This window comes from Scyliorhinus torazame, chromosome 1 (genome assembly GCF_047496885.1).
Source record: "Scyliorhinus torazame isolate Kashiwa2021f chromosome 1, sScyTor2.1, whole genome shotgun sequence".
NCBI lineage: Eukaryota > Metazoa > Chordata > Chondrichthyes > Carcharhiniformes > Scyliorhinidae > Scyliorhinus > Scyliorhinus torazame.
This window is the reverse complement of record NC_092707.1, coordinates 300,128,508-300,392,339: the sequence shown is the minus strand read 5'-3', so window position 1 is coordinate 300,392,339 and position 263,832 is coordinate 300,128,508. Positions and strand designations below refer to the sequence as shown.

The 263,832-nt window shown below is 50.9% G+C and overlaps 1 protein-coding gene across 3 annotated transcripts; it reads left to right on the top strand.

Moving 5' to 3' along the window:
• The first annotated feature begins 77,690 nt into the window (after positions 1-77,690).
• Positions 77,691-259,505, top strand: LOC140422922 (uncharacterized). Of its 3 annotated transcripts, XM_072507737.1 has the most exons (9): positions 77,696-77,932; positions 149,302-149,369; positions 153,922-153,969; positions 193,073-193,137; positions 203,905-203,942; positions 212,365-212,444; positions 225,395-225,457; positions 244,355-244,405; positions 258,484-259,505. In XM_072507737.1, exons 1-9 carry the CDS (start codon positions 77,770-77,772, stop codon positions 258,535-258,537), a joined length of 630 nt encoding a protein of 209 aa, XP_072363838.1. In that variant the 5' UTR covers positions 77,696-77,769; the 3' UTR covers positions 258,538-259,505. The 3 variants fall into 3 exon arrangements, with proteins under 3 accessions (XP_072363839.1, XP_072363840.1, XP_072363838.1); XM_072507738.1 differs by lacking the exon at positions 225,395-225,457 and having other exon boundaries at positions 77,691-77,932; XM_072507739.1 differs by lacking the exons at positions 225,395-225,457; positions 244,355-244,405 and having other exon boundaries at positions 77,691-77,932.
• The last annotated feature ends 4,327 nt before the right edge of the window (positions 259,506-263,832 follow it).

The following is a 263,832-nucleotide window of genomic DNA, read 5'->3' as shown; positions in this document are numbered from 1 at the left end:
CCCCCCCCCCCCCCCCCCGCCGTATTCTCCGATGCCATTTTTCTGGTAGGGGCAGGGTCCACGCCACGCCGGTCGGGGGCCGTTGGCAGCGATCCCCCCCGGCAATTCTCCGGGCCCTGATGGGCTGAGCGGCCGTCTTTTTTTGGCCAGTCCCGCCGGCGTGGGTTAGACATGGTCCCACACAACAATACCTGGCAGGTAAGTCGGCGGAGGCTGTACCCGGGGGGGGGGGGGGGTAATCCGACCCCGGAAGGGCCCCCACGGTTGCCTGGCCCGCGGTCGGGGCCCACCGATCAGCAGGCGGGCATGTGCCGTGGGGGCACTCCTTCCTTCCGCGCCGGCCCCTGTAGGGCTCCCCCATGGCCGGCGCAGAGAAAAGAACCCCCCGCGCATGCGCCAAAACACGGCGGTGGTTCTGCGCATGCGCGAGATCACGCCGACCCTTTGGTATTTGCGCGAACTCGCGCAGTCCCTTCGGCGCCGGCTGGCGCAGCACCAACCCGTCTGGCGTCCACCTAATCCGCATAAGCGCGGAGAATTCTGCACTTTCGGGGGCTGTTGACGCCAGAGTGGTTTGCGCCGGAGTGGTTCACGCCAGTTTTCCCGCTGGAGTGGAGACTTAGTCCCCGGAAAGGAGAATCCCGCCCCTCATCTGTAATAACCTTATTGACTGACTTGGAAATCCAAATGTACTTCAGCCACTGGTTCCCCTCAGTTTATCCTGCCAATTGCATCCTTAAAAAGCTCCAATAAATGTGTGAAATAGGCATTTCTTTCATTAAACTATACTGGCTCTACATCCCATAAAATAATTTCAAATTTTTCCCTTTTGTCAAATTTTAATTGTTTTCTTAAATTCTCCCAACCTTCAGGCTTACCACTGTCCTTTCCTCCCGCAGTCCAAAGATGTACAGGTTAGGTTGATTGGCCATGCTAAATTGCCCTTTAGTGTCCAAAGATTAGGTGGGGTTATGGGGATAGAGTATGGGAGTGGGCTTAGGTAGGGTGCTCTTTCAGAGGGTCAGTGCAGATTCGATGGGCCGAATGGCCTGCTTCTGCACTGTAGGAATTCTATGAATCTAGGAAATGACAAGAAGGACCATGAATACACGATGACACTTACGTATTCTGATGAATATAAGCGCATATGTTTACATGAAACGATCCCTTGGTCCCCAATTAACTACATTTAATAAAAATTTAGAGTACCCAATTAATTTTTTCCAATTAAGCGGCAATTTAGCATGGCCAATCCACCTGCACAATGTTTGGGTTTGGGAGTGAGACCCACGCAGACACGGGGAGAATGTGCAAACTCCACACAGACAGTGACCCAGGGTCAGGATCGAACCCGGGTCCTCGGCGCCATGAGACAGCTGTGCTAACCACTGTGCCACCGTGCCGCCCTCCCAATTACCTACTTGACCTCAATCTCTCAGTCACCCCTTTTCCCAAACAGCATCCAATATGAAATATCTCACGCCAGTGAGATCCAGCAAGTAATTACCATATCCTGGTTGTGGTTGGCACATCTGGCAAATAGTCTTCAGGTTCAGCGAAGGCGGAAAAGTGGTTTCTTCTTTCAGGAGACTATATCTGCATTGCTGCAGTTCTGATGTTAGCTGTCTTATCCCCACTCCTTTGTGATGTACAGTTTTACTCTCTTTCCCAATGATGTTATTCACCCTGTGGAGTCGGCTTTTGGCAGTACAGGTCAGTTTCCTTATATCTCTACTTTTTAAGTTACCACCTCTATAGCCCCATTGCTTTCCCTAGTCACATAAATAAAATACTTGGTTTCCACTGATTGGCGAATGTGCATCTGCCCATTTCTCCAGACATCTGTCTCGAATGAACTCCTTGCTTTGCTTTTTTCAAAAAAGATTTTCCAATTAAGGGGCAATTAGTATGGCCAATCCACCTATCCTGCACATCTTCGGTTTGTGGGGGTGAGACCCCCACAAACATGGGTAGAATGTGCAAACTCCACACGGACAGTGACCCAGGGCCAGGATTGAACTTGGGTACTCAGCACTGTGAGGCAGCAGTGCTAACCACTGCGCCACTGTGCCACTATTTTGCTGTTTCTTAAATCTTCATTTTCCCCACTTCTTAAGATGCTCCCTCTTTTTAAAAATGAAATGTCTTAATTTGAAATATGATTTCATTTCTCAATCATTTCTTATCAGTTTTACCTTATCAACCATTACAAAGATTTCAAAATCTGCATTAACATAGAATATACCCCATAGCATTTATACCCAATGTTCCCAAATAGTCTCTTTTATTCTCAGGGTAAAGCACCTGCATTGATGTTTTCTCTCCTGGTCACATGAATAATTGTTTAATTAAATGGTTTTAGTAACAAACTCCATTGAAATAACAAGGTGTTCCAATTTTGAAATTCCTCCAAATATTTTGGGGGATTGTAGAAACCAACTATTTTCTAATACCCCTGATAGGTAATAGCGTAAATATTAAACCCTAGTTGTTACCCATTTTAAATTAAGGATTTCAGCACTCTCATAACCTCAGGTCATTTTAAAACATAGCTTCAACAGGACGCAGAAACAGCATAATTCATGATAGATTAAAATGGCATTCTTATTCAGCTAACAAATACATTTGCAAGATAATGTGACACTAAGCAGTCCAAGGACAGGGCAGGCTCCACGACAGCATAGCAACGGTACAGTAACCTAAAGGAGCCATTGTCCTAACAGTCAAGTCAGCAAGAATCCAGTTCAAGCCGCTTGCGATAACGGCACCAAATCACATTCCATAACACATAGAAGAATTCATTTATGAAACATTTCAAGTTAATGTTGCACATTAAAGACAGACAGCTAATCATCAAATCAAGCTTATTTGATTCCAGCCCAAACCAATTAGGATTACATAGGGGTGTAGATAGATGGCTAAAGACTGATATGATTTAGTATAACCATGATAGATCGTACGGCCATTTTTCATTCAGGAATCATCTATACCTTGATCTAACTTACTCGCTGTCTCTCTATCTTTCATACTTTCACTTTCCAACTCTGACTCTTGAAGTAAATGCAAGCTGTTTTGCCGTTAGCAAGAAAATAATTTCTGTACTGTTTGAAAGTTATATTGTCTACAAATTGCTTCTCTTTGAATCCTTTTGCTAGCTGGACTTATTAGAGAATAAGATTTAAGTGATTCTCAATTGTAATCAACGAGTCAATAAAACAATTCTTATTTGCACCCGAGAAGTGTTAACTCAAATTTCTACTGAGTTTTAGTGTTCACAAGTGCCACTAGATCTGCATGGTAGATCTCTACAACTGGCGTAGTTCGGCAAAAAGGGAGGAGCCAGCCAGGAAGAAAGCAGAAGACCAAAGAAAGACCAGAAGGACAGAAGACCCAAAGAAAAACAGCTAGACTGGGGTAAGAAACATCTTTTTCACTCATTAAAAGTCTTAAAGCCACATCAAGCTTTGCTTCGACCCCTTAGAAAGGACCTTTTTATAGACTGTGTTAATTAGAAACGGTGGTTGAAACTAAAATAAAACGGGACTGAAAAGATAGTCACGGTAGTGTACACAGATTACACATAGTTGACAACCAGAAAATTGGGTGTGAAGCTGAGTTTATGGCGGACATGATTCCTAAAATAGATTCAGGACCTTCAAATGGTAGAGAACTACTTCCCACAATGTCCAATGGAGGTCGCGCTGTACCGGATGTCTCTATTGACGATATATTGGATGATCTTAGATCTTTGATTTGTAGACAATTTGGACTGTCTGAAGTTGCCACAAAAATTGAGTCAAAATATGATATCTCCAAAGGGCAGTGGTCCCTTGATAATATCAAGAGGGCATGGGGAAAAACCACACGCTTACACGGTGAAGAACATGCAAAATGGTCTCTTGCAATAATGGCACAGCTTCGCAGACAGCAAGAAGTAACTGTTAAAAATAAAAGCGATCATGACCTTCAGTCCACTGATGATCAACTAGCCGCAGTTGTTGAGGAATTACGAGATGCAAGATCTAAACTTGAGCATTATGATCAGATTAAAACATTATTAGAAAACAAAACCTTTAAAGTTCAGCAACAATCTTTTCAAATTGGAGAATTGCAATGTAAAGTTATTGAAACAGAGTCAAAAAACCAACAGTTACAGACAAAAACTGAGCAAGTCGAAATTGAGAATTGCAAGTTAATCGAGGAAAGATGTGTTTTGGAAGGTGAAATGAGCAATTTAAAAGAACACTGCAAAATACTGACAGACAAATTAACAGCTCAATAGCCTTCAAATCTGTTTTTTTTAAATCAGCTGAACTCTCCAAAGCAAACAGCGCCACCGACGGGAAAAGTTGAAATGATTTTAACTAAGGCCCAAGGTGTATCAGTGATATCTAAATTAAATCCTACGTTATTGCAAGCTGCTACTGACACAAAACAATGAATACACTGATCGAGGTTCCACAGGGGCAGTATGGCCAAATGAACTGTCTATCCGTTCCGGGTTCAAGGACCCTTTTACCCCAGAACAAACCATTATCTTACTCTGAGACTGACCACGAAATGCTGCTGGCCCCGATCCAAAAGCCTCTCATGGCAGCTTTAATAGACTGTGAGCTTTTTAAACAAGAAAAGCCTGTTCGGTTAAGAAACGAGCCTCGAGGCAAACACAGTGTAATACAACTTAACCCATTAAGCACCAAACAGCTTGGAGTTGAAGTGATAAAGACAACAGCCTGGTTTTTAAACCATTTAAAAGATCTATCAAAAAAACATTTTGTCACTGGTTTAAAACCAGAACTGTCTGCAGCTTTAAACTTGATCCTATTCAGACCTCAGCCTCAGTCCGAAACAGCAACTGCTAAAAATAGCACATCAATTGTTGCTTCTCCTCCTCCGTTAATGACAAATCTGACCCCTATACTCACTTCGAAAAAGAATTCCAGAAGATTCCTTTCTCGTGTTGAAGATGGCCATTATACGAGTTTCAGATTTCATGATTACACACTGGACTCCTATGATGAAGGCCCGCCTCCTGGCTACAGGGATGCGCCCCAAGTCACGTATCGCTAAAAGTTGCCAAGAACTGATAACATGGGGAAAACTGTCATTATTTTGAATGTTGCTTTATTAATTTTAAGAAATTAACAAATCTTGTTAGCTGTGCTTTCTTTAACAGAATCGACAAATTTATCTACAGAAAACCAAGTTCATTCATTCAGCGCAAGATTGGTTCAGTCATATATTCAATAAGTTATTGTTTTTGATATTTTAAAATTAATGTTTAAAATTAGTTTGAAAATTAAAACGTCAGACAATGTGGAAGCTGTTTTTAAGAAAAAAACACAATTTTTATTAAAAGTAAATCTATGTTCCAAGAGAACACATTGTTCTAAGATATTTGATAAGCAGTAATTTGGCAGCAATCCAACGTTTACTCCCAGTCCATTTGAGTGACAAATGCAAAAAAACGTTTCGAGATGCGAATGGCATCATTCCAAGCTATACGCCCTTTTTTTGTCTCTGCATGTAAATTAACCCTTTCAAACAGGCTTTTGTGTATAATCCAGAAGATGTCAAAGACTTGGCAATTCACATCCAATACAAAGTTTAAAACAAAAACTTGACCAACCCTTTGATTACACTTTTGGGGGTTGACTTTCCAATTGGTTGGGTGGCACAGGAATTAACATCATTAAGGGACTTTTCCTATTTTGCATATTTGGACTTATCATTTACGTACTAATGTTGCTGATCAGATACTTTGGCTAATGCATGCCTACCCATAGTGTCCCACCAATCCACATGGTTCATATTAATTCATATGCACCACTAGCCAATAACATCAAAATGGAAAGTTTCTTTTGAACAATTATTTACTGCATTATTATTCATTTATTCGTGAATTATTACTGATAATTTATTACTAAATTATAGAATCAATTTTGATAATCATTTTTCCATTTATTACTAAATCATATACTCAACTTCAATTATTTTACTGTATAATAATTTTGTTTGTATACATGAAATTATTATTATTACTTGTTTATTACTTAATTATGTAATCATATCAATTTTTAATCAGTATATCAATGTTTTAAGCAATACTAAGAAAGAAAAGTTGGATCCACGCATCACATGTGAAGCCCGTGTATAAACATTAAGATCTTGTAAAATGTTTACTGTAATATTCATTTTCAGTTATTTGATTGGCTTTGTAAATGTTGTACCAGAACTGAATAAGAAATTTCAACATTTCCAATTGTTGGGTATGCATTACAACCCCTACTAACTCAGGAGAGGATATTCCCTTTCTAACTATTCCCTTTAATGCTTCAGAAACAGCAGAATGGTACATCTATCAAAACATCCCTCTTTCTGTAGTGGTCTGTTCAGGAGCATAGAACATAGAACAATACAGCGCAGTACAGGCCCTTCGGCCCACGATGTTGCACCGAAACAAAAGCCATCCAACCTACACTATGCCATTATCATCCATATGTTTATCCAATAAACTTTTAAATGCCCTCAATGTTGGCGAGTTCACCACTGTAGCAGGTAGGGCATTCCACGGCCTCACTACTCTTTGCGTAAAGAACCTACCTCTGACCTCTGTCCTATATCTATTACCCCTTAGTTTAAAGTTATGTCCCCTCGTGCCAGCCATATCCATCCGTGGGAGAAGGCTCTCACTGTCCACCCTATCCAACCCCCTGATCATTTTGTATGCCTCTATTAAGTCTCCTCTTAACTTTCTTCTCTCCAACGAAAACAACCTCAAGTCCATCAGCCTTTCCTCATAAGATTTTCCCTCCATACCAGGCAACATCCTGGTAAATCTCCTCTGCACCCGCTCCAAAGCCTCCACGTCCTTCCTATAATGCGGTGACCAGAACTGTACGCAATACTCCAAATGCGGCCGTACCAGAGTTCTGTACAGCTGCAACATGACCTCCCGACTCCGGAACTCAATCCCTCTACCAATAAAGGCCAACACTCCATAGGCCTTCTTCACAACCCTATCAACCTGGGTGGCAACTTTCAGGGATCTATGTACATGGACACCTAGATCCCTCTGCTCATCCACACTTTCAAGAACTTTACCATTAGCCAAATATTCCGCATTCCTGTTATTCCTTCCAAAGTGAATCACCTCACACTTCTCTACATTAAACTCCATTTGCCACCTCTCGGCCCAGCTCTGCAGCTTATCTATATCCCTCTGTAATCTGCTACATCCTTCCACACTATCGACAACACCACCGACTTTAGTATCGTCTGCAAATTTACTCACCCACCCTTCTGCGCCTTCCTCTAGGTCATTGATAAAAATGACAAACAGCAACGGCCCCAGAACAGATCCTTGTGGTACTCCACTTGTGACTGTACTCCATTCTGAACATTTCCCATCAACCACCACCCTCTGTCTTCTTTCAGCTAGCCAATTTCTGATCCACATCTCTAAATCACCCTCAATCCCCAGCCTCCGTATTTTTTGCAATAGCCTACCGTGGGGAACCTTATCAAACGCTTTGCTGAAATCCATATACACCACATCAACTGCTCTACCCTCGTCTACCTGTTCAGTCACCTTATCAAAGAACTCAATAAGGTTTGTGAGGCATGACCTACCCTTCACAAAGCCATGCTGACTATCCCTGATCATATTATTCCTATCTAGATGATTATAAATCTTGTCCCTTATAATCCCCTCCAAGACTTTACCCACTACAGACGTGAGGCTCACCGGCCTATAGTTGCCGGGGTTGTCTCTGCTCCCCTTTTTGAACAAAGGGACCACATTTGCTGTCCTCCAGTCCTCTGGCACTATTCCTGTAGCCAATGATGACATAAAAATCAAAGCCAAAGGTCCAGCAATCTCTTCCCTGGCCTCCCATAGAATCCTAGGATAAATCCCATCAGGTCCCGGGGACTTATCTATTTTCAGCCTGTCCAGAATTGCCAACACCTCTTCCCTACGTACCTCAATGCCATCTATTCTATTAGCCTGGGGCTCAGCATTCTCCTCCACAACATTATCTTTTTCCTGAGTGAATACTGACGAAAAATATTCATTTAGTATCTCGCCTATCTCTTCAGACTCCACACACAATTTCCCATCCCTGTCCTTGACTGGTCCTACTCTTTCCCTAGTCATTCGCTTATTCCTGACATACCTATAGAAAGCTTTTGGGTTTTCCTTGATCCTTCCTGCCAAATACTTCTCATGTCCCCTCCTTGCTCGTCTTAGCTCTCTCTTTAGATCCTTCCTCGCTACCTTGTAACTATCCATCGCCCCAACCGAAACTTCACACTTCATCTTCACATAGGCCTCCTTCTTCCTCTTAACAAGAGATTCCACTTCCTTGGTAAACCACGGTTCCCTCGCTCGACGCCTTCCTCCCTGTCTGACCGGTACATACTTATCAAGAACACGCAGTAGCTGATCCTTGAACAAGCCCCACTTATCCAGTGTGCCCAACACTTGCAGCCTACTTCTCCACCTTATCCCCCCCAAGTCACGTCTAATGGCATCATAATTGCCCTTCCCCCAGCTATAACTCTTGTCCTGCGGTGTATACTTATCCCTTTCCATCATTAACGTAAACGGCACCGAATTGTGGTCACTGTCCCCAAAGTGCTCTCCTACCTCCAAATCCAACACCTGGCCTGGTTCATTACCCAAAACCAAATCCAACGTGGCCTCGCCTCTTGTTGGCCTGTCAACATATTGTTTCAGGAAACCCTCCTGCACACACTGTACAAAAAACGACCCATCTATTGTACTCGAACTATATCTTTTCCAGTCAATATTTGGAAAGTTAAAATCTCCCATAATAACTACCCTGTTACTTTCGCTCATATCCAGAATCATCTTCGCCATCCTTTCCTCTACATCCCTAGAACTATTAGGAGGCCTATAAAAAACTCCCAACAGGGTGACCTCTCCTTTCCTGTTTCTAACTTCAGCCCATACTACCTCGGCAGAAGAGTCCCCATCTAGCATCCTCTCCGCCACCGTAATACTGCTCTTGACTAGCAGCGCCACACCTCCCCCTCTTTTGCCTCCTTCTCTGAGCTTACTAAAACACCTAAACCCCGGAACCTGCAACATCCATTCCTGTCCCTGCTCTATCCATGTCTCCGAAATGGCCACAACATCGAAGTCCCAGGTACCAACCCACGCTGCCAGTTCCCCTACCTTGTTTCGTATACTCCTGGCATTGAAGTAGACACACTTCAAACCACCTACCTGAACGCTGGCCCCCTCCTGCGATGTCAAATCTGTGCTCCTGACCTCTATACTCTCATTCTCCCTTACCCTAAAACTACAATCCAGGTTCCCATGCCCCTGCTGCATTAGTTTAAACCCCCCCAAAGAGCACTAACAAATCTCCCCCCCAGGATATTTGTGCCCCTCAGGTTCAGATGTAGACCATCCTGTCTGTAGAGGTCCCACCTTCCCCAGAAAGAGCCCCAGTTATCCAAAAATCTGAATCCCTCCCGCCTGCACCATCCCTGTAGCCACGTGTTTAAATGCTCTCTCTCCTTATTCCTCATCTCACTATCACGTGGCACGGGCAACAACCCAGAGATAACAACTCTGTTTGTTCTAGTTCTGAGCTTCCATCCTAGCTCCCTGAAAGCCTGCCTGACATCCTTGTCCCCTTTCCTACCTATGTCGTTGGTGCCAATGTGGACCACGACTTGGGGCTGCTCCCCCTCCCCCCTAAGGACCCGGAAAACACGATCCGAGACATCACGTACCCTTGCACCTGGGAGGCAACATACCAAACGTGAGTCTCTCACGCTCCCACAAAATCTCCTATCTGTGCCCCTGACTATAGAGTCCCCAATTACTAATGCTCTGCTCCTCTCCCCCCTTCCCTTCTGAGCAACAGGGACAGACTCCGTGCCAGAGGCCCGTACCCCATGGCTTACCCCTGGTAAGTCCCCCCCCCCACAAGTATCCAAAGCGGTATACTTGTTTCTCAGGGGTACGACCGCAGGGGATCCCTGCACTGACTGTTTTTTCCCAGTCCCTCTTACAGTTACCCACCTATCTCCAATCTTTGGTGTAACTAATTCCCTGAAGCTGCTATCTATGACCCCTTCTGCCTCCCGAATGATCCGAAGTTCTTCCAACTCCAGCTCCAGTTCCCTAACTCGGTCTTGGAGGAGCTGGAGATGGCAGCACTTCCTGCAGGTAAAATCAGCAGGGACACTAACTGCATCCCTCACCTCAAACATCCTGCAGGAGGAACATTGCACTCCCTTCCCTGCCATTCCTCTAACTTTCTACCAAGATCTGGCTAAAAAATAATAATAATATAATAAAATATGGTACTGACCTCAGACCAATGGGTTTTATTATTAGGTTAGAGGAGGAGGGCGGGTGGGAGACACTACACGTGTAGTGTCTCGGGTTTCCTCTCCACCAGAATTTATTGGGGAGGGTCTTCCCAGACGTCCGCGGGTCGACTTCCTGTTCCCGCCTAAAAAACTAATTTAAAATAAAAAAAAAGAAAAAATTCTCAGCTCCTGCTGAAATTGACTCACCACTCACCAGCTGTTCTCACGCCGTCGAAATCGACTGGCCTGCCCCTGCAAAGACAAGTGCTTTTAAAGGTTGACTTACCTCCCAGCAACCTCCTTCCGCAATGCTCCCGCTGAAACTGACTCACCACTCACCAGCTGTTCATGTGAAAAAGGAAGGTACAAGGTTTATTTACAGAAACTTATTAACTTATGGAAATCTGCAGGCTATCCACTAAACACCTTTTCAGGATGGCATCAACTTAAATATAGCCGTAACAATAATCCTCAATATATTAGCCTCCCAACTAATATATATTTTTTTTTAACAAACAATTTTATTGAGGTATTTTTTGGCATTGTAAACAGTTACAGATAACAGAAATGTGCAAACATCAATATAAAACCAATACTTCAATCAAACCATACTGCGCATGCCCGCTCCTCTCCCCTAGACACTATCCGCCTATTTATCCCTCCTACTCTACTCTACTCCCCCCCCCCCCCCCCCCCCCGCTGACGTTCACTCTCCCGCGAAGAAGTCGATGAATGGTTGCCACCTTCGGGCGAACCCCAGTACAGATCCCCTCAAGGCGAACTTAATTTTTTCCATACCCAGAAAACTTGACATGTCTGAAAGCCATAGTTCGGTCTTCGGGGGTTTTGAGTCCCTCCATGCCAGCAGTATTCGCCACCGGGCTATCAGGGAAGCAAAGGCCAGAACATCTGCCTCTTTCTCCCCCTGGACTCTCGGGTCTTCCGAAACCCCGAAAATTGCCACCCCTGGACTCATCACCACCCTTGTTTTCAGCACCCGGGACATGACCCCCGCAAATCCCTCCCAGTACCCCCTAAGTTTAGGACATGTCCAAGACATGTGAACATGGTTCGCTGGTCCTCCCGCGCATCTAGCGCACTTGTCCTCTACCCCAAAGAATTTGTTCATCCGAGCTACCGTCATGTGGGCCCGGTGAACGACCTTAAATTGAATCAGGCCGAGCCTGGCACATGTTGCAGTTGACTTTACCCTACTCAGAGCTTCCGCCCACAGCCCGTCCTCCATCTCCCCGCCAAACTCCTCCTCCCATTTAAGTTTCAGTTCCTCCGTCTGGGACTCTTCCCCCTTCATGAGCACCTTGTAGATATCCGAGACTCTACCCTCTCCTCCTTCTCCACTAGAGACTATTCTGTCCTGGATCCCTATTGGCGGGAGGCGTGGGAAGGCTGGGACCTGTCTGCGTACAAAGTCCCGCATCTGTAAGCACCTAAAGTCATTTCCCCTTACCAGCCCAAATTTCTCCTCCAAGCCCCTCAAACTCGCAAGCTCCCCTCCAGGAACATATCGCCCACCCTCCCCACCCCCGCCCGCCGCCATGTTCGAAACCCTCCATCCATGTTCCTGGGGGCGAATCAATGGTTATCACATATTGGAGCCCAGACAGACGCACCCCCCCCCCCCACATGCCTCCTCCACTGGCCCCATATCCGCAGGGCCGCCCCCACTACTGGGCTGGTGGAGTACCTGGCCGGCGACAGCGGTAGGGGAGCCATGACCAGGGCTGCCAAACTGGTGCCCCTGCACAAAGTCGCCTCCACTCGCTCCCAGATAGACCCCGTACCCACCATCCACTTCCTTATCATAGTTATGTTAGCTGCCCAGTAGTAGTTGATCAGACTCGGCAATGCCAGTCCCCCCTCGTTGCGGCTCCTTTCAAGCATCGCCTTCTTCACCCGCGGGGATTTTCCCGCCCAGACAAAGCTCATGATAATTTTGCCAGTCCTTTTGAAGAAGGACCGTGGGATAAAGATCGGGAGGCACTGGAAGATGAACAGAAATCAAGGGAGGATTGTCATCTTTACAGTCTGCACCCTCCCCGCCAGTGACAGCGGGAGTGCATCCCATCTCCGAAATTCCCTCTTCATTTGTTCCACCACCCTAGTCAAATTTAACTTATGCAACCTGCCCCAGTCTCGTGCCACCTGTATCCCCAAGTACCGGAGACTTTCCTCCACCAGCCTAAATGGCAGCTCCTTCAGTCTATTCTCCTGGCCCCTTGCCTGCACCACAAACATCTCACTCTTGGCCATATTTAATTTGTACCCTGAAAACCGGCCGAACTTCCTCAATGTTTCCAGTATATTTTCCATCCCGGCCAGTGGGTCCGACATGTACAGGAGCAGATCGCCCGCATAGAGAGAGACCCTATGTTCCACCCCCCACCCCCCCAGTCATTCCCTTCCACCCCTTCACAGCTCTCAATGCCATCGCCAATGGCTCTATGGCCAGCACGAACAGCAACGGGGAGACAACCCTGTCTGGTCCCGCGATGTAGTCTGAAATAATCTGACATCCTGTTCGTCGTAACGCTAGCTTTTGGGGCCTGATACAATAGTCTGACCCAATTAACCAGTCCCTCCCCGAACCCAAACCGTCCAAGCACCTCCCACAAATAGTCCTACTCCACCCGGTCGAAGGGCGATTGGCCTGTATGACCTGCAGGATTCCGGGTCCTTGTCCCGCTTCAGTATCAGCGAGATGGTGGCTTGCGACATCGTCGGTGGCAAGGTCCCACTGTCCCTTGCCTCATTAAAAACCCTTGTCAGGACCGGTCCCACTATCTCCCAGAACTTCTTGTAAAACTCTACTGGGTATCCATCCGGTCCCGGGGCTTTCCCCGACTGCATGGCCTTTAGGCCGCCCAATACCTCCTCCGCTCTAATCGCGGTCCCCAGCCCGTCCACTAGTCCCCTGCCTACTTTTGGGAAGGTTAGTCCATCCAGGAACCTTTTCATCTCATCCGGCTATTCCGGGGGTTCTGAAGTGTACAGCTTACTTTAGAAGTCCCGAAATACCTTATTCAGTCCTGCCGGGTCCTCCACTCTGCTCCCCTCCCCATCAACCACTCTACTTATTTCCCTGGCCGCCTCCCTCTTCCTGAGTTGCTGCGCTAGCAATCTACTGGCTTTCTCCCCATGCTCATACATCACTCCCATCGCCTTCCTAAGTTGTTCCACGGCCCTACTCGTGGACAGCACCCCCAGTTCCACCTGCAATCTCCGTCTCTCCCTGAGTAGGTCCTCCCCTGGGAACCCCGCATGCTCCTTGTCTATCCGGTGAATTTCCCGAACCAATCTGTCCATTTCTGCTCTGTCCGCCCTGACCCTGTGAGCCCGAATTGAGATCAGCTCCCCCTCACTACTGCCTTCAGCGCCTCCCACAGGGTCGCTGCTGAAACCTCCCCCATATTGTTCAACTGCAAATAATTTTGCATACACTTCCGAAGTCTCTCACATATCCCCTCCTCCGACAACAGTCCTACGTCTAACCTCCATTGCGGGCGTTGGTAATTCGCCCCCCGATCTGCAGGTCCACCCAGTGCTGGGCATGGTCCGAGATAGTGATTGCCGAGTATTCCGTATTCTTTACCTCCCCTACACAGTCCCTGCTCACGATAAAAAAAATCAATCCTAGAATATACTTTATGAACATGCAAATAAAACGAGTAGCCCCTTCCCGTCAGCTGTCTGGCTCTCCATGGGTCCACAGCCCCCATTTGCTCCATGAACCCTTTCAGCTCCCTTGCCATTGCCGGGAGTCTGCCCGTTCTGGTACATGACCGGTCCAGCCCCGGGACAAGGACCGTATTAAAGTCTCTCTCCCCGCCCCCCAACATTATCAACTTGCGTGAGTCTAGGTCCGGGATCTTCCCCAGCACTCTTTTGATAAAGTCAACGTCGTCCCAGTTCGGCGCATATATGTTCACCAGCACCACTCTTCTCCCCTCCAGCTACCCCTTACCATAAGGAATCTGCCCCCGTCGTCTGCGACTACGCCCTCCGCGTCAAATCGAAACCGCTTATTGATCATTATTGCTACCCCCCTGGACTTAGAATCCAAGTCCGAGTGGGAGACCTGGCTGATCCAGCCATTCCTTAGCCTAGTCTGGTCAGACACTTTCAGATGTGTCTCCTGCAACATAATTACGTCCGCCTTTAGAGCCCGCAAATGCGTGAACACACGTGCCCTTTTAACTGGCCCATTTAGTCTCCTGACATTCCAGGTGATTAGCCTGGTTGGGGGGCACAACCCCCCCCCCGGTCAGCCATAACCTTTCCTGGGCCCGCCCCCGGCCCATGCGCCGTGCCATTCCTGGCTCGCCTCTTGGCTGCCTCCACACCCGACCTCCTTTCCATTACCTACTTCAGATCCCCCCCACTTCTCCACAAACCTGTGGAACCTAATCACCATCGGACGGGGGGGGGGGGGGCCTCCCCAGGTGCACCTGTCTCGCCTGTACGCTGTGTGCCCACTCCAGCTCCGGCAGTCGCAGACAGGCTTCAGCCCCCATCAGCTGCATCAACAGGTCCGCCATGAATGCTGTGGCATCAGCTCCCCCCGCCCCCTCCGGGAGGCCGATGATCCTCAGATTCTGTCTACTCGCTCTATCTTCCAGCTCCTCTACTCTGTCCAGCAGTCTTCTCTGTCTCTCCTTCAACCCGTCGACTTCTAGTGCAGCAATCGTCTGCGCGTCTTCCTGCTCCTCCACCGCCTCCCCCAGCTCCTTAACTTTTTCGTCCTGGGCATCCAGTCTCTGGTTCAGCTGATCCACTGCCTTCTGAAGTGGGTCCAAGTTATCCCGCTTCAACGACTAAAAGCTGCTCTTCATCACCTGCAGCATGTTTTCCAGCACCTGCTGGATCGTCGGGTTCGAGGTCCGCAGGTCCGCCATCTTTGCTCCCGGGTCAGCTTCCCCTGCACCTTGCCTTTGTCCCTTCCTTTCCCGTTTGCGCTGCTTTCTGCTCTCCCGCAGTTCCATGCAACTCTGCTCGCTCCTTAGCCCCCCGTGGCCGTCCTTTCAGCGCTCCACAGCCCCGCACAACCGGGGAACCAGGTCCTCAAATCTCGCTGGAGTGAGAGCCCCCGAATGTGCGGCTCACTCACTCATTGCCGCCACCGGAAGTCATGCCTCCCAACTAATATGAAACAAAAAAGATCAATATGCCTCATTAGTAATCACTCCAAAGGGATGAAAATGGGCAATAGTGTTTGTACTAATTATTTAGATGTTAACACAGCCTATAAATGTACGCAAGATTTATTACAAAGAATTAAACGATCCTCAACAATAACAGGCATACGGACTTCCGGGTGCGGCGATGCCCAGCTAAGCCGCACGTTTCGGCGGCTACAGCTCAAACGGACCTTCGGGCTCTTTTAAGAGCCCCAACGGGAAATTGTTTCACAACGAAACCCGGTGTGGGGTGAGTTAATAGGGAGTCCCCCCCAACGAAAGAGAAAAATATCGACGGCGGCGGCTACATCGCGAGGAATCTTCGACGATAGGGACATAAGGGAAAAAGAAGCAAGATGGCGGCGGAGAAAGCCCAGGCAACATGGGGGCCCGATCAAGACAAATTTCTAAGACGGTGTGTGGAGCTAATTAAGAAGGAGGTGCTGACCCCGATGCTACAGGCAATTGAGGGGCTTAAGGAGGCACAAAGGACCCAGGAGACAGAGCTCCGCGTGGTGGAGCAGAAGGTGACGGATAATGAGGACGAGATCCTGGGCTTGGCGGTCAAAACACAGACACACGAGGTGCTCCACAAAAAGTGCATTGAAAGGATTGAGGCCCTAGAAAACAGAGCACGAAGGAAGAACCTTCGGATCCTGGGTCTCCCTGAGGGAGTGGAAGGAGCGGACTGCGGGGCTTACGTGAGCACGATGCTGTGCTCGCTGATGGGAGCTGAGGCCCCTTCGGGCCCCTTAGAGGTGGAGGGGGCTCATCGGGTGCCTGCGAGGAGACCAAAGGCGGGAGAACCACATGGGGCGACACTCGTGCGATTTCACCGCTTTAATGATAGAGAAGTGGTTCTGAGATGGGCCAAAAAGGTACGGAGTAGTAGATGGGAGAATGCAGTGGTACGGGTGTACCAGGATTGGAGTGCGGAGGTGGCGAGAAGGAGGGCGAGTTTTAATCGAGCCAAGGAGGTGTTACACAAGAAGAAGGTGAAGTTCGGGATGCTGCAGCCGGCGCGACTATGGGCCACGTACCAGGAGAGACATCACTACTTCGAAACGGCGGAAGAAGCATGGACCTTTATTAAAGATGAGAAATTGGATCGGAACTGAGGGACTTATACTAGAGGGAAATGTCACTGTCGATGTATATAGAGACGTAAATTGGGAAGGGGGGGGATACCAAGAAATGTGGGCGCCGGTGGGGGGGGAAAGAAGAGACATAGGCGGAGGATGAAGAATGGGAGTGGGGTGGGAGAGGGAGCTGCGCCACAAGGGGCGGGTCAGCTACAGAGATGTTCCCGCGCCAGAAAGATGATGGCGGGAAGATAGGCGCAAGGTAGATGGGAGTTCCCCACACGGGGGGGTCAAGGAGTGAGCAGGAGAAGCCGGGGTCAGTTGAAGTCAGCTGACTTGCGGAAGTAATATGGGGGGAGCAATCACGCTAGAGGGGGATCTAGCGGGGGAGGGGGGGGGGATAACTGGGTTGCTGCTGCAGAAATCAAAGAGGAACTGGCTAAAGAAAGGGTGGTCGAGGCTGGAAGGCGCCACCTGGGGAACGAGTGGGAGCGCGGAATCTGGACGTGGGACTGGCCTAGAGAGGGTGATGGCTAGTCGTCACAGGAAGGGGGCAGGTAGTCCCCTAGTGCGGCTGATCACGTGGAACGTGAGAGGCCTAAATGGACCGATTAAAAGGGCCCGAGTGTTCGCGCACTTGAAAGGACTGAGGGCAGACGTGGCTATGCTCCAGGAGACGCACCTGAAGGTGGCGGACCAAGTTAGGTTAAGGAAAGGATGGGTGGGACAGGTGTTCCATTCAGGGCTGGATGCAAAGAATAGAGGGGTGGCCATACTGGTGGGGAAACGGGTATCATTCGAAGCAAGGAGCATTGTAGCAGATAGTGGAGGCAGATATGTAATGGTGAGTGGCAGGCTGGAGGGAATGGAGGTTGTGTTGGTTAACATATATGCCCTGAATTGGGATGATGCGGGATTTATGAAGCGGATGCTGGGACGTATACCGGACCTGGAGGTAGGAAACCTGATAATGGGGGGGGACTTCAACACCGTGCTGGACCCAGGGTTAGATAGATCCAGATCTAAGACCGGAAGAAGGCTGGCAGCGGCCAAGGTGCTTAGGGGGTTTATGGACCAAATGGGAGGAGTGGATCCATGGCGATTCCTTAGACCGAGGGCCAGGGAGTTCTCCTTCTTCCCCCATGTTCATAAGGTGTACTCCCGGATAGATTTTTTTGTTCTGGGAAGGTCGTTGATCTCGAGGGTGGAAGAAACTGAGTATTCAGCCATAGCTATTTCGGATCATGCCCCACATTGGGTGGACCTGGAACTAGGAGAGGAGAGGGAGCAGCGTGCACTCTGGCGATTAGATGTGGGATTGTTGGCGGATGAGGGAGTCTGTGGAAGAGTGCGGGGATGTATCGAGAGATACCTGGAAGCTAATGACGACGGGGAGGTCCGAGTGGGAGTGGTATGGGAAGCACTAAAGGCGGTGGTCAGAGGAGAGCTGATCTCCATCAGGGCCCACAAAGGGAAAACAGAGGCCAAGGAAAGGGAAAGATTACTGGGGGAGATCTTAAGGGTGGACAGAGAATTTGCGGAGACCCCGGAGGAGGGACTGTACAGGGAGAGACGACTACTCCAGACGGAGTTCGACCTTCTGACCACCAGGAGGGTGGAGGTGCTGTGGAGGAAGGCACAGGGGATGAGGTATGAATATGAGGAAAAGGCTAGTCGCCTGTTGGCCCATCAGCTGCGAAAGAGGACAGCGGCGAGGGAGATAGGGGGAATTAGAGACGAAAAGGGAGCTACGGTGCGGAGAGCAGGGAAGATAAACGGGGTGTTTAAGAGCTTTTACGAAAGACTTTATAGGTCCCAACCCCCGGAGGGAAAAGAGGAGATGCGGCAGTTTCTGGACCGATTAATGTTCCCGAGGGTGGAGGAGCAGGAGGTGGAAGGCCTGGGGGCACCAATTGGGGTGGACGAGGTTACCAAGGGGCTGGGGAACATGCAGGCAGGGAAGGCTCCGGGACCAGATGGGTTCCCGGTGGAATTTTATAGAAAATATGTGGACCTGCTGGCCCCGCTGTTGGTGAGGACTTTTAACGAGGCCAGGGAAGGAGGGACTCTACCCCCGACAATGTCGGAGGCGACGATATCGCTAATTTTGAAGCGGGATAAAGATCCGCTGCAGTGCGGGTCCTATAGGCCTATTTCACTACTAAATTTGGACGCCAAATTGCTAGCAAAGGTGCTGGCATCGAGGATAGAGGACTGTGTCCCGGGGGTGGTGCACGAAGACCAGACAGGATTCGTAAAGGGGAGACAACTAAATGTCAACGTGCAGGGGACCAACTGTCAGAATGATTCACACTAACCCAACTGCACCACCATTAGATGAAATAAAAATTATTATTGTTGAAATGTTACTGATCAATCAATTATTTGACTTTATTAGCATATTGTTAATATATATTAATACTGAATCAGTAGAATCACATTTGATTAATTTATTAATTGTTATTTTATATGAATGTTTCTTTAAGAATTGTAATAATTTTTTGCTGAAATGCTTGTAATGCAATGCTTGTCTACTCTATTGTTTAAAATTGCAATGACAATAGGAATGAGTTATTATTTGCGCTTTTACCTCTCCTATCGCATTAATGGTGTCTTTTATCTTATTATGATAATATCTCACTTATTCTTTCGATTTATCAAAAGGGCCGACTGTAGAAACCAACTATTTTCTAATACACCTGATAGGTAATAGCGTAAATATTAAACCCCAGTTTTTACCCATTTTAAATTAAGGATTTCAGCTCTCTCATAACCTCAGGTCATTTTAAAACATAGCTTCAACAAAACGCAGAAACAGCATAATTCATGATAGCATTGGTAGCATTGTGGATAGCACAATTGCTTCACAGCTCCAGGGTCCCAGGTTCGATTCCAGCTTGGGTCACTGTCTGTGCGGAGTCTGCACATCCTCCCCGTGTGTGCGTGGGTTTCCTCCGGGTGCTCTGGTTTCCTCCCACAGTCCAAAGATGTGCAGGTTAGGTGGATTGGCCATGATAAATTGCCCTTAGTGTCCAAAATTGCCCTTAGTGTTGGGTGGGGTTACTGGGTTATGGGGATAGGGTGGAGGTGTTGACCTTGGGTAGGGTGCTCTTTCCACGAGCCGGTGCAGACTTGATGGGTCGAATGGCCTCCTTCTGCACTGTAAATTCTATGATGATAGATTAAAATGGCATTCTTATTCAGCTAACAAATACATTTGCAAGATAATGTGACACTAAGCAGTCCAAGGACAGGGCAAGCACCATGACAACAGCATAGCAACGGTACAGTAACCTAAAGGAGCCATTGTCCTAACAGTCAAGTCAGCAAGAAACCAGTTCAAGCCGTTTGCGATAATGGCACCAAATTGCATTCCATAACACATAGAAGAATACATTTACGAAACATTTCAAGTTAATGTTGCACATTAAAGACAGATAGCTAACCGTCAAATCAAACTTATTTGATTCTAACCCAAACCAATTAGGATTACATAGGGGTGTTGTTATGGACGAGGCGTTTTCAGAACCCCAAAATGTATCATGGAGTTCAACCAACATCTCCCTTTAATGGATTTGTTGCTTTTCCGAGCACACAACTTTTTCCCTAGGTGTGATATTACAATTATGGTCAAGTGGGTTTTTAAACACAAAACACTATTTATTCCATGAACTCAACTTAACATCTTAAATAAACATTGGATCTTTTAACACCCCTTACTTCAAAGATAACTCAGAAAATATTGCAACAGTAAATACTTCCTTAAAATGTTCCTTCAAACTTCCAAGAGACTTAGCACCTTTAAACACTATCACATCAGGTTAAAGGATATATATATTTTGTAAGGGCCACGAAGAATCCAGCACGAGTTTTAAGGATACAAAGTAATAACATTTATTTACAATAACATATATATATATATATATTTAACAGCAGCAGCAACGTCCCTTGCTGCACACTCCTTCCTGCTGGTTCCAAACTGGCCAGCTTTATTTATACTTGGAGTTTACTAATGGTTTCTCCGCCCCCCTCACTGGGGAAGCTCATACTCCCACAGGATTTTGGGATTGTCATTAGTCCCCAGCCAATGGTAAGCAGGCAGGTTATAACATCCCTCCCCCCCCCCCCAAAGTCCAAGGAATCCACCGAAGACCCTGGCGAAGGAGGGCGTCGGACTCGTTTTGCCGCAGGCCGGACACCATTTGCACGCGGCGCTGGATCAGGTGGCGTGTAACGAGACGGAGACCGGCACCTCCGTGATGAACGGCGTAACGGTTGTACATCCACGGCACGTGGACCCGAGGATTCCCCCTCTGATGCGTCCTGTGTCTCCATCTCGGAGTCAGAGTCTGCTGCCTCTGTCATGTCAGCGTCTCTATCTCCATTCGGTTCTGTAACGACCTGCGCAGGCTTTGAGTGAGGCACCAGTGGAAGATTGTGAGGACTACCTTCCCTTGTCTCTGGTCTCTGCGGCTGTAGAAATGAGCTCCGGGGGCGGGGAATCTTTGGAGGGGATAGTCTTCTGGCCCGAACGTGGTCTACATGTTTGGGCTGGAGACGACCCTGGGCTTGCACCTGGTAAGATATAGGGCCTGTTTGGCGAAAGATTACGCCAGGAACCCACTGGGCACCACCAGCAAAATTCCGAACGAACACTGGGTCACCGGGTGCAAACTGCCGAATCGGCAGATGCCGAGAAAATCCCTGTCCCTGCCGTTCTTGACTGCGGCGTACTTTTGCGCCAATGTCCGGGAAAACCATACTAAGGTGGGTGCGAAGTCTCCAGCCCATTAGGAGTTCTGCGGGAGCTACCCCAGTCACTGCATGGGGGGTGGTCCTATACGTAAACAAAAAGCGAGCCAGTCTCGTGTCCATTGATCCGGAAGACTGCTTCTTTAGCCCTCTTTTGAATGTCTGCACTGTGCGCTCTGCCAACCCATTTGAAGCCGGGTGGTAAGGGGCAGTGCGGATATGGCGAATGCCGTTCATCTTCATGAACCTCGCAAACTCCTCACTCGTGAATGGAGTGCCGTTATCCGTGACCAGCACCTCGGGGAGGCCATGCGTACTAAAAGACAAACGCATCTTTTCAATTGTTCCGCAGGACATTGTCCCCTGCATCTTATACACCTCTAGCCATTTAGACTGGGCGTCGATTAATAGAAGGAACATGGATCCTTGAAAAGGGCCTGCGAAATCTGCATGCAAGCGTTCCCAAGGCCGCCCTGACCATTCCCAGTGATGTTGGGGCACGGCCGGCGGAAACTTCTGATGCTCCTGGCAAATGGAGCAGTTGTGGGCCACCTTCTCAATGTCGGTGTCGAGGCCTGGCCACCAGACATAACTCCGGGCCAACATTTTCATTTTGGTCGCACCTGGATGCCCATTGTGCAAGTGTCTCTTAGTATCAGCTCCTGGCCTTTTTCCGGGAGAATCACACGTGTCCCCCACAAGAGGATGCCGTCTTCTGCTGGAAGATGCTGAATTCTGACAGCTTGGAAGAAAATGCCCGCAACTCGCCTGGGAGCTGTCTATGCTGCCCTATAGTCCCTATACAGGACTATGTGCCGAACCTTTGACAGGACTGGCTCCGTCTGGGTCCACTCATGGATCTGTGATGCCGTGACAGGCAAGGTGTCCATAAAATTTAGGGTTTGCAACCACCTCACCGGTCATGGGGGTCGACATGGGGCCGGTCGATAAAGGCAATCGGCTCAGTGCGCCGGCATTTGCTATCTGCGTTCCTGGTTTGTGCTCCAGAGAATAATCGTATGCAGCGAGCAACAAAGCCCAGCGCTGGATCCGTGCGGAAGCAATGGGCGGTATTGGCTTATCCTCTCTGAAAAGTCCCAGCAGAGGCTTATGATCAGTCACGATAGTGAAATGGCGGCCATACACGTACTGGTGGAAGCGTTTCACCGCAAAAACCACTGCCAGGCCCTCCTTCTCGATCTGCGCGTACTTTTTCTCCGCTGCAGTCAATGTGCGGGAGGCGAAAGCTATCGGTCGCTCGGCCCCGTTCTCCATCTTGTGGGACAGGATGGCCCCAATACCATACGGGGATGCATCACATGTGACGAGCAAAGGCTTTCCAGGATCATAGTGGGTTAGTAACCCAGACGACGACAATTGTTGCTTTACCCGCCGGAAAGCGGTTTCTTGCGGCTGACCCCAAACCCAGGTATGATTTTTCTTTAGCAGAAGGTGCAATGGGGCCAGCGTAGTTGCCAGATTGGGGAGGAATTTCCCGTAATAGTTTACGAGACCGAGAAAAGAACGAAGATGCAAAGTGTCAGTCGGGGCGGGGGCCTGTTGAATCGCACGCACCTTCTCTGCGACGGGGTGCAAACCTTCGCGGTCCACCCGATAACCTAGGTAGACTACTTCCTTAGCCTGAAATACGCACTTTGTGCGCCGTAAACGGACTCCAGCCTCCGAAAAGCGTCTAAGGACAGCCTCCAGATTTTCCAAATGTTCCTGCTCCCACGTCCCTGTAATCAAAACGTCATCTAAGCAGACAGCAACATGTGGTAAACCTCTCAAAATGCCCTCCATAACACGTTGAAAAATAGCGCAGGCAGAGGATGCTCCAAAGGGCATCCGTGTATATTCATACAGGCCCCGGTGTGTATTAATCGTTACATATTGTCGGGAGGCAAGGTCCAGCTCCAACTGTAGGTAGGCGTGACTCATATCTAATTTTGTGAAGGAGAGTCCGCCTGCAAGCTTCGCATAGAGATCCTCTATGCGAGGCATTGGATATCGGTCGAGTCGGGAAGCCGTATTCACTGTAAGTTTATAGTCGCCACACAAGCGAACTGTGGCATCTGGCTTCATTACAGGTACAATTGGTGCTGCCCAGTCAGCAAAATGGACGGGCCTGATAATACCCAAACTCTCCAAACGAGTGAGCTCTCCTTCTACCTTCTCGAGCAAGGCGTAAGGCACCGGGCGCGCCCGGAAATAGCGCGGCGTGGCTCCTGGTCCGACTTGGATACGGGCTACGGCCCCTTTTATTTTCCCCAAACCAGGCTGGAATACATCTGGGTATCGTCCTAGCACCTCAGTCAACCCTCCGGGAACTGTTTGGAGGTTGTGCTGCCATTGCAACCGCAAATGGCGCAACCAGTCCCGACCCAACAGGCTGGGCCCGTGGCCGCGCACCACGATAAGTGGGAAACGCCCCTCCTGGCGTTCATAAACAACAGGGGTCATTGTAGTTCCTGCAATGTCCAGTGGTTCCCTCCTGTAGGTGGCCAACCTGGCCTGTGAGTCGGTTAATGTAAGGGTCTTTACACCCTGCTTGATGCGGTCGAATGTCCTCTGGGCGATCACGGAGACCGCTGCGCCAGTGTCCAACTCCATCTCAAGCGGGTGACCAATGACCCATACTGTCACCTTAATGGGGGCCACACGGGGAGCTGCCACACAATGCATGTCCTCAGGAGTAGTCGCCGCAGGTTCATCCACATGGAAGGTACGGCCCCTGGGCTGGTCTCAGTTTTAGTCGGAATGACGGCGCCTCTGGCACCCCCAGGACCGGTGTCCGTGACGGGGGCGGTGCCTACAAGTCTGACACGGACATGGCTCCTCATCCATTGGTTCTGGCGAAGGCTCCCTTCGGGGAGGAATGCCCGGCGGCCACTGGCGTTGGTCCGGACGTCGCCTCGCCCAAGGTACCGCAGGAGTGCGGGTGGACGTTTTCGGGCGGAAGGGGTTGCGCACCAAGGCATGCACTTCCATTCCCTGTAGCTCCTGCACTCTTCGTTCTGTGCTCTCTCGGGACAATACTATTTGAATGGCCTGTTGAAAAGTCAATATTGGCTCAGCTAACAACTTTCTCTGCGTGGCCGCATTGTTAATACCGCAAACCAAACGGTCGCGTAACATTTCTGACAAGGTCTCACCATAGTCACAGTACTCCACAATCCTGCGTAGCCTGGATAGAAAATCGGCAAGGGATTCTTCAGGGGTCCTCTCAGCGGTATTAAACCGGTAACGCTGGACTATCGTGGACGGGGTTGGGTTAAAATGTTGCCCCACTATATTCACAAGTTCATCAAACATTTTGGTGTCCGGCGCAGCTGGGTACGTAAGGCTCCTAATCACCCCAAACGTATGCGGGCCGCAGGCGGTGAGCAATATGACCACCTGGCGCTCGTTTTCGGTGATATTGTTTGCCCGGAAATAGTAACGCATCCGTTGTGCGTACTGGTTCCAGCTTTCCAGCGCAGCATCAAAAACATCCAAACGTCCATACAGAGGCATGGTATAATAGAAAACAACTTCCAACCTGTATCCAACAAAAATCCAGGGAGGTGGCTTCAGCAGTGTAGATAGCTATTCGCTTTAACCCTCGTCGCCAGTTTTGTGAGGGCCACGAAGAACCCAGCACGAGTTTTAAGGATACAAAGTAATAACATTTATTTACAATAACATATATATATATATATATATAAAACAGCAGCAGCAACTTCCCTTGCTGCTTATTCCTTCCTGCTGGTTCCAAACTGGCCAGCTTTATTTATACTTGGAGTTTACTAATGGTTTCTCCGTCCCCCTCATTGGGGAAGCGCATACTCCCACAGGATTGTGGGATTGTCATTAGTCCCCAGCCAATGGTAAGCAGGCAGGTTATAACAATATAGTTTCTGTAGAATGGCAAAGATATATTAGCTTGGTTGCCTTCAGCTCCAGCAAAACAGCCAGGCACTTTTAAACTGCTCTCAGCAAAACCAGCCAGGCTCTTTTCAAAACTGAAACTAAACACCTGCAAAACACAGACTGCAAAATGGCTGAACTGAGCTGAGCCCCACCCACTCTATGACATCACTGTTTTCTTAAAGGTACATTGCTTAAACATCCAGTTCTTAAAGGCACTCTCGCATGACAGTGTAGATAGATGGCTAAAGACTGATATGATTTAGTATAACCATGATAGATCGTACGGCCATTTTTCATTCAGGAATCATCCATCCTTGATCTAACTTACTCGCTGTCTCTCTATCTTTCACACTTTCACTTTCCAACTCTGACTTGAAGTAAATGCAAGCTGTTTTGCTGTAAGCAAGAAAATCATTTCTGTATTGTTTGAAAGTTATATTGTCTACAAATTGCTTCTCTTTGAGTCCTTTTGCTAGCTGGATTTATTAGAGAATAGGATTTCAGTGATTCTCAATTGAAATCAACTAGAGTCAATAAAATTATTCTTATTTGCACCCGAGAAGTGTTAACTCAAATTTCTACTGAGTTTTCGTGTTCGCAAGTGCCACTAGATCCGCATGGTAGATCTCTACAGGGATTATGGTCCATTTAGACGATTGTCATGCTGTTTTACTGGCAACATAAATCATGAAATGTTGCAATGCCAATTCCAAACTTAAAGTCTCTTTTTCGATTTGTAGAATACTTATGTTGGTGATGATTTAATTTTCTTGAGAAATATGCCACAGGCTTCTCAAGTCCAAATTCATCTTCTTGTAACAACACAGCTCCTGCATCAATGTCTTTAGCATCCACAGGCAGATTAAACTGCTTTCCATAATTTTGCGACTAAAACTGTATTTGTTGTCAACACAGTTTTTAAGTATTGGAATGCAGTTTGGCAGTCCACCATCCAATTAATTGTCTTGTTCTTCTTCAAGAGTTCTGTTAATGGTGCTACCACACCGCAAAAGTTCAGCACAACATTACAATAAAACCCACTAATTCCCAGAAACCTTAAAATCTCATTTCTTGTTGTAGGTTCTGGAAATCCCAAATGGCCCAAATGACCTGTATTCTTGCATCCCATGGAGCCATTTGACCGTGCTCCATGATGTGTCCTAAATGTGAAATTTGAGCTTTAGCAAATTCACTTTTTGCCAAATTCATGATGTGATTAGCCTCTTTTAACAGTTCAAACTGTTGTTTTAAGTGTTGCAGATGTTCTTCCCAACTTCAACTAAACACCACTAAATCATCAATGTAGACTTCACCGAGACTCCGTCCTTGAATAACTTTATTCGTTAGTCTCTGAAATGTTGCAGGTGAGTCTTTCATTCTGAACTGCATAACTTTAAATTGATAAAGTCCATTTGGCATCATGAATATTGAGATTTCATTGCCTTCTCAGACAAAGGGAGACAATGACGTAGTGGTGTTGCCACTGGACTAGTAAACCAGAGATTTAGAGTAATGCTCTGGGACCCAGGTTCAAATCCCACCACTCCAAATGGTGAAAGTTGAATTCAATAAAAAGAAATCTGGAATTAAAAGTCTAATGATGACCATGAAACCATTTTCGATTGTCAAAAAAACCCATCTGGTTCACTCAGGGGCTGGTTTCACACAGTGGGATAAATAGCTGGCTCGCAATGCAGAACAATGCCAGCAGCACGGGTTCAATTCCCGTACCGGCCTCCCCGAACAGGCGCCGGAATGTGGCGACTAGGGGCTTTTCACAGTAACTTCATTGAAGCCTACTTGTGACAATAAGCAATTATTATTATTATTATTATTATTATTAATGCCCTTTAGGGAAGGAAATCTGCCGTCCTTACCTGGTCTGGCCTATATGTTAATTGGGCAGCATGGCGGCTCAGTGGTTAGCACTGCTGCCTCACAGCGCCAGCGACCCAGGTTTGATTCTGACCTCAGGTGACTGTGTGGAGTTTGCATTTTCTCCCCAATGACTGTGGGTTTCCTCTGGGTGTTCCGGTTTCCTCCCACAGTCCAAACATGTGCAGGTTAGGTGAATTGGCCATGCTAATATTGCCCAAATGTGGGGTTACGGTGATGGGAGCGGGGATTGGGCCGAGGTAAGGTGCTCTATCAGAGAAAGGGCTGATGCAGACTCAATGGGCCGAATGGCCTCCTTTTGCACTGTAGGGATTATATGATTCTACGATTACCAATAATCTTTTTACAAATCTATTTTTGTGCTGAATTTTGGTTGTTTAATTCTTTCAATGCAATCCTCCAACTGTGGTACAGAAAACAAATCCCTCTTAACAACGGCATTCATTTTCCTGTTGTCTACACAAAGTCTTTGTGTTCCATCCGGCTTTGGCACCGTTACGATAGGGGAGCTCCAATTATTAGAACTCAATTCAAAAATGTCATTTTGGAGCATATGTTCAATTACCTTCTGTACTTGTGATAACTTTGCTGGATTTAACCTATATAGGTGTTGCTTTGTTGGAACTATTTACCCACATCTACATCAAGCATCACTATCTGCGTTCTACCTAATTTATTCCCACAAATACATTTCTAACACTGCAGGAACTCTCAAAATTCATCTTGGCTCTTATGTGAAAGATAACTTCGCCAGTTGTGTAGATTTTTCAGTACTTCCCCATGACCTGAATGAATTAGAGAGAAGTCACTGTCAGAATTTAACCCTTCTTCTCCCTGCATGATGAATATAAGAAATTTATGTATATATATTCCATTATAAATTTGTTTTAGTAATTTTTTATGGAAGTAATTTTTTAAAAAATTTAGAGTGCCCAATTATTTTTTTCCAATTAAGGGGCAATTAGTATGGCCAATCCACCTACACTGCACATCTTTGGGTTGTGGGGGTGAGACCAACGCAGATACGGGGAGAATGTGCAAACGCCATACGGACAGTGACCCGGGGCCTGGATCGAACCCAGGTCCTTGGCTCTGTGAGGCAGCAGTCCTAACCACTGCACCACCGTGCTACCTGTTATTAAAATAATTTAGGTTAACTTATCCAGATTATATGTCTCTTAAAGCTGTGAATAGGGGGTTAACAGCTGGGCAGGCTGTGATGTTACTCATGAGAGGGGCTGGGCCTGTTTTAGTTTAATTTTTCAGCTCTGCCCAGTGTCTGTGGTTTCATTTTTAGATTTGGGCTCTGGTTTTTGAGGAAAGACGTGTTTCTCAAACTGGCTTCTGAAAGCTTATCTCCAAGGACTTTGTGAATAAATATGTCAGCAACTAGGTGCTAACTTTATTAATTAGTGAAATTTGACCTGCATGTGGATTTTGCTTAATTGAAATTTTAGAAGTAGATGGGAATGTAAGCTCAAAGACCTTTGTTTCTTTTTAAAGAACTGTTTAACTGTTAATTGAAAAGCTGTTTTTTTTTCATGGATGTTAATGGGGTTAATCCTGTGTTAATAATATTTGTTTCCATACAAAAAATCCCCATTTTTCAGTGGGATCACACCTGGGGTTGAAGTATCCTTTCCTCACAGTTTACAAATTGAAAAATGGTTGGGGTTTGTCATCCGATTTCCTAATATAAATTGGGAGTCTGGCCCGGTACCATAACACCTGCTTCATTACTATCAAGACCTCATGCTTTTCTTCATCTGCTTTCTCTCAATACCTCTTAAGCATGTTAATATGTACACTCTGTGAGATTTATGGCTATCTGGGGTGCATACCAGATAATTTACTTTGCTCAGTTTTCTTTCAATTTGTTACAATCCACTGGACCGAGCTTTTAGTGGTTTACACGGCACTGGTAATAGCACTAACACTTTTCCCCCTGCTACAAACCTACAAGTCTGAACTTTCCTATCAGTAATTGCCTTCATTCAATGCTGTGCTGTCATTAAATGCTTCCTTGCCACCTCACAAGCCACATTCAGTCTTTCTCTGAAATTCAATACATAATCCAAAAGTGTAGTCTCTGAAGCTTAATAACTTCTCTTCGATTATTTTCAGTGGTCCTCTAACTTCATTTCCATGGACCAATTCAAAAGTACTACAAACGGTCAAATTATTTGGTGCATCCCTAAGGGCAAATGATAAAAATGGAATCCCGTTATCCAGATCAAGAGGGTAATCTTGACTATACTCCCTCATATTGTTTTCAAAGTTTAATGCCACCTCTCTAATGTTTCCTGTGACTCTGGTTGATACGCCAATTAGTTGTACTGATTTATCTCCAGGCTCGTCATGACCTCTTTAAATAATCCTGACATGAAATTTGATCCTTGATCTGATTGTAGCTCTTTTGATAAGCCATATTTAATAAAGAACTTGGTTTATTCCTCTACCACTCTTTTGCCTATAATGATTCATAATGATATGGATTCAGGAAATCTGGTGGTTATAGCCAAAATAGTTAACAACTATTTATTTCCATTTCACGTTTTTGACAATGGTCCTACACAGTTGACTAGAACTCTTGTAAAAGGTTCTTTGAAAACTGGAATAGGGATTAAAGAGGCTGGCTTTAATGCAGCTTGTGGCTTCCCTATTACTTAACATCTGTGACATGTTTGACAAAATTTAACATCATCTTTATGTGGTCCCAGCCAATAAAACTGTTTCTGTATCTTCACTGCGTTTTCTTTATTCCTTGATGTCCCCCAAATGGAATCTCATGAGCTATCCCTAGAATCTCTTTCCTATACTCAAGAGGTAATGCAGTGTGGTAGTCACCACTGTTGTATTATATTGTACATACTGCACTGCATACGAGGGTATTACGGTAAGGCCCCTGTACTACAGGTACGGGGGTAGATCCCTGCCTGCTGGCTCCGCCCAGTAGGCGGAGTATAAATGTGTGTACTCTCCGAACTGCAGCCATTTCGGCAGCAGCTGTAGGAGGCCACGCATCTCTGTGTAATAAAGCCTCAATTACTCTCTACTCTCGTCTCGTCGTAATTGATAGTGCATCAATTTATTACACAGAGATTTTACAAAGATGGATCTCCGCATCAAGCTGGATTGCCTGAAGCTGCATCCTCAAGCACACAACGCCAAAAAGGACTTCGCACATTGGCTAGCTTGCTTTGAAGCATACATCGGATCTGCGACAGACCCAATCCCAGAAGCACAGAAGCTCCAGATTCTGTACACGCGGCTGAGCTCCAATGTCTTTCCCCTCATCCAAGACGCGCCGAGCTACGCAGAGGCCATGGCGCTACTGAAGGAGAACTACGCTCAGCAGACCAACAAGATCTACGCCAGGCACCTCCTGTCCACGCGACACCAACTTCCCGGAGAGTCTGTGGAAGATTTCTGGCGTGCCCTGCTCGTCCTGGTGAGAGACTGTGATTGTCAGGCCGTTTCGGCCGCTGAACATTCCAACCTGCTAATGAGAGACGCGTTCATTACGGGCATAAGGTTGGCCTACATCCGCCAGCGCCTCTTAGAAGGGTCTACGCTTGACCTCGCGGCGACCAAGAAACTAGCGCTCTCGCTCACAGTCGCCTCACGCAACGTACAGGCGTATGCCCCCGACCTCATGGCCCACCCCTCCTGGGCATGGTGGACCCTGCCAGCGGCCACCCCATCGCGGACCCCATCAGCGACCGACCCCAGCCAACCCCACTCCTGCGCCGCGCGGCAGCCAACCAACCCCGGGGGACCCAAGTGCTACTTCTGCGGACAGACAAAACACTCCCGGCAGCACTGCCCGGCACGGAGCGCGCTCTGCAAGGCCTGCGGCAAGAAAAGACATTTCGCTGCAGTGTGCCAGGCCCACTCAATCACTATCGGGGGGTGTCCCTGCACCCCCCGCATGCAGCCAGTGGGCGCCGCCACCTTCCTCGCCTCAGACCACGTGCGGCCCGTTGGCGCCGCCATCTTGCTTCCCTCACAACACGTGCGGCCCGTGGGTGCCGCCATCTTGCTTGCCTCACAACCAATGGGTGGAGCCATCTTTCCCGCCCTCGGATACGTGCAACCCGAGGGCGCCGCCATCTTGCCTGCCTCAGGACACGTGTGGCCCGTGTGCGCCGCCATTTCCCCGCCTCAGGACCCCTGCCTGTCGAGCACCTCATCCGGCCGCTCATCGCCTGCAACTGCCGACGACTAGCCGCGTGTCGCCTCCGTCACGATCGACCAGTCCCGACCGCACAACCTCGCGACCGTGTCGACAAAGGTGAAGGTCGACGAGCAAGAGGTATCCTGCCTCCTGGACTACGGCAGCACTGAGAGCTTCATCCACCACGATATGGTAAGGCGCTGCTCCCTCGCGGTACACCCCATTCACCAAAGAATCTCCCTGGCCTCCGGATCCCACTCCGTGGTGATCCGGGGGTACTGCATCGCCACCCTCACCATCCAGGGCGTAGAGTTCAGCGGCTTCCGGCTCTACGTCCTCCCCAACCTCTGTGCTGCCTTGCTACTCGGCCTGGACTTCCAGTGCAACCTCCAGAGCCTAACCCTGAAATTTGGCAGGCCCCTACCACCCCTTACTGTATGCGGACTCACGACCCTTAAGGTCGACCCGCCTTCTCTGTTTGCAAACCTCACCCCGGATTGCAAACCCGTCGCCACCAGGAGCAGACGGTACAGCGCCCAGGACAGGACCTTCATCAGGTCTGAGGTCCAGCGGCTGCTGCGGGAAGGTATCATCGAGGCCAGCAACAGCCCCTGGAGAGCCCAAGTGCTAGTGGTGAAAACGGGGGAGAAAAACAGGATGGTCATTGACTACAGTCAGACCATCAATCGGTACACGCAGCTCGACGCGTACCCCCTCCCACGCATATCTGATATGGTCAATCAGATTGCACAGTACGGGGTCTTCTCGACAGTGGACCTGAAATCTGCCTACCACCAGCTCCCCATTCGCAAGGTGGACCGCCCGTACACCGCGTTTGAAGTGGACGGCTGCCTTTACCATTTCCTTAGGGCTCCCTTCGGCGTCACTAACGGGGTCTCGGTCTACCAACGGGAGATGGACCGAATGGTTGACCGATACGGACTGCGGGCCACTTTCCCATACCTGGATAACGTCACCATCTGCGGCCACGACCAGCAGGACCACGACGCTAACCTTTCGAAATTTCTCCACACCGCCAAACCCCTCAACCTAACCTACAACAAGGAGAAGTGTGTGTTCAGCACGAACCGATTAGCCATCCTCGGCTATGTGGTTCAGAACGGAGTTCTAGGGCCCGACCGCGATCGCATGCGCCCCCTCATGGATCTCCCCCTTCCCCACTGCCCAAGGTCCTCAAACGATGCCTGGGGTTCTTTTCGTACTATGCCCAGTGGGTCCCTAACTATGCGGACAAGGCCCGCCCACTCATCCACTCCACCGGTTTCCCACTGACGGCCGAGGCTCACCAGGCCTTCAACCGTATCAAGACCGACATCGTCAAGGCCGCGATGCATGCGGTCGACGAGACGCTCCCCTTCCAAGTCAAGAGCGATGCATTAGACGTCGCTCTGGCCGCCACCCTCAACCAGGCTGGCAGGCCTGTGGCATTCTTTTCCCGCATCCTCCATGCCTCCGAAATTCGGCACTCCTCCGTCGAAAAGGAGGCCCAAGCTATCGTTGAACCTGTGCGGCACTGGAGGCATTAACTGGCCAACAGGAGATTCACTCTCCTCACAGACCAATGGTCGGTTGCCTTCATGTTTAACAACACACAGCGGGGTAAGATCAAAAATGATAAGATCTTGCGGTGGAGGATCGAGCTCTCCACCTTTAATTCCGAGATTTTGTATCGCCTCGGTAAGCTCAACAAGCCCCCCGATGTCCTGTCCCGAGGTACATGTGCCAGCGCACAAGTGGACTGACTCCGGACCCTGCACAACGATCTCTGTCACCCAGGGGTCACCCGCTTTTGTCACTTCATTAAGGCCCGCAATCTGCCCTACTCCATCGAGGAAGTCAGGGCTATCACCAGAGACTGCCAGGTCTGCGCGGAGTGTAAACCGCACTTCTACTGGCCAGACCGTGCGCGCCTGGTGAAGGCCTCCCGCCCCTTTGAACACCTCAGCGTGGACTTCAAAGGGCCCCTCCCCTCCACCGACCGCAACACGTATTTTCTCAGTGTGATCGACGAATACTCCAGATTCCCCTTCGCCATCCCACGCCCTGATATGACGTCTGCCAACGTCATCAAAGCCCTCAACACCATCTTCACTCTGTTCGGTTTCCCCGCCTATGTCCACAGCGACCGGGGATCCTCATTTATGAGCGATGAGCTGCACCAGTACCTGCTCAACAGGGGCATTGCCTCGAGCAGGACGACCAGCTGCAACCCCCGGGGAAACGGGCAGGTGGAGCGGGAGAATGGGACGGTCTGGAAGGCCATCCAGCTGGCCCTACAGTCCAGAAATCTCCCCACCTCCCGCTGGCAGGAGGTCCCCCCCGACGCCCTTCACTCCATTCGGTCGCTCCCGTGCATGGCGACTAATGAAACCCCCCATGAATATCTCTTTGCCTTCCCCAGGAAGGGGTTTCAGCTCCAGGACCCGTTCTCCTCCGCAAGCACGTGCGGCTCCACAAGGCGGACCCGTTGGTTGAGAGGGTACAGCTACTCTACGCAAACCTGCAGTATGCCTACGTATCGTACCCCGACGGCCGCCAAGACACAGTCTCCCTCAGGGCCCTGGCACCAGCTAGGTTCCCACACACCCTACCCTCTGCCCCGGCACCACCCTCCCTTCCCCCAGCGCACCCCAACACAGTCCCCGCTCCAGGACAATCAGTCCTCCCCTTGGTCCCACCCGGGGATGAAGAGGATGTCGACACGCTTCCGGAGTCACCGACGACCGAGCCGACGCCTGACTTGCCACCAGCACTGCCGCGCTCTCAACGACGGATCAAGGTGCCCGACCGTCTAAATTTGTAACCTTCTTTGAAATTTTAATGACAACCTGTATGTAAATAGTTTTCCACCACCCCCGCTGGACTCATTTTTAACGGGGTGAATGTGGTAGTCACCACTGTTGTACTATATTGTATATACTGCACTGCATACGAGGGTATTACGGTAAGGCCCCTGTACTACATGTATGGGGGTAGATCCCTGCCTGCTGGCTCCGCCAGTAGGCGGAGTATAAATGTATGTACTCTCCGAACTGTAGCCATTTCGGCGGCAGCTGTAGGAGGCCACACATCTCTGTGTAATAAAGCCTCGATTACTCTCTACTCTCGTCTCGTCGTAATTGATAGTGCATCATGCAGTTTGATGTATCTCTTCCCATTGGTCATCTGCACTAACATGTGTGGGACGCATTTTCTCATGAATTTGTGATCGTTTTAAACGGATATTGGATAGGCACATAGAGCACACCAGAATGACAGGGAGTGGGTTAGCTTGATCTTAGTTTCGGACAATGCTCGGCACAACATCGAGGGCCAAAGGGCCTGTTCTGTGCTGTACTGTAAAAAAAACCACTCAGGAATACACTGAGCCTCCAAATCAGGATCAGCCATTTGATTGATTTGTTTTAATTTGGAATCACTCTGCTGTAATTCGATCAATCTCTTTGACCAAAACACATTAGTTTATTTCCCTTCATCTGTTCCATCTTCATTCAGCTTACTAAAGATCATGTCACATTACTTTATCTCACTTTTCTCATTGTGTACCCTTAACTCCTTCACCTCTTATGTGGCTGTGACTTCATTACTACAAAATCAGGAAACACCCAGGGATGGTCCGTTAGCAATTTTTCTGTAGCTGGATTTCCTACCGCCTGTTCAACCACAGTAGACAACACTACTATCCGTGATCCAACTATATAATTCCCTAGAATGAGTTGAACTCCTGAAATGGGCAATGTTTCTACTACTCCTAAATCACTTCTCCCATCTTCAAGGCAGCTCTTAAGTTTATTTGTTGACCAGAACCTCTTACAATATTCCTTCAGGACAACAAATATCCTTAACCCGCAACATTAGGGGTTGACTTGCTCCTGTGTCACTTAAAAGTTTGATATCTTTCCCCATTTTGTTGTGTAAACATGGAAAGACTTTCCCTTCAGATACAAAATTCCTAAGCACATCAGCCACCTGCTGGTCACTCTGCCCCAGTTCAATTTGTGCACACAGTTTCACACATATTGGGCGCAATTCTCCCATCGGGAGTCCAAGTGCCGACGCCGGAGTGAAAACCGGAGTATTTCACTCCGGCGTCGGAGCCCGCTCTCAGCCCCCTATTCTCCCGCCCCCGGGGGGCTAGGAGCGGCGTTGCGTCATTTACGCACTCCGGCCATTGGCACTGCGTAAAAGCGGCGCTGCGTAAATGACGCGGCCAGCGCCACGTAACTGGCGTCACCCGCGCATGCGTGGTTGCCGTCCTCCCCGAGTCCGCCCCGCAAGAAGATGTCGGATGGACCTTGTGGGGCGGCGGAACAAAGGAGGTCCTCCTTCAGAGAGGCTAGCCCGCAGATCGGTGGGCACCGATTGCGGGCCAGACCCCATTTGAGCCCCCCCCCCGTGCAGGAACCACCCCCCCCTCCCCCCACAGGCCGCCCCCCCCAGCGTTCCCGTGCTGTTCCCGCTGGCAGCGACCAGGTGTGGACGGCGCCGGTGGGAACCCGTTGTATTGGGCAGGCCGCTCGGCCCATTTGGGCCGGAGAATAGCGGGTGTAGCAGAGAATCGCCATTTTGGGTGTCCCGGGCGATTCTCCAGCCTGCGCCGCGCAGAACCCGACGGGGCCGTTCTCGTCGCTTGGGTGAATCGCGGGAGGGCGTCGGACCGGTGTCGCGGGGAAAAATGGCGCGCCAGGGGATTCTCCCAACCGGCGCGGGAGCGGAGAATCACACCCCATGAGTCTCAAGGCAGAGAACTTGGAAATGTCGAAATATTGTTAATAATTCTCCCTTTCTTAATAGTTTGTGCTTTTTAAATAATTCAGTCTGAAATATATTCAGGACATTTTCTTTCACTGTAGCTGGAACAAATGCATGAAAACAATTTGTTTGATCTCCAGAAAACTCTCTTTCACCGTTCTAGATCACTGTTCACTATCAACAATGTATGAAGTTCGTTTACTGAAGTAATGGAGCTAAGTAGTCCTGGAACCCAACCGAGCAGGTTATTGCTGCTTAAGTGTCCTTGATAGCACTGGCAATAACTCTTTCCATCACTTTTGTTGGTGATTGAGAATAGACTGATGGGGCTGTAGTTCAACAGATTGGCTTTGTCATGCACTTTGTCAACAGGATAATGGGCAATGTTGCACATTGTTGGGTAGATTCCAGTGTTGGAGTTGTACAGAAGAAGCTTGGCTCGGGATGCAACTGCCTCTGGAGCACACGCCTTCAGTATCACAGCTGGGATCTTGTCAGGGTCAATAGCCTTGGTAGTTCAATTGTCGAAAGACTCCTCTCTTCTTTTAAAAATTTTTTAAAAAAAATTCTCCTCCATTTTCACATTTTCTCCCACATTTACATCCATCAACGATAAACAATAATCAGCAAGATATGTCAGTCCCCATAATAACAACAGCGATCCCATCTACCCACCAACCCCCAAACGTCAACCCGCATGTTTACATAAACAAATGACAAAAATAAATCAGGGATTAACCGTAGTCACCCTTAATCTTACACAGCTCCCCCCCCGCCCCCCCCCCCCCCCCCCACCCCAAGTCTCCAGCTCCTCCCGTCCACTGCCTCTTGTAAAACTCCTCCCCCTACCCTCGGTTCCTTCCCTCCCAACTTTCCAGCCCGGCTAGACCACTCGGACCCTGTTCTGCCAGGCTCCGATGGCCGCAGCCCCTCCCCCCACCTCACTCCCGTTCACTGGCCGGCACACACCGGCCAGCGTGGAGGCCCCCGCCCGGGTCCCTTTCCCACTTGCCCGGCCCCAGGAAAGCCCAAAGATCCCCTTTTAGCACACAAACCCCGCCTATCCACCTACACCTCAAAGAACTCTCATTTCGAGTGAAAGTCCCATCCCTTCCCTCGTCCAAATATATACCACCTTGGCTCCTTTAATCTCTACACCCGCGCGCAGTGATACAAAAAAGAAGAAAATACAGTCATGAAGTTACATCGGCACATGGCCATTCCTCAGTTTGTCAGTTCTGCCACAGTCCTGCTTTCGCAAACTCCTCCGCTGCTTCCGCCGTTCCAAAATAAAAGTCCCTGAGCTTGTAAGTCACCCTCAGCTTCGCTGGATATACAATGCCGCACCGCACCTTGCTAATGTACAGTGCACTCTTCACCCGGTTGAAGGCAGCCCGCCTCCTTGCCAGCTCCACCGTAAAGTCCTGGTATACACGTATACCAGCTCCAGCCACTTGCACCACCCGCTTCTGCTTGGCCCAGCTCAGGACCTTCTCCTTCACCCTGTACCTACGGAAGCACAGAGTCACTGCCCTTGGCGGCTCACTCGCCTTTGGTACAGGCCTCCACGACCGATGAGCCCGATCCAGTTCATATCGGGAGGGGTCCTCCCCCTCCCCCAGTAGTTTTGCCAGCATCGCGGCAAAATACTCAGTCGGCTTCGGTCCTTCAACTCCTTCGGGCAGCCCCACAATCCTCAAGTTCTGCCGCCTGGATCTATTTTCCAGGTCTTCCATTTTTCCTCGCAGATCCTTGTTAGTATCCATCACCTTCCGCATCTCTTTCCCCATCGAGGCAAGTTGATCACCGTGCTGCAATAACGTCTCCTCCACTTCCTTCAGCACCTCTCCTTGTTCTCGCACCTCCGCCACTGCGCTCGCCACCTCCGTCCTCACCGGGGAAACCGCCTCCTCCACCAGCACACTCAAAACCTCCCTCATCTCCTTCCTCACCGTCTCCATGCATTTCGCAATCTGCGCCAACTGCTTTTCAAATTCCGCAGCCATCACCTTGGTTATTTCTTCAGCCGTAAGCATTGCGGCCTTCCCTGGTGCTCCAGCCTCCATTTTTCCTGGTGACCCCGCGGTGACCTTTCCACTCCCCGACGGACCTCCAGCTGATTTTTTTTCGGCCGTTTTTCTGCTCACCTTCGACATTTTTCTTTGGGTTTTTTTCCCTCCTGTGTCTTCTCAGTGCCTCCTCCGTGCCTTCTCCCTTCTTCTGCCGCCTCCGCGGACCCTGGGACCAGGCTTAAAGCCCCGAAATTGCCGTTCCCGAGTGGGGGCTCTCCATTGTGCGGCCGCCTCCCGCCCGCCGTCACCGGAAGTGACTCCTCTCTTCTTATATTCCATCCGCAATTTAGCTTTCTGTGATTCATGTTCAAGGACACCCAGGTCCCTCTTAATGCAAACATTTCTCAATCTGTCAGCATCGAAACAGATAATTTCAACCTAGTTTATTCCACTGGCCATGTTCCTGCCTTCTGACCTAACCCATGTATTTTCATCTGCAACCTCTTTGCATACGCCTCATTAGTTACTTTGTGTCATCAACAAACTTTACACTCAGTCCCCTCATCTAAATAAATAGCTGAGGTCCAAGTACTGTTCCTTGCGTTACCCTGCTAGCTACAATATACCGACCCCAAACTATCCCATTTTTTCTGCACTGTAAATTCTATGATATGATGCTTACTCTCTGTTTTCTATCCATTAACAATATTCAGTTCATGCTAATGTATTACCCACAATCCCACAACAAATTTTTTTGCAAACGTATTCTTTATTCAGAAAGTATCTGAAAGAGACTTTACAAAATATTTCAAATTGTCATAACAAAAAGTGCAACAATATTTATATTTCCTGCAGAGATCAAGATGTATTCTGAGATGCTTTATTCAGTATTGAGAACATTAGAAACATTTCAATATTTCAGTTACACAGAGTACAATTCTATTCAAACTATATACATAGGTCATGTTGCACTCTGCAATACAGCTTCATGTGGTTAGAGTTAAGAACAGTCTGAGGGGTTTTACACAGTTACCGGCCCCTCTGTCTACATTGGCTGAAAGGCCTTGCACAGTGGCCTTTCCCCATTGCATCTTGGTGGCAGCTACCCCAAGCTTGAGTGCGTCCCTCAGCATGTAATCCTGGACCTTGGAATGTACACTCGGTCGAGGACAATTCTTTGCACTGGAAGATAAACAAGTTTCAGGCAGACCAAAGAGAGTCTTTCAATGGTTTGATGCTCCTCCAACAGCAGTAGATGCTTGTCTCGATGTGCGTCCCTGGGAACCGCCCATAGGGCACAGAGTTCTGCATCACAGAGCTGCTCGGGATGAACTTCGAAAAATACACTGCTCTCTCTCCAGACCGTCTTTGCAAAGGCACATCCTATAAGAGCTGTGTGACCGTCTATTCACGCACCCCCCCGCAGCCACTTTGAGGGCAGTGTGTGGTGGCACAGAGACTTTGGGCATGCATGATGGAACTGCCGAGGAGTGGCCTTCTCACCACCACCCAATCTAGGTCTTGGTACTTGTTTGAAAATTATGATGATGAGATATTCTGTCAAATGACTGATAGTTTGTTCAGGGAACCATCCGGCATGATCCACCATATCCTTTTCCCTTAGGGCCTCGAGGACATTACTTGCAGACCACTGCCTGATGGACTTGTGGTCAAAGGTGTTTATCTGACCAAACATTTATTTTTCGTTCATGGGAGGTAGGCTGTGCCAGCATTTACTGCCCAACCCTAATTGCCCTTCAGGGTGCAGTTAAGAGTCAACCACATTGCTGTGGGTCTGGAGTCACATGTAGGCCGGGCCAGGTAAGGACGGCAGATATCCTTCCCTGAAGGATATTAGTGAACCAGATGGCTAAGGAAGTGGGTAGTAGGGATATGCCTATGGGCTATATCAAAGTGGATTGTGTGTGACCTCCATGTACAGACACACCATGCGGTCTCCAGACCAAGATCATGTGACCTGCGAGCTGGATATAAAGGGAGACACATCTAGCCATCTCCAGAAGAAGATTGAGAGGGCAACAAGACGTGCATATAATTGGTCAGTGCTAAGTGTCAGTTCCAGAGGAGTAGCAAGACTCCATGACAATGTGCTCTGTATCAGATTGCCAGATCATCCGCCACCTTCCAGATCATCAGTAATAAATACTTGGTGGGGTTCGGACCCTCCAGTCCCTCTAGCAATCCCACAACTCGGAGGTTCTGCCTCCGTGACTGATTTTCCAGGTCGTTGACCTTTGCCTTCAACTTCTTATTTTCATCGCAAGCGGGTCCTCATGTCTCGTAAATGCCTCCTCGACACCTATCAGCATCTCGCCATGTTTTCTTTATCACCCCAAAAAGCTTTGTCGCGTTCCGCCCGAACTGGGCCCAGTGCCTGCCTCCTCCATTGACTTACATATTTTGTCAGATATCAGCTTCCACGGCTTCTTGAAGTGTAAGTTAAATTGTTTATTGAATTCTTTGGCCAAGGCATCCGAAAGCATGTCTAATGTGATCAGTGCTGTTGCTGACTGCAGCTCTGTGGTCACCATCTTAGATAGTGAGACGTTTCACAAGGTTCCCTAGTCCGTCGAGAGCAGGTCAGTTTCAGGCTTCCTGGTTCTCTTCCTTTCCGTTTGGGCATGGGATCGATATGAGGGGAACCTATTCTGTCGGTCGCTGATGTTTTCTGGTAAGTATCACATGAAAAAACATGTAAAAGGTTTTTACAAATGGCAGGTCCCGATCCGAGCTTCCAGAAGCGCAATTTCCCTCTTACATGTCGTACCGGAAGTCGCTATTCATCTTTCTAAATATATGCTATTCTTGAAGGCGTATTAGTCATTTGGAGCTACGTTGTAAAAGCTTTAAAGCAGGATGTCAATCTTACAGTCTATGGGTTGCATCCGGCCCGCGAGCATGTCCAATCTGGCCTAAAAGAGAATGGAAATAAAAAATACTATTTTATTATTTTTTTGTATTAAATTCACTGGCATGCCAGTAATTGGAGGACTGTACGTGTAAAACACTTTAAGACTCTTGTCGTTCATTTTTTCAACCTGTAGGTGTAGCTATTGCCTCTGTTGCTGTGGCAGGACTAGACAGTGAGGTGCGACCACAGATATTGCGGATTTCCTTGCATAAGCTAAACCTAACTAGCTAGCTTTCCAGCACTAGACACTAGCAGCAGTCCACAGAATTAATGTGAGTAAAACACTGTTTTAATTGATATATATATGATATATCAACACGGGTTCGTGAAGGGTAAGTCTTGCCTCACAAATTTGATTGAATTCTTTGAGTAGGTAACTAAGTGTGTAGATGAAGGTAGAGAAGTTGATGTCGTATACATGGATTTCAGTAAGGCATTTGATAAGGTTCCCCATGGTCGTCTCATGAAGAAAGTAAGGAGGTGTGGGATAGAGGGAAATTTGGCCAATTGGATAAGTAACTGGCTATCACATAGAAGACAAAGAGTGGTGGTGGATGGAAAAGTTTCAGACTGGAGACCAGTTACCAGTGTACCACAGGAATCAGTGCTGGGTCCTCTGCTATTTGTGATTTTTATCAATGACTTGGAGGAGGGGGCTGAAGGGTGGGTCAGTAAATTTGCTGATGACACCAAGATTGTTGGAGTAGTGGATGAGGTGGAGGGCTGTTGTAGGCTGCAAAGAGACATTGATAGGATGCAGAGCTAGGCCGAAAAATGGCAGATGGAGTTTAACCCGGATAAGTGCGAGGTGATTCATTTTGGTAGGACAAATTTGAATGCGGATTACAGGGTCAACGGCAGGGTTCTGAGGAATGTGGAGGAACAGAGAGATCTTGGGGTTCATGTCCACAGATCTCTGAAGGTTGGCACTCAAGTGGATAGAGCCGTGAAGAAGGCCTATAGTGTGTTAGCGTTTATTAAAAGGGGCTTGAGTTTAAGAGCCGTGGGGTTATGCTGCAATTGTACAGGACCCTGGTGAGACCACATTTGGAGTATTGTGTGCAGTTCTGGTCACCTCATTATAGGAAGGATGTGGAAGCATTGGAAAGGGTGCAAAGGAGATTTACCAGGATGCTGCCTGGATTGGAGGGTAGGTCTTATGAGGAAAGGTTGAGGGAGCTAGGCTTCTTTCATTGGAGCGAAGGAGGATGAGAGGCGACTTAATCGAGGTTTATAAAATGATGAGGTGGATAGAGTGGACATTCAGAGACTATTTCCTCGGGTGGATGTAGCTGTTACAAGGGGACATAACTATAAGGTTCGGGGTGGGAGATATAGGAGGGATGTCCGAGGCAGGTTCTTTACTCAGAGAGTGGTTAGGGTGTGGAATGGACTGCTTGCTGTAATAGTGGAGTCGGACACTTTAGGAACTTTCAACCGGTTGTTGGATAGGCACATGGAATACACCAGAATGACAGGGAGTGGGATAGCTTGATCTTGGTTTCGGACAAAGCTCGGCACAACATCGAGGGCCGAAGGGCCTGTTCTGTGCTGTTCTATGTTCTATATACATTTGTATTTGATTGTATTATTGTGCTTTTAAATTTTGTTGTTAATAGTCGATATATCAGGCCTACCTTTAGTTCTACAACTACTAGCATAAACTACATTATGATGATTCCAGATAATTGGCATGTATGCGCAGATTAAACTTACACTGGACATTCTTTTGGGCCACATTAAGACCTCTGTCCTCAAATCTGGCCCACCACATCAAATGAGTTTCACATCCCTGGTACTTAGCACCACCGAGTGACTGAAACTGGGAACAACAACACAACATGAAGCATAAATGTTCAACGAATAACCATGATGATATTTCTAAACTTAAAAATCTAAGTAGTTAAATAAAACACCATTAACCTCCACTCCTTTTTTATCGATTGCGGTGATTCTTCGCCGCACATGCGTGTTGGGACAATGTGGAAGTCTTGACACATGGGCATGTCCACTGGAAACGGGCCACACTTAACATCCCAACCACGTTTTTTAAAACTATTTTCCTGGAAGCTCTGCACTGATTCGGCTGAATGAAAATGAATGGGGCATCGCTGACTTGGCCGGCTTGCCCCGATGTGACGTCTGTTTTTACACTTTTTCGTTTTCACTTTTTCTTTCAGTCCAGAATTGTTGAACGGAGGCAGGAAGACATCGGAGAGCATTTTCTTGGTGGGTTAATAATTTATAATATTACTGTTTAGTGATTATGAATATGTTTAAAATGTGCAAGAAAGGTATCCAGCAGGATTCTCCGTTTCAGAGGCTAAGTGTTGATGCCGGGACAGATTTGGTGGACTTATACGACAGAAAATTAGCGCTGCTCCTGGACCAATTCAATAACCATTAATGGGCTAGCACCGGCGCCACATGAAACACAAGCAATTCCAATGGGAAATGGTGTCGATTCGCTTGGGTCGGGGTTGACACTCGAGAGGCTGACAAACTGCAGCCGCATAAAGGCACTCCTCTCCCCACACACACCCATCCAGCCAACAAGATGGCAGCACAGAGAGCGACATCCCGGTTTGCAGACACAGAGCTCGGGAGCAGAGCCCGAGCAGAAGACGGCCGTCATGGGACTCAGGTCACAAGGCAGGAACTGCAGCAGACCGTCTCCACTCCTGATATACCACCTGGGGATCCACCTAGACGTAGCATTAGGGCCATAAGGCCAGAAAGGTAGAACCAGTTAAGTTTGCACGGTTGCAGCAGAGTTTTGCATTAGGGGCTCGGGCACAAACTTGTACATATATGTTCACCGTTGAACAATAAAAACCTGTTCGATGCTCTGTCAGAAGGTTGTGAGGGATGGGCTAGGCTGGACTGGCTGCAGAGGCTACACTGGAGGGCCGGGGGGTGCAGATGGGTGGACGTTGGGGGTGGGGTTGGTTCAGGGACTCCAGTTCAGCTAGCGCTCAATGCTCCGGTGTACCACCCCCCATCTCTCTCTGCCCCATACACCCCTGCCTCCCCACCCCCTCCACTGTTGCCACCTCCGCCACCTCAAGGTGGGACCAATTGATGGAATAGCCAGCTCGCATGCAGGGGTCACTCAGGTGGGCAGGAGTCAGACGTCAAACGATGGGAGCACCAGAGCTCATCGCAGAGCGGATTGTCATCATCCTCCATCACATGGATCAGACCCACAGTTACTGCCAACCCAGGGCCCACATCCTGTAGTGAAGCAGTTAAGAATCATGGAGGCAGTTGCAAAGGCGAGGGTGGGGGTTGGTGCAGGAAGGGTGTTCATGGGAGGGTGTGGTCAGTCAGGGGAGGTGGTGTGGGGGAGGAGGTGGTGTCCCTGCCACTGGACAGACCCCCTAGTCGATGAACCTGGAGCGTCCCATGCGCATCGGCCCAGGCGCACACATTGTGAAGCCTCTTGTGCCTGCCCGGTCCCCAGATCTTTCCTCGCCCTTCCGTACATCCCCCTCGTCGGATGAGGCCTGGCATTCATCCTTCTCCTCCAGCATATCGCTCCTCTGCTATGCGATGTTGTGGAGGACGCAGCAGGCCACCATGATGTGGGAGACTCTCCAAGCGCGAAACTGGAGGGCCCTTCCAGAGCGGTCCAGTCTGTGGAGCCAGGTGTACAATGATCTGGCAGATATGTTGCACTGTCCCCCTGCTCAGCTAGAGTCTTTGATGCCATGTCCGGTCCGATAGGTCCTCAAATTACAGGTGGTGTCGGTCTACACGAGGCCTGATGTGGCGCCTCTTTTCCACCCCGTCTTCGGCCTTCTCGGCCTGATGTGGCGCCTCCTTCCCAACCCCCCCTTCAGCTGCCTCCTGTTCTACTGGGCCCACTGGAGAGCTCTCCTCAAGCAGTTTCAGCTCATATAGCCTCAATGCATCCCCCAAGGCTGCGGTGGCCAGGATGAAGGCCAACATTCCTGATTGGATTCCAATAGCCATTGCCTGCAGGTGGTGAAAGTCAGACATGTTAGCATGGTGTGTAGCCCCGTGCCCAACCAGGACCTCTGGCCACATAGTGGCTCGGTCTGCACTGCAGAGCTTGCCCCCGCATGTTCCTCTGCTCCCCCCGCTACCCCAACCTCACATCCACCGGACAGTTCCCCCGGCACCCTGCCCTCTGCACCCTTGGCCCCTTCGGTGCCATTGGTGGGATGGAGGGTGGGGGTTGGGGTGTGGGGAGGGGGGTGGGGGCGGGTGGTGGGGTTGGGGCACCGGACAGAGCCCCCACCCCACTCTGTTCAACCACAAGCCTCAGAGGGTGGTCTGTGGGTTGCGCAGCAAGATGGCTGCCTTGCAGGCCGCAGTAATGCGGTCTGCGCCGGGATGCCCCGGTCCCGTTCGGGGTCACTCCAACCCCATGGTCCATCCCTTGGCTATCCCCCGTGACCCACCACTGCCCACCCGGGCCTGGCAGACAACCCCCCCGCCCCCCCCCCCCCCCCGGCAGACTGCCATGTCAGCGGCAGGACCGGCAACCCATGGTTGTGCATCTATATGTCTTACCTCTCCCTTCTCTCTCATGGCTAAAGTGCCTGTTTCCTGATTTTTAAAACCACAAGTGAAACTCACCATTGGTAGTTCCTCCAGGTGGAGGTGGAGCATTGTGGAGGCCCCGGAGAATACCAGGTCGGGCTTGCTAATGATATGCCAACGGTGTTTACTGTACGTGCAGAGTAGAACGCATTGACGCTGCTGTTGAGGCACAGAAGCATGAGATTCTGTTGGGCACCAGGCGCTGGCGACGATTTTGCCCTCACGACCAATTCTCCAGCCTTTCCTGAGTCTGGCTTCAGCCATCAAAGAATCCTGTGATGATATGATAAAGCAATTCTGTTCATAATATTGTACACAACCTCAGACCACCAGGTGGCAGTGTAAAGCCACCACGTGACCCTGGTGTCTGGGGAGTTGAGAGTAAGTCGTGTTTATGGACAGATGTATTTTGCAGGAGCTCTATAATAATTAGTTACTGTTAGTAGTTTGTTATTTTATTTATTCCAATTGTCTTTACCACGCAGTTGTTTCATAATACATTATTTAAATGAAATGTTCTGTAGTTCATCATTCTTATTGGCCAGTCTACAGAACATGATGTGGTACTAGGATTGATGATTGACTAAGAACAAGAAGATTCTGCAAATAATCCGAGCTTTAAAGATAACTGAAGAAGAAGAAAGAAAACCCAATTTTTCGACTAACCCTGCAAGCCACTGGCAACTGATGCTCAATACGCAGTAAAACTTTGAAGCCCGGGATGGAAAGTATCAAGGCATCTCAACAGCTTTGGATTACCGGTAACATAGATGAGAATTGGAGGGTGTTTAAGCAACAGTTCAAACTTTTTTTGCAGCCCTTGGTCTGCAGGCACAGCCTGATGGGAGGTGATTTGCGTTGCTGCTCACGGTAGCAGGTCCCCAAGCAATTGACATTTTCAACACTTTTGTTTTCGAAAGTGGGGCAGACAGCAAGAATGTAGACAAAGTTCTCAAGCAATTTGATCAGCATTGCTCTCCTAAAAAAAATTAAACTTTTGAGCGCTATATATTTCGTACATGCATCCTGGATGCAGGCGACACATTCCTTGCCCAGTGAAGCAGTTGAGGCTCCTTCTTTAAACGTTTTTAAGAAAAAGATAGATGCCTTTCTAAAGAATAAAGGGATTCGGGGATATGGTGTACGGGCCGGAGAGTGGAGCTGAGTCCACAAAGATCAGCCATGATCTCATTAAATGGTGGAGCAGGCTCGAGGGGCCAGATGGCCTACTCCTGTTCCTAATTCTTATGTTCTTATGTTCTTATTTGATAGCTTCCTCACCGACTTGCGTTTGAAGGCGCAGTCATACAATTTTAGTACCCTCCAGTCATCAATGATTCGTGATCAGATTATTTTCGGGATCCCCAACAATAAGGAGCACAAGCTGCTTCTCAGGGAAACAGAGCTACAACTCGAAAATGCTATCCAAATATATTGTGCAAGCGAGCTTGCAGCAAAACAGATCAACACATTGAATCTCTGGCATTTTGGCGCAAAGGCAGAAGAGGCGGCCGACGCCATTAGTGTGGTGACGCTGTCGAATAAAAAACATGCTCCCAGTGCATTTTGGGCGACCGACCCGATCCTCCATTTTATGCCTGCGATGTGGCAAATGGCATTTGCCACAACAATGTCCACGTTTGGAAAGACATGTTCCAATTGTAATGGCAGAAATCATTTTGCAACACAATGTTTTTCCAGGAGAAGGCCTGAACAAACAAAAAGTATCAACACAGTTGATGAAGTGTGTCTCGAGGACACATTTTGTGTCGACATAATTTCCAGTGAAGACAAGGAGACTCAAGTCATGCCAAACGACAATGCTTTTGTAACAATTTGTAGCAATAGTGAATTAAAGGCAAATAATCATAAGGATAAATGGACAGTGCCATTAAAGATAAATGACACAGTTATAACAGTCAAACTCGACACAGGTGCGAGGGCCAATCTCATCAATCTGCCTGATGTAAAAAAGCTGCAAAATGAACCAAAAGTAGTTAACTAAACAGCATTGTTAAGAGATTACAATGGTAATGAAATCATGACATTAGGAGAATGCGAGCTCGATGTCAATGTAAAAAACAGAATTCACAAGTTGAAGTTCCGTTGTGGCGGCAGAACGAGAATCTTTGATTAGAGTAGAAGCTTGTGAGGAACTGCAGCTGGTCAAACGTGTCTTCAGTGCAGAAACCACTCTTTCACAAAAGGAGGCAAAGGAGAGATTTCAAGCCAAATCCACAAAGAGTTTTGGCAATGAGTCTACGAAAAATCTCAAACCATTGTAATGCAACCACCAGAAGAAGCATGCAACAGTCCTAAAACAGCTGAACAACACACAGTGCAGCATACCAAACAACAACTACAACAAGTTAAAGACACCACGATATATGAAGAACAACAAACAGCATCAACATACACTAAGGAAGATGAAGTAACTTTGCAAGTTCAGCAGCCACTTAGAAGATCGACAAGGCTAAGACTCAAGCCTGAAAGACTGAACTTGTGACAGACAGTAAATACTCTAAAGATGTAGTTATGTATATCATATTGAATTGTTAAAATAATTTAATGAATGTAAATAATTACATCTTCCAAAGGAAAGGGAATGTGATGATATGCATAAAGCAATTCTGTACATAATATTACACACAACCTCCGACAACCAGGTGGCAGTGTAAACCCACCACGTGACCCTGGGTTCTGAGGAGTTGGGAGTAAGTCATGTTTGTGGATAGACATATTTTGCAGTAGCTCAATAATAGTTAGTGTTAGTAGTTTGTTATTTTAGTTATTCTAGTTACCTTTACCACACAGTTGGTTCATAATAAATTATTTAAACTGGATGTCCTGTAGTACATCATTCATATCGGCCAGTCTACAGAACATGACAAATCCCACCCATTTTTCTTTGAACTTTGGCTTGTCATGAGGCTGTTAATTCCATTAGAAAGCACTTGAATGTATAAAGTGAGGTTGGAGTCACAGAAAGTGATTCTTTGTCATGAATATAAAAACTCAGGAGATCTGAGAAGGTGATTCAAATGGTGGTTTATTTCCATCCAAAAGAAAAGGCCGCAATGTGGCGCACAGCACCGAGGTCCGAACTGGGAGTACCGATCATGCCGGTCACAATCCGGGCTTATTTTAAATTAATGTATTTTATTACAAACGAGTATGAGAAGTTACAACACATACACAATTTGGGAAACAAGCTTCCCAACAAACTATACAATTTGTACAGATTTTCCCCTTTTTCACCCTCCTCCTCCCCCCTCACACCCCTGCAGCGAACAACTCCTCAAACATGGTCATGAACGTCCCTCACCTTGCCCCGCAACCCTCCGCTGAACCCCTTAACTCGTATTTGATCTTTTCCAGCCAAAGAAAATCATATAATTCCCTCAGCCAGGCTGCTACCCCCGGTGGCGTTGCGGACCGCCACTCCAATAAAATTAATCGCCGGGCAATCAGAGAGGTGAAGGCCACAACATTGGCATTCCACCCCTCCCATCAACTCCGGCTTCTCTAATGTCCCAAATATCGCCACCAAAGGGTCCAGCCTAACCTCCTCCCCCACTATCCTTGCTAGCACCGCAAACACTCTCACCCAGAATCTCTCCAACCTTTCATAGCCCCAGAACATATGTACGTGATTCGCTGGTCCCCTCCCACACTTCTCATTCATCTGCTACGCCCTGAAAGAACCCACTCATTTTTGCCCGAGTCATGTGTCCTCTGTGTACGACCTTGAACTGTATCTGGCTCATTGGTAGCACCTCACTCCATACTCCCCAGTTTATCTCCCCTCCCAGCTCCCCTTCCCACTTCTCCTTAATCTTCACCACTCACTCACTTCCCTGTTCTCCCAGCTACCTGTATATGACTCCAATCTTACCTGAAGGTACTTAAACTCACTTCCTCTCAGGAGCGCTACCTGCTCCTTCAGTTCCTCTATATTGGCAAACCTTTCTTCCAGATACAAATCCCTCACCTTAACCAACCCTACTTCTCTCCACTTCCTATACGTGCCATCTCACACCCATGATCCCCACCGGCTCACACCCATGATTTTCACACAACAGTGTTAACACAGACATGCCCTCTATCCTAAAGTGCCTCCTCAACTGGTTCCTAACCTTCACAGTGGACTGCATCACCGGGCTGCCTGAGTATCTGCTCGGCGCCATTGGCAATGCTGCCGTCATCAATGCCGTTAAGCTAGCGCCCCTACAGGATTCCTCCTCCATCGTAAGCCATTCTACCCCCTCTCCTTACCATTACATTTTTAAAAAAATATTGCTATAAAGCTGCCTGCCCTTTACAAAGCCTGTTTGGTCCTCCGCAACCACTCCCAGGACACAGCCTTGCATCCTTCCCGCTACCAACTTAGCCAACACTTTCATGTCTGTATTTAACAGTGATATGGGTCTATACGACCCACATTTCAATGTGTCCTTCCCCTTTATTGGTATGAATTTGATTGTTGTCTGCGTCATCGAATCCGGCAGCTCTCCTTCTCCAATGCCTCATTAAATGCCCCCAAGAGATGTGGTGCCAAATCTGTCGCAAACTCTTTGTAAAATTTTACTGGATAGCCATTGGGCCCTGGACCTTCCCCGACTTCATACCCTTTATACTGCCCAACACCTCCCTCACCCCTAGCGGCACCTCTAGCGCCTGCCTCTTCTCTTCCAGCTGTGGAAAGTCCAGTTCATCTAAGAACTACCTATGTCCCCACCAGTTGATTATGGGAGGAGATTTTAATTGTGTCCTAGAGCTGGGGTAGATAGATTGAGCCCTAGGTCAATGGGTAGGATACGAAAGGCAAAGGAGCTGGGTGGATTATGCTTATTCTAATAATCCCTAAACGCCTCATTTATCTTCGCGGGTCCAACACCACATCCCCTGCCCCAGTCCGTATCTTCAATATTTCTCTGGACGCAACCTGCCTCCGTATCTGATGCGCTAACATTTGACTCGCCTTGTCCCCAAATTCGTACTGCACCCCTCTTGCCCAAGCAGCTGTCCTACCGTCTTCCTCGCCAGTCCCTCTATGGTGGGCACCCTTGAGTACTCCCTATCTACCTCCACTATCTCGTTCATTAGCCGTTCATACTCCTCCCTCCTTTTCCTATCCGCATGAGCCTTCAAAGAGATAATCTCCCCTCGGACCACCGCTTTTAGTGTTTCCCAAAATGTGGCCGCCGACACCTCCCCATTTTGGTTCAGTTCTACATAATCTTTAATCACAGCCTGCAGTTTGTCACAAAACCCTCTGTCTGCCAACAACCCCGAAGCGAGCCTCTATCCCGACCTCTGCTCCCGTCCCAATCTAAGCTGAATTTCCAGCCAATGGGGTGCATGGTCTGAGATTACTGGCCTCACGTACTCTGCCCCCTCCACCCTAACCAAAACCTCCCGGCTCACCACAAAAAAGTCAATTCTGGAACACATCCTGTAAACATGTGAGAAAAAGGAATACTCCCTCCTCCGTGAGTTCTCGACGTGTCACGGGTCCACAATACCCATCATTTCCATAAATCTACCCAGCTCCTTTGCCATTTGTATCCTACCCATTGACTTAGGGCTCGATCTATCTACCTCCAGCTCTAGGACACAATTAAAATTTCCTCTCATAATCAATTGGTGTGTGGCCAAGTCTGGGATTGCTGCCAGCAACCCCCTCATAAAACCTCCATCATCCCAATTTGGTACATACACATTAGCAACTTCACCAGCATCCCTTCTAATACCCCACTCAGGAGCACATATTCCCCACCCGGGTCCCTCACTTCCTTCGCGCTCACAAACCCCGTTTTCTTACTCATCAAAATTGCCACTCCCCTCGACTTTGAATCAAACTCCGAGTGGAAAACCTGACCCACCCACCTCTTCCTTAACCTAACCTGATCCTACATTTGGAGGTGTGTCTCCTGCAGAAAGACCACCTCCGCTTTCAAGCTCCTAAGGTGCGCAAAGACCCAAGATCTTTTGACCGGTCCATTGAACTCTCGCACGTTCCATGTTATCAACCTTACTGGGGGATTACGCCTTCATTTCTCTGTACCGTCCGCCATCCACCTCTTTTGGCTTTAGTCCCGTTAATTTCACCCTATACCTGGCCCATCCAAGATGGCCCCTCTCTCAGCCCCTGACCATGTTTCTTCTCCCACTTCACCGCGTCACCCCCCTTCCCCCCCTCCCCCTCCCCTCCCCCCGCCCCTTACGGCCACATCTCTCATCCTTCTCCCCACCTCACTTCCGTTCACCAGCATTATTTGCCAGCATGACAGCTCCTGCCCAAAGGTTTATCCCACTGACCCCCGACCCCTCCCCACCCTCACCTCTGTTCTGTGATGAAGGCTCCCTGCTGACCTTACCCTCCCCCACCCAAATAAAGACTCATCTTGAAACACAGGTCACCTTTGCCAAGAACAAACAAACAGAAATAAAAACACACAGCCCCAAGCAGCAGGAGGGGGGATGGGGACAGCCATCCCATAAAGACTTTTCACCCTGCTACCCTTTGTCAATCCAAATGTAAATTAAAAAAAAGAAAAAAATCCCTCCATATCGGAGGAAAAGAAAAACCTCCACTCACTAGACCCACTCAACCCGTACTCCCAATTATTTCAAAGTGCCAGCTCCTCAGTTTCCCAGAATTGTTCAGTTCAGTTCTCCCCAGTTTATGCACCTTGATAAAGTAATTGAACGCTTCTGGGGTCTCAAAATACTACTCCCGGCCTTCATACGTCACCCATAGATTCGCCGGGTAGAGCACCCCAAACCTGACCCGCCGTCGATATAGCACTGCCTTGGCTTTGTTGAACCCTGCACGCCGTTTTGCCAGCTTAGCTCCAATGTCCTGATATATCTAGACCTTGTTCCCCTCCCATTCACAGTTACACTTCTCCTTGGCCCACTTCTCTTTCCCCACGAACCTATGGAGCCTCACGATCACCGCCCACGGCGGCTCCCCCACTCTCGGCTTCTGCTTCAGAGATCTGTGTGCTATGTCCACTTCAGGGGCCTTATCCAGCGCCGTCTCTGCCACCAGCCCCGCCAGCATCCTCGAAACGTACCTCATGGAACTCAAAGCACTCCTTCAGACAGCCCACTATCCGCAGACTCTGCCTTCTCGAACTATTTTCCTGCTCCTCCACCTTTGCTCTCAATGTCTTGCAAAGGTCTCCCAAGAACTCAGCCTCCAATTCAAAAACCATCAGAATTTTTTTTCATAGAATTTACAGTGCAGAAGGAGGCCATTCGGCCCATCGAGTCTGCACTGGCTCTTGGAAAGAGCACCCCACGTAAGCCCACACCTCCACCCTATCCCCGTAACCCAATAACCCCACCTAACCTAAGGGCAATTTTAGCACACAGGGCAACACCTGTGGTTAGCACAGTTGCTTCACAGCTCCAAGGTCCCAGGGTCAATTCCTGCTTGGGTCACTGTGCGGAGTCTGCACGTTCTCCCCGTGTCTGCATGGGTTTCCTCCGGGTGCACCAGTTTCCTCCCACAGTCCAAAGATGTGCAGGGTTACGTGGATTGGCCATGATAAATTGCCCTTAGTGTCCAAAAATTGCCCTTAGTGTTGGGTGGGGTTACTGGGTTATGGGGATAGGGTGGAGGTGTGGACCTTGGGTTGGGTGCTCTTTCCAAGAGCCGGTGCAGACTCGATGGGCCGAATGGCCTCCTTCTGCACTGTAAATTCTATGTAAAAATTCTATCTTGTAGATGGTGCACATGACTGCCACTGTGTCTGCTAAAGGTTTCTCATTAAGGTGGTGATGACTTCATCAAGTCCTTTGACCTAGCGTTTGTGCTGTTGCACTGACTTCATCATTTGAGTGGATACCTCTTATTCCCAAACAGCCAGCCCTGTATTCGCTGATGCACTTCGAACATGTGAGACAGCTGGGTGTATCTAAGGATGAATGAGTCATGGGAACTCCCAGGGTTCCCTGGGATAAACGTCCATGATGATCACACACCCTTTGAACGTCGAGATAATGGAATGCTTTCCAGTTAATGAACATCAGGAACTGCAGCCACAGAGCTCTCAAAGCCACATGTGTATAATTGATTGCTCCCTGTAGTCTGGGGGAGCCTTAGATAGCTGCAAATCCCAGAAATATAGCAATCTGGCTGGCTTCATCGAGTGTGAACTTCACATAATGATGAGCTTCACTGCAGAGAGCACTTGTCACTTCCTTGACACATTTATGTGCTGAGCACCATGAGATGCTGCAGAGGTTCTCTGTGTGGTCATTTACCTATGAGCTATATCACAGATGGATGGTGTGTGACCTCCAACCAGCAGGTGGCGGTGCAGACACACCATGCAGTCTCAAGACCAAAGTCGTGTGACCAGTGACTCCCGTATAAGGGGAGACGCATCCGGCCATGATCAGAAGATTGTAGAGGGTAATAAGACACACAATAAGACAGTGAATGGTCAGTGTCTAGGTGCAGTTCCAGAGGAGTAATCAGCAGACTCCATGATAACGTGTTCTGTAACAGATTGCTATCTTATCACACGAGACTCAATAAAGGAGTCTACGTGTTTGGTGGATTCCTTCTTAAGGTATAGAAGACCATACACAATACTCTGTGGATCACTGAAATGATCTGCATGCAAAAAAAAAAGAGTGCGATGGTGACGTTAAGGGCCACAGTCCATTAGATCCTCCCAGAGAATGTGGGAGATATGATCCACCATCTCTCTTGACAAACACAGGCGGGTATAGCATTGTCTTTTGCCCATTTCCAGATGGGAAAGTCTTCTTCGATAGACCCTTAGTCATGTGAGTCACCTCTGAAGGATGGGTCTGACCTCCTCATCCTCTGGCTGTTGCTGGGGCTCCCCTGGATCATGGACCTCAGGCTGCACTAGCTGTCACCAGGCCCTTCTCCTCCTCAACCTCAGTCGGATCACAGCCATGAAGAAAACCGCATTCAGCTCAGGCTCCATTAGTCAATCCTTCTTCTCCTCGTGGACCGATACTGAATACTGGACAAATATAGTTGTCCTTCCTCTCACAACCAGAAAGCCAATGTCCTGTCCTAGAGCTATGTATGTGCTACTTACTTTCCGCAGATACATCCTTGTAGCTAAGGGACCTACTCACGTATCCACATGACCAAGATGCCAATGCTGATGCCTAACATCTCTATCCCACAATAGGTTGGAAAAAGGTTTGGGTGCATTCAGGAAATGTGCCACCTTAACAAATGCACTCCTGCAATCTCTGATCTGGTATGCAGATCAAGCTCAACTTTCACTTCAGCAACAAATGAATGTCCTTTGGCCCATTATCCATATCAATTGGAGAAAGCACATTAGTGGCTTTCATTGATGATCCGGCAGATATGGAGTAGCTGTGCTTCCTTAATAGTTGCCTGCGTTCTCCATTTTCACATATTCTCTGTTGATGCTCAAATGGAATGACTGCATTGTGAAGCCAATGTCTCCTGCTGTTTCGAGTCCAAGCAGTTTGAGGATGTCCCCTGAAATGGGACCCCTCGTGCAGCCCTGGGCTCTTCTCACATTGACTCAGATTTGTTTCCAGTTTTGATGTCAAACTGCACAATAACTGGTGGTAGCTTCAGGTCAGATTAACATGATCTTTAAGGAATTCTATGAGAGATTGTACAGGTGGGGGAGGCAGGAATTTCTAGATGGGCTGGAGTACCCGAAGTTAGGGAGGGGGACAGGGCTACATTTGAGGGGCAATAGTGGAGCAGGAGATAAAAGAAGCGATTCGCAGGATGCAGTCGGGGAAGGTGGCAGGGCCGGATGGGTTTCCGGTGGAATATTATAAAAAATTCAAAAATAAGCTGGTACCGCTGATGGTGGAGAGGTTTGAGCAGGCGATAGGGAAGGGGGTTGTCATAATATACATCAGTATATCATGGTGCAGACACACACACACACACACACACTATGAGTGGGACCAATCAGCATACACAACACCGCAGCCAATCACCAGTGAGAGCACACGCACTATAAAGACAGGGGACAGGAGAGTTCCCGCTCATTCTAGTAGCAGCCAGCTCGGAGCACAGAGCTCACAGCCTGCAACACAGACATTCACCATGTGCTGAGTGCATCACCTGGTTAGGACTAGGCAAGAGTCAACAGTTAAAGCTGATATTGCATTTACCCACAGTTCAAGTATGTTAATATAGTTAACCGTATAATAAAATAGAGTTGCACCACCTCCAGTGTTGGTGACCTGTTTGTGATCCAGAGCACCCAACACATCAGGGATGTTACCACAAACTTTGGGACAGGCATCGATTTCCCTGTTACTTAAGAAAGATAAGGATGCTACGGAGTGTGGGTCGTATAGGCCCTTATCACCTTTAAACGTGGACGCAAAGATATTGGCGAAGGTACTGGCAGGTAGGCGAGAGGAGTGCCTCCCGAAGATGATAGGTGAGGATCTGACGGGGTTTATGAGAGGGAGGCAGTTCTTTTTGAACATTATGAGGGTATTGAACGTGGTTATGGTACCAGCGGAGGGGATGGAAACAGGTGGTTGTTGCATTGGACACTGAGAAAGCGTTTGACCAGGTAGAATGAGGGTACTTGATGGCAGTTCTTGAGCGGTTTGGAATTGGACCCAGACTTGTGGACCGGGTAAAGCTACTATATAAGGAGCCGAGGGCCAGCGTCCGCACAAATAACATCAACTCAGAATATTTTCCTCTCCACCGTGGGACTAGGCAGGGATGTCCTATGTCCCCCCTGCTGTTTGCACTCGCGATTGAGCCATTAGCCATGGAAGTAAGATGTTTGGGGGTTTGGAAAGGGATAGTGCGAGGGGGGATAGAGCATAGGGTGTCCTTATATGCCGATGACTATTATTATACGTGTCAGAACCAAGTGTGTCAATAGGGGGAATACTGGAGCTGCTTCGGGTGTTAGGGTACAAATTAAATCTAGACAAGAGTGAATATTTTGTGGTGACTCGGCTAGGGTGGGGGGGCTGCCATTTCGTAAGGTAGGGACTCACTTTAGATACCTTGGGATGCAGGCTGCCCGAAATTGGGAGTGAGGGGGCTCCGTTGGTACAACATTTGTAGTTTGGTGGGGAGGGTGAAAGCTGATCTGGCAAGATGGGATGGTCTCCCTCTCTCATTGGCGGGTCGGGTACAGGCTGTTAAAATGAATGTGCTGCTGCGATTCCTGTTTATTTTTTAGAGAGATTGAAGGGATGGTTACCTCATTCATATCGGGAGGGAAGGTGGCCAGAATTAAAAAGGGTCCATCACACAGAGGAAGGCAGGCAGGGTGTTTGGGTCTTCCGAACCTCATGTATTATTACTGGGCGGTGAATGTGGAGAAGGTACGGAGCTGGGTCAGAGAGGTTGACTCCCAATGGGTCACAATGGAGGAGAGTTTGGGTAGGGGATTGAAGGCGCTAAGAACAGCGCCACTACCCACGGCCCCACTCGGGGAGTCCGGTAGTAATAGCTTTGTTGAGAATTTGGAGGCAGTTTCGACAGCACTTCGGATTGGGGGCAGGGTTAAGGGAAATGCCGATTCAGGGGAACCATAGATTTGAGCCAGGGAAGTGGGATGGAAATTTTCGGAGATGGGAGGAGAAAGGAATTAGGACACTAAAAGATTTATTTCTTGGGGGTCGTTTTGCGGGATTGACGGAGCTGGGAGTGAAGTATGGGCTGGAGCAGGGGGAAATGTTTAGATACATGCAGGTTCGAGACTTTGCCAGAAAGGTGATACAGAGCTTCCCAGTAGAGCCGGCTTCCACATTGCTGGAGGAGGTGCTGACCACAGGGGGACTGGAAAAGGCGGTAGTATTGGCGGTTTTGGAGGAGAAGGCGCCGCTAGAAGGGATCAAGGCAGAGTAGGAGGAAGAATTGGGAGGCGGTATGGAGGAGGGGTTCTGGTGTGAGGTGCTCCGGAGGGTGAACGCCTCCACCTCGTGTGCGAGGCGAGGCGAGGTGGTGTATAGAGCGCACCTTACAAGGGCGAGGATGAGCCGGCTCTTTGAGGGGGTAGAAGATGTGTGTGAACGTTGTGGGGGAGGACCCGCAAACCACGTTCATATGTTTTGGTCCTGTCCAAAGCTGGAGGATTACTGGAAGGAGGTGTTTAGGGTAATCTCTAAAGTGGTGCACATGAAACTGGACCCGGGCCCTCGGGAGGCCATATTTGGGGTGTCGGACCAGCCGGGGTTGGAAACGGGTGCGGAGGCAGATGTTGTACCCTTCACCTCGTTGAACGCCCGAAGGCGGATCCTGTTAGGGTGGAGATCAACCTCTCCGCCCTGTGCCCAGGCGTGGCGGGGGGACCTGCTGGAATTCTTGATGCTTGAAAAGGTCAAATTTGAACTGAGGGGAAGGATGGAAGGGCTCTACAATTCATGGGCGTTATTCATTATGCACTTTCGAGAATTGGATCACATAGAACATTAGGGGGGTTGGGGGTTCGGAGGGTTGGGGGGAGGGGGACTGTGTGTGTTAATGGTGACTATGGGTGATTCCTGATTCCTTTTTGTCATTTGTTTATGTTAACACGCGGGCTAATGTTTGGGGGTTTGGTGGGAGGATGGGATCGTTGTTATTGATATGGGGGTTGACATTACATTCATTACTGATTATTGTTTATTGTTGGGTGTAAATTTTGGAGAAAATGTGAAAAAGGAGAATAAAACATTTTTTAAATAAAAACTGCACATTAACTTTAAGGTTGCAAGTTGGTGGTGATATGTTTTGAGACCAACTTCATCCTCCACCTGTGAATGTTTGGGTCCCTCCAATATTCCTGGAACCTCATGGTGCACAGGTAGAACTCCCTGCAGTTATTTTCCCACCTCCCCTGGATCCTATTGTCATTGTGGTGGACATTCCCAGCCCTCACCCCGAACCCATCACAGTTGATGTCCCGATGCCCCAAGTGGACCTCATCCTTCCCCATCTCGAGGCTGTGTGCACGGTCACATACAAAGGAGAACCCTCCCTCCCCAACCTGCAAGAGAGCTTTGAATACTCTTTATTCCATTTTCCTATTTACAGGCTGCAGATGGCTCCCCTGACCATCTGCAGCTCAGTGTCAAGCCAGACAAGCCCATGGGCACTGACGGTAAGACCACAACCTTGCCCTTGTCACAAAGCTGGGCCGTTTCACAATTCATCACAGAATCCTTGCCCCTTCCTGGAGTTGGTCTACAATGTGTGTGCCATGCATAGCCTGTAGCATAACACGCTAAATTAGGAAGTTTGCAGACAACACAAAGGTTGGTGGAATTGCGGATAGCGATGAGGACTGTCAGAGGATACAGCAGGATTTAGATCGTTTGGAGACGTGGGCGGAGAGATGGCAGATGGAGTTTAATCCAGACAAATGTGAGGTGATGCATTTTGGAAGGTCGAATGCAGGTAGGGAATATACAGTGAATGGTAGAACCCTCAAGAGTATTAAAAGTCAGAGAGATCTAGGTGTACAGGTCCACCGGTCACTGAAAGGGGCAACACAGGTGGAGAAGTTAGTCAAGAAGCATACGGCATGCTTGCCTTCATTGGCCGGGGCATTGAGTATAAGAATTGGCAAGTCATGTTGCAGCTGTATAGAACTTTAGTTACGCCATACTTGGAGTATAGTGTTCAATTCTGGTCGCCACACTACCAGAAGGATGTGGAGGCTTTAGAGAGGGTGCAGAAGAGATTTACCAGAATGTTGCCTGGTATGGAGGGCATTAGCTATGAGGAGCGGTTGAATAAACTCGGTTTGTTCTCACTGGAACGACGGAGGTTGAGGGGCGACCTGATAGAGGTCTACAAAATTATGAGGGGCATAGACAGAGTGGATAGTCAGAGGCTTTTCCCCAGGGTAGAGGGGTCAATTACTAGGGGGCATAGGTTTAAGGTGCGAGGGGCAAGGTTTAGAGTAGATGTACGAGGCAAGTTTTTTACACAGAGGGTAGTGGGTGCCTGGAACTCGCTGCCGGAGGAGGTGGTGGAAGCAGGGACGATAGTGACATTTAAGGGGCATCTTGACAAATACATGAATAGGATGGGAATAGAGGGTTACGGACCCAGGAAGTGTAGAAGATTGTAGTTTAGTCGGGCAGCATGGTCGGCGTGGGCTTGGAGGGCCGAAGGGCCTGTTCCTGTGCTGTACTTTTCTTTGTTCTTTGTTAAAACCCCAGGACTGTTTGTAATCTCTCAGTCTGAATTTGAAGTGCAGGCAGAGAGTAGCTGGGTGACCATCAGGATATGCAAAGGGAGCAGGCAGAGAGTGCAGGAGTCCCCTGTGGCCATTCCCCTCATAAACATGTATACTGTTTTGGATGCAGTTGGGGCGCAGTGACCGTTCAGGTGAAAGTAGCAGCAGCCAGATCTGTGGCACTATGACTGGCACTGGGGCACAGTGGGAAAGGGTAAAGGTAAACAGGACCATAGTGATCGGAGACTCGATTGGGGGACAGACTGGAGATTCTGTGGTCGCAAACAGGAGTCCAGGATGGTGTGTTGCCTCCTTGGTGCCAGGGTCAAGGATATTTTGGAGTGGTTGCAGAACATTCTCAAGGGTGAGGGGGAGCAGCCAGAGGTTGTTGTGCACGTTGGTACAAATAACAGAAAGAGAAATAGGGATGAAGTCCTGTGGAGTGATTATAGAGAGCTAGGAAAAAGGTTAAGAAGTAGGACCTCGAGGGTGGTAATCTCTGCATTACTTCCAGTGCCACATGCTACTGAGGGTAGGAACAGGAGAATATGGCAGATGAATGCGTGGCTAACGAATTGGGGGTCAAGGATTCAGATTCTTAGATCATCGGGATCTTTTCTGGGCAGAGGTGACCTGTTTAAGAGGGATGGGCTGCATCTGAACTGGAGGGGGACCAATATCCTGGGGGGCAGATTTGTTAGTGCTACAAGGGAGGGTTTAAACTATTTTGGCGGGGGGGGGGGGGAGGAGGGGGGTAGGATCCTCAGCAGTAGGAAAGCAAATGAGGGGTTGAAAGGAGATGCAGTACTCAGCAACAGCAACATGATAGGCAGGGGCATGGCAGAGAGCGCGGTAAACCTGTTGGATTAAATTGCACCTATTTCAATGCAAGAGGGCTGACAGGTAAGGCTGATGATAGGTACGTGGCAGTGGGATATTATAGCCATAACTGAAACATGGCTAAGGGAGGGACAGGACAGCAGCTTAATGTCCCAGGGTACAGTTGCTTTAGGTGGGACAGAGGGGAGGAAAGAGAGGAGGGGGTGTTGCATTTTTGATTAAGGGGATCATCACATCAGTAGTCAGAGATGAAATAACAAAGGGATCATCCAGTGAGGCTTTGTGGGTGGAATTAAGAAATAAGACGGGGATGGTGACCTTATTGGGGTTATACTATCGATCCCCAAATAGTCAACAGGAATTAGAATAACAAATGTGCAGGGAGATTGGGGAGACTTGCAGGAGTAATAGAGTTGTCATAGTAGGAGATTTTAATTTTCCTAACATAGACTGGGACTACCATACTGTTAAGGGCTTAGATGGGGTGGAATTTGTGAAGTGTGTTGAGGAAAGTTGCCTCAGGAAGTATGTGGAGAGTCCTACTCGGGAAAGAGCAAAATGTGGCCTACTCTTGGGAAGTAGGGCAGGGCAAGTGACTGAGGTGATGGTGGGGACCCACTTTGGAACCAGTGACCATAGTTTTATTAATTTTAAAATAGTTATGGAATGGACAAAACTGGTCCACAGGTGCAAGTTTTAAATTGGAACAAGGTGAATTTTGATGGAATTAGACAGGAGCTTGCATGGGTTGATTGGAGTAGCTTGTTTGAGGGCAAAGGGACCTCCAGCAAGTGGAAGGCCTTTAAAAGTGAAATAGCTAAAGTTCAGGGTCTATATGTTCCTGTTAGGGTGAAGGGCAAGGCTGGCAGGAGTAGGCAACCCTGGATGCCAAAACATACTGAGGTTTTAGCCAGGAAAAGAAGGTGGCAAGGCTCAGGTACAAGCAGTTAGAATCAAGGTATCCACTGGAGGTGTACAGGGGACACAGGAGTATACTCATGAAGGAAGTTAGGAGGGCAAAAAGGAGGCATGAGGTAGCTTTGGCTGAGAGGATTAAGGTGAATCCAAAGGGATTCTTTAAGTATGTTAAAGGAAAACGAATAACTAGAGAGAGAATACGACTCCTCAAGGACCAAAGTGGACACAAATGGAACCTCAGGAGATGGGCGAGGGTCTCAATGAATATTTCTCATCTGTGTTTGCCATGGAGCAGGACATGAAGACTTGGGAATCTGGGAAGGTTAGTGCCGATATATTGGGGACAGTTTGCATTACAGTACAGGAGGTGATGGACGTATTAAAATGTATGAAGGTGGATAAATATCTTGGCCCTGACCAGGTATATCGAAGAACACTGCATGAGGCTAGAGAGGAAATTGCAGGAGCCCTGGCTGAGATATTTGCATCATTGTTAGCTATGGGTGAGTTACCAGAAGACTGGAGAGTAGCAAATGTTGTGCCCTTATTTAAGAAGGGTTGCAAAGAAAAATCTGGGAATTGTAGACCTAGGTAAGTCTAACATCTGTGGTGTGTCAGTTCTAGAGAGGATTCTGAGGGATAAGGTAAACAGGCATTTTGAAAGACAGGGGGCTGGATTCTCCGCAGCCCCACACTGAAATCGGGCCTGGCGCCGGTCTGGCGATTCTCTGGGACCCGAGAATTGGCGTGATTGCGGAGTACACCATGTGGCTGGGGGCCCTTAGACAGAGGCCAGCCCAGTGATCCTCCACTCCCGACCGGCCGAGGTCCCGACGGCGTAGAACTAACCTGGTATTGCCGGTCGGGATGCTGGCGTGGCGGCTGCGGACTCATTCCGCGGCCGCCCTGGTGGGGGGGGCGAGGGATCGGACACCGGGGTGGGGGCCTTCTAGGCGGCCAGGGTCAATATCCGCATGGTCAGATTCTTGGGCGCGCGGCCGATCGGGGGCACGGGGGGTCTAATTTTTATGTCTGCCTCCGCGGTCCGAGTCCGCCATGGTGCTCGGCGTGGCCGCTGGAGGCCGCCACCGTGCACATGCGCGGACACAAAACCGGAAGTGCAGGGCCCCTATCCGCAGCTAAAGCTGCGAGATTTACTCCGGGTCCCTGCTAGCCCCCTGCAGGGCATTGAATTAGCTGATCTTTTTTGCAGGAATCTCCAGAGTAAAACACCAGGGTTTTTACGCTGGGGTATGGACATGGTCCCATTTTGGAAGAATTCAGCCCAGGGTTTGATTAGGAGTAGTCAGCACGGCTTTGTGCATGGGAGACCATGCCTTACAAATTAGGGTTCTTTGATGAAGTGACCAGAAAGGTTGATGAGGGCAGGGTGGTAGACATAGTCTATGTGGACTTCAGTAAGGCCTTTGATAAAGTTCCACATGGTAGGCTGCTCTGGGAGGTTCGATCACATGGAATCCAGGGAGAGATGGCAAATTGGAGAAACAATTGGCTTGAGGTAGGAAACAGAGGGTAATGGTGAAAGGATGCTTCTTGGACTGGAGGCCTGTGACTAGCGGTGTGCCTCAGGGGTCAGTGCTGGACCCATTGCTGTTTGTTACCTATTTCAACGATTTGGATGAGTATGTACAAGGCATGATCAGTAAGTTTGCAGATGACACTAAACTAGGTGGTAATGACAGTGAGGAAGGTTATCAAAAATTGCTAAAGGATCTTGATCAGCTGGGGAAATGGGCCGGGAAATGGCAAATGGAGTTCAATACAGATAAGCGTGAGATGTTGCATGTTGGAAAGTCAAATCAAGGTAGGACTTTCATGGTGAATGGTAGGACCTTAGGGAGTATCGTGGAACAGAGGGACCTTGGAGGGCAGGTGCACGGTTCTCTAAAGGTGGAGTCATAGGTAGATAGGGCAGTGAAGAAGGCTTTTGGCACGCTGGACTTCATCAATCAGGGCATTGAGTATAGAAGTTGGGAAGTAATGTTGCAGTTGTACAGGACATTGGTGAGGCCGCACCTGGAGTAATGTGTTCAGTTTTGGTCACCTTGCTATAGGAAAGATGTTATTACGCTGGAGAGAGTGCAGAAGAGATTTTTAAAGATGTTGCCAGGACTCAAGGGAGTAGAGGGTTGTAGATTGGCCAGGCTAGGACTTTTTTCTTTGGAGTGTAGGAGACTGAGGGGTGATCTTATAGAGGTGTATAAGATCATGAGAGTCATGGATAGGGTGAATGCACTCCGTCTTTTTCCCAGGGTTGGGGAATCAAGAACTAGGGGGTATAGGTTTAAGTTAAGAGGGGAAAGAATTAATGGGAACCTGAGGAGCAATTTTTTTACACAGAGGGTGATACATATGTGGAATGAGCTGCCGGAGGAATTGGTTGAGGCAGGGACATTAACAACATTTAAAAGTCATTTGGACAGATACATGGACAAGAAAAATTGAGAGGGATATGGGCGAAATGCAGGCAAATGGGGTAATCTTACATAGGCCTTTTGGTTGGCTTGGACCAGTTTGGGCCGAAGGGCCTGACTCCATGTCGTAGATTCTATGATAGCCCCAGGACTCGCCTTTAATCTCTTGGCCAAACTCGGCCCCAGATCAGGGACTACGATTGTTTTTCAATGAGCTCTCCCATTCCTTCTTTGCTGGTGACAACACAGTTTCTCCGCCCCCCCCCCCCCCCCCCCCCCCACCCACCATCAGTCTCTATGCAACCCATCTTTTATGTGTCACACAAACACAACTTCCCACCTAACCCCCTGTATTCTGGAGTCTGTAAGCATACCCTCCCATTCATACAGTTTTATTCCCATCCACTCCCTTCTGTGTCTGCATTCTAGTCTTCCATGTCGGGCTTCAGCTTCCCCACCCTCAGTCTTCCTTCTGCCTGCCATTATTTTCCCCCCCACCTCACTTTCTCCAACCCCACCGTAGCACAATGTCCCCCATCTCTCTGACATCCTGCCATCACTGGCATTGGTGAGAACCCCTGTTGCAGGTCAGCTTTGAATGTTGCACTTACCTCAAAGTCCGGGGAAAAGTGAGGGTGGACAGCTGCACGCCATTTATTTCCAAACGTGATTTAGACCAGTGCAATTTCCACCTGACTTGGTGCAAGATTGAAAGGGGCAACATAATTCAGGTAAGTAGCATTCATTTTTTCTCCCAGTTAAGGGGCAATGTAGCGTGTCCAGTCCACCTACCTCTGGCATTCAGCTCTTTTGTCCATGTTTGAGCCAAGGCCGTAATGAGGTCAGGAGCTGAGTGACCCTGGCAGAACCCTAACTGAGCATCTGTAAGCAGGTTAATGCTTGATAGTACTATTTTCTATGAAAATCTAAGCACTGTTGATGACTCCTTCCATCACTTTGCTGATGATGGAGAGTAGACTGGATAAAAGCAAATTACTGCAGATGCTGGAATCTGAAACGAAAGAAAAAATGCTGGAAAATCTCTTTGTCAAAGCACAAAGAGTCATTGGACTCAAAACGTTAGCTCTTGTCTCTCCCTACAGATGCTCAGACTGGCTGAGATTTTCCAGCATTTTCTCTTTCGCGTGGAGAGTAGACTGATAGGGCGGTAATTGGCTGGATTGAATCTGTCCTGTTTCTTGTGTACAGGACACACCTGTCTGTGCAATTTCCCACATTGCCGGATTGGATTGATATAACAATGATTTTCTTGAATACAGTAATTCAGGGATTAAGGAAGGTTATAACAAAAGCAAAGTTGCTTTACTGTGAGATTAGGCGAGTTAAGAGAGATACCCCGCCACTGGATTCTGCTGGGCAGGCCCGATCAAGAGCCCTGACTTACTTGGAGTCCAGGATCCATAATTCCTTCCTCCTTGTCGACTGTCTGCAGCCCAGCAGTGGCTGGTCCTCGATTCTGGGGGCTGGTTTAGCACACTGGGCTAAATAGCTGGCTTTTAAAGCAGACCAAGGAAGGCCAGCAGCACGGTTCAATTCCCGTACCAGCCTCCCCAGACAGGCGCCGGAATGTGGCGACTAGGGGCTTTTCACAGTAACTTCATTTGAAGCCTACTTGTGACAATAAGCGATTTTCATTTTTTTTTTCATTTCATCCTGCACCGCCGGGACTACAGAGCTGCTGACCAATCAGATTAGCCAGCAGCTCGCTGGGGTGGCACTTCCTCCCAGATTGGGGGGGCGGGGAGGGGGCGTAAATCCCACTTATGTCCAATTAAGGCTGACAACAGCATATTATAGCTGCAGAGCATCCGTGATTCTGGTCGGTGTGGAGCCAACAGGCCTTTGGGGTAATCCGACAATTCAATGTAATAATGGTTGACCCTCAAACTTAATGCCATGCTCTGACTCTCTTCCTGAACCCCTCAACCCATTTACTGTATAGAAATCTATTTATTTCTGAAATATATTCAATAACTTGGCCACTATGTGGTAGAGATTTCTACAGGCTCACCACCCTGTCATTGAAGAAATCCCTCCTTATCTCAGTCCTATATGGCCTACTCTGTGTCCTGAGTTCTCAAACATTCCCAGCCACAGCTCCAAGAGGAAGGGAGCTCAACACCAATGAAGAGCCCTCACTTGATCTGACACTCCCAGACACCAGCTCAGACATTGGCACTGCATGAACCTTAGTTGGCAGTATTGAATCAGGATCTGGTGACCTGAATTTTACTGGGCCTGAAATTGCAGAGTTGGGCGGGGCGGTTCTGGAAAGTTTGGAGGGACCACGCTTGTACAGATGTCCAAAGTCATGACGTCGGTTCAGAATTCTATGAGTGGTGTGAAAAATGGAAGGTGGACTTGCCCTACGACGTGCCGAGGCATCAGTTTAGCTTGTTTGGAATGTAATGAAAGTGGATTTACAAGCAGTTGAATAGACTTTGACCACGTACTTGGTATTTCATAAACAGTGCACAGGAATCACAGGTCATCAGACTCCTCCCCTGTGTCAGAGCAGGAGGTCCACCCTCCATCATTCTCTTCAATCATGAAATTTGGAAGCAACATCATTACATGAAGCTTGCATGACAGCATGCCCCCTCTCAATTTATCATAGCCCTCCTACACTCCCCCTCCTACCCCTACCCTGACACATCTTTCACCCAACACTCAACCTCCTACCCAGCTCTTGCATGTTTGGTAAAATGCTGGCCTCAACATTGGATATGGTAAGGACAGCTGGGTTAAGGATGACCTAAGGATAAACAATGGGAGTCCACCTAAGAGTGCTGGGGAATACTCTAATCTGGAGAAACAAAGATAGATGGACGGAAGTTGAAAGAGAAAGTATAGAGAGAAGTGGAAACCCAACTTGCCAAATAGGAAATGGGTAGTGAGTTTGTAGTGGTGCCTAAATCAATTGGTTTATTCTTCTGAATAGTTACCTTGAAGAAATTACAGCAAGTCCTGGACTGGATTTGGAGAATCAGTCTTTCAAAACCCAAGTAGCAGAGGGAAGAGAATTCCTTTTGTCGGGGGACTTCACATCTCAACCACTTGACCAGTTTTGAGGAGAGAATGTTGTTACCTCACATGGCTGCGAATCTACCTGTCCTTTCATCATCCTATTCCTCAACTTCAGCAGACCCTGCAGATGGCAACTCATTGATGCTTCCTTTCAACACGGTGAATGTTGAGAGTGCTTCTGCAGTCAAACTATTCCCAGTTATTTAACTTAATTCATCTGTGGTAGTAGGTGGAGAAATATGACCTTTGCAGTGGCTTGGAATGATTCAGTTGCAGAGACGTTTATTCCCATGGTGACTGCAAAGTTGCGTGTAAAGCTGTCCCTGTTGCAATTACCCAGGAGCAAATATCATTGCTTTATGACTTCTTGTAGTTAGGAAGCAATAAACAGAGGTGGGACTGTCTGAGTGAGTAATTACTGGCCCTAAGCTTGTGTATAATTAATAATGTGGAATTCTGACACCAGAGGCATAATCGACCAGCCTTTCTTGTCCCTGCATGGACTCATTATTCTCATCTAAATGGTGTAATGCTGTTGCAACTCTGCAACAAGGTTGAAGGAAAAGGAACTGAAGAACTTGCAATGTGAAAATGGTCTGTTCCAATAGTCCAAAGATTTGCAGGTTAGGGGAATTGGCCATACCAAATTGCCCCTGTCCAAAAGGCTAGGTGGGCTTACTGGGTTATGGGGATAGGGTGGAGGCGTGGGCTTAAATAGGGTGCTCTTTCTAAGGGCCGGTGCAGACTCGATGGGCCGAATGGTCTCCTTCTGCACTGTAAATTCTATGATTCTATGAATAGAGGAATGTTCTACAGTGATGGAGGGACATTCGAGGGTCATTGACAGCAACAGCAGGCAGTGGTTGAAGGAAATAAGGCTGTGGTCAAAACATTCAAGGGCGTGGTCCAGCAACACAAGCATGTGTCCCAAGAAGACCAGGGTGATCTCCATAGGAGTAAGATTCTGCTTGATGGCCAGGTCCAAAGTGGAGGCCACATCTTTGCCGGATTTCTGCTCTCTGTTTGGTGCCAATGTGGGCCTTGTCCACCCAGTGCTCCTGGAGCCTCAGGGAGTGGAGAAGCAGCACAGAGGAAGGATAGCATTGGATCCTGTATAACAGCAACCAGAAGGTAAACAAGGAATGGGCCAGTGTGACGATGAGTAATGCCACATCCTAGAATTTTCTGCATTTATCTAAACTGAAAGGCAATACCAAAGCCAGTTCATGATGTCCAAAGAGACAATCCTTATCTCTGCGTGTTCTTCAGGATGTCCTGTGGCCCCTTGGACTGGGAGAGCACCCAATGCTAGTGGCCTAGGCACTGAGCCTCTTGGCCAACAGTTCCTTCCACGGCTACACAGACAAAATGTGTGACATGTCATAAACACATTGCTACATCAGAGTGGTCATCAATATGGTAGTAAAAAAGGCTGGTGTCTTTGTGTACTTCAGTACAGATCCAGAGACCCAGGCTGCAAGATCTTTGGTGCCATCATGGGTTTCCCAAGTGCGCAACAGGTAATCAACTGCACACATTTGTAAATTCCTGGGAAAAGCCTGCAACCTTTGAAAGCAGAAATATGCAACTGGTGTGCGAGCACAGGAGTATCCTCCAAGTGTGGCGTGTGTTTCATTCTCAGAGAGCTCTCTTGTTGTACGCATTCTTTGGAATTCCCCTGTGCCCCAGCTCTTTGAGGCCCCCCAAAATCAACGGGGATGGATTCTGGGTAACAAGGACTGCCCACTCAGAACCTGGCTGATGACACCAGTCAGAAACCCTGGAACCCCAGCCATGGATCACGAAAATGCTTCCCATGGTTCCACAAGGGTGACAATAGAGAAGACCATCAAAGGTTGCCTTGGCTGCTCTAACAGTGAACCACAACATGCACCTAAAAAAGTGTAAAGGATTATTGTAGTCTGTTGTGTCCTACAGAACCTTGTGCAGCAGAGACATGGGGGGGGGGAGAGAACTGGCCAGCCACAGAGATAGAGGAGCCCCACTCTTCATCTAACGAGGAAGGGAAGCCCATGAATCTCTCATTCTGAACAGCTTTCAGCAAGCAGGAGGTGCTTACATCCACATGACCTCAGCAACTCAACCTAACAATAAATCCCCAGTGGTCAGTGACAAGCCAATCCAGCCAATGACTGCACCATCAGTCTACTCTCGATCATCATACAAGTGGTGGAAGATGGTGCCATCCTCCAGCACTTACACCTGCAGGAACTCGCCAAGGCTCCTTCAACAACCACTTTCAAGCTCAGAAAGTTTACCAGTTAGAAGGAGAAGGACAGCAAACTTGTTAGAACACCACCATCTGCAAATTCCCCTCCAAAACTCACACCATCCTGACTGAAAACTGTATCACTGTCTTTCACTGTGATTGGGTCAAGATCCTGGAACTCCCTCCATGTAGCACTGTGGCATACTTACACCACATGGACTGCAGTAGTTCAAGAAGGTGCCTTACCATTATCTTCTCGAAGAGTATTTAGGGATAGACAACAAATTCTAGTCTTGCCAGCAATGCCCACCCACATCCCATGAAAGAATAAAAATTAAAACTTTGCCATTCTGGTCGCTGACGGGAGGGATTAAGACCTCATCTTGTATAATTTTATAATATGGATATATGCATTGCTATTTCTAAAATTTGAAGACTAAACAAAGACCTTTAAAATGGCTAAATCCATGTCTGTACATGACCCCTAAAAGTAGCTACTCGGCAGTTTTGGGAAACTTGCACCTCATTATCTCTGAGAAGCCATTAATGACAACCTGTGGACTACACAGCCCAACTTCAAAGAGAGCTATACAAAGGCCATCTGCATTCAATTACCCAGGCTGGTAAGAAGGACATGAATCAGCTGCTAAGACAAAGGCCATGCCGCCTGTCTTTCAATTCCTAAAGATTGAGTTAGGCATGCAGAGGTGCATCAGTGGGCGATGGTACAGAATTGCGAACATTGAGATGGGGGAGCACGGTAGCACAAGTGGCTAGCACTGTGGCTTCACAACACCAGAGTCCCACGTTCGATTCCCACTGGGTCACTGTCTGTGCGGAGTCTGCATGTTCTCCCCGTGTCAGCGTGGGTTTCCTCCAGGTGCTCCGGTTTCCTCCCACAGTCCAAAGACGTGCAGGTTAGGTGGATTGGCCATGCTAAATTGCCCTTAGTGTCCAAAAAGGTTAGGAGGGGTTATTGGGTTACGGGGATAGGTGGAAAGTGAGGGCTTAAGTGGGTCGGTGCAGACTCGATGGGCCGAATGTCCGCCTTCTGCACTGTATGTTCTATGTTTAACATTCTTGGGAATCCAGACTATGGATACATATCTTTTATCATAGATGGCGGGATCATGGGAGTCATGTGACATAGGCCTCTGACTTACGGAACAAGTAATATTACCTTGCTGAATTGCTCAGTCTGCTGTTTACCATGTAACTAGCAGCCTCCCAGACAAGAAGCTCTGCCCAGCTGGAATATCTGGCCCCCATCTCAATGCTGGCAATTCTGTAGCATCGCCCACTGATGCATCTCTGCACGCCTAACCCATTGTGTGAAGTCAACACCACTAGAAAAGTAAATTATTTAGCATTGATTTTTCAACCCACCGATCTTCATGGTTGAATATCTCATTGATCTTTGAGTCTGGAGTCTGGAACTCACATGAACCATGTGTTCTCTGTTCTTTAAAACTTTCTTTTCTCTATCCCTCTCTTTAATGTCTAAATGTGGAGGTGACATTGCAAACCTCTTTTCATGTTTTGAATATGCACAATAAACTAACTTGAGCGGCACGGTGGCACAGTGGGTAGCAGTGCTGCCTCACAGTTTCATTTCCGGCCACGGGTGACTGTGCAGAGTCTGCACATTCTCCCTGTGTCTGCATGGGTTTCCTCCAGGTGCTCTGGGTTCCTCCCACTTTCCAGAAGTGTGCAGGTTAGGTGGATTGGCCATGATAAATTGTCCCTTAGTGTCCAATAAATTAGGTGGGGTTAGGTGGGGTCCCTGGACTCCACCGGGCCCGGCCCTAATATTCTGGACGTATACTGTGTCCCCTAGCTTGAACCCTCTGTCCTGCTTCCGGTGGCCATGATACCTCTTCTGGGCATCTTGTTTCTCCTTCACCTTCCCACCAAGGTTGGGAAATGTCAAGCATAAACCGGTTTGGAGCCGTCGGCCCTTCAGTAGCTCTGCCGATGCTATCTCAGGTGTAACATGCGGTGTGATGTAATAATTCAATTAAAAACGTGTCAGTTGCACTGTCCTCTCAGCCCGACAGTTTGAAGAAGGGAGATACAGGGAGCTTCAAATATGCTTCACCCCATTCGTCTGCAGAAATCCCTGAAATTCCTCATTTGTGAAAGGGGTATCATCGGTGACCAGCACCTCTGGAAAACCGTGAAATGCTGAATGATTGGTGTAACATCCATCCACTTTGAGTGGGCATCGATCAGCAGCAGAAACATTGACCCCAGGAAAGGCCTGCGAAGTCGGCGAGCAAATGCAACCAAGGGCCACTGCCATGATAGAGCAAGTCAGATGGCGAACGTTTTGATGTTCTTGGCACACCGTTGCACCAACCTCTCAATATCGCGATTGAGACCGGGCCACCACATAAAGCTGCCACCACTCATTACTCCTCACTCTTCTTGATTTTTCGTGGTCCAGTGCTACGTCTAGGTGGGTACCCAGGATGCACACCAGAGGTGGAGACACACTGCTGATTTCCATGTGTTTGATGCCCTTGACGGACGTCCTCAGGAGGCCCTGGAGCCAAGGGGCCCCAGTGGACTTACTGGTGTCACTGGCATTGTTGTGCCACCCTGTTCCGCCCCGCTGCCCCAGAATAGCGCTGGTGTCGGGGGCGGTGGGGAAGAACTGGAGACCGTCATAGTCTCCTTTATGGCTGGCCCGGGTTGGCCTCCAGCACTTCCTCCTCCTTGTCGGTGCCCATAGGGCCCTGGGGTGAGTTCCAGACGCCTCTGAATTATCTGCCGCTGCCAGTCCTGGAGGCTCCTCATTGTCTGAACCATGGTGTTGACGCCTCAGTGATGGTCCTCAGTGACGGGGCCATGCTCTGCAGTGCCTCCGCAATGTCCACCTGTGTCTGGGATACATCCCTCAGCAACTGGGACATGATGTTGAGGCCCTCAGCCATGGTGTCACAGACTGAGCTATGTCTTGGCCACCATCACTGATGACACGGATGTCATGCTCCAGATTTTCTGCTGCAGTCACCATCCCAACAGTTTGGGCCTCAATACCATGCATTGTTGGCACCATCACCACCTGCAGTCTTTGGGACTCCTCCAATTGGCCTTGCAGTCACTGGAATGTCATACCCTCTCCAGAATCTCATGGCTGTGTCCTATCATCTGCATAAGGTCAGAGAAAATCTTGTCCAGAGGCTCAGCATTTGGCGGGGACCCAGCAATGTCCTGGGATCCAGCAGACCTCTGACTGCTGACTCTCTTGGTTGTTCCTGCCTCCACCTGATGTGGTGCTCACCAGATTGTGCCCAGGCCGCCTGTCCACTAATATCGCCCACCAAGGTGTGTGTCTCAGCGTTGGTGGAAGGTGCGGTAACAGCTGTGTCGCATCGCTGGTGGTCTCCTCGGAGGTCCCCTCTGAGGTGTCCGTTTGGGTGGCAGTGGGGGAAATGACTCCGGATGACCCGGCCTCATCAGATGGAGAACCTGCAAGACAATGGACATGTGGTCAGGAAGAGGAAAGGATAATTTTGTCTGACATGAACAACTCACTTGAGACAGGGCATCTGGGTGAAAAGGCAGTGGATCTTCACCTCTGCAGTGCAGGCAAATCTTGCTGAAAGTGACTGCTCTCCTCGGGCAACCCCGCGATTTCCAGGGTCCATTCCTCATGGGGGGGGGGGGGGGGGGGGGGGCGTGGTCTCGAAACCTTGGGACTCCACCCACCGTATTGGCATTTCCTGTTTATTATAGGCTATCTTCTCCTGCAGGGGCAAACAGAGGGCATTGTGAGCCTCATGCTTGATGGGTCAGGGGGATGTATAGCAGGAGGCATATGTGGGCACCACACCTAGATTTGAAGGGGTTGTGCTGGTGGGTGCTGGAGGTGCTGAGGAACAATTTAAAGATTCGATGTTGGGAGGGTGCCAGTTGATTGGGGGAGTGGGGGGGGAGGTGGGGTGTTTTGGGAAGTTGGGGATGCCGGTGGAGCTGATGCCAGGGGAGAGGTGGTAACTTACCCTTGCAGCTCATTGGTCTTCTTCCGCCATTGGATGGTGGCCTTCCTTGGCATGCTGTCCGCATTGACAGCCGCTGCCACTCAGGCGGCATTGCTGACCCTGCTGCTGGTACTCCAACCCCCTCAGAAGAACAGGGTGCCCACCTCATCCACAGCATCTGTGAGGTCGGCATCCCCAAAGCGAGGAGCAGGTTTTCATACTGCCATGTTTGTGTGTTGATTGGGACTGAGCATCTCTCCCTTGTCAGCAGCGAGCAGCTGAGTCACAAGTCTGGCAAATTAGACAGCAAGGGAGCCAATAATGTCGGGAATCTCATCGGGACTCATTTCTGGCACTAAGCGCTATTGAATATGGGCCGTGATCTCACCATCGCAGCCGTCACAAAAATTCCCGCCAAATGTGCCCAAAACTGACTTTAACTTTGGTCCGCTGAATCGTGCCCTTTGTGTTCAAGTAAAAATATGTATTTTATTGATCGTTGTGTTAAAGTGAAAAGATATATTTTATTGCAAAGAATTTGGAAAAATTGAGGTAGTTACTCAACAAAATATTATACCGCAGCTGCTAATGATAAATATTAAGTTAGATATTAACATGGCATCAAAGTTTTGTATTTATAGCATTATTTTTGTTAACAAATGTTTTCCATTGAACTTTACAAACTTCTACAAATGTCATACTGAAATATCAAAACACAACATTTAATTATGAGATAATTATAAATGAATGAGATATTGAAGTAAACAAGGCAGAAATATAATAATGATAAATGCAAATCAAAAAGGAAAATAATGGGTGGGATTCTCCCTTAAGTCCCCACACCGCCGGGAAAACTGGCGTGAACAACTCCGGCGTCAACAGCCCCTGAAATTGCAGAATCCTCCGCACTTCTGGGGGCTAGGAGGACGGCGGAGGGGTTGGCGCCGCGCTAGCCGCGTCGAAGGGACTGTGCGAGTTAGCGCATGCGCCGAAGGGCCGGCATGATCTCGCGCATGCGCAGACCGGCCGCCGTATTCTGGCGCATGTGCAGGGGGTTGTCTTCTCCATGCCGGCCATGGCGGAGCCCTACAGGGGCCGGCGCGGAAGGAAGGAGTGCCCCCATGGCACAGGCCTGCCCGCAGATCGGTGGGCCCCGATCACGGGCCAGACCACCATGGGGGCCCCCCCCTGGGGTCGGATCCCCCCACGCCACCCCGTGGACCACCCCAGTCAACGTACCTGCTAGGTCCCGCCGTGTGGGACCATGTCTAATCCACACCAGCGGGACTGACCAGAAACAGACAGCCGCTCGGCCCTTCGGGGCCCGGAGAATTGCCGGGGGTGCCGCTGCCAATGGCCCCCGACTGGCGTTGCGTGAACCCCTGCCCGAAAACCAGCGCCGGCGAATATGCAGCCGGCGTCGGGGCGGGATTCGCGCCGCCTCCCGGTGATTCACTGACCCGGCGGGGCGTTGGAGAATCCCGCTGCAGATATTACAAGGACAATGACAGCTAAAAGCAAAAAGCCCTGGGGGGCACTTTTAAAATCTTAAGGCCAGGTCAGAACCATCTTTTAGCAGTAGGTCTGTAAGGAGATGGTGTTTTTTGTATTTTGTCCCGCTTCAAGAATCTACGTTGTTCGTGGTCCGAGAAGTTTTGAGTTCTCACCTTCCCAACTAAATTTTCATTCGCTATAATCTAAATTAAAAACATACAAACACTTGTAAGCATGCCACATGTAAAGTAATATAACAGTGTAGTGCAGATTTAAATAGGTTCACAGATTTGAAACAATTAAAAACACCTATGTTCACTTATAAATATTAAATGATAATTACCTTTGATTACATTTTTTAAAAATTACCTGAAAAGAACCATAACCATAGCAATCCCTGTATAAAAAAAAGAGCAAAAAAAACTTTTAAAACTTCAACATATCTTTAAAACAGTTGTGAAACCTGTTGCTCGTTGTCTTACAAACCTGCAGTTTAAATGCCTGGCCTCAACGGGCGTTCCTGTAGCTTGTGTGTCACAAGGGGGGCATGGTTACACTAAAATTGCACCACGCTGGGTCTTACGCAGAGTGTCCTGCTGGAGATCCGATGCTGCCCCTAGAGCCGGAACGTCAGTCATGCTTTTGAAGGGCAGGTAAGTGCGCACTTTCCTCTCTCAGTATCGGTGGACCATGGCTTCCCGCCGATACTCGGAAGTTACCGACCGATAAAGATGGCAGGGAAGGCGATTAGTGCAGTTGGGTGCTGGTGGATACCCCCTGTGTGTGATCCATAGCAACCCCATCTGCAGAAAATGTCTGACGCTCGAGGAACTTTGGCTCAGATTTGATAGCTGGGATGTCGAACACTGTGATGCACTAGGGAGGGGAAAAGCTACCTGGACACATTATTCCAGGAGACAGTCAGACTCCCAGAACCACAAATAGAATAATCTCTGGATTACTACCTGTGCCACAAGCAAATTGGCATAGGGTAATTCAAATCAGCGAGTTGAACGCATGGCTCACAGATTTCTGTGGGAGAAATGGGTTGTGATTCATAGACATGTGAATAATTCATCTCAATCAAAGAAGTGGAGCTCTTTTTGTATCTGCTGATTGTACTTTTGACGACAGGGACTTGAACACAGCTTTCAACAGGAAAAGCCAGAAACCTACTATTACTTGGTGTACCATTTTGAATTCATCACAGGACATCTGACCTTCATTTTTCAGTTAAAAAACACTGTCTCTAAAATACATCTTGTTGGGGTCAGTATTGAGGTAGAAAAATGGGGAAACTAAACAACATCTGTCCCTTGTCTGTAACAACAGCATGATAATAATGACTAGATAACTTGTTTTAATGATGTTATTTCAGGGATAAATGACATCTGGAATGGAGATTTGAGATGGTGGCTAGAGACAGGACAATGTATGGAGCTCCAGTGTGTGTCAATCAGGGGAGTGATGCCTCTAGCATTACCTCAAGGGTTCCTGACCAGACTTCTCCAGGAACTCTGTTCCTCTCCACAGATGTTGCTGAGTGTTTTTATTTCAGATTTACAGCAATATTTTCCTCCAATTATACTTCATTTGTCTGCTTTCAATCTTGCTTATCCCAATGTATCTGTAGGCAAGAAAATTATTGTCAAGGAATAACCTTACGGGGCAGCACGGTGGTGCAGTAGTTAGCTGCCTCACACTGCCGAGGTCCCAGGTTCGATCCCGGCTCTGGGTCACTGTCCATGTGGAGTTTGCACATTCTCCCCGTGTCTGCGTGGGTTTCACCCCAACAACCCAAAGATGTGCAGGGTAGGTGGATTGGCCCCTTAATTGAAAAAAATGAATTGAGTACTCTAAATTTATTTTAAAAAAGGAATAACCTTATTGGTAAAAAGGATAATCATCCATTTAGAACTTGCACTTTATTTGATCTCTCTCTGGTGAAGACAGTTTTCTAACAAAGACTATTCACTTTCTCCTAAGACCTTTAGCCCTAATACCAGATTCTCATTCTGATCTCCATTCTTATGGCACCCCCCAACCAATGACAATGACCTGTCCACTGGCAATATCCCATGCAATTGCTAACTACTCAAATGCTCAACTACTAACCTATAACCATCTTTAGAAAATTTCCCCCAGCAAGTGTCCTGACACAAATGCTGTCCTCTGCAGGCAACCTTTGCAGTATTCAGCCCAAGTATGTGCACCTGGTATCGGCACAACTAACCAAATATTTAACATTCTTGACCAATGGAAGGAAGCACGCTCTTGGGTCCCCAAAACAACCTAACCTTAACTTATACCCTTTTGACCACAGATCAATCTTCACACCAATCAGTATTGCAGTCTTCGCTTCTATTTACTAAGGCTAGACTTACTGGAGCCCAAATGTGCGAAATGTGTCCTACCTTTAACACCAAGTGACCTTTCTTAAAGCTACATTACAGTATTTTGAAGAGATGTCAACTTAAAGACTATCTACACAACATTCCAATAATACAATTTAGCGTTTTGCTTTCCGCAACTGATTTCTTTCCCTTTGAACCCACCTACCAGTTTTCTCTTTCCTCAGCTTGTTTTCACAGAGGCTTCACAGCCCTTATAGATTTCGTTCCGCTTTAAAGTCTGGGTGAAATCTGGTCCCGGGTTACAATTGACAATCTACATCACATCCCAATTCATTCAGCGGTTTAAAATCATTTTTTAAAAATGCTATAAATACTACCAACCAAAAGAAAAATAACTGATTAAATACCGCCCAGAACAACATGTTTGTTGGATGTTAGTTCACCCCCATCTTAAGTAGTTTTATTGCAAATGATTATTATTTCATGTTGTGTCTGCATTGGTATCTTTCCATTGGATTGTTCTAATCTTTCCCGAGCATATCCTCCACGCCACAGCCACCTTCGCCCAGCTCCAGATGACGATGATGCCTGGGAGAGAGCAGGAGCAGTTTCCATGGCTTTGTGGCGAGCCGGGATGTGGTTTCTCATTGGAGAGAGCAGTGTGACACACACTGTGCACTGGCAGACACAGCTGGCAGGCAGGGTGATGGCCGCTCATACTCCCAAAACAAGTCACATCGACATCTGGATCGCTTTGAGAAGACTGGATTTGAACGGTAGGGACACCAGCTGACCTGGGCTTGCAGCCAAATCCGGCCTTATTTTGCTATTATTTTGCTTGACAGAGCGAGCGGAGGAGGAAATGCCCTCGAGTGGTTGACTAATATTTACGTAACTGTGTCTGCGTATATATTTATGAAGTCAACTGACCCACAATTGCGGGGCGGGGTGATGAATGCTCCAAATGTCACAGCTTTTCAGGCGAGGGCGGGATGTGCGCTGACGCGTGGAGATTTAAAAAGTTGCTGACCGAGATGTTTCCTTCCTCCGTCAGCTTCAACATATCATCTGCTGTTCGGCTGCCCATTCGAGTGACGCAAAGATCCTCCTGTATTTGTTTCAAATAAACAATAGCAGAAAGTTATCAGAGTCTAAAAAATACAATCTAGGTACACTTTTCCTCCAAACGATATTTGATTCAGAAGATGTATAAATGTACATCACATAACAGTTCAAAGTTGACGTTAGATGAAGTGCAAATCAAATGTTTATTTTGACAATATGTGGCACTCTTGAGGTGCCTCACTACAATTACAGGAGAGCTACATTGGCCACATCTTCCAGGCAGCATTAATGCTGTGCGCAATGTCGGTGCCCGAGAAGGTTCCAGCATCCAGACTATTTTGGGTAGGGAGCTTGGGGTGACTGGGCAGGTGACTGAGTGCTGGGTGAGACGATCGATGGAGTGAGAGGATGGATGGAGTGGGTGGATGGATGGATTTGAGTGAGTGGATGGAATGAGTGGTTGGGTCAGTGAGTAGATGGATGGAGTGGATGGATGGAGAGAGGATGGACGGAGTGGATGGATGGAGTGGATGGATGAATGGAGTGAGAGGATGGATGGAGTGAGTGGATGGATGGAGTGGATGGAGTGAGTGGATGGATGGAGTGGATGGATGGAGTGAGTGGATGGATGGAGTGGGTGGATGGATGGAGTGAGTGGATGGAGGGAGTGGGTGGATGGAGTGAGTGGATGGATGGAGTAGGTGGGTGGATGGAGTGAGTGGATGGATGGAGTGGGTGGATGGAGGGAGTGGGTGGATGGAGGGAGTGGGTGGATGGAGTGAGTGGATGGATGGAGTAGGTGGGTGGATGGAGTGAGTGGACGGATGGAGTGAGTGGGTGGATGGAGTGAGTGGATGGATGGAGTGAGTGGATGGATGGAGTGAGTGGATGGATGGAGTCGGTGGGTGAATGGAGTGGGTGGATGGATGGAGTGGGTGGATGGATGGAGTGGGTGGGTGGATGGAGTGAATGGATGGATGGAGTGGGTGGATGGATGGAGTGAGTGGATGGATGGGGTGGGTGGGTGGATGGAGTGGGTGGATGGATGGAGTGAGTGGATGGATGGAGTGGGTGGATGGATGGAGTGGGTGGGTGGATGGAGTTAGTCGATGGATGGAGTGGGTGGGTGGATGGAGTTAGTCGATGGATGGAGTTGGTGGGTGGATGAAGTTAATGGATGGATGGAGTGGGTGGGTGGATGGAGTGAGTGGATGGATGGAGTGGGTGGGTGGATGGAGTTAGTCGATGGATGGAGTGGGTGGGTGGATGGAGTGAGTGGATGGATGGAGTGGGTGGGTGGATGGAGTGAGTGGATGGATGGAGTGGGTGGGTGGATGGAGTGGGTGGATGGATGGAGTGGGTGGGTGGATGGAGTGGGTGGGTGGATGGAGTGAGTGGATGGATGGAGTGGGTGGGTGGATGGAGTTAGTGGATGGATGGAGTGGGTGGGTGGATGGAGTGAGTGGATGGATGGAGTCGGTGGGTGGATGGAGTGAGTGGATGGATGTAGTGGGTGGGTGGATGGAGTGAGTGGATGGATGGAGTGGGTAGGTGGATGGAGTGGGCGGATGGATGGAGTGGGTGGGTGGATGGAGTGGGTGGGTGGATGGAGTGGGTGAGTGGATGGAGTTAGTGGATGGATGGAGTGGGTGGATGGAGTGAGTGGATGGATGGAGTCGGTGGGTGGATGGAGTGGGTGGGTGGATGGAGTTAGTGGATGGATGGAGTGGGTGGGTGGATGGAGTGAGTGGATGGATGGAGTGGGTGGGTGGATGGAGTGGGTGGATGGATGGAGTGGGTGGGTGGATGGAGTGGGTGGGTGGATGGAGTGAGTGGATGGATGGAGTGGGTGGGTGGATGGAGTGAGTGGATGGATGGAGTGGCTGGGTGGATGGAGTTAGTCGATGGATGGAGTGGGTGGGTGGATGGAGTTAGTGGATGGATGGAGTGGGTGGGTGGATGGAGTGAGTGGATGGATGGAGTCGGTGGGTGGATGGAGTGAGTGGATGGATGGAGTGGGTGGGTGGATGGAGTGAGTGGATGGATGGAGTGGGTGGGTGGATGGAGTGGGTGGATGGATGGAGTTTGTGGGTGGATGGAGTGGGTGGGTGGATGGAGTGGGTGAGTGGATGGAGTGGGTATGTGGATGGAGTGAGTGGATGGATGGAGTGGCTGGGTGGATGGAGTTAGTCGATGGATGGAGTTGGTGGGTGGATGGAGTTAGTGGATGGATGGAGTGGGTGGGTGGATGGAGTGAGTGGATGGATGGAGTCGGTGGGTGGATGGAGTGAGTGGATGGATGGAGTGGGCGGGTGGATGGAGTGAGTGGATGGATGGAGTGGGTAGGTGGATGGAGTGGTTGGGTGGATGGAGTGGGTGGGTGGATGGAGTGGGTGGATGGATGGAGTCGGTGGGTGGATGGAGTGGGTGGGTGGATGGAGTGGGTGGGTGGATGGAGTGGGTGGGTGGATGGAGTGAGTGGATGGATGGAGTCAGTGGGTGGATAGAATGAGTGGATGGATGGAGTGGGTGGGTGGATGGAGTGAGTGGATGGATGGAGTCGGTGGGTGGATGGAGTGGGTGGGTGGATGGAGTTAGTGGATGGATGGAGTGGGTGGGTGGATGGAGTGAGTGGATGGATGGAGTCAGTGGGTGGATGGAATGAGTGGATGGATGGAGTGAGTGGATGGATGGAGTGGGCGGGTGGATGGAGTGAGTGGATGGATGGAGTGGGTGGGTGGATGGAGTGGGTGGATGGATGGAGTGGTTGGGTGGATGGAGTGGGTGGGTGGATGGAGTGAGTGGATGGATGGAGTCGGTGGGTGGATGGAGTGGGTGGGTGGATGGAGTGAGTGGATGGATGGAGTCAGTGGGTGGATGGAGTGAGTGGATGGATGGAGTAGGTGGGTGGATGGAGTGAGTGGTTGGATGGAGTAGGTGGGTGGATGGAGTGAGTGGATGGATGGAGTGAGTGGGTGGATGGTGTGGGTGGGTGGATGGAGTGGGTGGGTGGATGGAGTGGGTGGGTGGATGGAGTGAGTGGATGGATGGAGTGGGTGGGTGGATGGAGTGAGTGGATGGATGGAGTGAGTGGATGGATGGAGTGGGTGGATGGATGGAGTGAGTGGGTGGATGGAGTGGGTGGGTGGATGGAGTGAGTGGATGGATGGAGTGAGTGGATGGATGGAGTCGGTGGGTGAATGGAGTGGGTCGGTGGATGGAGTGAATGGATGGATGGAGTGGGTGGGTGGATGGAGTGGGTGGATGGAGGGAGTGGGTGGATGGAGTGAGTGGATGGATGGAGTAGGTGGGTGGATGGAGTGAGTGGACGGATGGAGTGAGTGGGTGGATGGAGTGGGTGGGTGGATGGAGTGAGTGGATGGATGGAGTGAGTGGATGGATGGAGTGAGTGGATGGATGGAGTCGGTGGGTGAATGGAGTGGGTGGATGGATGGAGTGGGTGGATGGATGGAGTGGGTGGGTGGATGGAGTGAATGGATGGATGGAGTGGGTGGATGGATGGAGTGAGTGGATGGATGGGGTGAGTGGGTGGATGGAGTGAGTGGATGGATGGAGTGGGTGGATGGATGGAGTGGGTGGGTGGATGGAGTTAGTCGATGGATGGAGTGGGTGGGTGGATGGAGTGAGTGGATGGATGGAGTGGGTGGGTGGATGGAGTGAGTGGATGGATGGAGTGGGTGGGTGGATGGAGTTAGTTGATGGATGGAGTGGGTGGGTGGATGGAGTTAGTGGATGGATGGAGTGGGTGGGTGGATGGAGTGGATGGATGGAGTCGGTGGGTGGATGGAGTGAGTGGATGGATGGAGTAGGTGGGTGGATGGAGTGAGTGGATGGATGGAGTGGGTGGGTGGATGGAGTGGGTGGATGGATGGAGTGGGTGGGTGGATGGAGTGGGTGGGTGGATGGAGTGGGTGGGTGGATGGAGTGGGTGGGTGGATGGAGTGGGTGGGTGGATGGAGTGAGTGGATGGATGGAGTGGATGGATGGATGGAGTGGGTGGATGGAGGGAGTAGGTGGATGGAGTGAGTGGATGGATGGAGTAGGTGGGTGGATGGAGTGAGTGGACGGATGGAGTGAGTGGGTGGATGGAGTGGGTGGGTGGATGGAGTGAGTGGATGGATGGAGTGAGTGGATGGATGGAGTGAGTGGATGGATGGAGTCGGTGGGTGAATGGAGTGGGTGGATGGATGGAGTGGGTGGATGGATGGAGTGGGTGGGTGGATGGAGTGAATGGATGGATGGAGTGGGTGGATGGATGGAGTGAGTGGATGGATGGGGTGGGTGGGTGAATGGAGTGAGTGGATGGATGGAGTGGGTGGATGGATGGAGTGGGTGGGTGGATGGAGTTAGTCGATGGATGGAGTCGGTGGGTGGATGGAGTGAGTGGATGGATGGAGTGGGTGGGTGGATGGAGTGAGTGGATGGATGGAGTGGGTGGGTGGATGGAGTTAGTTGATGGATGGAGTGGGTGGGTGGATGGAGTTAGTGGATGGATGGAGTGGGTGGGTGGATGGAGTGAGTGGATGGATGGAGTTGGTGGGTGGATGGAGTGAGTGTATGGATGGAGTAGGTGGGTGGATGGAGTGAGTGGATGGATGGAGTGGGTGGGTGGATGGAGTGTGTGGATGGATGGAGTGGGTGGGTGGATGGAGTGGGTGGGTGGATGGAGTGAGTGGATGGATGGAGTGGGTGGGTGGATGGAGTGAGTGGATGGATGGAGTGGCTGGGTGGATGGAGTGGGTAGGTGGAATGAGTGGGTGGATGGATGGAGTGGTTGGGTGGATGGAGTGGGTGGGTGGATGGAGTGAGTGGATGGATGGAGTCGGTGGGTGGATGGAGTGGGTGGGTGGATGGAGTGAGTGGATGGATGGAGTCAGTGGGTGGATGGAGTGAGTGGATGGATGGAGTAAGTGGGTGGATGGAGTGAGTGGATGGATGGAGTGGGTGGGTGGATGGAGTGAGTGGATGGATGGAGTGAGTGGATGGAGGGAGTGGGTGGGTGGAGTGAGTGAATGGAGGGAGTGAGTGAATGGAGGGAGTGAGTGGGTGGATGGAGTGGGTGGGTGGAGTGACTGGATGGATGGAGTGAGTGAATGGAGGGAGTGAGTGAATGGAGGGAGTGAGTGGGTGGATGGAGTGGGTGGATGGAGTGGGTGGATGGAGTGAGTGGGCCGATGGAGTGGGTGGGTGGAGGGAGTGGGTGGTTGGAGGGAGTGAGTGGATGGAGTGAGTGAGTGGATGGATGGAGTGGGTGGACGGATGGAGTGAGTGGGCTGATGGAGAGGGTGGGTGGATGGAGTGAGTGGATGGATGGAGTGGGTGGGTGGATCGAGTGGGTGGATGGGTGGAGTGGGTGGGTGGATGGAGGGAGTGAGTGGATGGATGGAGTGTGTGGGCCGATGGAGTGGGTGGGTGGAGGGAGTGGGTGGTTGGAGGGAGTGAGTGGATGGAGGGAGTGAGTGGATTGATGGAGTGGGTGGGTGGATGGAGTGGGTGGGTGGATGGAGTGAGTGGATGGATGGAGTGAGTGGATGGAGTGAGTGGATGGATGGAGAGAGTGGGTGGATGGAGTGAGTGGAATGATGGAGTGAGTGGATGGATGGAGTGAGTGGGTGGATGGCGTGAGTGGATGGAGGGAGTGAGTCGATGGATGGAGTGGGTGGGTGGATGGAGTGGGTGGGTGGATGGAGTGGGTGGGTGGATGGAGTGAGTGGATGGAGTGAGTGGATGGATGGAGTGAGTGGGTGGATGGAGTGAGTGGGTGGATGGAGTGAGTGGAATGATGGAGTGAGTGGATGGGTGGAGTGGGTGGGTGGATGGAGTGGGTGGGTGGATGGAGTGGGTGGATGGATGGAGTGTGGATGGATGGAGTGAGTGGGTGGATGGATGGAGTGAGTGGATGGAGTGGGTGGGTGGATGGAGTGAGTGGATGGATGGAGTCGGTGGATGGATGGAGTGAGTGGATGGAGTGAGTGGATGGATGGAGTGGGTGGATGGATGGAGTGAGTGGATGGATGGAGTGGGTGGGTGGATGGAGTGAGTGGATGGATGGAGTGGGTGGGTGGATGGAGTGGGTGGGTGGATGGAGTGAGTGGATGGATGGAGTGGGTGGGTGGATGGAGTGGCTGAATGGATGGAGTGGGTGGATGGAGTGAGTGGATGGATGGAGTAGGTGGATGGATGGAGTGAGTGGATGGATGGAGTGGGTGGATGGATGGAGTGGGTGGGTGGATGGAATGGGTGGGTGGATGGACTGAGTTGATGAATGGAGTGGGTGGATGGATGGAGTGAGTGGATGGATGGAGTGGGTGGGTGGATGGAGTGAGTGGATGGATGGAGTGGGTGGATGGATGGAGTGAGTGGATGGATGGAGTGGGTGGGTGAATGGAGTGAGTGGAATGATGGAGTGAGTGGATGGGTGGAGTGGGTGGGTGGATGGAGTGGGTGGGTGGATGGAGTGGGTGGATGGATGGAGTGTGGATGGATGGAGTGGATGGAATGATGTGTGTGGATGGAGTGGGTGGGTGGATGGGGTGGGTGGGTGGATGGAGTGGGTGGATGGATGGAGTGGGTGGATGGATGGAGTGAGTGGGTGGATGGATGGAGTGAGTGGATGGAGTGGGTGGGTGGATTTAGTGTGTGGATGGATGGAGTCGGTGGATGGATGGAGTGAGTGGATGGAGTGAGTGGATGGATGGAGTGTGTGGATGGATGGAGTGAGTGGATGGATGGAGTGGGTGGGTGGATGGAGTGAGTGGATGGATGGAGTGGGTGGGTGGATGGAGTGGGTGGGTGGATGGAGTGAGTGGATGGAGTGAGTGGATGGATGGAGTGGGTGGGTGGATGGAGTGAATGGATGGAGTGAGTGGATGGAGTGGGTGGATGGATGGAGTGGGTGGATGGATGGAGTGGGTGGATGGAGGGAGTGAGTGGATGGAGTGAGTGGATGGATGGAGTGGGTGGATGGATGGAGTGAGTGGATGGAGGGAGTGAGTTGATGGATGGAGTGAGTGGATGGATGGAGTGAGTGGATGGAGTGAGTGGATGGATGGAGTGAGTGGATGGAGGGAGTGGGTGGGTGGAGTGAGTGAATGGAGGGAGTGAGTGAATGGAGGGAGTGAGTGGGTGGATGGAGTGGGTGCGTGGAGTGAGTGGATGGATGGAGTGAGTGAATGGAGGGAGTGAGTGAATGGAGGGAGTGAGTGGGTGGATGGAGTGGGTGGATGGAGTGGATGGATGGAGTGAGTGGGCCGATGGAGTGGGTGGGTGAAGGGAGTGGGTGGTTGGAGGGAGTGAGTGGATGGAGTGAGTGAGTGGATGGATGGAGTGGGTGGACGGATGGAGTGAGTGGGCTGATGGAGAGGGTGGGTGGATGGAGTGAGTGGATGGATGGAGTGGGTGGGTGGATCGAGTGGGTGGATGGGTGGAGTGGGTTGGTGGATGGAGGGAGTGAGTGGATGGATGGAGTGTGTGGGCCGATGGAGTGGGTGGGTGGAGGGAGTGGGTGGTTGGAGGGAGTGAGTGGATGGAGGGAGTGAGTGGATTGATGGAGTGGGTGGACGGATGGAGTGAATGGATGGAGGTAGTGGGTGGGTGGAGGGAGTGAGTGGGTGGATGGAGGGAGTGCGTGGATGCATGGAGTGAGTGGATGGATGGCGTGAGTGGATGGAGGGAGTGAGTAGATGGATGGAGTGGGTGGGTGGATGGAGTGAGTGGGTTGATGGAGTGAGTGGATGGATGGAGTGGGTGGGTGGATGGAGTGGGTGGATGGATGGAGTGGGTGGGTGGATGGAGTGAATGGATGGAGGTAGTGAGTAGATGGATGGAGTGGGTGGGTGGATGGAGTGGGTGGGTTGATGGATGGCGTGAGTGGATGGAGGGAGTGAGTAGATGGATGGAGTGGGTGGGTGGATGGAGTGAGTGGGTTGATGGAGTGAGTGGATGGATGGAGTGGGTGGGTGGATGGAGTGGGTGGATGGAGGGAGTGAGTGGGTGGATGGAGGGAGGGAGTGAGTAGATGGATGGAGTGAGTGGATGGATGGAGTGGCTGGGTGGATGGAGTGAATGGATGGAGGGAGTGAGTAGACGGATGGAGTGGGTGGATGGATGGAGTGGGTGGGTGGAGGGAGTGAGTGGATGGATGGAGGGAGTGCGTGGATGGATGGTGTGAGTGGATGGATCGCGTGAGTGGATGGAGGGAGTGAGTAGATGGATGGAGTGGGTGGGTGGATGGAGTGGGTGGGTGGATGGAGTGAGTGGATGGATGGAGTGAGTGGATGGATGGAGTCGGTGGGTGGATGGAGTGGGTGGGTGGATGGAGTGAGTGGATGGATGGAGTCAGTGGGTGGATGGAGTGAGTGGATGGATGGAGTAAGTGGGTGGATGGAGTGAGTGGATGGATGGAGTGGGTGGGTGGATGGAGTGAGTGGATGGATGGAGTGAGTGGATGGAGGGAGTGGGTGGGTGGAGTGAGTGAATGGAGGGAGTGAGTGAATGGAGGGAGTGAGTGGGTGGATGGAGTGGGTGGGTGGAGTGAGTGGATGGATGGAGTGAGTGAATGGAGGGAGTGAGTGAATGGAGGGAGTGAGTGGGTGGATGGAGTGGGTGGATGGAGTGGGTGGATGGAGTGAGTGGGCCGATGGAGTGGGTGGGTGGAGGGAGTGGGTGGTTGGAGGGAGTGAGTGGATGGAGTGAGTGAGTGGATGGATGGAGTGGGTGGACGGATGGAGTGAGTGGGCTGATGGAGAGGGTGGGTGGATGGAGTGAGTGGATGGATGGAGTGGGTGGGTGGATCGAGTGGGTGGATGGGTGGAGTGGGTGGGTGGATGGAGGGAGTGAGTGGATGGATGGAGTGTGTGGGCCGATGGAGTGGGTGGGTGGAGGGAGTGGGTGGTTGGAGGGAGTGAGTGGATGGAGGGAGTGAGTGGATTGATGGAGTGGGTGGGTGGATGGAGTGGGTGGGTGGATGGAGTGAGTGGATGGATGGAGTGAGTGGATGGAGTGAGTGGATGGATGGAGAGAGTGGGTGGATGGAGTGAGTGGAATGATGGAGTGAGTGGATGGATGGAGTGAGTGGGTGGATGGCGTGAGTGGATGGAGGGAGTGAGTCGATGGATGGAGTGGGTGGGTGGATGGAGTGGGTGGGTGGATGGAGTGGGTGGGTGGATGGAGTGAGTGGATGGAGTGAGTGGATGGATGGAGTGAGTGGGTGGATGGAGTGAGTGGGTGGATGGAGTGAGTGGAATGATGGAGTGAGTGGATGGGTGGAGTGGGTGGGTGGATGGAGTGGGTGGGTGGATGGAGTGGGTGGATGGATGGAGTGTGGATGGATGGAGTGAGTGGGTGGATGGATGGAGTGAGTGGATGGAGTGGGTGGGTGGATGGAGTGAGTGGATGGATGGAGTCGGTGGATGGATGGAGTGAGTGGATGGAGTGAGTGGATGGATGGAGTGGGTGGATGGATGGAGTGAGTGGATGGATGGAGTGGGTGGGTGGATGGAGTGAGTGGATGGATGGAGTGGGTGGGTGGATGGAGTGGGTGGGTGGATGGAGTGAGTGGATGGATGGAGTGGGTGGGTGGATGGAGTGGCTGAATGGATGGAGTGGGTGGATGGAGTGAGTGGATGGATGGAGTAGGTGGATGGATGGAGTGAGTGGATGGATGGAGTGGGTGGATGGATGGAGTGGGTGGGTGGATGGAATGGGTGGGTGGATGGACTGAGTTGATGAATGGAGTGGGTGGATGGATGGAGTGAGTGGATGGATGGAGTGGGTGGGTGGATGGAGTGAGTGGATGGATGGAGTGGGTGGATGGATGGAGTGAGTGGATGGATGGAGTGGGTGGGTGAATGGAGTGAGTGGAATGATGGAGTGAGTGGATGGGTGGAGTGGGTGGGTGGATGGAGTGGGTGGGTGGATGGAGTGGGTGGATGGATGGAGTGTGGATGGATGGAGTGGATGGAATGATGTGTGTGGATGGAGTGGGTGGGTGGATGGGGTGGGTGGGTGGATGGAGTGGGTGGATGGATGGAGTGGGTGGATGGATGGAGTGAGTGGGTGGATGGATGGAGTGAGTGGATGGAGTGGGTGGGTGGATTTAGTGTGTGGATGGATGGAGTCGGTGGATGGATGGAGTGAGTGGATGGAGTGAGTGGATGGATGGAGTGTGTGGATGGATGGAGTGAGTGGATGGATGGAGTGGGTGGGTGGATGGAGTGAGTGGATGGATGGAGTGGGTGGGTGGATGGAGTGGGTGGGTGGATGGAGTGAGTGGATGGAGTGAGTGGATGGATGGAGTGGGTGGGTGGATGGAGTGAATGGATGGAGTGAGTGGATGGAGTGGGTGGATGGATGGAGTGGGTGGATGGATGGAGTGGGTGGATGGAGGGAGTGAGTGGATGGAGTGAGTGGATGGATGGAGTGGGTGGATGGATGGAGTGAGTGGATGGAGGGAGTGAGTTGATGGATGGAGTGAGTGGATGGATGGAGTGAGTGGATGGAGTGAGTGGATGGATGGAGTGAGTGGATGGAGGGAGTGGGTGGGTGGAGTGAGTGAATGGAGGGAGTGAGTGAATGGAGGGAGTGAGTGGGTGGATGGAGTGGGTGGGTGGAGTGAGTGGATGGATGGAGTGAGTGAATGGAGGGAGTGAGTGAATGGAGGGAGTGAGTGGGTGGATGGAGTGGGTGGATGGAGTGGATGGATGGAGTGAGTGGGCCGATGGAGTGGGTGGGTGGAGGGAGTGGGTGGTTGGAGGGAGTGAGTGGATGGAGTGAGTGAGTGGATGGATGGAGTGGGTGGACGGATGGAGTGAGTGGGCTGATGGAGAGGGTGGGTGGATGGAGTGAGTGGATGGATGGAGTGGGTGGGTGGATCGAGTGGGTGGATGGGTGGAGTGGGTGGGTGGATGGAGGGAGTGAGTGGATGGATGGAGTGTGTGGGCCGATGGAGTGGGTGGGTGGAGGGAGTGGGTGGTTGGAGGGAGTGAGTGGATGGAGGGAGTGCGTGGATGCATGGAGTGAGTGGATGGATGGCGTGAGTGGATGGAGGGAGTGAGTAGATGGATGGAGTGGGTGGGTGGATGGAGTGAGTGGGTTGATGGAGTGAGTGGATGGATGGAGTGGGTGGGTGGATGGAGTGGGTGGATGGATGGAGTGGGTGGGTGGATGGAGTGAATGGATGGAGGTAGTGAGTAGATGGATGGAGTGGGTGGGTGGATGGAGTGGGTGGGTTGATGGATGGCGTGAGTGGATGGAGGGAGTGAGTAGATGGATGGAGTGGGTGGGTGGATGGAGTGAGTGGGTTGATGGAGTGAGTGGATGGATGGAGTGGGTGGGTGGATGGAGTGGGTGGATGGAGGGAGTGAGTGGGTGGATGGAGGGAGGGAGTGAGTAGATGGATGGAGTGAGTGGATGGATGGAGTGGCTGGGTGGATGGAGTGAATGGATGGAGGGAGTGAGTAGACGGATGGAGTGGGTGGATGGATGGAGTGGGTGGGTGGAGGGAGTGAGTGGATGGATGGAGGGAGTGCGTGGATGGATGGTGTGAGTGGATGGATCGCGTGAGTGGATGGAGGGAGTGAGTAGATGGATGGAGTGGGTGGGTGGATGGAGTGGGTGGGTGGATGGAGTGAGTGGATGGATGGAGTGAGTGGATGGAGTGAGTGGATGGATGGAGTGAGTGGGTGGATGGAGTGAGTGGAATGATGGAGTGAGTGGATGGATGGAGTGAGTGGGTGGATGGCGTGAGTGGATGGAGGGAGTGAGTCGATGGATGGAGTGGGTGGGTGGATGGAGTGGGTGGGTGGATGGAGTGAGTGGATGGAGTGAGTGGATGGATGGAGTGAGTGGGTGGATGGAGTGAGTGGGTGGATGGAGTGAGTGGAATGATGGAGTGAGTGGATGGGTGGAGTGGGTGGGTGGATGGAGTGGGTGGGTGGATGGAGTGGGTGGATGGATGGAGTGTGGATGGATGGAGTGAGTGGATGGATGGAGTGGGTGGGTGGATGGAGTGGGTGGGTGGATGGAGTGAGTGGATGGATGGAGTCGGTGGATGGATGGAGTGAGTGGATGGAGTGAGTGGATGGATGGAGTGAGTGGATGGATGGAGTGGGTGGATGGATGGAGTGAGTGGATGGATGGAGTGGGTGGGTGGATGGAGTGGCTGAATGGATGGAGTGGGTGGATGGAGTGAGTGGATGGATGGAGTGGGTGGGTGGATGGAGTGGGTGGGTGGATGGAGTGAGTGGATGGATGGAGTGGGTGGGTGGATGGAGTGGCTGAATGGATGGAGTGGGTGGATGGAGTGAGTGGATGGATGGAGTAGGTGGATGGATGGAGTGAGTGGATGGATGGAGTGGGTGGATGGATGGAGTGGGTGTGTGGATGGAATGGGTGGGTGGATGGACTGAGTTGATGAATGGAGTGGGTGGATGAATGGAGTGAGTGGATGGATGGAGTGGGTGGGTGGATGGGGTGAGTGGATGGGTGGAGTGGGTGGGTGGATGGAGTGGGTGGGTGGATGGAGTGGGTGGATGGATGGAGTGTGGATGGATCGAGTGGATGGAATGATGTGTGTGGATGGAGTGGGTGGGTGGATGGGGTGGGTGGGTGGATGGAGTGGGTGGATGGATGGAGTGGGTGGATGGATGGAGTGAGTGGGTGGATGGATGGAGTGAGTGGATGGAGTGGGTGGGTGGATGGAGTGTGTGGATGGATGGAGTCGGTGGATGGATGGAGTGAGTGGATGGAGTGAGTGGATGGATGGAGTGTGTGGATGGATGGAGTGAGTGGATGGATGGAGTGGGTGGGTGGATGGAGTGAGTGGATGGATGGAGTGGGTGGGTGGATGGAGTGGGTGGGTGGATGGAGTGAGTGGATGGAGTGAGTGGATGGATGGAGTGGGTGGGTGGATGGAGTGAATGGATGGAGTGAGTGGATGGAGTGGGTGGATGGATGGAGTGGGTGGATGGATGGAATGGGTGGATGGAGGGAGTGAGTGGATGGAGTGAGTGGATGGATGGAGTGGGTGGATGGATGGAGTGAGTGGATGGAGGGAGTGAGTTGATGGATGGAGTGAGTGGATGGATGGAGTGAGTGGATGGAGTGAGTGGATGGATGGAGTGAGTGGATGGAGGGAGTGGGTGGGTGGAGTGAGTGAATGGAGGGAGTGAGTGAATGGAGGGAGTGAGTGGGTGGATGGAGTGGGTGGGTGGAGTGAGTGGATGGATGGAGTGAGTGAATGGAGGGAGTGAGTGAATGGAGGGAGTGAGTGGGTGGATGGAGTGGGTGGATGGAGTGGGTGGATGGATGGAGTGAGTGGGCCGATGGAGTGGGTGGGTGGAGGGAGTGGGTGGTTGGAGGGAGTGAGTGGATGGAGTGAGTGAGTGGATGGATGGAGTGGGTGGACGGATGGAGTGAGTGGGCCGATGGAGAGGGTGGGTGGATGGAGTGAGTGGATGGATGGAGTGGGTGGGTGGATCGAGTGGGTGGATGGATGGAGTGGGTGGGTGGAGTGGGTGGGTGGATGGAGGGAGTGAGTGGATGGATGGAGTGTGTGGGCCGATGGAGTGGGTGGGTGGAGGGAGTGGGTGGTTGGAGGGAGTGAGTGGATGGAGGGAGTGAGTGGATTGATGGAGTGGGTGGACGGATGGAGTGAGTGGGCCGATGGAGTGGGTGCGTGGATGGAGTGAGTGGATGGATGCAGTGGGTGGATGGATGGAGTGGGTGGATGGATGGAGTGGGTGGGTGGATGGAGTGGGTGGATGGATGGAGTGGGTGGGTGGATGGAGTGGGTGGATGGATGGAGTGGGTGGGTGGAGTGGGTGGGTGGATGGAGTGGGTGGGTGGATGGAGTGAGTGGATGGAGGGAGTGAGTGGATGGATGGAGGGAGTGAGTAGATGGATGGATAGGGTGGATGGAGTGGGTGGGTGGATGGAGGGAGTGAGTGGATGGATGGAGTGGGTGGGTGGAGGGAATGAGTGGATGGATGGAGTGAATGGATGGAGGGAGTGAGTGGGCGGATGGAGTGGGTGGGTGGATGGAGTGAATGGATGGAGTGAGTGGATGGAGTGGGTGGATGGAGGGAGTGAGTGGATGGATGGAGTGGGTGGGTGGATGGAGTGAGTGGATGGATGGAGTGGGTGGATGGATGGAGTGAGTGGATGGAGTGAGTGGATGGATGGAGTGGGTGGATGGAGGGAGTGGGTGGATGGATGGAATGGGTTGATGGAGGGGTGAGTGGATGGATGGAGTGGGTGGGTGGATGGAGTGAGTGGATGGATGGAGTGGGTGGAATGATGGAGTGAGTGGATGGAGTGAATGGATGGAGTGGGTGGGTGGATGGAGTGGGTAGGTGGATGGATGGAGTGGGTGAATGGATGGAGTGGGTGGGTGGATGCAGTGGGTGGGTGGATGGAGTGAATGGATGGAGGGAGTGGGTGGGTGGAGGGAGTGAGTGGGTGGATGGAGGGAGTGCGTGGATGGATGGAGTGAGTGGATGGATGGCGTGAGTGGATGGAGGGAGTGAGTAGATGGATGGAGGGAGTGCGTGGATGGATGGAGTGAGTGGATGGATGGCGTGAGTGGATGGAGGGAGTGAGTAGATGGATGGAGTGGGTGGGTGGATGGAGTGGTGGGTGGATGGAGTGAGTGGATGGAGTGAGTGGATGGAGTGAGTGGATGGATGGATGGAGTGGGTGGATGGATGGAGTGAGTGGGTGGATGGAGTGAGTGGAATGATGGAGTGAGTTGATGGGTGGAGTGGGTGGGTGGATGGAGTGGGTGGGTGGATGGAGTGGGTGGATGGATGGAGTGTGGATGGATGGAGTGGATGGAATGATGTAGTGTGTGGATGGAGTGGGTGGGTGGATGGAGTGGGTGGGTGGATGGAGTGGGTGGATGGATGGAGTGGGTGGATGGATGGAGTGAGTGGGTGGATGGATGGAGTGAGTGGATGGAGTGGGTGGGTGGATGGAGTGTGTGGATGGATGGAGTCGGTGGATGGATGGAGTGAGTGGATGGAGTGAGTGGATGGATGGAGTGTGTGGATGGATGGAGTGAGTGGATGGATGGAGTGGGTGGGTGGATGGAGTGAGTGGATGGATGGAGTGGGTGGGTGGATGGAGTGGGTGGGTGGATGGAGTGGGTGGATGGATGGAGTGGGTGGATGGATGGAGTGGGTGGGTGGATGGAGTGGCTGGATGGAGGGAGTGAGTTGATGGATGGAGTGAGTGGATGGATAGAGTGAGTGGATGGAGTGAGTGGATGGATGGAGTGAGTGGATGGAGGGAGTGGGTGGGTGGAGTGAGTGAATGGAGGGAGTGAGTGAATGGAGGGAGTGAGTGGGTGGATGGAGTGGGTGGGTGGAGTGAGTGGATGGATGGAGGGAGTGCGTGGATGGATGGAGTGAGTGGATGGATCGCGTGAGTGGATGGAGGGAGTGAGTAGATGGATGGAGTGGGTGGGTGGATGGAGTGGGTGGGTGGATGGAGTGAGTGGATGGATGGAGTGAGTGGGTGGATGGAGTGAGTGGAATGATGGAGTGAGTGGATGGATGGAGTGAGTAGGTGGATGGATGGAGTGAGTAGATGGAGTGGGTGGGTGGATGGCGTGAGTGGATGGAGGGAGTGAGTAGATGGATGGAGTGGGTGGGTGGATGGAGTGGGTGGATGGATGGAGTGTGGATGGATGGAGTGGATGGAATGATGTAGTGAGTGGATGGAGTGGGTGGGTGGATGGAGTGGGTGGGTGGATGGAGTGGGTGGATGGATGGAGTGGGTGGATGGAGTGAGTGGGCCGTTGGAGTGGGTGGGTGGAGGGAGTGGGTGGTTGGAGGGAGTGAGTGGATGGAGGGAGTGAGTGGATGGATGGAGTGGGTGGACGGATGGAGTGAGTGGGCCGATGGAGTGGGTGGGTGGATGTAGTGAGTGGATGGATGGAGTGGGTGGGTGGATGGAGTGGGTGGATGGATGGAGTGGGTGGGTGGAGTGGGTGGGTGGATGGAGGGAGTGAGTGGATGGATGGAGTGTGTGGGCCGATGGAGTGGGTGGGTGGAGTGAGTGGGTGGTTGGAGGGAGTGAGTGGATGGAGGGAGTGAGTGGATTGATGGAGTGGGTGGACGGATGGAGTGAGTGGGCCGATGGAGTGGGTGGGTGGATGGAGTGAGTGGATGGATGCAGTGGGTGGATGGATGGAGTGGGTGGATGGATGGAGTGGGTGGGAGGATGGAGTGGGTGGATGGATGGAGTGGGTGGGTGGATGGAGTTGGTGGATGGATGGAGTGGGTGGGTGGAGTGTGTGGGTGGATGGAGTGGGTGGGTGGATGGAGTGAGTGGATGGAGGGAGTGAGTGGATGGATGGAGGGAGTGAGTGGATGGATGGATTGGGTGGATGGAGTGGGTGGGTGGATGGAGGGAGTGAGTGGATGGATGGAGTGGGTGGGTGGAGGGAATGAGTGGATGGATGGAGTGAAACAATGGAGGGAGTGAGTGGGCGGATGAGTGGGTGGGTGGATGGATGGAGTGAGTGGATGGATGGAGTGGGTGGGTGGATGGAGTGAATGGATGGAGTGAGTGGATGGAGTGGGTGGATGGAGGGAGTGAGTGGATGGATGGAGTGGGTGGGTGGATGCAGTGAGTGGATGGATGGAGTGGGTGGATGGAGGGAGTGGGTGGATGGAGGGAGTGGGTGGATGGATGGAATGGGTTGATGGAGGGGTGAGTGGATGGATGGAGTGGGTGGGTGGATGGAGTGAGTGGATGGGTGGAGAGGTGGAATGATGGAGTGAGTGGATGGAGTGAATGGATGGAGTGGGTGGGTGGATGGAGTGAGTGGGAGGATGGAGTGAATGGATGGAGTGGGTGGGTGGATGGAGTGGGTGGGTGGGTGGGTGGATGGAGTGGGTGGGTAGATGGATGGATGGAGTGAATGGATGGAGTGGGTGGGTGGATGGATGGAGTGGGTGGGTGGATGGAGTGAATGGATGGAGGTAGTGGGTGGGTGGAGGGAGTGAGTGGGTGGATGGAGGGAGTGCGTGGATGGATGGAGTGAGTGGATGGATGGCGTGAGTGGATGGAGGGAGTGAGTAGATGGATGGAGTGGGTGGGTGGATGGAGTGAGTGGGTTGATGGAGTGAGTGGATGGATGGAGTGGGTGGGTGGATGGAATGGGTGGATGGAGGGAGTGAATGGGTGGATGGAGGGAGGGAGTAGGTAGATGGATGGAGTGAGTGGATGGATGGAGTGGCTGGGTGGATGGAGTGAATGGATGGAGTGGGTGGATGGATGGAGTGGGTGGGTGGATGGAGTGAATGGATGGAGGGAGTGAGTAGACGGATGGAGTGGGTGGATGGATGGAGTGGGTGTGTGGAGGGAGTGAGTGGATGGATGGAGGGAGTGCGTGGATGGATGGAGTGAGTGGATGGATCGCGTGAGTGGATGGAGGGAGTGAGTAGATGGATGGAGTGGGTGGGTGGATGGAGTGGGTGGGTGGATGGAGTGAGTGGATGGATGGAGTGAGTGGATGGAGTGAGTGGATGGATGGAGTGAGTGGGTGGATGGAGTGAGTGGAATGATGGAGTGAGTGGATGGATGGAGTGAGTGGGTGGATGGATGGAGTGAGTAGATGGAGTGGGTGGGTGGATGGCGTGAGTGGATGGAGGGAGTGAGTCGATGGATGGAGTGGGTGGGTGGATGGAGTGGGTGGGTGGATGGAGTGAGTGGATGGAGTGAGTGGGTGGATGGAGTGAGTGGGTGGATGGATGGAGTGGGTGGGTGGATGGAGTGGGTGGATGGATGGAGTGGGTGGGTGGAGTGAGTGGGTGGATGGAGTGAGTGGAATGATGGAGTGAGTGGATGGGTGGAGTGGGTTGGTGGATGGAGTGGGTGGGTGGATGGAGTGGGTGGATGGATGGAGTGGGTGGATGGAGGGAGTGAGTGGATGGAGTGAGTGGATGGATGGAGTGGGTGGATGGATGGAGTGAGTGGATGGAGGGAGTGAGTTGATGGATGGAGTGAGTGGATGGATGGAGTGAGTGGATGGAGTGAGTGAATGGAGGGAGTGAGTGAATGGAGGGAGTGAGTGGGTGGATGGAGTGGGTGGGTGGAGTGAGTGGATGGATGGAGTGAGTGAATGGAGGGAGTGAGTGAATGGAGGGAGTGAGTGGGTGGATGGAGTGGGTGGATGGAGTGGGTGGATGGATGGAGTGAGTGGGCCGATGGAGTGGGTGGGTGGAGGGAGTGGGTGGTTGGAGGGAGTGAGTGGATGGAGTGAGTGAGTGGATGGATGGAGTGGGTGGACGGATGGAGTGAGTGGGCCGATGGAGAGGGTGGGTGGATGGAGTGAGTGGATGGATGGAGTGGGTGGGTGGATCGAGTGGGTGGATGGATGGAGTGGGTGGGTGGAGTGGGTGGGTGGATGGAGGGAGTGAGTGGATGGATGGAGTGTGTGGGCCGATGGAGTGGGTGGGTGGAGGGAGTGGGTGGTTGGAGGGAGTGAGTGGATGGAGGGAGTGAGTGGATTGATGGAGTGGGTGGACGGATGGAGTGAGTGGGCCGATGGAGTGGGTGCGTGGATGGAGTGAGTGGATGGATGCAGTGGGTGGATGGATGGAGTGGGTGGATGGATGGAGTGGGTGGGTGGATGGAGTGGGTGGATGGATGGAGTGGGTGGGTGGATGGAGTGGGTGGATGGATGGAGTGGGTGGGTGGAGTGGGTGGGTGGATGGAGTGGGTGGGTGGATGGAGTGAGTGGATGGAGGGAGTGAGTGGATGGATGGAGGGAGTGAGTAGATGGATGGATTGGGTGGATGGAGTGGGTGGGTGGATGGAGGGAGTGAGTGGATGGATGGAGTGGGTGGGTGGAGGGAATGAGTGGATGGATGGAGTGAATGGATGGAGGGAGTGAGTGGGCGGATGGAGTGGGTGGATGGATGGAGTGAGTGGATGGATGGAGTGGGTGGGTGGATGGAGTGAATGGATGGAGTGAGTGGATGGAGTGGGTGGATGGAGGGAGTGAGTGGATGGATGGAGTGGGTGGGTGGATGGAGTGAGTGGATGGATGGAGTGGGTGGATGGAGGGAGTGAGTGGATGGAGTGAGTGGATGGATGGAGTGGGTGGATGGAGGGAGTGGGTGGATGGATGGAATGGGTTGATGGAGGGGTGAGTGGATGGATGGAGTGGGTGGGTGGATGGAGTGAGTGGATGGATGGAGTGGGTGGAATGATGGAGTGAGTGGATGGAGTGAATGGATGGAGTGGGTGGGTGGATGGAGTGGGTAGGTGGATGGATGGAGTGGGTGAATGGATGGAGTGGGTGGGTGGATGGAGTGGGTGGGTGGATGGAGTGAATGGATGGAGGGAGTGGGTGGGTGGAGGGAGTGAGTGGGTGGATTGAGGGAGTGCGTGGATGGATGGAGTGAGTGGATGGATGGCGTGAGTGGATGGAGGGAGTGAGTAGATGGATGGAGGGAGTGGGTGGATGGAGGGAGTGAGTAGATGGATGGAGTGGGTGGGTGGATGGAGTGGTGGGTGGATGGAGTGAGTGGATGGAGTGAGTGGATGGATGGATGGAGTGGGTGGATGGATGGAGTGAGTGGGTGGATGGAGTGAGTGGAATGATGGAGTGAGTGGATGGGTGGAGTGGGTGGGTGGATGGAGTGGTTGGGTGGATGGAGTGGGTGGATGGATGGAGTGTGGATGGATGGAGTGGATGGAATGATGTAGTGTGTGGATGGAGTGGGTGGGTGGATGGAGTGGGTGGGTGGATGGAGTGGGTGGATGGATGGAGTGGGTGGATGGATGGAGTGAGTGGGTGGATGGATGGAGTGAGTGGATGGAGTGGGTGGGTGGATGGAGTGTGTGGATGGATGGAGTCGGTGGATGGATGGAGTGAGTGGATGGAGTGAGTGGATGGATGGAGTGTGTAGATGGATGGAGTGAGTGGATGGATGGAGTGGGTGGGTGGATGGAGTGAGTTGATGGATGGAGTGGGTGGGTGGATGGAGTGGGTGGGTAGATGGAGTGAGTGGATGGAGTGGGTGGGTGGATGGAGTGGGTGGATGGATGGAGTGGGTGGGTGGATGGAGTGGGTGGATGGAGGGAGTGAGTTGATGGATGGAGTGAGTGGATGGATAGAGTGAGTGGATGGAGTGAGTGGATGGATGGAGTGAGTGGATGGAGGGAGTGGGTGGGTGGAGTGAGTGAATGGAGGGAGTGAGTGAATGGAGGGAGTGAGTGGGTGGATGGAGTGGGTGGGTGGAGTGAGTGGATGGATGGAGGGAGTGCGTGGATGGATGGAGTGAGTGGATGGATCGCGTGAGTGGATGGAGGGAGTGAGTAGATGGATGGAGTGGGTGGGTGGATGGAGTGGGTGGGTGGATGGAGTGAGTGGATGGATGGAGTGGGTGGGTGGATGGAGTGGCTGAATGGATGGAGTGGGTGGATGGAGTGAGTGGATGGATGGAGTAGGTGGATGGATGGAGTGAGTGGATGGATGGAGTGGGTGGATGGATGGAGTGGGTGTGTGGATGGAATGGGTGGGTGGATGGACTGAGTTGATGAATGGAGTGGGTGGATGGATGGAGTGAGTGGATGGATGGAGTGGGTGGGTGGATGGGGTGAGTGGATGGGTGGAGTGGGTGGGTGGATGGAGTGGGTGGGTGGATGGAGTGGGTGGATGGATGGAGTGTGGATGGATCGAGTGGATGGAATGATGTGTGTGGATGGAGTGGGTGGGTGGATGGGGTGGGTGGGTGGATGGAGTGGGTGGATGGATGGAGTGGGTGGATGGATGGAGTGAGTGGGTGGATGGATGGAGTGAGTGGATGGAGTGGGTGGGTGGATGGAGTGTGGATGGATGGAGTCGGTGGATGGATGGAGTGAGTGGATGGAGTGAGTGGATGGATGGAGTGTGTGGATGGATGGAGTGAGTGGATGGATGGAGTGGGTGGGTGGATGGAGTGAGTGGATGGATGGAGTGGGTGGGTGGATGGAGTGGGTGGGTGGATGGAGTGAGTGGATGGAGTGAGTGGATGGATGGAGTGGGTGGGTGGATGGAGTGAATGGATGGAGTGAGTGGATGGAGTGGGTGGATGGATGGAGTGGGTGGATGGATGGAGTGGGTGGATGGAGGGAGTGAGTGGATGGAGTGAGTGGATGGATGGAGTGGGTGGATGGATGGAGTGAGTGGATGGAGGGAGTGAGTTGATGGATGGAGTGAGTGGATCGATGGAGTGAGTGGATGGAGTGAGTGGATGGATGGAGTGAGTGGATGGAGGGAGTGGGTGGGTGGAGTGAGTGAATGGAGGGAGTGAGTGAATGGAGGGAGTGAGTGGGTGGATGGAGTGGGTGGGTGGAGTGAGTGGATGGATGGAGTGAGTGAATGGAGGGAGTGAGTGAATGGAGGGAGTGAGTGGGTGGATGGAGTGGGTGGATGGAGTGGGTGGATGGATGGAGTGAGTGGGCCGATGGAGTGGGTGGGTGGAGGGAGTGGGTGGTTGGAGGGAGTGAGTGGATGGAGTGAGTGAGTGGATGGATGGAGTGGGTGGACGGATGGAGTGAGTGGGCCGATGGAGAGGGTGGGTGGATGGAGTGAGTGGATGGATGGAGTGGGTGGGTGGATCGAGTGGGTGGATGGATGGAGTGGGTGGGTGGAGTGGGTGGGTGGATGGAGGGAGTGAGTGGATGGATGGAGTGTGTGGGCCGATGGAGTGGGTGGGTGGAGGGAGTGGGTGGTTGGAGGGAGTGAGTGGATGGAGGGAGTGAGTGGATTGATGGAGTGGGTGGACGGATGGAGTGAGTGGGCCGATGGAGTGGGTGCGTGGATGGAGTGAGTGGATGGATGCAGTGGGTGGATGGATGGAGTGGGTGGATGGATGGAGTGGGTGGGTGGATGGAGTGGGTGGATGGATGGAGTGGGTGGGTGGATGGAGTGGGTGGATGGATGGAGTGGGTGGGTGGAGTGGGTGGGTGGATGGAGTGGGTGGGTGGATGGAGTGAGTGGATGGAGGGAGTGAGTGGATGGATGGAGGGAGTGAGTAGATGGATGGATTGGGTGGATGGAGTGGGTGGGTGGATGGAGGGAGTGAGTGGATGGATGGAGTGGGTGGGTGGAGGGAATGAGTGGATGGATGGAGTGAATGGATGGAGGGAGTGAGTGGGCGGATGGAGTGGGTGGGTGGATGGAGTGAATGGATGGAGTGAGTGGATGGAGTGGGTGGATGGAGGGAGTGAGTGGATGGATGGAGTGGGTGGGTGGATGGAGTGAGTGGATGGATGGAGTGGGTGGATGGATGGAGTGAGTGGATGGAGTGAGTGGATGGATGGAGTGGGTGGATGGAGGGAGTGGGTGGATGGATGGAATGGGTTGATGGAGGGGTGAGTGGATGGATGGAGTGGGTGGGTGAATGGAGTGAGTGGATGGATGGAGTGGGTGGAATGATGGAGTGAGTGGATGGAGTGAATGGATGGAGTGGGTGGGTGGATGGAGTGGGTAGGTGGATGGATGGAGTGGGTGAATGGATGGAGTGGGTGGGTGGATGCAGTGGGTGGGTGGATGGAGTGAATGGATGGAGGGAGTGGGTGGGTGGAGGGAGTGAGTGGGTGGATGGAGGGAGTGCGTGGATGGATGGAGTGAGTGGATGGATGGCGTGAGTGGATGGAGGGAGTGAGTAGATGGATGGAGGGAGTGCGTGGATGGATGGAGTGAGTGGATGGATGGCGTGAGTGGATGGAGGGAGTGAGTAGATGGATGGAGTGGGTGGGTGGATGGAGTGGTGGGTGGATGGAGTGAGTGGATGGAGTGAGTGGATGGAGTGAGTGGATGGATGGATGGAGTGGGTGGATGGATGGAGTGAGTGGGTGGATGGAGTGAGTGGAATGATGGAGTGAGTGGATGGGTGGAGTGGGTGGGTGGATGGAGTGGGTGGGTGGATGGAGTGGGTGGATGGATGGAGTGTGTATGGATGGAGTGGATGGAATGATGTAGTGTGTGGATGGAGTGGGTGGGTGGATGGAGTGGGTGGGTGGATGGAGTGGGTGGATGGATGGAGTGGGTGGATGGATGGAGTGAGTGGGTGGATGGATGGAGTGAGTGGATGGAGTGGGTGGGTGGATGGAGTGTGTGGATGGATGGAGTCGGTGGATGGATGGAGTGAGTGGATGGAGTGAGTGGATGGATGGAGTGTGTGGATGGATGGAGTGAGTGGATGGATGGAGTGGGTGGGTGGATGGAGTGAGTGGATGGATGGAGTGGGTGGGTGGATGGAGTGGGTGGGTGGATGGAGTGGGTGGGTGGATGGAGTGGGTGGATGGATGGAGTGTGGATGGATCGAGTGGATGGAATGATGTGTGTGGATGGAGTGCGTGGGTGGATGGGGTGGGTGGGTGGATGGAGTGGGTGGATGGATGGAGTGGGTGGATGGATGGAGTGAGTGGGTGGATGGATGGAGTGAGTGGATGGAGTGGGTGGGTGGATGGAGTGTGTGGATGGATGGAGTCGGTGGATGGATGGAGTGAGTGGATGGAGTGAGTGGATGGATGGAGTGTGTGGATGGATGGAGTGAGTGGATGGATGGAGTGGGTGGGTGGATGGAGTGAGTGGATGGATGGAGTGGGTGGGTGGATGGAGTGGGTGGGTGGATGGAGTGAGTGGATGGAGTGAGTGGATGGATGGAGTGGGTGGGTGGATGGAGTGAATGGATGGAGTGAGTGGATGGAGTGGGTGGATGGATGGAGTGGGTGGATGGATGGAGTGGGTGGATGGAGGGAGTGAGTGGATGGAGTGAGTGGATGGATGGAGTGGGTGGATGGATGGAGTGAGTGGATGGAGGGAGTGAGTTGATGGATGGAGTGAGTGGATGGATGGAGTGAGTGGATGGAGTGAGTGGATGGATGGAGTGAGTGGATGGAGGGAGTGGGTGGGTGGAGTGAGTGAATGGAGGGAGTGAGTGAATGGAGGGAGTGAGTGGGTGGATGGAGTGGGTGGGTGGAGTGAGTGGATGGATGGAGTGAGTGAATGGAGGGAGTGAGTGAATGGAGGGAGTGAGTGGGTGGATGGAGTGGGTGGATGGAGTGGGTGGATGGATGGAGTGAGTGGGCCGATGGAGTGGGTGGGTGGAGGGAGTGGGTGGTTGGAGGGAGTGAGTGGATGGAGTGAGTGAGTGGATGGATGGAGTGGGTGGACGGATGGAGTGAGTGGGCCGATGGAGAGGGTGGGTGGATGGAGTGAGTGGATGGATGGAGTGGGTGGGTGGATCGAGTGGGTGGATGGATGGAGTGGGTGGGTGGAGTGGGTGGGTGGATGGAGGGAGTGAGTGGATGGATGGAGTGTGTGGGCCGATGGAGTGGGTGGGTGGAGGGAGTGGGTGGTTGGAGGGAGTGAGTGGATGGAGGGAGTGAGTGGATTGATGGAGTGGGTGGACGGATGGAGTGAGTGGGTGCGTGGATGGAGTGAGTGGATGGATGCAGTGGGTGGATGGATGGAGTGGGTGGATGGATGGAGTGGGTGGGTGGATGGAGTGGGTGGATGGATGGAGTGGGTGGGTGGATGGAGTGGGTGGATGGATGGAGTGGGTGGGTGGAGTGGGTGGGTGGATGGAGTGGGTGGCTGGATGGAGTGAGTGGATGGAGGGAGTGAGTGGATGGATGGAGGGAGTGAGTAGATGGATGGATTGGGTGGATGGAGTGGGTGGGTGGATGGAGGGAGTGAGTGGATGGATGGAGTGGGTGGGTGGAGGGAATGAGTGGATGGATGGAGTGAATGGATGGAGGGAGTGAGTGGGCGGATGGAGTGGGTGGGTGGATGGAGTGAATGGATGGAGTGAGTGGATGGAGTGTGTGGATGGAGGGAGTGAGTGGATGGATGGAGTGGGTGGGTGGATGGAGTGAGTGGATGGATGGAGTGGGTGGATGGATGGAGTGAGTGGATGGAGTGAGTGGATGGATGGAGTGGGTGGATGGAGGGAGTGGGTGGATGGATGGAATGGGTTGATGGAGGGGTGAGTGGATGGATGGAGTGGGTGGGTGGATGGAGTGAGTGGATGGATGGAGTGGGTGGAATGATGGAGTGAGTGGATGGAGTGAATGGATGGAGTGGGTGGGTGGATGGAGTGGGTAGGTGGATGGATGGAGTGGGTGAATGGATGGAGTGGGTGGGTGGATGCAGTGGGTGGGTGGATGGAGTGAATGGATGGAGGGAGTGGGTGGGTGGAGGGAGTGAGTGGGTGGATGGAGGGAGTGCGTGGATGGATGGAGTGAGTGGATGGATGGCGTGAGTGGATGGAGGGAGTGAGTAGATGGATGGAGGGAGTGCGTGGATGGATGGAGTGAGTGGATGGATGGCGTGAGTGGATGGAGGGAGTGAGTAGATGGATGGAGTGGGTGGGTGGATGGAGTGGTGGGTGGATGGAGTGAGTGGATGGAGTGAGTGGATGGAGTGAGTGGATGGATGGATGGAGTGGGTGGATGGATGGAGTGAGTGGGTGGATGGAGTGAGTGGAATGATGGAGTGAGTGGATGGGTGGAGTGGGTGGGTGGATGGAGTGGGTGGGTGGATGGAGTGGGTGGATGGATGGAGTGTGGATGGATGGAGTGGATGGAATGATGTAGTGTGTGGATGGAGTGTGTGGGTGGATGGAGTGGGTGGGTGGATGGAGTGGGTGGATGGATGGAGTGGGTGGATGGATGGAGTGAGTGGGTGGATGGATGGAGTGAGTGGATGGAGTGGGTGGGTGGATGGAGTGTGTGGATGGATGGAGTCGGTGGATGGATGGAGTGAGTGGATGGAGTGAGTGGATGGATGGAGTGTGTGGATGGATGGAGTGAGTGGATGGATGGAGTGGGTGGGTGGATGGAGTGAGTGGATGGATGGAGTGGGTGGGTGGATGGAGTGGGTGGGTAGATGGAGTGAGTGGATGGAGTGGGTGGGTGGATGGAGTGGGTGGATGGATGGAGTGGGTGGATGGATGGAGTGGGTGGGTGGATGGAGTGGGTGGATGGAGGGAGTGAGTTGATGGATGGAGTGAGTGGATGGATAGAGTGAGTGGATGGAGTGAGTGGATGGATGGAGTGAGTGGATGGAGGGAGTGGGTGGGTGGAGTGAGTGAATGGAGGGAGTGAGTGAATGGAGGGAGTGAGTGGGTGGATGGAGTGGGTGGGTGGAGTGAGTGGATGGATGGAGGGAGTGCGTGGATGGATGGAGTGAGTGGATGGATCGCGTGAGTGGATGGAGGGAGTGAGTAGATGGATGGAGTGGGTGGGTGGATGGAGTGGGTGGGTGGATGGAGTGAGTGGATGGATGGAGTGAGTGGGTGGATGGAGTGAGTGGAATGATGGAGTGAGTGGATGGATGGAGTGAGTAGGTGGATGGATGGAGTGAGTAGATGGAGTGGGTGGGTGGATGGCGTGAGTGGATGGAGGGAGTGAGTAGATGGATGGAGTGGGTGGGTGGATGGAGTGGGTGGATGGATGGAGTGTGGATGGATGGAGTGGATGGAATGATGTAGTGAGTGGATGGAGTGGGTGGGTGGATGGAGTGGGTGGGTGGATGGAGTGGGTGGATGGATGGAGTGGGTGGATGGAGTGAGTGGGCCGTTGGAGTGGGTGGGTGGAGGGAGTGGGTGGTTGGAGGGAGTGAGTGGATGGAGGGAGTGAGTGGATGGATGGAGTGGGTGGACGGATGGAGTGAGTGGGCCGATGGAGTGGGTGGGTGGATGTAGTGAGTGGATGGATGGAGTGGGTGGGTGGATGGAGTGGGTGGATGGATGGAGTGGGTGGGTGGAGTGGGTGGGTGGATGGAGGGAGTGAGTGGATGGATGGAGTGTGTGGGCCGATGGAGTGGGTGGGTGGAGTGAGTGGGTGGTTGGAGGGAGTGAGTGGATGGAGGGAGTGAGTGGATTGATGGAGTGGGTGGACGGATGGAGTGAGTGGGCCGATGGAGTGGGTGGGTGGATGGAGTGAGTGGATGGATGCTTGGTGGATGGATGGAGTGGGTGGATGGATGGAGTGGGTGGGAGGATGGAGTGGGTGGATGGATGGAGTGGGTGGGTGGATGGAGTAGGTGGATGGATGGAGTGGGTGGGTGGAGTGGGTGGGTGGATGGAGTGGGTGGGTGGATGGAGTGAGTGGATGGAGGGAGTGAGTGGATGGATGGAGGGAGTGAGTGGATGGATGGATTGGGTGGATGGAGTGGGTGGGTGGATGGAGGGAGTGAGTGGATGGATGGAGTGGGTGGGTGGAGGGAATGAGTGGATGGATGGAGTGAAACAATGGAGGGAGTGAGTGGGCGGATGAGTGGGTGGGTGGATGGATGGAGTGAGTGGATGGATGGAGTGGGTGGGTGGATGGAGTGAATGGATGGAGTGAGTGGATGGAGTGGGTGGATGGAGGGAGTGAGTGGATGGATGGAGTGGGTGGGTGGATGCAGTGAGTGGATGGATGGAGTGGGTGGATGGAGGGAGTGTGTGGATGTAGTGAGTGGATGGATGTAGTGGGTGGATGGAGGGAGTGGGTGGATGGATGGAATGGGTTGATGGAGGGGTGAGTGGATGGATGGAGTGGGTGGGTGGATGGAGTGAGTGGATGGGTGGAGAGGTGGAATGATGGAGTGAGTGGATGGAGTGAATGGATGGAGTGGGTGGGTGGATGGAGTGAGTGGGAGGATGGAGTGAATGGATGGAGTGGGTGGGTGGATGGAGTGGGTGGGTGGGTGGGTGGATGGAGTGGGTGGGTAGATGGATGGATGGAGTGAATGGATGGAGTGGGTGGGTGGATGGATGGAGTGGGTGGGTGGATGGAGTGAATGGATGGAGGTAGTGGGTGGGTGGAGGGAGTGAGTGGGTGGATGGAGGGAGTGCGTGGATGGATGGAGTGAGTGGATGGATGGCGTGAGTGGATGGAGGGAGTGAGTAGATGGATGGAGTGGGTGGGTGGATGGAGTGAGTGGGTTGATGGAGTGAGTGGATGGATGGAGTGGGTGGGTGGATAGAATGGGTGGATGGAGGGAGTGAATGGGTGGATGGAGGGAGGGAGTGAGTAGATGGATGGAGTGAGTGGATGGATGGAGTGGCTGGGTGGATGGAGTGAATGGATGGAGTGGGTGGATGGATGGAGTGGGTGGGTGGATGGAGTGAATGGATGGAGGGAGTGAGTAGACGGATGGAGTGGGTGGATGGATGGAGTGGGTGTGTGGAGGGAGTGAGTGGATGGATGGAGGGAGTGCGTGGATGGATGGAGTGAGTGGATGGATCGCGTGAGTGGATGGAGGGAGTGAGTAGATGGATGGAGTGGGTGGGTGGATGGAGTGGGTGGGTGGATGGAGTGAGTGGATGGATGGAGTGAGTGGATGGAGTGAGTGGATGGATGGAGTGAGTGGGTGGATGGATGGAGTGAGTAGATGGAGTGGGTGGGTGGATGGCGTGAGTGGATGGAGGGAGTGAGTCGATGGATGGAGTGGGTGGGTGGATGGAGTGGGTGGGTGGATGGAGTGAGTGGATGGAGTGAGTGGGTGGATGGAGTGAGTGGGTGGATGGAGTGAGTGGGTGGATGGAGTGAGTGGAATGATGGAGTGAGTGGATGGGTGGAGTGGGTTGGTGGATGGAGTGGGTGGGTGGATGGAGTGGGTGGATGGATGGAGTGGGTGGATGGAGGGAGTGAGTGGATGGAGTGAGTGGATGGATGGAGTGGGTGGATGGATGGAGTGAGTGGATGGAGGGAGTGAGTTGATGGATGGAGTGAGTGGATGGATGGAGTGAGTGGATGGAGTGAGTGAATGGAGGGAGTGAGTGAATGGAGGGAGTGAGTGGGTGGATGGAGTGGGTGGGTGGAGTGAGTGGATGGATGGAGTGAGTGAATGGAGGGAGTGAGTGAATGGAGGGAGTGAGTGGGTGGATGGAGTGGGTGGATGGAGTGGGTGGATGGATGGAGTGAGTGGGCCGATGGAGTGGGTGGGTGGAGGGAGTGGGTGGTTGGAGGGAGTGAGTGGATGGAGTGAGTGAGTGGATGGATGGAGTGGGTGGACGGATGGAGTGAGTGGGCCGATGGAGAGGGTGGGTGGATGGAGTGAGTGGATGGATGGAGTGGGTGGGTGGATCGAGTGGGTGGATGGATGGAGTGGGTGGGTGGAGTGGGTGGGTGGATGGAGGGAGTGAGTGGATGGATGGAGTGTGTGGGCCGATGGAGTGGGTGGGTGGAGGGAGTGGGTGGTTGGAGGGAGTGAGTGGATGGAGGGAGTGAGTGGATTGATGGAGTGGGTGGACGGATGGAGTGAGTGGGCCGATGGAGTGGGTGCGTGGATGGAGTGAGTGGATGGATGCAGTGGGTGGATGGATGGAGTGGTTGGATGGATGGAGTGGGTGGGTGGATGGAGTGGGTGGATGGATGGAGTGGGTGGGTGGATGGAGTGGGTGGATGGATGGAGTGGGTGGGTGGAGTGGGTGGGTGGATGGAGTGGGTGGGTGGATGGAGTGAGTGGATGGAGGGAGTGAGTGGATGGATGGAGGGAGTGAGTAGATGGATGGATTGGGTGGATGGAGTGGGTGGGTGGATGGAGGGAGTGAGTGGATGGATGGAGTGGGTGGGTGGAGGGAATGAGTGGATGGATGGAGTGAATGGATGGAGGGAGTGAGTGGGCGGATGGAGTGGGTGGATGGATGGAGTGAGTGGATGGATGGAGTGGGTGGGTGGATGGAGTGAATGGATGGAGTGAGTGGATGGAGTGGGTGGATGGAGGGAGTGAGTGGATGGATGGAGTGGGTGGGTGGATGGAGTGAGTGGATGGATGGAGTGGGTGGATGGAGGGAGTGAGTGGATGGAGTGAGTGGATGGATGGAGTGGGTGGATGGAGGGAGTGGGTGGATGGATGGAATGGGTTGATGGAGGGGTGAGTGGATGGATGGAGTGGGTGGGTGGATGGAGTGAGTGGATGGATGGAGTGGGTGGAATGATGGAGTGAGTGGATGGAGTGAATGGATGGAGTGGGTGGGTGGATGGAGTGGGTAGGTGGATGGATGGAGTGGGTGAATGGATGGAGTGGGTGGGTGGATGGAGTGGGTGGGTGGATGGAGTGAATGGATGGAGGGAGTGGGTGGGTGGAGGGAGTGAGTGGGTGGATTGAGGGAGTGCGTGGATGGATGGAGTGAGTGGATGGATGGCGTGAGTGGATGGAGGGAGTGAGTAGATGGATGGAGGGAGTGGGTGGATGGAGGGAGTGAGTAGATGGATGGAGTGGGTGGGTGGATGGAGTGGTGGGTGGATGGAGTGAGTGGATGGAGTGAGTGGATGGATGGATGGAGTGGGTGGATGGATGGAGTGAGTGGGTGGATGGAGTGAGTGGAATGATGGAGTGAGTGGATGGGTGGAGTGGGTGGGTGGATGGAGTGGGTGGGTGGATGGAGTGGGTGGATGGATGGAGTGTGGATGGATGGAGTGGATGGAATGATGTAGTGTGTGGATGGAGTGGGTGGGTGGATGGAGTGGGTGGGTGGATGGAGTGGGTGGATGGATGGAGTGCGTGGATGGATGGAGTGAGTGGGTGGATGGATGGAGTGAGTGGATGGAGTGGGTGGATGGATGGAGTGGGTGGGTGGATGGAGTGGGTGGGTAGATGGAGTGAGTGGATGGAGTGGGTGGGTGGAGAGAGTGGGTGGATGGATGGAGTGGGTGGATGGATGGAGTGGGTGGGTGGATGGAGTGGGTGGATGGAGGGAGTGAGTTAATGGATGGAGTGAGTGGATGGATAGAGTGAGTGGATGGAGTGAGTGGATGGATGGAGTGAGTGGATGGAGGGAGTGGGTGGGTGGAGTGAGTGAATGGAGGGAGTGAGTGAATGGAGGGAGTGAGTGGGTGGATGGAGTGGGTGGGTGGAGTGAGTGGATGGATGGAGGGAGTGCGTGGATGGATGGAGTGAGTGGATGGATCGCGTGAGTGGATGGAGGGAGTGAGTAGATGGACGGAGTGGGTGGGTGGATGGACTGGGTGGGTGGATGGAGTGAGTGGATGGATGGAGTGAGTGGGTGGATGGAGTGAGTGGAATGATGGAGTGAGTGGATGGATGGAGTGAGTAGGTGGATGGATGGAGTGAGTAGATGGAGTGGGTGGGTGGATGGCGTGAGTGGATGGAGGGAGTGAGTAGATGGATGGAGTGGGTGGGTGGATGGAGTGGGTGGATGGATGGAGTGTGGATGGATGGAGTGGATGGAATGATGTAGTGAGTGGATGGAGTGGGTGGGTGGATGGAGTGGGTGGGTGGATGGAGTGGGTGGATGGATGGAGTGGGTGGATGGAGTGAGTGGGCCGTTGGAGTGTGTGGGTGGAGGGAGTGGGTGGTTGGAGGGAGTGAGTGGATGGAGGGAGTGAGTGGATGGATGGAGTGGGTGGACGGATGGAGTGAGTGGGCCGATGGAGTGGGTGGGTGGATGTAGTGAGTGGATGGATGGAGTGGGTGGGTGGATGGAGTGGGTGGATGGATGGAGTGGGTGGGTGGAGTGGGTGGGTGGATGGAGGGAGTGAGTGGATGGATGGAGTATGTGGGCCGATGGAGTGGGTGGGTGGAGTGAGTGGGTGGTTGGAGGGAGTGAGTGGATGGAGGGAGTGAGTGGATTGATGGAGTGGGTGGACGGATGGAGTGAGTGGGCCGATGGAGTGGGTGGGTGGATGGAGTGAGTGGATGGATGCAGTGGGTGGATGGATGGAGTGGGTGGATGGATGGAGTGGGTGGGAGGATGGAGTGGGTGGATGGATGGAGTGGGTGGGTGGATGGAGTAGGTGGATGGATGGAGTGGGTGGGTGGAGTGGGTGGGTGGATGGAGTGGGTGGGTGGATGGAGTGAGTGGATGGAGGGAGTGAGTGGATGGATCGAGGGAGTGAGTGGATGGATGGATTGGGTGGATGGAGTGGGTGGGTGGATGGAGGGAGTGAGTGGATGGATGGAGTGGGTGGGTGGAGGGAATGAGTGGATGGATGGAGTGAAACAATGGAGGGAGTGAGTGGGCGGATGAGTGGGTGGGTGGATGGATGGAGTGAGTGGATGGATGGAGTGGGTGGGTGGATGGAGTGAATGGATGGAGTGAGTGGATGGAGTGGGTGGATGGAGGGAGTGAGTGGATGGATGGAGTGGGTGGGTGGATGCAGTGAGTGGATGGATGGAGTGGGTGGATGGAGGGAGTGTGTGGATGTAGTGAGTGGATGGATGGAGTGGGTGGATGGAGGGAGTGGGTGGATGGATGGAATGGGTTGATGGAGGGGTGAGTGGATGGATGGAGTGGGTGGGTGGATGGAGTGAATGGATGGAAGTAGTGGGTGGGTGGAGGGAGTGAGTGGGTGGATGGAGGGAGTGCGTGGATGGATGGAGTGAGTGGATGGATGGCGTGAGTGGATGGAGGGAGTGAGTAGATGGATGGAGTGGGTGGGTGGATGGAGTGAGTGGGTTGATGGAGTGAGTGGATGGATGGAGTGGGTGGGTGGATGGAATGGGTGGATGGAGGGAGTGAGTGGGTGGATGGAGGGAGGGAGTGAGTAGATGGATGGAGTGAGTGGATGGATGGAGTGGCTGGGTGGATGGAGTGAATGGATGGAGTGGGTGGATGGATGGAGTGGGTGGGTGGATGGAGTGAATGGATGGAGGGAGTGAGTAGACGGATGGAGTGGGTGGATGGATGGAGTGGGTGTGTGGAGGGAGTGAGTGGATGGATGGAGGGAGTGCGTGGATGGATGGAGTGAGTGGATGGATCGCGTGAGTGGATGGAGGGAGTGAGTAGATGGATGGAGTGGGTGGGTGGATGGAGTGGGTGGGTGGATGGAGTGAGTGGATGGATGGAGTGAGTGGATGGAGTGAGTGGATGGATGGAGTGAGTGGGTGGATGGAGTGAGTGGAATGATGGAGTGAGTGGATGGATGGAGTGAGTGGGTGGATGGATGGAGTGAGTAGATGGAGTGGGTGGGTGGATGGCGTGAGTGGATGGAGGGAGTGAGTCGATGGATGGAGTGGGTGGGTGGATGGAGTGGGTGGGTGGATGGAGTGAGTGGATGGAGTGAGTGGGTGGATGGAGTGAGTGGGTGGATGGAGTGAGTGGGTGGATGGAGTGAGTGGAATGATGGAGTGAGTGGATGGGTGGAGTGGGTTGGTGGATGGAGTGGGTGGGTGGATGGAGTGGGTGGATGGATGGAGTGTGGATGGATGGAGTGAATGGAATGATGTAGTGAGTGGATGGAGTGGGTGGGTGGATGGAGTGGGTGGGTGGATGGAGTGGGTGGATGGATGGAGTGGGTGGATGGATGGAGTGAGTGGGTGGATGGATGGAGTGAGTGGATGGAGTGGGTGGGTGGATGGAGTGAGTGGATGGATGGAGTCGGTGGATGGATGGAGTGAGTGGATGGAGTGAGTGAATGGATGGAGTGGGTGGATGGATGGAGCGAGTGGATGGATGGAGTGGGTGGGTGGATGGAGTGAGTGGATGGATGGAGTGGGTGGGTGGATGGAGTGGGTGGGTGGAGGGAGTGAGTGGATGGATGAGTGGATGGATGGAGTGGGTGGATGGATGGAGTGGGTGGGTGGATGGACTGAGTTGATGAATGGAGTGGGTGGATGGATGGAGTGAGTGGATGGATGGAGTGGGTGGGTGGATCGAGTGGGTGGGTGGATCGAGTGGGTGGGTGGATAGAGTGAGTGGATGGATGGAGTGGGTGGGTGGATGGAGTGAGTGGATGGATGGAGTGGGTGGGTGGATCGAGTGGGTGGGTGGATGGAGTGGTTGGGTGGATAGAGTGAGTGGATGGATGGAGTGGGTGGGTGGATGGAGTGAGTGGATGGATGGAGTGGGTGAATGGATGGAGTGAGTGGATGGATGGAGTGGGTGGGTGGATGGAGTGGGTGGGTGGATGGAGTGGGTGGGTGGATGGAGTGGCTGAATGGATGGAGTGGGTGGATGGAGGGAGTGAGTGGATGGATGAGTGGATGGATGGAGTGGGTGGATGGATGGAGTGGGTGGGTGGATGGAATGGGTGGATGGATGGAGTGGGTGGGTGGATTGAGTGGGTGGGTGGATGGACTGAGTTGATGAATGGAGTGGGTGGATGGATGGAGTGAGTGGATGGATGGAGTGGGTGGGTGGATCGAGTGGGTGGGTGGATGGAGTGGGTGGGTGGATGGAGTGGGTGGGTGGATAGAGTGAGTGGATGGATGGAGTGGGTGGGTGGATGGAGTGAGTGGATGGATGGAGTGGGTGGATGGATGGAGTGAGTGGATGGATGGAGTGGGTGGGTGGATGGAGTGGGTGGGTGGATTGAGTGAGTGGATGCATGGAGTGGGTGGATGGATGGAGTGAGTGGATGGAGTGTGTGGATGGATGGAGTGGGTGGGTGGATGGAGTGGGTGGGAGGATGGAGTGAGTGGATGGATGGAGTGGGCGGATGGATGGAGTGGGTGGATGGATGGAGTGGGTGGGTGGATAGAGTGAGTGGATGGATGGAGTGAGTGGATCGATGGAGTGGGTGGGTGGATGGAGTCGGTCGGTGGATGGAGTGGGTGGGTGGATGGAGTGAGTGGATGGATGGAGTGGGTGGGTGGATGGAGTCGGTGGGTGGATTGAGTCGGTGGGTGGATGGAGTGAGTGGATGGATGGAGTGGGTGGGTGGATAGAGTGAGTGGATGGATGGAGTGGGTGGGTGGATGGAGTGAGTGGATGGATGGAGTGGGTGGGAGGATGGAGTTAGTCGATGGAGTGGGTGGGTGGATGGAGTGAGTGGATGGATGGAGTGGGTGGGTGGATGGAGTTAGTCGATGGATGGAGTGGGTGGGAGGATGGAGTTAGTGGATGGATGGAGTGGGTGGGTGGATGGAGTGAGTGGATGGATGGAGTGGGTGGGTGGATGGAGTGGGTGGATGGATGGAGTGAGTGGATGGATGGAGTGGGTGGGTGGATGGAATGAGTGGATGGATGGAGTGGCTGGGTGGATGGAGTTAGTCGCTGGATGGAGTGGGTGGGTGGATGGAGTTAGTGGATGGATGGAGTGAGTGGGTGGATGGAGTGAGTGGGTGGATGGAGTGGATAGGTGGATGGAGTGTGTGGATGGATGGAGTGGGTAGGTGCATGGAGTGGGTGGATGGATGGAGTGGATGGGTGGATGGAGTTAGTGGATGGATGGAGTGGGTGGGTGGATGGAGTGAGTGGATGGATGGAGTCGGTGGGTGGATGGAGTGGGTGGGTGGATGGAGTTAGTGGATGGATGGAGTGGGTGGGTGGATGGAGTGAGTGGATGGATGGAGCCGGTGGGTGGATGGAGTGAGTGGATGGATGGAGTGGGTGGGTGGATGGAGTGGGTGGATGGATGGAGTGGGTGTGTGGATGGAGTGGGTGGGTGGATGGAGTGAGTGGATGGATGGAGTGGGTGGGTGGATGGAGTGGCTGGGTGGATGGAGTTAGTCGATGGAGGGAGTGGGTGGGTGGATGGAGTTAGTGGATGGATGGAGTGGGTGGGTGGATGGAGTGAGTGGATGGATGGAGTCGGTGGGTGGATGGAGTGAGTGGATGGGTGGAGTGGGTGGGTGGATGGAGTGAGTGGATGGATGGACTGGGTAGGTGGATGGAGTGGGTGGATGGATGGAGTGGGTGGGTGGATGGAGTTAGTGGATGGATGGAGTGGGTGGGTGGATGGAGTGAGTGGATGGATGGAGTCGGTGGGTGGATGGAGTGGGTGGGTGGGTGGAGTGAGTGGATGGATGGAGTCAGTGGGTGGATGGAGTGGGTGGGTGGATGGAGTGGGTGGGTGGATGGAGTTAGTGGATGGATGGAGTGGGTGGGTGGATGGAGTGAGTGGATGGATGGAGTGGGTGGGTGGATGGAGTGGGTGGGTGGATGGAGTGGGTGGGTGGATGGAGTGGGTGGGTGGATGGAGTGGGTGGGTGGATGGAGTGAGTGGATGGATGGAGTGGGTGCGTGGATGGAGTGAGTGGATGGATGGAGTGAGTGGATGGATGGAATGGGTGGATGGATGGAGTGAGTGGGTGGATGGAGTGGGTGGTTGGATGGAGTGAGTGGATGGATGGAGTGAGTGGATGGATGGAGTCGGTGGGTGAATGGAGTGGGTGGATGGATGGAGTGGGTGGATGGATGGAGTGGGTGGGTGGATGGAGTGATTGGATGGATGGAGTGGGTGGGTGGATGGAGTGGGTGGGTGGATGGAGTGAGTGGATGGATGGAGTGGGTGGATGGATGGAGTGGATAGATGGAGGGAGTGGGTGGATGGAGTGAGTGGATGGATGGAGTAGGTGGGTGGATGGAGTGAGTGGACGGATGGAGTGAGTGGATGGAGTGGGTGGGTGGATGGAGTGAGTGGATGGATGGAGTGAGTGGATGGATGGAGTGGGTGGGTGGATGGACTGAGTTGATGAATGGAGTGGGTGGATGGATGGAGTGAGTGGATGGATGGAGTGGGTGGGTGGATCGAGTGGGTGGGTGGATGGAGTGGGTGGGTGGATAGAGTGAGTGGATGGATGGAGTGGGTGGGTGGATGGAGTGAGTGGATGGATGGAGTGGGTGAATGGATGGAGTGAGTGGATGGATGGAGTGGGTGGGTGGATGGAGTGGGTGGGTGGATGGAGTGGGTGGGTGGATGGAGTGGCTGAATGGATGGAGTGGGTGGATGGAGGGAGTGAGTGGATGGATGAGTGGATGGATGGAGTGGGTGGATGGATGGAGTGGGTGGGTGGATGGAATGGGTGGATGGATGGAGTGGGTGGGTGGATTGAGTGGGTGGGTGGATGGACTGAGTTGATGAATGGAGTGGGTGGATGGATGGAGTGAGTGGATGGATGGAGTGGGTGGGTGGATGGAGTGGGTGGGTGGATAGAGTGAGTGGATGGATGGAGTGGGTGGGTGGATGGAGTGAGTGGATGGATGGAATGGGTGGATGGATGGAGTGAGTGGATGGATGGAGTGGGTGGGTGGATGGAGTGGGTGGGTGGATTGAGTGAGTGGATGCATGGAGTGGGTGGATGGATGGAGTGAGTGGATGGAGTGTGTGGATGGATGGAGTGGGTGGGTGGATGGAGTGGGTGGGAGGATGGAGTGAGTGGATGGATGGAGTGGGCGGATGGATGGAGTGGGTGGATGGATGGAGTGGGTGGGTGGATGGAGTGAGTGGATGGATGGAGTGAGTGGATCGATGGAGTGGGTGGGTGGATGGAGTCGGTCGGTGGATGGAGTGGGTGGGTGGATGGAGTGAGTGGATGGATGGAGTGGGTGGGTGGATGGAGTCGGTGGGTGGATTGAGTCGGTGGGTGGATGGAGTGAGTGGATGGATGGAGTGGGTGGGTGGATAGAGTGAGTGGATGGATGGAGTGGGTGGGTGGATGGAGTGAGTGGATGGATGGAGTGGGTGAATGGATGGAGTGGGTGGGTGGATGGAGTTAGTCGATGGAGTGGGTGGGTGGATGGAGTTAGTGGATGGATGGAGTGGGTGGGTGGATGGAGTGAGTGGATGGATGGAGTGGGTGGGTGGATGGAGTTAGTGGATGGATGGAGTGAGTGGGTGGATGGAGTGAGTGGGTGGATGGAGTGGATAGGTGGATGGAGTGTGTGGATGGATGGAGTGGGTAGGTGCATGGAGTGGGTGGATGGATGGAGTGGATGGGTGGATGGAGTTAGTGGATGGATGGAGTGGGTGGGTGGATGGAGTGAGTGGATGGATGGAGTCGGTGGGTGGATGGAGTGGGTGGGTGGATGGAGTTAGTGGATGGATGGAGTGGGTGGGTGGATGGAGTGAGTGGATGGATGGAGCCGGTGGGTGGATGGAGTGAGTGGATGGATGGAGTGGGTGGGTGGATGGAGTGGGTGGATGGATGGAGTGGGTGTGTGGATGGAGTGGGTGGGTGGATGGAGTGAGTGGATGGATGGAGTGGGTTGGTGGATGGAGTGGCTGGGTGGATGGTGTTAGTCGATGGAGGGAGTGGGTGGGTGGATGGAGTTAGTGGATGGATGGAGTGGGTGGGTGGATGGAGTGAGTGGATGGATGGAGTCGGTGGGTGGATGGAGTGAGTGGATGGGTGGAGTGGGTGGGTGGATGGAGTGAGTGGATGGATGGACTGGGTAGGTGGATGGAGTGGGTGGATGGATGGAGTGGGTGGGTGGATGGAGTTAGTGGATGGATGGAGTGGGTGGGTGGATGGAGTGAGTGGATGGATGGAGTCGGTGGGTGGATGGAGTGGGTGGCTGGGTGGAGTGAGTGGATGGATGGAGTCAGTGGGTGGATGGAGTGGGTGGGTGGATGGAGTGGGTGGGTGGATGGAGTTAGTGGATGGATGGAGTGGGTGGGTGGATGGAGTGAGTGGATGGATGGAGTGGGTGGGTGGATGGAGTGGGTGGGTGGATGGAGTGGGTGGGTGGATGGAGTGGGTGGGTGGATGGAGTGGGTGGGTGGATGGAGTGAGTGGATGGATGGAGTGGGTGGGTGGATGGAGTGGGTGGGTGGATGGAGTGAGTGGATGGATGGAGTGGGTGGATGGATGGAGTGGATAGATGGAGGGAGTGGGTGGATGGAGTGAGTGGATGGATGGAGTAGGTGGGTGGATGGAGTGAGTGGACGGATGGAGTGAGTGGATGGAGTGGGTGGGTGGATGGAGTGAGTGGATGGATGGAGTGAGTGGATGGATGGAGTGGGTGGGTGGATGGACTGAGTTGATGAATGGAGTGGGTGGATGGATGGAGTGAGTGGATGGATGGAGTGGGTGGGTGGATCGAGTGGGTGGGTGGATGGAGTGAGTGGATGGATGGAGTGGGTGAATGGATGGAGTGAGTGGATGGATGGAGTGGGTGGGTGGATGGAGTGGGTGGGTGGATGGAGTGGGTGGGTGGATGGAGTGGCTGAATGGATGGAGTGGGTGGATGGAGGGAGTGAGTGGATGGATGAGTGGATGGATGGAGTGGGTGGATGGATGGAGTGGGTGGGTGGATGGAATGGGTGGATGGATGGAGTGGGTGGGTAGATTGAGTGGGTGGGTGGATGGACTGAGTTGATGAATGGAGTGGGTGGATGGATGGAGTGAGTGGATGGATGGAGTGGGTGGGTGGATGGAGTGGGTGGGTGGATAGAGTGAGTGGATGGATGGAGTGGGTGGGTGGATGGAGTGAGTGGATGGATGGAATGGGTGGATGGATGGAGTGAGTGGATGGATGGAGTGGGTGGGTGGATGGAGTGGGTGGGTGGATTGAGTGAGTGGATGCATGGAGTGGGTGGATGGATGGAGTGAGTGGATGGAGTGTGTGGATGGATGGAGTGGGTGGGTGGATGGAGTGGGTGGGAGGATGGAGTGAGTGGATGGATGGAGTGGGCGGATGGATGGAGTGGGTGGATGGATGGAGTGGGTGGGTGGATGGAGTGAGTGGATGGATGGAGTGAGTGGATCGATGGAGTGGGTGGGTGGATGGAGTCGGTCGGTGGATGGAGTGGGTGGGTGGATGGAGTGAGTGGATGGATGGAGTGGGTGGGTGGATGGAGTCGGTGGGTGGATTGAGTCGGTGGGTGGATGGAGTGAGTGGATGGATGGAGTGGGTGGGTGGATAGAGTGAGTGGATGGATGGAGTGGGTGGGTGGATGGAGTGAGTGGATGGATGGAGTGGGTGGATGGATGGAGTGGGTGGGTGGATGGAGTTAGTCGATGGAGTGGGTGGGTGGATGGAGTTAGTGGATGGATGGAGTGGGTGGGTGGATGGAGTGAGTGGATGGATGGAGTGGGTGGGTGGATGGAGTTAGTCGATGGATGGAGTGGGTGGGAGGATGGAGTTAGTGGATGGATGGAGTGGGTGGGTGGATGGAGTGAGTGGATGGATGGAGTGGGTGGGTGGATGGAGTGGGTGGATGGATGGAGTGAGTGGATGGATGGAGTGGGTGGGTGGATGGAATGAGTGGATGGATGGAGTGGCTGGGTGGATGGAGTTAGTCGCTGGATGGAGTGGGTGGGTGGATGGAGTTAGTGGATGGATGGAGTGAGTGGGTGGATGGAGTGAGTGGGTGGATGGAGTGGATAGGTGGATGGAGTGTGTGGATGGATGGAGTGGGTAGGTGCATGGAGTGGGTGGATGGATGGAGTGGATGGGTGGATGGAGTTAGTGGATGGATGGAGTGGGTGGGTGGATGGAGTGAGTGGATGGATGGAGTCGGTGGGTGGATGGAGTGGGTGGGTGGATGGAGTTAGTGGATGGATGGAGTGGGTGGGTGGATGGAGTGAGTGGATGGATGGAGCCGGTGGGTGGATGGAGTGAGTGGATGGATGGAGTGGGTGGGTGGATGGAGTGGGTGGATGGATGGAGTGGGTGTGTGGATGGAGTGGGTGGGTGGATGGAGTGAGTGGATGGATGGAGTGGGTGGGTGGATGGAGTGGCTGGGTGGATGGAGTTAGTCGATGGAGGGAGTGGGTGGGTGGATGGAGTTAGTGGATGGATGGAGTGGGTGGGTGGATGGAGTGAGTGGTTGGATGGAGTCGGTGGGTGGATGGAGTGAGTGGATGGGTGGAGTGGGTGGGTGGATGGAGTGAGTGGATGGATGGACTGGGTAGGTGGATGGAGTGGGTGGATGGATGGAGTGGGTGGGTGGATGGAGTTAGTGGATGGATGGAGTGGGTGGGTGGATGGAGTGAGTGGATGGATGGAGTCGGTGGGTGGATGGAGTGGGTGGGTGGGTGGAGTGAGTGGATGGATGGAGTCAGTGGGTGGATGGAGTGGGTGGGTGGATGGAGTGGGTGGGTGGATGGAGTTAGTGGATGGATGGAGTGGGTGGGTGGATGGAGTGAGTGGATGGATGGAGTGGGTGGGTGGATGGAGTGGGTGGGTGGATGGAGTGGGTGGGTGGATGGAGTGGGTGGGTGGATGGAGTGAGTGGATGGATGGAGTGGGTGGGTGGATGGAGTGAGTGGATGGATGGAGTGAGTGGATGGATGGAGTGGGTGGATGGATGGAGTGAGTGGGTGGATGGAGTGGGTGGTTGGATGGAGTGAGTGGATGGATGGAGTGAGTGGATGGATGGAGTCGGTGGGTGAATGGAGTGGGTGGATGGATGGAGTGGGTGGATGGATGGAGTGAGTGGGTGGGTGGATGGAGTGATTGGATGGATGGAGTGGGTGGGTGGATGGAGTGGGTGGGTGGATGGAGTGAGTGGATGGATGGAGTGGGTGGATGGATGGAGTGGATAGATGGAGGGAGTGGGTGGATGGAGTGTGTGGATGGATGGAGTAGGTGGGTGGATGGAGTGAGTGGACGGATGGAGTGAGTGGATGGAGTGGGTGGGTGGATGGAGTGAGTGGATGGATGGAGTGAGTGGATGGATGGAGTGAGTGGATGGATGGAGTCGGTGGGTGAATGGAGTGGGTGGATGGATGGAGTGGGTGGATGGATGGAGTGGGTGGGTGGATGGAGTGAATGGATGGATGGAGTTAGTGGATGGATGGAGTGAGTGGATGGATGGAGAGGGTGGATGGATGGAGTGGGTGGATGGATGGAGTGAGTGGATGGATGGGGTGGGTGGGTGGATGGAGTGAGTGGATGGATGGAGTGGGTGGATGGATGGAGTGGGTGGGTGGATGGAGTTAGTCGATGGATGGAGTGGGTGGGTGGATTTAGTTAGTCGATGGATGGAGTTGGTGGGTGGATGGAGTTAATGGATGGATGGAGTGGGTGGGTGGATGGAGTTAGTCGATAGATGGAGTGGGTGGGTGGATGGAGTGAGTGGATGGATGGAGTGGGTGGGTGGATGGAGTGAGTGGATGGATGGAGTCGGTGGGTGGATGGAGTGGGTGGATGGATGGAGTGGGTGGGTGGATAGAGTGGGTGGGTGGATGGAGTGAGTGGATGGATGGAGTGGGTAGGTGGATGGAGTGGGCGGATGGATGGAGTGGGTGGGTGGATGGAGTGGGTGGGTGAATGGAGTGGGTGGGTGGATGGAGTTAGTGGATGGATGGAGTGGCTGGGTGGATGGAGTGAGTGGATGGATGGAGTTGGTGGGTGGATGGAGTGGGTGGGTGGATGGAGTTAGTGGATGGATGGAGTGGGTGGGTGGATGGTGTGAGTGGATGGATGGAGTGGGTGGGTGGATGGAGTGGATGGATGGATGGAGTGGGTGGGTGGATGGAGTGGGTGGGTGGATGGAGTGAGTGGATGGATGGAGTGGCTGGGTGGATGGAGTTAGTCGATGGATGGAGTGGGTGGGTGGATGGAGTTAGTGGATGGATGGAGTGGGTGGGTGGATGGAGTGAGTGGATGGATGGAGTGGGTGGGTGGATGGAGTGAGTGGATGGATGGAGTGGCTGGGTGGATGGAGTTAGTCGATGGATGGAGTGGGTGGGTGGATGGAGTTATTGGATGGATGGGGTCGGTGGGTGGATGGAGTGAGTGGATGGATGGAGTGGATAGGTGGATGGAGTGGGTGGATGGATGGAGTGGGTGGGTGGATGGAGTTAGTGGATGGATGGAGTGGGTGGGTGGATGGAGTGAGTGGATGGATGGAGTCGGTGGGTGGATGGAGTGGGTGGGTGGATGGAGTTAGTGGATGGATGGAGTGGGTGAGTGGATGGAGTGAGTGGATGGATGGAGTCGGTGGGTGGATGGAGTGAGTGGATGGATGGAGTCGGTGGGTGGATGGAGTGAGTGGATGGATGGAGTGGATAGGTGGTTGGAGTGGGTGGATGGATGGAGTGGGTAGGTGCATGGAGTGGGTGGATGGAGTGGGTGGGTGGATGGAGTTAGTGGATGGATGGAGTGGGTGGGTGGATGGAGTGAGTGGATGGATGGAGTCGGTGGGTGGATGGAGTGGGTGGGTGGATGGAGTTAGTGGATGGATGGAGTGGGTGGGTGGATGGAGTGAGTGGATGGATGGAGTCGGTGGGTGGATGGAGTGAGTGGATGGATGGAGTAGGTGGGTGGATGGAGTGAGTGGATGGATGGAGTGGGTGGGTGGATGGAGTGGGTGGATGGATGGAGTGGGTGGGTGGATGGAGTGGGTGGGTGGATGGAGTGAGTGGATGGATGGAGTGGGTGGGTGGATGGAGTGGCTGGGTGGATGGAGTTAGTCGATGGAGGGAGTTGGTGGGTGGATGGAGTTAGTGGATGGATGGAGTGGGTGGGTGGATGGAGTGAGTGGATGGATGGAGTGGGTGGGTGGATGGAGTGAGTGGATGGATGGACTGGGTAGGTGGAGGAGTGGGTGGATGGATGGAGTGGGTGGGTGGATGGAGTGGGTGGGTGGATGGAGTGGGTGGGTGGATGGAATTAGTGGATGGATGGAGTGGGTGGGTGGATGGAGTGAGTGGATGGATGGAGTCGGTGGGTGGATGGAGTGGGTGGGTGGGTGGAATGAGTGGATGGATGGAGTCAGTGGGTGGATGGAGTGAGTGGATGGATGGAGTAGGTGGGTGGATGGAATGAGTGGATGGATGGAGTGGGTGGGTGGATGGAGTTAGTGGATGGATGGAGTGGGTGGGTGGATGGAGTGAGTGGATGGATGGAGTGGGTGGGTGGATGGAGTGGGTGGCTGGATGGAGTGGGTGGATGGAGTGGGTGGGTGGATGGAGTGGGTGGGTGGATGGAGTGAGTGGATGGATGGAGTGGGTGGGTGGATGGAGTGAGTGGATGGATGGAGTGAGTGGGTGGATGGATTGGTGGGTGGATGGAGTGAGTGGATGGATGGAGTGAGTGGATGGATGGAGTCGGTGGGTGAATGGAGTGGGTGGATGGATGGAGTGGGTGGATGGATGGAGTGGGTGGGTGGATGGAGTGAATGGATAGATGGAGTGGGTGGATGGATGGAGTGGGTGGATGGAGGGAGTGGGTGGATGGAGTGAGTGGATGGATGGAGTAGGTGGGTGGATGGAGTGAGTGGACGGATGGCGTGAGTGGGTGGATGGAGTGGGTGGGTGGATGGAGTGAGTGGATGGTTGGAGTGAGTGGATGGATGGAGTGAGTCGATGGATGGAGTCGATTGGGTGAATGGAGTGGGTGGATGGATGGAGTGGGTGGATGGATGGAGTGGGTGGGTGGATGGAGTGAATGGATGGATGGAGTGGGTGGATGGATGGAGTGAGTGGATGGATGGGGTGGGTGGGTGGATGGAGTGAGTGGATGGATGGAGTGGGTGGATCGATGGAGTGGGTGGGTGGATGGAGTTAGTCGATGGATGGAGTGGGTGGGTGGATGGAGTTAGTCGATGGATGGAGTTGGTGGGTGGATGGAGTTAATGGATGGATGGAGTGGGTGGGTGGATGGAGTGAGTGGATGGATGGAGTGGGTGGGTGGATGGAGTTAGTCGATGGATGGAGTGGGTGGGTGGATGGAGTGGGTGGATGGATGGAGTGGGTGGGTGGATGGAGTGGGTGGGTGGATGGAGTTAGTGGATGGATGGAGTGGGTGGGTGGATGGAGTGAGTGGATGGATGGAGTCGGTGGGTGGATGGAGTGAGTGGATGGATGTAGTGGGTGGGTGGATGGAGTGAGTGGATGGATGGAGTGGGTAGGTGGATGGAGTGGGCGGATGGATGGAGTGGGTGGGTGGATGGAGTGGGTGGGTGGATGGAGTGGGTGGGTGGATGGAGTTAGTGGATGGATGGAGTGGGTGGGTGGATGGAGTGAGTGGATGGATGGAGTCGGTGGGTGGATGGAAATGGGTGGGTGGATGGAGTTAGTGGATGGATGGAGTGGGTGTGTGGATGGAGTGGGTGTGTGGATAGAGTGAGTGGATGGATGGAGTGGGTGGGTGGATGGAGTGGGTGGATGGATGGAGTGGGTGGGTGGATGGAGTGGGTGGGTGGATGGAGTGAGTGGATGGATGGAGTGGGTGGGTGGATGGAGTGAGTGGATGGATGGAGTGGCTGGTTGGATGGAGTTAGTGGATGGATGGAGTGGGTGGGTGGATGGAGTGAGTGGATGGATGGAGTCGGTGGGTGGATGGAGTGAGTGGATGGATGGAGTCGGTGGGTGGATGGAGTGAGTGGATGGATCGAGTGGGCGGGTGGATGGAGTGAGTGGATGGATGGAGTGGGTAGGTGTATGGAGTGGGTGGTTGGATGGAGTGGTTGGGTGGATGGAGTGGGTGGGTGGATGGAGTGGGTGGATGGATGGAGTCGGTGGGTGGATGGAGTGGGTGGGTGGATGGAGTGAGTGGATGGATGGAGTGGGTGGGTGGATGGAGTGAGTGGATGGATGGAGTGGGTGGGTGGATGGAGTGGGTGGATGGATGGAGTGGGTGGGTGGATGGAGTGGGTGGGTGGATGGAGTGAGTGGATGGATGGAGTGGGTAGGTGGATGGAGTGGGCGGATGGATGGAGTGGGTGGGTGGATGGAGTGGGTGGGTGAATGGAGTGGGTGGGTGGATGGAGTTAGTGGATGGATGGAGTGGCTGGGTGGATGGAGTGAGTGGATGGATGGAGTCGGTGGGTGGATGGAGTGGGTGGGTGGATGGAGTTAGTGGATGGATGGAGTGGGTGGGTGGATGGAGTGAGTGGATGGATGGAGTGGGTGGGTGGATGGAGTGGGTGGATGGATGGAGTGGGTGGGTGGATGGAGTGGGTGGGTGGATGGAGTGAGTGGATGGATGGAGTGGCTGGGTGGATGGAGTTAGTCGATGGATGGAGTGGGTGGGTGGATGGAGTTAGTGGATGGATGGAGTGGGTGGGTGGATGGAGTGAGTGGATGGATGGAGTGGGTGGGTGGATGGAGTGAGTGGTTGGATGGAGTGGCTGGGTGGATGGAGTTAGTCGATGGATGGAGTGGGTGGGTGGATGGAGTGAGTGGATGGATGGAGTTAGTGGATGGATGGAGTGGGTGAGTGCATGGAGTGAGTGGATGGATGTAGTCGGTGGGTGGATGGAGTGGGTGGGTGGATGGAGTTAGTGGATGGATGGAGTGGGTGAGTGCATGGAGTGAGTGGATGGATGTAGTGGGTAGGTGGATGGAGTGAGTGGATGGATGGAGTCGGTGGGTGGATGGAGTGGGTGGGTGGATGGAGTGGGTGGGTGGATGGAGTTAGTGGATGGATGGAGTGGGTGGGTGGATGGAGTGAGTGGATGGATGGAGTCGGTGGGTGGATGGAGTGGGTGGGTGGATGGAGTTAGTGGATGGATGGAGTGGGTGAGTGCATGGAGTGAGTGGATGGATGTAGTCGGTGGGTGGATGGAGTGAGTGGATGGATGGAGTCGGTGGGTGGATGGAGTGAGTGGATGGATGGAGTGGATAGGTGGTTGGAGTGGGTGGATGGATGGAGTGGGTAGGTGCATGGAGTGGGTGGATGGATGGAGTGGGTGGGTGGATGGAGTTAGTGGATGGATGGAGTGGGTGCGTGGATGGAGTGAGTGGATGGATGGAGTCGGTGGGTGGATGGAGTGGGTGGGTGGATGGAGTTAGTGGATGGATGGAGTGGGTGGGTGGATGGAGTGAGTGGATGGATGGAGTCGGTGGGTGGATGGAGTGAGTGGATGGATGGAGTAGGTGGGTGGATGGAGTGAGTGGATGGATGGAGTGGTTGGGTGGATGGAGTGGGTGGATGGATGGAGTGGGTGGGTGGATGGAGTGGGTGGGTGGATGGAGTGAGTGGATGGATGGAGTGGGTGGGTGGATGGAGTGGCTGGGTGGATGGAGTTAGTCGATGGAGGGAGTGGGTGGGTGGATGGAGTTAGTGGATGGATGGAGTGGGTGGGTGGATGGAGTGAGTGGATGGATGGAGTCGGTGGGTGGATGGAGTGAGTGGATGGATGGAGTGGGTGGGTGGATGGAGTGAGTGGATGGATGGACTGGGTAGGTGGAGGAGTGGGTGGATGGATGGAGTGGGTGGGTGGATGGAGTGGGTGGGTGGATGGAGTGGGTGGGTGGATGGAATTAGTGGATGGATGGAGTCGGTGGGTGGATGGAGTGGGTGGGTGGGTGGAGTGAGTGGATGGATGGAGTCAGTGGGTGGATGGAGTGAGTGGATGGATGGAGTAGGTGGGTGGATGGAATGAGTGGATGGATGGAGTGGGTGGGTGGATGGAGTTAGTGGATGGATGGAGTGGGTGGGTGGATGGAGTGAGTGGATGGATGGAGTGGGTGGGTGGATGGAGTGGGTGGGTGGATGGAGTGGGTGGGTGGATGGAGTGGGTGGGTGGATGGAGTGGGTGGGTGGATGGAGTGAGTGGATGGATGGAGTGGGTGGGTGGATGGAGTGAGTGGATGGATGGAGTGAGTGGGTGGATGGATTGGTGGGTGGATGGAGTGAGTGGATGGATGGAGTGAGTGGATGGATGGAGTCGGTGGGTGAATGGAGTGGGTGGATGGATGGAGTGGGTGGATGGATGGAGTGGGTGGGTGGATGGAGTGAATGGATGGATGGAGTGGGTGGATGGAGGGAGTGGGTGGATGGAGGGAGTGGGTGGATGGAGTGAGTGGGTGGATGGAGTGAGTGGATGGATGGAGTGAGTGGATGGATGGAGTCGGTGGGTGGATGGAGTGAGTGGATGGATGGAGTGGATAGGTGGTTGGAGTGGGTGGATGGATGGAGTGGGTAGGTGCATGGAGTGGGTGGATGGATGGAGTGGGTGGGTGGATGGAGTTAGTGGATGGATGGAGTGGGTGGGTGGATGGAGTGAGTGGATGGATGGAGTCGGTGGGTGGATGGAGTGGGTGGGTGGATGGAGTTAGTGGATGGATGGAGTGGGTGGGTGGATGGAGTGAGTGGATGGATGGAGTCGGTGGGTGGATGGAGTGAGTGGATGGATGGAGTAGGTGGGTGGATGGAGTGAGTGGATGGATGGAGTGGGTGGGTGGATGGAGTGGGTGGATGGATGGAGTGGGTGGGTGGATGGAGTGGGTGGGTGGATGGAGTGAGTGGATGGATGGAGTGGGTGGGTGGATGGAGTGGCTGGGTGGATGGAGTTAGTCGATGGAGGGTGTGGGTGGGTGGATGGAGTTAGTGGATGGATGGAGTGGGTGGGTGGATGGAGTGAGTGGATGGATGGAGTGGGTGGGTGGATGGAGTGAGTGGATGGATGGACTGGGTAGGTGGAGGAGTGGGTGGATGGATGGAGTGGGTGGGTGGATGGAGTGGGTGGGTGGATGGAGTGGGTGGGTGGATGGAATTAGTGGATGGATGGAGTGGGTGGGTGGATGGAGTGAGTGGATGGATGGAGTCGGTGGGTGGATGGAGTGAGTGGATGGATGGAGTAGGTGGGTGGATGGAATGAGTGGATGGATGGAGTGGGTGGGTGGATGGAGTTAGTGGATGGATGGAGTGGGTGGGTGGATGGAGTGAGTGGATGGATGGAGTGGGTGGGTGGATGGAGTGGGTGGGTGGATGGAGTGGGTGGGTGGATGGAGTGGGTGGGTGGATGGAGTGGGTGGGTGGATGGAGTGAGTGGATGGATGGAGTGGGTGGGTGGATGGAGTGAGTGGATGGATGGAGTGAGTGGGTGGATGGATTGGTGGGTGGATGGAGTGAGTGGATGGATGGAGTGAGTGGATGGATGGAGTCGGTGGGTGAATGGAGTGGGTGGATGGATGGAGTGGGTGGATGGATGGAGTGGGTGGGTGGATGGAGTGAATGGATGGATGGAGTGGGTGGATGGATGGAGTGGGTGGATGGAGGGAGTGGGTGGATGGAGTGAGTGGATGGATGGAGTAGGTGGGTGGATGGAGTGAGTGGACGGATGGCGTGAGTGGGTGGATGGAGTGGGTGGGTGGATGGAGTGAGTGGATGGATGGAGTGAGTGGATGGATGGAGTGAGTGGATGGATGGAGTCGGTTGGGTGAATGGAGTGGGTGGATGGATGGAGTGGGTGGATGGATGGAGTGGGTGGGTGGATGGAGTGAATGGATGGATGGAGTGGGTGGATGGATGGAGTGAGTGGATGGATGGGGTGGGTGGGTGGATGGAGTGAGTGGATGGATGGAGTGGGTGGATGGATGGAGTGGGTGGGTGGATGGAGTTAGTCGATGGATGGAGTGGGTGGGTGGATGGAGTTAGTCGATGGATGGAGTTGGTGGGTGGATGGAGTTAATGGATGGATGGAGTGGGTGGGTGGATGGAGTGAGTGGATGGATGGAGTGGGTGGGTGGATGGAGTTAGTCGATGGATGGAGTGGGTGGGTGGATGGAGTGTGGATGGATGGAGTGGGTGGGTGGATGGAGTGAGTGGATGGATGGAGTGGGTGGGTGGATGGAGTGGGTGGATGGATGGAGTGGGTGGGTGGATGGAGTGGGTGGGTGGATGGAGTGAGTGGATGGATGGAGTGGGTGGGTGGATGGAGTTAGTGGATGGATCGAGTGGGCGGGTGGATGGAGTGAGTGGATGGATGGAGTGGGTAGGTGTATGGAGTGGGTGGTTGGATGGAGTGGTTGGGTGGATGGAGTGGGTGGGTGGATGGAGTGGGTGGATGGATGGAGTCGGTGGGTGGATGGAGTGGGTGGGTGGATGGAGTGAGTGGATGGATGGAGTGGGTGGGTGGATGGAGTGAGTGGATGGATGGAGTGGGTGGGTGGATGGGGTGGGTGGATGGATGGAGTGGGTGGGTGGATGGAGTGGGTGGGTGGATGGAGTGAGTGGATGGATGGAGTGGGTGGGTGGATGGAGTGGGTGGGTGAATGGAGTGGGTGGGTGGATGGAGTTAGTGGATGGATGGAGTGGCTGGGTGGATGGAGTGAGTGGATGGATGGAGTCGGTGGGTGGATGGAGTGGGTGGGTGGATGGAGTTAGTGGATGGATGGAGTGGGTGGGTGGATGGAGTGAGTGGATGGATGGAGTGGGTGGGTGGATGGAGTGGGTGGATGGATGGAGTGGGTGGGTGGATGGAGTGGGTGGGTGGATGGAGTGAGTGGATGGATGGAGTGGGTGGGTGGATGGAGTGAGTGGATGGATGGAGTGGCTGGGTGGATGGAGTTAGTCGATGGATGGAGTGGGTGGGTGGATGGAGTTAGTGGATGGATGGAGTGGGTGGGTGGATGGAGTGAGTGGATGGATGGAGTGGGTGGGTGGATGGAGTGGGTGGGTGGATGGAGTGGGTGGGTGGATGGAGTGGGTGGGTGGATGGAGTGGGTGGGTGGATGGAGTGAGTGGATGGATGGAGTGGGTGGGTGGATGGAGTGAGTGGATGGATGGAGTGAGTGGGTGGATGGATTGGTGGGTGGATGGAGTGAGTGGATGGATGGAGTGAGTGGATGGATGGAGTCGGTGGGTGAATGGAGTGGGTGGATGGATGGAGTGGGTGGATGGATGGAGTGGGTGGGTGGATGGAGTGAATGGATGGATGGAGTGGGTGGATGGATGGAGTGGGTGGATGGAGGGAGTGGGTGGATGGAGTGAGTGGATGGATGGAGTAGGTGGGTGGATGGAGTGAGTGGACGGATGGCGTGAGTGGGTGGATGGAGTGGGTGGGTGGATGGAGTGAGTGGATGGATGGAGTGAGTGGATGGATGGAGTGAGTGGATGGATGGAGTCGGTTGGGTGAATGGAGTGGGTGGATGGATGGAGTGGGTGGATGGATGGAGTGGGTGGGTGGATGGAGTGAATGGATGGATGGAGTGGGTGGATGGATGGAGTGAGTGGATGGATGGGGTGGGTGGGTGGATGGAGTGAGTGGATGGATGGAGTGGGTGGATGGATGGAGTGGGTGGGTGGATGGAGTTAGTCGATGGATGGAGTGGGTGGGTGGATGGAGTTAGTCGATGGATGGAGTTGGTGGGTGGATGGAGTTAATGGATGGATGGAGTGGGTGGGTGGATGGAGTGAGTGGATGGATGGAGTGGGTGGGTGGATGGAGTTAGTCGATGGATGGAGTGGGTGGGTGGATGGAGTGTGGATGGATGGAGTGGGTGGGTGGATGGAGTGAGTGGATGGATGGAGTGGGTGGGTGGATGGAGTGGGTGGATGGATGGAGTGGGTGGGTGGATGGAGTGGGTGGGTGGATGGAGTGAGTGGATGGATGGAGTGGGTGGGTGGATGGAGTTAGTGGATGGATCGAGTGGGCGGGTGGATGGAGTGAGTGGATGGATGGAGTGGGTAGGTGTATGGAGTGGGTGGTTGGATGGAGTGGTTGGGTGGATGGAGTGGGTGGGTGGATGGAGTGGGTGGATGGATGGAGTCGGTGGGTGGATGGAGTGGGTGGGTGGATGGAGTGAGTGGATGGATGGAGTGGGTGGGTGGATGGAGTGAGTGGATGGATGGAGTGGGTGGGTGGATGGAGTGGGTGGATGGATGGAGTGGGTGGGTGGATGGAGTGGGTGGGTGGATGGAGTGAGTGGATGGATGGAGTGGGTGGGTGGATGGAGTGGGTGGGTGAATGGAGTGGGTGGGTGGATGGAGTTAGTGGATGGATGGAGTGGCTGGGTGGATGGAGTGAGTGGATGGATGGAGTCGGTGGGTGGATGGAGTGGGTGGGTGGATGGAGTTAGTGGATGGATGGAGTGGGTGGGTGGATGGAGTGAGTGGATGGATGGAGTGGGTGGGTGGATGGAGTGGGTGGATGGATGGAGTGGGTGGGTGGATGGAGTGGGTGGGTGGATGGAGTGAGTGGATGGATGGAGTGGCTGGGTGGATGGAGTTAGTCGATGGATGGAGTGGGTGGGTGGATGGAGTTAGTGGATGGATGGAGTGGGTGGGTGGATGGAGTGAGTGGATGGATGGAGTGGGTGGGTGGATGGAGTGAGTGGATGGATGGAGTGGATAGGTGGATGGAGTGGGTGGATGGATGGAGTGGGTGGGTGGATGGAGTTAGTGGATGGATGGAGTGGGTGGGTGGATGGAGTGAGTGGATGGATGGAGTCGGTGGGTGGATGGAGTGGGTGGGTGGATGGAGTTAGTGGATGGATGGAGTGGGTGAGTGCATGGAGTGAGTGGATGGATGTAGTCGGTGGGTGGATGGAGTGAGTGGATGGATGGAGTCGGTGGGTGGATGGAGTGAGTGGATGGATGGAGTGGATAGGTGGTTGGAGTGGGTGGATGGATGGAGTGGGTAGGTGCATGGAGTGGGTGGATGGATGGAGTGGGTGGGTGGATGGAGTTAGTGGATGGATGGAGTGGGTGCGTGGATGGAGTGAGTGGATGGATGGAGTCGGTGGGTGGATGGAGTGGGTGGGTGGATGGAGTTAGTGGATGGATGGAGTGGGTGGGTGGATGGAGTGAGTGGATGGATGGAGTCGGTGGGTGGATGGAGTGAGTGGATGGATGGAGTAGGTGGGTGGATGGAGTGAGTGGATGGATGGAGTGGGTGGGTGGATGGAGTGGGTGGATGGATGGAGTGGGTGGGTGGATGGAGTGGGTGCGTGGATGGAGTGAGTGGATGGATGGAGTGGGTGGGTGGATGGAGTTAGTGGATGGATGGAGTGGGTGGGTGGATGGAGTGAGTGGATGGATGGAGTCGGTGGGTGGATGGAGTGAGTGGATGGATGGACTGGGTGGGTGGATGGAGTGAGTGGATGGATGGAGTCGGTGGGTGGATGGAGTGGGTGGGTGGATGGAGTGAGTGGATGGATGGAGTCAGTGGGTGGATGGAGTGAGTGGATGGATGGAGTAGGTGGGTGGATGGAGTGGGTGGGTGGATGGAGTGAGTGGATGGATGGAGTGGGTGGGTGGATGGAGTGGGTGGGTGGATGGAGTGGGTGGGTGGATGGAGTGGGTGGGTGGATGGAGTGGGTGGGTGGATGGAGTGAGTGGATGGATGGAGTGGGTGGGTGGATGGAGTGAGTGGATGGATGGAGTGAGTGGGTGGATGGATTGGTGGGTGGATGGAGTGAGTGGATGGATGGAGTGAGTGGATGGATGGAGTCGGTGGGTGAATGGAGTGGGTGGATGGATGGAGTGGGTGGATGGATGGAGTGGGTGGGTGGATGGAGTGAATGGATGGATGGAGTGGGTGGATGGATGGAGTGGGTGGATGGAGGGAGTGGGTAGATGGAGTGAGTGGATGGATGGAGTAGGTGGGTGGATGGAGTGAGTGGACGGATGGCGTGAGTGGGTGGATGGAGTGGGTGGGTGGATGGAGTGAGTGGATGGATGGAGTGAGTGGATGGATGGAGTGAGTGGATGGATGGAGTCGGTGGGTGAATGGAGTGGGTGGATGGATGGAGTGGGTGGATGGATGGAGTGGGTGGGTGGATGGAGTGAATGGATGGATGGAGTGGGTGGATGGATGGAGTGAGTGGATGGATGGGGTGGGTGGGTGGATGGAGTGAGTGGATGGATGGAGTGGGTGGATGGATGGAGTGGGTGGGTGGATGGAGTGGGTGGGTGGATGGAGTGAGTGGATGGATGGAGTGGGTGGGTGGATGGAGTGGGTGGGTGGATGGAGTGAGTGGATGGATGGAGTGGGTGGGTGGATGGAGTTAGTGGATGGATCGAGTGGGCGGGTGGATGGAGTGAGTGGATGGATGGAGTGGGTAGGTGTATGGAGTGGGTCGTTGGATGGAGTGGTTGGGTGGATGGAGTGGGTGGGTGGATGGAGTGGGTGGATGGATGGAGTCGGTGGGTGGATGGAGTGGGTGGGTGGATGGAGTGAGTGGATGGATGGAGTGGGTGGGTGGATGGAGTGAGTGGATGGATGGAGTGGGTGGGTGGATGGAGTGGGTGGATGGATGGAGTGGGTGGGTGGATGGAGTGAGTGGATGGATGGAGTGGGTGGGTGGATGGAGTGGGTGGGTGAATGGAGTGGGTGGGTGGATGGAGTTAGTGGATGGATGGAGTGGTTGGGTGGATGGAGTGAGTGGATGGATGGAGTCGGTGGGTGGATGGAGTGGGTGGGTGGATGGAGTTAGTGGATGGATGGAGTGGGTGGGTGGATGGAGTGGGTGGGTGGATGGAGTGGGTGGGTGGATGGAGTGAGTGGATGGATGGAGTGGCTGGGTGGATGGAGTTAGTCGATGGATGGAGTGGGTGGGTGGATGAAGTTAGTGGATGGATGGAGTGGGTGGGTGGATGGAGTGAGTGGATGGATGGAGTGGGTGGGTGGATGGAGTGAGTGGATGGATGGAGTGGATAGGTGGATGGAGTGGGTGGATGGATGGAGTGGGTGGGTGGATGGAGTTAGTGGATGGATGGAGTGGGTGGGTGGATGGAGTGAGTGGATGGATGGAGTCGGTGGGTGGATGGAGTGGGTGGGTGGATGGAGTTAGTGGATGGATGGAGTGGGTGAGTGCATGGAGTGAGTGGATGGATGTAGTCGGTGGGTGGATGGAGTGAGTGGATGGATGGAGTCGGTGGGTGGATGGAGTGAGTGGATGGATGGAGTGGATAGGTGGTTGGAGTGGGTGGATGGATGGAGTGGGTAGGTGCATGGAGTGGGTGGATGGATGGAGTGGGTGGGTGGATGGAGTTAGTGGATGGATGGAGTGGGTGCGTGGATGGAGTGAGTGGATGGATGGAGTCGGTGGGTGGATGGAGTGGGTGGGTGGATGGAGTTAGTGGATGGATGGAGTGGGTGGGTGGATGGAGTGAGTGGATGGATGGAGTCGGTGGGTGGATGGAGTGAGTGGATAGATGGAGTAGGTGGGTGGATGGAGTGAGTGGATGGATGGAGTGGGTGGGTGGATGGAGTGGGTGGATGGATGCAGTGGGTGGGTGGATGGAGTGGGTGGGTGGATGGAGTGAGTGGATGGATGGAGTGGGTGGGTGGATGGAGTTAGTGGATGGATGGAGTGGGTGGGTGGATGGAGTGAGTGGATGGATGGAGTCGGTGCGTGGATGGAGTGAGTGGATGGATGGACTGGGTGGGTGGATGGAGTGAGTGGATGGATGGAGTCGGTGGGTGGATGGAGTGGGTGGGTGGGTGGAGTGAGTGGATGGATGGAGTCAGTGGGTGGATGGAGTGAGTGGATGGATGGATTAGGTGGGTGGATGGAGTGGGTGGGTGGATGGAGTGAGTGGATGGATGGAGTGGGTGGGTGGATGGAGTGGGTGGGTGGATGGAGTGGGTGGGTGGATGGAGTGGGTGGGTGGATGGAGTGGGTGGGTGGATGGAGTGAGTGGATGGATGGAGTGGGTGGGTGGATGGAGTGAGTGGATGGATGGAGTGAGTGGGTGGATGGATTGGTGGGTGGATGGAGTGAGTGGATGGATGGAGTGAGTGGATGGATGGAGTCGGTGGGTGAATGGAGTGGGTGGATGGATGGAGTGGGTGGATGGATGGAGTGGGTGGGTGGATGGAGTGAATGGATGGATGGAGTGGGTGGATGGATGGAGTGGGTGGATGGAGGGAGTGGGTAGATGGAGTGAGTGGATGGATGGAGTAGGTGGGTGGATGGAGTGAGTGGACGGATGGCGTGAGTGGGTGGATGGAGTGGGTGGGTGGATGGAGTGAGTGGATGGATGGAGTGAGTGGATGGATGGAGTGAGTGGATGGATGTAGTCGGTGGGTGGATGGAGTGAGTGGATGGATGGAGTCGGTGGGTGGATGGAGTGAGTGGATGGATGGAGTGGATAGGTGGTTGGAGTGGGTGGATGGATGGAGTGGGTAGGTGCATGGAGTGGGTGGATGGATGGAGTGGGTGGGTGGATGGAGTTAGTGGATGGATGGAGTGGGTGCGTGGATGGAGTGAGTGGATGGATGGAGTCGGTGGGTGGATGGAGTGGGTGGGTGGATGGAGTTAGTGGATGGATGGAGTGGGTGGGTGGATGGAGTGAGTGGATGGATGGAGTCGGTGGGTGGATGGAGTGAGTGGATGGATGGAGTAGGTGGGTGGATGGAGTGAGTGGATGGATGGAGTGGGTGGGTGGATGGAGTGGGTGGATGGATGGAGTGGGTGGGTGGATGGAGTGGGTGGGTGGATGGAGTGAGTGGATGGATGGAGTGGGTGGGTGGATGGAGTTAGTGGATGGATGGAGTGGGTGGGTGGATGGAGTGAGTGGATGGATGGAGTCGGTGGGTGGATGGAGTGAGTGGATGGATGGACTGGGTGGGTGGATGGAGTGAGTGGATGGATGGAGTCGGTGGGTGGATGGAGTGGGTGGGTGGGTGGAGTGAGTGGATGGATGGAGTCAGTGGGTGGATGGAGTGAGTGGATGGATGGAGTAGGTGGGTGGATGGAGTGGGTGGGTGGATGGAGTGAGTGGATGGATGGAGTGGGTGGGTGGATGGAGTGGGTGGGTGGATGGAGTGGGTGGGTGGATGGAGTGGGTGGGTGGATGGAGTGAGTGGATGGATGGAGTGGGTGGGTGGATGGAGTGAGTGGATGGATGGAGTGAGTGGGTGGATGGATTGGTGGGTGGATGGAGTGAGTGGATGGATGGAGTGAGTGGATGGATGGAGTCGGTGGGTGAATGGAGTGGGTGGATGGATGGAGTGGGTGGATGGATGGAGTGGGTGGGTGGATGGAGTGAATGGATGGATGGAGTGGGTGGATGGATGGAGTGGGTGGATGGAGGGAGTGGGTAGATGGAGTGAGTGGATGGATGGAGTAGGTGGGTGGATGGAGTGAGTGGACGGATGGCGTGAGTGGGTGGATGGAGTGGGTGGGTGGATGGAGTGAGTGGATGGATGGAGTGAGTGGATGGATGGAGTGAGTGGATGGATGGAGTCGGTGGGTGAATGGAGTGGGTGGATGGATGGAGTGGGTGGATGGATGGAGTGGGTGGGTGGATGGAGTGAATGGATGGATGGAGTGGGTGGATGGATGGAGTGAGTGGATGGATGGGGTGGGTGGGTGGATGGAGTGAGTGGATGGATGGAGTGGGTGGATGGATGGAGTGGGTGGGTGGATGGAGTGGGTGGGTGGATGGAGTGAGTGGATGGATGGAGTGGGTGGGTGGATGGAGTGGGTGGGTGGATGGAGTGAGTGGATGGATGGAGTGGGTGGGTGGATGGAGTTAGTGGATGGATCGAGTGGGCGGGTGGATGGAGTGAGTGGATGGATGGAGTGGGTAGGTGTATGGAGTGGGTCGTTGGATGGAGTGGTTGGGTGGATGGAGTGGGTGGGTGGATGGAGTGGGTGGATGGATGGAGTCGGTGGGTGGATGGAGTGGGTGGGTGGATGGAGTGAGTGGATGGATGGAGTGGGTGGGTGGATGGAGTGAGTGGATGGATGGAGTGGGTGGGTGGATGGAGTGGGTGGATGGATGGAGTGGGTGGGTGGATGGAGTGGGTGGGTGGATGGAGTGAGTGGATGGATGGAGTGGGTGGGTGGATGGAGTGGGTGGGTGAATGGAGTGGGTGGGTGGATGGAGTTAGTGGATGGATGGAGTGGCTGGGTGGATGGAGTGAGTGGATGGATGGAGTCGGTGGGTGGATGGAGTGGGTGGGTGGATGGAGTTAGTGGATGGATGGAGTGGGTGGGTGGATGGAGTGAGTGGATGGATGGAGTGGGTGGGTGGATGGAGTGGGTGGGTGGATGGAGTGGGTGGGTGGATGGAGTGAGTGGATGGATGGAGTGGCTGGGTGGATGGAGTTAGTCGATGGATGGAGTGGGTGGGTGGATGGAGTTAGTGGATGGATGGAGTGGGTGGGTGGATGGAGTGAGTGGATGGATGGAGTGGGTGGGTGGATGGAGTGAGTGGATGGATGGAGTGGATAGGTGGATGGAGTGGGTGGATGGATGGAGTGGGTGGGTGGATGGAGTTAGTGGATGGATGGAGTGGGTGGGTGGATGGAGTGAGTGGATGGATGGAGTCGGTGGGTGGATGGAGTGGGTGGGTGGATGGAGTTAGTGGATGGATGGAGTGGGTGAGTGCATGGAGTGAGTGGATGGATGTAGTCGGTGGGTGGATGGAGTGAGTGGATGGATGGAGTCGGTGGGTGGATGGAGTGAGTGGATGGATGGAGTGGATAGGTGATTGGAGTGGGTGGATGGATGGAGTGGGTAGGTGCATGGAGTGGGTGGATGGATGGAGTGGGTGGGTGGATGGAGTTAGTGGATGGATGGAGTGGGTGCGTGGATGGAGTGAGTGGATGGATGGAGTCGGTGGGTGGATGGAGTGGGTGGGTGGATGGAGTTAGTGGATGGATGGAGTGGGTGGGTGGATGGAGTGAGTGGATGGATGGAGTCGGTGGGTGGATGGAGTGAGTGGATGGATGGAGTAGGTGGGTGGATGGAGTGAGTGGATGGATGGAGTGGGTGGGTGGATGGAGTGGGTGGATGGATGGAGTGGGTGGGTGGATGGAGTGGGTGGGTGGATGGAGTGAGTGGATGGATGGAGTGGGTGGGTGGATGGAGTTAGTGGATGGATGGAGTGGGTGGGTGGATGGAGTGAGTGGATGGATGGAGTCGGTGCGTGGATGGAGTGAGTGGATGGATGGACTGGGTGGGTGGATGGAGTGAGTGGATGGATGGAGTCGGTGGGTGGATGGAGTGGGTGGGTGGGTGGAGTGAGTGGATGGATGGAGTCAGTGGGTGGATGGAGTGAGTGGATGGATGGATTAGGTGGGTGGATGGAGTGGGTGGGTGGATGGAGTGAGTGGATGGATGGAGTGGGTGGGTGGATGGAGTGGGTGGGTGGATGGAGTGGGTGGGTGGATGGAGTGGGTGGGTGGATGGAGTGGGTGGGTGGATGGAGTGAGTGGATGGATGGAGTGGGTGGGTGGATGGAGTGAGTGGATGGATGGAGTGAGTGGGTGGATGGATTGGTGGGTGGATGGAGTGAGTGGATGGATGGAGTGAGTGGATGGATGGAGTCGGTGGGTGAATGGAGTGGGTGGATGGATGGAGTGGGTGGATGGATGGAGTGGGTGGGTGGATGGAGTGAATGGATGGATGGAGTGGGTGGATGGATGGAGTGGGTGGATGGAGGGAGTGGGTAGATGGAGTGAGTGGATGGATGGAGTAGGTGGGTGGATGGAGTGAGTGGACGGATGGCGTGAGTGGGTGGATGGAGTGGGTGGGTGGATGGAGTGAGTGGATGGATGGAGTGAGTGGATGGATGGAGTGAGTGGATGGATGGAGTCGGTGGGTGAATGGAGTGGGTGGATGGATGGAGTGGGTGGATGGATGGAGTGGGTGGGTGGATGGAGTGAATGGATGGATGGAGTGGGTGGATGGATGGAGTGAGTGGATGGATGGGGTGGGTGGGTGGATGGAGTGAGTGGATGGATGGAGTGGGTGGATGGATGGAGTGGGTGGGTGGATGGAGTGGGTGGGTGGATGGAGTGAGTGGATGGATGGAGTGGGTGGGTGGATGGAGTGAGTGGATGGATGGAGTGAGTGGGTGGATGGATTGGTGGGTGGATGGAGTGAGTGGATGGATGGAGTGAGTGGATGGATGGAGTCGGTGGGTGAATGGAGTGGGTGGATGGATGGAGTGGGTGGATGGATGGAGTGGGTGGGTGGATGGAGTGAATGGATGGATGGAGTGGGTGGATGGATGGAGTGGGTGGATGGAGGGAGTGGGTGGATGGAGTGAGTGGATGGATGGAGTAGGTGGGTGGATGGAGTGAGTGGACGGATGGCGTGAGTGGGTAGATGGAGTGGGTGGGTGGATGGAGTGAGTGGATGGATGGAGTGAGTGGATGGATGGAGTGAGTGGATGGATGGAGTCGGTGGGTGAATGGAGTGGGTGGATGGATGGAGTGGGTGGATGGATGGAGTGGGTGGGTGGATGGAGTGAATGGATGGATGGAGTGGGTGGATGGATGGAGTGAGTGGATGGATGGGGTGGGTGGGTGGATGGAGTGAGTGGATGGATGGAGTGGGTGGATGGATGGAGTGGGTGGGTGGATGGAGTTAGTCGATGGATGGAGTGGGTGGGTGGATGGAGTTAGTCGATGGATGGAGTTGGTGGGTGGATGGAGTTAATGGATGGATGGAGTGGGTGGGTGGATGGAGTGAGTGGATGGATGGAGTGGGTGGGTGGATGGAGTTAGTCGATGGATGGAGTGGGTGGGTGGATGGAGTGAGTGGATGGATGGAGTGGGTGGGTGGATGGAGTGAGTGGAAAGATGGAGTGGGTGGGTGGATGGAGTGGGTGGATGGATGGAGTGGGTGGGTGGATGGAGTGGGTGGGTGGATGGAGTGAGTGGATGGATGGAGTGGGTGGGTGGATGGAGTTAGTGGATGGATGGAGTGGGTGGGTGGATGGAGTGAGTGGATGGATGGAGTCGGTGGGTGGATGGAGTGAGTGGATGGATGTAGTGGGTGGGTGGATGGAGTGAGTGGATGGATGGAGTGGGTAGGTGGATGGAGTGGGCGGATGGATGGAGTGGGTGGGTGGATGGAGTGGGTGGGTGGATGGAGTGGGTGGGTGGATGGAGATAGTGGATGGATGGAGTGGGTGGGTGAATGGAGTGAGTGGATGGATGGAGTCGGTGGGTGGATGGAGTGGGTGGGTGGATGGAGTTAGTGGATGGATGGAGTGGGTGTGTGGATGGAGTGGGTGTGTGGATGGAGTGAGTGGATGGATGGAGTGGGTGGGTGGATGGAGTGGGTGGATGGATGGAGTGGGTGGGTGGATGGAGTGGGTGGGTGGATGGAGTGAGTGGATGGATGGAGTGGGTGGGTGGATGGAGTGAGTGGATGGATGGAGTGGCTGGTTGGATGGAGTTAGTGGATGGATGGAGTGGGTGGGTGGATGGAGTGAGTGGATGGATGGAGTCGGTGGGTGGATGGAGTGAGTGGATGGATGGAGTCGGTGGGTGGATGGAGTGAGTGGATGGATGGAGTGGGCGGGTGGATGGAGTGAGTGGATAGATGGAGTGGGTAGGTGTATGGAGTGGGTGGTTGGATGGAGTGGTTGGGTGGATGGAGTGGGTGGGTGGATGGAGTGGGTGGATGGATGGAGTCGTTGGTTGGATGGAGTGGGTGGGTGGATGGAGTGAGTGGATGGATGGAGTGGGTGGGTGGATGGAGTGAGTGGATGGATGGAGTGGGTGGGTGGATGGAGTGGGTGGATGGATGGAGTGGGTGGGTGGATGGAGTGGGTGGGTGGATGGAGTGAGTGGATGGATGGAGTGGGTAGGTGGATGGAGTGGGCGGATGGATGGAGTGGGTGGGTGGATGGAGTGGGTGGGTGAATGGAGTGGGTGGGTGGATGGAGTTAGTGGATGGATGGAGTGGCTGGGTGGATGGAGTGAGTGGATGGATGGAGTCGGTGCGTGGATGGAGTGGGTGGGTGGATGGAGTTAGTGGATGGATGGAGTGGGTGGGTGGATGGAGTGGGTGGGTGGATGGAGTGGGTGGGTGGATGGAGTGAGTGGATGGATGGAGTGGCTGGGTGGATGGAGTTAGTCGATGGATGGAGTGGGTGGGTGGATGGAGTTAGTGGATGGATGGAGTGGGTGGGTGGATGGAGTGAGTGGATGGAGTGGGTGGGTGGATGGAGTGAGTGGATGGATGGAGTGGCTGGTTGGATGGAGTTAGTCGATGGATGGAGTGGGTGGGTGGATGGAGTTAGTGGATGGATGGAGTCGGTGGGTGGATGGAGTGAGTGGATGGATGGAGTGGATAGGTGGATGGAGTGGGTGGATGGATGGAGTGGGTGGGTGGATGGAGTTAGTGGATGGATGGAGTGGGTGGGTGGATGGAGTGAGTGGATGGATGGAGTCGGTGGGTGGATGGAGTGGGTGGGTGGATGGAGTTAGTGGATGGATGGAGTGGGTGAGTGGATGGAGTGAGTGGATGGATGGAGTCGGTGGGTGGATGGAGTGAGTGGATGGATGGAGTCGGTGGGTGGATGGAGTGAGTGGATGGATGGAGTGGATAGGTGGTTGGAGTGGGTGGATGGATGGAGTGGGTAGGTGCATGGAGTGGGTGGATGGATGGAGTGGGTGGGTGGATGGAGTTAGTGGATGGATGGAGTGGGTGGGTGGATGGAGTGAGTGGATGGATGGAGTCGGTGGGTGGATGGAGTGGGTGGGTGGATGGAGTTAGTGGATGGATGGAGTGGGTGGGTGGATGGAGTGAGTGGATGGATGGAGTCGGTGGGTGGATGGAGTGAGTGGATGGATGGAGTAGGTGGGTGGATGGAGTGAGTGGATGGATGGAGTGGGTGGGTGGATGGAGTGGGTGGATGGATGGAGTCGGTGGGTGGATGGAGTGGGTGGGTGGATGGAGTGAGTGGATGGATGGAGTGGGTGGGTGGATGGAGTGGCTGGGTGGATGGAGTTAGTCGATGGAGGGAGTGGGTGGGTGGATGGAGTTAGTGGATGGATGGAGTGGGTGGGTGGATGGAGTGAGTGGATGGATGGAGTCGGTGGGTGGATGGAGTGAGTGGATGGATGGAGTGGGTGGGTGGATGGAGTGAGTGGATGGATGGACTGGGTAGGTGGAGGAGTGGGTGGATGGATGGAGTGGGTGGGTGGATGGAGTGGGTGGGTGGATGGAGTGGGTGGGTGGAAGGAATTAGTGGATGGATGGAGTGGGTGGGTGGATGGAGTGAGTTGATGGATGGAGTCGGTGGGTGGATGGAGTGGGTGGGTGGGTGGAGTGAGTGGATGGATGGAGTCAGTGGGTGGATGGAGTGAGTGGATGGATGGAGTAGGTGGGTGGATGGAATGAGTGGATGGATGGAGTGGGTGGGTGGATGGAGTTAGTGGATGGATGGAGTGGGTGGGTGGATGGAGTGAGTGGATGGATGGAGTGGGTGGGTGGATGGAGTGGGTGGGTGGATGGAGTGGGTGGGTGGATGGAGTGGGTGGGTGGATGGAGTGGGTGGGTGGATGGAGTGAGTGGATGGATGGAGTGGGTGGGTGGATGGAGTGAGTGGATGGATGGAGTGAGTGGGTGGATGGATTGGTGGGTGGATGGAGTGAGTGGATGGATGGAGTGAGTGGATGGATGGAGTCGGTGGGTGAATGGAGTGGGTGGATGGATGGAGTGGGTGGATGGATGGAGTGGGTGGGTGGATGGAGTGAATGGATGGATGGAGTGGGTGGATGGATGGAGTGGGTGGATGGAGGGAGTGGGTGGATGGAGTGAGTGGATGGATGGAGTAGGTGGGTGGATGCAGTGAGTGGACGGATGGCGTGAGTGGGTGGATGGAGTGGGTGGGTGGATGGAGTGAGTGGATGGATGGAGTGAGTGGATGGATGGAGTGAGTGGATGGATGGAGTCGGTGGGTGAATGGAGTGGGTGGATGGATGGAGTGGGTGGATGGATGGAGTGGGTGGGTGGATGGAGTGAATGGATGGATGGAGTGGGTGGATGGATGGAGTGAGTGGATGGATGGGGTGGGTGGGTGGATGGAGTGAGTGGATGGATGGAGTGGGTGGATGGATGGAGTGGGTGGGTGGATGGAGTGGGTGGATGGATGGAGTGGGTGGGTGGATGGAGTTAGTCGATGGATGGAGTGGGTGGGTGGATGGAGTGGGTGGGTGGATGGAGTGAGTGGATGGATGGAGTCAGTGGGTGGATGGAATGAGTGAATGGATGGAGTGGGTGGGTGGATGGAGTGAGTGGATGGATGGAGTCGGTGGGTGGATGGAGTGGGTGGGTGGATGGAGTTAGTGGATGGATGGAGTGGGTGGGTGGATGGAGTGAGTGGATGGATGGAGTAGGTGGGTGGATGGAGTGAGTGGATGGATGGAGTGGGTGGGTGGATGGAGTGGGTGGGTGGATGGAGTGGGTGGGTGGATGGAGTGAGTGGATGGATGGAGTGGGTGGATGGATGGAGTGGGTGGGTGGATGGAGTGAATGGATGGATGGATTAGGTGGGTGGATGGAGTGGGTGGGTGGATGGAGTGAGTGGATGGATGCAGTGGGTGGGTGGATGGAGTGGGTGGGTGGATGGAGTCGGTGGGTGAATGGAGTGGGTGGATGGATGGAGTGGGTGGATGGATGGAGTGGGTGGGTGGATGGAGTGAATGGATGGATGGAGTGGGTGGGTGGATGGAGTGGGTGGGTAGATGGAGTGAGTGGATGGATGGAGTGGGTGGATGGATGGAGTGGGTGGATGGAGGGAGTGGGTGGATGGATGGAGTCGGTGGGTGAATGGAGTGGGTGAATGGATGGAGTGGATGGATGGATGGAGTGGGTGGGTGGATGGAGTGAGTGGGTGGATGGAGTGGGTGGATGGATGGAGTGAGTGGGTGGATGGAGTGGGTGGGTGGATGGAGTGAGTGGATGGATGGAGTGAGTGGATGGATGGAGTGAGTGGATGGATGGAGTCGGTGGGTGAATGGAGTGGGTGGATGGATGGAGTGGGTGCATGGATGGAGTGGGTGGATGGATGGAGTGAGTGGATGGATGGGGTGGGTGGGTGGATGGAGTGAGTGGATGGATGGAGTGGGTGGATTGATGGAGTGGGTGGGTGGATGGAGTTAGTCGATGGATGGAGTGGGTGGGTGGATGGAGTTAGTGGATGGATGAGGTGGGTGGGTGGATGGATGGAGTGGTGGGTGGATGGAGTTAGTCGATGGATGGAGTGGGTGGGTGGATGGAGTGAGTGGATGGATGGAGTGGGTGGGTGGATGGAGTGAGTGGATGGATGGAGTCGGTGGGTGGATGGAGTGAGTGGATGGATGGAGTAGGTGGGTGGATGGAGTGAGTGGATGGATGGAGTGGGTGGGTGGATGGAGTGGGTGGATGGATGGAGTGGGTGGGTGGATGGAGTGGGTGGGTGGATGGAGTGAGTGGATGGATGGAGTGGCTGGGTGGATGGAGTGGGTAGGTGGATGGAGTGGGTGGATGGATGGAGTGGTTGGGTGGATGGAGTGGGTGGGTGGATGGAGTGAGTGGATGGATGGAGTCGGTGGGTGGATGGAGTGGGTGGGTGGATGGAGTGAGTGGATGGATGGAGTCAGTGGGTCGATGGAGTGAGTGGATGGATGGAGTAAGTGGGTGGATGGAGTGAGTGGATGGATGGAGTGGGTGGGTGGATGGAGTGAGTGGATGGATGGAGTGGGTGGGTGGATGGAGTGGGTGGGTGGATGGAGTGGGTGGGTGGATGGAGTGGGTGGGTGGATGGAGTGGGTGGGTGGATGGAGTGAGTGGATGGATGGAGTGGGTGGGTGGATGGAGTGAGTGGATGGATGGAGTGAGTGGATGGATGGAGTGGGTGGATGGATGGAGTGAGTGGGTGGATGGAGTGGGTGGGTGGATGGAGTGAGTGGATGGATGGAGTGAATGGATGGATGGAGTTGGTGGGTGAATGGAGTGGGTGGATGGATGGAGTGGGTGGATGGATGGAGTGGGTGGGTGGATGGAGTGAATGGATGGATGGAGTGGGTGGGTGGATGGAGTGGGTGGGTGGATGGAGTGAGTGGATGGATGGAGTGGGTGGATGGATGGAGTGAGTGGATGGATGGAGTGAGTGGATGGATGGAGTGAGTGGATGGATGGGGTGGGTGGGTGAATGGAGTTGGTGGATGGATGGAGTGGGTGGATGGATGGAGTGGGTGGGTGGATGGAATGAATGGATGGATGGAGTGAGTGGGTGGATGGAGTTAGTGGATGGATGTAGTGGGTGGGTGGATGGAGTGAGTGGATGGATGGAGTGGGTGGGTGGATGGAGTTAGTCGATGGATGGAGTGGGTGGGTGGATGGAGTTAGTGGATGGATGGAGTGGGTGGGTTGATGGAGTGAGTGGATGGATGGAGTGGGTGGGTGGATGGAGTTAGTCGATGGATGGAGTGGGTGTGTGGATGGAGTGAGTGGATGGATGGAGTGGGTGGGTGGATGGAGTGAGTGGATGGAGTGGGTGGGTGGATGGAGTTAGTCGATGGATGGAGTGGGTGCGTGGATGGAGTTAGTGGATGGATGGAGTGGGTGGGTGGATGGAGTTCGTGGATGGATGGAGTGGGTGGGTGGATGGAGTTAGTCGATGGATGGAGTGGCTGGGTGGATGGAGTGAGAGGATGGATGGAGTGGGTGGATGGATGGAATGGGTGGGTGGATGGAGTGGGTGGATGGATGGAGTGGGTGGGTGGATGGAGTGGGTGGGTGGATGGAGTGAGTGGATGGATGGAGTGGGTGGGTGGATGGAGTGAGTGGATGGATGGAGTGGCTGGGTGGATGGAGTTAGTCGATGGATGGAGTTGGTGGGTGGATGGAGTTAGTGGATGGATGGAGTGGGTGGGTGGATGGAGTGAGTGGATGGATGGAGTGAGTGGATGGATGGAGTGGGTGGGTGGATGGAGTGGGTGGGTGGATGGAGTGGGCGGGTGGATGGAGTGTGTCGATGGATGGAGTGGGTAGGTGGATGGAGTGGGTGGGTGGATGGAGTTAGTGGATGGATGGAGTGGGTGGGTGGATGGAGTGAGTGGATGAATGGAGTCGGTGGGTGGATGGAGTGGGTGGGTGGATGGAGTTAGTGGATTGATGGAGTGGGTGGGTGGATGGAGTGAGTGGATGGATGGAGTCAGTGGGTGGATGGAATGAGTGGATGGATGGAGTAGGTGGGTGGATGGAGTGAGTGGATGGATGGAGTGGGTGGGTGGATGGAGTTAGTGGATGGATGGAGTGGGTGAGTGGATGGAGTTAGTGGATGGATGGAGTGGGTGGGTGGATGGAGTGGGTGGGTGGATGGAGTGGGTGGATGGATGGAGTGGGTGGGTGGATGCAGTGGGTGGGTGGATGGCGTGGGTGGGTGGATGGAGTGAGTGGATGAATGGAGTGGGTGGCTGGATGGAGTGAGTGGATGGATGGAGTGAGTGGATGGTTGGAGTGGGTGGATGGATGGAGTGAGTGGGTGGATGGAGTCAGTGGCTGGATGGAGTGAGTGGATGGATGGAGTGAGTGGATAGATGGAGTCGGTGCGTGAATGGAGTGGGTGGATGGATGGAGTGGGTGGATGGATGGAGTGGGTGGGTGGATGGAGTGAATGGATGGATGGAGTGGGTGGGTGGATGGAGTGAGTGGATGGATGGAGTGGGTGTGTGGATGGAGTGAGTGGATGGATGGAGTGGGTGGGTGGTTGGAGTGAGTGGATGGATGGAGTCGGTGGGTGGATGGAGTGGGTGGGTGGATGGAGTGGGTGGGTGGATGGAGTGGGTGGGTGGATGGAGTGGGTGTGTGGATGGAGTGAGTGGATGGATGGAGTGGGTGGGTGGATGGAGTGAGTGGATGGATGGAGTGGGTGGGTGGATGGAGTGGGTGGGTGGATGGAGTGAGTGGATGGATGGAGTGAGTGGATGGAGTGAGTGGATGGATGGAGTCTGTGGATGGATGGAGTGAGTGGGTGGATGGAGTGGGTGGGTGGATGGAGTGAGTGGATGGATGGAGTGAGTGGATGGATGGAGTGGCTGGGTGGATGGAGTGAGTGGATGGATGGAGTGGGTGGGTGGATGGAGTGAGTGGATGGATGGAGTCGGTGGGTGGATGGAGTGAGTGGATGGAGTGAGTGGATGGATTGAGTGAGTGGAATGATGGATGGAGGGAGTGGTTGGATGGAGGGAGTGAGTGGGCGGATGGAGTGAATGGATGGAGTGAGTGGATGGAGGGAGTGAGTGGATGGAGGGAGTGAGTGAATGGAGGGAGTGAGTGGGTGGATGGGGTGGGTGGATGGAGTGGGTGGGTGGAGTCAGTGGTGGGGTAAGTGGGTGAATGGATGAAATGTGTGGATGGAGCGAGTGAGTCAATTAGTGGATAGATGGAGTGGATGGATGGAATGAATGGGTGGATGGATAGATTGAATGGGTGGGATGAGTGGATGGGTGACTGAGTAGCAAGTGAGTGGATGGATTGATGGAGTGAACGAGTGGGTGGATGGAGTGAGTGGGTGGGGCGAGTTGGTGGGTGATTAAGTGGTGGGTGAGTGGATGAATGGAGTGGTTGAGTGGGTAGGGAGGCATGGGTGAATGAGTGGTGGGGTGAGTGGGTGAGAGTGAGGAAATGGTTCAGGCCGGGAGGGGGTGATGGTGGGACAGAGAGTTGGTTTGACCGTGTATTCAGGGCATGTTGGCAGGTAATGGTGTGGGAATCAGGCTGTGAGGGTGGATTGTTGCAATGTTGTGGTGCTCAGTTCCATTACGCTGAGCCTGATATCAGTGATGGGGAAACCTTTGGAAAAGATACTGAGGGACAGGATATATGCACATTTGGAGAAAAATGGACTAGTTTGTGACAGGCAGCATGGTTTTGTACGGGGAAGGTCATGTCTCACCAACTTGATTGAGTTTTTGAAGAGGTGACAAAGAAAATTGATGAGGGAAGGGTTGTGGATGTAGTTTATATTGGCTTTCATAAGGCATTTGACAAGGTCCCACATGACAGACTGGTACAAAAATTAAAATCACATGGGATTCGGGGTGGGCTGGTTAGATGGATACAGAACTGATTCGGTTATAGAAGACAGAAAGTAGCGGTGGAAAGGTGATTTTCAGAATGGAGATCTGTAGCTAGTTGTATTCCGCAGAGATCAGTGCTGGCACCTTGTTGATTGTTGTATACATAAATGATCTTTTGCGGATGACAAGAAGATTGACCGAGTTGTGATAGTGCCGAGGATTGTCAGAGCTTACAACAGGATATAGATAGATTGGAGACTTGGGCACAGAAATGGCAGATGGAATTTAATCCGTACAAATGCGAGGTGATGCATTTTGGAGGATTAAATCTCGGTCTGAATTATACTGTAAATGGCAGAACCCTAGCAACATTAACATACAGAGGGATCTGGGGGTGCAGGTCCGCAGTCTGCTAAAACTGCCAACACCAGTGGCCAAGGTGATTAAGAAGACATAGGGCATGCTTGCCTTCATCAGCCGCAGCATTGACTACAAGAGTTGGGAAATCATGTTGCAGTGTATAAAACTTTGGTTAGGCCGCATTTGGAGTATTGCGTGCAGTTCCCTGTCACCACATTATCAGAAGGATGTGGAAGCTTTGGAGAGAGTGCAAAAAAGGTTAACCAGGATGTTGCCTGGACTCAAGGGTGTTATCTAATGTTCCGGCACCTCCCCTGTGGGAGTCACCGGTACAGGCCCCATCACCTCCTCCTTCCTCGGGGTGCCCGATGGCCCCCGGGCTACTCCATGGGAGCTAAGCCCTGAGGCTCTCCTGCCACGTGGATTGCCAGTCCTGGAGGCCCACTGCCAACTTGACCAGGGTTTGCATGCTCACGGCCATGGAGCAGAGGGGGTGGACCACCTCCGGTTGGGACTGTGCCACATCACGCTGCGACTGTGCCACCACCTTCTGGGTCTGTGCCACATCAGTCAGTTACTGCTCCATCTCCCTCTGGCACTGGGCCATCTCCCTCTGTGTCTATGCCATGCCGGCCAGCGCCGAGGCAATGCTGCTGACACTCTGAGCCATGGCCCACTGTGACTGGGCCACGCTCAGGTGGCCTGGCACATGGATGCCTGTGAGATGGCAGCCCTGTCCTGGGCCTCGGCCACTGCCTGCACAGAGTGCCCCAAGCCTTGGACATGTTGATCCATGGCCGAAACCTACACCCAAGGCATCCAGCATGGACGCCACCTCTGCAGTGTTGGCCTGGGTGACATGAATGATCTGCACCACCTCCTCCTCCTGTATGCGGTTGGACTCCTCCAACTGCACCTGCAGGTGCTGGATGCTCACTGACAACCCCTCATGTAGTCCCTGGTTCTGCAACTGCATCTCCACTATTGATGGGACCGTCTGTTCCAGAAGCCCAAAACCCATCTGGACAGCAGCTAATCCCTGGGGTCGGCTCACCCTCCAATTGCCCACCCCTTCGGGAGTTCCTATCTCCACCTGCTGTACCGGAGCATGTGTGTGGTTCGCTCCAGATAGTGCCCCAGGGACCTCTTCGATAAAGTACCCAACCGAGGTGAGTGTCTCTGGGATATTGGAGGGTGTTGGGGACAACTGTGATGGCAAATCAGTGTCATCCACGGGCTCGAGCTCCGGGGTGTCCTGTGATTCGGGTCGAGGGCTGCCATCCGTGCCAGTGTCGTCCTTGTTGCTGATTGGCACCTGTGGTTCTGGCTGTGACTGGGGTCGGGGGACTCCAGAAGGGCCCACCCCATCACCAGCAGTTCCTGCAAGACATAAGACAAGATGCTTGAATTCATCGCGGGCCGGGGAGGGGGAGGGGGGAGGTGGGGGGGGGGGGGGGCATGGGAAGGGGGTGTAGGGGTGATGGTGGCAGTGGAGCTGGGGAGTGGGAGTGGTGTGGGGGGTGGGAGTGGTATGGCTGTGGGGATGGTGTGAGAGTGGTGTGGGTGTGGGGATCGTGTTGGGGGGGGGGGGGGGGGTTACACACAACACACGCCGTGGGGACCCGAATCTCAGTGGGGTCTCACTTCCTTCCCCGATGCCGTCCTCCACCCTGGCGAATGTCCTTTCTTTGGGCCCGCCGACCACGACCAGTGCCCTCTGCTCTGCTGTGGTGAGGGGCTGCAGGCCTTGTGGTCCCCCTCCAGTCTTCTCCCAATCCAGGCAGTCATGAGCAGCCTACTTCTGGGGCGGGGTTACAATCGATTGGGGAAATCCTGCCAGTGTAAAAGCCGTTTTGGAAGTCCCATGCGTTTCTGTAAGGAGAGCCAGATGACCAAATTAGGCATCACAAGGATGAAGTAAAGATAAAGGACAATGTACAGCCAATGTTTTGCAAGGCTAGGCCAGTACCTTCTACACAGTTAGAAGTAATAAGTAAAGAGCTGGATAGATTAGAACAAATAGGCAATTAGGAAGGCAAGGAGCAGTGAATGGGCTCCACCCATTGAGGCCAGCAGTTGTTCGATACTCAGCAGCGCCTTTGGGGAAGCAGTGGCTGTTTCTAGTACTGCATGTACCTGAAGCCTCAGATTGAGGAGGGATGCAGGCAAACATGAGTGATGTGGGGAAGTGGGGTTTGTAGAGTGGGGACCAGGGGAAGGGGGAGAGTGGGTTCGGCAGCAAGAGTAAGGGGTGGCTCTCAATGCTCGGCCAACCACCTTGCCGACATCGGGTCCTTCAATTAGGCACTGAGAGCTTTTGAACAAGTGACTCCAACCGCAATCCCCACTTCCCCAACCCACCTCCCCCCCGCACTGCCAGATGCAGGTATACGTGGTGAAGGTGGGAAGGTGGCAGTGTCCCCTACCACTACCTTTCTGCCCAATCAAATGCACCCCCATCACCAAACCTTCCATGGTGAGGGCAAATGTTTTCGCTCTGTATTTGCTTTCATATGCGATTGGATTCACACATTTTTTTAAAATGTAGGTCATGTCGAAAAGAGTTATATATGTTGAGTCGAATTATGAACTGTATTATTCTAAATCACCATCTATGTTCACATATTTTTAGATGAAGAAGTTCCTATTGTGAAAGATGTCTGCATTGGACGAGGACTAGACATGACCGCTACTAAGCAGGTACTTTAGGAACATTTGCTTAAGCATAGTTTGTTCTATTTGAAATAAATTTGCAGATGGCGTACATTTTTTCTGTTGTGTTAACTTAGTTGTTTTGAAAATGTCCCATTCTGTGAATATAAGGATCCTTTTCCCCCTTTTAAAAAAACAGATCTTACAAACAGGACTTCTCTTTCATAAATCCAGGTTGATATTGCTCAGTCATATCATGATTTTTTTATGTACTGTGTTAGCACATCTCCAATAATAGATTCTAACATTTTGCCTACAACCGATGTTGACTAACTATCCTATTCCCCAGTTCTCTATTTCTCCTTTCTCAAATAGCAGATAATGTTTGCTATCTCCCGATCCTTGAATCTTAAGGAATTCTGGAAGTTTAAAACCAGTTAATTTGATTTGATTTTGATTTAATTTATTGTCACATGTACCAAAGTGCAGTGAAAAGTATTTTTCTGTGGCCGAGGGAACGTACACAGTACGTACATAGTAGACAAAGTAGATCTGTTGTCTCTGCAGCTACCTCTTTTAAACCCAGTAGTTAGCACAGCTGCTTCACAGCTCAAGGGACCCAAGTTCAATTCCTGCCTTGGATGGTTCTGTGTGGAGTTTTGCACTTGCTCCCCATATCTGTTTGGGTTTCCTCTAGGTACTCCGGTTTCCTCCCACAGTCCAAAGATATGCACATTAGGTGGATTAGCCATGCTAAAAATTGCCCCTTAGCATCCAAATATGTGCCGGTTAGATGAGGTTATGGAGTTGCGGGGATAGGGCGAGGGAGTGGTACTGGGTGGGGTGCTCTTTCAGAGGGTTGGGGCAGACATGATGGGCCGAATGGCCTTCTTCTGCACTGTAGGAATCCTGTGATTCTGTAAATTACATAATTTGATGAAATCTTCTTGGGGCAGATTAGTACATTGTTATAAAGGGAGCAAGGATCTGCTTCCCACATAGCGAGCTCTTGATCACAGTTTGGGAAGATGTGGCTTATGCTTGGATGAATAATAAGTTAGAAGGTAAGTAAATTGATGTTGATTGATGGGTGGGGATTGGGGTTTATAATGGTCGGGGGAGGTTGGTCCTTCCTTTGGGTGAGTTTCTCACGGATGGTCTACTCCTGGAATTGGAACTCATTTCACAGAAGGGGGCAGGCAATCAGTCTCTCTCTCTAGCATTCCCTCAAAGCTTGCAATTGATGTATTAATATTTTAGCCAAGGGTCATTTACTGACATTAGTGCAAGTATCCTGGCATTACACAAGGTTCCCGCTGTGTCAGGAACCAGGTCACAGTTTGGACTTGGGAGCTCAGAGGGCCATGGACGTTGATTGAAGTGCCAGTTTCAGGGATCTACGTGGTTCAAGGAGGTTCAATTGTGGCTGGAGATATTGTTACTTAGGATCTCACCTAAGGTTCCACACAGTTCAGGGACTTGTTTTTCTAAACTGACTTTGGTGTCTTCACGAGCATCTCTATTTTGTTGTACTTCCTTGGATTCCCTTATCTTCAGCAACAACTATCTCATCTCTAGGTGCTGCCGGACAATATTCCTGCAGACCCTCAGATGTCTCTGTTTTGTCTGGCCTCTTTAATTGGATTACAAATGCAGAGGCAGCCAGTTAGTATGTTTGTAAATTTATGTCACCAGCCTGTTGCTAAGGCTTCAGGCTCACAAATGGTCCCATGACAGGTTCCCGATGCTTGTGGGAAAATTCAGCCCTTGAAAGGGTGAGAGGAGGGCGTTGAAAGGTTTAGTAGGAGAGAAAACAAAAGCCTCTGGTGGGCAGTTGGAGACAAAGGTCAACAGTATGCTCGGTGAGGTAAGTAAGATCTGTAGCTTCCAATGTTCATGGCCCTAATTGTCCCACTCACTGGGAGAAAAGGAGCAAAGAAGTTAATGCAGGAAAATAATATTTATTATATTGTCAGTCCATTCATTGTGGGAATTGTGTGTTTCAGATGTCCTCATGATTAGTCTGTTTAGGAACATAGGAAGACAGAAACAGGATTAGGCCATTTAGTCCCTCAAACCTGTTCAAAATTTACCCTTTCTTTTGGCTCACTAATTGTCTCATTAAGGAGCCTAACTGCCGTCCCATTGCTGTTGACTGCAAATCCCAAATGAGCTCTTTGCACCTTCCGACTGAATCAGGAGAGGGTTTTCCATGCAGGAGGCTGATGCGGGGTCTCTATTGTGATGAAGTGAGCCTGGCCGCCATGTTTCCTGTCACAGCAGGCAGCTTTAAATTCAACCCAATGTGGCAACACTGAATTGGGAATGATGACAAATAAATTTTAAATTGTAAATTGCAGTGACAAACTTGTAAAACAAATGTGCAGCACTTTTGAAATTGAGTCATAGACGCGATTTTATGGCCACCTTGTGTCTGAAAAGCAGCTCACGCAGCGCAATATAGCCGATAGAAGCCGGGACACTTCGCTCCTGGTATCTACCCAGTGCACAATACCTCACGGGATCTAATGCTGTGATGTAAATCCCGCCCATTGTGGGCTGGATCACTTTTTTTAGCAAATCTACATATTAAAGCGAGACAGCTAGACTCACTTTAATGTGCAGATTCCCGAGGTACCTGAGGCGTATGATCCATCTCCTTCGCCTTGGTGCGCTGTTCAGCACTGGTCTCCATAAACAGCGATCAGACGGGATGGTACTCATGGGGGTCTCCCTGCTCCACAACTCCCGGCAGCTAACAGTGACCAACTCCTTGAAGTAGATGATAAATGGTCGCCATCTCCAGTCGAACCCTTCAATTGGCCCCCCTCACGGTGTAAGTAACCTTCTCTAGATGTAGAAACTCCATTGAGTCACCTAGCCAACCGAGGCACAGGGTGAAGTTGCCAACCACCATCACCAACAGGACTCACCTCAGAGCAATCAGCGAGGCGAAGATGAAGACATCTGCCCCCCGCACCCATCCACAGTTCTAGCTAGTCCAATACCCCAAATATAGCTACTAAGGGACAGAATTCCAACTCGATGTTCAGGATTGCCAACATGGTGTTGAAAAAGGAGATCCAGAAACCCACAAGTTTGGGACAGGACCAAAACATGTGCGTGTGGGTATCTGGCCCCCTCGCGCAGTGCTAGCACCTGTCTTCAACCCCTGCAAAAAAGCAACTTATTCTAGCTGTGGTCAGGCGCGCTCTAAACATCACCTTAAGATGAATCAAGCACAGCCTTGTGCACAAAGACGTAGTGTTTACTTCCTCCTCCAAAGCGGTCCTAGCTCCTCCTCCCGGACCAAGCCCTCTCAATAACATGCAGCACCAGTATCTAAGCTCATGGCTATGAGTGTGAAATCAAGTGATGATGCTGTGTCCTGATCATCATCTTCTTTCGGCCCTCCCTTTTTCCAGACCAGCTTGCACTTCTTCGCTGCCTGTGCGGAGAGTGTGGGAACATAAGGGGGACCAGAAGGTCCTGCCGGAGGGAAAGTCCAGAAAATCACGTCCAGTGTCTGATGAAGGGATGTGAGGAGAAACATTAGGTGGGCTGACAGCGCCTTCTCTCTGGTTTCAATGTCTCTGCAGGCCATGGTCTCAGCAACGGCCTTTCCAAAAATGGGCAGCAGTGTTACCTCCATGGGGGGGGGGGGGGGGGGGGGGCAGAATATGCAGACATGGCTCTCCCCACTGGTTTGTTTCTGCTGTTTCTGGTGTCTGCTCCTGCAGAAGAGAGGGATGTGTGAGTGTCATGCAATACGTTTAGCTGATGTGGCTGTCATGGTTGAATGGTTAATAAATCTGTGTAACTTGTGAGAAGTGGGTGTGAGAATGTGCTGACGTACATGAGTGTCAGGTATGCGTCCTGGTTGATCGAGATTGTTGATGGTGAGTGATGTGATTGTTTACATTGAGTAGTGTTGGAGGCTAATGGTGCAGTTTGAAGAGTATGGCATTCACAGATACATTCACTAACTTTGGCCACTCATGTGGCACCACTTAATCCCCTGCAGCACAGTATCCAGGTCCTTGGGGCTTGACTCCTAGCATTGACCTTCACAGCCACTCCCATCCTGGCTGATCCCACTGCCTCCTTGCACCGCTTTCCCTCTGGCTACAGATAGAGGACATCTCTCCTCTTTAGTCCCTCTTCCACCAAGTTTTCCAGTGCATCTTCTAAAAACTGTGGAATCCAATTTCCACCATGCTGTGCCATACTTCTGTCAGAATTGAATCAGCTGTAGGATGACTTCCAGTAGCTGCTGCAGGCTCAATAGCTTCCATGTAAGAGGTGCACATGGTTTTATGTAGTGGATGTTAGCTTTACCTGTTGAAGCTTCACACAATTTTGGGCCCTTGCTGAGGCATTGCAGGTACTCAGTGGTACACGCTGCACTCATTTAATGAGCAGACAGCATAAAGCTGGTCCTGCCTGCAAACATTGAATGGGTGGGGAATAATCTTACATCCCAATCCCTGCACTCGATTTTGGGGCTATCATGATTACTCCTCGGTGTATTTGAGAACATACAATCATTTATTTTGAGCTGAAATTACCAATTGTATCCGTTTCTGCTTTTAAATAACAGGTTCTCTTGAACTCCTTTGGGATAGAAGATGCAACTCTTGTTTTGAAGGTAATGCTGATCTTTAAAACTTTGAAAAATAAATATGGACAATTTCTGATATTCTGAATAGCAAATAAAACTTTCTAATTTTGTGCTTGAATGTGCAATTGTTTTCTGAATTATGTATGTGACAAAAATAAGAATTTTTATCTATTGTTTAATATACTTTAAAATCAAAAGTAACAAGGTTTAAGTGGAAAAATCTGCAAAAAACTGGCAGTCTGGATGGTGAATTAGTGCCGCCATTTCTTTGCCGGAACAATTCAATGCAGCATTCAGTAAAACACAATATCATTTCCCATTGTTCTCATCTTGGAGCAATTCTGCTCTCTCAGCCCTATTCCCACAAAACTACTGACCATCCAACTTCACTTCCTGGTCCTCATGCTAACTTATATTGTAAACAATTCCTTCTTCATAGATGCAGCCCCTGCTTCCTTTCAAGTTGTGATCTAATCAACCTCTCCTCTAAAAGAAATCCACCTTCTATCCTTCTGCCAATTAAACTACCTCCCTGTCTCCAATCACCCTTTCTTTCAAAAGCCTTTCAACAAGTTGGCACCTCCCAAGACTGTGCCCATCTTTGCTGCAACTCCATTTTTGAATCTTTAGAATAAACCGCTGCTACAGTACCTAATCAATGTCACAATGTCTCTGACTGCGGTGCACGATCCCCTTCTCCGCTTTCTCGATCTCTCTGCAGTCTTTTACATTGTTGTCCACATTATACTTCTTCATCTACTCTGTAGCCCTCCAGAGTGGGACTATCCTTGCATGGGTAGACTCTGACTGATCCAAATCTCAGCCACACTGCATGCAACAGATTCCCTTTCCACTCCTGCAATGTTACCTGTGGAATTCCCCAAGCGCTGCCACTCCTTCTCCTCCCTGCTATTTCTTATCTTTAAGCTACTTTTCAGCAGCACAAATGTCAGGCTCTGTCTTTACCACCATCCCTCTCAACCGTTCCATTGACTCAGTGTTGTAAATATGCTTGTCTGACTTTGTGCTAGGTCAGCCATAGGCGGAGCCCACAGGGGCATCAACATAGTACAATACAGTGGTGAATTGCAGTCGCAATACGTTCACCACATTCACCCGCTGTTAAAGTCCTGCGGGGGTGAAGTGGGCTCACATATCAAGTCTGTCTGGAGCCTTAATCGTTCTCTGTGATCGCCTCAGCTCCCGCTTCACTGTGGGCGCGGGTGTTAGACTTGTTGATTCCTGGAGCGTGTCGTCTGGAGCTTCATCACGGTGTGTTGGCGATGGGGGAAGGGGGGTGTAGGCCGTGTAGGGGCGGGGGCGGTGTTCAGGATCCCCAGGGGGGCAGCTGGTAGCCCGCCGTGAGGGATTTGGTTGGTGGTGATAGGCGGTGTAGGGTGGGGCGCATTGGTGATGGTCGCTGGGGAACCGACGGGTGCCAGGTCCCGGAGGGAGACTATCCTGTCATCTGTCGCGGTGCGCCACGTAGGCATATTGAGGGTTGGCATGTAGGAGCTCGACCCTCTTGACCAGGGGGTCGGACCTATGGCACCTCATGTGCTTCCGGAGGAGGACAGGTCCCGGTGTTGTCAGCCAGGACGGAAGCGAGACCCCGGAGATGGACTTCCTGGGAAGACAAATAGACGGTTGTGAGGGGTCTCGTTTGTGGCTGTGCAGAGGAGCACCCAAATGGAGTGGAGCGCGTCAGGGAGGACCTCCTGCCAGCGGGAAACCGGGAGATTTCTAGACCGTAGGGCCAGAATGACGGCATCCATACCATCATGTTCTCCCTCTCCACCTGTCCGTTTCCCCGGGGTTTGTAGCTGGTAGTCCTGCTCGAGGCAATGCCCTTACCGAGCAGGTGCTGATGCAGCTCATCGCTCATAAATGAGGAGCCCCGGTCATTGTGGACGTAAGTGGGGAAACCGAACAGGGTGAAGATGCTGTGCAGGGCCTTAATGACAGTGGCCACGGTCATGTCGGGACATGGGACAGCGATGGGGAAACGGGAGTACTCGTCAACGACGTTGAGAAAGTACACGTTGCGGTCAGTGGAGGGAAGGGGCCCTTTGAAATTGACGCTCAGGCGCTCAAAGGGGCGGGAGGCCTTCACCAGGTGGGCCTTGTCTGGCGTTAGAAGTGCGGCTTGCACTCCGCGCAGACTTGGCAGTCCCTGGCCATGGCCCTGACTTCCTCGGTGGAGGAGGGCAGGTTGCGGGTCTTGATGAAGTGGAGAAGCCGGGTGACCCCCGGGTGACAGAGGTCATTGTGGATGGCCCGAAGTCTGTCATCTTGCGCGCTGGCGCACGTGCCGTGGGACAGGGCATCTGGGGGCTCATTGAGCTTCTGAGGACGATACACGATATCAAAATTATAGGTGGAGAGTTCGATTCTCCACCTCAAGATCTTATCATTCTTGATCTTGCCGCGCTGTGTGTTGTTGAACATAAAGGCTACCGACCGTTGGTCGGTGACTAGGGTGAACCTCCTACCAGCCAGGTAGTGCCTCCAATGTCGCACAGCTTCCACAATGGCTTGAGCTTCCTTTTTGACAGAGGAGTGTCGAATCTCGGAGGCGTTGAGGGTACGGGAAAAGAAGGCCACGTGCCTGCCTGCCTGGTTAAGGGTAGCGGCCAGGGCGACATCTGACGCATCGCTCTCCACCTGGAAGGGGATGGACTCGTCCACCGCGTGTATCACAGCCTTGGTAATGTCTGCCTTGATGCGGCTGAAGGCCAGTCGGGCCTCAGTCGTCAGGGGAAAGATGGTGGCTTTGATAAGTGGCTTGGGGTAGTGGGGAAGGGGGAGTTGCAGGAGGGGGTGCATGCGGTCGGGGACGGGCCTTAGGACTCTGTTTTCCATGACATAGCCGAGGATGGCTAGTCGGGTTGTGTGGAAAACGCATTTCTCGTTGTAGGTGAGATTAAGGGATTGTGCGGTTTGGAGGAACTTCTGAAGGTTACGTCGTGGTCCTGCTGATCATGGGCGCAGATGGTGACATTATCCAAGTACGGGAACGTGGCGCGCAGGCCGTGCTGGTCAACCATTCGGTCCATCGTTCTTTGGAAGACCGAGACCCCATTGGTGACGCCGAAGGGGACCCTGAGGAAGTGGAAGAGGTGTTGAATCCCAAGTTTCTTTACCCGTCAGTCTGGCCTCAATAAAAGTCGAGATGGATTTGCAGGTACAGCATTAGTTATTTTATTTAGCTTGCAAGCTTAATTCCTCTCACAGAAACATAGGACACATCCAGTCTCCTACATCCAGAAAAGCGAACGAACAAAGAGACAAAGGGATCTCTGCAAATCAATTCAAATGGTATCAAGTTTCACATACTCGACGCCCATAGGTCATCCTATATCCCTCCTGACCTGTTTGATCTATTCTGATTGGCTCACTTCCAATCCCTTCCTCTGGCCCCTATTACTCAGCATCCTTTTCTCCTGCTTTGGTGGACACACCTCTTCCTGCTTTTCCATGCGGTCTGAAATCCTTTGTCTGTGAACTCACCAGAATTAGACTGGCCTACCTCTACATTACATTAACTAATATCTCTAAAGTAACTATTTTATATCACATTCGTCATTCCTTCCTTTTATCATTCCATGATAACCGAACTATTCAAACCATAGCTACGGTTCCTCATCGAAATAGATCCGTCGCTGCATTTCCAATTCCTGGCTTAGCCCCCCCCCTCATCTGCTGCACCCTCATGGATTTTAACAGTTAAGTTTTTTGGGGCGTTGATCTGTTCCAGTGCACCCCGTATTCTACCCATCACACATTTAAGGATAGCTAGGCCCACAAAGATGCAGCCGATAGCCACCACTAAATACATGGCCATATTTATCAACCAGTCCTTCCAACCTCCAAATCCTCAGTTACCCCAAGAGCCAGGATCCTGCATTCTGTCCAGGTGATCCCGTATGTGATCCATAGATTTAGTGATGTTAGCGGTCAAGTCCTGAACTCCCATGATACACTTGCCCTGCACTATGGCGCATACCCCACCCTCACAGGCCAGAAGATAGTCAAGAGCATACCGGTTCTGCATTGCAAACAACCGTAGCTGAGACAATTCCTTGGTTATTGCCCCGAGGGCTCCCAAGGTTTCATTTCCCAAGATGGTAAGGCCACAAATAAAATAATTCCTATTGCTGACAGCCAAGGAACCCCCCACACCTCCCAGTGTCAAGACGCTCAGAATCCCCCACCCGGCTGAGTGGCCCCGGTTGGGTGCGAGAACCTGAGGTTTTTTCCAGTTCTCGCAAAATTCAGCCGAGACTGCCGGCGTGCTAACTGATTATGCAGCTTCCACGCCGAAGGGCAGGGGACTGTGGTAGGGACTAGAGTCCCGATAGCAATTTGGCGGGGAAATGGGGGTGACAAAACGTTGGTCGCTGTGCCATTAAATAAAAAGTAGTATCCTTGCTCCGTGTGCAGGCTAGCATCACAATCAGTATATCGGTTGCGTAAGGATCCCCCAGTAGCCCAGTTTATCCAGCTTTGAAACGCCCATTCGGGCCGCCTAGCAATGCGGAAAGCCCTAGTCCCGACAGTGATATGAGAGACATTCGCCCAGCCACAAAGGAGCTGGAGGCCGGCGTTCAATGGAACGCAAGTGGTGTTGTAACAAACGCATTGACCAGACGCCTGGGTGATATGGCACCTCCTGTCCGTACAGGTGGGGAACAGACATGTTATATTCGTTTCCACCTCTACCAGCAAACAGCCGTATCCTTCACTGCGGAAACAATTCTCGTACGACCGGGAATCCCTATTGGGAGTGAAGTGGCTAGGTATGTACGCCCTCCACCGTTGCAGCCTATCATACTGTGAATGGGAATTATCCCGAGGAAGGGGAAGGCAAATAGCCGGTGGTGCTGAACCCGGATCGTAAGGAAGAGTGACTTGCTCGGGCGGTGGCTCGGAATGCTGACAATGAACCACCGTTTGGGGAGTGCCCCAAAGCGGTGAAACAGAAAATAACCTAGACACCGCTGCGGGGTTCGGGTAGCAGACAACCCGTCCCTGGCCATACAAGCGGTGGTAAATCTGGTAAAAGAGATTCATACTACCCAGGTTTTCCTCAGTTTGGCCTTTAACTAACTTAAGTGTATCTCCCGGTAACCTACGTTCTAGCTGTACTTCCCTTCTCACACGCCCCGTCCTCTCTCTAGTCCCCCTCTCTTTCTCATAGCCTCTTCCTACGCTCTCCTGACGGCCTGATGTTACCTTTATTGCACCAATCTTAACACATCCAAAATCAAATTTACACGTATTCCAAAAACAAGGCAATGTCCATATAATGTTCCCTTCCCATCGCCGGGACCGGTGCAATTGCTTCATGACTCCTGCATTCTCCTTAACTTTGACGACCTTCCATGAGTCGATACCATGTTCTCGTATATGGGGGCAGCGAAGAACATCACCTTTGCATAGGTGATGTATCCTTGTAGATTGGTTGGGGTAACAAATATAGATAATATTCCCCTTTTCCATGTCCATCGCCAATAACACTCCAAGCGAGGCGAGGCCAAATATCACACAGATGGTGCGTAGCCACACCATCATGCTCCACACCTGTAAAATAGCACTGGAGAAGGGAGGCAGGTTAATCTGTCCAAGAAAATGAGGCCCGTTATCAGAACTCAACTGAGCTGGTCTACTGTACCGGGGAATGATTTCCCGCATCAGAACTTTAACCACAGTAGCAGCTTTATTATCGGTAGTCGGATACGCCTCAACCCATCTGCTGAACACACCTACAATGACCAAAACATATTTATAACATTGACACCTTTCCAACTCAATGTAATCCATTTGGAGCGTCTCAAAGGGACCACTGGGCAACGGGGTTTGCCGCATCCCACAAGGGATATCTTTTCCGGTGTTATATTGCTGACAAATCAAACACCGATTACTGATGCTCTGGGCCAACCCCTGCATTTTAGGGTGCCACCAAGTGTCCAGCAACAAATCACTAGTCCCTCGAGCCCCACAATGAGTTGCAAAGTGTACACATTCAATGACCCATAAAGCCAGTACATCAGACATACAAGTCTGATGTGCTGGCGTGGTCCATAAAGAGGAAACACAATCATATGTACAACCTAACCGTTTCCACATTTGTTTATCACTCTCAGGAGCGTCCTCCTGTAACCTTATGACGTCTTGGATGGTTGGCATTGACTTGTCAGAAGCAGACATATTTATAGTAGATCGTTTAGTCTGACTTAACATTTTAGGCACCATCACTTGCTGAATTTGCGCGGCTGTCCGCGCTGCACAATCTGCTCGTTCATTACCAACGTCAACTGGGGTCTTACCATTTGTGTGGGCAGCGCATTTAATAACGGAAATCTGCGCGGGCATAAGAAGGGCCTGCAGTAAGTCATTAACTAAACCCCGGTGGGATATTTGACCACACATAATCATGTCAGGTTGTTCTGACGAAATGTCACTCAAATCGCCCCTTATTGTGGTAGTTTCCTGAATCAAGGCTAAACAGTCGTGGCCAGGTGCGTCTTCATGGACAGGGGGACCACTAAGAAAACAGGCTGGATTGATAGTGGTACAGTGGTTAAATGTCAGACGTGGATTGTTCAAAATGTATACCTCATACCTATTCTGACGAGCTGCAGTAAGATGCTGAGTCTGCAGTTGCCTCAGTAGTGCGATGACCGAGTGGGAGCTATACACCGTAATATCCTGTTGGAGGGTGAGAGCATGTAACGGCTATGCGATGGCATTGATTGAACGTAAATCCTGTACTAATCGGTACTGGTCTGGTTTGGCTGGTTTAGGCATAGCAAGTATGGGGGTGTTACATTCTGATTGGCAAGGGACCAAAATACCCTGTTGCAACAGCTCTTGAATTAATTTGTCTATTGACGGAGCAGCTTGGGATTTCAGGGGGTATTGCCGAATGGAAGGTAGCTTTACATGATCCTTAATCATTACCTTAATAGGTGTAACATTTGTCTTTCCCACTTGTGATGGGTATTCCGCTCAGACCTGTGGATTGACATATTCCAACACATCATGTCCCCAGTGATGCTGCAGTCGAGTGTTAATTGTTTCAGGGACCTCAAAATATTTTATGGTAGTGCCATCCGGCATGACTTGAAGTGCGTACTCTGTTGGATCCGAATGATCCACTGCCCTCCTTACCATTCGCCCCACATCCCTGGCATGGTACTGGTCGTGGACCTGACGTGTAATATGATGGCTTACCGAAGCTGACTGTGGCCATAAATGTGGTGATATTGTAACAAAATCGGCTGTACCTTCTTTCCCCGTGACTGTGGCTGTAACCTTGACTGGCCATTCGGTCCCAATTAATGGCCGGTATTTGTCCTCCAACTCCCTGTTTTGTCCAGTTCTGTCATAGGCCAGGGTAACGTGATGCAGTGAATGTTCAATGTCTAACGTCCACCACTGGGGGGTGATAGAAATATAGCACTGTTGTCTCATCCTCCATGATATAACCGTTACCCCCTCATCTCCGCACTCTAGCTGTAGCTGGAAGATACACAGTAAATCTCGGGCCAACAAGTTACAGTCCAATCCAGTCATCACTACAAACTGATGATCTGCAGACTTATTCTCGTAAGTGACTGTCACAGGTTCAGAAATAGGATACTCACACACCTGTCCTTGGAACCCCGACAATTGCTGCGTGTGGTCGGATAATGGTAGTTGAAGTTCTGATTGCACAGAAGACATGGCTGCTCCAGTGTCGATTACAAATGAGTGATGTTGATCTCCTATCTGCAGAGAGATAATAGGTTCCCTGTCCGATTGGAGAGTCCTTATGACTAAATTAGCTAGTCAATCCTGTGTTGGGAAAGGGTTTTCCTGGGAGAAGTCAGTGTATCTCGTCTGTCCTCCCCTTGGTGGGTACCCCCTCCTTTGGGTCGGATAATCTCCTTCTACTGCCTGTCTTTTAAAGGGGCATTCCTGTTGCCAGTGATCTGCACGGCCGCAATTAAAACATGCATTGCTCCCTCTATATCTGCCCCGTCCTCTTCTCCCAGTAGACCAATGGCCCCTCAGAGGGGGCTGCGGTTGTAAAGCTGTTGATGCATATGGTGGGCCATAAAAAGGAGCTGAGGGTCCCTTTGGGTGGGTTTGGTATCTTCCTAATCGGCAACTGTCTCCGAATCTCACCAGGGGGCACTCTAGCTATTTCCTCTGGTTCTTCGACATCTCTCCCTGTCACTAGAGGGAGTTCTTTCTCTTCAAAATCATCTGTTGCAGCTTCCTTTGTTCTACAAACCTTGCGGTTTCTCCTTAGTTTGGAGGGACTTAGGTGGCATACTTAATTGTTTCTGGTGAGGATCAAGCCCTTCTCTCGCTGTCCAAGATCTGGTCCTAGAGCTAATTGGGCTTGCGGTACAGAGCTCCTCTTTCTCTACTGATCGTGAAGATGGTAAATCAGGACCCATACTATCACCCAAAAGGGCTTGAGTTACTGGCATAATTGGAATCTGGGAGCAGTGACTGGATATCAATTATTATACTCTGGTGGTTCTAGAATTAGTGCAGACAATGCTACAGGTGCAGTCGGAACTTTTAGTGAACATTTTCTAAATTATTGAATTTATCATTTTCTGTCAATTCAAGGCCAGCCATTGAACTACGTAGCTCATCTTTTGTTTGACCCGTGCCTTTCCTGTCTCTACTTGCGCGTTTTTTTTTCTTGGCAAAGCGATTGAAAAGGTTCTAACAGTATTTTTTTTAAACTTAAAAATGTTTGAAAATTCAAATTGAATTACTGCAACTTGCAAGCTTAGCTCTGATCTCAACTCAGAACTAAATTTACGATTTGCTTAACACAAACTTGTCTAACATTTACAACTTAATTAATTCTTTATCTTAACAATTTTTCTTTTACAAGTTTTTCTTACATTCACAAAAATGTTGGCACAGTCAACTATCATCTCCAGATTTACACTTTTTAAAATGGTGTCCGTGATCTTCTTTAAGTTTCTATTAATCTCCAGATAAAATGAGATAAACATTATTTCAAGTAAGTAAAACTTAAGATTCTGGCAATTTCAATCAATTGCTTTCGAAAATAATAACTTTTATCAAAGAGGTGGAGAAACCCACTGGTTTCCTTTAATTAATTCAAAACGTAACTTTGCTGGAGTTCACTGACTCAAAGGAAAGGTATCCGATTACACTACAGGCTGCTGCTGTTATCTCAAGGCCTGAGTGAGAAGCACTGTCTGTCTTTAACTTTGGCTGCTGCTGTTAACCCTTTGAGAGACTTCTGCTTCAACCAATATGCAGCATTCCCCACAATCTCAACTAGTCCTCAGAACTGCGCCCTTCGCCACCACAGTCCAAGGGTACAATTTTAGCTTAATCAACTATATATTTAAAACACTCACACATAGAGTTGAACCATCTTCAATTTCAAATGTCGCATCAACTCCATAACCTAACCCAAGCCGAATCAGAACTCACACATGGAGTTGAACCATTTTCAATTTCAAATGTCCCATCAACTCCATAACCTAACCCAAGCCGAATCAACAATATGAAATCCCATCAATTAAATTGCTAATCCCCAGACTGACCTTTGATTTCGTCGAGACGATCTTTCCGTACCAACCGCGAGTGACCAGACTAATCAGACGATAAGAAGAGGGGAAAAATCAATGCGTTGTCATTTTCCAGTTCTGCATTGTGGGCCCTCTTTCCCCATCCTCCTGTTCATAATCAGTCTAATTCTGATTTCGCAGTTGGTCAGAACCGTCTTGAGAAATCCCGGGTTTTCGGCACCAAATGTTGAATCCCAAGTTTCTTTACCCATCAGTCTGGCCTCAATAAAAGTCGAGATGGATTTGCAGGTACAGCATTAGTTATTTTATTTAGCTTGCAAGCTTAATTCCTCTCACAGAAACATAGGACACATCCAGTCTCCTACATCCAGGAAAGCGAATGAACAAAGAGACAAAGGGATCTCTGCAAATCAATTCAAATGGTATCAAGTTTCACATACTCGACGCCCATAGGTCATCCTATATCCCTCCTGACCTGTTTGATCTATTCTGATTGGCTCACTTCCAATCCCTTCCTCTGGCTCCTATTACTCAGCATCCTTTTCTCCTGCTTTGGTGGACACACCTCTTCCTGCTTTTCCATGCGGTCTGAAATCCTTTGTCTGTGAACTCACCAGAATTAGACTGGCCTACCTCTACATTACATTAACTAATATCTCTAAAGTAACTATTTTATATCACATTCGTCAGAGGCGGCCGTCTGCCTCAAAGGCAGTGTAGTGGCAGTCTTCCGGGCGGATCGGAAGCTGGTGGTATGCGGACTTCAGATCTACCGTGGAGAAAATCCGGTAGTGCGCAATCTGATTAACCATATCCGCTATGCGGGGAAGGGGGTATGCATCGAGTTGCGCGTACCAATTTATGGTCTGGCTGTAGTCTACAACCATCTGTTTTTTTCCCCTGGTCCTGACAACCACCACTTGGGCTCTCCAGGGGCTATTACTGGCCTCGATGATCCCCTCCCTCAAGAGCCGCTGGACCTCCGACTTGATAAAAGTCCTGTCCTGGGCACTGTACCGCCTGCTCCTGGTGGCAACGGGTTTACAGTCGGAGGTCAGGTTCGCAAAGAGCGAGGGAGTGGCGACCTTAAGGGTCGGAGTCGAACAGACAGGGCGTTTCGTGCCCATCGGCCCGGACGGTCATCATGGAGTTCTTGAGGTGCTTGGGCCGTGACTGGTCGAGAATGACCACGCCGACTTCCGGTTGCGGCTATGCGGAGCTAAGCCGCATATTCGGCTGCTCCCGCTAAAACGGACTTTTGGGCTCTCTAGAAAGTCTAGAGGCACTTTTTTCGACGACTTCCAGTGTGGGAAGGGGATAGCAAGGTCCCCCCCACCATAGTATATGGAGTGGACCAGGAGTGGAGTGGTCACAAAAGCGTTTTTGGAGCAGCGAAAAGTGCGAGGGAGAAAAAACAAAATGGCGGCGGACGGAGATCAAGCGGCATGGGTGCAGGAGCAGCAGGAGTTTCTCAGGCGCTGCTTTGAGGAGCTGAAGAAAGAGGTGCTGGCGCCAATGCTGACGGTGATCGAGGGGTTAGTGGAGACCCAGAAGGCCCAAGGGGCGGCAATCCAGGAGGTGCGGGAAAAAACCTCGGAGAACGATGACGAGATCTTGGGCCTGGCGGTGAAGGTGGAGGCGCACGAGGCGCTGCACAAGAGGTGGGCGGAAAGATTCGAGGACCTGGAGAACAGGTCGAGGAGGAAGAATCTTCGGATTCTGGGTCTCCCTGAAGGAGTGGAGGGGGCCGATGCCGGCGCATATGTGAGCACGATTCTCAACTCGCTGATGGGTGCGGATGCCACTCCGAGTCCCCTGGAGCTAGATGGGGCTCATCGGGTCCTGGCGAGGAGACCCAAGGCCAACGAGCCGCCAAGGGTGGTAGTGGTGAGGTTACACCGTTTCGTGGATAGAGAGTGTGTCCTGAGATGGGCCAAGAAAGAGCGGAGCAGCAGGTGGGAGAATACGGAGATCCGAATCTATCAGGACTGGAGTGCGGAGGTGGCAAAGAAGAGAGCTGGTTTTAATCGGGCCAAGGCGGTGCTGCATAGGAAGCGGGTGAGGTTCGGAATGTTGCTGCCAGCACGATTGTGGGTCACGTTTCAGGATCGACACCACTACTTTGAAACGCCTGAGGAGCTTGGACCTTTATACAAACTGAAAAGTTGGACTCAAACTGAGGGTTTGTGGTTGTGGGGGGGGTGGGGGGGGGGGGGGGGGGGATGTCGGCTGTATACAGGGTTTTAACTATGCGTAGGGAATGTTCCACAGGTTGGGTGATGGATGGGGATGGGGGAAGAGATCTGATGGGGAGACTGTGAGAGAGTGTGGGCTCCGGGGCTGGAGGGAGGGGAGGCCCGGGGATGGGGGAATTAGGATAAGGCTGCAACAGGAGCGGCGCCAGAGGGGGCGGGGTCGGCTGAGGAATGCGCGGGCTTTTTCCCGCGCCAGGGAAGGACGGAGGGGGCGGAGTGAAGGAGCGCACACTGATTGCTGGGGAGGAGGGGGAGGGGGGATTCCCACACGGGGGGGGGGGGGGTCAATGGGATGGCGGGGGAGGCCGGGGTCAGCAGGTGTCAGCTGACGTACGGGAGTGTTATGGGGGAGCAAAAGAGCTAGATACGGATCTAGCCGGGGGAGGGGGAGGGGGGGGGGGGGGGTGGAAATAGGGTTGCTGCTGCATTGGCCGATGGGGAACTGGAAACAGAAGAGGTGGTCGGGCGGGGGTCCCCCGTCTGGGGGACTGGAGGGTGCGGGTGGCGCGGGCACGGGACTGGCCTAGAAAAGGTGATGGCTAGTCGGCGGGGGGGCGGTGTTGGGGTTGGGGGTTGGGAAGCCCTGGGAAGCCCCGCAATCCGGTTGATAACATGGAATGTGAGTGGCCTGAATGGGCCGGTTAAGAGGGCCCGAGTGTTCGCGAACTTAAAGGGACTGAAGGCAGACGTGGTAATGGTTTGAAGGTGGCAGTCCAGGTCAGGTTAAGAAAGGGATGGGTAGGACAGGTATTCCATTCGGAGCTGGATGCGAAGAACAGAGGGGTGGCAATACTGGTGGGGAAGCGGGTGTCGTTTGAGGCCAAGAATATTGTAGTGGACAATGGAGGTCGATACGTGATGGTGAGCGGTAGGTTTCAGGGGACGTGGATGGTATTGGTAAACGTATACGGGCCGAACTGGGATGATGCTGGATTTATGAAGCGCATGTTGGAGCGGATTCCGGATCTGGAGGCAGGAAGTTTGATATTGGGGGCGGGGGGGGGGGGGGGATTTCAACACGGTGTTGGACCCAGCATTAGATTGCTCCAGATCTAGGACGGGGAAGAGGCCGGCTGCGGCCAAGGTGCTTAGGGGGTTTATGGACCAGATGGGAGGAGTAGATCCGTGGAGATTTGCTCGGCCCCTGGCCAGGGAATTTTCTTTTTTTTCTCACATACACAGAGCCTACTCCCGGATAGATTTTTTTGTTTTGAGTAGGGCGCTGATACCGAAAGTGAAGGGAACGGAGTACTCGGCCATAGCTATCTCATACCACGCCCCGCACTGGGTGGAGCTGGTGTTAGGAGAGGAGAGGGACCAACGCCCGCTGTGGCGTCTGGATGTGGGATTACTGGCGGATGAGGAGGTGTGCGGGAGGGTGCGGGGGTGCATTGAAAGGTATTTGGAGGCCAACGACAATGGGGAGGTGCAGGTGGGGGTAGTATGGGAGGTGCTGAAGGCGGTGGTCAGGGGAGAGTTAATCTCCAGGGCTCACAGGGAGAAGAGAGAGGGCAGGGAAAGGGAGAGGTTAGTGGGGGAGATCCTAAGGGTGGACAGGAGGTATGCAGAGGCCCCCGAGGAGGGACTACTTAGGGAGCGGCGAAGTCTCCAGATGGAATTCGACCTGTTGACCACAGGGAAGGCAGAGGCATAGTGGAGGACAGCACAGGGGGCGACGTACGAGTATGGGGAGAAGGCGAGCCGGATGCTGGCACATCAGCTCTGTAAGAGGATGGCAGCGAGGGAGCTAGGTGGAGTCAAGGATAGCAGGGGAGCTACGGTGCGGAGTGCGGTGAAAGTAAAAGGACTTTTATGAGGAGCTGTACAGACCTCAGCCCCCAGCGTGGGAAGAGGGGATGCGACGATTTCTAGATCAACTGAGGTTCCCGAGGGTGGAGGAGCAGGAGGTGGCTGGCTTGGGGGTGCCAATTGGGTTGGAGGAGCTGGTTAAAGGACTGGGGAGCATGCAGGTGGGGAAGGCCCCGGGGCCAGATGGGTTCCTGGTTGAGTTTTACAGGAAGTATGCGGACCTGTTATCCCCGTTGCTAGTGAGGACTTTCAATGAGGCAAGGGAGGGGGGGACCCTGCCCCCGACAATGTCCGGGGCGCTGATCTCTCTGATCCTGAAGCGGGACAAGGACCCACTGCAGTGTGGGTCGTATAGACCGATCTCGCTCCTCAATGTGGACGCTAAGTTGCTGGCAAAAGTGCTGGCGACGAGAATTGAGGACTGTGTCCCGGGGGTGATTCACGAGGACCAGACGGGATTTGTAAAGGGCAGGCAACTAAACACCAATGTGCGGAGGTTCTTAAACGTGATTATGATGCCCCCGGTGGAGGGAGAGGCGGAGATAGTGGCAGCTATGGACGCGGAGAAGGCCTTTGACCGGGTGGAGTGGGAGTATCTCTGAGAAGTGTTGCGGAGGTTTGGGTTTGGAGAGGAGTTTATCAGTTGGGTCAGGCTCCTATATAGAGCCCCGGTGGAGAGTGTGGCGACGAATCGGCGGAGGTCGGAGTATTTTCGGCTGTATCGAGGGACGAGGCAGGGGTGCCCCCTGTCCCCCCTGTTGTTTGCATTAGCAATTGAGCCTTTGGCCATGGCATTAAGGGAGTCCAGGAAATGGAGGGGGGTGGTCCGAGGGGGAGAGGAGCATCGGGTGTCGCTGTATGCGGACGACCTGTTGCTGTATGTGGCAGATCCAGTGGAGGGGATGGTGGAGGTCATGCGGATCTTAAGGGAGTTTGGGGACTTCTCGGGCTTTAAGCTCAATGTAGGGAAAAGTGAGCTCTTTGTGGTGCATCCAGGGGACCAGGGAAGAGGGATAGATGACCTACCGTTGGGGAGGGCAGAAAGGAGCTTTCGGTACTTGGGGATCCAGGTAGCTAGGAGCTGGGGGGCCCTGCACAAACTTAATTTGACGCGGCTGGTGGAGCAGATGGAGGAGGACTTTAAAAGATGGGATGTGTTGCCGCTCTCGCTAGCGGCCAGGGTACGGTCGATTAAAATGATGGTCATCCCGAGGTTTCATTTTGTGTTCCAGTGCCTTTCTATTATGATTACCAAGGCCTTTTTAAAACGGGTAGGTAGGAGCATCATGGGTTTCGTGTGGGCAAACAAGACCCCGAGGGTAAGGAGGGGGTTTCTGGAGCGTAGTAGGGACAGAGGAGGGCTGGCGTTGCCGAATCTGGGTGGCTATTATTGGGCAGCCAACGTGGCGATGATCCGTAAGTGGGTAATAGAGGGAAAGGGGGCGGCATGGAAGAGGCTGGAGATGGCGTCCTGCAAAGGAACGAACCTGAGGACGCTGGTGACTGCACCGCTGCCGCTCTCGCCGACAAGGTAGACCACGAGTCCGGTGGTGGCGGCAACGCTAAAGATTTGGGGGCAGTGAAGACAACATGGGGTGAGATGGGAGCCTCGGTGTGGTCCCCGATCCGGGAGAACCATCGGTTTGTCCCAGGAAGGATGGACGGGGGGTTTCGGAGCTGGCATCGGGCAGGGATCAGAAGGATGGGGGACCTGTTTATAGACGGGACGTTTGCGAGCCTAGGGGCGCTGGAGGAGAAGTTTGCTTTCAGGTACATGCAGGTGAGGGCTTTTGTGAGGCAGCAGGTGAGGGGATTCCCGTTGCTCCCGGCACAGGGGATTCAGGACAGGGTGATTTCGGGTGTATGGGTCGGAGAAGGCAAGGTTTTGGCGATATATCAGGAGATGAAAGAAGAGGAGGAGGCTTCGGTAGAGGAGCTGAAGGGCAAGTGGGGGGAGGAGCTGGGGGAGGAGATTGAAGAGGGTCTGTGGGCTGATGCCCTGAGTAGGGTTAATTCCTCTTCCTCATGTGCCAGGCTCAGCCTGATACAGTTTAAGATTATTCACAGTGCGCATATGACAGGGGCGAGGCTGAGTAGGTTCTTTGGGATGGAGGACAGATGCGGGTGGTGCTCGGGAAGCCTGGCGAATCACGCCTACATGTTCTGGTCGTGCCCGGCACTGGATGGGTTCTAGAGGGGTTTCGCGAAGACTATGTCCAAGGTGGTGAAAGTCCAGGTCAAGCCAAGTTGGGGGCTGGCATTATTTGGGGCGGCGGACGAGCCGGGAGTGCAGGAGGCGAAAGAGGCCGGTATCCTGGCCTTTGCGTCCCTGGTAGCCCGGCGGAGGATGTTGTTATTATGGAAGGACGTGAAGCCCCCCAGTGTGGAAGCCTGGATAAATGACATGGCAGGGTTCATCAAGCTGGAGAGGATAAAGTTTGCCTTGAGAGGGTCTGCGCAGGGGTTCTTCAGGCGGTGGCAACCGTTCCTAGACTATCTCGCGGAGCGTTAGAATGAGGTCGGTTAGCAGCAGAAGCAACCCAGGGAGGGACTGGGGGGGGGGGGGGGGGGGGGGGGTGGGGGGAGGGGAGGGGGTGTCTCTTCCGGGGTGGGGTGGGGGGGGGTGTTATTTGGGTGGGCGGGGGAGGGTTTTTTCCTAGGGGTACTTGTAAATAAAAAGAAAGCATATGGGAGGGTTAATATGTGCGGGGGAAACCCATTGTATAAGTTCTGTATTATGTTTGATTGATATGTTTATGTTCTGTTCTGTTCTTTACTCCTTTTCTTTTCTGTTACGGGGAGGTTTAATTGGCTGAAAATTTTTGTTGGGAAAACTTTACATATTAAAAAAAAAAAGAGAATGACCGCGCCGAGCTGCGAGTAGCCGGCATGGTCGGTGGTAGCGAGGGCGTCCCAAGTTGGCAGCAAAGATGGCGGCCCCCGTCGGTCGCACGTGTCGGACGGCGTTGAAGATGGCGGCCAAGATGGCGGCCCCCATGAGTAGCAAGTGTCGAGCGGAGTTAAAGATGGCGGCCCCCACGGATAGCAAGAGGCGGATGACACGTCAGAAGGGGGTGTTACCGGCAGGCACGCAGCCATGCTGCGGGGTCTGCGGGCCTGTGAGTCGGGTCTGCGATTTTGGAACTTTGGGTCGGGCCAAGCAGACTTTGGCAAAATGTCCTTTCTTGCCACAGTCGCTGCAGGTCGCATTCCGAGCTGAGCAACGCTACCTGGGGTGCTGGTTCTGACTGCAGAAATAGCAAGACGGCCCCCTGGGTTGGGCGGGCAGCCGCGCAGCACAGGCCTGGGACACCCTCGGGTCGGGTGATGGCCGCGCCTCCGGCGCCCACGAGGAAATCGCGTGGTCGGAGGGGAAAGCATTTAGGCTCTGGAAGGCTACCTCTAACGAGGCGGATAGTTTTACCGTCTCTTCTAGATCGTGAGCGCCCTTTTCGAGCAGGCGCTGTCTGACATAGCTGGACTGGACTCCAGCCACATAGGAGTCCCGGATGGCGAGTTCCATGTGCTGCGAGGCCGTGACGTCCTTGTAGTTACATTTCCGAGCAAGTACCCTCAGGTCGAGTAAATATTCCTCCAGCGATTCCCTGGGGCGTTGACGACGTGTGGTGAGGAGATGCCGCGCGAACACTTCGTTCACCGGCCTCACGTAATGTCTTTTCAGGATCGCGACCGCGTCTGCGTACATGTTCGCGTCCTCGATAAGTAAAAAGATTCTGTGGCCCACCCGGGCATTGAGGAGACTCAGCTTGTGTGCCCCGGTGACAGCGGGCGAGGAGGAGTAGGCGAGGTAGCCTCAAAGCAGCGGAGCCAATATGAGAAGATTCCTTTGGCTTTAGCTGCCTGTGGGTCGAGTTCCAGTCGATCAGGTTTGAGGGCGGCTTCCATTGCGATATCTTAGCTTATTAAATTGATGCGACCATCAATTCACACAAGACGATTAGTAGAAGTGAACAGTAGTTTTAATAAGCTAGATCTGTGCCTGCCTGCGACTGCTCTGTACTGAGTGCCGCCTACAGGCTGCAGGTTTATATACCACCCTTGAGGGGGCGGAGCCACAGGCGGAGCCCACAGGGGCTTCAACATAGTACAGTACAATACAGTGGTGAATTGCAGTAGCAATACGTTCACCACATTCGGTAAATGAGGGGATTTGGTACACTGAGGGAGAAGGGGCTGCCTGGCATTTTATGAAGAAGGAGAGGTCCAAAAGAGGGAGGCAAAGAGAGGTAAAGGCACAAGAGAAGGAGCTGGAGGCAGCGAGATACGTAGTTGAATTCTGGAGGCATTAATTAGGTGTGCAAGATTTGAGAGTTCTAAGTGGTTTTCCATAAGGATAGTATTCCATTAGCCTTCTTGATTAAATTTTTTGAACAGTATTTTTATTCAAGTTTTTAACATTCAAAACACCTAACATTACAAAGTAAAATCAACACAAAATCCCAAACTCGCCACCCCCAACACCCTAATCCACGCCCCCTTCCCTCCTCCTTAGCAGTCGACGGTAACCAGCTCCGTGAAATGTAATATAAACAAGCCCCAGCTCTTGTGGAACCCCTCACCCACCTCTCTCAAAGCAAATCTCACCTTTTCAGAATACAAGAACTCCATTAAATCCACCGTCACACCGAGGCACAAAGCGGAGAGACTGACCTCCATCCCATCAAGGCCCGCCTGCAAGCGATCAACAAGGCAAAGGTTAAAACATTTTCCCCTGCTCCCACCTGCAAGTCAGACACCCCAAATATGGCCCCCAGGGGACTGGGCTCCAAATCCCAATGCAAGATCGTCGACATGGTGCTGAAGAACAACCTCCAAAATGTCTCCAACGTCAGGCAGGACCTAAACGTAGGTACGTGATTGACTGGGCCCCTACCACACCACTTACAAATATCCTCCACCCCCTCAAACCACTGGAAAAGTTGGAAAAACCTTTTTTGTGAAATCCCGCACCTGTATATACCTGGAAACCTCCCCTCGCGAGATCCCAAACTTCTCCCCCAACTCCTCTAAACCGCCCTTCTAAAAATAAGTCCTTAACTTCCATCACCTCTCACTACTCCCATTCCTGAAACCTCCCATCGTTCCTCATCCATGGTTCCCTCGGATCGGCATCAACTTCGACCCCACTCCCAACCTAAAGTGCTGCCGAAATTGCCTCCATATTTTCAGTGTGGCCACCACCGAACCTCCCGATTACTTCTCTGGGGCAAACGGGAGCGGCACCATTGCTAGCACTTCTTCAGATTTAAAAAGAGCGGGAGCGGAGAGTCGGAGCGGAGATTTAAGAAGCGCGGGAGCTGCGAGTTGGAGCGGAGATTTAAGAAGCGCGGGAGCTGCGAGTTGGAGCGGAGATTTAAAAAGAGCAGGAGCTGCGAGTCGGAGCGCAGATTTAAAAAGATCGCGGCCTAGTTTCGGGAGCCGTTCGGAGGAGGAGGAGGAGCAGTCTCTGTCAGGGAGAGAACATCTGAGACCCTCAGAAGGTAAGAAGGTAAGTAAGTGATTTTTACTCATTTTTACTTTTATTACCTTTTCAAATTGTGTGTGTCGGGGGGAAGACTGAAGTGACATCACAGATAAACTGTGAACTGAGTGGCTGGTTGGGAAGCTACACTAAATTAAAAAAATTAAGCATTGGTAACTAATTAAACATAATTACTTAATTATAATTTAGTACTATATTTAGCTTTCACATTTATAGTAGAAATCTAGTGCTAGGAAACAGATAGTTAACAGTAAATTACTTTTTAAAAAAACTTTTAATTTTAATTTACTAATTAATTGACGCAATGTCAGTTAGAGGGGTGCAGTGCTCTGACTGTGAGACGTGGCAGGTCCGAGAGGCTTCCAGCATCCCGGATGGCTTCATCTGCAGAAAGTGCACCCAACTGGAGCTCCTCACAGACCGCATGGTTCGGTTGGAGCAGCAATTGGATGCACTTAGGAGCATGCAGGTGGTGGAAAGCGTCATAGATCGCAGTTATATAAATGTGGTCACACCCAAGGTGCAGACAGAGAAATGGGTGACCACCAGAAAGGGCAGGCAGTCAGTGCAGGAATCCCCTGTGGTGGTCCCCCTCTCGAACAGATATACCCCTTTGGATACTGTCGGGGGGGATAGCCTATCAGGGGAAAACAGCAGCAGCCAGAGCAGTGGCGCCACAGCTGGCTCTGGTGTTCAGAAGGGAGGGTCAAAGCGCAGAAGAGCAATAGTAATAGGGGACTCTATAGTCAGGGGCACAGATGCCATGTGGAGTGGACTCGATGTGGAGTGGACTCGATGGGCCGAATGGCCTTATTTCCACTCCTATGTCTTATGGACTTATGGATAGGCGCTTCTGTGGACGTGAAAGATACTCCAGGATGGTATGTTGCCTCCCTGGTGCCAGGGTCCAGGATGTCTCTGAACGGGTAGAGGGCATCCTGAAGGGGGAGGGCAAACAGGCAGAGGTCTTTGTACATATTGGTACTAACGACATAGGCAGGAAGGGGCATGAGGTCCTGCAGCAGGAGTTCAGGGAGCTAGGCAGAAAGTTAAAAGACAGGACCTCTAGGGTTGTAATCTCGGGATTACTCCCTGTGCCACATGCCAGTGAGGCTAGAAATAGAAAGATAGAGCAGCTAAACACGTGGCTAAACAGCTGGTGTAGGAGGGAGGGTTTCCGTTATCTGGACCAATGGGAGCTCTTCCGGGGCAGGTGTGACCTATATAAGAAGGACGGGTTGCATCTAAACTGGAGAGGCATAAATATCCTGGCCGCGAGGTTTGCTCGTGTCACACGGGAGGGTTTAAACTAGTATGGCAGGGGGGTGGGCACGGGAGCAATAGGTTAGAAGGTGAGAGCATTGAGGGAGAACTCGGGAATCGGGACAGTATGTCTCTGAGGTAGAGCAGACAGGGTGAAGTTGCTGAACACAGCGGGTCTGGTGGCCTGAAGTGCATATGTTTTAATGCAAGAAATATTACGGGTAAGGCAGATGAACTTAGAGCTTGGATTAGTACTTGGAACTATGATGTTGTTACCATTACAGAGACCTGGCTGAGGGAAGGGCAGGATTGGCAGCTAAACGTTCCAGTATTTAGATGTTTCAGGCGGGATAGAGGGGGATGTAAAAGGGGTGGCGGAGCTGCGCTACTGGTTAGGGAGGATATCACAGCTGTACTATGGGAGGACACCTCAGAGGGCAGTGAGGCTATATGGGTAGAGATCAGGAATAAGAAGGGTGCAGTCACAATGTTGGGGGTTTACTACAGGCCTCCCAACAGCCAGCGGGAGATAGAGGAGCAGATAGGTAGACAGATTTTGGAAAAGAGTAAAAACAACAGGGTTGTGGTGATGGGAGAATTCAACTTCCCCAATATTGACTGGGACTCACTTAGTGCCAGGGGCTTAGACGGGGCAGAGTTTGTAAGGAGCATCCAGGAGGGCTTCTTAAAACAATATGTAGACAGTCCAACTAGGGAAGGGGCGGTATTGGACCTGGTATTGGGGAATGAGCCCGGCCAGGTGGTAGAAGTTTCAGTAGGGGAGCATTTCGGGAACAGTGACCACAATTCAGTAAGTTTTAAAGTGCTGGTGGACAAGGATAAGAGTGGTCCTAGGATGAATGTGCTAAATTGGGGGAAGGCTAATTATAACAATATTAGGTGGGAACTGAAGAACCTAGATTGGGGGCGGATGTTTGAGGGCAAATCAACATCTGACATGTGGGAGGCTTTCAAGTGTCAGTTGAAAGGAATTCAGGACCGGCATGTTCCTGTGAGGAAGAAGGATAAATACAGCAATTTTCGGGAACCTTGGATAACGAGAGATATTGTAGGCCTCGTCAAAAAGAAAAAGGAGGCATTTGTCAGGGCTAAAAGGCTGGGAATAGACGAAGCCTGTGTGGAATATAAGGAAAGTAGGAAGGAACTTAAGCAAGGAGTCAGGAGGGCTAGAAGGGGTCACGAAAAGTCATTGGCAAATAGGGTTAAGGAAAATCCCACGGCTTTTTACACGTACATAAAAAACAAGAGGATAGCCAGGGAAAGGGTTGGCCCACTGAAGAATAGGCAAGGGAATCTATGTGTGGAGCCAGAGGAAATGGGTGAGGTACTAAATGAATACCTTGCATCAGTATTCACCAAAGAGAAGGAATTGGAAGATGTTGAGTCTGGATAAGGGTGTGTAGATAGCCTGGGGCACATTGAGATCCAAAAAGACTAGGTGCTGGGCGTCTTAAAAAATATTAAGGTAGATAAGTCCCCAGGGCCTGATGGGATCTACCCCAGAATACTGAAGGAGGCTGGAGAGGAAATTGCTGAGGCCTTGACAAAAATCTTTGGATCCTCACTGTCTTCAGGTGATGTCCCGGAGGACTGGAGAATAGCCAATGTTGTTCCTCTGTTTCAGAAGGGTGGCAAGGATAATCCAGGGAACTACAGGCCGGTGAGCCTTACTTCAGTGGTAGGGAAATTACTGGAGAGAATTCTTCGAGACAGGATCTACTCCCATTTGGAAGCAAATGGACGTATTAGTGAGAGGCAGCATGGTTTTGTGAAGGGGAGGTCGTGTCTCACTAACTTGATAGAGTTTTTCGAGGAGGTCACAAAGATGATTGATGCAGGTAGGGCAGTGGATGTTGTCTATATGGACTTCAGTAAGGCCTTTGACAAGGTCCCTCATGGTAGATGTTATAACCTGCCTACTGACGATTGGCTGGGGACTAATGACTATCCCACAATCCTATGGGAGTATGAACTTCCCCAATGAGGGGGGCGGAGAAACTCCTACTATAAATAAGCTGACCAGTCCAGGAACCAGGAGGAAGGAGAAGGTAGCAAGGGAAGTTACTGCTACTGTTATGTATATATTGTTAAAGTAAATAAACGTTATTATTTTGTATCCTTAAAACTCGTGCTGGATTCTTCGGGGCCCTTACAAAACTGGCGACGAAGGTAAAAGTGAATAGCTGTCTCCACTGCTGAAGCCACCTCCCTGGATTTTTGTTGGATACAGGTTGGAAGTTGTTTTCTATTATACCATGCCTCTGTACGGACGTTTGGATGTTTTTGATGCTGCGCTGGAAAGCTGGAACCAGTACACACAACGGATGCGTTACTATTTCCGGGCAAACAATATCACTGAAAACGAGCGCCAGGTGGTCATATTGCTCACCGCCTGCGGGCCGCATACGTTTGGGGTGATTAGGAGCCTTACGTACCCAGCTGCGCCGGACACCAAAACGTTTGACGAACTTGTGAATATAGTGGGGCAACACTTTAACCCAACCCCGTCCACGATAGTCCAGTGTTACCGGTTTAATACCGCTGAGAGGACCCCTGGAGAATCCCTTGCCGATTTTTTATCCAGGCTACGCGGGATTGCGGAATACTGTGACTATGGTGAGACCTTGTCAGAAATGTTACGCGACCGTTTGGTTTGCGGTATTAACAATGCGGCCACCCAGAGAAAGTTGTTAGCGGAGCCAACATTGACTTTTCAACAGGCAATACAAATAGTCTTGTCCCGAGAGAGCGCAGAGCGAGGAGTACAGGAGCTACAGGGAATGGAAGTGCATGCCTTGGGGCGCAACCCTTTCCGCCCAAAAACGTCCCCCCGCACTCCTGCGGTACCTTGGGCGAGGCAACGACCAGACCGACGCCAGTGGCCATCGGACATTCCTCCCCGAAGGGAGACTTCTCCAGGCCAATGGATGAGGAGCCATGTCCGTGTCAGACTTGTAGGCGCCGACCCCGTCGCGGACGGCGGTCCTGGGGACGCCAGAGGCGCCGTCGTTCCGACGAAACTGGGACCAGCCCAGGGGCCGTAACTGGGACCAGCCCAGAGGCCGTACCTTCCATGTGGATGAACCTGCGGCGACCACTCCGGAGGACGTGGAGACGGAAGACGACTGCCTGCAGCTGCATTGTGTGGCAGCTCCCCGTGTGGCCCCCATTAAGGTGACAGTACGGGTCAATGGCCACCCGCTGGAGATGGAGTTGGATACTGGCGCAGCGGTCTCCGTGATCGCCCAGAGCACATTCGACCGCATCAAGCAGGGTATACAGACCCTTACAGTAACTGACTCACAGGCCAGGTTGGCCACCTACACGGGGGAACCACTGGACATTGCAGGAACTACAATGACCCCTGTTGTCTATGGACGCCAGGAGGGGCGTTTCCCACTTATCGTAGTGCGTGGCCACGGGCCCAGCCTGTTGGGTCGGGACTGGTTGCGCCATTTGCGGTTGCAATGGCAGCACATCCTCCAAACAGTTTCTGGAGGGTTGACTGAGGTGCTAGGACGATACCCAGAGGTATTCCAGCGTGGTTTGGGGAAAATAAAAGGGGCCGTAGCCCGTATCCAAGTTGAACCAGGAGCCACGCCGCGCGATTTCCGGGTGCGCCCAGTGCCTTACGCCTTGCTCGAGAAGGTAGAAGGGGAGCTCACTCGTTTGGAGAGTTTGGGTATTATCAGGCCCGTCCGTTTTGCTGACTGGGCAGCACCAATTGTACCAGTAATGAAGCCAGATGCCACAGTTCGCTTGTGTGGTGACTATAAACTTACAGTGAATACAGTTTCCCGACTCGACCGATACCCAATGCCTCGCATAGAGGATCTCTACGCGAAACTTGCAGGCGGACTCTCATTCACAAAATTAGATATGAGTCACGCCTACCTGCAGTTGGAGCTGGACCCTGCCTCCCGACCATATGTAACAATTAACACACACCGGGGCCTGTATGAATATACACGGTTGCCCTTTGGAGTATCCTCTGCCTGCGCCATTTTTCAACGTGTTATGGAGGGCATTTTGAGAGGTTTACCACGTGTGGCTGTCTACCTAGATGACGTGTTGATTACAGGGACGTCGGAGCAAGAGCATTTGGAAAATCTGGAGGCTGTCCTTAAACGCCTTTCGGAGGCTGGAGTCCGTTTACGTCACACAAAGTGCGTATTTCAGGCAAAAGAAGTAGTCTACCTAGGCTATCGGGTGGACCGCGAGGGTCTGCACCCCGTCGCAGAGAAGGTGCGTGCAATTCAACATGCCCCCACCCTGACTGACACTTTGCATCTTCGTTCTTTTCTCGGTCTCGTAAACTATTACGGGAAGTTCCTCCCCAATCTGGCAACTACGCTGGCCCCCTTACACCTGCTGCTAAAGAAAAATCACACCTGGGTTTGGGGTCAGCCGCAAGAAACCGCTTTCCGGCGGGTAAAGCATGTGACGAGCAAAGGCTTTCCCGGATCATAGTGGGTTACTAACCGACTATGATCCGGGAAAGCCTTTGCTCGTCACATGTGATGCATCCCCGTATGGTATTGGGGCTGTCCTGTCCCACAAGATGGAGAACGGGGCCGAGCGACCGATAGCTTTCGCCTCCCCCACATTGACTGCAGCGGAGAAAAAGTACGCGCAGATCGAGAAGGAGGGCCTGGCAGTGGTTTTCGCGGTGAAACGCTTCCACCAGTATGTGTACGGCCGCCATTTCACTATCGTGACTGATCATAAGCCCCTGCTGGGACTCTTCAGAGAGGATAAGCCGATACCGCCCATTGCTTCTGCACGGATCCAGCGCTGGGCTTTGTTGCTTGCTGCATATGAGTATTCTCTGGAGCACAAACCAGGTACGCAGATAGCAAATGCCGACGCACTGAGCCGATTGCCTTTATCAACCGGCCCCATGTCGACCCCCACGACCGGTGACGTGGTCGCAACCCTAAATTTTATGGACACCTTGCCTGTCACGGCATCACAGATCCGTGAGTGAACCCAGACGGAGCCAGTCCTGTCAAAGGTTCGGCACATAGTCCTGTATGGTGGGCAGCATAGACAGCTCCCAGGCGAGTTGCGGGCATTTTCCTCCAAGCTGTCAGAGTTCAGCGTGGAAGACGGCATCCTCTTGTGGGGGACGCGTGTGATTGTCCCGGAAAAAGGCCAGGAGCTGATATTATCAGACTTGCACAATGGGCATCCGGGCGTGACCAAGATGAAAATGTTGGCCCGGAGTTATGTCTGGTGGCCAGGCCTCGACACCGACATTGAGAAGGTGGCCCAAAACTGCTCCATTTGCCAGGAGCATCAGAAGCTTCCGCCGGCCCCTACATCACTGGGAATGGCCAGGGCGGCCTTGGGCACGCTTACATGCAGATTTCGCAGGCCCTTTTCAGGGATCCATGTTCCTTCTACTAATTGACGCCCAGTCCAAATGGCTGGAGGTGCATAAGATGCAGGGGACAACGTCCTGCGCAACAATTGAAAAAATGCGTTTATCATTTAGCACGCATGGCCTCCCCGAGGTGCTGGTCACGGATAATGGCACTCCATTCACGAGTGACGAGTTTGCTAGGTTTACAAAGACGAACGGCATCCGCCATATCCGCACTGCCCCTTACCACCCGGCTTCAAATGGGTTGGCAGAGCGTGCAGTGCAAACATTCAAAAGAGGCCTAAAGAAGCAGTCTTCCGGATCAATGGACACGAGACTGGCTCGGATTTTGTTTACGTACAGGACCACCCCCCATACAGTGACTGGGGTAGCTCCCGCAGAACTCCTAATGGGCCGGAGACTTCGCACCCGCCTTAGTATGGTCTTCCCGGACATTGGCGCAAAAGTACGCCGCACACAAGAACGGCAGGGACCGGGATTGTCTCGGCATCGTCCGATTCGGCAGTTTGCGCCCGGTGACCCAGTATTCGTGCGAAACTTTGCTGGTGGTGCCCAATGGGTTCCTGGTGTAATCTTTCGCCAAACGGGCCCTATATCGTACCAAGTGCAATCCCAGGGCCGTCTCCAGCGAAAACATGTAGACCACGTCCGGTCCAGAAGATCATCCCCGCAAATGATTCCCCGCCCCCGGAGCTCAGTTCATCAGCGGCAAAGACCAGAAACAAGGGAAGGTAGTCCTCCAAATCTTCCACTGGTGCCTCACTCGAAGCCTGCGCAGGTCGTGACGGGACCGAATGGGGATAGAGACGCTGACATGACGGAGGCAGCAGACTCTGACTCCGAGATGGAGACACAGGATGAATCAGAGGGGGAATCCTCGGGTCCACAGGCCGTGGATGTACAACCGCGCCGTTCATCACGGAAGCGCCGGTCTCCGTCTCGTTATACGCCGCCTGATCCAGCGCCGCGTGCAAATGGCGTCCGGCCTGCGGCCAAACGAGTTCGACGCCTTCCTTCGCCAGGGCCTACGGTGGATTCCTTGGACTTTGGGGGGGAGGGATGTTATAACCTGCCTACTGACGATTGGCTGGGGACTAATGACTATCCCACAATCCTATGGGAGTATGAACTTCCCCAATGAGGGGGGCGGAGAAACTCCTACTATAAATAAGCTGACCAGTCCAGGAACCAGGAAGAAGGAGAAGGTAGCAAGGGAAGTTACTGCTACTGTTATGTATATATTGTTATAGTAAATAAACGTTATTATTTTGTATCCTTAAAACTCGTGCTGGATTCTTCGGGGCCCTTACAAAAGTAGACTAGTACAAAAGGTGAAGTCACACAGGATCATGGGTGAGCTGGCAAGGTGGATACAGAACTGGCTAGGTCATAGAAGGCAGAGAGTAGCAATGGAAGGATGCTTTTCAACTTGGAGGGCTGTGACCAGTGGTGTTCCGCAGGGATCAGTGCTGGGACCGTTGCTATTTGTAGTATATATAAATGATTTGGAAGAAAATGTAACTGGTCTGATTAGTAAGTTTGCAGACGACACAAAGGTTGGTGGAATTGCGGATAACGATGAGGACTGTCAGAGGATACAGCAGGATTTAGATTGTTTGGAGACTTGGGCGGAGAGATGGCAGATGGAGTTTAATCCGGACAAATGTGAGGTAATGCATTTTGGAAGGTCTAATGCAGGTAGGGAATATACAGTGAATGGTAGAACCCTCAAGAGTATTGAAAGTCAGAGAGATCTCGGAGTACAGGTCGACAGGTCACTGAAAGGGGCAACACAGGTGGAGAAGGTAGTCAAGAAGGCATACGGCATGCTTGTCTTCATTGGCCGGGGCATTGAGTGTAAGAATTGGCAAGTCACGTTGCAGCTGTATAGAACCTTAGTTAGGCCACACTTGGAGTATAGTGTTCAATTCTGGTCGCCACACTACCAGAAGGATGTGGAGGCTTTAGAGAGGGTGCAGAAGAGATTTACCAGAATGTTGCCTGGTATGGAGGGCATTAGCTATGAGGAACGGTTGAATAAACTCGGTTTGTTCTCACTGGAACGACGGAGGTTGAGGGGCGACCTGATAGAGGTCTACAAAATTATGAGGGGCATAGACAGAGTGGATAGTCAGAGGCTTTTCCCCAGGGTAGAGGGGTCAATTACTAGGGGGCATAGGTTTAAGGTGAGAGGGGCACGGTTTAGAGTAGATGTATGAGGCAAGTTTTTTACACAGAGGGTAGTGGGTGCCTGGAACTCGCTGCCGGAGGAGGTGGTGGAAGGAGGGACAATAGGGACATTTAAGGGGCATCTTGAAAAATACATGAATATGATGGGAATAAAGGGATATGGACCCAGGAAGTGTAGAAGATTGTAGATAGTCGGGCAGCATGGTCGGCACGGGCTTGGAGGGCCGAAGGGCCTGTTCCTGTGCTGTACATTTCTTTGTTCTTTGTTCCACCCCCACTAGCGCCTCCAACCCTGCCCTAGCTTCCTCTCCTACTTCGAGACACTCCAACCGCTCTAGGAACTCCCTCATGCCTGACTCTATATCCTCTGGAAGCTCTGACGTATGCAAATTCTTATAGAACTACTGAAATGCATTGTTCACCTGCTCTGCTGCCACCACTAACTCCCCACATCCCATCCCGGACCCAAACAATCTCTCTCGCAGCCACCAGCCGGTAGAACTGGCCCGCCATTAAGCGGCTGGCCTTCTCCCCATACTCGTACACGGCTCCCCTCGCCCACGCCGATTGCCAAACTGCCTTTCCCATGGACAGAAGGTCAAACCTCGCCTGTAACCCCTTCCTCCTCACCATAAAATCCAGGGTGGGATCCTCCACATACCTTCCATCCACATCCAAAATCTCCTCTACCAACTGCTGCCACTCCTCTCTCGCCTCTCTGTCCACCTGAGCCTTAAACGATAAGACCTTGCCCCTCACTATTGCCTTCAACGCTTCCCAATTAAGGGGCAATTTAGCATGGCCAATCCACCTACCCTGCACATCAGGGGCTGTTTAGCACAGGGCTAAATCGCTGGCTTTGAAAGCAGACCAAGGCAGGCCAGCAGCATGGTTCAATTCCCGTAACAGCCTCCCCGAACAGGCGCCGGAATGTGGCGACTAGGGGCTTTTCACGGTAACTTCATTGAAGCCTACTTGTGACAATAAGCGATTTTCATTTCATTTCATTTTCATTTGGGTTGTGGGGGTGAGAATCACGCACGCACGGGGAGAATGTGCAAACTCCACATGAACAGTAAACCTGGACCAAGATCCAACCCATGACTCTGACGTCTTGCCCAATGCTTCCACTGTGGGCGCCATCCATTCAGTGTTGGCCTGGGTACCACGCATTGTTGGCACCTTTCCCTGTACTGGAAGCGGTTTGACTCCTCCAGCTGCCTCGCTAGGCACTGGAAAGTTGCTGACATCCCCTCCTGTAGATTCTGGCTCTATGTCTGCATCTGCACCAGTGATAAGATCATACTTTCCAGAAGCGCGACAGCTGTTCCCTGGGAATGGGAACGGCCCTCCGACCGTCCGCTTTCTCGGGAGTCTCCACCTTCAACTGATGTGCTGAGCTAACACATTACTAACATTACCGACCAAGGTGATAGTCTCTGCGAGAGTGGATGATGCTGGTGAAAGCAGTTCCGAGACGTCGGTGTCTTCCCTGGGATGGTGCTCTGGGGTGTGCTGAGGGCCGGGCTACGGTGCTGCAACCCCGGATGGCCCGGATCCACCTGATGGTGATCCTGCATGACAAAAGCCTTGGTGTGAGATCTTGGGAGAGACTGGTCCTAGGGAGAGGAGTGACTCACTTCCTATAGGCACATCTGCATTGCATATGACTCTCACTCATTTGACACATGCCAACCTCCACTGCAGCCACTGCCCACCTTCGGCCTCTCCCACGAGTTGCACAGCCCTCTCCTTAGAAAGGGTCTAGGCCTGAATGTCTGTGACTCCCCCTCCTGTCTTCTGGCACTCACGCTTATTAAGGCCCGGCATATCCTTGGGGACACTGAAAGGACATAGTGGGACTCTGGCTAGGTGAGATGTTGTTGGGGATTGGGGGCTGATGGGAGGAGTGAGGGACAGGAGTGATGCCAGGCACACAACCGAACCTAAGTCATTTATCTTCTTTGGAATTGCATGGCGGGCCTCCTGGTGATGTTGCCAGGTCTCTGTGCAGCTATCTTTTTGGCTGGAATGACAGTCGGCGGTGAGTGGAGTGCTTATCGGTCACTTTAACACCAATCCTGGCCTCAACAAATCAGTCACGAGTGGGACTGGGGATTGTTTGCTTTTCACTTGGACAAAGTGCTGATCCATTTGCATGACCTGAATTTTAACTGCACGGCGCTCCCAGTGGGCATACAAATTCCATGCGATTCACTTCCGGCGGGAGAACACAGTCTCTCAAACAGAAAATCCAGCCCTTATGTCTTCTTCACAACATACCTTCCTACCTATCTTTGTGCCACCTATAAATTCAGCTACCATGCCTTCGCTTCCCTCATCTTAGTCATTGATATAAGTTGTAAAATTGAGGTCTCAGCACAGACCCCTGCAAGTTTCCACTCGTCACATCCTGTCAATCAGGCAAAGACCCATTTCTGCCTGCCCTCTGTTTCTGCCATTCAACCAATCTTCTATCCATGCTAATATAGTTACCCCCTGCACCATGAGCTTTTATTTTTTGCCATTAGCTTTGATGTGGCATTTTATCAAATGCCTTCTGGAAATCCAAGTACAGTACATCTACAGGCTCCCCTTTATCCACAGTACATGTGACTCCTTCAATGAATTCCAAAAAATTGGTTAAACATGATTTCATTTTCACAAAACCATGTTGACTTTCCCTGATTACCGTGAGTTTTTCCAGGTAGTCCTTAATGATCACTTCTAGCACCTTCCCATGACCTATATCAAGCTAACTGGCCTATTGTTTCTTGTTTTCTACCTCCCTCTCCTTGAATAGAAGGATTATATTTGCTACTTTCCAGTCTGATGGAGCCTTTCATGATTTTAAGGAATTTTGGAGAACTAACCAATGCATCTATTACCTCATTAGCCATCTCTTTTAAGGATTGAGGATGAAGTCTGCCTGGACTTGTCAGGCCGCAGCTCCATCAGTTTGATCAGTACCACTTTCCCGTCATTGTAATTTCACCAAGTTCTTCTCTGCCTTCTACCCCCTGATTTACAGCTGTTACTGTAGTGAAGACAGAAACAAAATGGGTGGGATTCTTCCGTAATCGGCGGGGCGGGCAACTCCGGCGGGACGGAGTGGCGTGAACAACTCTGGCGTCGGGCCGCCCCAAAGGTGCGGAATCCTCTGCACCTTCAGGGGCTAGGCCCGCCCCGGAGTGGTTTGCGCCCCGCCGGCCGGCGGGAAAGGGGCTTGGCGCCAGGCCAACCGGCGCCGAAGGGCCTCCACCGGCTGGCGCGAGTTGGCACATGCGCAGGAGCGCCAACGTGTGTTGGGGTCATTCCCGCGCATGCGCAGAGGGCTTTGTTTCTGCACCAGGAATGGCGGACCGCTACAGCCTTCAGTGCGGAAGGATAGAGTGCTCACATGGCACAGGCCCGCCCGCGAATCGGTGGACCCCGATCGCGTGCCAAGCCACCGTGGGGGCACCTCCTGGGGCCAGATCCCCCGCGCCCCCCAAGAACCCCGGAGGCCGCCCGCGCCGCCAGGTTACGCCGGTAAGGACCTACTCCAATTTACGCCGGCGGGACTGGCAAAAGACGGGCGGGACTTCGGGCCATCGCGGGCCGGAGAATTTGGGCAGCCCCGGGGCCCATTGAGTCGCATCGGACCCCGCCATTCTCCGAGGCGGGTGGCGCGACTCACGCCGGGCCGATTTTTTGGGGGCCGGAGAATTTGGAGACCAGGCGGGAGGTCGGAGAATCCAGCCCAATATCTTTTCATTTCATCTGCCATTTCCTTATTATCTACTACTAACTCCCCATTGTCACTCTATAGAACCATAGTATTCCTACAGTGCAGAAGGAGGCCATTCAGCCCATCAAGTCTGCACTGAACCTCTATAAGAGCACCCTATCCTAGGCCCACTACCCTGCCTATCCCCGTAACCCTATAACTCCACCTAACCTGCACATCTTTGGACTATAGAGGGCCAACATTGACTTTACTTTTTTCATTTTTAAATAACTGTAGGAACTCTTACGATCTGTTTTTACTTCTCTTACTTGCTTCCTCTCATACTCAAATTTCTTTATTCTGATTAACCTTTTAGGGATTCTCTGCCATTCTTTATATTCTGACCAATTGGACAGCACGGTGGCGCAACAGTTAGCACCAAAGAAAAAAATAAATTGGGTACTCTAAATTTGTAACAAAAAAAATGTTTGCTCATTTAAATGCTTTTTCCTGAAGCTTTATGCATTCCCTAATTCCTTTAGTTAACCTTGGATGATTGGTCCTCTTTTTCAAATTTTTCTTTATAGTAGGAATATATGTATACAGAAATAATCCTTAAATGTCTGGCTCTGCTTCTCTATTGATGTATTTCCTAGCCTAGCATCACTATTCACTTCAGCTGGCTGAGCCTTCATGCCTACATAGTTGCTCTTATTTAAATTTAAAATAACTAGTTTTAGAACCACTCTTCTCCCTTTCAAACTGGATGTAAAATTCAATCATATTGTAGTCACTAAGGTCATTAAATAATTCTGCAACATTACACAATATAAGCTGTTCTCTTTTTGGTTACAGAATATGCTGTTTTAAGAAACTACCTAAATAACATTTTATGAACTTCTCATCTAGGCTACTAGTGTCAATCTGATTTTTCCAGTTTATATGTCGATTAAAGTCACCAATTGCTGCTGCTTCATCACAAGCACCCAATATTTATTCTTGTATACTTTGCCCTACATTGTGGTTACTGTTAGGGGGCCTGTAGAACATTCTCACTAGTAACTTTTCTCTCCGACTATTCCTCATTTCCAAACAAACAGGTTCTAATTCATGATCTCCTGAATCAAGGTCTAAATATTGCATCGTGACCATCTTTGATTAACCCTCCACCCTTACCTAGCTTGCTATTCTTCTTGAATGTCATATACAAATATTGTCATAATAATGAAGAAAAAACACTGAGCTACGTCCAGGAATATTGACCTGTGAGTTTTTAAAAATGGACATACAAGCCCAAAGATGGCTGAGGATGTAGAGTCAGTAACTGGCTGAATTGCTGGTGGGTGCTACTCTGAGAGAAATGGAACCCCATCCTGTTTCAAGACAAAGATACTTCTAAAGCATACAGAAGCAATTGCCATCTCTGGTGGAGACAATGGGATATTACATGAGATGATATCCTGTGAGTAATGTCCAGATGGATTTGTGGATTTCACCTTCCAGAAATATACAGTGACTGGATAAAAAGCCAGCTGAAAAGCTTCCCCAGATGCGAGTGTGCAAGTGTGTGTGTGTGTGTGTGAACTAGTTCTGGGGTGCCAAAATGTCTGTGACACCAAAGAAGAAGCCAGAAATAGTAGCAGTTTTACAAAAGCTTTAATTTTTAATTTGGACCCTAACTTCTCAAACTCTCTCAGCAGAACATCATCCCTTTTTCAATCTATGACAACCTGCTCCCACTCCACGTTTTGCTCCAGCCACAAGGAGTTGTCTTTAACTCTGGTACGAGGCAGCTGAACAGTCTATGTTCTCCTGACTATTCTGTCCCCGATCACTGCCATATTCGTTTCACCTCCCCCACTTGAATGACAGTCTGCACCATGGCGCTATTATGGTCAGTTTGCCATCCACCCTGGGGTGCTTGTTCTCGACATACAGGTAGCAAGTTTAAAAAAATTCTTACATGGGTTGTGTGCGTCGCTGGCAAAGCCAACATTTGTTGCCCATCCCTAATTGCCCCTGAACTGAGTGGCTTGTTAGGCTTCATTCACGGGCTTCCGGTGGAACGAGGTCGTGAACTAGATAGCTCCCGCCAGGGCAGTTGTTTTTTGGCCCTTTTTGCCCGGTTCCTGGGGTTTCCTGGTGAGCAAATTCTGCCCATATGAAAGTCGAGGGAGCCTATTGTTGAAGAATGCCAAAAAGGCTGGAACTAAGAAGTCTGTGGACAGAAATTCTTCGACTGACTTGGAGATTTCACGTGGCATCTCAGCAGGGAAGATGGCGGCTGCGGCTCCGGCAGTTGCGGCTGCCCCGATCATGGCAGACATGTTAACTGGGGAACTGGCTACTGAATTTGACAAGCATTTCGAGAGCCAATGGAGAGTGATGTTTGGGGGGGTTATCTGCTCTGAGGGATTTTGTTTAAGGTAGTATTTTTGGAAATATATTGCTCCCGGAGGGATTTTGATCTTTGTAGTGGCATTGAATTTTATTTTACTTTTTGCAGCCGGGACAGATAGGAGTGTTTCTCTTATTTCTGCCCTGGGTAGGGGCTACCTAGCTAGCAGTAAATCCTTAGCCAGCAAACGGAAGTGAGGTGGGGGGAAGGGCTGCGGCCTGTTGGACCAATTTTGTTTGGGTTAATAAGCCTCGCATTTCTGTTTTGTTGGGGTTGGTTAGGAGAGGGTACTGTTTTTAGGTATGTAACCAACATGTACATTTGGGTGGGGTCTGGTTCTGGGGAGAGGGGTGGGAGGGAGGGTTAGTTTTCTGACGGTGACTATGGGGTTTTCTTTCTTTCACTTTATGGATGGGTTTGGCGGTCATCTTGGGTGGGCCTTGGGCCTACATCCTCTGGGCAGGCGCTTGTTAATCATTCACGTGAAAATGGCTGACTCAGGGATGAGGGGGGGTGGTGATGGGGTGGGAGGCCCCCGTTTGGTTGATCACCTGGAACGTAAGGGGGGCTCAGTAAAATATTTGAGAGTTTTCTCGCACCTAAAAAAATCTGAGGGCTGATGTAGTGTTGTCGCAGAAGACTCATTCGCGGGGGGGGGCAGCAATTTTAATCAATAAATGGGTTCTTTTTTCGGCAGACAAGGTTGTGGTGGATCCGTGTAGCAGGTACGTGATGGTCACCGAGTCTTTGGCAGCTACTTTGGTGGTATTGGTGAATGTATATGCCCCGAATTGGGACAATACAGCATTTATTAGGAAGCTGTTAGCGTCAATTCTAGATTTGGTGAGCGGGGGGTGGGGGGCACATCTGTGTCGGTTTGTGCACCCGGGGGTAAAGAATTCTCGTCCTTTTCTCCAGTCCACAAGATTTATTCCAGGATTGACTTTTTCTGGTCTCTTCTCCCTTGGTTGAGCATTTGGTCATTGTCATCTTGGATCATGCTCCGCATCTGGTGGATTTGGTTTTGGGGTTGTACCCCACTCAACGCCTATCGTAGGGTTAGATATGTTATTGGCGGATATGAGGTTCTGTGCGCGCATGTCTAAGGCCATTAGCAATGAGTCAATCTCGCCCTCCATGCTTTGGGAAGCCTTAAAAGCGGTTATTAGAGGAGAGATTATGTCATATTAGGTGCATATGGATAGGGACGTAAGGGCGGATGGCAGAGGTTAGTGGGGGCGGGGGGGAGGGGTGCGGACATGTTGACATTTGTAGCTGGGTTGGAGTTTACAGTGGTGGGGGATGAGAGGCGGGAGATGTTGGAAGCCCTGTTAGGCCCTGAGGAGATTTTGAAAGGTATTGGGCAGATGCAAACAGGTAAAGCTCCTAGGCCTGATGGGTTTCCTGTGGAATTCTACAAGAGGTTTGCGGATCAGTCGGTAGATATGTTTAATGATTCTTTGTCTCAGGGATCTCTGTCTACAACACACTCACAGGCTTCTATTTCCTTTCAGTTGAAGAAACGTAAGGACACCATGGAATGTTGATCATACCTGCCTATTTCGCTGTTAAATGTGGACGCTAAGTTACTGGCTAAGGTATTGGTGATAAGGCTGGAGTCTTGTCTTTCTGAGGTGATTGCAGAGGGCGATTGCCGGTAATTGTCAGCCAATATTCGGGGGCTGTTGAATTGGGCCCAAGCGGAGGTTATTGTGTCTTTGGATCCAAGAAGGCACTTGATAGGGTGGAGTGGAGATATCTTTTTGAAGTCCTGGTGAAGTTCGGGCTAGGGCCAAAATTGCTTTCATGGTTATTGTTTTCGGCCCCCTTGGCTAGTGTTCGTACCGACGCCTTGAGCATGGGATACTTTCAATTGAATATGAGGACAAGACAGTGGTGTCCGATGTCCTCCACCCTATTTGCGTTAGCTATAACTTTGAGAGCATTGGGTGAGTGGAAGAGATAAAGAGAGGAGAGGTGGAACATAGGGCGTCCCTATATGCTGATGATTAGCTGCTTTATGTTATGGACCCAGTCTCCAATATGTGTGAAATAATGGAGCTACTGAGGAGCATTTTTTGGGGGGGATACAAATTGTATCTGGAAAAGAGTGAGTACTTTCTTCTTACTCCCCCAGGGAAGGGAACCAACTTGGGTGTGCTCCCTTTTCGCCTAGCCAACTCTAGCTTCAGGTATCTGGGTATCCAGTTGGCCCACGATTGGGCCCTGCTCCATAAATTGAATTATGCAAGTCTGGTGAGTAAGGTTAAGTCCAATTTGCAAAAGTGGGGTAACATCCCCTGCCCTTGGGGGGCTGGGTACAATTCTTCAAAGGGACAGGTGGGGGGGAGGGGGGGGGGGGAGCATTGTTGAATTTGCTTTTTTGCTTTTTTATTATTGGGCGGCCAATGCAGAGATGGTGCTGGGATGGTGCAGTGACCCAGATTCCATCTGGGGACAGATGGAAGCGAGGCCGTATTGAGGATCTAGTCTTGGTTCATTGGTGATGGCCTCCCTTCCATTCTCTCTGGCAAGCTACCCCTCGAACCCTGTGGTCATGTCCACTTTAAGGATATGGAGACAATTCAGACAGCACTTTAAGCTTGGATTCGTATCGAGGATGGCCTCTGATGGCGCCAAATCTGTTTGAGCCGTTGAGACTGGATGCCACATTTAGAGTGTGTGGAGGAATGGTTTGCCAGCTTGGAGGAATTGTCGGCGAAGTTTGGGTTTTGGGGTCGAATTCGTTCAAGTACCTCCAGATAAGGAATTTTGTACGAGGGGCCTTTCCGACATCTCCCGTGGATCCGCGGAAGTCTCTAATGGAGAGGATCCTTTCTCAAGAAGAATCAGAGGAAGGTAGAACATCCGGCATTTATGGGCAGATTCTGTGGGAGGATTCGGATCCTGTGGATGAGGTGAAGGCGAAGTGGGAGAGATAGTTGGGACCTATTGTGGATGATGAGGTGTGGAGTGAGGCCCTTCGTAGGGTGAACTCATGTCTTCATGTGCGCGGCTTGGTCTGATCCAGCTTAAGGTAGTGCATTGGGCGCTCCTGACCAAAGCTAAGATGAGTGGCTTTTTTCCGGAGATAGAGGACAGGTGAGATGGGTGTTCCGGTGGGCCGGCTAACTGCACACACATGTGCTGGCCTTGACCAAAACTGGTAAGCTTTTGGGTCTACTTCTTTAGCACCACATCAGCGATTCTAAATATTGATCTGGAGCTTTGTCTTCTGGTGGCCTTTTTTGGGGAATCGGTCTCAGCGGGGGTGAAAGCTGACGTCCTTGGCTTCGTCTCATTGATAGCTCGGAGGCGAGTTCTGCTGGTGTGGAAGTCTTCTACTCCGCCTAGCAACTTGGTATGGATGGGTAACATAATGGAATTCTTGTACCTGGAGAATGTTAAGTCGACCATTAGGGGATCGCTTGAGGGGTTCTACCGGAGATGGCAGCCATTCATTACCTACTTTAAGGAATTAGTCACTGTCAATTACGAGCTAAAGTGTGGTGGGGGAAGGGGGTTGCAGTTCGGGATTTGTTTTTCTTCTCTTCCTTTGAGGATGAGGTGTGTACGGTTGATTGAGTTTTTGTTATGTTGGTTTTCTGTAACATCTGCTGTGGGTAATATGGTTTTAGTTATGAAATTTATTGTAAATGGAAAATATATATATTTTAAATTCATGCACAGGGTGTGGGCGTCACTGGCCCATTTATTGCCCAATTGCCCATCCCTAATTACCCCCATTTCAGAAGGCATTTGAGAGTCAATCACATTACTGTGGATACTGTGGAAAGGCAGATTTTCTTCCCTTAAGGACATTCGTGAACCAAATGGAATTTTTACTATTAATTCCAGATTTTTATTGACTTCAAATTCCACCATCTGCCGTGGGGGGATTTGAACCCAGGTGCCCAGAGCATTACCCTTGGTCACTTGTCCAGTGACAATGTTACTACACCACTGTCTCATCAATACTTGTTGCTCAAACTGAGATTTCTCCGTTACCAAATGATGGGACACCTTCCTGACTTGCAGTCACACCACCCTTTCCCTGAGCATTGACCAACTTGAAAGTTTTACTGACTGCCTCCTGAAATGAAGTGTCCAGCTAACTCTCCCTCTTCCTGCACCTCATGCTGTCTGCAATACACATTCCAGCTCAGTAGCTCTGAACCAAAGTTTCTTTGGCTCCTGTCACTTTCTGCAGATACAGTTGTCCAGGTTCACAGTGTTGTCCAACAATTCCACATGTTGCAGTTTGGCACATCACCTGCTCTTCCAAACCTCATTTATTTATTTGCTTGTTTGGTTAATTGGTCATTTTTAGTTGAATCAATTATTTTAACTTTATTAACTAATTGGTTTATCTAGTTTAATTTATTAATTTTGGAAAGTATTACCAATTTACAGTTTCCCAGTTTAGAGACAAGATAAAACATGCCCCAACTGCTGGAAATTTAAAAAAATGAATGAAAAGCAGCAACTCTTTCCTCCTCTGCATCAAATTCCCAACCTTCGCACTGTTAATGTAGCACTCCTTTCATGACCACCCTGTGCTCCGCACTTTTGAGCATTCTTACATTGACCCCTTTTCCATTGAAGGCCGCATGCTAACTGTGGGACTGTACCAGGACAGTCTGCAGTCCAAGCTTTTTTCTAATGATAGTTGCCTATTTTCTATTGCCGAGCCTGCCGTCATCTAGTTAGTAAATCTTCCAATGGGATTTATCCTTCTCTACAAACTTTGAAAAACCAAGTGGATTATATTGACTGGATTTCCATCATTAGCTGATTAATTTACCTTCTCAAATAAATCCACAAATAGTCACTTTGGAAACATTTTTATATTTCCTTTCACTGTAGGGCTGTAGGGGGACTGATCAAATTTTGGCTTATCATTAATTCACACACCCCCTCCACCCTCTTCCCTCTCCCACCTCACCGCATTGCTGATTCCAAAATATAAGACATTCTACTCATTCGGTGTGAAACCTGTTGTCAAACATTTTGTTTTCCAGCTTCGAAACAGTCGAGGTTCTTTGGTTCCAATGAATGGTGAACTGAATGTAAACAGCAAACAATCGTAAGTCTAAAGTAAATTGCAATTGATAATTGACCTGTTGGTTTTTCCAATATGTAGTATCGGAGGCGTCCTCACCTTGCAATTGTTTTTCTTCCCAGTTACTTGATTACAATTTGTTTTAATCCTACCATTTCCTGCATGAAACATCTTCCCTTTTTTTTGCCTTAAATCCACTACATAATTTAGCCACTCATCTGGTAAATGGAGCAGACGGTATCCTTCTACATATCTCTTTTATATTTGATCTTGGGATGTGGCCGTCGCTGGCTAACATTTATTGTCCATCCCCAATTGCCCTTGAGAAGATGGTAGTGAGCTGCCTTCTTGAACCACTGTAGTCCATGTGGTGAAGGTACATCCACAGTGCTATTAGGGAGCGAGTTCCAGGATTTTGACCCAGTAACAGTCAAAGATCGGTGATATATTTCCAAGTCAGGATGTTTAACCTTGTTAACTCACAATGTTACAGATATCTAGGTGGATTATTGTGAAATCCATGGAATCTGTTTGGGTCACATTTGGGATTTATTGTGTAGTGTGGTGTGTTTGACCACATTGGACTTGTTAATTCACTGGTACCTCATAATTACCCTGAATGTTAGAGTATAAGGTCGTTGTTGTAAATTGTTTTATCTTTCTAACTTTGTGTAGTAAAGTTTATTTTTGTTTGTTCAACAACTGTGGTATCCAGTGGTTTTCTTCACAGAGCAAGTGTCTTGGATCTCAAACTTTGAATACTTTAAACAAAATGTTATTGGTCCCTAACTGGATCTCACCAACAACTTTGGTCTGGCCAGGGATCATAACACATTCCATAGAATATTCAATCATCTGTACTATTGCTTAAAACTTAAAAGATTCCAATAAATTTTAAGTTGCTCTGTTTTAAGTTGTTTCACTTTAGCATCGTAGATATAATGATGCTCGTATGCATACTTAACAGTGGGATTTCCGTTTTAATGTTGTTTTGCTCTGGGGTGGTTCTGGCATTGGGTGATCTGATCCTCAACATTCGGAGTGGTCTCTACCACTTGCCTCCCTTCTGCTCCCACTCATTTGCTGACCCTCCGACTCCCCCACCTTTGTGCTCACTGCCCCTCCTGTTTGGGGCCATTCTCCTGCTAACTGCTTTCTTCCTCGTCCCTCCCAATCATTGGCCTTCCTGCCACCTTTCTCCCATTCGCTACTTTTCTCTCCGAGTCTCCTGTTACCCCCCTCTCCCACTCACCGCCTCTCTCTCTTGCCGCCTCCATCCAGACTCTCCCACTTGGAGCTCCTCTCGCTCACTTACTTGGCTTCTCTTTCTCACTGCTTCTCTCCTGAGCCCTTGCTCACAGCGAGCAGAGGGGTCAGTGAGCAGAAGGTTTAGAGAGTGGGAGGGGTTGACAAGTGAGAGGGGTCAGCGAGTGTGAGAGTTGGGGGGCAGAAGGGATGGTGAACGGGAGAATCGGCGAGTGGGAGAGGCGGTGAATGTGAGGGAATATTGGAATTTAGGAATTCACCGTATTTCAACTTATAGGGTACAATGGTTTAATTTTTTTCTGATGATAAAGGTCCTACAGAAGCTAACTATAGTTTTTAATTGGTAGTTATAGGAAAATACGATTCACTTAACGCTTTCATTTGAAGCTGTAATTTTAGGAACACAATTACAATATTAAGTGAGGAATCACTGTCCTGGTGTAGGGCAGATTGTTAAAATTCAAGTATCTGGACAAATTAAGTGGATGAGTAAATAGACAAAAGGTAAATAGATTTTAATGTGATGAAATGTAAATTGCCCGTTGGTGTACATACAAAATAGATTGGTTTTGATTGACACAAGTATAAATAGAAAAAGATTTGTGTATTAAAAATAAAAATTGCTGGAAATACTCAACACGTCTGGGAGCTCCTGTAAGGAGAGAAACTGAATTAACCGTTCAGGTTGATGACCTGTCATCAGAACTAATGATTCTTAATTAAAGTGCTATCCATATTTTGTCTCTAAGACCAATTATGTGTTAAGATCTTCTCAAGATACTTGATTCTACATCAAAATAAGTTAATTTAATTATACGTAACTTGGTACGGGTAAGATAATGACGTCTCTCCTTTACTAGCGTTAAATTAACTGCTCTACAACTTGCTGATTCATGCCTCACGCCTGTTTTACGTATCAAGTTTACATGAGACACTATCAACTATCCTCATATTGTATAAAGGATTTAAAAATACATCTACTGTTCTGTCTTCTAATTAGTTAAAGCATACAGTATGGTCCAGTTCTCCTCGGGTCATTTAAACAGGAAAAGAAACTCCCAGCAAAATGTGTGTGAAGAGTGACTACAGGAACCTTTGGTAGCCTTTGGCCCCTCCGCATATTTCTCGACGGCAGAGGTGGCTCACCCTTGGCCAGTGGCGAGATCTTCCACTCATGTCATGTCTATGGGGTTTTGTGTGCCCCGCACCCTCTGCCACCAGGGAACATGCCGCATGGGCTCTTCACTGGCATGACTGGAAGATTCCGCCGGCTGGAAGGGACAAAATATTTTAGTCTATATCATCAGAAAAAAAATATTAAAACCTTGTATCCCGTAAGGAATAAGTCAAAGTAATTGGGACATTTGAGGAAAGAAACAGAAAGCTGCAGTAAAGTCACCAAAGCAAGGCACTGTTGGTGTCTCCCCTGTAGGTTATGCTGGTTTTCTTGATGCAATTTATCCAAGATTAGTGTACAGAAGATCTCGGAGTTTTGAATGGGAAGTATTTAAAGAGTAAATCGAGTTTCTGCTGTCTTTTGCGTTAGTTCATAAACATTTCATTAGGAGTTGGCCCTGCCCCTTAAAAAGGCCTCAACCCTGGAAAGAATCAATCACGATTGGGAATTTCCATTAACTGCGTTCATTTGTTGGCCTTCAAGGGGGTCTAAAAAATAAGCTGTTTCTTCAGAGTACAAGGATACTACTAAATTAGAATCATGGAATCCCTACAGTGCAGAAGGTGGCCATTCAGCCCATTGAGTCTGCACCAACCCTCTGAAAGGGCATCCTACCTAGGCCCACAACTTCACTTCACCTCTGGACACTAAGAGACAATTTAGCATGGCTAATCTGCCTAACATGCACATCTTTGGACTGTGGCAGGAAATTGGAGCACTCGGAGGAAACCCATGCAAATGCAGAGAAAGTGAAAACTCCACACAGGCAATCACCCAAGGCCAGAATCGAACCCGGGTCCCTGGTGCTTTGAGGCAGCAGTGCTAACCACTGTGCCACCATGCTGCCCTTTGTTTTGATAGCTTTTTGAATATTCTTTTAAATGTTCTAAAATAATGCAATATACCGATAGAAAGTAGTTCTGAATATTTAAAAAAATCTAATTTAGATCATTTAAAATTGGGTTACTCACAGCTAATGATAGGCATTCTGATTAAAAACAATAATTTTGTCATTTTTTGCTGCACCATTACCATTCTTAATTATGTCAAGGAACATTTTTAAAAAAATGATCTGTTAAAATGTCACCTGATTTCATTGGTTTCTGATAGATTTTGTGCGTTGCAATAATGAGAGGACACTTTAGAAAGAATACTTCTCAAATGGCTGCAATTTTCAATGGAATTTGTACCTGGATCAGTGATACTGCCCAAACTCTACTTCATTAAAGATTGATACTCTAAAATAACAACAATCTTTCCATTAACATTAATTGCCCAATCCTTTATTGCGATATTACTGTCATCAAATTAAAGGTCATTTGACATCAGCAAGAAAGATATTGAACTCCCTATAAACAAGTGATAAATAGCTAATCCATTATTTGCTCCCTGAAGTCAAATGGTCATTGAAACCGTAATTCCCTTGTATAAGACTATTAGATTAACACATTACTGTCACTAATGTTTTAATCAATTAGAAAATGTAATAACTGAAATAAAAATATCGTATATCCACATGGGTGATTCAATCAGTTTGTCAGAACTAAACAAGGGCCTGGATGTTCCTATCCATCCCCGGGGCAGGTGGGTCTGGAAAATCCTGGCCTGTGAAGTAGCATTAGCAAATCATTTTTGAAATGTAATACTTCTATTTTAATTATTGTGCCACGGATAATTATTATTCACAGAAAATGTACTTCATGATGAATATGACCTATCTTTAAATGCACTTTATAGCACAATGAGGAGGAGTTATTAGGTATAATTTTGCTGTATGACTAGGAAATATCAGAATATAATTATTCAGGGAACTGCAGTAAAAAAAGCATACATCCATTTTACAAAATCTCTTTTATAATAATCTTTATTATTGTCACAAATAGGTTTACAGTAACACTGCAATGAAGTTACTGTGAAAATCCCCTAGTCGCCATACTCCAGCTGCTGTTCGGGTACACAGAAGGAGAATTCAGAATGTCCGATTCACTGAACAAGCACGTCATGCAGGGAACTATAAAGATGAGATCTTACCTCTGCCCTCTTTTGCCAATGGTTAGGGCGCCATCGAAATTTGGACAGCTGTTTAACTGAGCTGCTGAACTATTTTTTGTTTACTGCCCAGTAACATGCTAGGTATTGTATAATATATTTTTTCTTTTAAAAATGATTTTATTTAGGCATTTATAACTTTAACATTTTAAACAACAGAGATCCAACACACGCAAAACCCTCACAATAACACACCCAACTCCCCCCAGCCTTAAACCCTAACAACCCAGACATTAGATTCCCTGCCCTTACTCGGCACTTCCACCCCCCCCCCCACCCCCGCCTTGCTGATGGTCAGTTTTCCTTGAAGAAGTTGATGAACGGCTGCCACCTCTGAGCGAACCTCTGTGCTGAACCCCTTAAGCAAACTTAATTTTCTCTAGCCTAAGAAACTGTGCCATTTCACTGACCCAAACCCCCGACTTTGGAGGCTCCGAGTCCCTCCATCCCAGCAAAATCCGTCTCCGGGCCACCAGGGAGGCAAAGGCCAAAACGTTGGCCTCTCTTGTCTCCTGGGCTCCCGGATCTTCCGACACTCCAAATTTTCTCTGGGCTCGGAGTCACCCTCCCTTCCAGGACCTCTGACATGACATCTGCGAGTCCCTGCCAGAATCCGCTCAGCCTCGGACACGCCCAAAACATATGTACATGATTTGCAGGACTTATCCCACACCGCCTACATCTGGCCTCCACCTCCTCAAAAAACCTACTCACCCGGGCTGCAGTCATATGAGCCCTGTGGACCACCTTGAACTGGATCAGGCTAAGCCTGGCACATAACGAGGATGCATTAACTCTCCTCAGGGCCTTGTCCCATAACCCGACTTCCAACTCCCCCCCCCCCCCCCCCCCCCCCAGCTCTTCCTCTTCACCTCCCCTACTGGAACCCCTTGCACATTTACGAAACCCTGCCCTCCGCAACCCCTGTTTTAGACAACACCTTATCCTGTAGTCCCCTTAGTGGGAGGTGAGGAAAGCTCGGGACCTGCCTCCGGACAAAATCCTGTACCTGCAGGTACTGGAACCCATTCCCACCTGGTAACTCAAACTCCTCCTCTAGCTCCTCCAGGGAAACCCTCCTCAATGAAAAGATCCCCAAATCTCTCAATCCCTGCCCGCTTCCACCGCCTGAAGCCCCCGTCCAGCCCCCCTGGAGCGAACCGGTGTTTATCATAGATCGGTGACCACACTGACGCCCCCTCCAGTCTCATATGCTGCCTCCATTGCCCCGACACTCTTAGGGCTGCCACTACCACTGGGCTTTTGGAGTATCGAGCCGGCGAGAACAACAGAGGTGCCATTAACAGAGCCTCCAGACTCGTGCCCTTGTAAGATGCCATTTCCATTCGCTCCCACACAGACCCTTCCCCCACTACCCAATTCCTAACCATTGATATATTATCCGCCCAGTAGTAATTAATAAAGTTCGGAAGGGCCAAGCCCCCCTCCCAGTGCCCCCGTTCAAGAAGGACCTTCTTTAGCCTCGGAGCTCTCCCGGCCCATATAAAACCCGAGATTGACACATTCATCTTCCTAAAAATGCCTTGGGGATGGAGATTGGAAGACACTGAAACATAAACAGCAATCTTGGGAGGACTGTCATTTTCACAGTCTGTACCCCCCTCTTCCAGTGACAGCGGGAGCACGTCCCACCTACGAAAGTCCCCTTTCATTTGCTCAATCAACCTGCCCAGATTTAGTTTATGAAGCTGACCCCAGTCCCTTGACACTTGAATCCCCAGGTACCTAAAACTCCCTCCCACCACTTCGAACGACATCCCACTCAGTTTCCTCTCCTGCCCCCTTGCCCGGATCACAAAAACCTCACTCTTGCCCAGATTCAGTTTGTATCCTGAGAACTGCCCAAATTCCTCCAGTATCCCCATAATTCCTGCGATTCCCCCCAACGGGCCCATTATATAAAGGAGCACATCATCTGCACAGAACAAGACCCTATGTTCCACCCCCCTTTCACTAGCCCCGGCCAAATGTTTGATGCTCTCAGCGCCATTGCCAAATGCTCTATTGTCCAGGGCAAACAGTAGTGGGGAGAGTGGATACCCTGTCTCGTCCCCCGTCACAGACTAAAATATTCTGAACAAACCCAGTTTGTCCTTACATTCGCCACCGGTGCCTGATATAGCAACCGGACCCAATCCACAAATCCCTGCCCAAACCCAAACCTTTCCGGAACATCCCACAAGTACTTCCACCCCACTCGATCAAAGCCCTTTTCTGCATCCACGGCTACCACCACCTCAACCTCTCCGGATCCTTATCCGCTTCGAAATAAAGGTAATCGATGCTTGCGATAACGTTGGGGGGAGCACTCCTAACTCCTTTGACTCATTAAAAGCCTTCACCAGGTGTGGCCCCAACAGCCCAGAAAACTGTTTCTAGAATTCAACCGGATATCGGTCTGGTCCTGGGGTTTTACCCGATTGCATCGCCCCAACATGGCTATAACCTCCCCAAGCCCAATTGGGGCTCCCAAATCCTCCACCAACTCCTCATCTATCCTCTCGAACTCCAGCCCTATCAGAAATCACTTCATACCTTCCTCGCCGGCTGGGGGTTCAGATTTATACAATTTACTGTAAAACGTCCAAAACACATCATTTACCCATGCCGGATCCAATACCACCTTTGTCTGTATCTTTTACTTTCCCAATCTCTCTCGCCGCCTCCTGTTTCCTCCGCTGGTGCGCCAACATCCTGCTGCCTTTTTCCCCATCTTCATACACTGACCCCTTCACCCTCCTCATCTGTCCCTCCGCATTACCTGTGGACAAGAGCCCAAATTCCAGCTGCAATCTCTGCCGCTCCTTCAGAAGCCCGTCATCCGGAGACTCACCGTACCTCCTGTTAACCTATAATATTTTGCCTACCAGCCTATCCAACTCCGCCCGTTCAGCCTTCTCCCTATGGGCCCAAATTGAGATGAATTCCCCCCTAATAACCGCCTTCAATGCCCCCCAAACCACCCCGCCGAAACCTCATCCATGTCCCCGATCCCTATATATCCCCGAATGGCCTCCCTCACACACCTCCTCCTCTGCTAACAGCCCCACATCCAACCTCCGTTGCGGGTGCTGGGCCTTTCCTTTACTAACTTGCAAGTCCACCCAGTGTGGGGCGATTCAGCAATACCAGTATTGCTGAATATTCAGCATCTACCACCTCAGCCAGCAGTGTTATGTCCATCACAAAGAAGTCTATCCGGGTATACACCTTATGCACATGGGAGTAGAATGAAAATACTTACTCCTCCGGCTCCCAAATCTCCACAGAACGACCCCCCCCCCCCCCCCCCCCCCCCCATGCGCTCCATGAACCCCCGAAGCTCCTTTGCCATTGTTGATACCTTCCCAGACCTAGAACTCAACCTGTCCAGCCTCGGATCCAGGACCGTATTGCAATCTCCGTAATAGTCACATCACAGCTGTCATCCCCACCCTCCACCAGCGCAGATACATGCACCTTGATGGGAAATGTTAATGGACAGGCTGCTTCTGGGGCACAATCTGGTGATCATCTCACAGCTGCTGATGTACATCAGGTGGAGGCAGGAACCCCCAGGCAAGACAGCAGTTGGAGGTCTGCCAGATCCCAGGACCCAGCTGGGTCCCAGCCTGATTCTGAGCCTGTGGAAGAGGTCATCCTGGAGCTGATGGAGACGCTAGGGTGCGGTCGGGACATTCAGGGGGTGATGTCAGTGTCACTCCAACAGATCCATAGCCGCTTGGAGTAGTCCCAGAAGCTACGGGCACTGTAGATGTCGCTGGCAATGCGTGGCACCGAGGCCAACACTGCTAAGATGGCGACTGCAGTGGAGAGCCTGGTGCACGACGTCGGCACCATTAGTGAAGGAGTCCAAGGCATCGCGCAGTCGGTGATGGTTTCTGCAGAATTTCCGACTCGCTGGGGGATGTGACCCAGTACCAGGCGGGCCTTGATGGGGTTCTGCGGGACATATCCCGTCCTCAGATGGGCATGGCCGAGGCGCTGCGGAGCTTGTCCCAGTCACAGGTGGGCATTGCCGAGGACATGAACACCATGGTGCGGACCATGGGGAACCGCCAGGGCTGGCAGAGCCACATGATGCAGGGGCAGCCGGGGCTCGAATCAGCTGCCCCTCTGCCCCGAGGTGAACCCCTGGGCCCAATGGGCACCGAGTGGGAGGACGGGGTGCTGGTCGCCAACCTGGACCCATCCCATGGGGTGGGGATGGTGGCCATCAGCTCCCCCGAGTTCCGGCACCTTTGGGAGAGTGGGGAATTGTCAAATGCAAGAAACACTTTTGTGCACTCTATCACTTCCTTCCGCACTGTGGGCAAACCTCCGAACCGGTAGCCCATCTCTCCGGCAGCCCCTGTCCCTCTCCTGGGTACACCACGTGCAGATGATGGGTGTGAGCGAGCACTCAGCCGACAGGCAGGGGTCAGACTATGGCATAGATTGAGGAACACTGACGCTCAGCTCTCTGCGGGTTATCATCACCTCCCTGCCCTCGACAGTGACCTGCTGACAGTGCCAACATAGTCCGGCATCCCAGAGTGATGTGACACATATCTTGGGAGGGTGGGAAATGGGAGTGGGGGGTGACGGACCAGGTCCTAAATGAATCAGGCGAGTATGATGGCCTCCCTGGCCCTCAGGGCTTGCCGGATCCTCGTCACTGCTGCCTGCCCTGCAACCTCCGTCTGGTCCTCTGGTTCCTCCCCGGCTTCGTCCTCCAGCCCCTGCTGGTCTGGCTCCTCCTCATTATCCTCGTCCCCATCCCCCTCCTCCTCGGAGGTGGTGACATGTTCCTCATCACCAACCTCCAGCATGTCGGCCCGCTGCTGTACAAGGTAGTGGAGGGCACAGCAGACCACCACAAAGTGGGTGACTCTCCGGGCGATGCACTGGAATGCACCCTCGGAGCAGTCAGGCATCGGGCGAGGCATCTTGAGGAGTCTGATGCACCGCTTAATGACAGCTCGGGTGTCTACATGGGCCTTGTTGTACCGGGTCTCCGCTTCAGTCTCCGGCCTCCGTACTGCCGTCATTAGCCAGGTCCTCAGTAGCTATCCCTCATCCCCCAAGAGTCAGCCGCCCATCCTGGGGTGCTCTTCAAAGAGGCCGGGGATGACCAACTGCCCAGGATGTAACTGTCGTGGACGCTCCCTGGGAAGCGTGCACTCATGTGCATTAACTTCATCTCTTGGTTGCACACTAGCTGTATTTGAGGGAGTGGAACCCCTTTCAGTTAACATCGGGCACCCCCAGATGGATGCAGGATGACATGCGTAGCATCTATAACCCCCTGGACCTGGGCACCCCGGCGATGGCAGAAAACCTGCTGCCTGGGCATCTTGTTGGGCTTGGTCCATGTCAAAGATGATGTAGTTTTCCGCTCGGGCACACAGGACATCCGTGACCTGTCGGATGGGCACCTGTGGGCTATGGCCTGCAAAATATCACACAGGTCGCCACTGGAGCCCTGGAATGGTCCTGAAGCATAAACGTTGTAAATCTCTTCTGCACTTTTTCCAATGCATTCACATCCTTCCCGAAGTGTGGTGCCCAGAACTATACACAATACTCCAGTTGTGCTGTTGCTTTCACCCTGGCATTTTCAGCTTCTTATTTTAATATTACTTTACTCTCCTGATTACTGATCTGCATGTTGAAAGCTGTTTCCAGGGAGGAGGTGACACTTATAAAGTTATTCCAAATGCCAGAGAATTAATACATTAGTTCTTTTAGGGATTCAGGTTATTGAGTTTCCTCTTGCAACATCGTGTCTTATAGACATGGGAGATGTTTGTTACAATAAAAGTTTGTAAAAGATTTTTTTAACAATGAGTTTCCAGTAAGTGCTATCACAAAGTAAAATATTGATGGGAGTGGCTGTTTCACCACCTAGTTTGCTTTTCAACAGAAATATGTGCTCTTCCTACCATTACAATTCCAGAGTTTGTCTCTGAAACCTTACTGGGGCTACCTTTGCAGCTGTAAAGAGAGGCTTCCTGAAGTTGGTCCTGAACTTACTTTTTACTAGTTTGTACCTCTATCCCACTTGATTTGCAACCTGAAGTCACAGTCGGGATTGACTTTTTCTAAAGCGAATTGTGAGGGTGCCAAACAGGTTCATAGGTTACAGTGCTATCTTTTAATATGGATGATAGTTGCAAACAAACTTCTTGTTGTAATTGATGATGCCATCAATAACTCAATGTTCAGTTAGTGCTTAGTAATGGCTCTTGTGTCATTAAGATTCTTTATTTAACTTGAATTACATTTCCATTTTGCAGACCGTATATTCTAGAAGTAACAAAGTTGTTTCAGCATGGTATGTATTTTACTAAATATAAACTGCCTACTGATACTGTTGAATTATAACTGAACTTTCCTCTTTTGATAGTTTGTTTGACAGAATGGTGATCGTAATTTATTTCTAATCATGCACCCATGACATATTTTTGTTTCTTTCAATCATTAAGACACGAGCTCTCCTTGCAGAAGCAACAACTCTGTCACAGTCTTATACAATATAACCAAATGGGCTGTGGTGACAGGGATGTGCTGAGAAGTCGGACATCCTCCTACGAACCCGAAAACAGGGTGCCTCTACCCAAAATAACCTGTTAAAACAGGGAAAAAAGTATCCCCTCGCCCTAGCTAATAATACTGCAAGAAAGGGTGCCGCGCAATTGTAACACCAGAGGCTGTAAGGAGATGCGCAATGGGAGAAATCAAGAGAAACTGAAGGGGCAAATAGAGGACCAGGAGAACTGGCCACCGCACCAAAACCTAAGAATCGTGGGCCTGCCGGAAGGGATTGGAGGCAGAGTCCCCCCACGGACTATGTGGCCCTGATGCTGGGAAACCTGGTGGGAAGGGACAGCTTCCCCAACCTACCAGAAATAGACAGAGCCCACTGTTCACCCCGGCGAAAACCCAAGGCTGGTGGACAACCGAGGGCGATAATCGTCAAAATGCCCTAGTTACCAAGTCCGGGAAAGAATCTTGCGCTGGGCCAGGCAGACCAAGTGCAAATGGGAAGGATACCAGATCAGGATTTACCAGGACATTGGGGCAGACCTGGCCAAGTGCCGGGCAGAGTTCAACAGAGTTCAACAGGTGGCCCTGTATAAAAACCAAGTCAAAATTGGGATGCTACCTGCTTAAAGTCTGGGTCACATTCCAGGGCAGGTAGTTTTTCATCACAGCCCCAGACAGATTTGCCCTGGAGAACAGGCTGGGAAAACAGCAGCAGAGACAGTTGCGAAGAGGATCGCCTGAAAGGACTTCAACCAACATGAGGGACACTTTGCGCGGGACTGTATTGCTTGGTTTTGAAGACAGGAACAAAAATGTAAGAAGGAAGGTGCGAGGGCAGCGGAGCACAAGAGAGGGTGAGGAGGATGGCAGGAGGGGAAAACAGATAGCGGGTGAAGGGTAGGCACATATGCGACCCCAAGAGGTCATAGACAAATTGGCCACCACACAAGCAAGAAAGCTGGCACCAGGAGGTACGAGCAAGAGGGGGGCCGAGGTGTGCCTCTCACAAGGGAGAGAGCACCAGGCACCGGGGGGGGGGGGGGGAGGTTTACAGAACATCAATGGGGGGACAGTCAGGGGAGTAAACGGGGGCAGGAGAGCAAAGAGGGGGTGGCAGTAATAGAAGGGGGGGAAGAACCATAGGGGAAACATGGCGCCAGGGTAGCTACAACAGGCCATATGTGGCGACTTGGAACACAAAGGCACCATAAGCAGCCACTTTGGAGGGTCCCTAAACAAAAGGAAACCCCGGCGCCTCATGTGAGAATGGTGACCGCGGACATTTTGGATAGTCCCCTAACAAAGAGAAACCCGGAGTGCAGGGGCACATCCACAAGGTAAGTATGGTTGATCCCGCAGGAGGGAGGGGACAAAACTCCCCCCATCAGGATAATCACCTGAAACTTCGGGGGGACAACAGCCCAGTTATAAGATCCAGAGTATTTGCCAACCTGAAAAGTATGAAAGCTGACAGAGTCTTCCTTCAAGAGACACACCTGAGGGAGAAGGACCGACTGCGGGAAATAAAAGGCTGGGTGAGACAGACCTACCATTCCTGCTATGGGACAAGGGCCAGGGGATGGCCATCTGGAGCAGATGGGAGCACTGGACGCATGGTGGTTCACCCACCCAGGTACATAACGTATATACCCGGATTGACTTCTTTGTAGTGGGGAAATCGGTGCTTCCAGGAATAGTAAGGGCAGAATACTCTACGATCATGATCTCTGACCACACTCCACATTACATGAATGTGAGGTTGGAGACGGGCTGTGCCCAACATGGGGGTTGGACATGACCCTCCCGGCCGATAAGGTTTTCTGCGAGAAACTATCACAGACCATAGACAAGTATATTACTAATAACCAGACTGGGACGTCTCACCCTCCATGTTCTGGGAGGCACTGAAAACTGTGATCGGGGGAAATAATATTCCTTATTATTGTCACAAGTAGGCTCACATTAACGCAGCAATGAAAAGCCCCTAGTCGTCACAGTCCGGCGCCTGTTCTGGTACACTGAGGGAGAATTTGGAATGTCCAATTCATAAACAAGCACATCTTTCGGGACTTGTGGGAGGAAACAGGAGCACCTGGAGGAAACCCACGCAGACACGGGGAGAACGTGCAGACTCTGCACAGACAGTGACCCAAGCTGGGAATCGAACCCGGGACCCTGGTGCTGAGAAGCAACAGTGCTAACCACTGTGCTACCATGCTTCTTACAAATTATAGCTTACGAAACACAAAGGGCTGGATTCTTCCGCCGTGCCCGCTGCAAGGTCGCCACAGATGGGATGTGGACCACTAAAGGTCCATTGATCTCGGGCAGGAATTTCCGGTCGCTGGGCGGACACAGCCGGAGAATCCTGCCCAAAGATTCAGGGAAAAGAGGGCGCCTGGGCGACAGCTAATCGACTCCATACTGGAGGTAGACCAGTAATACTCTGAGGCCCTGACTGTAGAGCTCCAGGTGGAGAGAGAGGAAGCTACAAATGGACTTTGACCTGCTCTCCACGAGGAAAGAGTGCACCAACTCCACCAGGCACGGTGGACCCTTTACAAACAAGGAGACAAGGCCAGACGCCTGTTGGCTCACCATCTTAGAAAGCAGGCAGCCATGAGGGAAATAGCTCAGAGCCAAACTAATAGTGTAGCCGGAAAAGGTCAACGAGGTATTCGAGGCGTTCTGCCGTGGGCTGTACACCTCCGAGCCCTCCGCAGGGGTCTTGGGGATGAAACAGTTCCCCGATGGACTGGGCATACGAGCTGTGGGGGAGGATAGGAAGTGGGGGTTGGAAGTACCACTAGAGGAAGTCATCGAGAGCATCAACTCCATGCAGGAGGGGAAGGCAGTGGGAGCAGATGGTCTCCCGGAGGATTTCTGCAAAATATTTGTAGTAGCACTGGCCCAGCACTTGCGGGAGATGTTCACAGACTCTCTAGCGAGGGGCATGTTGCCACCTACGCTAGCACAAGCCTCAATCTCACTGATACACAAAAAGGACAAAGACCCAACAGAATGCGGTTCCAACAGACCCATTTCGCTGCCAAACGTAGACGTGACAATACTGGCCAAAATCCTAGCCAAGCAACTGGAGAACTGCGTACCAGAAGTGGTTGCAGAAGACCAGACGGGCTTTTGTCAAGGCTAGATAACATCAAACATCAGGGACCTGCTGAACGTGATAATGACACCACCTGGGGAGAGAACACTAGCGGTGATAATCACCCTGGATGCAGAAAAGGCCTTCGGCAGATTCGAATGGAAGTACCTCATAGAGGTACTGAAGCCGTTCGGGCTTGGAACAGGGTTCACCGTCTGGGTGAAACTCCTGAATAGTGCTCCCATGGTTAGCGTACGGACGAATACCACCAGTTCTAAGTACTTCCAGCTGCAGAGAGGCACAAGGCAGGGATGCCCGCTATCCCCACTGCTGTTTGCCCTAGCGATCGAACCGCTAACGATTATGCTGAGAGCGGCAAAGAACTGGAAGGGGATCCGAAGAGGAGACAGCGAGCACAAGGCACCGCTCTATGTGGATGGCCTGCACCATTACGTCGCAGACCCACAAAGCAGCATGGAGGGAATCATGGTGCTCCTGAAAGAGTTTGGAACATTCTTGGGCTGCAAACCCATCATGAGCAAAAGTGAGATCTTCCCGGTGAATCTGCAAGGGGGAGGGGCATAGCTGGAGGGAACGCCATTTAAGCAGGCCCAAAACAAATTCCACTACTGGGGATCCAAATTGGCCATGACTGGACACGGATCCACAAGTGGAACTTGACCAGCTAGGTGGAGGAAGTTAAAAAGGACCTGCAGAGATGGAACACACTCCCACACTCCCTGGCAGGGAGGGTGCAGATGATCAAGATTATCGTACTGCCCATGTTCCTTTTCCTGTTCATATCCCTACCGATCTGCATCCCCAAGGCCTTTTTCAATTCAGTGAAAAATCGATCATGGCGTTTGTGTGTGAGTGCGGGGGTGGGAGTGGGGGGGGGGGGGGGGTGTGTGAAGAACCCAAGGATCCCCAAAAATGTTCTGCAAAGAACGAGAAGCATGGGGAGGCCTAACCCTCCCAAACCTGCAATATTACCACTGGGCAGCAACAGCAGCAAAAAGTAAAGGGATGGATAAAGGAATCGGAGGCTGAATGGGTAAGAATGGAGGCGGACTCCTGCACAGGGATGTCCCTCTGGGCCCTGGCCACGGCAACCCCCCCATTCCCACCGGCTAGACACTCAATGAGCCCAGAGGTGATAGCCACAATCCATTTGTGGAATCAGCTTCAACAACACTACAGTCTAACCGAGATGTCCATTAAAGCCCCCATCTGGAACAACTACAGGTTTGCGCCAGCCAAAATGTACGCCGCCTTCAAAAGGTGGAGACAGAACGGGGTGACGTTGACAGTTGGGGTCTTCTACACACACAACAGAGTGGGTGCACTCGAGAAACTGACAGAGTGGTTCCAACTGAGCGGGGGAAACAAATTATGCAATTCAGATAAAGCAAATCGAAAACTTCTGACATAGGGAAACAAAGATATACCCACGACCACAGCAACAAATGCTTTTAGAGAACCTATTGGACGCGAACATTCTAGCGAGAGGAAACCGGGTGGACATATTTGGGCGACTACTGGGAAGGGCATGCTCATCACTGGACAAGGGTTAAATGGGAGGAGGACCTAGGGTTTGAAATAGGGTGGGGACTCTGGAGAGAAGCACTGCACACGGTCAACTCCACCTCCACTTGTGCAAAGCTATGCCTAAGGCAACTGAAAGTGGTACACAGGACTCACTTAATCAGAACCTGAATGAGCAGGTTCTTCCTGGCGTGGAGGACAAATGTGAACATGCCAAGGAGGCCCGGCCAACCAGCCCACATGTTCTGGTCATGTCCCAGACTTGTCGGGTTCTGGACAGCTTTCTTCGAGGCAATGTCCAAGGTTGTGGGGATGAGGATAATCTTTATTGTCACAAGTAGGGTCACATTGCAATGAAGTTACTGTGAAAAGCCCCTAGTTGCCACATTCCGGCACCTATTCGAGTACACAGAGGGAGAGTTCAGAATGTTCAAATTACCTAATAACATGTCTTTCAGAATTAGTGGGAGGAAACCGGAGCACCCGGAGGAAACCCACGTAGACAGGGAGAGAACGTGCAGACTCCGCACAGACAGTGACCCAGCCGGGAATCGAACCTGGGACCCTGGCGTTGTGAAGCCACAGTGCTAACCACTAAGTTACCATGAGGCATGCCCGAGAGTGGCAGTCTTCACGCTATCAGAGCAGCCAGAACTCTTTATTGGGAGGAGGGCCAACACATTTGGCCATGCCTCCCTAATCGCCCACTCCACCCAGAGCTGCAGACTGGCTGTCCGCCCTATCAGAATTTCTCCATATGGAGAAAATTAAAGTCGCCATCTGGGGTTGGAAGAGGGCTTCCACAAAACGTGGGAGCCATTCACCAATCTGTTCCAAGACCTGTCTGTAGTCAACAGCCAATAGACCAGAGGAAGAGGGGATCCACAGAAGAACCACAGACACAATCGGGGAAACAAAGGGAGGGGAGAGGAAAGGGGGAAGAGAGGGGCGGGAGTGGGCAAAGGAGGGAGGGAACAAAGAAGCACAGAACTCAACCATCCTCAACACAAAACAGCACATGTAGTACCATGCCACACCAACAGGACCAGGTTGGAAGACCCAACGAGCACAGAAGGCATGCAAGGAAGGGGAGGGGGATCGGGAGAGTAGGGGGAAGTCAGGAGCATGGAGAAAACTCGGCACTTACTGAGAAATACAAATTGTAGCGGATGTATATAGTGAGTAGTAACCAATATTTCTTTGTTCACATTCAGCTTTGCTTTGTATAAAAAGAAAAACCCGAATAGAAATATTTTTATAAAAACAACAAAATATAACCAAATGGCATTACTGGTCGAGCTGTACCTCAGGGTGTTTTAATCGTTCAATAACTTTTGCATACCAGCAGCGAAGCATCACACAGCACTGTTTCTGTCTCTCATGAGTGTCGCCATTGCTTAGAAATCTGCGGTGCGATTTACTGGCCTTGCCGGGCACGACTTGGTGATGCAACCAGGCCGTTGGAGATTGAAACGTCTACCGAGATTCAACGGAATGTCGCGATCTGGATCTTGCCCTCACTGGACATGATCCAATGGCTCATTTAAATATGTCTGCGCCAGATTCACCTGCCGCCCGGGACCTAACAGCCACACCTGGTAGACCTCGCCAGGGCACCGTTCAGCATTGGTCCACACAAACATGGACCAGGCATAATGACAACTGGGTGAGTCTCCCAGGCTATTGGAGGCCCATGGGTGGCACCCTGGCACTCCTTCTGGCACTCCCGCTGCCTTGGCACTTCCAAAATGCGTGGGTGGCACTGTCAGGCTGGCAGGGGCACTGCCAGGGTGCCAGACTGGCAGCTCCAAGGTGCATTGGTGCCAAGTTGCTTGTGCCAAGGGTCAGGCCTAGGATGCCTTGCCAATAACAGGTGAAATGTGGGGCTGGTTTAGCACAGGGCTAAATCGCTGGCTTTGAAAGCAGACCAAGGCAGGCCAGCAGCACGGTTCAATTCCCGTACCAGTCTCCCCGAACAGGCGCCAGAATGTGGCGACTAGGGGCTTTTCACAGTAACTTCATTTGAAGCCTACTTGTGACAATAAGCGATTTTCATTTCATTTCATTTCAAATGAAGGGCGGCGGTGAGGCTTGAGGGCCCTGGAAGAAGTAATTTGGATGCAGTGGGTGGTGGGGGGGTCTGGAGGCTGTAGGGCCGCTGAGGGGGGGTCGGAAGGTCAGGCCTGCATTTAAAAATGGCGCCCTGATCCGCCAGTCATCCTGAACTGGCGAGCTGAGCTCGTCAGTGCAGGAATGATGTAGATACGGTCTCGATGGGGCATTCCCTGCCGAGACCAAAAAACATGGCAAAATAGCGTAGAATATCAGGGTCTTTCTCGGCACTGCAGGTTCAATGTGCCTGAAACAGGACTCTGTGTTTTAATTAAATTTAGAGTAGCCAATTCCCACTGTGTTTGCCACGAGTTAGTGAGAAGAATGTAGTCTTCTGATGGCACTGAAGACACAGAGTGAATCTGATATTACACCTTATGCATTTGCTTTTGAAAACTCTCATCATCACGTTAAATGGCCTTGTTCTTCCCATTCTCTGTACCCTCTCCCAGCTGTACAACATTTGTCAAGCTCTCGAAGGGGTGTTTTAGCTCACAAGATTGGCTGAGTTGGTGTCATGTGGACAAAAATTGAAACCAGCTCCAACTTAATAAAAGCAAATTACTGCGGATGCTGGAAACTGAAACCAAAGAGAAAATGCTGGAAAATCTCAGCAGGTCTGGCAGCATCTGTAGGGAGAGATAAGAGCGAACGTTTCGAGTCCGATGACTCTGTCAAAGCTAACAGACAGAGAAAGTGGGAATGTGGGAAACCAGCTCCAACTTGCTGACTTTGAGAGAATGATGATTGTACTTTATTTCTGTCATAGCCCTCACGTGGACCACGGGGAATAACTCACCGATCTCCCCGTGGGGCTCGTGGAGTACAAGTTCCCATGGTAACGGGCGGACGCCTGCCCAGCTGGGATTGATCACCGAGCCCTTTAATTGTCGTCCCAGACTGGACCGAGTGTTTTGTTAGTTCCGGACTGTGACACTTGTGTTGTGCGCTGCAGATGCAGCTTTTTAAAAAAATTTTGGAATAAATCTGTGTAAACCTTCATCTTCGTGACTCCTGGATTACTACAATTTTGAATGCTTTTTTGGCCACCTGTAACTTACTCATTGGAGTAGGCATGTACATCAACATAGTCATGCTGGCAATTAACTTAGCTCTCAACATCATTAGCATGTGGTAATGAGGCCATTTTTAAAACAATTGCATGCACACTAGAACTTAATAACTCCAACATGGTAATTTCAACATGGTGTGATTAATGCCGAGAAGTGCTTCGACCTGATTCTGAACCTGAAGTTGCTGCAAACTGAGTTGAGACCTGTGAACAGAGGTCACAAAGTTGAAACAAGTGGCTATGTGATGGGGCCAGGAACACTAATGTTGGAGTCACGGGAGTCAGTCACATGCCCATTTTCTCAGTTCTGAAAAAGAAACGATTAAATTATGCAACATTATATGAACTCTTATCTGTTTGTTTTTCTATTTTCAGTTGTCCCTAAAACTCGCACTGATGTCATGACAGTTATCAATAAAGGTTTGAAGAACAGACTGCAAAGCATCATGAAGAGGGTATGAAGAATGTTCTATGCATGCACTGTAATACTAAATATTAACCGAACATTCCCAAATCACAACACCAATGTTGAAAAAATATTACTTTTGGAGAAATTCTTAATTGCAATGTAACTTGTATTGGTATGAGTTTTCACAAAACATTAGGTAAGTGTTGAGAACTGGAGATTTCAAACAATTGTTTACAAGGATTAATAACAGAATTACACCATTTTAGTCAGAAAATGAGATCGGAATCATTCACACCCATTCTTTAGGCATTATGAGTGCCCTGAGACCTCAACATTGGCACTTGTGCAGCTTGTGCACACTTTTGGGGCCAATTGTGCCAGAAGCCATTTGTTGAGGCGTTATTGTGAACACAGTGTATGGCCAGTGAATGTGAGCAGAACAAATAGTTCATGATGTCAGTCAGCATGAACTCCCCAGCTGGTGTTCTCTTAATCTTACGCAGCTGAACATATAGGGCGCAATTCTCCCACTGCATTGAGCCTGCAGCTGATCTCGGTGTGTTGGGTGCATCGCGGGTGAGGCCCAAATGGGGCTTCGCACCGGGCACAAAACCGCGTGCACGGTAGCTCTGTTGCTTCACAGCTCCAGGGTACCAGGTTCGATCCCCGGCTTGGGTCACTGTCTGTGCGGAGTCTGCACGTTCTCCCTGTGTCTGTGTGGGTTTCCTCCGGGTGCTCCGGTTTCCCACAGTCTAAAGATGTGCAGGTTATGTGGAATGGCCATGATAATTTGCCTTTAGTGTCCAAAAAGGTTAAGTGGGGTTACTGGGTTGTGGGGATAGGGTGGAGGTGTGGGCTTGGTTGGGGTACTCTTTCCGGGAGCCGGTGCAGACTCGACGGGCCGAATGGCCTCCTTCTGCACTGCAAATTCTATGCTTCCATGATTCTGTGCAAGTCATCCAACCCAAGCCGCGAGGCATGACCTGGATCTCACTGGGTGTGATCCAGATAATCATTTAAATGAGTCGTTAGGCTCACTTACAAAGCCGCATTCTCCTGGTACCCGGGAGTCACCGGACGCATTGGCCAGGCCTTAAACGGGCCTCGACAAGTGTGATGGCCACTCTGGGAGTCTCGAAGGCAATTGAATCCCCCCGGGTGGTCGGCGACAGGGCAAGGCTCTGGCACATGGTACCTGGCCAGGTTGGCACTCCCAGGACACCAGGAGAACTTCCTGGGTGGCAGGTTGGCACTGCCAAGGGTTCGGAACTGAGGGTAGCCAAACCCATGAAAGGGGGGGATATAAAGGGTAGGGGGGTGAAGGGGTGTATGAAGGAGCTTCATAAAAGTTGTGGGTGAAGGAGGGGTCCTGAAAGGAGGGGAGTTTGAAACGGGGGGCCCTCAGTGACCACATTGCAGGGCGTGCATACTTGGTGGGGGGGGGGTTAATGCCCATATCTGCGGGGGACCAGCATTGTCTTGTCTGTGGGTGGGGAGTGTGGGGGCCCTCAAGCTCATTTGGAGATCAGGGCACCCTTTCAAAATTGAGCTCCAATGTCTAAGGAGCTGGTCTCACCGGTGAGTTCTTCCCACCACTGATGAAAACATTTCTAAGTGTGGGCGCGACTGGGGATGAACTCTCAAGGTACCCCAACAGGACCACACTGCATGTTGATGTGGTGAGCGAGCACTCAGCAGACAGGCAAGAGTTAGACTATGGCATTGATTTAGGTGCACCAGCGCTCAGTGGGCTATCATCACCCCCTGCCGTCGACAATGACACGCTAACATTCCCATACTGTGGCGTAATGTTACACAGACTCTGGGAGGCTGGAACGGGGTGGAGGAAGAGGAATGGGGGGAAGGGGGAGGGAAGGGGGAAGGGAGGTGAGGAGGGAGGGAGGTATGTGGGATGACGGACGAGGCCACATCCTATGTAAAGCAGGCGAGGGTGAGGGCTTCCCTGGCTCTCCGGCCCTCGTCCCTGCCGCCTGTCCTCCATCCTCCGTCTGGTTCTGCGGGTCTGTCCCATTCTCGTCCTCCAGCACCTCCTGGTCCAGCGCCTCTTCTACCTCCTCCTCGGAGTTGGCCGCATATTCCTTCCCCTCTACCTCCAGCACATCGCCCTGCTGCGGTGGCAGGCAGTGGAGGGCACAGCAGACCATCACAAAGTCAGCAATGGGAGGTGTACTGCAGTGTACCACCAGAGCGGTCGAGACATCGGAACAGCATCTTGAGGTTCAATGACAGCCCGGGTGGCTGCATAGGCGTTGTCGTATCGGGTCTCCTCATTGGTCACTGGCCTCCGCACTGGCATCATTATTCAGGTCCTATTCGGGTACCCCTTATCCCCTAAGAGCCAACCGGCCATCCTGTGGTGATCCTCGAAAAGGCCGGAGATGTCCGGCTGTTGCAGGATGTAGCTGTTGTGCACACTCCCTGGGAAGCGTGCACACACGTGCATGATATTGAAGTGGGCGCTGGTGAAGGGCACACCCAGACTCATCGATGAGCGCAAGGTGACATGTGTGCTATTTATTACCCCCTGGACCTGGGACATCCCATCGATGGTGGAGAATCCTGCTGCCCGGGCATCTTGTTGGGCCTGGTCCATGTCAAAGTTTATATAGTTTTCTGCCTGGGCAAACTGGGTATCTGTGACCTCACGGATGCACTTGTGGGCTGTAGTTTGTGAGATGCCGCACAAGTCCCTGCTCGAGTTCTGGAATGTTCCTGAGGTGTAGACGTTCAGGGCTGCGGTGACCTTGACGGCCTGGGATCAGTATCCTCCTCCTCCACGTGATGCCAAGTTTGCGAGGACAAGGCACAGGTTCCGCACCGTCTCCTTGTTGAGGCAGAGCCTCCTGTCTGTCATCTCTTTGAAAAGTCAGCAACGCCTGTACACCTTGGGCCATTGCCGGCCTCTCCCTTTGGGTTCCTCTCTGGCCTGATGGGCAGCTGGGTCCTCAGGTTGTGGGGTGGGTCCCTGACATGAACGACCGCCTCAAGCCACTGTCGACGCTGTTCCGCCGCCTTCTACGGTGTCTGGCCTGCCAGAAGCACCACGAGGGCAGCCTCCATGGGGCCCATGATATCATCCGTCCTGTGTAATACTTGTAAGGAATTGGGGAGGGGGTGAGACTGACAACCAGCAGTGTCTTCCACCCCAAGACCCTCAATTCTCCCTCCGCACACCACCCCCCCACATCCCCTTCCATTCGACATGCCCTGTCCACTCACCGCTGGCCACAGCGGGGGCCCCTGATCACCGAACCCCACACCCTGTACCCCCGACATCCACATGTAACATTATCTGTACCGGCGTTGGTCCCCTCACCAGTGCACACCCACCCTCTGGTTGCAGAAATGTGTCCAGTGCTGCGGTCCAGCCCCTGGGTGTTTGGATGTTGGCTACCGCATCCGTGGTGTTGCTTCCTGTAGTGCTCAGGCACTGTGTCAAGGCCTTATGGTCTGGTTGGGATACTAGGCAATAACTGCCACAAGCCACATGGCACACCTACCCACGGAAATTCACTTGGGAGCTGTGAAGCGCTCACTCTAACTACGATTGCTTTGCCTCACACGGCTGAGGACCCTGGTTTGATCCTGGGCCTAGGTCACTGTCCATGGGAGTTTGCACATTCTCCCCATGTCTGCGTGGGTCTTGCCCCCACATCCCAAAAAGATGTGCAGAGAAGGTGGATTGGCCATGCTAAATTGCCCCTTAATTGGAAAACAAAGAGTTAGGTACACTAAATTTATAAATAAAAACAGGATTGCCAATTCCCTATTAGCAATAGCCTTCAAACGCGCGGCCAGAGGCCTCTGCGGTCAGTGATAGTTATGGGTGGTCGGTGAATCAGACAGGCAGGAGTTGCCCCTGTATCGGATACACATGATCTAGGGGGTGGCATGGCAGACCCGTGGGTGCTGAGACCCCCCCCCCTCCCCACCAATGGCTGCCCACCCAAACCGAGCTGACCACCTGAGGGCTGGGGGCCCCCACCCCAACCCCCCCTCTCCCCCGAGCACTGGGGTAACAACCCCAGTGCCCCCGGGTTCATTGCCCGGGAGCGAAGTTGGCTGCTCACCTCCTCGGGTCCCCACAGCAGCCATTGTGCCAGCTTCACGTTTTTAAAAAGGAGTACTAATCGGCACCCGTGTGACCACTTGCTGGGGAGGCAGTTAGATAAGAAGGTTATTTTTTATTCTTCCTGATACCATCCCGACGGCGTGTTTTGGAGGGGACGGAGCATTGCAAAAATGGCGGTGCCCCTAATTTCGCCGCCAACGGAGATTCTCCGGTCGATAGCCAAAATAGATTTCGCCGTTGGAGACCGGAGAATCCTGCCCCATGTTTAACCAATTTATTGGAGTTCTTTGAAGGAGCCACATATACTGTGGATACAGGGGAACCGGTGGATGTACTGCACTTAGACTTTCAGAAGGCATTTGATAAGGTGCCACATCAAAGACTATTGCCCAAAATAAAAGCTCATGATTTAGGGGTAACATATTGGCATGGATTGACGATTGACTAGCTACCAGGAACAAAGTCGCCATAAATAGGTCCTTTTCTGGTTGGCAGGTTGTGACGAGTGCTGTGCCACAGGGATCAGGGCTGGGGCGTCAACTTTTTACAATTTATGTAAATTACTTGGATGAAGGGACTGAAGGTATAGTTCCTAAATTTGCTGATACAAAGACAGGTTGAAAAGAAAATTGTGAAAAGGATGTAGGGAAGCTACAAAAGTACAGAGAAAGAATAAGTGAGTGGGCATAAATATGGCAAATGGAGTACAATGTGTGGAAATGTGAAATTGTCCATTTTGGCAGGAAGAATAAAAAATAAGCTTATTATCTAAATGGGGTGAGATTGCAGAGCTCCGAGGTGTAGAGGGATCTGGGTGTCCTTGTGAATGAATCACTAAAGGTTAGTATACTGGTACAGCAAGTAATTAGCAAAGCTAATAGAATGTTATTGTTTATTTTGAGGGGAATTGATTACAAAAGTAGGGAGGTTATCCTTCAGTTGTATCGGGCACTGGTGAGAGCACACCTGGAGTATTGTGTACAGTATTAATCTCCTTATTTAAGGAATGATGTAAATGTGTTAGAAGCAGTCAAAAGAAGGTTTACTATACTAATACCAGAAATGAATGAGTTGTCTTATGAGGAAAGGTTGGAGAGATTAGGTTTGTATTTATTAGAGTTTAGAAGAGTAAGAGGCGACTTGATTGAAATATTTAAGACCTTGAGGAGTCTTTACAGGGTGGATGCGGAGAGGATGTTTCCTCTTGTCAAAGAATCTAGAACTAGGGGTCACTGTTTAAAAATAAGGGGTCACTCATTTAAGATGGAGATTAGGAAAAACTTTTTCTCTCAGAGGGCCGTGAGTCTCTGGAACTCACTTCCTTAAAAGGAAGTGGAAGCAGAGTCGTTGAATAATCTTAAGGCAGAGCTGGATAGATTCTTGATTAACAAGGTTATCAAAGGTAGGCAGGAATGTGGATTTGAGCTGACAATCAAATCGCCCACGATCTTATTGGATGGCAGAACAGACTCGAGGGGTCTGCATATGCATGTATGTACAAATGTATGTCCATAGCACCTCTACCTACAGACCTCACCAACTGTAAATAACTCAGCACTTCCACAAATTCAAATAAAGTCAGTGGAAGTAATCAGCAACCAAACTGCAAACTGTCACTTTAAATTGCACTGGTATTGGGGATGGAAGAGGAGAGGTATCTTCCTTTGCTGAATGTATGTTCAGTTGTTTAAGAGAGGCCATTAGCTAAAGTGGGAATGTTCAAATTGGTGATCCCGATGTTAAATCAGCATTAGACATTAAATCCCGTGTGATTTGTTGACTCTGCATGCTTCCAGTGTATGCTCCAAATTACCTCAGCAAGATGGTGTGGGCCCTGTTGAAAATGAGCAAAGACAGCAGGAACACTAGGAACTGGTGAATCCAGCACAATGTTGTCAATTTTTGGGGCTGCCTACTTTTCTCTACACCAGTGTTCTTCAAACTTTTTTTCCGGGGACCCATTTTTACCAGCCGGCCAACCTTCGGGACCCAACCCGGCCGACCTTTGCAACCCATGCCGGCCGACCTTCGCGGCCCACGCCGGCCGACCTGCGCGACCCACCATTTTCTCTTACCTTGTTAGCTGCTGACAAAAATGGAGGAAATGGTTTTGGGTCCCTTTGGACCTTGTACACGCTCCTCCAATGAAACCTGTTGGATGAAGGTGAAGCCTTCCGGTGTCGGAAAGTTTGGAGACTCCATCTGTCCAAAGTTCTGAATTTTTTTACTGTAAAATTTTATCAAATAAACCCCCCCCCCCCCACTTGTAAAAAACAATAAAAAATAAAATGAGTAAAATAAATGAAAAAAATGAATAAACCCCCCCCGAACTTGAAATAAAATGAATAAAATAAATGAAAAAAAAAAAATAATTAAATGAATAATATAAATGAATAAATGAATAAAAACCACTGCAGAACTTGTAAAACAAAAAGCTGCAACCGTTTAAAAAAATAGCGGCCGCACTGCGCATGCGTGCCCGATTATTGGCGCGCATGCGCAATGCGGCGGAATTATTTTTTTTTGACCATGCTTGCGGCCGCTTGCAGCCGGCGTTATGAAAAGCTGGCTGCTGCGCGGGGATTTGGGCGATCGGGAGCGCCGCGGACAACGGCTCCGCAACCCTCCCGACACCCGCCCACGACTCCCCCGCGGGTCGCGCCTCCGACTTTGAAGGACACTGCTCTATACTGATGTTTCACATCATGTTCAGACAGAAACTTTATTCAGGCAATTTCTCTTCATAGGTCCATTTTATCATCTGTCAATGTGACTGTTTACATCAAATGAAAGTCAATCAGTTGCATATTTTACAAAAATAAATGATTGTAGTCTTGAATGCTTTGCAATGTATCCTACGAACAGCAGAAATACTTCACCCAAAACGAATTATTTTCAGGGCAGTGTCTGTTGCTGTGTCGATAAAAATAGGTGTGATTTTGTATACAACAGTAATGCCCCACAAACAGCAATGAGATGAATTATTGTTCAATCTATTTTGGGTGGTTTTATTAGGCTGGAGTGCGAGAAGTAGAACATTTTGCCACAAAGGATCTAACAGAAAAATAGTGGCAGTACAGAAATAAGGAATCTGTCCATTTTCAATTTAGCTCAGCTAAGATTGGTTAAAAGTCTCAAGTTCAAATTACACCTTGATATGACTTCAAACGCTTCAAAATTGATTCCTTGATTAACATAAATAATGGGCCCACACACTGCCTGCACTTGGGGCCAAATGAGTTGAATCGATAATATGAGAAGAGTTAATTTGTCTGACTGACTGACTTAGGAGTAATGCAAACAGCCAGATTGACACTTCTTTGGAAAAATATCAATGGATCTTTGAACAGAAATTGCTCGAAGCAAGTTTCTATGTAAATATTTTGCATCCACACAACCAGTGGAGACAAAGAGGTCACACAGCTCTCTTGTGCTCCTGGCACCAGTCTCATGATACACAAAAATACCAGGGCTGCAATGCTCCAGATGGTGACTTCCAAGAGAAGCATATCCAACATGCTGGATATTTGGTGTTGGATATTTTTACCATTGAACATATGTCAACTCAATGCAGAGACACCTGCATTGGAGGTCATGAACTTTTCCATAGAATTCATACAGTACAGAAGGAGGTCATTCAGCCCTTCGAACCTGCAACAACTCCGAAAGAGCACACGACCTACACCCACTCTCCCACCCTAACCCTGCAGCCCCACTTAGTAGGGGCTGTTTAGCACAGGGCTAAGTCGCTGGCTTTGAAAGCAGACCAAGGCAGGCCAGCACGTTTTACGATGACGTGAATAGGCCGACCCCCAGCTTGGCACTGGAGCTGTTCACGTCGCTCCAGCCGCTGATCCCGGCGTGAACTGGGCGCTGCGGGATCTGCGCATGCGCAGTGGCTTCCTTCAACGCGCCAACTCCGTGCAACATGGCGCAGGACTACATGGGCCGGCGCGTAGGAAAGGAGGCCTCAGCCAGAGAGGCCGGCCCGCCGATCAGTGGGCCCTGATCGCGGGCCAGGCTACATCGGGGGACCCCTCCGGGGTTGGCCATCCAGCCCCCCCCCCCCCCCCCCACAGGCCGCCCCCGACCCTTCTACGCCGAGGTCCCATCGGCTGAGAGCAGGTGTGGACAGCGCCAGCGGGCCGGCCGTGTAGAGCGGCCTGCGACCAGCGCCGCGCCAACCATGCCGGTGCCAATGGTGCTGATTCTCTGCTTTGCGGAGAATCGCGTGCCGCCGCCCGGGCGGCGTGGCACTGTTCGCACCGGTTGCGGGGTTCTCCAGCCTGGCCCCGGGCTGAGGGAATCCCGCCCCCCATTTTTGACAGCAGGGGGAAGGGCTTGTGAATCACATAGGTGGAAAACTTGAACTCAGTCGGACATTTGAAATTATCTAAATTAAAGAGATACCATTTTCACGACAGGAATGCCTTAACTTGCAGTGTGGGAGACACAAATTTATGGAGGAAGCGTAAATGCTCTTAAAGGGAGGGTTGGTCTATTTAAATGTCATGAACTGAAGTTATTTAAATACCCAACCCTTAATATTTAAAACAAAAAACAGGCAGCTGCTTTCTGTTGGGAGTAAAAAAAGACGTCCACTGCTGAGCTCCTCCACATTAGTCCTCAACACCGGGGCCCCGCAAGGATGTGTTCTCAGTCCTCTACTGTACTCCCTATACACAAATGACTGTGTGGCAAGATTTAACTCCAACTCAATCTCTAAGTTGCGGATGATACGACTGTGGTGGGCCGTATCTCAAACAATGACGATTCAGACTACAGGAGGGAGATAAATCACTTGCTGGCATGGTGTACCGAAAACAACCTCTCTCTAAATGTCAGAAAGACCAAGGAACTGATCATCGACTTCAGGAAGCTTAGCATAACACACACTCCCGTCTGCATCAATGGCTCCGAAGTGGAGATGGTCGATAGCTTTACGTTCCTGTGGGTCACCATCACCAACAGTCTGTCCTGGTCCACTCACGTTGCTGCAACAGTCAAGAAAACCCAACAACGTCTCTACTTCCTACGGAAGCTAAAGAAATTTAGCATGTCTGCATCGACTCTCACAAACTTCTATAGATGTGCGATAGAGAGCATCCTATCCGGCTGCATCACAGCCTGGTATGGCAACTGCTCGGTCCAAGATCGCAAGAAACTGCAGAGTGTGGTGAACTCAGCCCACGCATCACACAAGCTTGCCACCCTCACATTGATTCTGTCTACACCTCCCGCTGCCTCAGGAAGGCAGACAGTGTTATCAGAGACCCTCCCACCCAGGCATTGCTTCTCCAGACCCTTCCATCGGGCAGAAGGTACAGAAGTCTGAAGACCCGCACATCCAGACATAGGAACAGCTTCTTCCCCATAGCTACGAGACTCCTCAATGACTCCCCCTCAGACTGATCTGTTCCCTGTAAGAGCACTATTCCAACACCCTATGCTGCTCTTGCTCATGTATTTGCTCTGTTCTGCCCCTTGTGCCGCACTGTAACTGATCATTGTTTGTCGATGTGCCATTTGTCAATGTTCTCCGTTGATTATTCTCTTTGTCTACTATGTACGTACTGTGTATGTTTCCTTGGCCACAGAAAAATACTTTTCACTGTACTTGGGTACCTGTGACAATAAATCAAATCAAATCAGATGTATTGATTGACAGGCCATCCGGTGTAGCTTAGAAAGAAAATTAGCCATCTGTTCCTGCAGTTTCAAATGATTTCATTTTTGGCATTTCCGAAAGACTGTTATGACAACAGGACCCATTGTTGATGCTTCGCTGAGTTTCAAAAATCCAAATACACTTTTCTCCAAGGGAGCTGAGTTCACATTTTGATTGACAGTTTTATGAGGCTACTAAAGGGTTAGATTTTTTGATGTGTTTAGTGAGTAGTGTTTGCTCTTCTGACAGATTGACCACTTGTGGTGATTTGAATTTTTTGAATGGGTTTCATGAATAACAGTTTTTTTTCAGTAAAATGTCTGGGTGAATGAGAACTCTCTTCGATTACTCAGAGTTTACTTTTTCATCTACAACGGGTGGTACGGTAGCACAGTGGTCAGCACTGTTCCATCACAGGTCCAGGGTCCCAGGTTCGATTCCCGGCTTGGGTCACTGTCTGTGCGGAGTCTGCACGTTCTCCTCCTGGCTGCATGAGTTTCCTCTGGGTGCTCCGGTTCCCTTCCACAGTCCAAAGACGTGCAGGTTAGATGGATTAGCCATGCTAAAATTGCCCTTAGTGTCCAAAAAAGGATAGATGGGGTTACATGGATAGGGTGGAGGTATGGGTTGAAGTAGGGTGCTCTTCCAAATGGCCTGCTCTTCCAAATGGGCCGAATGATCTCCTTCTGCGCTGCAAATTGTTTGATTCTATGATATGGCTCCTGAGGTCTGCCCATAGTGGTTAGTAGGTGGGTGGCAATGGTGATGCCCTGGGTGTATGAGGGGGGCATAGAGGTGGCATGGGGTGTGAGAGTCATGAAGGTGGAATGATGGGGGGTGAGTGCCAGAAGGCCTAACAGCCTTTTATACAACTGGGCCGAAGTCTCAGAGACTGAAGTCTTCTAACCAGCCCACCTTGGCACTTGCCACTTCAGTGACCGCCTCCAAACAGCCTCTGGGGACAGCAGGCCCAACCCGATCTTGCCCCTGCCTTCCCAGGACAACAATGGTGGATGGGCTCCCCTTTAAAAGAGACAGGCTTTCCAAATAAAGGTATTTCCCAACTCGAGTTGTCCATCTCCATGGTGAAAATCTGGCTCTCGGGGTTAGCATCCAGAAATCATTCAAGGTGACAGGATAAGTTGAGCTGGCTATTCAAAAATCAAATGCATCTTGACTTTATAAACAAGTCATGGAGTATGGATAGTTTTCCACAAGTCTCTGATCGTAAATTTCTTCTGAAATCCTTCTTCAGCTGCAGAGTTGGACATCTTTGCTCGGCTGTTGGCTCTGAGGATTTTCTGCTCCTGTTGATAAATTTTGCATTGGTAAAAGATACATCTTTTGGATGGTGTGGAATCACAATACCCAGCATTCATTACTGCATTTTGACAAACAAAAATAACGCTAAAAATAATGTGTTATGCACAGATCACTGAGGGTTCACAGCAAATGGAGGGAATCCATAGGTAAAGCTGACAAGAAATTGAGCTGTATTAATAGAGAATTGAGTGCGCACTATTCTGCAATGATAAAGATCATTCGTTGGAATGGACCTTGAGCCCTGCGCCCAGTTTTGGTCCCCTCACATGATATATGTGCCTTGGAATGCTAAAAGAATGAAACTAGTTTAAAGAACCGTACTTTCACGCATGCAACTTAAAGAGCTAGGTCGATCGAGCAGCGTAGGCTCCAAGTGATCTGCTATTGATTTATAAAATAATAATAATGAAAGACTTGCATAGCGTACCTATTGGTAGATTATTTCAATTTGACCCATCAGGATGAACCAGGGACAGAAGATCAAATTACACTAAGCGTGGGAATGGGCTGGATATTATGTGGCTTTTCTTTCCCAGAGCACAGTGTGTGGGAGTGGTGGCTCTCTGCCTGCCTTCAAGAGGGAGATGGTTGGACTGGTTCATGACTGCATCAGGGATTGCATTGCACTGATGGTGTGAAGGTTTAACAGGTAACGTTTGCTCTCCTGGACTGGTTTCAATCATCTGAGGAATTCCAAGAGGAATTTTCAAGATTTCTTTCCGTCTATTGGACTTGGTGTTTTTCTTGTTTTTTCCCATCTCCCTTGGGATTATGTGATTGCAAGTGTGTGGGGGTTGGGGTGGGTGGGTGGGGAGTGATGGTGGATTCAGCGCGTTTAGTCATGATTCTCTTGCTATCATGAGTGTGGGTCAGGCTTTATGGACCAGCTGGTCTTTTCGTGCTTGTCATTTTTGTATCAGACAGAAGTCATGAAAAGAAAATACAGAAATATTGTTTGCAGCATTTTATACAATTTAAGCCATTACCATGAAAATTCTGAGCTTTCTGTCTTAGAGGTGAGTTTTTTTTTGTGTTTTTTAGAGTTGTTGGAGTTTGTGCCTGAGAGGGATATTTATCAGATGCTTTGCTGTTGAACTCGGTTATTGGGCAGAATTAGACTGACCTCTGCTGGTGGATTGAGAGGCGGGCTGGGTGATAAAATAGTAGGGGGCCACGTCGGGATGGTTCCCTGACTGTGGGGAAGCTTCCCAGAGGCTGCCTGTTAAAATGTCATTGGCAGCCAATTTGCATAAATGGAGACCCATTGAAGGCCATTTAGTGGGACTACTGGCATTTTGCTGAAGGCGGAGCAGCTCCTGAACCAGTGGGGACTGTGTCACAAATCTCTTTTTTTATACCCATCTGAGAAGGCAGGCACGCCTCATACAGAAGATGGTACCTCTGTCAATGCAGCACGCCCTCAGTACTACTCTGTAATGCCAACCTAGATTTTGTGCTCAAGAGTCTGGACATCCCCAGCCTCCTGATTCAAGTGAGAGTGAGACCAATGGAACCTCAACTGTTGTGATAGATATTAACAAACCATCTCATTGCTCAAAGATCTATTAGTAATGTCACTTAAAGTAATTTACATCATGAAGTACTTTGAGATTTTTTGAGAAATAGTATGGAGATTGCACAGAAGTGCGATTTTTCTTTGAATTAAGCCGAGGATAGCGTGTACAAACGGTTTTGGAATTATTTGAATGTTTTCATAGTTAATTAAAATGATTTAACCGTGTAACAACGTTGACTAAATTGTTACACAATATGCACAACATCAACAGTGTTTATCTAAATCTGTGCATTGGCAAATGCAAGGGTATCTTGGAAGTAATTGTTATTGTTAATTTCCCATCAGTATTCAAGTGCCAGTAATTACATTGGTGTCATTTTGGTGATTTGTTTTCAGATTGAGAGAATAGAGGAACTGGCACCTGAAATAAAAATGAGACGGCAAGACAAACTAAATGAGGTAGACATTTTCTGCAATCAACTAGTGAACTTGACTAATGGGATTAATATAACCTCTGTCCACTGAATAAAGGAGTTGACTCATTTACTTCTTTCAGTTCCATGAAACAAAGAACAAGAGTAGGTGAGTCAGTCCCTCGTGCTGGGCCTGTCATTTAGGCAGATCATGCTGACCTGGAACTCAATTCCATTTACTTACCATTGTTCCACATCTATAGCCTTAACTAAAAATATCTCAAACTTCAAAATTCCAATTGACTCAGCAACCACAACCGATTTCTGGAGTTTTCGGGATTTTCACATGAAATCCCGACTGGGATTTTGCAGTGTTCCTGCAGGTGTTGGGAGTCAGTTTAGGTGCCTGGTTCTGTGGCATTGGGCTAGGTTGGAGGTGGGGTTGTGGCTAACACTCCAGACAGGACTGGAGATCCTCCCCATGCCCACCTAGGTGGACGAGCAGCTACAGGGTACCCCATAAAGCACCCCCCCACCCTCCTCTACTATTCCACCTTCCCCACAGTGGTGGCTGGTTACAAAAGCTATTTTTTAAATGTAGAGAGGTCACACTCTATCTCTCTTTCACTTACCCTCCATTGCCACTTGCTGCTTTTTGAAGGTGGAAGGTCTCTCGCTCGTCCTTTAGCTTTGTGAACCTCATTAATTAGAGGGCAGGCCCATCTCCAGGCCAATTAAGAGGGCATGTATGTGAAAATCAGAATGCGTAACTGTTTCTCCCCATGGGGGGTGAGGGGCAAGGAATAATCCTGACCTCTGGAGTGAAAATCTTGCCCAAAGTGTTATTTCTCATTCTGATGAGGAGTGTTACCCGGGCTTTGGTATTAGGGCCACTGATCTTTGTGGTAGATGTTAATGATCTAGGCTTGGATATAGGATGCATGATTTCAAAGTTTGAAGATGATACAAAGCAGGAAATTATATGAAACAGTGAGCAGAACAGCTGTATTATCTTTAGCAGGATGTAGAAGGACTGGTGAATTGAGGAGACTCAAGACAGATGAAATTTACTGCAAAGATGAATTTTGGAGTGAAGAATAATCTGTGGAGGAGTTTGGATTTTTAAAAATGATCGAACAATATTCTAACATTCAAAGCTTAATTCAGAAATTACTTTTTATCATTTCAATCTGACATTAAGATCCTAGTCGGCCATAGTAGGTTAGTCAGTTTTGTTGGAAGATGGCCATTTTTGACAGCGTTTCTTGGCTCTTCTTCAAAACTGAACAATGAATAAGGTTATTTGGTGAACTGCACAATGCTAGAGATTAACACAGCATTATAACTATGTAAAGAAGTAGCACGAAAACAATAGGTGGAATTTGACAGCCCTGTCATGGTTAGAGTGAGGCTGTTAAATATGGCGAAACATTCAAATATCCATTGACTTTGACGGAACCGTAAAATCTTGTCCGCATAAAATTCTACCCAGTAACATAGGAATGTGAGAGATCAGCTCTCAAGTAGTTAAATACATTCAACATGGGCAAGAGGGGTCAAGCAATTTGACACTAAACTAAAATCCCTGTTAAGTTAAACAAGTGACCAATATCGTGGACTACCTATGCAAAAATTTACAACTGCTACTTGAGTACTTCATGAAGCATGGCATATCTTTATGCAGCCCTTGGAATAGTTTGAATGGTCTTTTTGATCTAGCACGTGTCGCAGAAAAGCCTGTAGCAATTGTTCACTGCTTAATGTTCACTGATAATCACAAAGGCCTTTGATGCAGTCATCAAAGCAGGAAACAGCAAAGCCCATCGATTTGTCCTGTTAAGACCAGTAACATGGACACTGTAATTGCTGATAATACCACAAATATATTTCCATAACCATGTCCAAGTTCCCCTCCCAGTCACGCACCATCCTGACTTGGAGATGTATCACTGTTCATTCATTGCCACAGAGTGGACATTCTGGAACTCTCTACCTAACAACAATGTGGGTGTACCTACCTCACACAGACTGCAGTGGCTCCAGAAGGTAACTGCTGAATATCAATTAGGGATAGGTAATAAATGTTAGTAAAGACTACACCCCGTAAATGAACAACAGAAAGCTACAGGTGTTCTTTGTTCTCCTTTGGGCTTTTTGCACAATTATATTGTACGTTGCATAATTGAATATACAGGGGATAGTTTGTGCCATTTTGAACTCTCATAGAAGAAGAGTCAGAGATAAATGAAGGGGACAATTTTCAGCCCGCGTTAGCCATCAGTGAGAAAGGCGATGCGGATGCAAAATATGCCGTATTACGATCCTGGAACAGACCCCAACAGTGGCTAGGATACTGGACAGAAACCCCAATATTTAATTTAATTTTGTAAGACTGTGAGGAAAGGATACCTCACTCCAGGAATGATTTCACAAAGAAATAGGGATATGGTATATTAATACAAACTTTATTACTAACACAGTACTAAATAGCTTTAACATCACATAACAAAATAGTTTACAATTGCCCCTTAAAGAATGCTAATCAATTTGGTGATACAATAACCCTTAACTGCTATCTTTATTCCCACTCAAACCACAAAACCATCTCAGCTTTCAATTCACTTTTACATACAGTCAGAAGTCTTACAACAAGAGGTTAAAGCCCAACAGATTTGTTTCGAATCACTAGCTTTCGGAGTGCAGCGTCCACTTACTGTACCCACCTCAGTCCAACGCCGGCATCTCCACATCGTGGCTTTTAAATACAGTTGGCAGACCCGGCATACCTGCTTAAGACATATTCTTTGAGACTGTTTTAAGAGATAGACTTGAATCCAGTCAGAACAATGCAGGATCGCTAGCTGAAGTCTTCAGAAACTGACTTTATGGTTTGACTTCCAGGAACCCAACTGAAATGCCTGCTTTCCTGCAAATGGCCTGGTACTCTAGCTCCTCCCATTAGCTACATCATCTTACGAAGCTGAAACACAATGGGCTGGATTCTCCGTCGGAGGGATCCTCCGCTTCGTCGGCAGCGCACTCACGCCCGCAGATTTGCCAACGGCGTGGGGTTACCCGCAATGAGAAACCCCATTGCCCGGCTGGCGGGACGGAGGATCCCGCTGCCGTTGGGGGTGCGCTGCACCAGAAAATGGGTGCGACAGGACTGAGAATCCCACCCAATGAATCTAATTCATTACTCCACAAAGAACCTCCTTGATCCAAACAAAATCCATTAGTCCAAGTTTTTATGAGACTATAATCGCACCTCTGGTTCTTAAAAAAATAGCTGCCTTGCAAACCAAGATTTTTAAAAACGATATTGTTACTCACTTAATGCCAACAGTGGCTAAGATACTGGACCAGAACCGCAATGTTTTTTGTTGACTGTACGGAAAGATCGATTCGCTCCAGGAGAGATTGCATGAGAAATAGGGCTTGATTATTTTTACAAACAAAATTTTATTGGAACAAAAGAAAAACAGTATTTAAACTTTTAAACTTCAAACCTAACAAGAACAGTTGACAGGTATCATTTAACCCTAAGACATTATTTCCCATTGAACAGCACTTTTGTAAAATGAACTTGCAGCTCTCAACTCCACTTACACAGACAGGCAAAAATGATACTTGCATTTACAGAACATAAGAACTAGAAGCAGGAGTAGGCCATCTGGCCCCTCGGGCCTGCTCCACCATTTAATGAGATCATGGCTGATCTTTTGTGGACTCAGCTCCACTTTTCAGCCCGAACACCATAACCCTTAATCCCTTTATTCTTCAGAAAACTATCTATCTTTATCTTAAAAACATTTAATGAAGGAGCCTCTACTGCTTCACTGGGCAAGGAATTCCATAGATTCACAACCCTTTGGGTGAAGAAGTTCCTCCTAAACTCAGTCCTAAATCTATTTCCCCTTATTTTGAGACTACGCCCCCTAGTTCTGCTTTCACCCGCCAGTGGAAACAACCTGCCTGCATCTATCCTATCTATTCCCTTCATAATTTTATATGTTTCTATAAGATCCCCCCTCATCCTTTTAAATTCCAATGAGTACAGTCCCAGTCTACTCAACCTCTCCTCATAATCCAACCCCTTCAACTCTGGGATTAATGTAGTGAATCTCCTCTGCACACCCTCCAGTGCCAGTACGTCCTTTCTCAAGTAAGGAGACCAAAACAGAACACAATACTCCAGGTGTGGCCTCACTAACACCTTATACAATTGCAGCATAACCTCCCTAGTCTTAAACTCCATCCCTCTAGCAATGAAGGACAAAATTCCATTTGCCTTCTTAATCACCTGTTGCACCTGTAAACCGACTTTTTTGCGACTCATGCACTAGCACACCCAGGTCTCTCTGCACAGCAGCATGTTTTAATGTTTTATCATTTAAATAATAATCCCTTTTGCTGTTATTCCTACCAAAATGGATAACCTCACATTTGTCAACATTGTATTCCATCTGCCAGACCCTAGCCCATTCACCTAGCCTATCCAAATCCCTCTGCAGACTTCCAGTATTCTCTGCACTTTTTGCTTTACCACTTATCTTAGTGTTGCCTGCAAACTTGGACACATTGCCCTTGGTTCCCAACTCCAAATCATCGATGTAAATTGTGAACAGTTGTGGGCCCAACACTGATCCCTGAGGGACACCACTAGCTCCTGATTGCCAACCAGAGAAACACCCATTAATCCCCACTCTTTGCTTTCTATTAATTAACCAATCCTCTATCCATGCTACTACTTTCCCCTTAATGCCATGCATCTTTATCTTATGCAGCAACCTTTTGTGTGGCACCTTGCCAAAGGCTTTCTGGAAATCCAGATATACCACATCCATTAGCTCCTCGTTATCTACCGCACTGGTAATGTCCTCAAAAAATTCCACTAAATTAGTTAGGCGTGACCTGCCCTTTATGAACCCATGCTGCGTCTTCCCAATGGGACAATATCCATCCAGATGCCTCGCTATTTCTTCCTTGATGATAGATTCCAGCATCTTCCCTACTACCGAAGTTAAGCTCACTGGCCTATAATTACCCGCTTTCTGACTCCCTCCTTTTTTAAACAGTGGTGTCACGTTTGCTAATTTCCAATCCGCCGGGACCACCCCAGAGTCTAGTGAATTTTGGTAAATTATCACTAGTGTATTTGCAATTTCCCTAGCCATCTCTTTTAGCATTCTGGGATACATTCCGTCAGGGCCAGGAGACTTGTCTACCTTTAGCCCCATTAGCCTGCCCATCAAAACCTCCTTGGTGACAACAATCCTCTCAAGGTCCTCACCTGTCATAGCCTCATTTCCATCAGCCACTGGCATGTTATTTGTGTCTTCCACTGTGAAGACCGACCCAAAAAACCTGTTCAGTTCCTCACCCATTTCCTCATCTCCCATTATTAAATCTCCCTTCTCATCCTCTAAAGGACCAATATTTACCTTAGCCACTCTTTTTTGTTTTATATATTTGTAGAAACTTTTACAATCTGTTTTTATATTCTGAGCAAGTTTACTCTCATAATCTATCTTACTCTTCTTTATAGCTTTTTTAGTAGCTTTCTGTTGCCCCATAAAGATTTCCCAGTCCTCTAGTCTCCCACTAATCTTTGCGAATTTGTTTGCTTTTTCCTTCAATTTGATACTCTCCCTTATTTCCTTAGATATCCACGGTCGATTTTCCCTCTTTTTACCATCCTTCCTTTTTGTTGGTATAAACCTTTGCTGAGCACTGTGAAAAATCACTTGGAAGGTTCTCCACTGTTCCTCAACTGTTTCTCCATAAAGTCTTTGCTCCCAGTCTACCTTAGCTAGTTCTTCTCTCATCCCATTGTAATCTCCTTTGTTTAAGTACAAAACACTAGTGCTTGATTTTACCTTCGCACCCTCCATCTGTATTTTAAATTCCACCATATTGTGATTGCTCCTTCTGAGAGGATCCCTAACTATGAGATCCTGAATCAATCCTGTCTCATTACAAAGGACCAAATCTAGGACCGCTTGTTCCCTCGTAGGTTCCATTACATACTGTTCTAGGAAACTATCGCGGATACATTCAATAAACTCCTCCTCAAGGCTACCTTGACCGACCTGGTTAAACCAATCGACATGTAGATTAAAATCCCCCATGATAACTGCTGTACCATTTCTACATGCATCAGTTATTTCTTTGTTTATTGCCTGCACCACCATAATGTTACTATTTGGTGGCCTATAGACTACTCCTATCAGTGACTTTTTCGCCTTCCTATTCCTGATTTCCACCCAAATGGATTCAACCTTATCCTCCATAGCACCGATGTCATCCCTCATTGTTGCCCGGATGTCATCCTTAAATAACAGAGAACATATTCCTGCTGTTAGTGAACCTCCTTCAGAAAGCCGGTATCTGTGGCAGCTTTTCATGGTCTCTCCCAATCATGTTCCAAATACATTTGCTGCCCACCTGTTCGAACAAGATTATTTTATCTCTCTAAGCTCTGCCCAGCCCCTCAAAGATGGTTCTGAGACGTACAGCTTTATCAAAAGTTTAACTTTTCATGACTCGCCTGAGAACCGGCAGTTCTTGGAGTTTGTTACGTTAGTCGGCGACCATTTCGACCCAAAACCACCTCTTATCATTCAATATTTCCGTTTCCATATGGCTTCTCAATGCCAGGACGAACCTATAGAGGAATTTCTGGACCTGTTGCGCAAACTCACCGAGTTTTGTGAGTTCGGAGATTATCAGAGATGCTCCGAGATCGGTTGGTTTGTGGAATCAGAGACGAGGTGACCCAAGAATGTTTATTGAGTGAGACTGACTTGGATCAAAAAAAAAGCAACTACGATTGCGTTGTCCAGGAGCTCCGAATGACGGGCGACCTGAACGTCGGATGCCCGGCAATGTGTGGTGCCTTCCTCCCGGGTGCAAATTTCAGACTCCCGCTGCTGAGGGCACACTCTAGGGGACCAGGACTGATGGCACCAATTCCCTGCCAATGGACACCATGCACCACGTACACCGGAGTTTCCTGACATGTGGAATGAGAGCACCGATGCCAGAGGGAGGCAGTGGGACAGATGCCAACAGGGCACTTTGCCCACCGACTATCACTGGACCGACGACCGCCCCAGAAAGCGGACCCATTTCATAGATGAACCGGAGGTAACCTACCACCTTTACTGCACGTCATCGCCATGGGTGGCGCATATCTGGGTCGCAGTCCAGACCAATGGTTTCCCAATTACGATGGAACTTGATACCGGAGCCACAGTCACTGTGATTAGCTGCCACATGTACAATAAGATTCGTCTGGGACACATGCCTTAGCGTTGAAGGTTACCAATGCCCGGCTAGTGACGTATACAGGGGAACCATTGGAGATCGTGGGCACCTCAGATGTACCTGGGAATACGGATTCCAGTGGGCAAAACTACCATTAGTGGTGGTGAAAGGTTCTGGCCCATGTTTGCTGGGGTGCGACTGACTGAAATATCTCCATCTGGACTGGCAGCAAATATGCCGAATGCACTCCGATGGACCAAACGCGGTGTTGGCTCGTTTTCCGTGGGTGTTCTGGGAGAACCTCAGCAGCATTTGGGGCACCCCCCCCAGAATATCAGTGGACCCGGTGGCCCAACCGCACTATTTTCGGGCCCGACCCATTCCTTACGCTTTGAGGCTGAAGGTAGAGGTCGAACTGGTTGGCTTGGAAAGCTGGGAATCATCTGCCTGGTGCAATTTGTGGATTGGGCCGCGCCAGTTGCACCGGTTACGAAGCTCAACGGATCCATCCGTCTTTGTGGGGATTACAAAATGCCGGTCAACCGGGCTACCCGGTGCTGAAGATCGAAGACATCTATGTGAGGCTCAGTGGCGGACAGACTTTTACCAAGTTCGGTGCAGACTCGATGGGCTGAATGGCTTCCTTCAGCACTGTACGTTCTATGTAAAGCTCAACATGAGCCATTCCTATCTCTAGTTAGTTTTGGATCCATCCTCCCGAAAGTACATCGAACATACAGAAGGAGGCCATTTGGCCCATCGAGTCTACACCGACCCACTTAAGACCTCACTTCCACCCTATCCCCATAACCCAATATCCCCTCCTAACCTTGTTAGACACGAAGGGCAATTTAGCATGGCCAATCCACCTAACCTACACATCTTTGGATTATGGGAGGAAACCGGAGCACCCGGAGGAAACCCACGCAGACACGGGGAGAATGTGCAGACTCCGCACAGACAGTGACCCAGCGGGGAATCGAACCTGGGACCCTGGCGCTGTGAAGCCACAGTGCTACCCACTTGTGTTACCGTGCTACAAAGGGGGTTGTACAAATATACCACGCTACCATTTGGGGTCTCGTCGGCATGTGCCATATCCCAGAGAGTGATGAAAAATATCCTCTGAGGGTTGTGACAAGCGGCATTTATCTGGACGATGTGCTAATCACCAGTCCCTGTAACCAAGAGCATCTAAAAAACCTGGAGGATGGGCTGCGCCGGTTTGAGACAGCCGGGATCCGCTGCGGCGCGGAAAGTGTGTGTTCCATGCAACTGAAGTGGTCTATTTGGGCTACAGAGTTTACAGGCACGGACTACACCCGGTAGACGGAGCTTCATTCATTTTAGGGCCTGGTCAACTATTACGGGAATTTCATCCTGAATTTGGCGACGGTTTTGGTCCAGCTGCACTTGTTAAAGATGGGCCAGTGGTGGATTTGGGAGCCGGGGCAGCAGGGGGTGTTTGTCAAAGTAAACGGCGATTGTCGTCATCCCACCTGCTGATACACATCAACCCGGTGAAGCCCTTGTTGCCCATGTATCCCCGATGGGATTGGGCCATTTTGGCACAGAGGGTGGATGATGGTACCCAGCGGCCCATTGCGTTCACGTTACGCACGTTGGCGGCGGAAGAATGAAATTATGCCCAAATAGAAAATGAAGGTTTGGCATTGGTGTTTGGTGCTCGACGATACATCCGGTGGCGTCCGCCCCGTTCAGCGTTGGGCTGGCATACGAGTATGTTTTGGAGCATAGCGCAGGAATGAAGATTCCCCACACGGACGCTCTTAGTTGCCTCCCACTGCCCATTGCAGCGGCATCGGACGAGGTTGTTCTGACCATACATTTTATGGACTCACTGCCGGTAATGGCGGCCTAAGTAAAGGCTTGGACACAGATAGACCCACTGCTGCCCAAGGTCTGCCACACCGTGCTGTACAGGGCTCAGCATCGTGTCCTCCGGGAGGTCCTGAGGGCTTTTACCACAAAGGTGGTGGAACTCAGCGTAGTAGACGGCATCCTCTTGTGGGGTGTACGGGTGGTCTCCCCAAATGCGGTCAGGGGACCATTTTGCAGAACCTCCACAGCAGGCACCCAGGTGTCTCCAAAATGAAGATGTTGGCCCGGAGCTATATGTGGTGGCCTGGCATCGACACGGCGATCAAGAACTTGCCGAAACAGTGTACCCATTGCCAGGACCACCAGAACATCCCACCGGCAGCTTCACTTCACCCATGGGAATGGCCGGGCCAACCATGTTCCTGCCTCCATGTGGAGTTTGTGGGCCCCTTCCATTCCAGGGGGCAATGTGCTTACTGATAGTGGACGCACACACTAAATGGTTGGATGTACACAATGATGATGACCATGTTGCATGCCACCACCGAATGATTCCCGCAGACCTTTGGCTCCCAGGCGTCTTAGTGTTGGACAATGGCACCGCCTTCACTTGTTCGGAATTTGTGGATTTTATGCAGCAAAATGGAGTTTGTCATATCCATGAATGGGTTGGTAGAACGTGCCGTCCAGAGTTTCAAACTGGGGGTGAGGAAATAGACCGCATGCTCGCCAAAACCTGCCTTGCCCACTTTTATTCCAATATAGGACCACGCCACACGCAACTACCAGGGTGACACCAGCAGAGCTCTTGATGCGTTGTCACTTGTGCATGCAGGTAAGCCTCGTTTCACCAGACATCGGGGATAAGATCCACGACCAGCAGTAATGAGTGCAGCAAGCCAGGCCCGTGGGAGAATTCACTGCTGCGACTCCGTTTGTATCCAGAACTGATGGAGCATTATGGATTCCAGGAACGGTTCCAAAACATACTGGGCTGTTCTCGTATATGGTGTGGGTGCAAGGGAAGGACTCAAATCGAGACATGGACCATCTCTGGAACAAGTACCTGAGGACTGACCATGGATTACAAGACCGGTGGTATCCCTCCCTCTGGAGCTGTTGCCAGTGGTACCCAGTGAGGCGGTTGTGCCCGGTAACTCAGAAACACGAGAGCGCGACCAGTCCAACCAGAAGTCGGACATGAAGTTTTTGTCAATGGACATTGATGCAGGCCCAGGGATCACCGATGTGCAACAGGCTGCAGAACCTACCAGGCGATCAACCAGGAATGTCACACCCCGGCCTGTTATACCCCTCCGGGCCCGCAATGGCAGGTGCCAAATATTCAGATAATCAGCCTGCAAAGGATCTCCCCCTTTCATCAACATGGACGATGTTTCAGACTTGGGAGGGACGGGGGGATGATGGTGTAATAACACTACAGGAGGTCCAGGGATCTGCAATATCAGAGTCCCTGTGGCCTCACCTGAATACGACCTGTCCATATGAGGCTTTACAGGTTCTTTCCTCAAAGGGTTCTCAGGTCGGGGCATGACTCTGGCAAGGCTGTGTGTTATAACCTGCCTACTGACGATTGGCTGGGGACTAATGATTATCCCACAATCCTATGGGAGTATGAACTTCCCCAATGAAGGGGGCGGAGAAACTCCTACTATAAATAAGCTGGCCAGTCCAGGAACCAGGAGGAAGGAGAAGGTAGCAAGGGAAGTTACTGCTACTACTATGTATATATTGTTATAGTAAATAAACTTTATTATTTTGTATCCTTAAAACTCGTGCTGGATTCTTCGGGGCCCTTACAAAACTGGCGACGAAGGTAAAAGTGAATAGCTGTCTACACTGCTGAAGCCACCTCCCTGGATTTTTGTTGGATACAGGTTGGAAGTTGTTTTCTATTATACCATGCCTCTGTACGGACGTTTGGATGTTTTTGATGCTGCGCTGGAAAGCTAGAACCAGTACACACAACGGATGCGTTACTATTTCCGGGCAAACAATATCACTGAAAACGAGCGCCAGGTGGTCATATTGCTCACCGCCTGCGGGCCGCATACGTTTGGGGTGATTAGGAGCCTTACGTACCCAGCTGCGCCGGACACCAAAACGTTTGACGAACTTGTGAATATAGCGGGGCAACACTTTAACCCAACCCCGTCCACGATAGTCCAGGGTTACCGGTTTAATACCGCTGAGCGGACCCCTGGAGAATCCCTTGCCGATTTTTTACCCAGGCTACGCGGGATTGCGGAATACTGTGACTATGGTGAGACCTTGTCAGAAATGTTACGCGACCGTTTGGTTTGCGGTATTAACAATGCGGCCACCCAGAGAAAGTTGTTAGCGGAGCCAACATTGACTTTTCAACAGGCAATACAAATAGTCTTGTCCCGAGAGAGCGCAGAGCGAGGAGTACAGGAGCTACAGGGAATGGAAGTGCATGCCTTGGGGCGAAACCCTTTCCGCCCAAAAACGTCCCCCCGCACTCCTGCGGTACCTTGGGCGAGGCAACGACCAGACCGACGCCAGTGGCCATCGGACATTCCTCCCCGAAGGGAGCCTGCTCCAGAGCCAATGGATGAGGAGCCATGTCCGTGTCAGACTTGTAGGCGCCGACCCCGTCGCGGACGGCGGTCCTGGGGACGCCAGAGGCGCTGTCGTTCCGACCGAAACTGGGACCAGCCCAGGGGCCGTAACTGGGACCAGCCCAGAGGCCGTACCTTCCATGTGGATGAACCTGCGGCGACCACTCCTGAGGACGTGGAGACGGAGGACGACTGCCTGCAGCTGCATTGTGTGACAGCTCCCCGTGTGGCCCCCATTAAGGTGACAGTACGGGTCAATGGCCACCCGCTGGAGATGGAGTTGGATACTGGCGCAGCGGTCTCCGTGATCGCCCAGAGGACATTCGACCGCATCAAGCAGGGTATACAGACCCTTACACTAACTGACTCACAGGCCAGGTTGGCCACCTACACGGGGGAACCACTGGACATTGCAGGAACTACAATGACCCCTGTTGTCTATGGACGCCAGGAGGGGCGTTTCCCACTTATCGTAGTGCGTGGCCATGGGCCCAGCCTGTTGGGTCGGGACTGGTTGCGCCATTTGCGGTTGCAATGGCAGCACATCCTCCAAACAGTTTCTGGAGGGTTGACTGAGGTGCTAGGACGATACCCAGAGGTATTCCAGCCTGGTCTGGGGAAAATAAAAGGGGCCGTAGCCCGTATCCAAGTTGAACCAGGAGCCACACCGCGCTATTTCCGGGCGCGCCCAGTGCCTTACGCTTTGCTCGAGAAGGTATAGGGGAGCTCACTCGTTTGGAGAGTTTGGGTATTATCAGGCCTGTCCGTTTTGCTGACTGGGCAGCACCAATTGTGCCAGTAATGAAGCCAGATGCCACAGTTCGCTTGTGTGGCGACTATAAACTTACAGTGAATACAGTTTCCCGACTCGACCGATACCCAATGCCTCGCATAGAGGATCTCTACGCGAAACTTGCAGGCGGACTCTCATTCACAAAATTAGATATGAGTCACGCCTACCTGCAGTTGGAGCTGGACCCTGCCTCCCGACCATATGTAACAATTAACACACACCGGGGTCTGTATGAATATACACGGTTGCCCTTTGGAGTATCCTCTGCCTGCGCAATTTTTCAACGTGTTATGGAGGGCATTTTGAGAGGTTTACCACGTGTGGCTGTCTACCTAGATGACGTGTTGATTACAGGGACGTCGGAGCAAGAGCATTTGGAAAATCTGGAGGCTGTCCTTAAACGCCTTTCGGAGGCTGGAGTCCGTTTAGTCACACAAAGTGCGTATTTCAGGCAAAAGAAGTAGTCTACCTAGGTTATCGGGTGGACCGCGAGGGTCTGCACCCCGTCGCAGAGAAGGTGCGTGCAATTCAACATGCCCCCACCCCGACTGACACTTCGCATCTTCGTTCTTTTCTCGGTCTCGTAAACTATTACGGGAAGTTCCTCCCCAATCTGGCAACTACGCTGGCCCCCTTACACCTGCTGCTAAAGAAAAATCACACCTGGGTTTGGGGTCAGCCGCAAGAAACCGCTTTCTGGCGGGTAAAGCAACAATTGTCGTCGTCTGGGTTACTAACCCACTATGATCCGGGAAAGCCTTTGCTCGTCACATGTGATGCATCCCCGTATGGTATTGGGGCTGTCCTGTCCCACAAGATGGAGAACGGGGCCGAGCGACCGATAGCTTTCACCTCCCGCACATTGACTGCAGCGGAGAAGAAGTACGCGCAGATCGAGAAGGAGGGCCTGGCAGTGGTTTTTGCGGTGAAACGCTGCCACCAGTATGTGTACGGCCGCCATTTCACTATCGTGACTGATCATAAGCCCCTGCTGGGACTCTTCAGAGAGGATAAGCCGATACCGCCCATTGCTTCTGCACGGATCCAGCGCTGGGCTTTGTTGCTTGCTGCATATGAGTATTCTCTGGAGCACAAACCAGGTACGCAGATAGCAAATGCCGACGCACTGAGCCGATTGCCTTTATCGACCGGCCCCATGTCGACCCCCACGACCGGTGAGGTGGTCGCAACCCTAAATTTTATGGACACCTTGCCTGTCACGGCATCACAGATCCGTGAGTGGACCCAGACGGAGCCAGTCCTGTCAAAAGTTCGGCACATAGTCCTGTATGGTGGGCAGCATAGACAGCTCCCAGGCGAGTTACGGGCATTTTCCTCCAAGCTGTCAGAGTTCAGCGTGGAAGACGGCATCCTCTTGTGGGGGACGCGTGTGGTTGTCCCGGAAAAAGGCCAGGAGCTGATATTATCAGACTTGCACAATGGGCATCCGGGCGTGACCAAGATGAAAATGTTGGCCCGGAGTTATGTCTGGTGGCCAGGCCTCGACACCGACATTGAGAAGGTGGCCCAAAACTGCTCCATTTGCCAGGAGCATCAGCAGCTTCCGCCGGCCGCGCCCCTACATCACTGGGAATGGCCAGGGCGGCCTTGGGCACGCTTACATGCAGATTTCGCAGGCCCTTTTCAGGGATCCATGTTCCTTCTACTAATTGACGCCCAGTCCAAATGGCTGGAGGTGCATAAGATGCAGGGGACAACGTCCTGCGCAACAATTGAAAAAATGCGTTTATCATTTAGCACGCATGGCCTCCCCGAGGTGCTGGTCACGGATAATGGCACTCCATTCACGAGTGAGGAGTTTGCTAGGTTTACAAAGATGAATGGCATCCGCCATATCCGCACTGCCCCTTACCACCCGGCTTCAAATGGGTTGGCAGAGCGTGCAGTGCAAACATTCAAAAGAGGCCTAAAGAAGCAGTCTTCCGGATCAATGGACACGAGACTGGCTCGGTTTTTGTTTACGTACAGGACCACCCCCCATACAGTGACTGGGGTAGCTCCCGCAGAAGTCCTAATGGGCCGGAGACTTCGCACCCGCCTTAGTATGGTCTTCCCGGACATTGGCGCAAAAGTACGCCGCACACAAGAACGGCAGGGACCGGGATTGTCTCAGCATCGTCCGATTCGGCAGTTTGCGCCCGGTGAACCAGTATTCGTGCGGAATTTTGCTGGTGGTGCCCAATGGGTTCCTGGGGTAATCTTTCGCCAAACGGGCCCTATATCGTACTAAGTGCAAGCCCAGGGTCGTCTCCAGCGAAAACATGTAGACCACGTCCGGTCCAGAAGATCATCCCCGCAAAAGATTCCCCGCCCCCGGAGCTCAGTTCAACAGCGGCAAAGACCAGAAACAAGGGAAGGTAGTCCTCCAAATATTCCACTGGTGCCTCACTCAAAGCCTGCGCAGGTCATGACGGGACCGAATGGGGACAGAGACGCTGACATGACAGAGGCAGCAGACTCTGACTCCGAGATGGAGACACAGCATGAATCGGAGGGGGAATCCTCGGGTCCACAGGCCGTGGATGTACAACCGCGCCGTTCATCACGGAAGCGCCGGTCTCCGTCTCGTTATACGCCGCCTGATCCAGCGCCGCGTGCAAATGGCGTCCGGCCTGCGGCCAAACGAGTTCGACGCCTTCCTTCGCCAGGGCCTACGGTGGATTCCTTGGACTTTGGGGGGGAGGGATGTTATAACCTGCCTACTGACGATTGGCTGGGGACTAATGATTATCCCACAATCCTATGGGAGTGTGAACTTCCCCAATGAGGGGGGCGGAGAAACTCCTACTATAAATAAGCTGGCCAGTCCAGGAACCAGGAGGAAGGAGAAGGTAGCAAGGGAAGTTACTGCTACTACTATGTATATATTGTTATAGTAAATAAACTTTATTATTTTGTATCCTTAAAACTCGTGCTGGATTCTTCGGGGCCCTTACAAAACTGTGCCCGTTCAGTCTGGTTATGTTTGAGTTTATCCTGCAATGAGTCACATCAGGAAAGTGTTGACTGGAGTCCTGCCACGTCAGATTCTGATGAAGGCTGGCATGCTTGGGAGGTGAGTGGGAATCGGGATGGGAGGAACAGATTATCTACCGGGGGGACCATGGGGAGTGGTGGGGGTGGGAGCCATGACAAGTGCTGGAATCCATGTGGTGGCTGGGGGAGTGCTCATTGTGGAGTTGTGATGGGTGTGTGAAGAGGTGGAACGGGAGACATGAGGAGGCAGGCTTATCCTGGTTGCACGAAGAAGCCACTAATTCTCTTGTGAAGCAAGCTTTTACTTCCATCACGGCCACTGCTTCCCAGACAGGGTTGGTGACCTTGCTTGATGAACGTCTGCGAGATCGCGGGTAGAGGATCTGTACCGGCCTGCACCTGTTCCCGTACCGGCCTCCCCGAACAGGCGCCGGAATGTGGCGACTAGGGGCTTTTCACAGTAACTTCATTGAAGCCTACTTGTGACAATAAGCGATTACTATTATTATTAGGATGTCACACCTCTGTTCCACACTATCCAGAGGTTTGGTGAGGGCTCCCTCCGTGAATCGTGGTATTGTCTTCCTGGCAGCCATCCCCTTGTCTGGACTTGGAACAAGTGCTGGGGAGGCTTTTAAAAGGAGCGCCTCACTGATTGCAGGGATTAAGTTTTCCCATGGGAAAATAATTGTCAGAGAGGGTGAATATGCAGCCAGTTTTCCTGCTGCCAGGATTCTCTCTGGTTTTCTTAATGGGACAGACATTTTGAAAAAAATTACTTTTGAAATATGACTTTTATTCAATAATAACCATACCATGTACTTCTCATTCTCAAGCTGATCTATATTGTGTCATTGGTGTTCTGGATCACCCTTGCATTTGCAGTTAGTACCTGACTTATGTAAAATAAAAGTCATGTAAAAGTGTACAATAACTAACGAGGACCTCCATGTTGGATCAAAAAGCCAGTGCAAAACTGAATCTTAGAATAAAACTAAGAACATGGTCAGCGATAGAAAGCTAAATATCATGACTCGTCAGTCAAACTGCACCCTCAAACCAGAACATCACCAGCCGTGTCAGAAAGGACAAAGTTGGATGCAACTACCATGTTATTATGTTTGGAACCAAAGCAACCTTATGGAACATAGAACATAGAACATTACAGCGCAGTACAGGCCCTTCGGCCCTCGATGTTGCGCCGACCTGTGAAACCACTCTAAAGCCCATCTACACTATTCCCTTATCGTCCATATGTCTATCCAATGACCATTTGAATGCCCTTAGTGTTGGCGAGTCCACTACTGTTGCAGGCAGGGCATTCCACGCCCTTACTACTCTCTGAGTAAAGAACCTACCTCTGACATCTGTCCTATATCTATCTCCCCTCAATTTAAAGCTATGTCCCCTCGTGCTGGACATCACCATCCGAGGAAAAAGGCTCTCACTGTCCACCCTACCCAATCCTCTGATCATCTTGTATGCCTCAATTAAGTCACCTCTTAACCTTCTTCTCTCTCACGAAAACAGCCTCAAGTCCCTCAGCCTTTCCTCATAAGATCTTCCCTCCATACCAGGCAACATTCTGGTAAATCTCCTCTGCACCCTTTCCAATGCTTCCACATCCTTCCTATAATGCGGCGACCAGAATTGCACGCAATACTCCAAATGCGGCCGCACCAGAGTTTTGTACAGCTGCAACATGACCTCATGGCTCCGAAACTCAATCCCTCTACCAATAAAAGCTAACACATTGTACGCCTTCTTAACAACCCTCTCAACCTGGGTGGCAACTTTCAGGGATCTATGTACATGGACACCGAGATCTCTCTGCTCATCCACACTGCCAAGAACCTTACCATTAGCCCAGTACTCTGTCTTCTTGTTATTCCTTCCAAAATGAATCACCTCACACTTTTCTGCATTAAACTCCATTTGCCACCTCTCAGCCCAGTGCTGCAGCTTATCTATGTCCCTCTGTAACTTGTAACATCCTTCCGCACTGTCCACAACTCCACCGACTTTAGTGTCATCTGCAAATTTACTCACCCATCCTTCTACGCCCTCCTCCAGGTAATTTATAAAGATGACAAACAGCAGTGGCCCCAAAACAGATCCTTGTGGTACACCACTAATAACTGGACTCCAGTCTGAACATTTCCCATCAACCACCACCCTTTGTCTTCTTCCAGCTAGCCAATTTCTGATCCAAACCGCTAAATCACCCTCAATCCCATGCCTCCGTATTTTCTGCAGTAGCCTACCGTGGGGAACCTTATCAAGCGCTTTACTGAAATCCATATACACCACATCAACTGCTTTACCCTCATCCACCTGTTTGGTCACATTCTCAAAGAACGCAATAAGGTTTGTGAGGCACGACCTAACCTTCACAAAACCGTGTTGACTATCTCTAATCAAATTATTCCTTTCCAGATGATTATACATCCTATCTCTTATAAACCTTTCCAAGATTTTGCCCACAACAGAAGTAAGGCACACTGGTCTATAGTTACCAGGGTTGTCTCTACTCCCCTTCTTGAACAAGGGGACAACATTTGCTATCCTCCAGTCTTCTGTTATGTTAAAAGCAAAGCTTTGCTTTTAATGATATTAGCCTTAGTTACAGCTGACCTGGTAGTACTTGTTGTTCACCCGAATGTCGGAAATGGGAAGCATGCATTCTCCAATACAAATATTCCTCATCTTGATGAGAAAAGTCATTGCAGGAAAAGTCTAATATAAGATCAGGTGTAAAATGATACAGCTGCTGTTTAAACAAAATCATTGAGGTATTAAAAATAAATGGTTTATCAATGTTCAACAAAGATGGTCATGTGTAAGGAACTGAATTTGCACTGCCAAATTGTTAATGATTCTACTATCTTTACTCCCCTGCAATGTAAACCTACCCAGTCAAACTTATTGTTAGCTTAAAACCTCAACTGAGAGAAATTTCAAACATCAAAGGATTAATTGGCTTTACCAGCTTTGGATTGGCCCTGGAATGTAACGTCCGCCCTCCTAGGAGTTTACAAACTAACAAAATAATCTCAGGATAGCATATGTCTGCAGGTATGTTGTAGCAGAAACAACTCTTTTTACATTTACCCTTTCTCTCAAAAGGTAGCTAGTCTCTTCCACAGAGAGCAGTGGCAGCTAGGTTATTGAATGTATTGAAGGTGGAGTCAGACAGATTTTTGGTGGACGAGGGAGTAGAGAGTTATGGGGAGCAATCTGCAATCTTGAGTTGAACTGCAACCAGGTCAGCCATGATCTTATTGGATGGCTGAGCAGGCAGAGGAACTGAATGCCCTACTCCTGCTTCCTAGGTCTTATGTTTCTATGATCTCACAAATAAGTATGAAATTTAGTTAATAACAAAAAGCTGGAAGATGCTAAAACATTTATTTGTCCTGCTGTTTGCTTTTTCTTTTAGGAAATAGAACTGCTGAATCAGAAACTGCGATTTTTAAATCAAAGAATGGAAGTAAGTGATTCACCCACAAGGCAGCATGTTCAAGGCACTTGAGACAGATAGACTTTTTGGGGAGAAATTGGCTAATCTCTAAAATGGACGTGGAGATGATGGTAAATCATATCCCTTCAGTCTGTTGGAGGCAGTAAAATTAGAGCAACCTGCTGTTTTGGATGATTGCTGCTTGCTGTTCATTGCTTATATACATCAATAAGGGACCTAATATGATGAGTTGTCAGCACAACTTAAAGGCAAACTGCACCACTTAAAGGAGAGGTGCATTGTGGCTGCAAGAAGTGGTGTGAGTTTCTTCAAAACTCAATCTAGGCTGTGATACTTTTAACGATGGCTGAACATACGAGAGAGCAAAAACTAAAACTTTCAAGTAATGAACTGGATGTCTTGATGGAAGACCTTGGTGGGAGTTTCCATTGACCAGATACTGAATAGGATCAACCATATAAATACTGTGGCGACAAGAGCAGGTCAGAGGCTAGAAATCCTGTGGCGAGTAGCTGATCTTCTGGCTCTCCAAAGCCTGTCCATCATCTACAAGGCACAAATCAGGAGTGTGTTGGCATATACACCACTGACATGGATGAGCTCAGCTCCAACAACACTCAAGAAGCTTGCCATCATCCAGGACAAAGCAAACCGCTTCTACAAACATTCAAACCCTCCACCACCGATGAACATTGGCAGCCGTGTGTACTATCTACGAGATGCACTGTAGGAACTCACCAAGGCTATTCACCATAGCACATTCCAAACCCACAACCGTTGCTATCTAGAAGGACAAGGGCAGCGGGTACCTGAGAATACCATCACTTAGAACCCCTCTAAACCACTTACCATCCTGACTTGGAAATATATTGCTATTCCTCCACTGTCACTGGGTGAAATCCTGGAACTCCCTCCCTAACAACACTGTGGGTATTCCTACACAACATGGACTGCAGCAATTTTCAATAAGGCAGTTTACAACACCTTCTCAAGGGCAATTAGGGATGGGCAATAAATGCTGTCCGAGCCAGCAACACTCGTATCACGTGACTGAATAAAAAAAAGTGGCGAGAAGGAAAGATGCTCTGTACATACAGGGGTCAGTAAACTCTTCAGATAGATGATCAGGGGCAGTTGGAACAAAGGTTGATGCCGAGTGTGTGACACCAAGAGCTTGGATGCAGTGTAAGAAGTTACTAATCCAACATGAGTTCTCAAGATGAGTGAGTAAATCTTCAAATGGCATATTCTACTGACTGCTCCACTAGGCTCATACACTGCTCCATTCTTTACATCACCATCACCCACCAATTTACAATCTCTATCAATCAGAACTTAATTGTAAAATTTGATTGCGTTTCCTCATTCATATTATTCAACACTCTTGGAGTCACAAGTCACAAACACTGGCAGCCACATAACCCAAATATGGAGTGGACAATTGACACAATTATCTCTTTCTTGCAGGAAAAGATTGTTAATTGTATTTTAAGTAGTTGTTAATTGTATTCAGGAAGTTATTAATTTGGGGGGGGGGGGGTAAACTTGGTGCTTGTACGTGAGGGATGGGGGAGAATGTTGATTTCTTGGAGGTGTACAATCAGCAATGTGTCTCTCTGTAAATAAAAGCTTGTAAGTGAGTAAGGACAGAACACCACTCTCGTTCCTTCACCACCTGGCTGTTAAGGTTTGAGAAAGGTGGTGCAGAATAGGAAGCAGCAGGAAAGAATTGGTGGAATATCAGCATGCATGTGTTAAAGTTTGTAATCATATCATAGAATTTAGAGTGCAGAAGGAGGCCATTCAGCCCATCGAGTCTGCACCGGTCCTTGGAAAGAGCACCCCATTTAAGTCCACTCCTCCACCCTATTCCTGTAACCCAGTAACCCCACCTAACCTTTTTTAGACACTAAGGGCAATTTATCATGGCCAATCCACCTAACCTGCACATCTTTGGACTGTGGGAGGAAACCGGAGCACCCAGAGGAAACCCAAGCACACACGTACTTATAAATCTGGTGCCAGTAACTCTCTTTGGAGAAGTCGATGTTTAAAGATGTGCGATCTCCAACCAGCAGGTGGCGGTACAGATCCACCATGCGGCTTTGAAACAGTGGTCATGTGACAAGGCACTCCGATATAAGTCAGGGCAGATCAGGTGATCCGGAGAAGGTTGTAAGGCATACATGAGAACAGACGCACATAGGGGTAGTTCCACGGGACTATAAAGAAACTCCATGATAATTCTGTATCTGATCATTACTTTACCACATGTGCTTTAATAAAGAGCCCAGTTTGGACAAGTCCACCAGCAGTTCTGTGGATTCCTTGCGAGACAATGAACACCAAACACAACATGGTACCAGAGTGCTGAAGATTTGAAGGTAACGACGGCAGTGACAAAGTTAAATTTTGGCGGAAGAACCGACCTAGTGAACTGACCATTGGCAATTCGGTGCAATAGAAGGATGGAGATACAGATGGACAGTATAAAGAAACCCCACCAGCTTCACTTCACGGGTAACGTAGAAAATAATTGCTGTGTTTTTAAGCAGTAATTCGGATTCTATATTGTAGCCCTTGGCCTGCAGGGACTCCTGACAACAGGCTTATTGCATTGCTGCTCATGGCAGCAGGTCCTCTAGCAACAGAACTATATGATACCTTCGCTTATGGCAGCGAAGCTGAGAGCAGGAGCTACAATGAGACGTTGAAATACTTTGATCGATATTGCGCTCTAAAAAAAATAAAGAAGCATGTGAACGTGCCACATTTAGTATGCGTACCCAGATAGAAGATCAATCAGAAAGCCATATTAAGACGTGTCATGCGAGTGAGATGTCTACACAGCAAAACAGCGCACTCAGCTCAAAAGATTTTGGCGCTGTAGCCACCTGGGTTGGCCACTTCCCGATTTTAAAATGGAGATCCATTTTAAGAATGCAGGGAAATTCAGTCAAACGCAGGAAAAACAGCAGGTGCAAAGTTTCCTGTATATCAGAACTTGCAGGAACCCAGACAGCACTGAAACTAACAACCATCTACATATTAATGAGCGATCCCCGGGAACAATTGGAAACAGTTGAGGTAAACAAGGCCAAGCCAGACTCCTCGGCGCCAGCAGGAGCCAAGACAAAGGAAGGCCAACAGACACTTAGGAACCGCCCAGTGATCAGGGAACAGCTCCAGTATTGGAGAAATCGATCCAAGTGATCAGAACTTAGTCCAATCACTTGGAACCAGGTACGGGGTCCGCCCCGAATGGCGCAAAGCCCCCGGGGACTATAAAATAGAGTCCCCAAGTTCAATTCATCCTTCTTGGCAGGGTCTCTCAGCAGCTCGAAACAATCCTTGACCGTGACCCGCCTAGTAGCTGCACCAACCAAGTAAGTCTCCAGTCAACGCACGCTACGAGATAGGCGCTCCTAGCTACCAGTCTATACCAGCTTTGAAGCCTGCAGATTCAGAATCGAACGAAAGGCCATTTGTTCCCCTAACCTGGTGGGCCAGTTCCAAAGCTAAGTATAGGCCTTTTAGTGTTAGAGATAGTCTAGTAAGTAGAGATCGCAATGGCTGATACCTTGGAGTACCAGCCACTGAACAAGCTAGAAACAGACAACAAATTGTGCCGATCGTCGAGAAGCTTGCTCCAGAGGCACTTGGTGAAATGGTTCCGGTAGTCAACTCCCTGATCCTCGAGAATTGAGAGGATGAGTGGAAAGATATTGATGATGAACACGTCAACATTGATATTGACGATGATGAGTGGGAAGATATTGATGATGAGTACAATGATATTAATTCTGATGTTGAAGACAATGACAACTCCAAGAGTGAAACAGAGGAGGAGCTAATGATTATTGCGCTATGCAGCTCAACGGATCACACATATTCTCGAGCAAGACCTGGATGACCCAATACTTGGATACTCAGAATTGATGTTCCATCGAGCCAAGAAGGTGTAGCACCTGTTGTCATAGATCTAACCTCCACCCAGGCACAAGAAAGCGAGGTGCTCCAACATCCAGTTGAAGGCGCAGAATTGGGCGCGGTCACACAACCCAGCAATGACGCGTCGGTGCCTCGGGTTCCACCTGAGCATCCGCATACTTCCGAGCACAGTGTGCAGACCAGCACTGAACCAGGGCTGCCTAGCCCAACATAAAAAGAAAATAATTTGCAAACTAATTTTTAAAACAAGAAGGAGGAAGAGGGGAAGACTGGGAGAGCTAGCTCATCCCACTGACAAAAGTAAAAGAGAAGAAGGTGAGGTCATGATTGACAAGCCAGAGACAGAAGAGACAGTAAACACCATCGTTGGAAGACACAAACAAAAAAGAAGCTGGTGATGCATGTGTGGCCAACACGGAAGAATGCCTTCAAAAGGCACCGAGTAAAGAGGATATGAAGCAAGACACCGGCATGTAATCCAGTCTTCGAAAAGGCTGGCAGCATCCCAAGTGATCACCGTGAGGGAGGCACAATCAGTTGTGCGAAAGGGACAGACACCGACCTGGCATATCATGTTCATGGACACCCTAGTTAAACCTGTTATAATGTTTATGCTTATTACTAATGCATGGAGCAATGATAGTAATCATGTTAGTAAACATTAATATTTCCGGATGCCTGTAAACAATATTGTTTGGGGTGTAAACAATATCTATGGGGTGTCCCCGGCCGGTGCCTGTGACTACCGGTCTTCCTTACTTGTCCCAGAGTGTGTCGCAGACCCAAGTTGGGGTGTCTGAACACCGTCAATCGGTGCCATTTATGGCCAAATTATCTGAACGGGCGCTAACGCTGTGGATAGGCCTGGCATTGTTCCTGTGTGGGGCATTTGCGTGCTTATTCCATTGTGGGTTCGGGGGGGCATTGCATTCTCGGGCGTATTGTCCCTTCTGTCCACAATTGTAGCATCCCTGCGTTTTAGGGTGCTGCGTGTTATTTCTACCTTCATTTATCCATGCGGAGCCTTGATGTGTCCTTACTGGATTCATGTTTGCTTCTACCTTCTCGTGCTCTGCCTTTTTATGTAGGGATTGTTCCCAAGATCTAGAGAGTCTCCTCAGAACCCACACTTCATTGTGTGCAGGGTCTGAGGGGGTCATAATTTGCATATGCTTTTTGTCCTGCATTTGTGGTGTGGGAGACTAAAATACGAGTCCATTTGGCCGTATTGTCTGCAGCTAAATGGGCGCGGGCTAAATCTCCAAATACTGCTTGAAGTGTAACCAGAGGCGTCCAGCAAATGCTGTTGGATGCTTTCCTTCCTTCTGCCTACATCGGTTGAGTCCTTCTACGTGATCTCCTCTATTATAGCCAATTGCATCTAGGATAGCTGTCTTCATATCCTGGAGGCTACCTCCTCCTACATTTTGTGGGTCGGGAAGGGCTGAACTAACGGATGGGTCCAGCTCATTACTATGAGTTTCACTTCTTCCTGCTCGTCCAGACAGTACATGATTGGATTGGATTTGTTTATTGTCACGTGTACCGAGGTACAGTGAAAAGTATTTTTCTGCGAGCAGCTCAACAGATCATTAAGTACATGAGAAGAAAAGGGAATAAAAGAAAATACATAATAGGGCAACACAACATATACAATGTAACTACATAAGCGCTGGCATCGGATTCTGGTCCAATGCATACACTCAACTGCCCCTCACCTAATGATTGGTGGTGGTGGTGGTGGTGGTGGGGGGGGGGGGGGGTTGTGATAAGTACCACTGAGATTCTCTCGGGTCGATTAGCTTCATCTCAGTGGAGTTGAAAGGAACAACTGTGGGGAAGTGGGTACTGTGTGAAATGGGGGGAGTGAGACATAGTGGAGAGACATTCACTGAGGGGGAAACACGTAGGTAGATGCCCCAGAAGCGAAGAGGGCTGAGGGATAGGGCACTGTCAGGAATTTTTATCAGTCAGTTTGATGTTCTCTTTCAGTTTATGATTCTGAATTTTTGGTCAATACAAAGGACTACCATTTCTAGCTACAAGTCATTTGCAGAGATGGTCCCTCATCTTATCAGCACATAATTAAGAGATTAAATACAGACGGTTGGAGCAACATGTGAATGCTGATGCTCCGTCACATTTACCAATGCGGAACAAATCACAGCAGAACTATGTGTACTTTTCCCAGGTGGATAGTGTACCTATTACTGCATTCTCAAGTATAAAGACATACAAAGTCAGATCCGGTGATGGGCAAAGAGTACATATCGATTTCGCGGGACCAATTGAAAGAGACATGTTTCTTGTCCTAGTGGATGCACATGCCAAATGGCCCAAAATAATGACAATAATGTCAACGATTGCTGAAAAGACAATCGAACGACTGGACAAAGCATTTGCACCGTTGGCAAGCTGGAACAATGCATTAGTGATAACTGGACTCAGTTCATATCACAGGAATTTGTGGACTATCTTCGAAACAATGACATACCGCATATAAAATCTGTGCCTTATCATCCTCCTACAAACAGATTGGTGGAGAGGTTGATACAGTCATTGAAGAATTCTGTTAAAGCATCGAAGGACAGAAGGACCATTAGCTCAATATTCCATGTGACTATGGTCTTATGATCTTATTGAAACTTACAAGATACTGCGAGGCCTGCATAGAGTGGACATGGAGAGGATGTTTCCACTTATAGGAAAAACTAGAACCAGAGGACACAATCTCAGACGAAAGGGACGATCCTTTAAAACAGAGATGAGGAGGAATTTCTTCAGCTAGAGGATGGTGAATCTGTGGAGCTCTTTGTCGCAGAAGGCTGTGGAGGCCAATTCACTGATTGTCTTTAAGACAGCAGAGATAGATAGGTTTTTGATTAATAAGGGGATCAGGGGTTATGGGGAAAAGGCAGGAGAATGGCGATGAGAAAAATATCAGCCATGATTGAATGGCGGAGCAGACTCGATGGGCTGAGTGGCCTAAGTCTGCTCCTATGTCTTATGGTCTTATAGATTTGACTGGTTTTCTCACTGGAACCGACACTCTGCCAAAATATGGTGAGATTCCACCTCATTTTCCTTGCTACAAACTGTGCCCTTGTCACCAACACCATCCCTTTTCTTGTAAACTCCCTGAAGCTGAATCAGACTGTTTGCAACCTTGGTCTTATACATAAGCCTGAAATGTGCTTCCTCCTACAAGACCCTGTTACCTCTGGCCTGACATATGCCACCAGTGCACCTGGATCCTCTCACCTTGTACTTTCTGTGAACCAACTCTGCTATTCGTGTTCTAACTTGCACCGTCCCATGACGTATTCCAGGATATGTCATTTCCCTGTACGGCCTTGCACTTCCCCACTTCTGTTAAATATATCTTGAACCAAATTTTTGTCATTTTTGGGTAAAGCCTTATGGGGCATTTGAGTATTTTAAAGGCATAAATAAATGGGGCTGTTGCTCAAGTTGATTTTAATGCCCTGCCTCTCCCCACTCCACCTTCTTCCCCTGACTCCACTTCGAGGAACAGTGGTTTTTAGCGGCATTGAACTGCAGATTGGTTTATTCTCTGCAATGACAAGGAGGCTGAATGGTTTCCTTGACCGCTGCACCTCCTCTGCTACGAAATGAGGTGCATGTGACCCCAGTGAATCTGATTCTTCTCACATCCCCAGGTACTCTGTGCACTGGTGCGGTTACTTGTCACCTTACACTCAAATGTAACAATGCAAAGTAATGGTTTGCAGCACCAAGGAACGAAGGAAGACATTGGGAGGTGATCAATGAGCAAGCTTGAAGATATTCCTACACGATAACAATTGTTGAATTTCCCTAGGGGGATTTGGAAGCCTGCTAATGTTGTGAAGTTACACTTTCCAGCTAAATGACTCAGAGGTCCAGTGAGGCGCATAAACATTCATGAGGCCCCACCTTGTTGAAACCACAATAGTTACCTGGTGAATTAGCAAATCTCAGCTTCTGGTCTCTACATTTCTTTGAACAGGGTAATTTCCATGAATTCTCTCATATCAAAATATGACAATACTGGAAACATTCAGCAGATTCCTCAGCATTTCTGAAGAAAATGACACACAACATTTTGGCTGTCAACCTCTCCTCAATTAATCCATATTCCTTCTGATAAATAGTTAAATCCCAAAGTGCTAACTTGTCCCATCTCAGTCCAGATGCTGATGGAATCCCTTTTTACCTTTCTGGTATTTCATAATAATAATAATCTTTATTAGTGTCACAAGAAGGCTTACATTAACACTGCAATGAAGTTACTGTGAAAATCTAGTCACCACACTCCGGCGTCTGTTTGGGTACAGTGAAGGAGAATTCAGAATGTCCAATTCACCTAACAGCACGTCATTCAGGATCTGTGGGAGGAAACTGGAGCACCCAGAGCAAACCCACGCAGGACTAGGGAGAACGTGTAGACTTCGCACAGATATTGACCCAAGCCGGGAATCGAACCCAGGTCCCCGGCGCTGTGAAGCAAAGGTGCTAACCACTGTGCTACCGTGCTTTCATTCCTTCATTCATGTTTCACCCATACACTGACCCTGCAATCTCATCTTTTTATTATTCCTCTGCTCTCTTCTCATGCGATCACCAAGCTCAACATGGCATGAGACCCACTTCCTACCTCTGCGGCCTACTTTGCTGACTGTATAGATCCCCTTCCTCGTCTCCAACTTGGTTGATGTTAACAGTTTCTACGGGTACTACATCACTTTCCTTCAAATCAACTATTACCACCCTCTGCTTAAGGAAACAAACCTTGGCTTCACCATTCCTGCAAATTACCAACCTATCTTTAACTTCCCGTACCTCCCCAAAATTCTGGAATATATTGCCACCTCCCAAATCCATGCTCATTCTTCCTGTAACTCTATGTTTGTTTTCCATCAATCCCTGCCATACTACCAAAATGGGTTCTTATCAAAGTCACAAGTCGCATCTTATGTTTTTTCTATTCTTGGGATATGAGCTTTGATGCCTTGCCCATTCCTATTGGCCCTTAAGATGGTGGTGAAGATCTGCCTTCTTGAACCACTGCAGTCTATGTAGGTATACCCACTGTGCTGTTAGGGAGGGAGTTCCAGGATTTTGACCCAGTATATTTTCAAGTCAGAATAATGACTGACTTGGAATAGAATTTTCAGGTGGTGGTGTTCCCTTGTGTCTGTTGCCCTGTTCTCCCAGATGGTCATGGTCATGGGTTTGGAAGGTGCTGTCTAAGGACCCTTGATGAGTTCCTTCAGTGCATCTTGTAGATGGTACACACTGTTGCTACTGTTCATCGGTGGGGAAGGGAATGGATTTTTTGTGGCAAGGATGCCAATTCAGCAGGTTGCTTTTTCCTGGATGGTGTCAAGCTTCTTGGGTGCTGTATGGAACTACACTCATCCAGGCAAGTAGAGCGTATTCCACCACGCTCCTGACTTATGCCTTGTAGATGGTGGACAGGCTTTGGGGAGTCAGGTGAGTAACTCGCCACAAGATTCATTGCCTCTGACCTACTCTTATAGCCAGAGTAGTTATATGGCTAGTCCAGTTTAGTTTCCGGTCAATGGTAGCCCCAGGATGTTAATAGTGGGGGATTCAGTGATGGTACTGCGATTGAATGTCAAAGGATGATGGTTAGATTCTCTCTTGTTGGAGATGGTCATTGCCTGGCATTTGTGCTGCGTGAATGTTATTTGCCACATGTCAGCCAAAGCCTGGATATGGACTGCTTCATTATCTGAGGAGTACCAAATGTGCTGAACATTGTGCAATCGTCGACTAACATCCGCAGTTCTGACCTTATGATGGAAGCAAGGTCACTGATGAAGCAGCTCAACATTGTTGGGCTTAGGACACTTCCCTGTGACTTAGTGCAGGGATGTCCTGCAACTGAGCAGATTGCCCTCCAACAATCACAACCATCTTCCTTTGTGTTAGGTATGACTCCAACTAGAGAGAGTTTTCCCCAATTCCCACTGACTCAAATTTTGCTTGGGCTCCTTGATGTCATGCACAGTCAAATGAGGCCTTGGTGTCAAAGGCAGTCACTCGCACCGCACCTCTTGAGCTCAGCTCTCCTGTCCATCTTTGAACCAAGGCTGTAATGAGATCAGGAGCTGAGTGATTCTGGTGGATCACAAAATGAGCATCAATGAGCAGGTTATTGCTGAGAAAATGCCTCTTGATAGGGCTGTTGGTGAACCCTTCCATCAGATTACTGATGATCGAGAGTAGACTGATGGGGCGGTAATTAGTCGGGTCGGATTTGCCCTGCTTTTTAAAAAATATATAAATTTACAGTACCCAATTCTTTTTTTTTCCAATTAAGGGGCAATTTAACGTGGCCAATCCATCTAACCTGCACATCTTTGTGTTGTGGCGGTGAGACCCACGCAGACACGGGGAGAATGTGCAAACTCTGTACGGACAGTGATCCAGGGCCAGGATCAAATCGGGTCTTCGGCGCTGTGGGGCAGAGTTACCCACTGAGCTATTTTGCCACCCTGGATTTGTCCGGCTTTTTGTCCACAGAACATACGTCAGCAATTTTCCACATTTGCTGGGTAGGTGCCTGTGTTGTAGCTGTACTGGAACAGCTTGGCTAGGAATGCACCATGTTCTGGAGCACAAATCTTCAGTATTATTGCCGGAATATTGTCAGGGCCCACAGCCCATATGACAGTGACAAAGGTCAACTAATCCTTTTCCTCCTTCCTGATTTGGCTTCAGCCTTTGATATGGTTGAGCACAACATTTTCCCCAATGGTTTTTGAAGCTGCATGGGATCACACTAACGCAATTGTATCCTCATCTACCCAATCGTAACCATAGTATTGCCTGCAATGGCTTCTCTTCTTGCTCATGCATCATGAAACCTGGTGTGCCCCCAAGGATCTCTCTGTGGCCACTTCCTATTCCTCATCTACAAGCTTCCCCTTGTAGCTTGTCAACATCATCCAAAGGCGCAGTGGCAGTATCCATGTGGAAATTGGTTTCACCCAGTTCCTCAGTACCTACTCTCTTGACCACTCGGATATTTCAAACTTGTGAGACTGCTTGTCTGACACCCAGTGTTGCTCGGGCAGAAATTCCCTCCATGGACAGGGAAGACTGAAGTCAGCGGGCAGGACTTTGGAGCCCTTCCCGGCAGCACGATCCTCAGATCCCGCCAAAAGCGACACCCTCCCCTCCGGCAGGCTGCCCGAAGGCAATAATTCCCTTCTCATTACACAGTACCCAGTCTAAGATGGCCTGCTCTCTAGTTGGTTCCTCCACATATTGGTCTAGACTCCAGGAATTCCTCCTCTCCGGCATTGTGGCAAATTTGATTTGCCCAATCTATGTGAAGATTAAAATCACCCATGATCACCGATATTCCCTTATTACATGCATCACTAATTTCTTGTTTAATGCCATTCCCAACCTCACCAGTGCAGTTTGGGGGTCTATATATGACACCCACTAATGTTTTTTGTCCCTTGGTACTTCTCAACTCTACCCATACAGATTCCACATTGTCAGAGATAATATCGTTTCTCACTATTGTGTTAATTTCCTCTTTAACCAGCCCAGTGCCACGCCACCATCTTTTCTTTTATGCCTGTCCTTCCTAAATACTGAGAACCCTGGGACATTCAGTTATTATGGAGTTTCTTTCCACTGGAACTACCCCTATGCACAACTGTCCTCATATACATCTTACAACCTTCTCAGGATCACCAGATCTGCCCTGACTTATATCGGAGTGCCTTGTCACATGAAAAGAAAGAGATTGGTGAAGAGAAATGTAGGCCCACTGCAGACAGAAACAGGGGAATGCAGAATAAGGGACAAAGAAATGGCTGAGCAATTACGTACATACTTTGGTTCTGTCTTCACAAATGAGGACACAAATCAGATCCCAGAAATGTTGGAGAATGAAAGGTTTAGTGAGAGGGAAGAACTGAGGGAGATCAACATTAGTAGAGAAATGGTGCTGTGGAAACTGATGGGATTGAAGGCGGATAAATCCGCAGGGCCTGAGAATAGACATCCCAGAGTGCTTAAGGAGGTGGCTCTGGAAATAGTGGATACATTGGTGGTCATCTTCCGGGATTCTATAGACTCTGGAACTGTCCCTGCAGTTTGGAGGGTAGCTCATATCACTCCGATATTCAAAAAGGGAGGTAGAGAGAAAGCAGTGAATTATAGACCAGTAAGCCTGGTCTATATCGGTAGTGGGGAAAATGCTTGAATCCGTTATCAAGGATTTTATAGTGGAACATTTAGAAAGCAGTGGCAGGATCAGTCAGAGTCAGCATGGATTTATGAAGGAAAAATCATGCTTGACAAATCTGTTGGAATTCTTTGAAGAGGTAACCAGTACAGTCGACTAGGGGGAGCCAGTCGATGTGGTATATTTGGACTTTCAGAAGGCGTTTGACAAAGTCTCGCATAAGAGATTATTGTGCAAAATTAAAGCACATGGGATTGGGGGAAATGTATTGAGGTGGATAGAAAACTGGTTGGCAGAGAGGAAACAAAGAGTAGGGATTAATGGGTCCTTTTCAGTAGGCAGTAACCAGTGGGGTACCACAGGAATCGGTGGTGGGACCCCAGCTATTCACAATATTTTTTAATGATTTGCATGAGGGAACAAAATGTAACATCTCAAAGTTTGCAGATGACACCAAATTAGGTGGGAGGGTGAATTGTGATGAGGATGCAGGGATCCCACAGCAAGATCTGGACAGGTTGGGCGAGTGGGCAAACCAATGGCAGATGCAGTTAATTTGGATAAGTGTGAGGTTATTCATTTTGGAAGCAAAAACAGGAAGGCAGATTATTACCTGAATGGTTGTAAATTGGGAGAGGGGAGTGTGCAGTGGGACCTGGGTGTCCTTGTGCACCATTCGCTGAAGGTAAGCATGCAGGTGCAGCAGGCGGTAAAGAAGGCTAATGACAGGTTGGCCTTCATTGCAAAAGGTTTTGATTACAGAAGCAGGGATGTGTTGCTGCAATTGTACAGTGCCTTGGTGAAGCCACACTTGGAGTATTGTGTGCAGTTTTGGTCTCCTTCTCTGAGGAAGGGTGTTCTTGCTCTCAAAGGAGTGTAGCGAAGGTTTACCAGACTGATTCCAGGGATGGCGGGACTGTCATATGAGGAGAGATTGACTAGGTTGGGATTGTTCTTGCTGGAGTTCAGAAGAATGAGGGAGGCCTCATAGAGACTTATAAAATTCTAACAGGACTAGACAGGGTAGATGCAGGGAAGATGTTACCAATGATGGATGTGTCCAGAACCAGGGGTCACCGCCTGAGAATTCAGGGTAAACCATTTCGGACCGAGATAAGGAGACATTTCTTCACACAAAGAGTGGTGAGCCTGTGGAATTCATTACCACAGGAAGTAGTTGAAGCTAAAACTTTGAATATATTCAAGAGGCGGCTGATATAGCACTTGGGGAGAATGGGATCAAAGGCTATGGGGAGAAAGCAGGATTAGGCTATTGAGTTGGATAATCAGCCATGATCGTGATGAATGGCGGAGCAGGCTCGAAGGGCCAAAAGGCCTCCTCCTGCTGCTATCTTCTATGTATCTATGTAACTTGCTCTGTATCTGATCATTATCTTACCGTGGTAAAATTCTGGTTTGGACAAGTCACCAGCAGTTCTGTGGTTTCCTTGCTAGACAATGAACACTGAACACAACAACTTGGTTTCTTTGACCTGTGATCAGGTTTGGAAGGGAAAAGAGAGGCAATCAGAAGCGGAGAAAACTGGCAACCAGGACGTGAGAAGAAAGAAACAACTGTTGTGAGGAGGAAGGCCAGAGAAAGGGGCCTTGGGAGGAGGTTGGATGAGAGGAGGAATGAGAAGGAGACATAAATTAGTGCTTTGTGGGGAGAGGAGAGGCTGGTATCTGAACATAGCAAGGAGCAGATGTCAATGCTTGCTGGGAGAGGTCTGCGATTGCATTGTTGGGGGTGGGGTGGGGGTGGGGATTAATTTTGGTTTCTATCATTTTTTTAAAAATCTTGAAGATGTAGATATACAAATAGACATGTTTGCAGTGTCCAATTTTGTTATTATTTCTCATCGAGATATTTCAGTGACTTTTTTCTCTCTCTCTCTAGATTGCAGAATCGCACAGTTGGAAAGGCATGTTTAAACGTCAACCACTATGGTGAATTCAGCAGTTCCAGTGACTAGTTAAACTTACATTTAACTAGAACTTGCAAAATTATAGTTGTAGCCCTTCGGACAAGGTCTAATTGTGATATTACATTATTGCCACATTAGTTTCTTAATTGTCATCAAAAATATGTTGAAACCATTCACAGTACAAGCATCTTGCTGCTTCAAAGCAGTGTTTTATCGAAACCTGTGATGTCAAATTTGAAATGCTGTTTGCTTTACAATTATGCTGAAGCATGTAGCCAACAGGCTGTGATAAGATGATTGTATATGAAAAGCCTGACACAGAAATTGTTCAAGATAATGTTGATTAGGAATCATGTTCTAGCTTAGTTTGTGTGGGAGAGAACTCAAATAATTATTGCTAATTTCTAGTTAGAGGAAGAAAACATTCACAGCGTTTAGGCTATGTCATCCTTTTTTGTCTTTGAAGAATACTTGGAAGTAAAATATTGCACTGTGACATATTTTGTTGTAATGCAAAATTTCTAATTATTGGAAATTAAATGATGTAAAATATTCTGGGTGGAGCAAGGCGGCAGGAATGCGCACATATATCTTTGGTGCTTTTCCGACTGCGGCAGCCCATACAGTAACTCAAAAGCAAAATCGTGCCGATGCTGCTTTCCACCGTCTAAAACCCTTTTCCCTTTTGGTTCAATTTCATACCTGGAAATCTGAAATGGAAACGAAAAGCACTGGAAATACTTAGCAGGCCAGGCAACATCTGTGCAGAGGCAAACAGAGTTAATGGATAGAATTTTCTCCTCCTTCCCACCATGTGGAGGCAGAGAATCTAGAAGCAGGCCAAAGGTCAGAAACCCATTGGTGTAAAATAAGTTTGCATTTCTCCCAATAGTGGGTTAATGCTAGGTCGGTTATCCTGCTGACTAGTGCTGTGAACGCCATTTGCATTCATTTCCATCTCATGAATACTTATTAAATCTGCTGCTCACCGGAATCATGTGCCGCCTCTCTTTTGCCAGCGGGAAATCGCACTGGTCTGTATCTTGTTTGAATATGGTGGGGGGGGGGGGGGTTGGTGTTGCTATCTTCACTTGCTATAAATATGGCAGTCAATGAGGTTGCCCTTTTATCTAGATATTGATATGATATGCTTCCAGAGTCGCCAGGTATTAAATGATACCGCCACAAGGTTCAACCGGGTATCGATCAAAGACCCAACAACCAATTAGTTAGTTCAAGTTCAATAATACTTTATTTACACCCAAGATTAACTTATACATGCAACATAAACACTACGAGCTTAACTACACCTAATAACTATGACAACCTGTACTTACCTTCAGGCACCCAGCTTCGGTCAGAGGAACAGTGGCCTTTGTTCGAATCTGGATCTGCTGGGTCTGGAGAAGTAACTGCGGTTCAGCGAGGCTCATCCGTCTGGTAGCGAGCGTTGAACTTGGACTTGCTTCTGGTCGTGGTGCTGCAGTTGGAGATGGATGTTGCTGGAGCGCCAGGTTCAAAAGAGATCGAACACATGGCAGTGTCTATCTTTATCCTTGGGGGTTTCGCGCTCTTTTGGGCGGTCCTTAGGTTTAGACGCAATTAATTGGGCAGTTCTCGATCAGTGCCTTCGATCTGAGTCAATAAAAGGGCAAGTGCCTTGATGGCTGGGCGTGTCCTAAGCGGTCATTGACCTTGCTGGTTATGCTTCCTGAGTAAAGGGAGTGGTGCCGATGTGTCTGGGATTGTATCGGTTATCTGAGTATCAGTCTTTTGTCTTTTGGAGATGGGCCATTAAAATGCTAATCGTTTGGGGGTTTCGATGCTGTCTAGATTCTCTGCTCACGAATATACATGCAGGCTCTGTGCCTGCCTGAATCTTACATTGTCCATATTTCCCTTTAGGCTTTGCGAACGTCCATGTTGCTTGTTGTAAGTGGCCATCCCAGATGGCTACAGTCCGTCCTCTTGATCCTAAACGGGAAACGTGATGGATCACACTACTGAATCTTCTTCTGTCCTCTGGTGTGCCGGGTACCCTTAATCAAGGACAGGTTCTATACTACTCTGTCCTATGGATTGGAACATTAACCTAAGTTTTCTTTTAATACATCACACTTCTATAAAAATTCTAAGGGGGCTCTATAAATATTTGCTGGGTTAGAATTTTTACTGTCGCTTTAGCCGTGTTTGTCCTGGAAGGAAATGCTTCCACCCATTTTGTTAAGGTGTCGATTACGACCAACACATATTTAAATCCATTTCTGCAGGGGGGGGGGGGGGGGAGGGGACCAATGTCATCTAATTGTAAGTTCGTCCATGGGCCATTAACAGGGCGGGTGTGTCTTAGCTGACCTTTCCTTGCTTATCTGTCTGGGTTGTTTTGGGCGCAATTTAACCAATTTTCAATGTAGTGGGTTTCGTCAGTTTTTAAATCGGGCCACCAGCAGAGAGGTCTGAGGTGGGCAAGGGTGGATTCTATCCCTTGGTGTCCGTGTCCATCATGGAATTGACAAATAATCTGGTTCCTGTCCTGGGTTGGGACCACATAAATACCATTATTTAATATGATTCCGTCGTGTACTGTTAAAGTGTCTTTGAACCTATCATAGGGAGCTGGGAAGTCTCCTTTGAAAATTTCCTTCAGCGTGTCGTCTTCCTTTTGTGCCTGTGCCAAATCTTGAATATTGGTCTGTGAGACCTGGACCGCGGTACTGGGGTACTCTCGGGGGGTTGTCAAAAGTGACCATGTCGTGAGCCTGCTTTTGCTAGGGCGTCTGCTTTTACGTTACCGGGTGGGGAGGAACGATGATGGCTTCTAACCTTTTTGATTCCATATTTGTGATCTTTAGCTTCTTCGAGAATGTGCTTTAGTAATGGCGCTGAGGGTAGGGGTTTACCGACGGCGGATATAAATCCACTAGATTCCCACAGGGGCAGGAATTCCGTCAAGCTGTTGCAAACATATAAACTGTCCGAATATATGTCTGCTGGGGTCGGGAACGAATCTGGGTACTGCACAACGTATGTAATGGCTGCTAACTCGGCTGCCTGCGAACATAAATGTCCTGGCAATTTTAACAATATCTCCTCTAATGGGCATCCCTGCGCGTCTTCGACATATATGCCACATCCTGTAATCCTTTTACCATTTAGAATGGTGGTGGAGCCACCTACATAAATTTTTAGCGAATTATCTGTGGGCTGGGTTCTCTGTGGTCTGATGCCTGTTTTTGTCGGTAGCGATTTGGGAATAAAGGGTCCTGTGTTGTGCTTGGCTGCAATGATTTCACACTCATGTAGGGTTCCTGCATATTGTAAATTATCGGCCAGAAACGTGTGCGTCTTTGTCCTCTTCACTGTCGCGTCCTTGTAGGAGTAGGGTCCAGCGCGCTGCTCTAATTTGGCTTACTGTACCGTCTTTTAGCCTACCGTCTAACAGTAGCTGTGTCGGGGTGTGCTCGGTCAAAATGGTTACGGGGTTGAGTCCTCTTATGTACGCGAAATACTGAACAGCCCAAAAAACTGCGAGCAAGTGCCTTTCGCAGGCTGAAAATCCTTGCTCTACCGGATCTAAAACTCGTGAGGCATAGGCTACGGGTCCTTAACGATCGTGCCTTTCCTGGAGAAGTACGGCCGAAAGGGTTCGGTCAGTGGTCGCTACCTCTATTGCGTATGGGGAGTATGGGTCTGGTGCCTGCAAAGTAGGAGCTGTACTTTGGGAGCGTTTCAATGTATCTACGGATCCGTGTGCTGTGGAAGCCATTTCCATGGGGCCTGTTTCTTAAGGAGCTTGCAAAGTGGGGCTGCCTTTGTGGCAAAACCGTCTATGTGGTTCCTGCAGCAACACACCAGTCCTAAAAATGATCGGAGTGCTGTAACATTATGGGGCAGGGGCAATTTAACAATTGAATCGATACGTTTTTGCTCTATCTCACGCTTACCATGCGTTATAACTGTACCTAAATAAGTGACCTTTTCTTGGAGAATTTGGGCTTTTCTGGGGTTGATTTTACATCCAATTTCTTTTAGGAGACCTAAGAGTTCGGAAAGAAGTGAAATGTGCTCTTCCTTGGTGTCAGTCTGTAGGAGCAAGTCGTCCACATACTGAATGAGGCATTCGGGTTGGGAAAAGTTCGATAATCCATTTGCCAATTGTCTGTGAAAAACGGAGGGGGAGTTGTGGAAACCTTGCGAAAGGCATGTCCACGTGTATTGCTGTCCCTGGAAGGTGAATGCAAATTTATGTTGGCAATTTTTATTCAATGGAATGGACCAAAAGCCATTGCTAACGTCCAGAACCGTGGACAATTTTGACTGTAGTCCCTGCTTTAACATGGTCTCGGGGCTCGTGACAATGGTGGGGGCTACTAACGGAGTTACTTTGTTTAATTCTCTGTAATCGATGGTCAGTCTCCATGAACCATCTGGTTTTCTTACGGACCAAATCGGGGCATTGTTTGTGTAGGCTACGGGCCGAATTACACCTTGATCCAATAAACTTTGAATTACCTTAGCTTAGCTCCCTCGGCTTGCTGTGGGAAACCGTATTGTTTCTGGGGTTTAGGATAGGGACCTGTAATGGTGACCACTCCTGGAATTTCACCGCAATCGTGCTTGTGCTGGGCAAAAGATGCTTTGTGTTTCTTCAAGACTTCCCTAATTGTTTTGTCCATGGTAATGGTTTGTGAATCAAACTAGTAATCTCCCACTGAACTAATCCTGTGTTCGTAGTCTCCTACTGTGAGCCATTTTCCACATACATTTATTCATGGGGTCAAAAGAAAGGTTGTGTGAGCTCATGAAATCTATCTCCAAGATGTGCTCTGCTGTCTGGGGTAAATCTACTCAAACGACTGAGTGCTTGGTTCGAATGTTACCGATCTGAATATCCACAGGGGCCGTAATGTGTCCCTGCTGGAGGCGTCCTGTAAATCCACTAAGAGTGATAGTGTCTGTAGTGGGCCATATACCTCGTTGGTACATCGTGGAGGAGTTTAACGTGGTTCGGGACCCTCCTGTGTCCCAAAGGAACTCTATGGGGTGTCCCCGGCCGGTGCCTGTGACTACCGGTCTTCCTTACTTGTCCCAGAGTGTGTCGCAGACCCAAGTTGGGGTGTCTGAACACCGTCAATCGGTGCCATTTATGGCCAAATTATCTGAACGGGCGCTAACGCTGTGGATAGGCCTGGCATTGTTCCTGTGTGGGGCATTTGCGTGCTTATTCCATTGTGGGTTCGGGGGGGCATTGCATTCTCGGGCGTATTGTCCCTTCTGTCCACAATTGTAGCATCCCTGCGTTTTAGGGTGCTGCGTGTTAT

Excerpts from the sequence above, each read along its gene's own strand:
- LOC140422922 (XM_072507737.1), top strand. The coding sequence starts at position 77,770 with ATGGCTTTGTGGCGAGCCGGGATGTGGTTTCTCATTGGAGAGAGCAGT. Across the intron at positions 149,370-153,921 it reads ACATGACCGCTACTAAGCAG|GTTCTCTTGAACTCCTTTGG; the intron begins GTACTTTAGGAA and ends TTTAAATAACAG. Across the intron at positions 193,138-203,904 it reads AATGTAAACAGCAAACAATC|ACCGTATATTCTAGAAGTAA; the intron begins GTAAGTCTAAAG and ends TCCATTTTGCAG.